The 203,932-nt window shown below is 39.9% G+C and overlaps 1 protein-coding gene across 2 annotated transcripts; it reads left to right on the top strand.

The window, feature by feature from the left end:
- Positions 1 to 68,566: 68,566 nt before the first annotated feature.
- Positions 68,567 to 177,701, top strand: CTDP1 (CTD phosphatase subunit 1). Of its 2 annotated transcripts, none has more exons than XM_032181766.1 (13): positions 68,567 to 68,875; positions 104,767 to 104,850; positions 109,275 to 109,368; positions 110,739 to 110,867; positions 112,136 to 112,286; positions 118,533 to 118,623; positions 119,732 to 119,898; positions 121,137 to 122,222; positions 128,469 to 128,610; positions 130,921 to 131,151; positions 137,594 to 137,759; positions 155,919 to 156,106; positions 177,178 to 177,701. In XM_032181766.1, the coding sequence occupies exons 2-13, from the start codon at positions 104,810 to 104,812 to the stop codon at positions 177,317 to 177,319; spliced, it is 2,628 nt and encodes an 875-aa protein (XP_032037657.1). In that variant the 5' UTR covers positions 68,567 to 68,875; positions 104,767 to 104,809; the 3' UTR covers positions 177,320 to 177,701. The 2 variants fall into 2 exon arrangements, with proteins under 2 accessions (XP_032037657.1, XP_032037658.1); XM_032181767.1 differs by lacking the exon at positions 68,567 to 68,875 and adding an exon at positions 92,133 to 92,244.
- Positions 177,702 to 203,932: the final 26,231 nt, after the last annotated feature.

Raw genomic sequence — 203,932 nt, 5'->3', positions numbered from 1 at the left:
TCCTTTGGCAATCTTTTATTTTTATTATTTTTTTACTGTATATTTTGTCCTATAAGACAATGCAGATAATGACACTAAATCAAACTTATAGTTTATTGAGTGAGTTGCTCCTGAACTTTCCACTCGCAGCACTGTGCAGCATGAGGCTCCTCAGCAGTGCTTGGGTTTTACACCCCGACCAAGTCATCGGCACACCGCGAGCAAGGGGAGAGCCATAGGGTGCAGCCCACAGGCCCCCAAACGTGCTGCCCAAGGGGGTAAGGGGTGAATGGGACCCAGGGCCAAGCCTGCACAGCAGCACCAGCAGTGCGTGGGAGGGAGCAAACTCTGCCTGACTCCCAGGATGAGTCTGCACTAGGTGGGTGGATGAAAACTTGTCTTCAATTTTCCAACTGCACAGTCGTATCCGGGCAGAGGGGCAAAAGGTGGCAGAGACCAGGCACCGTTCTGCTGTCGCTCCTTGCCCTCAGGGGCAAAATAGTGCTTTCAGCACAGCAGTACCCCTCTGAGCAGGACGTGCTGGGTGTTTTAGGAGTGCTCCAGTGAAGCCACTTATGACTGCCACTGATTTCGGCCATGCAAATGAAAACACAAGTGTCTGCGTGAAGATGCAGGCCAGCGTAGGAGTTTCTGGTTCAGTTTTCCTTGCAGAGCACAAGAGCAGCAGCACTTCAGAAAGTCATTTTTGAGAGTTATGAACAAGATCAGAAGACTCTCACTCTCAGTTTAGAAAGTTGGTAGTTTCAGGTTTTAACCTACAAAGCACGAGTGTGCAAGTGCTGCCAGAGGGCTGGGGACAGAGCTGTCCTCCTCACCTCAGGGACAGCAAGGGCAACGGTGGCTACCTGGTGAAGTAGAGAAGGGCCCACCACACCCATGGCATTGGCCACCTTGGCTACAGAGGATCACTCGGACTTCTCTCTGGCCTCTAGGCAGCATGACACCTACAGGACACCTCTGGCACACCACAGGCACAGGGTACTGGTGCCTCTGCTGCAGTCAGCCTGGCTTGGGAGGGATGTTGCCTTTGGCAGATTAACTCCTTGGTATTTATTGCTACCCAAGGCCGATAGGTCCAGGAATCACTGTGTTAGCAGGATGTATCAGCAGGGCAGGTCACAAAGTAGTAAAGAACCTAATAAAACATAGATCCAGTCAGAATTCAACATCTACCCAAGCCCTTCTAAGATACACAGGCATACCAAAAGTTAAGTATAGAAATAAGACTTGTTACTAAAAATAATAACTGAATGTGGTCCCTACATTCATGTATTTCATGTGTACTTGGCCTGAATGAGTTTTATAGGCCTAAATATTAAGCAGAGCATTTGTTGGACTAATAATGTTGAGTAACTTCTTATATAACACTGCATGCCTCTAAAACATTTTTGTGGCTGAAGCATATACCTTTCTGGTGACTCAAGTCCTCTCTCTAAGCTATAGAGCAGTGGTAATGCACAGTGACGACACATCACTTATCACTGCTACCTGTTGGTCCAGCGGTTGACCTAAAACCCCAACATTTCCCCTTCCCTGCAGCCAGGGTTGTGAAGTGTAGAATAATAAACATACCATATGCTGTCTGCTGACGCACTTCACTCCCGATTCAGATTACAGTACAGTCTTGCAGAGTACAGCTCCCGCCAGCACAGTTGGGTGATGGAAAACACAGAAAGGCCTTTTATTTCTAGGCAGATCTTTATCAGTTTAATGCCTGAACTGCTGAGGTCGAAAGGAAAGACTGAGCCAGCCTGACCATGGTTTTTGTGGTTTTACTTGCTAGGGCTTTATCCAGACTCTTGCGGCTACCTCCGTTGGCATCGGCCGTTTGAGGACACTGCTCAGAAGAGCAGAGGGACACCCATGTTGGCCCCCCAGGGCAGGGAACCTCTTCTGATGGTTTGCTTGCATGGACACATTGCTGATTGCTGCTGAGCCAGCTGCAGAGCTGGTGCAGTCCCAGCGAGCTGTGTGGGTGCTCGCTGCCTACACCCAAAAACTGCAGAGGATAGCTGATATTCGAGGGGCTCCCGGGCACTGTGGGTGTTACAACAGGACGTGCAGATGAGGCAGTAACACTTTGTTGCCAACACTCAGAGGTCTTTCTGGACTTTTTTCCTTTTGTAGCTTACTGGGGTCTAGTTTTATAGACCTGTGTACAAAAATCTTGCCTGCTTGATGCCATCCCTTAACACTGGCCTTCCACATTAGGATGGGAAAAGAGCAGTGGTTTTTAGCCCCGTTGCCTGAGTATCCACTTGACGTTACTCAACCAAGTTCATTCAGTACTCAATAATAAGTGAAGCCACACATCCCAGCATTGCCATGTTCTGCCTGTGCTCTGATAATACAAGTTGCCACTGGAGACATTATCAGTACTATTTCCAGCTGATGAGAATTTTCCAATTTTTGTTTTCTTCTATAAAATTTTGCATCATAATGCCAAATATGTAGGTATCGTGGGATCTTTTTTTCCCCACAAAACTATTTTTTCAATTACTTAAAGAGCCAGCCAAAAATATTGAACTCTTGAGGAGAAAAAAAAAAAAAATCTCATTTTTCATCTGGCTGTTCACATCTTTTATTATTTTCTTCTTTCTGCAGACCACAAATTTTGCACAGTTAAAAGGAAATGGACTGATTTTATTCTTCTACAAGTATAACTGTAGTTACTCCTGAATTATGCCAGAATAATGGAGCTCAGAATCAGGCTCAAAATCCTGTTTCTCCAGAGCCTTACAATCAAAGTTATATTGTACAAGAAACACTTAGAGTGTAAAGGAAATAGAGGACAATCAGCTTATTGCAGTGCAAAAAAGGGTTAGTGCAGTAGCTACGCTATACACACTACACTTTGGCTGCCATGTGGAGGAAAAAAAGCAATGTGCTTTAGACCCCATCCTGGCAGTTTAGAGAAGGTGAACTTGCATTGCTTTCTTCCCAGATGATTTACAGGCTCTGTCTGGCCAGGCGGCTGGGCCCGTAGATGCTGATTATCAGCACTGCAGGGCCTGCTGTCCCTCCATCCTGACCCAGGACACTTGGCTGAACTTATGGGTCTGAGGTCAGGCCTGCTCCTGCTGGCCTCCCAATCTGTTCCTCTTCCTTCAGCATGTAAGGGACTTATCTTGGTGCCACAGGGAGCACAGCAGTGTGGCAATCCCATAATTTCCTGCTTCCGGCTTCTGCTGCTTTGAATCACAGAGAGACAAATCTGGAAGGAGAGACGTGCCGTCTGTGCACTGGCTCCCAGAGGAGTCTCATTTCAGGTGATGCAAAGCACAGACAATTGTATGCATGTGGAGAAACCAGAAGCATACTGCAAAAGGCTTTGACGGTGACTGCAGGGTAGGACATACCTGGGTGACAGGTGGACCACTCAGCAGACATGAGACAGGAAGGCCTTACCAAACAGGTTGTCTGCAGGATGCTGTAGACTTTCTCCAGCCAGCAAAGCTCACCAGGCACCAGAAGGCTCTCTGCTGCCTGCATGGACCACACTTGGTGAGGACAAATCCCATCATTCACTCATTGCAGTATCCCAGACTGCAGCTTGTAGGGGACTGGAAAGAGTGAAGTGGAAAATTCAGTGCGGAGGCAATGGTCATGTTTGGAAGGATTTGAGTAAAGGATAAATGTCTTACTGTATTGCAAGTTCCTAGATCAGTTATTACCCAAAGCAGGCATCCCTGTCCCTTGCTCCTATGTGCAAACTGGTGCACCATTTGAGGGGTGAAACTCCTGTGAGGAGGCTCGATCGCCTGTTCCACCTAATGTCTCAGGGGAAGGCTCTAGGCTCCATCTCCGACCTCACGGTGCCATTCAGGGGAGATCAGGGCACCTTGGCTGCTCTCTGTTCCTATTGTAGGTGCACTTACCTCCTGGGCACAGCAAGCACTTTGCTTTCTGAACGTTTGGTTCCTTGCTGTGACTAGCTGCAGATGTGCCAGCCTACAGATTTAGTCTGTGGCCAGACTGGCTGACTATATTTCAAGCCTAAATGACGCCAAATCCCCCTTCCCCTCTCTGAAAGGCATATTCAATTGCAGATGATGCAACATCTGTAGCTATTTCAAGGGAAACTTGCTGCTGCAGCATAGGAGAAATGGCACCTATGAGTGACAGGGAAGCTGCCTCCCATGTCACTGTTAACTCCTGTTGGACCTTAGCACTTAGTCCAAAAGGCGGCAAGTTCCAGGCACAGCTTGCAGGAGCCCTGAGGTCCAGCTGCCCCGAGGCTCTTTCAACAGTGAGGTGCCGAAGCTGTGGCCACCAGTTGTGCTCTGGGCAGGATGGAGAGGCCACCCAGCCATCAATATCACTGTGACAGAGAGCGAGTCTCATCTCAATCCGATCCTGTGGCCTTTGCTAGCTTTATTCCTCCTCTGCTAACGTGCACGGCTTGCGTTGCACGATGCTGGGATGCTTCACAACCTAGCAACGATACATATTTACACAGTCTCAAAGATTTCCAAAGCAATGCTTGCTGACGCTTCGCTCTCAGATATGACAAAAGATTGAAAAAAATAGAAAGGAACATGTGCTAAAATACATACTTTTTAATTGGTTTTTTTTTTTTTTTTTTTTTTTTTTTCTTGTTGTTTGTACTTCAGGCTGATTTTGCTCTTTAGTTAAGGAAAATATTCTCTAAGTTTCATATGCTTTTTTTTTTTTTTTTTTTTTTTTTTTTTCCAGTTATGCTGTGTAAGAATAGAAGTCAGTGCTGAGTAACAGTATTTATGCATGGAGGAATTATTTTAGAAGGCCCACAGCTACAGCACAATCCTTCCTCTGTACAGTTTCCATCGTGACTTCAAGTGGCAAAAGGAAGGTTCAGAAGAGTTCAGTACCCAAAGCTCAGGGCACATAATGTACTGTGGTTCCCAGATTTAACAGAAAAGGGGAAGGGATGTGGGGCATGACTGCAGTGTTTCAGGTGGCAATGTCAAATGGAAAATGGAAGAACTCGTATTTCAGACTAGGTTATGTACAATGTTTACTGCCAAATCACTGAATCTGAGGTTTTGGTTTAACCCTACTTTGCTACTGTGTGTCTGAAATTCATGAATGTTACAAAAGCTCTGAGAACCACTTCCATCCCCAGTGGTCTCAAGTCCACCTTGCTCTGACAATGTGATGGAGCACAATGGATCCAAATCTTCCCTTCACAAAATGACTGCAGCTGTGGGGGCATAACAGGAGCCAGAGTTTGGCCAGCTCTGTTTGCGTTGTGCTAGGCACGAACAAAGGCCTCACTAAATGCAGCTCGCTGTGGAGGAACAGCCTCCAACCAAGATGTAACGCCAGCCCCAACAAAAAGAGATTACCTTCACACTAGGAGTTTTGCTTCACTTTAAATTGCCACAAGAGATTCATTTGTTTTAATAGTTCTTTCTTGGCAAAATTGTCAGTATTCTGTTTTCCAGCATGGGGACCCGAATTATCTGTCTTATCCTGCATTTTATGTGCTCTGCAATATCTATCACTTGCACTATCCACTTAAGCACCTAAATAACAGACCTGAATACCCTTTTTGAAAATCTAGCACTGCCTCTCTGAAGATAGATCTAATAATTAAAATTAAAAATAAAAATAAAAAGGGAAAGGGAAAATGAAAGGAACGGGGAAGGTTTTGGAGCAGCGATGTTATGCGAGCAGTCATAAAGCAGCCTCTGAAATCAACACAACGCCTGACACTGCCAAACAACTGAATTTCATTAGTTTGGAACTGTGTTTTAGGGCTCAGGCAGCTTGTTTAAATCCATTTATAGTGCCCGATTGCCAACAGCAGCCCTGCCTCAGGCTCAGCCCAGGTCTCCACTGTTCCTGTCTGGGTACGTGGGGCAGCTCCCTCCCTCCCGGCCGCGTGTGCATGTGGCTGCCGCACACCCCGAGGGATGTCAGAGCTTTTAACGGGTTGCACGTGTGAGGACCGCACCGCCATCCCTGGCAAGGAGGCCAGCCAGGAGCAGGGTAAGGACACAGCAGGTATTCGTGAGCCCATTAGTACACTTCACAAATCTGCTCCTAAAGAAAAGAGGCGAGGAGCGGCTCCTGCAATTAGAAACACAGAGATGGTTTTAAGTCAGTAAACTGCCAGAGCTGGTGAAGTGCCATAAAGGGATTTGGCCAGGACACGGTGGCTAACACCTGCGTGTTTACAAGAAATGCCACGAAATCGATGACGTTGAGCAGTCAGAGCCTCCACTCCCTATGTCTGCTTGAAGCTCTCCCCTCCAGCAGCATGCCCCCACCCCACACCTCCTGTTTCCCTCCCCCTGCACCAGGAAGCAACATCTGGTCTGCAGTTGATACCAGAAACACAGCAATTATTAACTGGTCCAGTGAAGGCTCAGGCTAAAAACTGCTACCTATTGAACCTCCAACCCCACGCTGTGCACAGGCTTTTAGCCTGGTGCAGGCTGATTTGGAGATGGCAGAGTCTAATGGAAAACTTCCTGTGGATATCGATGGGTTCTGGATCCAGACATAGCTATCAGGCCAGCTCGGTTACTGTAATGTGTGAGATCTGACAAGAACAGAGCAGAAAAAAAAAAAAAAAAAAAAAAAAAAAAAAAAAAAAAAAAAAAAAGAGCTAAAGAGCTGACCACAGGCAAATTTCTTCCTAACGGTGTCATCAATGAATACTGCAAGTCCAAACCAGAGGTGGGAGAACGAGTTTGTTTTTACAAGAAACCTGTCAAATTGAAAAAAATAAAATAAAAATGAGAGAGAGAATTTAGCAGTTGGCTGAAATTGGCAAATAATTTTAGCTGGAGAAAATGGCTAAAATAGTTCAAACTTGGGTGGAGTGGAAGAAAAGAAATTCTGCAGATCTATTATTTGCACAGCTCTTCTTCGAAGAGCTTATATTATACTGCCCACTACCAGCTGGCCCTAGATTTGGGTTGCCTAATATTTTCCGTTATAAAAGAATCTTTCAACATTTTTATTTTTTTAGAAGCTCTAACACCTCAATTGTTTGCAGCAGGCCCTTATAATTTGGCAGGGACAAGGCCCTTGGGCTAGAGAAGTGCCTTTTCTTTCATCCATGAAATTCCAGTCAGGTTTGGCTGGATGAAAAAAAAAAAAACTGTTAAAAATCACCATTTCCCTCCTCTCTCTCTCTCTCTCTCTTATGTGCCTCAAGAAAATATGCTGGCAGGCTGCCAGCACAGCAAGTGAACGAGAACGTTTTCATTAAATGGAGCCCAGGTTGTCACCAAAGCAGCCGTCCAGACTCTGCTGGGAATGTCTGGGGGCTTCCAGGGCAGCTGCAGCAGAAGAGTTGAGAGAGGCTGAGCACCACCCCGAGGAGATTCCCTGACAGGAGAAGGGGGCAGAGAGTGGGATGAGCTCCTCCTGCTCACCCTGCAACTGATTTAAAAGACCTGGCAAGAAAGTTTCTGTATCTTTGTGGCTCCTGCGCCTACTTCCTAGGCTGGGAAAAGTGGAGCCAAGTACTTGCTCAGCCAGCTGTGAAATAGTAACACTAACCCATGCTCTCCTTTCTCCATCGTCTTGCTCTTCTCCCTGGGACAGCAGACTTCTCCTGCTCTCCCTGAATATCCTGTGGTCCTAATTATATCAGTTTATTCTGCAGTGCTGAACAGAGAACGTTTGCTGTTGTTGGTTTTTGTTGTTGTTGTTGTTTGTTTGTTTGTTTGTTTTTAGGGTGTCTTTTTTGTGTGTGTTCTTTGTGGATTTATTTATTTTTTTCTCATGTTGTTTTTTTTTTTGGTGGTGGTGGTGTTGTTGGGTGTTGATGGGTGTTGTTGGGTGTTGTTGGGTGTTGTATTTTGTATTTTTTTTCAGTACTGAGGAGAAGATAGCTGTCTTGGACAAGCTTGTGGCCTGCAGGTTGGAATGAGACCAGCCCAGAAGACTGTGCAGGAAGAGCTGAGAGCCCAGAAGCCAGACTTACTAAGGAGGCAGCTTCCAAACAGCAGTCAGGAAATAGAAACGGTACCACGTGAACAGAAATGAGCCCAAAGAGCTAATGGAAGCGGGACAGGAAATGGGAAAATTTGGAGATCCTTGTGAGGGAGATCTGGTAAAGGCCTGGAGGACCTTAACTAGCCAATATAATTTGCTCCTGGCAGAGGGGCCTGTATTATGAAAGTCAACAATGGGTGGAATAGAGTGAGATGAGCACTAAAGCAGAAAGGAAGATACAAATACATAATTTGGCGGTCCCACAGTCTACTTTTTGGACTCCATGAGTGACACCGGAAAGGAAGGCATAAAGTAGCTCTGCAAACAGCAAATTCCTGCCATTTGTGAAAAACCCAGTTCAATCTCAAATAGCCGGAGGGTGGTTTATGCCTCACAGTATCAGGTTTTATAAGTCTTCCCAAATTTGTCCAACTCGAAACTGGACTGAAAGCCAAACATAAGAGTATACCACACAGAAACAGTTCAGCTTGCCTGTGCATATCTCTTCATTCCATAGATACATAGTTCTGAAGTACTTAGCTGACTCCACAAGGGAGGTGTTTACCCATGGAAAAGCTCGGAGTGCCCCGTTACGAAGTTTGGTTGTTGCCTATAGAAAACAGGAAGAGGAAAGCAGGTTGCTAAGAGGTACAAGCTTTGCTGAGAGGTACAACTTATTCCCATGGGCTTAGTGGACCAGAAATACTGCTTCCGAAACCTGCACTGCTATGTGTGCAGGGCACAAATACATGACATAATGGGCTGGTAATAACTTACAAGTCTTTGTATGACACTCCATTTTGATAAGTAGAGGTAAACATGGTTATACGTGTATATTGGAAATGGAAGACTGAGTGGTGGCAATGAGAAGGCAAGTGTTGGTACCTCCACCTCTACTTAAGCATTCCCTAAACCTTAAGATGGGTTTCTAAGTTAAATGAGGGATGGGTGGTCAAAACTATGCTAAAGCTTGGATTTGCTTTGATGCACTTCTAGAAATTTAACTCTGCCCTTGCATCTGAATTCAAATAGAATACATGTAAAATCTGTGTGCCTCAAGGGAAAGTTACAATTCAAACATGCGTCTTAGTACTACTTCCAGTTTATATAGAAAATATCATGTATTTTCCCCTTCAGGTGAATATTTTCTTAATTAACAGAATAATTTCTGGAGTAATACTATTAAACCATATGTTCAACATCTTTGGTAATAAAAGCCATCAGCAGTTCTTGAAGACAGAATATGAGTACCTGAATACTCTTTCTTTGGATTGCAGGGGTGGGATAACGTGTCAGGAACGAGTAAATTGGAATCAAATATGTCTAGAATTCAGACTAGCTAAAGACGGAATAATCAAAACCGTCAAAGCTTGATGCATAATGGTTTGAGACAAGTGGTCCAGCCAATATTGTTCTAATATCATCGTAACCACAAGGGCTGCTCAGATGTGTTTCTTGAAGATGTTTAAGTTAGCAAAGAGTACTCATCATTAATCTTTTATAATGGCTTTTGGGAGCCACAGTTCATTTAAACATTTTACATTTTTATTACTTATGTATGCGGGGCAGCAATTAAAGCTGTCGTGGTCATGTAATGAAGACTAATGAAAGCAAGACAAAGGCAGGTTTTCATTTTCTGTCAACCTGAATATCCATCTGCTCCTGCCATCTCCCCTCCTCTTCTCCCTCTCTCCCCTCCAAATAATTTTTTTCTTTGCTTGAAAGCCAGCTTCCTAATCCCTAGACATTTAACCAAACACCTTCACAACTGTCCGGGAATGAACTATGAAGACTAAGTGATTCTTTCTTTTGTTATGTGGAAGAAACATATCTCTTGGTAATCAGACAAGTACCATAAAAGCCTCAGTCTTTCTCAATGCAAGTAAATGTGAGTGATGTGATAACAACATCTTTATGGTATGTTTTCTTGGCCACTGTGAAATAATAGTTCTGGAGGGAAGACAGGGATTAGTCACCCCACAATTAGTCATTCTGCAGTGTAGTTTGATACTTGAGAGATCTGTATTTCAGAAATGTGGTTCTGCAACCATAGGTCTCATTTTCAAATACTTTCTACTTCATCCTTCTTTTAATTAGGAAGAGTTTGGAGAAAGAAAAAAAAAATCTTTGCTCTTTACTCCTAATGTGCTTCTTCACTTGAACTCTATTTCTTCTTCATACATACATCACTTTCCATTTATTAGGAGCTGCAATCAAAACGCCAGACTCAGGAAATCTGCTGTCCACAGCTGCTTTACCTCACCAGACTTGCCTCTGCTGCCTGCAAAGTCTCCTGTCCCAGTTTTTCTAAGGGGGAGCACAGCAGCCTGGCTAGGTAAGCTAATGCTGATGTTGCAAAGAGTGTGTCATAAACCCAGGGCCAATGCTCCCTCACACATATCTCCTGCAGCCCAGGAACCCAAGATGAGCTAGTTCTCATTAAACCTTGGTGAGGTGCAGATGGACTCATTCCCATTGCAGCTTGCTTGCCTGGAGAGAGCTCTCTGGGGAGTGAGCTTTGATCCTGGGACACCTGTAGATACCTCCTTCCCAAAGGTATTTTGCTGCTCTGTGATCCAATAACAGTAAAGGACAGAGAGAGCTGAACAAGAAGTCTCCTCTCTTGTAACAGCCAGAAACTTTGCCCCAGAAATTTGTTCCCTTCAACTGGAATTCTTATGAGTCAAAAAGACAATATGGATGTTTTCAAGTGTTAATCATAAATATCAAGGGAGAGTGAGCTTACTGGCAGAGATCCCACTGAGTAAGGACTTAATGTTTGGCCTCAAATATTTCAGCTGGTAAGATACTACATATTTACTGATTCATACATCATATGCAGCTCTGCGTTTGTCTTAACCATTTCATTTTTGGAGTTTGTAGTTGCAGTCTAGCCTATGTGTCACAGAAAGTGTGCTGCGCCACAGGGTTTGCACTAAGCACGTGTTCATGACTAGTCCAGGCACATACACCAGATCTATTCCTTCTCCTTATAAAAGTGGCTTGTTTTGTTGAATCCCACCACCACCACAGCGCAAACCTGGGTCTTCTTTCCAACTGACATTCCTCCTAGCTTCTTCGTATTTCTCACTTGCCAAACTCTCTTCTCGTTAATATATTCCATGCATACCAAAGCCTGCTTGAAATTTGGCACCAACAGACTTTCATAATTTGCTTATGCTGGTATAAATAGAGTTAATAACTTCTCATTTCAGACACATTGTTGTCATTATTACTTACTGTCCCAAACTCTGAACACAGAAATCAAATCTGGCAAATGAAATACAGAGCAAGTCATGGGCCAAATTGATTTGACTTAAAAAAGCATTGAAACAGATGAAATACTATTTCATTTGGAAAAACAGCAGCTGTGTCTGTACAGTAACTACTGTGCTTCTCCAAAGGGTTTTTCCCACATGTAAGGCCAAATTCAGCCAAATGCAGCTTGGAGTCAGAAGGTAAAGCTCCCATGAAATTCCTGGATCAAACTGAAGATATAAACAAGGTTACCTGATCTGAAGTCAGCCAAAAGTGGATTGAGTTGCATCAACTATAGAAGTTCAATGTAATGTGGTGATGGCAGTTAAGGACTAAGTAGGAAAAGGGGACAGGGTAGAAAAACATCAACTCAAAGGACACAAGCTAAAGACAGAGCCTTGCTCCCCTTTCCTTTCCTTTTCCTTTCCTTTCCTTTCCTTTCCTTTCCTTTCCTTTCCTTTCCTTTCCTTTCCTTTCCTTTCCTTTCCTTTCCTTTCCTTTCCTTTCCTTTCCTTTCCTTTCCTTTCCTTTCCTTTCCTTTCCTTTCCTTTCCTTTCCTTTCCTTTCCTTTCCTTTCCTTCCCATTCTGAGTAGATGCCAAGGTCTGTACTTGCTCACCACAGAAGAGCAATCATCCTAGTTTACAGTGATTTAATATTAAAATGTCATCACCAAAATACAAGGAGCTATGTTTCTCCCCAGTACCACTGTGCAGCTGGCATCTTCCAACAGGCCCTCTGCATGGTATAGGTCCCTCGTACCACATTATTGCAAATATGCTATGATTACTAACTAGACTGTTTTCTGGTATACTGGAGGGTTCTATCTGGGTTGTTATCTAAAGCCTGCTACATATTCATCTTTTCACTAGTGATGGGGCTTAAAAGTGAAGCAAACATGGAATGAAACTCTCTGAGTGGACTAAGCAGAATGTGTACCTGTGTGTACCTTAACAAGGAGCTGACTTGTGCTGTCATTTAGCTTTATGCTGTTATCCCTGGAAGCACAGTCCTATAAGAGCATGTGCAACTCAGTCTTGTTCTCAGTGACACCTCTACAAAGATGGTGAAATGCTACTGGGGTCAAAGAAAGTATTCTGATGCCATTGTAAAGGAAGCTGTGTCTGAAGTGATTGCATTTTAAATATGTGGCAATCTTGGTGGTTTCTCTGAGCAGAATGGAATTGTTAAAATATCTTGTAGATCACAAAGGTGAGGTATTATTTCTTCTTGTTTCTCTGGTTAGTATTGTGCCTTCGATGGAAGTGAAGTCAGTTTTCTAATGATGTAGATCTTGTCTCCCTTTAGTCAACAGGGTGTGCATAGCACACGTGTGTTCCCGAAGCTGAAACTTGTGCTCCAACTGACAGAGAGTCAAAAAATGAAGCATATCCTTGAGCCAGCTTCAGTCCTTTTATACAGGATTGATGCAGGGGGATAAAATCAAGGTGGACACAATTAGTGAAAATCAGAAACTATACTGCTGCTTCTTACTCCAATTGCATTTGTGCAGAACTCAGCACAAACAAAGCTGCCTCCCCAGAGACTTGGACTCCTTACAGTGTAACAGAAGGAAGATCACTACAAGCACCAGGTATTTTTGTCAGCAGGAAGCCTGGTAAAAGCACTTTCTATGCCAGTAACACCTCCTGTTGGCAGGGTTACTTGGCAGGCTCCGGTCACTGAAGCAAATGAGCTCTCTGTTTTGTGAGATTCACCAACATGGGGCTTTTCCTTGATGTGTCTCTCTAGATGCTCTCAGGTTCCAGTTGTGGCCCTTCAATGTGAGGGAATAAAGTGGCAAAAATTGGGACTGCCTGAAAAAGAGACGTCCATAAGTTATGCCTAACAATATGGAAACAACTTCAGAGTGGGTTGTGTTTCACTGTTTGTTTTGTTGTTGTTGTTGTTGTTGTTTGTTTGTGGGTTGGATTTTATTTCCTTAATATCACTATATTTGAAGTCTGGATTTTGTTTTGCATTTAATTTTTTTTTCCCACAGTTCCATTGTATGCTAAAAGAATGGAGTGCCAGTACCATGCAAACAAAGAGAGCAGGGAGCAGAAGGCAGGACACAAAAAGCCTGGGAGTCCCAGCTATCCACTGAGTGGTACTATGGTGGATCATAGGATCTGTCAGGCTGGAAGACATCTCAGGCAGTCTCCAAGCCTACCTCTTGTTCCAAGTACAGTCAGCTCTGAGGCACAGCTTATGAGGACTCCTGGAGTCCTCCAAGCCTGCAGCAAGCAGCATCAGGCTACCTGTCACAAAGCTGCTTCAGGAGTTGCTTCTTGTTATCTGTCGCATACAAGATTGATCCAACAGAGTGCAGTTGGACATGGGAACCAATTCTTCTCTTCATGGCTTTTCTGGGCGCTGTCATGCCATGTGCAAAGGGCATTTAATTTAGCTCACTGGTTTTCAGGTAGCCTAAGGGAAGGGGAGTGGATCCCTGCACAAAGGCCTCTTGGTGGTGAGCTGCTCCCTTTCACCTCACCCATTTCCATGCCGTCTGAGGAGGACTCAGCAGTGGCAGAGGTGTTATCTCCCAGCAGCACTTTTCATTAAAAAGCACAAAAAAAGAACACTGTGGACTTATGCAGTGACCAACATCCTTGTAATCCTGACTTACGACTTCTAATTCTTCTTTATATGAAAGCCAGCCTGTGGTACATGTTAGCACTACACACCCCACTTCATCTTCTACTTGTTGTTACCTCCTCTTCCTTTTAATGCATGAGAAAAGGAGAGCACTGATAAACCAGCTGACTTGCTTGAGGTTGTCTAACCCAGTGGAAGTGCAGGGCGAGTACCCAGGAACTATTCACTCTTCACCCTGTTTCCACACCTTCAGGCCGTTTGTTATGAAGAGTTTCCTTTGCATTGGCAAAGGCAAAAATCTTTAAAAAAGAAACTTTAGACAACACGCCATTAATGCAGAGTCTGGGTTTCGCACTGTAATTCAGGAAATGCGCAGAGGAGGGAGAAAAGCCCTTCCCCTCAGAGTAGCCCATTATTTTCACTTGCATTTTCTGTGCTTCCCTGCCTCCAGAAAAGCCAGTGGGAGCCAATGGGGATGCCTTCAGAAAGGCCAAGAGGGTATTTATGCTTCAGCTGCTTTGCCCACTCTGTCATTACAGGAAGACCACTCTGCCACCCACTCTCCACTTCTGGCTGCTGGGGTGGCTGCTAAAGGAGGCTTGGGACTTGCTGCAATCACGGATCTGTGCTCAGGCTTTACCAGGAGGGCTGGACAGGCAGCTGGAGTCTCCCAAGTGGGACAGAAAGCATGGCTGGCTCCAGTGCCTGTTGAGTCACCCGATGGGCTATTTTTTTCTTATTTCTTTGGCTAAATCAGGTGATCCGTGCTGCCCTCACAGGCCGACTTGGCAGCTTCTGGAAGAGCCTGATATGTGCCAGGTGGTGAGGGTCTTTTCTTGCTCTCAGGCTAGAGTTGCTGCTGTTGAAAGACCAGGCGAAGTGCAGGCAGAGAGAACTGCAGCCTTGTATATCTGTCACATAAAACTCAGAGCCCCCAGTCTGGCTCTCTATCAATTATTAGCCTGCTGCTAAAAGAAGAAAAGAAATTTCATAAGTGTGTTTCTGTTCCACACACCAGACAGATAATCCGGCTAAATGATTTACGGGTGTGAGTTAGTGCGTGTGTATGTGTACATGCCCATATGGTTCGAATCGTATAAAGCAGAGTCCTGCCTGTGTGTGCGTGTGTGTGTATTTAATGCTTTGTATGGTACATCATTCCTTTTTTGTGTGCGTCTGTCTGGTTTTCTTGGGCAGCGCCAGTTAAACTTTTTTCTTTTTTTTTTTCTTCATTTCACATGAATTGTGTGGTGGAAGCCAAGAGCGTCTGCCAATTCTGCTGTCCCAAAAATAAAAGTTGACACTCTTCTCCTAGAAACAGTTATCGTCTCCCTAGTGTAGTCTCGGTTTGACACACCCACGCCCATCCTTTCTTGAAACTGAGGCTGAATTTAATAATGTGCTTGACTGCTTTTACTTCTAACTTAAAATGTCAAAGATTGAAAAGGTCTTTTTTTAAGAACACAGAGGATTTAAGTGGTCCCAGGATGCTGTACTTACTATTGTAAATGTGCACAAAGGAGCTCACTGCTCTCCTCCACGTTGGCAGCTGGGAATAGCACTGTAGAGACCTAGGGCAAAGATGGAAGAAGTTATGTGAGAGTCACCCTACCTTCTCTCCAAGTTAAAATTCCTCTCTTCTGTCAGCTGAGTAAACTGCCCGGTACAATCCATGAATTTCCTTGAATTTTTCATTTTTGTTTTTTGTGGTTTGGGACTCCTCCTTTTCCACATTCCCAGTTTACTCAGAAAAAGTAAACAAACATTGATTTCATCCTGATGGTGCCACAAACAGAGTCTGAGTAGGGAAAGCTGCTCAGCTCTGAAGCCAGTTCATTTTCCTGCCTACTAGAATAGCAAGGAGGGGTTGGTTAAGAATCAGGCAGGACATGTAGTCCATTCTCAAGGGCAAGTTATACTTGCCCTGTGTAATTTGTTGTCTTAGTCATTTGTCAGAAAAGTAGCTATTCCATGTTGCTGCCATAGTTAAGAGGGGGCAACAGCCCATGTTCAGTTCAAATAGGAAAACACAAGTTAGAAAATTAATGGAGAGTGTTTTACTGAAGCATGCCCATTTCTACCTGTACAATACCTAGACAGCAAGAAAAGTTCTTTTAAGCAAGAATGCCATGAATGCAAAGACTTTTACAACTGCTGTTGTGAAGAGCCATGACAAAATATATTCCTCATTGGCTTGCAGAAAGCCCCCATTTACCCCTTCTCAGTTTCTGTGCAGTAGGTTTAAGCTCTCATAAAATGAAGACACTTAGGCTATGCTGAACATATGACTTTTTTTTTTTTTTTCTCTCCATTAGTTCAAGCATTTGTGGCTGTTGGGTATTTTAAAGCTCCCAGGGCTGAGAATCTCTCAGTTACAGTCATTCAGGAGTTGCTCCTCTTGGCCAGAGTTGTGAGTGGTTTGAAACCATGGGTCAAATGGAAAAGGGGTGACATGATGACTGAAGAATGTTTTATGTTTTTCACTGTCAAGGTGATTGTCAGCCAGGTGAAGATCGTTTGGATATAGAAGTCACTGACATCAGAGATTTTTCAAAGTGCCTGAGGAGCCTCTTGTGGTCCTTCTCAATGGCTTTTTAATGGGGTTGTTGTTCCACTGCCTCTGTAAAAAAAAGGTGTGTGTTTGAGCCTTTGGGGACTGCAATTAGCTCAGCATCGATTTCAGGATTTTTTCCCCAAGTAAACATGAGAGAGCAGAGCTTCACAGCAAAGGGATATGTTATTACACTACAAGGGAATACTTTCAGTACTATAGGTGCCTCAGAAGATGTTCTCTTCTGCCCTGTGTTGTCTTTGTAAAAGTAACAGTTTGAGTGTTGGATTTTTTCACTTACATGTTTTTGCAAATAGATAAGAATTATGTTGCAAATTTGGAAATGTCAAACACCAAGTTAGTCTTTACATACATAGAAACCTAGATAAATTAACTTTCTCAGTCATGGGTGATTTGCATAATTTGTGCAAGCTTGGATTTAAGGCAGCGCTTTACCTTAACTGATTGTTTTGATAACTGGATTGACCAAATCCACTTGAATTGTAAATCATGTGATCCCATACATAGACTATGAAGATCATGAAAGATCCAAGTTAAGATGAATATTGCAGTTTGGCTGGAAGACCAAACATCCTTTTAGGCAATTATCTATGCTCTGAACTGCTGTCTGAAAATGTCTGTCTTTCTTCCCCTTTACAAATAAACCTGGACTTCTAGCAGTGGTTCTGAATGGCACTCAAATTAGATGTTTAGAGGAAATGGTACAAGTAGCAGTCTGAATGTGTGATTTTACATATGCCTGTATAACACAGCATCTTGCCTGTAATGGGTAATAGCTGCTCCTATCTCCCATTTCATTAATATCCTATGCACATTTAATAGACATAAAAGCTGTAACACTTTTAAAGGGGAAGGATGTTTTGATGATGATTTTCTTCCTCAGAACATGTTTGTTTGGGTTTGGTGAAAGTGGTAAACACTGTGCTGAATGGATCTGTTCATCATGGCTGGAGTGTGCAACAGGTACGACTAGGTAAACCTAACATGTCTTTAGACCATGAGGATCAGTAAGCAGAGTCTGAATCAAACTTTCAGTCCTTGAGAGGTTTTCTGTGGCATCTTCCTGTGAAAGATATCCAATATTGCTTCTATTTGGAGGTATGACAGTCTTTATGTAGCAATCCATTCCCAAATTGTTTTGGTTAGGAGGATGAGCAGTAGGTCTGAGTGATATCCCAATACCTAGAAGCATTCAAGTTGGTTTCCTGCTCTGGAGAATTTCTGGCAGTTTGATTACTCTCTCTGTACTGTTTCTCTCCAACAGAGAACAACTCTATGAAATATGTTAAAGGCTGTAATTCTGAAGATCAGCCAGGTTGTTGTCTATCTCGCCACCACAAAATGTGAAGAGAGGGCAGTAGGCACCTGAAAGTGGCATCCCCATCTCTGAGATGGATAACTAGGACAGATAACTTGCTTGTGACAGGGTCACATCAAATAGAAATGAATGTTGTAGGTTTGAGTGTTGTGGAAGGGATAAGCCTAGGCTAGCACCAGAGTCATAGCAATAGACTTGTACTAATACTAAACCTTACTGGTACTAAACTTTAGTAAAGATTAAACTCTTAGGTGAAGGAAGGCATCATGGACTAGCCACCCTCCAGCAACTGAACCTCATTTTCACTGTTGGCTAGTGGTGAAAGATGGTGAGCTATGCACTTTTCCTTGAGTAGGAGAGTCCACACCATCATTATCGTTAATTATTTTCCCTCTGAGAGCCACAGCAAGGTCAACAAGGTCCCATTTTGTAAATGTGGGTTGCAATGTTCCCCAGTAACTTGAGGAACCCTTTATCTAAGCAATCAGGGAAGGCCACAATAATAAAAGCAGATGTAATGCATACAGAAATACACAATATTTGGATCATGAGCAGTTTAAAAGCAGTTTGAACAGTGTAATGATGAAATAACAATTCAACTCAGTGCACTTAGGAGACTGTTGAGCTGTATGCAGGGACTAACACAAGAAACCAGACTGGTAGGTTGTGTGTTGCAGCAGAGAATTGCCATGAGCTTGAGTTGAGGTCTATGCTAGCAGGCTATAAAAACCTGCCTGCAAGAACATGGGAATTCAGCATATGTGGGTTATTATGACAGCCAAAGAGCTGATGGAAATGGTAGCTAGAGGAAACTGGATTGCAGTGCACAACAACGTGTTTTATTAATTCTGCAAAAACAAGGAGCTGTCTAGAATAGAGAACAATTGCTGATGTGTCTCTCCTGGCATTTTATTTATTAGTGACTACTTAGAGAGTGATATACAGCAGTCCTGTAATGAAAACTGATCAGCATGCAAGTTGAGACTGATGCTGACTTGTGATAGCATCTCTTCTAAAGAGGAACTGTCTCTCCAGTCTGCAAATGCCAAAGATGCAAGATTTCCAGTGTATGTATACTATGTGACAAGCTGTTTTATAGCTGGGATTCCCACTGAATGTTTATTCTGAGATCTGTAAATACTTACCAAAAAAGTAGCCTTGTGCTGTCTTCTCATGATGTCCCATGAAGTGGTTAGTGAACCTAAAATTTTATAAATACTAAATCACACCGTACATTCTGATGATCTGAATGAATAACAGCTTGCATGTGAGAAACTGAAAAATACATATCACTTCACCACTAAAATCCAGTGACTGGGAAAAAAAAGCCACAAGCAAATGCTGAAGCCATGCTGAAACAGCACCAAGGAGGAAATAGAATGCTCTCAAAGAATGGTGGTACTTATACATTTATTTCACAGAGTATATATATGAATATATGTGTGAGTGTTTGTATACACCTTAGAAATGAGTCTTTTTGGATATGGAAGGTCTGTCTTGGAAACCATCAAATATCATTTTTTTTCAGGGGAGTATACTTAGAAAAATGGAGAAATGCAACTTTTCAGAATCAACAGAGATTAAGTATGCAACTAAGTTCTAAGCATGATTGTTCCTTACAGTTATTTATTACAACAGACTGCATCAGTGTGCTGTGGAATAAGTAAGAAGGATGTTTTCTTCCCCTTTTTGCAACTACTTTGTATTCAAAAAAAAAAAAAAAAAAAAAAAAAAAGGAACAAAAAGGAACAAACAAACAAAAAGTTAATCTGTTAAGTCTTCATTCACAATCAGAAATGCTTCTTAATGGTGATGGATACTGTGGTCCCTGCAGCTGCACAGCTGCACAGCTCCTGGTCATCTGGGGTGCATGTTCCTTGTTTCTCACAGCCTGGGCGACCTATCCAAGGTTGGAAGGTGGAGGTCAGCTCCCTCAGTGATCTGTGTTTCAGTCATAATCAACACATACCTTCTTTCCAATTTCAATGTTTTAATGAACTTTTGTCTCATAGCAACGATCATCATTTAAAAAAAAAAAAAAAAAGAAGAAGAAAAGAAAAAAAAAAAAAAGTTAAAAGGCAAAAAGTAGAACAGAAATCTAATCCTGGATTATCCCATCCATTCCTGGGAGTCCTGCATTCAGGAGCTCAGTGGGTGCATTTTGCTAATCAAGCAAATCTGAGTCATAAGAGCTCCCACTCACTCTCTTGAGGCTTTTTCTTTCTGGCATCCCTAATATAAATAACAACAACAAGCGAGCACTTAAGTAATGGCACAGGGTACATGCTGGGACAGAACAGAGCAGTGGACTGACATAGAAACAGGAAATGTCACTTTTGAAGAATCCTGGTTTGGGATGTGATTCTTGTGCCTCTTAAATCAGCATGAATCAATAGAAAAGGTGTTTAGTATCATGATGTTTGTGTGCTATTACACAAAACTTCACGGTAATAAAAATTCTCACATATTATCTATTTAATTATTTTTTTAATATACACGAGGACAGTGATTGAGGGCATTGGGAATTGTTGTTTCCTTTCAGTGGGTTGACAGCAAATAGCAGTAATAAAGCTTTCCAAAGTTTAAGTTAGCTTTGACCATTGGAGACCCAATATGAATTTTATAAAAGGAGAGAATGTTGGGTTCTGTTAATTTTCAAGAAAAGAAAAATATAGAATTTAAAGAAATTGTGGGTGAGACTTATAGCTACCTATTAAACGTGAGGTACCGAGGGCTACTGAGCAGACGGAGTCTACTCTGTGATTTGTCTCTAAGGAGTTGCCACAGGTCAAGATGGCTGCTGCAGTGGAGGCCACAAGAGTTATGATTCACACAAAGAAAATGTGAAATAACTTGGCTATTCTTTGAGAGTTTCACAATGGCAAAGAATGGGAACCAGTATGCTGGCCAAGAAAACAGGCAACAATGGGTACGAGTATAAACATGTAGGGCAGACATATAGGGGGCAGCCAGCCAACAAAGAGGAAGGAAGAAGCTAAAATAAGCCAATGAATGAAACAGACAGGAAATATTTAGCAGTGAAAGAGATAACGTGTGACTTAGAGGGAAATAAGAGGAAAGAGTTACAAGGTTAAATCTATAAAATAATACAGTGGTTATTTAGGGGAAATTTTTCTGATGTTTTGATGCAAACAGAAAGGACTGAACAAAGAAGTACAGGGGAAGTGCTGCAAAAGTACAGGCAAACAGAGATGGCAGTGGCACCTTGTCCCAACAAATAATAACCAACTCCTTTTGAACCCTGGCTTATCTTAGGCAATCACCCTGCTGGTTTATACATATTCTCACCTGGACTGCGAAATATATGAAGTACTTTTGGAGTCTTTTGAATGATTCTTTGCTGCATCAGATCTAAATCTCCTTTTGCCTATACTTTGTGTAGGCCATACCCTGTGGTCCATAGTGTACTTCAGTGTTCTGGTGGGGAGGGCTCCTTCTGATGGAGCTGAAAGATTTCTGTTCAGGTAACATTCAAACAGGGGGGAGAAATGGAGCAAGAATCCCGGCTTTAGCCAAAGTTGAAATAAGGTGAAAAAGCAGATGGGACTAAGTACAAAAAAAAAAATATTGACCATTTCAATCAGACCAGGATATTTCAACTGCATTAGAGAAGTACATCTAAAACCACTTTGGTATCTCTTGGGCCAGGAAGAAATAATGGCAGCTGTATTAAACACCCTGGCATGCATCTAGTCCTGCTCCTTCCAACCCTATGGATGTTATGGGATGGTAGATCCCATATAGGCTGGATTTAGTCAGATCAGAGAGAAAAAGAATAATCCGGGAGGCCTATTTTTTCAGGTTAGTAAATATGGTCATAAGCTTTTACAGTGGAATAGAGCCACAATCCTGGGCGAAATTGCATGTTATAAGGCCATACTTTTTATGTATTTACAACTTAATAGCAGAAACAGATGGATTTACATAGAACACATTACTGTAGCATAAGGTGATTCATGCAAATATGGGGGATGGTGAGGGGTGTCTTTGGAGTGCATATGATTTACTTCCCCCATTTTTCTGCATTACTTCCCATTGACTTGAGTTCCAGATTTGAATAAACTTGATCTCACAAAATATTTAAATGCTTAGGATCTGAATGCTAAATTTGTAGTACTCTGAAATTAAGCAAATTCCACATTGCTACCATTTTTGAATGTAGCTTTTTTGAAATAGCATTTTGGAAGATCACTGAAAATCATCTGTCTGAGAAAACTACTCATCAATCAAAGAGGAACATTCATTATGACACTAAGAAAAAGGGGATGAAGGTTCTCCAGGACAGCTTCCTTATTCAAAATTAGAAATAAGGAAGTGGGAAGGGAAAAATTAATGACTTTACTTTGCTCAGCACAATATCACAATGAGTGCAGTGCCTGACTTTTCTCTCAGTTACCTTGAGAAATTCAGTGTGATCACAGTATAAAACTAGTAGGCTAGGCCTGTATAATTCTGAATAAGGCCTGTATGGTTCTCAAAAGTTCACATCTCACTAAGCCTTTTCTGTGAGCCTGGCAATGTTCTTGGTATTACCCAAAATACAAAGGAAGGCACTGTTTTGGTTTGGTTTGGTTTGATTTGGTTTGGTTTTGAGCTTACTATTTATTTAAATGAAAGAGGCTCTTTTGAGGTTCTCTTCTATATTAAAATGAAAATCAGGAAAAACTGAATTTAAAAAATCAGACATGGTATCAGGAGCTTCTTCTGTTCTTGAGGTTTCTGATTACCTAGGGACAGGAGAAATTCCTGTCCTGGTTGCACAGGATGTGGAAGGTCTGACATCTGTCCAAGACTGACTCTAGTTAGTCTGGGCAGTAAGCGCAGTAAAGACTACACCACAACCAAGCAATCAAAAAATGGTCTGTGGAGACTTCATGGTCCTGAATTCAGTGTTGTGTCTTAGGGAGGTGCTGATATCTTTGCCAACATGTCTTAACTGCTGCTGCTATGTATGACTGCCAAGCTAAAGCTATCACAGATATGCCTATCCATGCTGTAATCGCAGCTTCTTTTTGTTGCTTCATCAAGCACTTAGTCTCTGAATGGTGGCACTCCTCCAGCTAACAACAGTGCCTGGACTCTCTGCAGTACTACCTGCTTAGGTGTTTCCTACAACATGCCACTTCTTTATTTACGCTTAATCCTGGCTCTTTCTCTTCAGACAGAGTTTGGCCAGCAGTCCTGTGGCCGTTTTTCTGCACTGAACAAGTGCCAGAGGTATCCCTCTTGAATAGGAACTGGGACTTTTTGATCAAAATCAAGGTTGTGAGTCCCAATAGATATTCTTGTTTTTATGTTTGTTAGCATCATTACTTTTCCTATTTGGGCTGTATGAAATAGTTTTCTTTCCTTGATTAATGCAGTGAGCAACTATTCATAAGCTTTTTTTACAAGTCCCTACCATGATATGAAAGACATCTAAATACCCTTCATTAAATTTTCTTAATTCCTCAGGAAATAATATAGCAAAAACTGTATGGCAAAGACTTAAATATATTTGAGGTAATGCTTTCCCATTTGTTTGGATTTCCAGAAGTTAATTGTTAACAGATGGGGTTTGATAGCAAATGTGCTTTAATGATAAGGTGCTTTGGAAAAAAAAAAAAAAAAAAAAAAAGGCAAGAAAAAAAAAAGCAATTCACAACAGTCAGGACAGCTTAGACAACCCTTGCTTATATCTGAATAGTACTTCATGCAGTAGGGTGTCAGCTTGACACCTCTAGATGCTTGCTTCTCTGCAAAAAACAGTGCTAACAGTTGTTGCAGAATAAGAAAAATTACATAATTGTGTTATATATTAGTGTTAAAGATCAAAAGGCAGTAAATGACTAATTTGCTCATAAATGAATAGAAAAGTTGCTGTTTCCATTTTCTTTTTCAGATCAAAACTGTTCTTAAAATCTCAGAGCCCCCAAAGAAAACCAGTTTTTAAACTTTCATTTTCTTGTTTTAATTTAAAAGATTCAGCTCTCAGACACTCAGCAACATCAGCATGTAAGGTACTTACATAAGCACGTTTACAGACAGAGAAGATATTTGCTTAAGAAATGTTTTTTGTTGCAGTACCCTATTAAGTAATGATAATCATCCTGAATTTGTGCAGAAAAAAGGGCCAAAAATCAAATAGATTTCCTTACCAGGGAATGGTCCTGTAAAACATGATCACCCTATTGTTTGTATGGTAACACAAAAGTTACAGACGGTAGATGGTGATGACCCAGCTTGAATTGAGAGGTTTTGAAACATACATGTATGTTGGATCTTTCAAAAATGAAAGGCTATGTGTTTTCAGAAAGGTTGCTGGTCCTAGTCCTTCTCATGTTATTGGAGTGAAACGAATGCTTGCTACTGGCCTGTATCAGAAAGTAGTGGAACAATTCAGCTGGATGATACATAACCTAAATGAGGCTGTCCTCTGTCTCACAGGATAAGAGGCACATACTTTCAGACAAAACAAGCTTAATTTCTAATGGTGTTATGAAGATGGCAGTAACTATAACCATTAAAGAAGCTAGCAGCAAGTGATAATCTGTGTCTGTGTGCATTCACTTCAAGGCTTACTTCCCTCTTGCTGACTTAATCGCCTTCAGTTAGCTGTTACTCAGATGGGGTGAACACATAAAGTGAGACCAGCTGAGGGTGCAGACAGCATTGAGGCATTGCTGGGGAATAGTTAATGTTAAATCTTCATAAGATTTCCAAGGAATTTGCATTTATTTCATTTATTTCTGGGATGGAGTCAGCATTGCTTAGTTGAACCAATTGTCTAATTTAATGTTAGTCCAAAGTTAGTCCAAAGTAACATTAATATCACTTGATCCTACTGATCAGATGATGATCAGATGACTATTGTACAGTCCACAAAACCTCAGGTATGAGCTGCCTTTACCTTATGGGTAAAAGAAAATAAATGAATAAATAAATAAATTAGTTGCCCTATAAAAAATTAAGCATGGATATTCCTATTAACAAACATCCTAGCATGATATTTTTCCTTTCCCTTATAAATATTTTCCAGAGGAGTGTTATCTTTTGATGGAATCATCTTGCTACCATTAACAGTGAATGGAGAAAGTGGTCATCAGGGCTGTGTTTGGACAAAAGCCTACCAGTACCAGTACTGAAAGTGACAGAATGCATACACAAGTACATGTAATTGTTTGTGTGTTGTGTGTGTGTGTATGAAATGTGTGAGGGCAGATGGGGAGACAGAGATCAGACTGCCATTTTCTTAGTGATATCTAACCATATGTCAGAATATAATTATGTCTGAAATTACAGAGAACAGAAATCTTTCCCAAAACAGTATGTCCCCTTTCAGAAGAGAGAAGCTGAGCAGAAGTGAGGGGTTATGTTGGAACTGCTGAGAAATACCAGTAGTGCAGTAGTGCTGTGGGCCAGGCACAAAGCTCTTTTTCTCTGCAGCCAATAGATAAAATTATTTCACTGACTATATTGTACAGGCTGCTGTCTTCACCAAGAGTGGGGAATAAACCAGATATATTAAGATCCAAAAGCACAACTCTCTATCACCCCAAGTTAAAGTGCCTCCAAAACAGAGAACCATACCACACACTCATCTTCTTGATTCGAGCAAAGAGTAGGAACAATCTGGACAGCAAAATGGTTTCAGGAAATTGCTATTAAAAAAAAAAAAAAAAAAAAAAAAAAAAAGCTGAAAAGTATGATTTCTAATGTGAGAAATTTGATCAAGTCTTACACTATATGGATTTCTAGACTGTTTTTCATGTAAGACTGCTAAAATTGCTGTGAATCAGAATCATCATAGAATATCCTGAGTTGGAAGGGACCCACAAGGATCACCGAGTCAAAAAAAAGTGCATTTTCAACTCCGACAGGCTTGGTGCTATGACCACTTTCCTGAGGAGCCTGTTCCAGTGCACAACAACCTTCTCAGTGAAGAATCTTGTCCTGATATCCAGCTTGAACCTCCCCTGTCACAGCTTCAAGCCATTCCCTTGGCTTATATCACTGGTCACCAGAGAGAAGAGATCAGCTTCTGCCTCTCCACTCCTCCCTGTGAGGAAGCTGTAGGCTGCAATGAGGTCTCCCCTCAGCATTCTCTTTTCCAGGCTGAACAGGCCAAGTGCCCTCAGCCGCTCCCCATATGTCTTCCCCTCTAGGCCCTTCATCATCTTACAGTTTCACATCCTTTTTTTACTGTGGTGCCCAGAACTGCACACAGTACTCGAGGTGAGGCCACACCAGTGCAGAATGTGACAATCACTTCCCTCAACCAACTAGCGATGCTGTGCTTGATGCACCCTAGGATACGGTTGGCCCTCCTGGCCATCCAGGCACACTGCTGGCTCATATTCAGCTTGTTGTCAACCAAAACCCCCAGATCCCTCTCTGCAGGGCTGCTCTCCAGCGTCTCATCCCCTGATCTGTACATATAGCCAGGATTGCCCCTTCCCAGATATAGGACCAAGCACTTGCTCTTGTTAAACTTCATATTGTTGGTAATTGCCCAGCTCTCTAAATTGTCCAGATCTCTCTGCAAGGCCTCACCACCCCCAACAGAGTCAGCAGCTCCATCCAATTTGGTATCATCCACAAACTTACTCAAAAAACCTTCAAGTCCTTCATCCAAATCATTTTTGAAAATATTTAAGATGACTGGTCCTGAAACGGACCCCTGAGGCACCCCACAAATGTCACGTTTCCAGCCCAATGTAACCTCATTTACGAGAACTGTCTGGGCCAACCAATTGTTCACACATCTTATTATGCTTTTATCTAACTATATTCTGGTCATTTTGTCCAGAAGGATACTATGAGAGACATTATCGACAGCTTTACTGAAACCCAGAAAGATTACATCAACTGGCTTCCTTTGGTCAACTAGCTGGGTGATCTTATCATAAAAGGAAATTAAGTTTGTTAGGTATGACTTTCCCCTAGTGAACCCATGTTGGCTTTGACCATTGACTGCATTGTCCTTTAGGTATTTTTCAATAACTCCCAGAATAATCTCTATAATTTCACCAGGCACAGAAGTGAGGCTGACTGCTCTTCTTTCATTATCTTTGTATTTCTCCATTACTAAAATTCTTTCTAGAGCTAATTTAAGCATCCCTCCATAACCTCCTTATCATCCTCAGTATCATCCCCTCTGTTTTGCACGTGGATCACAGCACCCAGGCTGTGTGAGTGCTGTTTTGTTCTTGTATATTTACACCAGAGAAAGAGCTCTCTGCTCTGCAGACAAAGTGTGTGGTGTCTAATTCTTCCCATCAAGAGATTAATTTTTCAGAAGCTCAGAAATTTGTCAAATTTTAACATCCGTGTCAGCTCAGTCAGTTTGCGGTAGCACCTGGTAGCCTCCACTTTAGGGCCTCATTGTGTTAGGCACTGCACAAGCTCATAGTAAGAGGAACTTCCTGTTCTGAAGAGCTGAGGAAATCAGACAGAGAAAGGTCAGGCACGGGAAAAAAAGACCCAGAGTGGTAAAGTAATTGGCCCAGAGCCACATAGTGCTGGGACAGTGCAAGGTTTAAGAGTCAGCTCTTCTGACTCCATGGCTCTACCCAGTGTGCCGTGGTACAGAGGCGATGATTGAAAAGGAAAATTCTAAACTTCCAGATGAAGGGAGCAGCTGTTTACCCATGATGTAGTACATAGATTCAGTACAGCGCTTCTCCTCAAGTGCCTCCCTTGCTCTAATTAATCACAAGCTATTAAGATATTTTGTGCTTCCCCCATGGACTGATGTCCGTGCATTTCAGAGATCTTTTTTCACTTTTTCACAAAAAAAAAAAAAAAAAAAAAAAAAAACATCTTGAGCATAAAGCAAAGAGAGCAGCTCAGACGATGAAATGCTAGCTCCTGGGAGCTCCCCCTGCACATCAGAACACACATTCTCCTCAAAGGACTTCTCCTAGCACACCACCTGAGGGGCTCTCCATTTCCTGACTCAACACCACATGGAAAATTAAACTTCACAGAAAATATATAAAAAATCCAACACCTCTCTATAACAAGCTCTATGGAGTGGCCAGATATTAAGTCGTTAATTCTTACCACTGTATAATAAATACATGGTATATAATTACCACTATATAATACTGTGCAGCACATGATTCTTTTAATGTGGTGATCAAACTGTAATTTATGTCACTTTTTTTCCTAATATATTCTGGGTCCTTCCTCCCATTTCCTTCTGACAACAACTCTCTTTTCCCTCTCTCACTTGCTTTCTGTGCAATAACATCTGTGTTATGTACCCCTATCCCTGCAGCATATGCAAGACTTCCTTAAGCTCATCAGAACATGCACCAGGACCAACTTACCTCAAGAAGCAATTTCCACCTCAGACTCCTACCCAGGGAAGCCCTTATACCTTCAGCCCAAGCACAGCCCAAAATCTTGTTTTGTGGGGAGTGAGGAATGGGCAATGTGGAGCAAAGTGATAATAATAATAATAGTAATAGTAATAGTAATAATAATAATAATAATAATAATAATAATAATAATGTTATTGCTCTGATTTCTTTTTACTGTAAAATCTATTCACTTTCATATGCCTGTGTATGTCTTTTCATTTGTATATATACAAATGTGTATATGCGCATATATACATAGATGCATCTGTCTAGCTGCACATAACATTCTGTGAGGTATCAAATACTGTGTCAATGCCTCCTTTCTCCTTCTCACTTTTTGAAGCCATTCTTCAGACTCATTAAGACCTGGCTGTGCTGAAAAGTAATACACCACTGAACAGTATTTCATGAATTTGCCACTGCAGCAGGAGAACCAGAGATGTCTACTTCTTTTGTGCAGGGCTACTTCTGGAAAATAAAGAAAGGCAAAGGGGATGTTCCTGGGAGGAGGAATGGGGACCGAGACTTCTGCAGCCACTGGCATTATCCATTGTTGGCACTGTAGCCCCATCGTCTGTGTCAATCCCTTACCAGCTCCAGGCAGGAGGGGGGCTGACTTGCAACCCCAGCCCAGCCAGCCACTGCAGGCCCCAGCGCCACGGACTTTCATTCTGCTCTCACCCGAGACTCTCGCCAGCCTCCCTTTTACGGGTTTATGTAAACTCTGGGGTCCTGCTGGATGAAAGTGCTCTCTGTTTCTCAGCAGAGCTGCGGCTTGTGGATTTTACAGCCCCAAAATTACTTCACGATGATCCAGAGCACACATCACAGCCCAGAAACCACACGGGAGCTGTGCTGGTAAAGGAAGCTGAGAGTTGCTGAAGTAGCCAGACTGAAATTTATAACCGTGACCTGGGCCTTGTCAGGCCTTTATGACACAGTGTAAAGTGAATTGCTGCTTAGTCACCAATTTGCTTGGCAAGATTGGCTGGATTAGGAAATACATAAAAGGTCAGACAGTAGGAGTTTGTCTAGACATCCTATTTTGGATTATATTCTCTACATGTTTCTGTGGCAACCCCTGCAAAACATTCATATTTTAGCAATATTTTTGAAGGCTTCTTTTCTGTAATGATCTACTAAAGCTTTTGTGAGCTAAATTAACTTGTTCCTTCACCACGCGCTGTCCTGCAGCTGTCCAGCTACACTGTTTTGGAAAGTGAAGGGGAGTGCTGGAGCGCCATCAAGGCTTGGTTCAGCAGGGAAGGAGAGGCAATTCCCTCAGGAGCAGCACGTGCAACTGCCATCAGTGACAGAGCCAAGAGACAGGCACTACACGCTCCCTTCCGCCTCCCAAGAAAAGCTTGTCCACGATTCACTGGCTGCCTTCATTGCCCAGGCTCCATTTTGACCTTTCCAGCAGCAGAGGCATGGGGGTGCACAAAAGCAACAGATACTCTGTCAAATTCTCTGCTTGCCAATAGCAACTCGAGGTCTGTGAGCAAAATATGTGGTGTTACGACTTGCAGGTTGCAATTGAGTCCACCAGGATTTGTATTTTTATTTTACTTTTATTTTTACTTCTGTGAGATTATTGTTGTTTTCTCCCTTCCATCCTATCCTGTTTGCAAGTGAAAAAATGGGAACAATTTCAGATTTAGAGCTCTGGGATTCTTCCTCTCAGCTTTTAGATACACTGGATGAAAAAAAAAGAACTCCAGGAGTTTCAATGACACTAATTGGACTTGGCTGGGTTTTCCATGTTGAATCTAATAGATGCCAATTTAAACTAAATAGAATGTAGCAAGACAGATTTTATGAAAACCAAGGACAGATTTACTTTGTCTACTCAAGTAAAAATTAATGAATAAATAAACACTCTAGACAGCACTTTTGACCAGGTTCATTAAAGTAAGTGCATGTTTTAACTTTATGATACCTATCATCTGATACCTAGAAAACTGGATTTCAAATTCATTCCTGAAAGGGATGGTATTTATTAGGAGTGGTCAGTTTTCTTTCCCTTTTCTCGTAATTATCTTCTGGATAAATAATACTGTAAAGGTAGTTTTGCATTGCTGTCTGCTGACATAGCCAGCATTTAGAGCCACCGTGGTGCTAATTTACTGGTGCAGCAGACATTCCTGTGGATGCACCTTCCTTGGGTAGTAGTCTTCCTCTCCTGTCTCCAAGCCCTTCAGAAAAGTGGATATCATTATCCCCATTTTGCAGATGAGGAGCAGTTGGAAGAAACTAGGACTTAGAGAAATAAGTAGACAGTTTTGAGAAGCTGTGTGCTATTCGCAGCTCCCCAACACTGTTAGGGTGAGAGTGCTGTTTCCTTCACCACTGGCTTTACATACATCTGTCGAGAAGGTGTGTAATTAGGTTAATTTGTAAATTAAAATTCAAAATACTATCATCCTGAGCTGGGGTAGACTGAAAGCACAGCACTTCTGAACTTAGCAAGATTTCTGAATTAAGAGCAAAGAATAATAGTTGCGGTCTTGATACCCTTTGAAATTGAAACCTAATTCTCCAGAATTTCTCAGGCAAAGTGAGTCAACATGTATTTGTAGTTGTCTCTGGCACAGTCAGAGGGATTGCACATGCATATGGGGAGTGTAGCAACAACCCCAGGGCTCTGGGTGTGTGCACTAATGTATGTACTTACATCTATCAGATTCTGTGCTTTAAAATACCACAAGCAAATGCTTATTTCATGGTCTACCTTTTCACCAAGGCTCCCAGCTGGCAACCTATGAATCAAATACTTTGAAACTGAAACGTGCAATGGAAGGAAAGTTCCAAGTTTGACCAAGTAAACACCCCTCTGTTTTTAAATTGTTTTCAGCCAGGTTCCTTTGGTCATACTTCCTTGGTGATTTGCCTATAAAATGAGCTTTTATCTAATGTTTTGAAATACTGTGTTAATAAGACTATAGAACCACATCAGATATTTCTGAATTCCAGCAGCTGTTATCTATGATGATTATGATTATTATTTTTATTATTATTATTATGCAAACAGCCCTGTTTAGGCAAAGGAGCTATGCAATACGATTTGCCAAATGAGTAACAGGTCTCTGCCCTATAGAGATTACAGTCTAAGGGCAATTTTGGCAACGTTTTCAAAGGTGCTGCATACCCACAATTCATGCTGACTTCAGTAAAAACCTATGGGTACAATAACAACTTTGAAAATCGTGCCAAACATAAATAATTACTTTTTTCTTCTTTGATATCTGGAAGTTACTTGTAACTTCTAAATTACAAACATATTACCAATTTTTATTATTTGACTTGCTTAGTCCCTTCTCCCCTTTTCAGGACTGATCTGCTTGTGGCTGATAGACACTAATCATTTCATCTCTTACAAAGGGGAACCTGATAGCCCTCTGTGGAACTGCCAGACACTGCTGGGAAAAATCCTACTAAATACAGCAGCTATCAGAATGACCTACAGTCCTAGTTTTACAGGTGAATGTGACTAGAAGGTTGCCTATCACTTGTACTGGTAAGGTGAGGACATGAGTTTTCACTAATGCTTACGTATATAAAGGACAAGTAAGTGAGGTATTCTAGATATGAGATTGTATGTAAAAGAAATTTGCAGAACAAAGGAAAAAAAATGTTTTGATAGGTGGTTGTGCAAAACGAGAAGGATGTTTTAAAATGGTGCTTAAACATAGACTTCTTGGTGATCTAATACCTTTAGAATGCTAGGGCTATATAATCTGCTGCAAAATACATTATCATATTTAAAATTTAAGCAAATTGCACACAGCTTATGATGTTTTCCGCTATTCATGAAGATGGCTGGATCTGGGATGTGCACTGTATATTGTGGATGACCTCTGATCCTTCCATCTTCCTTACTGAGCACTGCAATGCAGTATGTATTTGTAAAGTGGCGTAAGGGGAATTAGCAGATTATGCCTAGATTAAGAGGAAAGATTTTTTTTCTGGGTACTTAAGTGATGTTACTGTCCCTTTGATATAGGACTCCATATTCCTCCCTCATTTACCTTTATACTGGGCTATGAAATATCAGCATTTTATAAAGTAGAAAAGTAAGTGAGATGATACATTTATTGATTTGATTTACAGGAAAATGATATAGAACATGTCAAAGGCTTGAAAACAGAAAAGAAAATTAATTCTGTGTATGCAAGGGGAAAAAATAATTTTAGTCACTCCTAGCTCTTATTTCGTGTTTTTCTCTCATGGATCTTAAAGTAAATTAGTAAATCAGATAGCACTACTATCTATTTACAGATGGGGAAAATGAAAAACAGACAAGTAATTTCACATGCTCAAATCTGCCCAGTATACCAGCTAATAATAATACCAAAATCCTGCTATAGTGCTGCTTCTACTATATACTATCCAAATGCTAAATTCAGCTGAAATTCATGCAAAAGCATTGTTAAATTATCACTAATACCAGCATTCAAGCTACAAAAGAAGTTGGATTTCTCTGACCCACAATACGCATCAAGAAGCCTTACTTCCAACCATGACATCTGCATTAAGACCTGCTGTGAGACTGGAAAAGACAACACATTATTTTAATGATCTGCTCAGCCCTTCCTTCTCCTCCTCTTGTAAGTGGAGACAAAGGACTTTGTCTCTCCTCCAGACTTTCCACACAGGTTGCCCTAGAGTGTCCTTCCCCCTTCAGGAAAACTGCTAGATTGTCTTCCTGCGAGCTTCCTTGGTACCTGGCATCCATCCAGAGCTATGGTTTTGACACACTCCTTAGCTTCATGTTGTCCACATATTTAGCTATAGTTATGGTTATTAATGCTCATAGTATCTTATTTTGGCAGGGTTTTTTAAAAAGATAAAAAAGAAAACCTACTGCTTTTGTTGATGCTTCTTATCTCCCTTGCCAGGTCCTCACCTCCCTTCTCTTCTCCTTTCTTAGGTCTTTTCCAATGCCTGCTTTCCCCCCTCATTTTCCTTCTTTTTGAGTGTTGTACTGTATTAATACCTTTTCTTCCTATTTCCCCCTGACTTTTTCCCTCATCTACAATTTATTTCTGTTCATGACCACCACCCTTCTTCTTCTGTCTCTTTCCCACATTCTTCCTTTTCTGTCCAGCTTGTCCCAGTCTTCAGCCAGAAACAGATCAATCATGTCAGGAGGTTTGGGGAGTTTCAGAGCATGTACACGAACAGCAGTTGGTCAGGCCAAGCAAATCATCATTGAGCAGTTTCTTAGCAGTTTTTTGGCCAACTTCTGTTTTCTCTGAGCAGAAGAAGGTACATCTGACACGTGCTGGAGAGGTGCTCTGTAATAAAAGATGAAGAGATGACACAGTTATCCCAAAGGTACAAAGTGTCCAAGCCTTTTTATCCTGTTTGCCACAGCTATAGCTCACCTCCACTTTCCTTATATTTCTTTAGAGGTTTAGATAAAGACTCAGGTCATGAGTCAGGGCAGTGGTAACCCATTAAATATTTGCAACAACCCTCAGAGGAGGTCACTGCTATGGATAAACTAGAAAGTGAGGTCAGCAAGCCTGTAGCCCCTTATAATGCTATTTAATTCAGTGATGCAGATAAATTGACACAAAATTGGCTGTGTTTAGATGAAGCTTTAGTGATGGTTTTCTGTCTACATTGAGACTGCCCAGTCAATGTCACAAAAATGTTATTTAGTAAGAAATATTTATCACAGAGAGGACATGTGTTTCTAATTGCCCAGTCTGATTCAAAGGTATTAAGAACAAAATCTACACAGTTGCCTACCCACAACACTTGTCATTCCATGCAGAATGGTACACACAGCACAGTATAATATGACTGCTGTACCAAAGAATAATAAAATCAGAACACGAGACAGTTTTCAAGGATTATATACACCTCAAAATATGCCTGTTTTGCAGACAGAAACAGCATCACCAGAGGATTCACCCTCTTCCCAGGACCACAGCCCTGAGACCTGAAGATTGTTTTCATCCTCAGTTTGTTGTTACATCTCCTTGCTTGCAGAAGTAGCTGCAGGGAGAAGGATGGTGAGGTAAATGTCACTTCCTGAGCCGCCCACCTCTCAAACACCATCCCATGCAGATGTGCTCTCAGCGGTAACAGACAACATGGTGCCGAAATTGCCTGGGGCCCTGCCTACCTGGACTCCTGTCATCATTACTGCCAGTGGAAAAGATGTAGGCAAAAAAGCCTCATGTAAATAGCCCCTTGTTTAAAATCTTAATGCCTTCAGCTGTTTCTGTCTGAAGCACGTTGAGGTATAGGAGGGAAGCCCTAATGGCTTACGAGGAGCTGGGAAACACCAACTTCAGTGAAATGCCTATGGCCAGCTTCAAGTGTTCTTTGAGGTTTTATTTTTAACTGTTTCTGTAAGTAAGAGGTTGAGAGTGATTGTTTGGTGGATAAGTAAACAAAGTGTTGGTAATTTAATACAGCTATGTATTTGGCTTCATAACTGTTTTCTTTTCTGCCTGTCAGTTCATCAAGCCACAGAAACCAAACTGTAATTGTTGCCTCTTCCTCAAAACATGATCACTTTTGCAGTTCTCTCCTTGACAAGCTGCCAACAATGTTTTATCGTACACGTAAGATCTCAGCAGACTTTTTAAAGCTGCATATCATCACAAGCTGTCTGCTTGGTAAGAAATAGTGTAGTGTTTGCTCTACTGAAACAGTAGTTAGCTGTGAGGTATAAATTTCTAGATGATGACTGCAGAGTTTGGATGGTGATACAAGGGCCACAGAAAAGGCAGTAACTCTCTGATAATGCTTGCCCAGGACTCCTCATCACTGAGGAATGGCTAAATATACCATAAATTGCTGTCTGATTGGCTGGAAGAGTCTTCAGCTCCTAATCATCTGCTGCTAATGTGCACACTGGAATGAGAAATCTAGCCAAGTAACTGTGATGAACCATCTCCTCCCTCACCCAACCCACCAGCTCTTTAAATTCAGTTCTTTAACGAAATTCCTTTTTTTATTCTCTCCCCCTTTTCATCTGCCTTTTTCCATTCTCCTCTCTAACACCCTCTTGAATGGGTCTGCCCCAGCTACATGGAGTTACTAAACAGATCACTTCATAGAAGATTTCCAAAGGGAAATGCCCATTCCCTTCCTCTGATTGGTGAGGTAAAACATTGTTCTTTGAAACTTTGTTCAAGCCAATAATATCTCTGTCCCCTGACATATATACAGATGTGAAATCTGTTTCCTATTAGTGTCCTGCTAAAATGTAGGTCATCTGGACTGCTGCTTCTGCTGATACACTTCCAACGGATTGAGCTATCTGTAGCTGTGATAAAAGATTGATTCTGCAGATAACCACAGTGCAATAGAAGCATAGTTTTATACATTTTTCTTTATCATAAAGGGTTTCCATCACTGGAATTAACACAGAGTACTTCAGGTTTGCTGGATTTAGCTGTTCTAAATCAAGGTAATCTATCTCAGAATTTTACAGGTTATTTCCTTTCAGAGTTATGTTACTTTAAGCAATTAAAAAAAAAAAAAAAAAAAAAAAAAAGTTAACTATTGAACTATTGCTTTCTGTAGAGCAAAAGTTTTCTTGTTTTTATATCTGAAATCCTGCCAATTAAAGTTTTTATTTAATAATTAATCTCATTCGTAATTAGGCTCAACTAAACTCTGTGGTATACATTTTCTAGTCATCACACCATCAAAGTCATAGATTGGGATCCAGTAGATAAAAATAAGTGGGCTATGTAATGGACAGTAACAAATGACTACATAGAGCATATCACATGTACAACACAGACAAAGGAGCAAGAGCAGCAAGAGTAGACATGCATAAATTGTCTTTGCAGTAGTGAATATCCTGGTAGCTGTAAGGATTTGGGCTGTCAGCCATGCACACTTTATCAATCAGCTGATGGGGAGCTACCTGCTGCCATCACTTCCTTGCTGCTGGACTCTAGACTGGGCAATTTAACATCAGCTGGGCACAGCAGTGACCCAAGGATGTCTCTCTATCTGGATAAAGACACAGCCTAAACTGACTCATTAAAACATGGTGATGAATATTTAGCTGGTTAAAATAAGTATTTGAATTTTGCACCAGATTTGACCATATCTTGTTTAACAGTCTTAGGAAACTTAACCGTGTTGCAGTTAATATTGGAAATGTTATATCTGGCTATATATATTGCCAAACCAAAAGCTAAGAAGATATTGCTGTTGTCACTTTATCCTCTGAAATTTCTTCATGCATATATTTGTTCTGTCACTGTTGAAATATGTTGACATATGTTAACCAGTGAACCTTAAAAAGAATCAATGATATCAATAATTTCATGTATAAGTACTTTCCATGATCATCAAAATCAAATGAAGATGTAATGAAATGTTGCCCTGATAATGACCTCTCAGACCTGAAGCCATGCACTGGATTGCTTGCCTCACCCATGTCTGGAGTTTGCATGACTGATACAAATTGATCAAGAAGCTGCATGAGATGGCTCTTCCTTCTTCAAGTGCCAATTTAATACCCGATTCCAGTAATGGAAATGTATGGTCAGCTGGGATTGAACTAGCCTTACAGTTAGTGCATAGTCTCCATGACAACTTTCTGTCTTTAGTCATTTCTTGTAACTACTGGTTTGCAAGGGGGGCAGCAAGTCTGACAACTCCAGACCTCCATAGTGCCTATATAGAAGCATCTTGGACTCCAAAATAAGAGTAAGATTACAGAGGTCCTCAGAACATCAGGCAACATGTTGCCATCCCCTTATCTTAAAAATATTGCTGAGGTGAACAATACCAGCTGAGAAAAGCCTCTGTTTTCCTTTGAATGTAGCTGATGAGTACCATTAGCATGGAATTTGTATTCATGCCATTGTTTAAGGGGAGTGTATAAACTGAAGGTCTACATAGTGTGAAGCTGTTGCAGTGACTTCCAGGTGTAAGGTGCAGTGAGAGAGGACTGTGCCAGCACATGTCCTAGCTCTAAGGAGCTTCTTCATTCACATGAGCCTCTTCATTCATGTGAGCTGCTGCAGTTAATTTGCATTTGCACAGTCAAGGTTTCATCAGCCTCCCAGTTATTTCACTTGGGTTTTCACAAGTGAGCAGGGGCATTTTATTTTAAAAGAGGAGAATACTAGTAATAAAAAGTGCAAAATAATGATTTGGAGGGCAGAGGTTTACCACCCAAACCTTCCGTCCTTTTTCTTCTTCGCTTCCTACTCATTCTCCTTCTCCTTCTCTTTCTTCTAATTCTTCTAATTTTAATACTTCTAAGTCTAAATATTATTATCATTATTAAGCATTAAAAATTGTTTGTGTTTGAAAAGGATATAAGGCCAAATGTTAGAAAGTTTTTGCCAGCTGTGTTTTGTCATTTGTTGTTTTTTTGTTGTTGTTGTTGTGTTGTTTTTTTTTTCATTTTGTTGTTTGTATTTTGTTTGTTTGTTTGTTTTCAGTTGGTTAGTTGCTTGCTTTTTTTTTGTTTTTCTTTCTTTTTTTGATAGAGTATATTGGTACATTGGTATATTTTCTTGAGAAGCAGTTCTACCCGATTCTTTACACTAAAATATTCCAAACCCATTTCACCCAAGAATTCACTTTTTGTATATTATTTTAATAAAACTAGCCAAATAGGAATGACCACTGATTTACAGAATAAGACATGGGTACACTATGACATGAGCAAATGATTTGGGAAGAACTGAGTTAGTTTTTCAAGACAATCTCTGAGAATGACTTCTGGTATTCCTGCCTCCCAGCTATTCATTTATAACCTGGTGAGTGTGACGAGGATAGCATATGTAGCAGGAAGAGACGAGACATTATTGCTTCATTCCTCTTAAATCAAGAGGTAAGGTAAGAGGGATTTCAAGCTGTTATCACCAAGGCATAGTTTGTTGGAAGAAAGTTTTTATCCATGATCTCAACTCAGAGCCAAAATTAAAAAGTTCTAAAGTAAAGGATAAAAAATCCCTTACGATCCTATCAAATGTTTTCTTGGAATCAAAACTGTGAATTAAGCTTCTATTTTGTTCCACTGAAGGTAATGAATAATATTTAATGACCTCCTTATGTTATTGTTGGCCTGCCTTTGAAGGGGTTACCCTGACTGATCATTGTGGATAATAGATGTCAGAAAAGGTGCTAGACTATTTGTATAAAGATTTTGGCAAAGATTTTACTCTCCACTTTCCAGAGTGATATAGGTTTTTATAAAGTGTGCGATTTTACAGCTTCTCTGACAAAATAGTCGTTGCTTCATTTAGGACAGTCAGAAGAAATAATTTGGAAGGCTGTCCATGAGGTGCACATATGGGATAATCAGTTTCTTTAACTGGCAGAGTAGTCTAATCCAGACAGATTTTCACCAGTTAAGATTGGGTGTCATTTTAGTGGGGCTGGGCCACTTGACTGCCACCAGGACAACAAAGCTTCAGCCTGTGCTACTGCACTTCTGCTCTCCTCTTGCATGTGCTAGTGGTTGATCACTCAGGAACTGATGGGTAATGCAACAGTTGAACAAAACTGCATGAGCTGAGCACTCAGTCCCCAGCGACTGAAAATCACTTGCTCAGGAGCTGTGCAACCAAAACACAAAGCTCTCTCTGATTAAGTCAAGTGCTTCATACCCGATATTGAAATGGGTTGTCTGTAACACTAGCAAATGACAATTTAAACTGCTAAGCAGATTTCAATATTAGTTACCTCTCTTCTGAAAATTTATTATTTACAGTAATCCAAATTAATGCTGTTAAAGTTAAAACAACATCTCATAGTGATCAATTGGCATATCCCCTATTTTTTTTTTTTTTTCCTGTTTTCCACAAGTGAGCAAATGTATGGATACTCTGGATAGCTCAAGTGATGTTTCTTCTTTCACTATTGAGTTTCTTATGTGAGGATATGGACCATTCCTGTTTCTTTGAACAGTTTCATCCTTTGACTTAAGGCTGCTTTCTGTTTTTTTGTTTTGTTTTGTTTTTGTTGTGTTTTTGTTGTTGTTGTTTGTTTTGTTCTTTTATCTGTAGGTGCTGAAAAGTGAGAGCAAACTGTAACTGTTACGCCCTTTTTTTAGAGGGGAGTTATTTCTGCTTCAATGGGGCCTGTTGATCTATCATCATCGCTTCACAAGGCTGAAACTTTTATTTTTCATCTAAATCCTCTAGAATATTATCTTTGTTATATCATGTTACATTTTTCTTTTGTTAACATTAAAAAAGTTGCTGTTTCAGGTATCTGTGATGACAAACTTGCTCCCAGGGTTTTGTTGCTGATCCTTGTTCTGCAAGGAGAAGGAAGCATTGTTGCAAGTGTCCCTTCTGCAACAGTGTCCACATATTTCTTCTTCATGTAGATGGCTGTGATTTGAGTCAACTGTTATGTTGGTTACTAGAATCACTTATGCTTGCAGCAAACAAAGGAATTTGGCTGGGGTCATGATTTTTGTCTCTTTTATGGGCAGAATTCACACCAGATTTTGTTGGCTTTGTTATTCAGTAGCTGTTGCTCCCCAGAGCTGTCCTCACTGCCCCACTTGTAGAACGTTAGTCAGAAGCTGCAGTGTCTGAAACCAAAGTTTCTTCTTTCTGAAAAAAGAAAAAAAAAAAAAGTTTAGATAATTGGTTTGGTTGAGTAGAGTCAGTGAGTGCCAAACAGTTCCCCAGCAGGTATTAAGGCTCCTGTAGTTATTATATTTTTAAACCCTGACAAGCTGAGAAGTATGGTTGTTTTTTTATACTGTAGATAGAAGCTTTTTCCGTAGATTTTTGTTGATTGCTCACCAGCCACATTGTTGAAGCACCCCTGCACTACATGCGTAGTTTGACAGGTTGTTCCCCTGAGTCACCCGGTCCCACTTGCATGTCACTGCTGCATGGTCTCATGCTTCTACATCACTGCCCAGCCTCAGCCCTTGTGCTGCAGATGAGAGGAAGCCAGCAGGTCTTTCCTCAACCTGTCAAACCCTGTTTGAAGATGACTTCTCCCAGTGAAGGGTGACTCCACCGCTAAGGTGGCCACGGGGCTCCTTCCAACATGTTGTGCACTGTTCTGTGCATTTGCCAACCTCCTCCGCCTCCAGGGGTAAAATAGGATGGAAAAACAATAAGATGTGAATAAGAGTTTGGTTCTTGCAACTGCAAGATTGCATTGCAATTTAAAGAACAGAGCATACTATAATTTGGTGATATTATGGTAGTGCTGGGTAGGCTGGCTTGTGGGTTGTACTTGTACACATGTTGAGTGAAGAAGACCATTATTTAGCCACAGAGCTTAGATTTTCAGCAACTGGAAAGGTAAAATGGGAGACCAAAATAAACAACTAGGCTAGACTAGAGAAGAACTAGAGAAAAGAGAAACAAAAACCAGTTGATTAGGAAATCAAAACTGTAGTTCACAAACCAGATCAGGATTTAATATTTCTGCTTCCTTGATTATTATAATTTAGAGAGATACAAAAATGTTGAAATCAGTTCTTATATTGCAAGAGCTATGGCTCTGTTGCAGGAGAGATCCTGGTAGCTGCAGTACCTGACCCTGCTGTTTCTGGGATACCTGCAAGGATGGCAAGGAGGCACCCTGGGAATCCCCTCCTGCTGCTTTGGCAGTGGTGAATGCTGAGCACTGCCCTTTTCCATTTCAGTCTCTTACTGTCAAAATTCTCTTACTGTCAATGAAGGGAAGGGAAACGTTCTGTCTTCCTCGCAAGGCTACACCATGTTCACAGTGCTCCTTCCAGGCTTCAACACCCCTTCCCAAAGCAACTGCTCTTGCAACTTGGTTTAAGCACAGATCCCTCATTTGCTGGCCTTCATTTTCTGGTCTCCAGATAACTCTTATGGCTTAGTTTTAAGTTAATCTGAGTCAGCGCTCAGGATCCCAGGAGTACACAAGGGTTACACAGCTGAGTTAGCTACATCGCTCAATGGACTGCATAACCTGGGAAATCTAATTCATAGCTGATTTTTGGGAAAACCCTTACATTCAAAATGCATTAATCATGTCTTGATAAATCATGGGACTTAATGATCATGAGATTTAATAAAAAGATAACATAGTTTTCTTTTTATTTATTTTTAAAAATTATTTTACTTTTATAATTTTTGGCAGCTCTTAGATAAAAGTTCTTCTCTATATCCATGAGGGCTGCAAGCAGATGTAAGTCCAGGACATGGAGTTTTAATTAAAAAATAGTAATAATAATAAATAATACTGTGAGATTTGTAGTTAAAACGGGAGCACTGGCAGCCTTGAAATCACAACAATTTACATTGCTTCACACACCCCAGGTTTAAAGCAGTACGATTTGGTGCCATCTTCTTTGGTGTTCCTATTAAAGAGTGCAAAGCCAGATCACACTACTCCCATATACCCTGAATGTGTGGTGCTTGCTGCTCAGTGAACATTTATTTCTGCCAAGTCTACACTTCCAGCCTGATACTTATTGTCTCTGCAATGTGAAGAACCCATTTAATATCTAAAATGCAGTGAATGCTGGTGTCATTCTGGGATCGCATGTCCCAGGCAAGGTATATGAAGTGTAAAATTCATTTGTTTTTGTAACTTTGAGGGAATGGACAAAAGCAAAGGCTGTAGCAAAAAGAAAAAAAAAAAAAAAAAAAAGAAAACCAGAATGTTTTAAAGGGAAGGCCTCTCCCCCCCCCCTTTGGATAGACATCTGTACCCAGAGGAACTGGAAGTCTCAGTGGTCTGGATCCATCACTGGCAGTAAGACAGGCTGGCTTATGAATCTTACTTCTGAGGTTTTGTACAAGTTAAAATTCAGCCAGGCCTTCAAATATAGCCTAATTGGGAGTTTGAATTTATGTAAAGCAACTGAATTTGGGCAGACAAGTTTCCTGGAAATTAGAAATGAGTTCAAACTCCACCATTGCAAGCCAATTTTTAAGCAGTCCAAAGTCTAGCCTAGTTGATCAGCTTCTCTTCTTCCCCCTTCCTGCCAATCTATTAAAGATTTGGCCTCTGCAAGGATGTTGTTAAAGGTAGGAGAAAACTGAGAAATGCACATTTGGAATCAGTTTTGGCTTTTGGAAACCCTGAGGTACTGAAATACTTAAACTCTCCTTGCTGAATACTGTTCACAAAACTGAGGTTTCTGATATTGGTCTGAGCCTGAAGGTTATGCTGGTGACACAGAAATATGAGCCCTTCACTTTGTTTCATCTTTGCTATTATAGTCTTGTGAACAATGGGCAGACCTTGAAGTGCTGACTCTAAAAGAGCAAATGTTGTGTATTTTGAAGTTTGTGGAGTGATGCAGAAGTTATAGGTGAAAAAATCATTTTTAAGTACTGCCCTAATGCAGGTACAAAGACTGAGATTAATTCACATGAGGAAAACAACTTATATTGAAGTGTTAGATCTGTTGTTCTGGGTTTTTTGTTGTTATTGTTGTGTTGTGTTGTTTTTTTTTTTTTTTTCCCCCATGGTCATTTCCATAATTGGTTAAAAAAAATCAGCTTTGATCAAGGAGCACTTTTATTTGTTTTAACTATGTCCTACTTAGTGGAGATGTAATAATTCAGAACAATTACATTAAAGTAATTATATTTTAATAAACATAAGCTTGGAACTTCAGGCTTAGAATCTGTACCCTGAGCCAATTAGCAGCTGTGAGGTGAATAGGAGACAGTCGATCACTGTTGGTGGAGTGCATTTATTAAAACAGTAACAAAAAATCTATTAATCTTTCTCCAAACATCAACAACATAAAAGAGTTCCTCACCTCAAAGTCAGATGCATTAAATAATTTCACACAAACAAAATGAGACGCCAGGAGTTTGCATGTCAGGATATGATTTATAGCATGAAATTAGCTACTTTCGTTTGATTAAAGGTACAATTAAATTCCAGTGGCAGCATGTCACCACACCGAATGGCTTGGCAGAAAGCTGATCCTCAGAGCCCAGCTCACAGGCAGAAGCCTTCCTGTTGCTCGAGGCACAGGCAGGTCGGCAGCACAGTCTGGTCATTCGGTAGGCTCCTTCCTACCTTTGTTATGCGCAAGGGAAATGCATGGCCTTACCACAAGCAAGGCAAGCCAGAAGGTACTGTACATGCCCAGCAAGCAAAATACAATAGCCTTTGTAAAAACTGAAATATTGAACAGAAGCCATCTGGCTCAGACCATAGAAGTATTACATGTGAAAAATGTAAAGGCAAGCGATCAGCTCAAAAAATGGCATTGCTTTCTGAGAATGTCCTGCTGGTGTTACAGGAAAGGGGCTGTGTATTTTCCTTTTGCTTGTTTTCCTTCACAGCCCTCTTACTACAGCCAGATCTCCCAGTTCTCCCTGTTGCACTTGTTTTGGATGCTACAAAGGAGAGAAAAGCATCTAAAAAGCTGTGATGATCTGTAGATGACACGGAGACACAGGAAAATCCAGAGGCACTTGGCATAAGTCACATTTCAGAAACTACTTCTCATGTTCCCTTCCTGTTGGGCAGCATTTTGCAGTAGCTGGGGGTCATCTCTCAGGGCTCCAATGCTCAAGCTCTGAGGCTCAGAGCAGCAGTGTATTCAGACAGCCAAGGTACATATGTGAAGCTATCAAATGTTCTTATTTGCAATCTAGCTGTAAAAGTATGATTTGTTCATCCACTTAGCATGGTGCAAGGACACAGCACTGCTACTGCTGTTAGTATTTTTAAGATTTTTATACTGATTGTTTTTAGCTCAGTAAGACTCTTAAGCTCTTTTTGCTCAATAAGATTCACTAAGCTCTTTCATATGGCAGGCAAAAGGAAAATACCTTAAGATTGGTGGTGGTGAATCATTAGTTTCCAATTTATCTGAGGAAAAAAAGAAACAAGCTAACAATAAACAACAGAAAAAATTGCTGGATTTATATATATGCAAGCCATATTCCCTGCCATTTTCACTGGCGGCATCACTGCAAGTGATAGAGCTAAACTTCAAATTTGTTATGTAAGTAACTTTCCTACCTACATCGATTCTCTGTCTTCACCTTTCCTTCCCTAAATCCACATACTTTTGCCTGTTTGATTTTCTTTTGCTCTGTTGTGCTACATAGTCTTTAATGCCTTAATTAACAATCTTACCATGTTTTTTAGGGTCTCCCTAAAAATCTATCTATTGCCCAAAGGGGTGATTCAGCAGATATGAAGCTGATTTTTAACAACCAATGTTATGGGATGTAATAATGTATGTATCTTAACCAGGAACTGGATTTGGTATGTCTTGGAAGTTAATAAAGCCCTTATTTCTGTCCTTATTAAAGTCCTTAATTCTGTGATTATCTCATGCCTGTGTGCCATTGGATAGGGGTTGCTGGAAGAACAACTACAGCCTGTCGTACCTTCAGATGCTGATGCTAATGCATGAAAGGGTAGTAAGAGAAACTGGACAGCTACATAATGTTTTGTTTTTTGTTTGTTTGGTTGGTTGGTTGTGTTTTTTTTTTTTATTCCTGCCAAAATGCACAGCATGGATTGCTTAGTTGAAATGTTGCTGAATATTTAACAACCTTTTCTTGGGAGGTGGAGGGGGAGACAGTTGCTGAAGAGTTTTAGGGGCTGACACATCTTGTTGAAAGATCTGGGGCTCCCTTCAGGTTCAAGGAATGAGAAAGCACCTGGAAAAGGCAGATATGCATGTAGATTGTAAGGATATGTTGTGACATACTGGTTTTCTCATATTTTTGTTTTTGAATAACTCTGGTTTAAAAAGTCAGTTAGGTTTCTTGTCTGCCATTGTCATTGCACCTAAAACCACAGATGCTGAAGGTAAGTCAGGCACCTGAGGCTGAATCATGTAATGAAAAGGGAATACAAGCCTGTCTACATCTCAAAGGAATAGCCATCTGAGCAAATGCTGTTGAAAGGCCAGAAAGGATAAGAGGTGAAGTTAGCCCAGGAACTGTGACCAAGGCTCTCTTAATTATAGACTCAAATTACAAGCCTACTGGCTTCTGGTATGAGTTGCTGGTGCCTCGTGCAAGGAAATGGCTTTGTTAAAAATGGTTGGTTTGAATGGGCAGCCAAGAACTCCACGACACAGTTTCCAAAAGGGATGATCTGAAAGCAGGAAAGAGAACGGTTCATTATCAAAATTGTGTGATTTTCATCTCTCTCTTTTAGGTATCATCACTTACTGGTTAAGACTTTAAAGAGTGTATAGCTCAGCACTCATTGCCAGAGCTCCAAATACAAACATTACTTCTGTTTTTTTAACCACAGAGGGTAAATCTTTCAAAGTTCTTTCCCCAGCTGCCTGACACTCACACACACACACACATGCACCCATCACTCCTTCTACAGTAGGGTACCTCTGCCAACTTCACTGCTGCAACTTGTAGCATAATGCTGAACCAGGCCTCCTCATCCCCAGCAGCTGCGAGCGTGGCAGCAACCATGGGGCACTGTGTCTCTGCTGTGGTTTCCACATAAGGCAAGTACACGCCAGCCTCAACAACACTCTAGGGAAAACAGGCTCACCCCATGGCACAGTAATGAGGCCAGCAGGTCTCCATCAGTGCACTTTCTCCCTCCTCATAGTGCATGAGCTAATAGTGAACTTTTTAACCTCAAAGTTTATCAAACATTCAGCACGCTTAAAGATATTACCACAATATAACCCTCAGATCATAATGAGCAATCTAATACAAGTTACCTGTCATACATGAATCAACAAAACAGTTTAATTGGCAACCAAGCACTTTATTTGTGTTTTACTGCTTGGGAGCAAGTCCCTCTTGATTGAGAGGCACAAGACAGTGATGCCATATATGTCAATCAATATTCCAGCAAAATCCTCTGTGAAATATGAATTCTGGTGGCCTGTTACATAGAGTTTCCATCTTCTGAACTGTGAGGACTACGAGTTGCCATGAGAGGCTTCCCATGATGAAGAAAGCCAGACTTGGAATAGCACATCAACAATGCCTCATCCCATGGAAACTTTAGAGGGAAAGAGTGGTTTTAAAAATACACTTTTAAAGATTTTTGTTTTCCCCTTGCACAAAGTTTCTAATGTATTTTAATCAGACATCTGCATGGACACTTTAGCTCCACAAAAAGTTTGAGTAATGTGTTAAGACTCCAGGCAATAAGAATTTTATTTCTAGGTCTGTGCCACCAGTGATAAGGAACTCTCTGCAGCTCAATTATAAACAGCATCCAATCCCCTCTGACTGCAAAATGATCTAAAGACAAGTACATACATAGTATTTACTATCTTGCAAGTTTAAATCATGTGACCAAGTTGCTTTTTGGTATTTGCTCCAGGGATTTGCTCCTAGCAGATTAAAGAGGGGTTCTTGCTACCTGAATCTGCTAATAGTAGAAGAAACAAAGCATCAAACCAACCCAAAGACAATCAGAATCCAATGGCTGCTTTCCCAAATATTGCTTCTTTTTTTCCCCAGCAGCTAGAGTTCATCATGGTGATATGGAATAAAAATCTTGCTCTGCTTTCTGGGAAGTTGAATGGCAAATCATTTAGCTGGTGAACTGTGCAGACTACAGTGATGAATGCAGTGTAAAAGCCAATGATCGACCATTTAGTGTTAGTATTGTTCTGCATCTGATTATTTCACTTCCAGAAATTCTGACAATTTGTTTTAATTTGGACTGTTTGGGTTTTTTTTGTGTGTGTGTGTTTGTTTGTTTTCCATTTTACTACTTAATATTTACATCAGGTAGACACTGCTCTCTCCCTGCAATATAAACAATTAATGCAGTGCTATATTTGCATACTTTCATATACCTCTAACAAGGTTGCTGATCTCATCCCAGTGCAGTAACCTTCTTTATGTGAAATATCATTGGAAGCATCTTTTCTGTCTGTGAGCTGTTTCAACCAATTAAAAGATTAAGGAATCTACAGTTGAATAAATATCAGTGGAAATATAAGAAGAACAGAACGGTAGGTTTCAGACGGTTTCACAGAAAGTCAATAGATATCTAGAGGTCCAATTACAGAAAATGATTTTGCAGTTTGAAATAAAATTATAAGAAATAGAGAAGTAAATGAGGATGTTACAGGCACCTAGCATGCTTTTGGTCCTGGCATAATGAAGTAATTAGGAAGAATCGGCATTAAGTAAAAAAGATGAAACTCTGCCATGAGTCGCACTTCCTTAAATCTGGCATAATTTCTAAGACTTCACAGAAATCACACTGTATATATGTGAGGAACACAGAAGACTCTCAGACTATCAAGCCAAAATGTATCATCTCTTTTGACCTAAAGCCCACCACACCCTGCCTATTTAGTGCAGTTCAGGGTCTGTTGCAGAAGCCAATGCCCCAAGTTCACACTGAGCAGAGAGATAAAGGACAACATATTCCCACTAAGCTACTTCAGGGTGTCTGAGCAATGAACCAGCTTCTTTCTTTAACTGTGTTTAAAAAATAAATAAATAAATAAATAAATAAATAAATAAAATAAAGCAAGGAGGAAGCCTGCTGTTCCTCTCCTAAATTCATTTTGGGCCATATAATCTTCCTGGCTTTATGCTTCTGCACTTTCCTCTGTTTTCTTGCAGACCACGTGCCAAAAAGCCCAGCACATCTGGGACTGTAGGGTCACCCTGCCTCTCTACCTGCTGTTTCCCTCATCAGCACCATAAGTGCTGTTTGCTGTTCAGTCTCTGAGTAGCACACTTCTAGTGCTGCCAAATGTGCTTGGTAAAACCTACGGAGCCATTCATTTAAATACTTGTTAAACAGGAAACTGCTGCTGGAAAGTTGAGCACTGTTTCATATTTAAACAACTAGTAGGAACAGGCATGGGTGTCATTTTGTGATGTAGTGGAAAATTTGAATGGCTAACATATCTCACAAGTATCCCCTCGAAAACAAGCCTGAGGGGCTGTTAAGGACCTGCTCCAATCTGTAAACTGATGGGGCTTTTGCATTGGTAACAGCAGTGACAGGGTTAACTCGTGCAGCGTTTTCACTGCAAATGTAGGCGTTAAGGAAAAGTGCTGCACACAATGGTGTAGCCTTAGTGTTTCCCTTGTGATTGAAAGCAAGTACTTAAGGTCAGCTATGCTTATTTTTGGCTGATGTGGAGCCCTTTTCAGCCTGAACACTCCTAAGGAGTGTACCTAAGGTCGAGACAGTTGCATATTTTGCAAGTGAACTAAACAAGGGAAGCAATGGTGGTGTGTTAGGTACCTCATTTATATTGGCTTTGTAAGGCTAAAGCTCAAGATTTTGGTTTAGCCTCTCTCTCCTGCAAAGCTGGGTACAGGTATCATGAAGGATGCCAGCAGGATCTGCTAGCAAGATCGGCTACAGCTGTGATGTCTCCAGACAGTCTGCAGCAGCCGCTGAGATGCCAGCTTACAGAGTTAGGAAGCTCAGAGATGCAGTTGAATGGACTGTGGGTAAGAATTGTTTGGGTCTTCAAGCAGACCTTTTCTTCCTCAGTTTCCAGTGATGGTGTGATAGCAATTCCAGTGGTACCAGCAACTCTTGGGCTGTGGGGACTCCCTGGAGAGCTGTAGCCTATTGTCATTCCAGTCCCCAGTCCATGCACAGTCACTTGTGAAGCAATACATCTCTTGGTGGGCAGAAACTATTGAAACGACTGGCAGAGCAATCCTCCTGAAATTGGACTGGAAGAGGCAGAACAGTCATGTAGCTTGCTGCACTGCTGGCAAAGGGGCAAGCGTAACACTCAGGCATCAGACAGGCTGAACACCTTTGTGATATGTGGTACTGCCTTTCCTCGCTCTCTTTCAGCTGTCAGAATAGAGAACTATCCCAGAGTGTGGTGTTCAGCCTCAGAGTCAAAGCTGCGTGCTTACTCCTTGACAGTGATGGTCACACTATTTTGCACAGCTGATGGCATCTACTGAACTTACAGTTCTTCTAAGAATGTATCCGGAGACATACATTAGGCTATCATGGAGGCACATTTTTAAGGTCAAAGTGGGAGACAGCCTTACATGTCTCCCAAGCAACCAGCATGACTAGCAGTTCTAGTCAGTTTCCGAGATATATCACAGTATTTTTCAAGTTGTCATCATGCTCCATTTTTCATAATCTCCTTATTTGCCTCTGTCATTTCATGCTGGCAATTGCCACATAAGCTATCTTACTATTAATAGAAATATATATGTGTGTGTATTTTTATAATGCACATATTATATAATTTATATATATTGCATATAAATTTCTATTTATAATTTAAGCTCCACAAATGAAGATGGTTATTGAGGGTTCAATGCCAAGAAAATAATTTCAATTCTAATCAATTCTATTCTTCCCATTTTTTTCCAATCATTACCTTTTTCACTTGGGCATGCATTATGATATTTTGGAAGTATGCCCTTTTCCTTCTGCCTTAAAAGTATTCATTTGACATTTCATGTATTCTTTCTTGCCTTTCTTTTTACCATGTTAGCCTGAGTTCAGAAATGCATTGCAAACTACAGGCTGAGATATTTCATAGAATCATAGAAACAGAAACATAGAACCATAGAATGGCTTAGGTTGGAAGGGACCTTAAAGATCATCCAGTTCCAACCCCCCTGCCATAGGCAGGGATGCCACCCTCTATATCAGGTTGCCCAGGGCCTTGTCAAACCTAGCCATGAACACCTTCAGGGATGGAGCATCCACAACCCCTCTGGGCAACCTGTTCCAGTGCCTCACGACCCTCTGAGTGAAGAATTTCCTCCTAACTTCTAATCTAACCCCCCCACCTCTTTTAGATTAAAACCATTCCCCCTTGTTCTGTCATTATCTGACTGAGCAAAGAGCTGTTCTCCATCTTTTTTACAAGTCCCCTTTAAGTACTGAAAGGCTGCAGTGAGGTCACCCCCTCAGCCTTCTCTTCTCCAGGCTGAACAGGCCCAGCTCTCTCAGCCTTTCTTCATGGAGGAGGTACACCAGCCCTCTGATCATCTTTGTGGCCCTCCTCTGGACCTGCTCCAACAGCTCCACATCCTTCTTGTGCTGGGGCCCCCAGACCTGGATGCAGCACTCCGGGTGGGGCTTCTCAAGGGCAGAGCAGAGGGGCACAATCACCTCCCTCCCCTGCTGGCCACCCCTCTGTTGATGCAGCCCAGGATGCAGTTGGCCTTCAGGGCTGCAAGCGTGCACTGCTGGCTCGTGTCGAGCTTCTCATCCACCAGAACCCCCAAGTCCTTCTCTGCAGGGCTGCTCTCAGTGAGTTCTTCTCCCAGTCTGTTCTCCTATCTTGGATTGCCCCAATCCAGGTGCAGCACCTTGCACTTGGGCTTGTTGAACCTCATTCAGTTCACATGGGCCCACTTTTCTAATTTGTCCAGGTCCTTTCAGATGGCTTCCCTTCCTTCTGTTGTATCAACTGCACCACTCCGCTTGGTGTCATCTGCAAATTTGCTGAAGATGCACTTGATCCCACTGTCTGTGTCATTGATAAAGATAATAAACTGTACCAGTCCCAGGACAGAGCCTTGAGGGACACCACTCATCACCAACCTCCATTTGGACATGGAACCATTGACCACCACTCCCTGGGTGTGACCTTCAAACCAATTTCTCCCATTATTATTTTTCCCATTAGTGCTTTACAGCACAAAAAATATTTTTCTGATCTTGAAAATCTGGCCTGAAAAGGGTGCAAAATATTCCTTTATGGAGCAGGAAAGATGTAAAAGCTCGCTGGTGGCATGCTTCTGCCGGCAGCCTGAGCAAGTGCTGATCACTTTCTACTTCAGAGCCCACCCTGGTTCTGAGATAGTCAGGTGAGATGACGCAGCTGCATTTCATGATTGACCCACAAAGGTTAGTCAGTTGGTTTTTGTTGTTGTTGTTGTGTGTGTGTTGTTTTTTGTTTTTTTTTTTCCCTAAGATTTTGCCAGAACACAAAGTCAGAATTAGTGCATACAAAACACATCTGAACAATGGAACACATACAAATTAGAGTACCCACCCACAGCGCCTAATGCATAACCAGTGAGTCATGCCCGGAGCCCAGTGTGAGAAATCTGTGTAGGTGGGTTTTATTTAGTTTTCTTTTTGATTGCAGTTAAGTTTCTCTCCAGCTAATAATTATTGCACTCTAAACTAATAAACATAAGGATCTGAGCTTTCCAACATGTTCAAGTGGTAAATATTTCATTTGTGAGGCTTAAAATTTGACCCAAATGGAAATGCAGATAAATTATGTCTTAGGACCCTAAACAGACAAAACAAGTTTGACACTGACAAAAACTCTCCTCTTCTCTTTACACCTGGCATAAATACCTGAAGGCATAGTCTTGCTGAATGTTTGAGTTGAGGGATTAAAAGTGAGATATTAAACTGAAGGAATGGACTCAGTCCAAGGCAGTAGTGACTGAAACAGTCACCACTAGGAAGTTGTTCAATAATGTATGCAAAATGCGAAATGAAATTAATGGTGATAGTCTCCCATGGATAAAAGTACACATCAGAAATATCACCAGCAGCACTGGCTTCTTTTTTATTCGATTCAGCAAAGATGCCAAAGTTTTCAGAGGTGTGGAGCCTGAGCTGCCTTCTCACGCCCGGCAATGGCCCCTCCAGGTCAGGGCTGGGGCTGGCTGGCAGGGCAGCACGGGAAACACACGTCACCACTCCCTCCTCTCTGATCAGCCTCCGATAAACAAGGAGAAGCCCAGTCTGCAGAGACACAAATTTGGATGCACTTAGGAAACCAGAATAATGAAAGGGTGCGTATAAGCTTAAGCTGTTTTCAACTGCAATTTGACTTTTAGTGATTTCATTAGAATTATTCTCAGAAACCAATTTTTCTAAGCTCCACAATAAAGGTTTGTGGGTTTGTTGTTGTTGTTTTACAATATTTAAAACAAGTAAGTCTTCTAACCAGGCCTCAAAAACTTTCTGTGTTGTAATTGTCACGGGGCGCCCTATTGCCACAGATGTGAAGATTTCCAGGACATATAGTAGACTATCACTATAATTTAGTAGCCACAAGTATTGCTTGACATCATTGTTCCAGGAGAAGTTATAAGAAAGCAATGCAATTCTAAGGTGAGATTTTTTTGTTAAAGTGCTCATTACTAGCCTAACTCTGCTATTTCTACTTAATAGCAGTACTTGTTGCCATCATCAATGGGAAAGTAACTACACCTTTTTGTGGCAGTGAGGCACTTGTGAAAATCCTGCCCTTAATTTACTGCTTCTGCAGTGCTTCCACTTCATTTTTCCACTTTCTTCTTTACTTCTGGTGTTTCATAAACATTCACTCCATCTCCACTTTGATATCTTCCTTGCCTTTGATCTTATTTCTTACTGTCTCTCGTAGTACTGTCCCAGGGCAGTTCTCCTATTGCACTTGTTATTGTCCACAGACAATAAGGTGACTCATTCTGACCCATCATCACGTTGTGACAAGCCACAAAAACCAATACTTCCCCCCTCACTTTGAGCCTCTTTTCACATCCTCACTTAACCTTATATTTCTGATCTTATTAATTGTTCATGTACCCATTACCAAAGCCAGAAAAAGCAATGCATAGCAAAGATGAAATTTTAGAATAATATGAAAAGTTGCTTTCTCAAACACTATGCACTCCAAGGAAACTTCAGGGAATGGATGGAGTCAAAGCTATTCAATACTTAATGAGATCAGACTAAGTTCAGTGCTTTCTGATCTATGGAAATGCTCATGCAAGGCACACAGATAGTGTTTAGGACCCCCACAGTTCATGTTTAACATCTGGGTGAAAACAGACAAACTTAACTGCTAGTATGGCAGATGCTGAATGGTATGAGTCACTTGGTCCATGCTCCCCACCCCCAGCCCGACACTGCAAAAATGCACATTAGAGGGAAACCTTTATTTAGTTATTCAGTCTCTTGGACTTGTGTAGCTTTCCTTTCTTCCATTCTGAATAGGAACACAGCCAGGGCTGACTAGTGTTTCCGTGCAGAGTTTCCTTAAGTCATGGTCTAGACTCACTAGTTTTGGAATGAATTGTAAATTATCCTTTACTACTCAGCCCAAAGAGGACACCACAGAAAAGAACTTGGACTTGGGAGTTTTAGTTCCAACTGAAATTTTGATATTCCAGAAGGACAAAAATTATTCCAGAGCAGACATCTTGCATAGCCATAGCTCTGTACTTTTTGCACTTTTTTTAACAGAGCATATGAGTTCAGTGGAAATCTGATAACTCATTACAAGCTACAGAAGCTCCCTCTCATTGGGACACCTTTTGCGGCCAGTTTATAACACTTTCTTCAAAGAGCAAATGCATTTTCTTCCCCTATTCCACTGTAGCTGTTGTACGTCCTCCAGTCTTTTCTTGCAGTGGAAGTGTCAGGTGAAGGAAGATAAATGCTTGGCAACTTTCTCTCAGGCCATGAGAGAGAGCACTTCTGTGGACTCATACAGCTTTTTTATTTGTGACCTGATGCACGCTGTGCATTCATAGCTATGTCTGTTGTAAAAGCAGAAAAGCAACATATCTATTGTACTGAAAATGTCTGGTTTTTGTTTGTTTTCTTTTGTTTGTTTGTGGTTTGTTTGTTTGTTTGTTGTTTTGTTTTTGAGAGGAGAAGATATTAGTGCTGTCTGGAAATCAGAAAGGCATAGAACCAAAAAAAAAAAACACAATGTGTATAACTACATATGCCAGGTGTAGTCCACAAGTACATCCTTTATTATCAGTTGTCCTTTCAGTAACCTCTCCCTCTTGTGCACAGAGGAGTGCACACAGCACCTGCTGCTCTGAAAACAGCAGGTAATTTAGCCTCCATGGTAGTTTTATGAAGCTCTACAGCCAATAGGAAGAGACTTACAGTCCCAAGAGTCAATGTCATCTGGAGCACAAGTCACCTTAAAACGAGGTGATAAGTGTAATGCACTGTGTATTAGACACACACACACACACGCACACATGTGTCTTTTGCCCCACATCAGATGTTTTTCAACTGACCGCAGGAGCAAATGAAAGCAACAGGCCCCAGTGAGATTATGGAGTGCTACCAAACTCTTACAGTGAAGTGTTTTCCAGATGTGCTGAATGAGACTCTTTGCCACAAGCTGATGACGCAGAGTTCAGCAAGTTGTTTAGGTTCTGATGCTGCAAATGCAAAAGTCAATGGCAGTTTTGCTATTGATATACAGGGAAACAAAGTACGTCCATATTTTCAGACCACATTCAGCTTTCAATCTGCCTAGCAACATTACTGGGTTTTAGAAGTAGTATGTCACCTGAATAATACTCCCTCTAAATCCAGCCCACGGGGACAGGGTAGACCTGAGTCGCATTTAGGAAGAAAAAAGTAGAAGCAGTAAGTTCAGAGTATAAACCACAAGATGCCAGTGAGGGCTATTAAGAGCTACTGCTGTGGCAAAAATGTAAGAGGAGGCAAGTAGAGGAAAATGAGCGTATCTCTAATTGTGGACGATTGTATCTCTAATTGTGGGTGTCTGTATCATACAGTGACTAGTGGCAGGAGTAGTGGTGGATACAAGTAGCTCTTCTGGTGCAGGACTCAGCAAAACCAGAAAATGGAAAGAACTATAAAGGTGGGTGTTGGTATAATGTCATGTATGTGATCACTAGTGAGGCACAGAGCCCCAAGTCCAGTAGTGCTACATGGGATGTTTGCTGTGGGTGTCACTGATGTGGCATAGCTTCTCAAAAAGGCACCAAATAAAAGGTAATAAGCAGCACCAAGTACATCTGGACTGCAGTTATCTGAAAATGAGATGCTCAGAAAAGGATCCATGGTTTTAGTAATGTCACTAGGGATATGTGATCGAACCTCTCTGTGGACAAATGCAGTTGGACAGTTCATGCACAGTTTCAGTCTGTCCTCTACCAAACCATCTTCTGATCTCTTGCACCCTTTCCAAAACTGCTCAGGTGTTTCAAGCATTTTAACATTTAGCTAGGGGAAATTCTATACTCTGCCATTGTAGTCTGTCACTTTCTGTGACAGCCTGAGGTCACTTTTATTTATTTTTTTAAATCACATGAATGCCCTGCAAAATCAATCAATCAATAAATAAATTAATTAAAAGTTATTATTTAATACTCAGTGAATTAAGCTTTCCAAGAGACAGTGACATAAAGTGAAAAGTCAAATATGTTGCTCTGCAATCTGTCCCTTTTTAGTGTTTAGGTGTTCTAGGTAGCACAGTAAACAGTGATCAGTCCAGTAGGGTTATTCAGATTGTGTCTGTCTGGGGCTGCCCTTAGAGGGAGCTGTTCCGAAGAATCTACCCCAACCACGGTGTTGAGGCAGTCTCTCATCTGTGATCCAGTGATGTTCAAGGTTGGTGTCTGAGCTAGATGGCTGTCATAGTTAGCTACAGGAAAAACAAAACAAAATAAAATAAAATAAACAAACAAAAACTCATTTAGTCCAGAACTTTGGTAAGTCAAGATGTCAAGATGATACTCTTCCTGATGATCCTTAGAGAGAGGTTGTTACCTCCTTGTTGTGCTTCATCCCATGACCCTGCAGAAGCAATTTTCCTAAAATTATGGAAGAAGTCACTGATATTCTATCAGTGTTGACAGACAGTCTCAGCAGCTAGCAAAGGCTGGTAAATCTGTAATGTGTAATGTGTTCACAGCACATTATTTGAGCAAGGTCACCCCTTTGGAACCTCTAAACCTGTTGCCTCTACCAAAGGGAAAGATACAGAGAAATTCTGAGTTAAGTTTCTTTGATTTTTCAGCCTGCTGCCCCTACCTTAGGGAAATACCACTCCTTAGTTCAGCCCTGATGGAGCAAAATTGGAGTTAGACCTTAGGGCTTAAAATGGCACCTGAACAGGTTTACCTGAAAACACAGGACCCTTTTATAATGTTCTTCCAGATGTTAGTGACCATACTCAGACTTGGCTGATCCCGTTCAGAGGAACCCCCTATTTATCTGGTCACTTCCCTTCCAGGGTCCAACCAGGAGAAGTTCAGTATGAAATGTGGAAAGAGCTGGGATGAGGGAGAATTTAAATATGTCAGTGTTCTACATGTACATTTTCAAGAAGACTCTCAAGAGCTACTGAGACGCCTAGACTTAATAAGAGGGAAGGATTTGCATTTCCTATTGTAGTGCAAGAAAGGAATAAGAAATAGACAAAAACTAAGGTGTGATCACTCAGTGAGAAAGTTTGGTGTCCATTGTCAGTCAAGTGAAGACTAAGAGAAAATCCTGCCACCTTTCTTGTCCCAAATCAACATTGCACATCAGGCTACCTCAGCCAGCTACATTTGCCCATGTTATGGGCATGAGGTAGCATGTCTTGGTTTTTCTCTTCTCTTTCAACATCTCAGAGGTTTTAGAAAATACAGCATTTTCTAGGTTTTCTACTGATAAAAAATGTTTTTCTTCTGCTGCAAATTAACTAAACTTCTTGTTTCTTTTACAACCCAAGTCAAAATATTAAACAAGTCAGATGCTTCCTGGAAATTTTAGCTTGCATTTTGCTTTCAGCTGCACTGTGTCCTCTGCTGGCTATTTCAATGTCATTTCTTCTAGACCATGAGTCTCAGGTGGTGGCGAAACATCTTCAGTTAAATGCCACAGAATTGGTTGCTTTTTAACCTATTTTATTTCTTTGCTTTCATGGCTGTTATTTTTCCAAAATGATTATTATTCTAGAAAATGACAATTCGTGTAACCACTGAGGGCTGGAAGCTTCTTATTTGGACAGAGTTCCTGTTCTTCATATTTAATAGAACTTTATTTAATCATGAAATATAGGATCAGGCCTGCAAAGAAATGGGTCTCTACTGTAAATATGGACTCAGTTCTCCATTTAGGACAAAACTAATATTTGCCTGAGATGATTTTCACCTACAGAGAAGCTGTAGGGTTGTATTTTCTATGTAAAACACATAAAAAGCCCCTTTTCCCTCTTATTTAATTAAAATTATTACAGTAGTCTACATTCCTTTTATCTGTCTGTTCCTCCATTGAAGGTCATTTTTTTATACATTTTTCAGCTGAAATACTTGAAGTTATTCTAGATAAACCTCCAATATTTTACTGATATTATGAAAAGTATCTCAAAGATGTTTTGGTTGTTAGAACTATAATCACATAAAAAAAAAAAAAAAAAAAAGAAACACTGTACAGAAACAGTTGCTAAATATAAAAGAATGGGTAGTACCCTGTGTTTGGTAGCCATGCAGTAAGTAATGTATGATTTATTATTAACAAGACAAGTACAAGAGAAGACTGTCATCCCAAGTAGTCTCAGGCCAAAGTCTCTGTCATGAGATTTATTTGTTGCTTCTTTCATGTTCCGAAGGGGTGTGCAGCCTCAAGTCCTGTAGGCATTTTGCTTGCACCATGATGAGGTGACCAAAGTGCCCCAGGAATGTGGAGTAGAGAATTTCTTCCTGCCACAGCCCTGCTCAGATTTTTTTCTCTCAAAAATTACTAACTAGCACTTCTTAATAGCATGACTGTACGCAAGGAGTATCGAAGGGGGCTTTCCATGATATATTATTTCCTTCTGCACACCATATAGGAGAATTCAGTCCATCCTCACATTAGATAAAGTGATCTTATTAAAATTCCTGCTAATATTTATAGTAAACTTCATACTGATTTTATGGGATATGGATCAAGTATCAGAGGCACAAGGACCTCGAACTAGCAGTAATATGACCATACACTATTTTTGTGGTTTTGTGCATGTGTGTAGATATAAGACAGCAGAGAAGCCTGTTAGTCATAGCAGATTAGTTCAGTCTTTACTGACACATGAAATACAGAAGTGTAGTCCTGTGGTGGTGAAGGTTATTGAAAACTCCAAGACAGGCAAAATGAAAGAAAACACAAATGTAGAAAAATAAAGTCCTGGTCTGCGAGATGACTGAATGTGCATTAAGAACAACCACAGAGCACTGGAGAGCAGAACTTCCCCAAAGCTGAGGAGCAAAACACACAAAAGCATGGACAAATGCCATAAATCACTCTGACAGGCCTATCATTAGATTTGTAGGAAAGACCACCTAGAAGGCCAGAGGGAGGGAGTCAACAGGGCTGCATCTTCTTCTGCTGGAAAGCATTATGGCTGGAGCTACACTCCTTGCTGTAGAACTGCAGCTATTTTGAAAAGTGATAGTAATGTTTCTTTACAGTTAGTATAAAGTGGGAATTGTTTCTCATGTGAGAGTAGAACTATTTAATTTATTAGAATGGCCTCATTTATTAGAATTAGCTTTTGAAAATTCTGTTTATTAGAATAACCCAAGTGCAAAGAATTATGAAGTCATTTTATTATCACTTCAGTATCAAACTATCTTGATTATCCAGTAAAAATTATTCAATGTTTTTTCTCACAGCTTGAAAACATTGTGTTTATTTTCTTTTCAAGGAGTTGGTTTGGCCTAGAGTAGAGATAAGAGTTTTCCCTGATGAGGATAAAACAGCTTTGTTAAGTCATGTATCTCAGCAGCTTTCCAGCTGAATATTTAAACAGTACACTTTGGCAGAGAGAGATTCTGCCTTTTTCTTCTAGTGGCAAAGAGTGTATCTGACAAATATGTAATCCTCTTCTCCTTTTGTTTTTCAGAAGGACATCTATTCTAAGTTCAGTTTGTTTATTTTCTTGCTTCTTTACTTACTTCACTAGTAGGAGTCATTTATCAAAATGTTCATTTAGGAAAATTAAAACTCTTGTAACTTGTTTATAAATGATCTATTGACAAATGGTCCTGCTTAAATTTCATGAATCATCCTAACACACTATAAATGACATGCTAGAGTGTGCCAGGAGACTATCAAGCATGAGCCGTCTTTTTTTCTTGAGGCATTTCATAAACCTTGTATTGGTTTCCCATGGTTCTTGTTAGTGGACCATGCCTGCTTATGGACACCTTGCCTCTCTTTGAAGAAGAAAACAACAAAATTAAGCCAAAGGAAATTTAATGTTAATCTGATCACTGAAAACTCTAACATCATTCTTTGTGCATGGGTCATTCCTGATGCCTGGCAATAAAATTCCCCAGACCAGACTCTATATGGCTGTGCTGAATTACACCCAACATTGATGCACAGCAGAGGATGAGGCAGTGCTGAGTATTTCCAGCATCCTAACAAGTGCATTACTCAGCAATGTCTTGTCCTAGAGCCTTGTACTAATGATGAACTGAAAGAAGGGGTAAGGTAGTGTATGTTGGCTTTCTGAAGCATCAGCCTACTGGTTTAACTGATGTTTTTCCATTGTACTAACTTCTACATTTCCAGAATAAAACAGGAATTGCATGTGACATATGTATCAAGCAGTTTCATCTAACAGTTTTACGCATAACAAGATTTTAAGGACAGCGCTTCATAATAAAGAAAGGCTACTTTTATATTTCTTTCACCACGAGTATTGAGGGTTCTGTTTAATACCGGACATAAGCTTCCCAGCCAGTGCTGAGCCCCATGCTGCTGCAGTTCAAGTGCTAATGCTGTCACACCTATCTAATTTAAAGCTGTCTCAGGTGTTGCTGTGTTACACCAGACATCCATAGAGAGGTTAAGTGGCTGGCAGCTTTTCATGCAGGAAGAGAACTGCATCCTGCAGTCTGTAACAATCCATTTAACACCGGTATTGTGTTTGCCACTGGTTTCTGCTAAAACCGGGACACTGGGTTAGATGAAAATTTTTGTCAATAGACTAAAAAAGAAACAAAAGACACTGAATGGTTGAGTAAAGCAATTTCCAGTTTAAAAAGAAAATCAATATGTGAAATAACCTCTGTTGTTGTCCCTCAGTGCTTAAAATAATGAGAATACTTGTAATGTTAGTATCATGTTGGAGAAAAATGGGCAAAATATACTAGCTTTAAGGATGTAATACCATGAAAGAAAAAAACAGGACAGAGCAGCTTAGACTTGGGGATCAGTGGACCAAGATGTGTCTTTTTTCATCTCTGCCACTAATCTATTACGTATACCTAAACAAAACACTTATGTGAGCTATCTGCTTTTAAAAAAGAATTGATAAAACTCTCATTTGAGACATGTAGAATGCATTAAAAGGAGCTCTGTACACCATAATGATAATTTCTTGGAAGTATTTTAAAGTTGCTACCCAGTTTGATGCTGTGTAATTTTAGTTGCGTCTGTCTCAAGCACTAAAAGATGCCATTTCTTTTGATCAAAGATGAAAATGACAGATGCTGAATTTATTCAGGCAGATTTTTTTGTTTTTTTTTTCCCCCATCTACTTGTATTCTTTCAAAATTAATGGTGGGTCTTGTTTGTTCCATACTTTATATCCATTCCTATTTATCAAAGCAATAATTCGAGCTGGGGAAGGGCTGCTCTGACTTGGGCAACCTATAACACTTTTCCATAGCACATGATTCCTTGAATCAGATGAACCCCTCCTTCTGTTCCATTAAACTTGTACCTTAAGCCAAATTCTGCACATGATTAATCTCTTGTCATATGGACAATGGTTCAGATTTTCCTCCAAGCTTCACAGATGCAAGGAAGATAGGATATATCTATTTGGCATGTTTGATGGCAACAGGGTTGAACATGGCTGACCTGTGCAGCAGTACTGCCTTACCAGTGTCATCAGCCCTGTGTCTACCCAGAAAGGACCTCCTTCCATGCCAAATTCAATCACCTCTTTCTGTAGTGTCAACCTCTCATAATATGTTCAACAAATTCACCTGTCTTGGACAGTTGCAAAATGGCAGTAGAGTGTAGAGGTTGCTACTTTGAAGTAAAGGGCAGGGCAATATTAGAAGCTGAGTGTTCATTGCTTTAAATTGCAGGGAAGCAGCTGAAACTCCTTTTTTTTTTAAAAAAAAAAAAAAAAAAAAAAAAAAACTTTTACTTCAGAGAGCTATCGTTGTGAGGGTTTTGTACTCCAGAGAATATCTGTTGCCAGCCACCACTTCCTATGTGTATAAAGTTAAGCTGAAATTGTCCACAGCTGCAAAAATGTGTGTTAGTGTCAGCAGGTAAGGGGAAGGAAGGAAGGAGGGAAGGAGGGAAGGAGGGAAGGAAGGAAGGAAGGAAGGAAGGAAGGAAGGAAGGAAGGAAGGAAGGAAGGAAGGAAGGAAGGAAGGAAGGAAGGAAGGAAGGAAGGAAGGAAGGAAGGAAGGAAGGAAGGAAGGAAATTGGCAGGGATGTTTTGCTTGTGACTGCAGTGGCCATCAGTTCACGCAGACTGAATTCAGAGACTTCAGAACAGCATTGAACAGCACATTCTTCTTTCCTCCAATCAGTCTGTTGCAAGAAGTGTCCTTCTTCTCTGTATTTAAAATTTTCTTCATCAAAATAAGAGCAATTTGAGATTTGCATTGGGCAGCACTAAAACTATGGAGAATGTCAAATTTAAGACCTGCTGTCACAAAAGGAACAGTAGCTGGTGAAAAATATTTCTAGCAAGTACGTAGCAAAGCTTCCCTTTCCATGCAAACACAAAGCATTTTGTTCTCTTTCTAGACCAGACCTCAATTGCACAGGGAGAATTTTTATTCCCCTCTTTTGCTTGCAGGGAGCTTTATGGCACATGTTCCACCTTTGCTCCCTGGATGTTAGATTTAGCACATTAACCCTATAGCTCAATTTCCAGCTCTGGGAAGCCAGAAGGACACGCAGTGATGTGGCATTTGGGCGTAGTAGGCTCTCCTGCCTAAACTATTTGTGGCTCCAGCATTCTTGAACAGCGTGGGCTTTCCCAAAGTCCTGCCAGGAGTCTTCCCACCATCCATCCCTTCCTGGATGCGCGCTCACGCTTTCTGTTCCTGCTTTCCCCCACAACACTCCAGTTATATATGCTATAGGGCTGGCAGCCGAAAGTGTTTATCTTTGCGTACTGATCGCGGCTCTCCTCGCATCATTTTACCGCTTTCCCATCTCCGGAGCCTGTTACCCGTTGGCTGCCGGAGTGCCGCGGAGCGCAGCGGGGCCGCGGTGCGCGCAGGGCCCCTGGCGGCCGCCCCCCGCCGCTGCCACCGCCTCGGCAGCCGCTGAATCTCTGCTGCGGGAACTCAGAGATTCAGAAATCGCCTCCCGACAGTTTGTTTTTTATCGTTTTTTTTTTTTTTTTTTTTTTTTTCGTTAGGTCTGATCTGCAGAAAGACATCAAAGCCGACAATGAGGGAAACCGAGAGCAGAGGGTAACGCGGTGCCCAGCAAAACGGTAAAATTCACTGCCGCCCAGCCGAGATATGCTTCTGATAGGGAACGGCAGACACAAAACCTCACAGCTTTTCATTTCAACAGTTTTTGAACAGCCAAAAGGTAAAACGTTTGAACCCGAAGCCCATCTTCCTTGAAGTTAAGAAGTGGCCGGTTAAAGCCCGTCTTTCACGTCTGAAGCCTCGCTGATGTTTTGTTTAAAAAGTTTGGTTCAATCTCATCAGCTGCTGATCGCTGCAGCCAGACCCAGCAAATCGTGTAAGTGTGTATATGCTTAACTGCAGGCACATACGCTGACCCGCAGCTGGCAGCAAGAGTTTCAGAACACACTGCAGGTTTGACACATTGGTGCATCAGCAGGCTTATTGCAGAAGTGGTGAAAGACAGGAAAAGAAAGCTAGAAAAAGGTACTGGAAATTATTATGCAGTGAGAGACAGTATTAAACTATTTTGTTTCCTGTTCATACCATAGGTTTTAACTGCTAACACTGTAAACATTTGGACATATCCTCAGGTGAAGGACACAAAAGGACAGAGATCATACAGTTTGTACCAATGGAGATTATATATTTCCTGTAAATATATAATCTGCATCTTGTTTTCTGTTAACTGGAAAGCAAACTTCAGAATGAGAGGTAGCACCACAGGAGAGTGTATTGAACTTTGAGGTTGTCAATAGCAGTTTAGTTGTCCAGAAGTCTTGCTCTGGCTCATCCCACTATTTCCTTCTCTGGTTGGGCTTTTCTTTTTTTTTTTTTCCCCTGACATATTTACTTATCAACTCTATTCTGAATCCCTGATCCAGACAGATGTTCCTGTAGACAACAAACTGGAAGCCCTGAAAAAAAAAAATAATAAATAAATAAATAATAAATTATTCTTCCTAAACAAAGCATTTAAGTACGGAATTGATACTGAATGTGTTACTAATTTCATGGGAATCAGTTCATCAATTTAGAAGTCGTGTCCATGATTCAGCAATGTTTCTGCCTTCAGCAAAACATTTAAACACATTCTTTAAATTATATGGATTTCAATGATATTTAAGTAGCTACCTAGGAACCTAGACATTTAGATAGGTTTTTCCTTCTTTCATAGCAGGAAAGACTGATGTAGCCTTTTAGCAATTTAAGATGGAAAAGGCTGTATGGTTATCACAGTCCATCCCCACATAGGCATACAAGAGATTAAACTGGTAGGTGACACAGAGCTAGGATCTAGAGTGAACTCACCTTTATTTCACTGTGCTCCAGGGGCAGGAATCTGAAACATCCTGAGTCTTTGTCATCCCTTTATCACCAAAACACCCCCATTTATCAAAAGGTTTCATGTGTCTCCTAAGACCTTGTAAGCAGAATTTTATTGTTAAAGCCATTTAAAGTTGAAGAAAAAATATCTCTCACTTTTTTTTTTATTATTATTTTTAAGAGGTAGATCTAATCTTTATATGAATAAAAGCAAAAAGTATTTTCCCTAGATACTTTTGAAGTTTCTAAAAATGGTCCTAACTCTTGGCAAAAGTCACTGTTGCTTAGCTTCCCCAGGAGAGCATCAAGACATGGTACTGCTATGTGAAATACTCTCACTGGCAGTTACATTGGTGAGAAACTACAACATCATAGAATCAGTAAGGTTGGAAGAGACCTTCAAGAACATGTGATCCAACCATCCCCCCACTACCAATGTCACCCACTAAACCATGTCCCTAAGCAACATGTCCAAGCTTTTCTTTAACACAGGGACAGTGATGCCACCACCTAATCATATTTTCGTGGTTTTGTTGTAAAATATTTTGTGGCTTGGCCCCTAATTCTTACCTTATTTTTAAAGAAAAGGGTGTTAGGGTGAAGTGAGTTCACACAACCCCCCCTTTTTGGCATTTATTCATTTTGTTATTCTTTTTATGTTAGAAGTATCTTTATTTTGAAGTTGCTTCTGCCTTCCTCACATACCTGAATAATGCCACAGAGCAACCAGGTAACAGAGTAAAATCCATAGTGATGGATTTCATATTTTTGACATAGTTAGTCGTAACTAGATAGGAGAGTCATTCTTACAAATGCTAAGGACCAGGGGATGCATTCGGTAATATCTGCTTATTTTCTGTAATGGAGAAACTATTTACAAGACAAGCAGTCTTTAATGCTGAGTATTGTAATGTGGAAAAATATTAAGTAAATCAATACAGTAAAAGAAAAGGAGATCTCCCAGGCAGTAGTATCACTGCCATCAATTTCTTTTGAATAATGTAACTTCTAATAGTAGGTAATCATTGGGAAAACTACCTCTCTGTGGCTTTATTTTCAGATATCATACTTATCCACTCCAAAAAAGTAACTTTATGAATCCGTGCTTGCATGTGAACATATAGTTATTTGTTAAGCAGGTTTTTTATGCAATTAACATTCTAGTGTTTTTAAAGCATGTCTTTAACATACTCATATAAGCTTCTGTGAATATGTAAAAATAACTTTGATTATTTGTCCATTTATTTCACCGAGCAAAGTAAAGAACAGCAGTGTTTCCTCTTTATAGAAAATTCATGATTATTTTTTCACAGACATGATGGTCACTTAGGTAGGAGTCAGAACAAGGACTGCATATCTCCTTAGTCTTCTCAACACACAACCTGAGACAATGCAACTCATCTCCTTCAAACCATCCATACATCTTCTGAAATTGTTTCACTCTTCAATTCTGCTTCATTACAAATAGGATTTTGTTGCTTCTGTGTCCTGGTTTAAGCTGGACTAGAGTTAATTTTCACTTGCATCGTATATTCTTTTATTATTATTATTATTATTATCATCCATCCTTATATGCCCTATTAAGCTGTCTTTACCTCAATCCACAAGCCTTTACCTTTTCTTTTTTTCATGATTCTCTCCCCCATCCCTTTTTTGGGGGGAATGGTGGTATTTAACTGCCTGCTGGGTTAAACCACAACAAACTTCACCATCATAACTAGGTGCCACTGCATGCTGCAGCATGCAACTGCAACTGCACTTTGTCATTGAAGAAAAGCAACTTTTAGGGGGTAGAAATCCCCATTATTGCTGTCAGTTTCTGCCCCATACAATGTCCTGAGAATTGTTTTTAACTCTGTTGCTACTTCATATTCAGGACTTTCCTTCAGTAATATGCATCAGTGCATTTTCTATTAGCACTGTGGATGGTAAAATCTGGTAGTATAGCTCGGGTCACTTTACTGCCAACATACAGATGCTTGAGTGTTCAGCCATTTCTCGTACCCAGGAGAAAACACAACGTTATTACTGGACTTTACGTTAACTAGCTTAGGTTCTGTTTTTCCACAGGCCAGGTTTGGAACAAGCACTCAGTGCTTGTCTCTTGTGTCCTGTTGACTTGATGCAGACATTTCTCACTGAAGCACAGTAATTAGATTTGCTTTTTAGTACTTTGTAAGGTAAAACAGAGGTTCCACTTAAATTAATGTGTCAAGCCTCCAAGTACACTAAGCCTGCATCTCAGGTGCTGTCTGTAGGCGTATTCTAATCTCTTTCAACTATTGCGAGCTTATTTATTAAACATGGGGAAATGAGGCACACCTATACTAAGCTTTGGAATTAGCTCATAAAAGAGAAAGACAGTCCATCCCTTGGATCACCTTTCTTCAAATTCTCAAGAGAAAAAAAAATACCACCTTAGCAGCATGTCTGGCAATTTATCGCAGTGAACTGCTGAGCCAGGGTGAAATTGGCAAACCATGCCCTGCTGTCCATCTTTGCTGTCCGTTGAGCTCCCACCCAAATGCCTCTGCTGATGGCTGCCTGGTAGCATGCTTTATGGAGAAAGCCTGCATCCAGAGCTTTAAATGTCAAAACCAATACCTTGGATCCTGCTGGCTGCCACCACAGGTCAGAGAGTGCTGGTGTTACGTGCGACCAGATAAGCTCTGATTAAAATGTGACTGCTGCATCTTGGGCTTGCTTTGGATTCTGAATGATCTCAAGAGATAGCATGAAGTAAAGCATATTACAGGAGACTAGTCTTGAGGTGACGAGGTGGTGAAGAATCATAGCAAGTTCTGTTTAGAAGGATTTTTTATTATTCCATCACAAATTGTATCACAAATTGTGGGGCGGAAATTAAAATATGCACGCACCTTTTGACCAGCAGCATGTGATGACAGTTTTTGTGCATTGACATGGTCTGATGTTAGACATACTGTGGTTGAAATGAGTAGCCTTTAGTCCTTTAGTTTTACAATAAGCTGTACAAGTTAGCCCTGACTGTATGTGTCTACAGTTTCTTCCTCTTACTTTCTGATTCAGTGTCAAAAAGATTCTGATTCATGCTCAGGATGATTTGTGAATGTATTGTTTCATCTTTCCTGTCTGCAAGATGAGTATACAGAGATTTTGTTTGTATCCCAATAGTAGACTGCTGCTATTGTTCCAACTAGTTAGAATAGATGCTCAGAAAATGTATTAAGTCCACTCTAATAGTCTTTCATATTTCTCACAGCAGTAGATGAGTTGCATATAAAAATGTGCATCTTATGTTACACGCAGCTTTTTTGGAATATAATATCCCACTGACGTTGGCTCAACTCCCATATTCATCAAAGGCCCCTGACTTTTACAAGATAAATGGGGATTTAAATTGTAGGAAGCAATTTGCTGTGTTGCATGAAAATTAATGAAAATCTCACTGCCACTTGCTTCAGCAGTGGTAGGAAGAGTGGTGGAAAAATATTTAGCTCTGGGACTAATTAATAAACCAAGGGATTTGAATGCATTGGGTAGAACTGAGCCAGAGATTAATATGGCCAACGTTACACAAATGAAGTGTGCATACTTTGTGTAATGAAGGACATTAAAATCCCTTAAAATACAGTGATGTAGGATTCCTACACACTCAATATACAGCTGCACCAGTTTCCAGTTCTCAAACTTGAGCCTTTTGCAGAGCTCACAGCAGAGGTATGGCACATCAATTTTGCTTTGTATTGAATTTTGTCTATGGTTTTATTTTCCACTATAACATAATACTTTATGGCCAGAATCTGCTATTCTTTCTAACAATGAGCAGTGTCTTGCTTTACTGCTTTCAACAGAGCATTACACACAGCTATCACTTGAAGACAGCACTGGTGACAGAATGTAGTCCTTAAAAAGGAACTCCAGTTAATCATAACTTAAATGTTGTTAGAAAAATTGGCAAAATGCCATTGCCAGTGCTCTTTGTCTTGTTAGAAGTGAGTTGGCGGGATAGTAACATGTTCGTTTGCTCTCAAGACCGGCCCCAGTGGCAACATATCCTAGCTGAGTTGGAGAGGGAGAGGATCAGAGGCAAAAAAGGAAAGGGGAAGTTTTCACAAAAGCAAAAGATGATGCCAAAAATGAAGTACAGCGTTATAAACCAAGCTCTGCAATGTAGCGGTTGCATGGCCTTAGGCAAGATCCTTTGGTTATGTCTGTGCTCATAAACTATGGGCCAAGGCATAATGCAAAATTATCTGTGGCACTTTTGGACCTGTGCCAACTAACACTCTCCCAAGCAATTTGTAAGCATGTTTTGGATATAAAAGACTAGGAACAGTTCTTAGTAGGTAATTTGAAAGTGTCCACCTTGTTTTGGCTCAAGTCTCTTACCATCTGTATGGATGCAAGATATGTTGTGTCAGTCATCCTGGGGCCAAGAAATGGGCAATGGCACATTTTGTCATTATTTTCTATTAGTATTAGTATTATTGTATGCTAGTCATTCTAAGTCTATGTTAATCGAATAATTAGTATAAGCATAGCCTCAAAGCCCATTCTGTCTCACTTCATTCATTCTGTAATGTAGGAATAATATTGTTTGTCTACCTAACAAGGATGCTGTAGGAATTTGTACTCTTATTAAGGGTAAACCATGTGGGGAGGAGAGGGGGACAACCCACATGGCAGGTAGGTACAACATCAAGTAGAAATTATTGCTTTTCATTAAACTTTGGCATTGCTTATAAGTATGCTAACAGCATCCCTTCCTGCCTAGCACCCAGTAATTTTTGTTTTCCAATATTAGGTGAAGGGGAAGAGCTGTGCTTAATCTTAAATGAGGGGCAATCCATTTAAGAATTAGCATTTTCACCTTGCTGCACAGCTCCTACAGAAATGACTGTCTCCAAAAAAAAAAGGTTGTATGACGGATCTGCCTCTATGAAGGATCTAAGACATCCCATGGGCAGAGGGATAGACACATAGATATTTCAATATGCAGAAAGACCTGCTCATGGAAAGGTCAAAAAACAAATATTAGCTATACAAAATAACAAGTTGGCTATCGATTGTCCCTAGAGTCTACATTCTCCAAGACCTTATGAAATCAAGTTGGCAGGATATGAAAGGTACATTGTTGCTCCCACACATCTCATGCAAAACTTCAGGAAATTGCATTCATGTTTCTTACACCAACACTCACAAATGAGATTCACTTTTTCAGTGCAAGGACACTCAGAATTACATATGAAAGAGCTGCTATCCTCATACACTCTGAGATTTTGTATTATGAAGCATAGTCCTGAACAGTAAAACCAAGAATATTGGAAAAACACCAGGAAGAAGAAGAGGAGAGGGCAATCTGTCTGCTGAAGATGAGAGAATAAGAAGAGGAGTGAGGCAGTAGGTCAGACACTCCACAGGGACCGTGCAGACAGGCCCAGAAGAAAAGCCCTGACATTGTGCTTTGTTAAAGAAGAACAGGGCAGGGCCTCTCCAGGAAAAAGAAGGAAGGAATCCTAATAAGAGAAATGGTAAGTGTGTGTGCTTTGTGTAGAAGCTGTGAGGGGAGAAAAAACAAGATGGTAACATTCTAGAAAAGGCATCTTAATTTCCTATTATCATAGGAGTGCTTGAATGTGCTGTGGGCTTTGTGGGTTTTGGTTTTGGTTTAGTTGTTGTTGTTTTCCCTTTACAGCATCTTATATCTACACATACTAGAGCTTCAAGGAAGAGCAAGTTGAACATTTCCCCTTCCCTACCCCCACAGATATCACAGACAGTGTGGGGAAGAATCCCATGCATGTACAGGATTATGTAGAATGGAAGATGCATTAAATCTGATGTGTGTCCCTTCTTTCAGGGAATCAATGCTTTCATTAATTTAATAACCATAATTTATCAAATTATCTAATGCTGATGCCACTTTGCTTATGTTTTTTATTTTGCTCTTCTAATCTAACCTCTCTAGGTATCTTTGATGGTCCAGTAAGTGAGTCATGTATACTCCATTTTTGGAAAGCACTGTCTGGAAATTATTAATGTTATGATTTTGTTCAGCTGCGGTGGTTTTTTATTTGTTTGTTTTTTGTTGTTTTTTTTTTTTCTTTCATACTGAAGAAGTCTCAGAGTCCTCACATTGCCAGTGATGATACTCAGATGAGGAGCAAATGGGTGTAGAAGTTACAAACAGGTGAAGCAGGGAGGAGAGGTTAACTTAAACTGCTCAGCTGGTAAAGTACATACACTTAAACTGTGTGAAAAAAAAGCTGAGTTTTCCACGTGAAGGTTGGTTAGAATATGGTTAGCATGTACTCAACTGAAACCGCTGTCCCAGTCCAAGGCCAACTTATACACAAGAGAATTTTATGTCTGCGACTGTCTTCTGATGTTGAGGTGCCAGCAGCTGGCATAGTGTGATCTGGAGCATGATGTGTTCTCCTGCTGATGCTTGGAGATCTCTACATACTAGAGATGAGGTCCTAACAGTAAATGGATACTCAAGTTCAACTTGACAACATGGAGCATAGATGAAATCTGAGATGAGATGATGATGATTGTTCCATTTACCCTTCAAAAATCTATGAACTGTAAAATTTTTCAAGCCCCTAGAAATGCTTTAAGAGATTGATTTGTCATGCAGACTCTGTTTAATGCACATGAAGTAACACACACCTCCCTTTGCTGCCATATGTTGATTGCTCAGCTCAGTCTATTGAATTGCCCATGTCCTAAGAGAGTGCACTTCTTGTCCAGAGCATGGGTGCTGGGACAGCCATGCCCAGAAATTGTGTTTTTTGGTGGTCGTTTTGATGCGTGGAGTTTCTGTTTGGTTCATTGGTTGTTTTTTGGTTAATAAAAAAAAAATAATAATAATAATCTTACTGATTCAAATGCCAGGTTCCAAGTGTCATGCAGATACCTGGTAAAAAAATAAAATAAAATAAAATAAAATAAAATAAAATAAAATAAAATAAAATAAAATAAAATAAAATAAAATAAAATAAAATAAAATAAAATAAAATAAAATAAAAATACTGCTTTATACTTGTCCTTTGCTGATGTGAAAGCTATGAAACAAAGTGACAATGCTGGGTGTTCAGCCAACTGCTAACTACAGCCACGCTGAAAAGAGGCTGAACCACAAGAGCCAGGCTTAATTTGCACACTGAAGGAGACAACTGAGTAGGGTCTGAGTGGAAATCAAGAAAACAAAACTCTATGATTTCATTTCACAGCCTCATTGTAAAAGAAGTTTAAGAAGTCACTGCTGACAGTCAGCTTCACCTAGTGATTTTTTTTTGGTGAACCACAGGCATATGTAGCATAGGGCCTGAGTGACAGGAAGAGGAAGGTTTGAAAGGTGACTCACTATCTTGTTTGTGAGCAGAGGCAAGCACTCCGTAATTATGGGGAATATGAAATTAATACCTAGACAGCCTAGTTGCTGCCTTTTAATAATAAATAAGGGTTATCTTCTTGTGGTATAATACTGTATATAGAAATAAGCTGTCCTATAAGGAGTCTACGCATTTCCCCAGTGTTGCAAAGACACTGTATAATGACCACGTAGCAATCCATGCTCTGAGCCTCTGTGCTTCCTGCTCACAATAGACACAAAAAGTACCAACGTGGGCTAATTATTACTGCTAGGAATGACGAGATTCGTGCCTAAAGGCCTCTGAGTGCTTAGGTCAAATATTATTAAAAACAAAATTTAAAGGAAAAAAAAATCAGTCTAGTCCAGTAAGCAGAATGATCACAAATTTATTCTGTACATCTAGGTAGACAAAACTTTTCCAGAGTATCTGGGAATGCTTAAAATAACACCCTAGTAGCCTTACTACTCACAAACACCCTGCATCTTTCATAGGGAAGGAGAAAGGAATCTGGCTGCTCGTACATGTTTGAAAATGCACAGTTAAAAATCACTGGAAATCAACTGTGTGGCTTCAGCCTCCTGTCTTCTTAGGGTGACAAGGTTCCAGGGCTGGTTCATCTTTCAACATAGCTGATCTTAATCATCACAGCAAGAAGTAGGTCAATGGCAACACCGCAGATTCATTGGACATTATTTTTGGTTTTACATGCTAAAATGGCCATGAACTGTGTTGGCTGGCAACACTATTGACAGCAGCTAGTTAGCACAGCTTTCCAAGCAGTGTTGGCATTGCTGATTCATGGCCAATGTGCTGCACATCGTCATCCAGCCATGCTCTGCACTACCCATGGTCTGCAAAGACATCTCTATACCCAGTGTGTTGTTCACATACTTTTGAAATTATTTACCATCTGCCACTTGATTGCAAAAGTAAGAAATAGTTAGCACTTTCAAACCTGGTCATGGATTCTATAGTAATAAGTGACAATTAGCATGCTTTAGATAATCTGACATTTTGTCCTATCTAAAGAAAACGTGGTTTGATAGATTTTAAATTTCCAAAATATTGGAACATTACAGAGACTTTGTAAAGTCTTTGTAAAGACTTTGTGAAGGTTCCTAACTGTGATCTTTAAAGTGCATATTTGCACTGTTGGAGTATTTGCCTACCATGACTAACATCTTGTGGCCCTATCAAAAGTTATGGAGTGTTTGGTGAAATATTGTGAATAAATTTCCTTGGAAAAATCTCTTTTCTAGTTCTTCCAAAGTCCTTTTCAAGAACCTGTCAGAAATCTGTGAGAAAATTAGATGGTGCTATAAGAGAGATCTCCCAATAGCATTATTGACATTGTACTGTACCGTGCATAAACAAAAGATCAGTCTTTAATGCTGTTAGCTTCAGTCATTAAAACGTTATCTAGAGGAAATTAATGTAATTGGGGAAAATATTTTTAAGAAAGAAATTTCTTGCAAATGATCAGTTCATCTGCTGGCTTATATGCATGTATGTGTCTTCATTTCCTGTGATTAAGCACACCAAACGATGTAAAATTATACACCCAAATAATCACCTGCATAGCTGTTCTCCTTGCCTGATTAATACAGTTTCAGATAACTCAGCTCCGCGTAAAAATGTTTCCTTTAGAATGTACATTCGCAAACTACTTTACACACCTCCATAGACTAGACTAACATGTGACATCTATGTAGTCATTAGATCTTTCTCTTTTTGTTTAATTAAAAAAAAATAATAATAAAAGGGTGTTTAAAAACCACCAGGGACTTTCCTTGTCTGAGTATTGTTTCTTCTTTTACAAAGATGTTTCAGCAACCACACAGAAAGCTATTTAAAGAAAAAAAGGAAACAGCACGTTTAAAGCAAGCTGCAAATAAGCATGATTGATCTGAACTTCTCTTTTTTTTCTATTCAAAAGTTTGTCCTTCCCTTATTGTTCAGGAAAACAGGCCTGGGTGCAAAAGTATATGATGCCTAATTGTTTCTGAAAGTGGAGTTCATCTGTAAACACTTCAGTGGGAGAACACAATGACAAATCTCTCCCGTTACTCATCAGGAAAGAGCTCTTGCTGATCATTAGTGCAGTTTCCTGAGGTATCACAGTTCTGTTAGTTAAAGCTGTATTTCCAGAGTACCAGGTATCTGGCTGTTTTTTTCCTTAATTTAGTCCAGAATATTTACTGCCAGTGGACGAGTATAGTCTGAGAGTGCATTTTCTTCTGCTGGCACAAAATTAGGAAAACACGGTTAATTAAAATAACTATAGCATTTAAAATTATCTAAAGAAAGCAGATTTAATTATATCTTTCAAATACTCTGGAAAGTCAACAGGATTGCAGTATGTATCTCAGCCACTTTTGAGGTAATTCTGTTCTAATAGGTTTTATTATAACTCAGGCTCTCTCATTTTCCCCACGTTCACCAGAAGGAGATTAGTCTGGGTAGTGCAAGGGAGCTGACAGATGAAGATTGGCCCTGTATTAAGTTCAACTCAAGGAAAAATTGTGTGATCCAAGCTCTTGTCTGTCTAAAGATGGCTCTTACATCCAAACTTTCTCCCAAAACTCTAATTAGTGTCATAACTTGGGGGTAATATGAGTACAAGAAGGGTGGCTTCTTTCCATCTTTCCTTTGGAAATGTTCCATTTCATATAAATTATTAACTACCACTGGTCCAGAAATGGAAGTAGAGGGAAGAGAGAGGGGAGAGACAAGATGCCCTGACTCTCTAGCCCATTAGTTGGGAAATACAGCAGAGTTCAGAGTTCAAATACCTTCTCAAATAAGTACTTAATTATTGATATTAAGTGGAACACCCTTCACAGGAGAAGACAGAAGATTTATCCCCTATTAGCCAGTAGCCTGTGCACCTACACTACAAGAGATCAAGTTCAATGCCCTATCTGAGGCCAAAGATATGAGACTGTGTGGGTGAGAGGGTCCATATTCACCTAACTTCAGTTACCTACGTTAGGAGGCTAAGTTAGGATCTAAGGGCTCTAAGTTAAGACTAAATGAGAAGTACCTAGGTTAGCAGGCACCCTTGAGAAGCTAAGCTGTTGGCTTGGTTTAAGATAGGTCTTGGTGTTATACTAGATCCTTAGCAACTAAGTAAAAGATTGCTTAGACAAATACACTGTGCAGTACTAGAAACCCACTTTTTAAAACACATACTGTATGAAACATATGCAACATTAAAAATGTTAAAATGAATGTTAAATAGTACTAACTACTCTGGAAAAAAAAAAAAAAAAAAAAAAAAAAAGGTTCAATGGGTCAGCCAATTTTCCTGCAACTGACATCTACTAATGCTGTTCAGGGTATTCCCCTGGCATGAGGATGTAACTGTCATCTTGCTACTAAGGATGTATTCATCATCCTCACTGACCACAGAAGTAAGAGTAAGACATCACTTGGTTAACTTCATAAGGAATCTTTGTCTGGAATAACTGTATATGTATATATGTGTGTGTGTGCATGTGTGTGTATACTTTTTTCACAGTGATTACAGAATAAACATCTATTGAAATACTTCCAAGACATGGTACTTAATATATGCAAAAATTCAGACAACTGCGTGCAGATTTTAGCCTGTGAATATCTATGAGTAAGGTCTGTTCAATTGCCAACCAGTGTTCTTCTGTTAAAATATCTTTAATTAAAAAAAAAAAAAAAAAAAAAAAAAAAAAAAAAAATAAATGTAAAAGAGGTTGATGGGATGATGTAATGAATTTCTGCTTAATCCCAGTACTGAAAAAAAATGATAGTTACAAAAACCTCTTACCTTTCTCCTCGATGTGTTTGAAATTTAAGGTTAATGTAAAGAATCGGATTGCTATTGGAAGGAGACAAGAGATATACATGTTTCAGCTGATCTACGCTTGCACATAAGAAGAAAGATGAGCCAATGATAGGGAAGAGAATGAAGCTATTAGTGGATTGTCAAAGGAAAGGAAGTGCTGGAGAAGAGGTTTTGGAATTAGGAGACTGATAAACATAAATTCTGGTCAGAAAATTTGGAGAAGGGATTTCCCAGAGGAAAATTGTCATCTTTCAGCAGAGTGACAACTTCAAAATTGTGATCTATAAACGTGATTGCAGAAACTCATTACATGCCAGAACTACCACTTTTTCAATTCTAATCAACATTTTCCATGGCAAGCAGATACTTTTTTCAGGTCTATGCAGCATATACACAAAAAACAATTTTCCACTGAAAACAGACTTGAAAATTTTCAACCAACAATCAGGTCTAAAAATTAAACTTGATAAGAAATTATGAAGTACTTCTATTTTTCAGATAATGTGAAATTTTCGTTACACAGTCAGAAGACCTCCTCAGGAGTTGAATCAATGACATTTCTTGACTTTGTAAAAAGCAACAATCTTCATAATGACTCCTTCAGATTAGTCAGTGAAACCAACTTTTCACTTTCTGATTATCTTTCTGCCTGGCACAGAGAGAGGACAATCCAGAATCTGTCCTTTAAGTTCTTCTGTAAATTGTGTGTTTATCCCCTAACCATCACTCTAATTACTTTAGAGCAACTATGAAAGAAACGGTAAAGAAAAGGCACACCTTTTTTTTTTTTTCATTAACTGAAGTTTTTGTATATATGTCACCTATACGTTTAATATCATAAACTTGCCATTGGATCATTTAAACTTATACTTGTTTTTCATGATTTGGAGCTTTGAAAGTCTCAGTGAGAAAAATTATTATCTCAGAAGTAAGCCTTACCATTGAATCAGTACATGTTGCATGGCATGTTTTGCAAAAATGTGGCTAATGTGGGGGTGGCAGGAAGGGGAAGCAAAGCTGATATTGGTTTCTTTAATTTCTAACACAGCTCCATCAAAAAAGCCATCTTGCTCTAAAGTTTCCCCTGATGTTAATCTCCTAATAGCTTGGTTTCCCTCCCCCCCCATTAATTCATTGGTCCAATCTTTCTTCAGATTTGTACAAAGAAAAAAAAAAAAATACATGTTTTCTCATCTGCAGTAGAAATTCCTATGTTGGTTCTCTGCCTCTTACTATCTGAGGCCTATGGGTTAATACTTGACAAAATGGAAGAGGTAGGTATTTGTCTCTTGCCTGGAGAGAAATTCTTTGCCTCTTTGCCAGGGAAAACATCTGATCCTGTTGCAATGATTTTTCTTTTAATTGGAATGCAAAGATCTTATCTTTTTATTACTCCTTTATTGTTGATAACCACTCCACTTGCTCACTCTCCGCAAATGTCCAGCTTATATACAACCAGGGAAGCAGTTCATTTTTTCTCCTTTTTAGCTTTAATCATTTGCCTAACAGCCGAATTGTGCCGGAGTGGTTCATATATCCCTTCCTGTGAAGCAGACTCTTTCTCAAATGCCTGTTCTGTGTCTGCCTCTCTCTAATTTCCAGGCACAGATCAGCCTGGTGACTACCTTTCTCTAATAACTGCCTGAAGTGTGAGAGACCACTTTATGGGAATTCAGTCACACAGGTCTATGCAAAAATAACAGTAAATGAGAAATTTGCAGTGAAAAGGGAAACATTACACGCAAGTCATACGCCCACTACTCTCTGAATTTAGTTTCTTTGTGGCTTTGCATTGCCATACCTTCTGTAATGTCAGATTATTGCATGGGGAAGTGATGGGCTTGTGGATAGACTGAGCACAGGAAATCCGGATTTTATTCTCAGCTCTGCCTGGCTCCTGCAGATGAGCTGCCCAACTCACCTGCTTGCCATCAGCCACAGAGATCTTCATCAGCAACCACTCTCCTGCTGCTCTGTGTTGGTGCTGCAGCTGAAGGAAGCTCCAGGAGTGCAGCTGTGGACACCTCCAGAACCTCTGTGTTAAAGTATCATCTCCACAGGGTGCAGATCACAAGGTATTTGGGGCCTTCTTGTAACCAGGATGGCCACAGATGTTTTAACCCTGCCTCTTGCTCTGTGAGATAGCCTCCCTCCTTCTAACATCCATTTTCCATCAATTCTGAGATGTGTGTGAACAAGTGATTGTGAACAGGTAATACCACTTGGTCTGATGCTCTTTGATGATTGTTTTTCTTCAAGACCCATCCCCATCGCTTATAGGTCTTCTCTCAATATCTTATCTCCATATAATCTATGTTTCCTGCCTTCCTCCATTCTCTTTCTTCCTCCTTTCTATTTTCCTCTTCACTTTGCCCATTTTCAGTTTTACTTTCAACCATCTCTTCCACTCCCCTATTCAGCCCCTAGCTGCAGCTGTCAAAGGAAAACATTAGGAGATAGGCACTGCTACCTTGCAACTTTCTTCTGTAGCACCCTCCCTTCCAAAGGGGGACAACTCAGCTCCAGCTTAGGTAATTAAAAGCATTAGAGGCAACTGGCAGTGTTTGCCCATAGTCGCGGTCTGCCTCCATCTTCACTGTTTACTATCTGCACCTTTCTGACCTGGTGCTGCTGGCTCATCTGTACTGCTGATACCTATGTTGCAACCCCCACCTGCACTACTGATCTGGGCTCTATTATATTGAAAATTCTCCAGAGGTAGAATAACTACTTGCACATATGTTTGCAGGACATCACGCCTAGGGGGATCCCTTATCCTAACAGTGATTTACAAGGAGGCTGCCCCATTCCTCTGCTGCCCCCAACTCTTCCATGTAGCACCCCACATCTCCACACATCCTGCAGTGGTGGCTATTTGTGCAGTGGTTTGCATGCGGCAGAACAGCTCCCTGCTTCCCTGCTCCTATGGTGCCTGCAGCCAGCCATGTTCGGCTGCTATGGAAATACAAATCACTGCCACCAGGAGTCAAAATATTTCCATGTGCCACAGGTTTTTGATGAAGCATAGTTCCTTACACGCTGTGTGACATGCTGAGGGTCTGTGTAGTTGTGAAACTGCAGTGTCTCTGTTTTGGGAAACTGCATCTTGAAACATATGAGAGTATTAGCTGTACCACCAAAGGTTACAGTTATCTCTATATCATTAGAAAAGATGGAGAGAAAGGTCCTGGGGAAAAAAAAAAAAAAAAAAAATCTTCTTTATAGACATAACTGAGATTTTACTTGAAGTTACCTTGCAGAAAAAAATACTGTATTTCAGAGATGTTTCTGATATGAGATAAAGTGTAAGACTGACAGTGTAAGAGTAGCTCTTCTCTCAGATATAGCTAAGAGTGCTGGGAGCTACTAGCTATAGAAAATGTATTTTTCCTCCATTAAGTCTTCCAGTGTACACTCCCACTGCATACAGCCTGGTACCGGAGACAGCAAGATCATATCAGTCATCCCAGAAACTGTCTGAAACATAAAACTGCCCATTACTGAGAAGGGGAGAAAGCAGAAGTGCTGCCCTGCTGCAGTTATGTGAAGACGTTATTACACTTCAAACAGCACTGCTGAACTGTACATTATGTTTATCTTTCAGGGGACTATTGGGACCACTAAACACATGTACATAGGCTTTAAAAAGTAGCAACACTGACACTTGAAGAGCCCCTTAACATCAAAACAAAAGCTCAAACTGTCTCTCTCCAGCAACAGCCTGAGCAAATAGGTGACAAAAGCTCATTCCCCCACTTGTGCCTTTCAGAGCTTTTGCTGAATAGAGACCAGAGCTGAGAGTGCCGGGCCTTCTTTTGTCTGTGTTCAAACTGAGATCCAAATGTGCCAAGGGCAAGGAAGAAGACCCTGACAACTACAGGCCTGTCAGCCTCACATCAGTGCCTGGTAGAAATATGGAGAAGATTGTCCTGGGAGTTATTGAAGCACACCTGGGGACAATGCACTCATTGGTCCCAGCCAACATGGGTTCACGAGGGATAGGTCCTGTTTGACAAATTTGATATCATTTTATGATATCAAATATGATTTTATCATATTATATTTTATGATAAGATCACCCATCCAGACAATCAAGGGAAACCAGCTGATGTGATCTTTTTGGATTTCGGTAAAGCTTTTGACACAGTATCCTACTGGACAAAATGTCCAGCATTCAGCTAGACAAAAACAACATCCGATGGATGAGCAATTGGCTGATGGGCAGGGCTCAAAGGCTTGTGGTAAATGGGGCAACATCAGGCTGATGGTCAATCACCAGTGGGGTCCCCCAAGGCTCCATTTTAGGGCCAGTGTTCTTCAGTGTTTTTATAAATTATTTGGATGTAGGAATAGAAGGTGTTTTGAGCAAATTTGCTGAAGACACAAAACTTGGAGTTGTTGACTCTGCTGAGGGTGGAAAGGCCTTGCAGAGAGATCTGGACAGATTGGAGAGCTAGGCGATCAACAACCTCATGAAGTTTAAGAAGAGCAAGTGCCAGGTCCTGCACCTGGGACAGAGCAACCCTGTCTTTACGTACAGACTGGGGGATGAGACACTGGAGAGCAGCCCTGCAGAGAGGGATCTGGGGGTTGTGGTTGACAGCAAGCTGAACGTGAGCCAGCAATGTGCCCTGGCAGCCAGGAGGGCCAACCGTACCCTGGGGTGCATCAAGCACAGCATCGCTAGTCGGTCAAGAAAGGTGATTGTCCAGCTCTACTCTGTGCTGGTGCAGTCTCACCTCAAGTACTGTGTGCAGTTCTGGGCACCATAGTACAAAAAAAGACATCAAACTGTTGGAGAGTATCTAGAGGAAGGATACGAGGATGGTGAAGGTGGTGAAGGGCCTAGACAGGAAGATGTATGAGGAGTGGCTGAGCTCACTGGGCCTGTTCAGCCTGGAAAAGAGGAGGCTGAGGGGAGACCTCATTGCAGCCTACAGCTTCCTCACCGGGGGAGTGGAGGGGCAGGCACCGACTTACTCTCTTTAGTGACCAGTGATAGGACCTGAGGGAATAGCTTGAAGCTGTATCAGGGGATATTCAGGTTCCACATGCTTTGGAGTCTTACTGGCAGAGTGTACATTAGCACACAGGCCAAGGATGCAATTAGGACAGTAGGTCCCTGAATTCAGAAGACACTCAAGATATATCATCTTTGGAATACAAGTTGTATACTGAAAAGTAAAAAAAAAAAAAAAAAAAAAAAAGTGTAAATTGATTAAATGCGTAGTCAGCATAGAAACAAAGCTGATGTGCATTTATGAAATGTGGTATTTATGGCAATACCTCACGCACAGCATTGTTTTCATATTGGCTTTGTGTTTTCATAATCCAGTTCTAGTTGACAGGAAACTACTACATCTTTGTTTTCAAAATGGAAAAAAGCACTACTGTTTTTAATTTTCTGCCTAACTATGCTGTCACACGCACAAGGCGTGCACACACACAACATCAACAGAGGCTGAAAATTAAAATCTTGCACTGCCACCATGTGTTGAAAGTTAGGAGAACATGAATTTGTCTAGCTCATGGATTGCAAGTTATCTTCTGTGAAATCTGACAGCTGTGCAGCAGAGCTGGCAACAGCTCAAGTACCAGCTCTGTGGTAATGGTACTCGGCGTTTCACTTTCTAGGAGAGGTAGAAAATTCTGTAAAGATGACACCCTTAGCTTGATGGTTGTGTTCCTCACAAGCAGTGCCTCCCAGGCCTTTCCAAATCTTTGCTAGGGTTACAACTTTTCTGATCTCAGGGAGATTGCTGTGAGCACCTTCCATATACCCCAGGCTTTTACTGACACCCTCTTTTCACTGCTGTGCCAGAAGTCTGCTGGCTTTCTCAGAGTTACACCAGGAATTGCCCCAAGAAGCAGAAAGTAGAATATCAAATACTGTTCTTTTGCATCCAGTATCTTCTACAGAAGACACGTTGTCCATCTCCAGGAATGTAGGTTCTTAATCAAAAGAAAGGGAAAATAGTCTGGGTGGTCAAATGGTGAATAATAGTAGCTGTGGTATGGCAGGCCAGGTGAGGAAAGTACAGATAGCCTGGAGCTGAGTCCTTGGGGATCACTTGCAACTAATGGTCAGCTAAAAGACAGTCTGGGGATTCTCCTAATGTTGATTTGGGCCTATGAAAAGTATAGTGAAGTTCACTTGTAAATAGGTCATAAATTCCTGCTCACTGGCTAAATGGATTTTTTTCCAGTGAATCACCACTAGGCATAAAAAGGAAAAAATGGACAAGCCAAAAGGGCATGAAGTCAGCCAACAAGGGAAAGAGAGAGATTTCATGCAAATAGTGTGCAAAATATGCAGTTGAAAAGTAAAATGTTTGCTAGAAAGTCTTGATTGTACTTGAACTCTGCATGAGGATGGTTCTGATAGGTGCTTTCACATTGAAGGCTTGCTCTTTTTACTAGACTGTGATTTCACTACAATAAAAAAAAAAAAAAAAGTGAAGTTGGTATACTGAGCACTGTCTTCACCCTCAGCAGACACATACCCTATTCACTTGCATCTCTAAAACAGAGACTTTTTGTCAGACTGAGATGCATACAATACATACATTTGTCTAAAAACCAGTGACAGGGTACCCTGGGATACTGTGGGTTCTTAGCTCTCAGTATGTCTCCCTTAGGAAACACATAGGAGTCTTGTAAAAGACTGCATGATCCAGGACTGTGTTAATTCAGAGCTGGCTTCTCCATCTGTGTAATGTGTCAAAAGCTGTAAGAAATTGGCCCATAGAGCAATGTATACTGACTGAGGCTCCTGCCTGAATCACTAAGACCTTTTTTTTTTTCTATTTAAAAACTGTCTATCAGCAGCATCAGGGTGAGTCCAAATTTTGCCATAAAGAGGACAGAATATCTCTCCCACAAGATATTCCTGAAGTAATGAGAAAGAAAAATCTCAGCACTATGTAGAAAGTTTTCAGATAAAGAGGGAAGAAGGACTTAACCCTCGTTTTGCACACCCACATTGTTTCTGAGTGTCTCAACATATGATTATGGGTTCCTTAGCAATGAGCATGGAACTGCACTTCCACCAAACCAGGTACTTACACCTAATGTTACTGCCATAATTTATGGTTGGTTAAGCTACCATGCTTGTCTCTTATGCTAATGCAGCATATGGTATGTCTTCTTTGATTGTTTATGCAGCTGTACCATCTTCTCCCCTCCATTTCAGATGTACTTGTTTTCATCCCTGCTTTGAAAAAAAAAAAAAGTGGTGCCTGCCTCACCCTGTTCTCACCTGTTTGTGGCTGTTCTGTTGCCAGGCACATCTTTCCTCAGCAATGCACTATACCAAATGACTTTTTGTTATCACTTCTATTGGCAGCTCTGTTCTAGGTCACTTTTGATTTGGCCTATCTCTTTGCCGTGCTATGTTTTTTTTCCTTTGATTAAAGATCACTGCATACAGCTTATTCTTTTTTTTACACCTTTATCCCTTCTTGCTTTTTTTGAACTTTGCTTGATCCACCACAAGCACGAATGTGTTACCTTCAATCCTCTTCTAAACTGGTTTAAATTCTACCTGATCCGTTTTACCTGCTCCTATGCAGATGAAAAAATATACTTCTTATTTCCCAGTTGAGTGGATTCTTCCCTAGTGTTCTAAATAGGCTTGTGGAGATTTTTTCTGGCAGAAATAAGAACTGTTACACTCAGTATTTTCAACTTTATTTCTCAAAGAACACGGCGGCATTTTGCTTAAGGTAAAGTACAGACAAATGTATGCCACTACCGCTGCAGAAAGCAGTCCGGCTGTGCCACCTTGTGGGCACGGTGCACAGCACAAGCAGCGCTATCCAGCCTCATTGCTGCCACCTGCCCGTCTCCAAAAGATGTTCAAAACCTTTTTTTTTTTTTTTTCTTGGGCTGAAGAGTCGTGGCAGTGGTTTTAAAGGGAAGGGAAAGGTAAAAGGTTTTGGTCACAAAACATTTCTCACATCTGTTAAGAAGGGTTTTTCAACTATTTGCTGTTTTTCATCTCTGTACGTTTTCCAGTGGAGGTAGGGACCCCCTAGGACATTCACACCTGTAGATTATTAGGCAGCAAAGTGTCTTTGTTAACCACCACCAATGGACCTCAACAGGTCACAGGAGTCTGCTGAACACAGGCTGCAAATAACTGCTCTAAAGTTTTGCAGTCACAAACAGCTTCAACTGCCTGACAATTTATCTGTCCTTTCTGGCTGATGGTCTGCTCTAGAGCTTGAATGAATTTCTGCTCTTACGGCACAAAAATTTCTGCTATTAGCTTCCATTCACTTTTGTCCCAAATGAATCAACAAGAAAATGCCTTGATATATTGTCCTTCTGCAGAGGAGGGAAGGGATGTTGAGTTTTACATATCCCTGCTAAGGACAGGGAGAAGCGCTTCCAAGTCACACATTTCAAAAATCTTTGAGCTCCAAGATGTGAAGCCTGACTGTCATGGCACCAGGGGAGTAGCCTCAACAAAGTAAATTATGGTTTACATTATGACTAAGGACAAATACCTGAAGGGTTTTCAAGGGCAGGACCAAAAGGATGTGTCTGTGCTGAGGTATGTACGAGTAGCCATACTCATGTAGGTGTGTATGTGATAATCTCTTGTATGGATGAGCTGGCCTGAGCCAGTTTGTATACTGACATATAGGGCCATGCAAAAATTTTCTGCACTCCTAAAAATATACCTATGCAGATTCATCAGTGTAAAACTAACTCCTGTTGTAGAGAAGGGGCAGAGGGGGAGGAAAGTAACAAACTTTTCTTTTTTTTATATATCCTTTTCTTTCAGGTTGCCCAAGAAAAACAAAAATTGAGAAGCTAAATTAGCCTCTTCTATATTTCCACTGAAGAGCACAGAGCTTTGCCAAATGTATTTGCCAGAAATATCTGAGCATGAAGATTGCATTTTTCAAAAAAGAGCCAGGTGATGTAAAAGTTGGTGAAAGCACACATTTAAGCTGCCTGCAAATTGATTATTGTGGTGCTAATAATTTGTATTTTCTCCTTTTGAAGGCAATTAACAATATTCGTAATAGTTCAGTGTGAGTGAGATCAAGCCCCAGATGTGCATTTTATTGTATTCTTTGTGTTAAATTCATTCCTTTAGTTGCATCTGCAAAAGCCAGCAGAAAACCTGGCAGAAGGTCCTTGGCTGAGCAGTCAAGAAACTAGAAACAGGAAAGGATTGCCACAATGGAAGCAACCCAAACCTCTTTTACACAGGGTGTTCACATGGAGCAAAAGCTGCTATGGCTTCTGATGATAAGTCCTCCAGGCTTTTCAGGAGGTTAAAGCTTAACTTTCTACTGGAAACTCTCAAAAAACAGGATGACGTTATTTCACTTCCCCAAGTGAAATCTGCCACTGGTTATCACAGTGGGTGCAATGAGGTGTCTGGATGTATATAGCACAGAAGAGCTGTGAGAGCTTTTAAATATCTCCATAATTTCTTGGAATATATCAAAATGCAATACCACCTTACAAACTTCTTGCACTTAGGATGTAAATGACTATTAACTCCCTGCCATAGCGACTGGCTGATCTGGGACTCTTGAACAACCTCTGTGTAACTCCTGAGTAGTCCAGGAGTTAGTCCAATCGTGTAATTGGCAATGGGATTGTCTAGCACCAGGGTAGCTGGTTCATGCAAATCCTCACCTACAGGCAAATGAGGAGAGTGACTTTGCTCAGACACCCTGCATTGCAGCTGCATACCCCGGCTTTGGGATGGAGTGGGGTCCTCAGATTGCTGTCAAGCTGCTGTCACATCCTTCTGCAAAGCAAGCCACAGCTCTCCTGGGAACAGTGAGGTACACACTGTGTGCTTTGTGGCTCTTATCCATTTGCAGATTTCAGTAAGTACATAGAATCATAGAATATCCCAAGTTTAAGGGACCCATACAGATCACCAAGTCCAACTCCTGGCACCACAAAGGTCTACCCAGAAATTCAGACCATATGACTAAGAGCACGGTCCAAACGCTTCTCAAACTCTGACAGGCTCGGTGCCGTGACTACATTCCTGGGGAGCCTGTTCCAGTGTGCAACAACCCTCTCAGTGAAGAACCTCTTTCTGATATCCAGCCTGAACCTTCCCTGCCTCAGCTTGACACCATTCCCATGGGTCCTATCACTGGTCACTAAAGAGAATAAGTCGGTGCCTGCCCCTCCACTCCCCCTGGTGAGGAAGCTGTAGGCTGCAATGAGGTCTCCCCTCAGCCTCCTCTTTTCCAGGCTGAACAGGCCCAGTGAGCTCAGCCACTCCTCATACGTCTTCCTGTCTAGGCCCTTCACCATCTTTGCAGCCCTTCTCTGGACACTCTCCAACAGTTTCATGTCCTTTTTGTACTATGGTGCCCAGAACTGCACACAGTACTCGAGGTGAGGCCGCACCAGTGTAGAGTAGAGCGGGACAATCACTTCCCTCAAAAAACTAACAATGCTGTGCTTGATGCACCCCAGGGTACGGTTGGCCCTCCTGGCTGCCAGGGCACATTGCTGGCTCACGTTCAGCTTGCTGTCAACCACAACCCCCAGATTCCTCTCTGCAGGGCTGCTCTCCAGCGTCTCATCCCCCAGTCTGTACCTAAAGACAGGGTTGCCCCATCCCAGGTGCAGGACCTTGCTCTTCATGAGGTTGTTGGTCGCCCAGCTCTCCAATCTGTCCAGATCTCTCTGCAAGACCTTTCCACCCTCAACAGAGTCAGCAACTCCTCCCAGGTTAGTATCATCAGCAAACTTACTCAAAATACCTTCTAGTCCTACATCCAAATCGTTTATGAAAACACTGAAGAGCACTGGCCCTAAAATGGAGCCTTGGGGGACCCCACTGGTGACCAGCCGCCAACCTGATGTTGCCCCATTTACCACAAGCCTTTGAGCCCTGCCCATCAGCCAATTGCTCATCCATCAGATGATGTTTTTGTCTAGCTGAATGCTGGACATTTTGTCCAGTAGGATCCTATGGGATACTGTGTCAAAAGCTTTACCGAAATCCAAAAAGATCACATCAGCTGGTTTCCCTTGATCGACTGGATTGGTGATCTTATCATAAAATGATATCAAATTTGTCAAACAGGACCTATCCCTTGTGAACCCATGTTGGCTGGGACCAATGAGTGCATTGTCCCCAGGTGTGCTTCAGTAACTCCCAGGACAATCTTCTCCATATTTCTACCAGGCACTGATGTGAGACTGACAGGCCTGTAGTTGTCAGGGTCTTCTTTCTTGCATTTCTTGAAAATTGCTGCATGTTGCTTGTAGACTCCAGGAGGTTGGCCAACTTGTACTTTACATCCTCCCAAAGTTACTACATAACAGATATTAGTGTGGTTTAAAGATGCTGTGACAGGATTACAGCATCAAAATCTGAGTATGAAAATATTCAGCCAAGTCATCTTTAAGAGTCATTATATAATGCATTTTGAATATTTATTATAGCAAGAACACCCAAAGTAAGGTAACGTTTTTTAAGAGAAATTTCGCTAAGCATGTTTCAAACGTAGAATCACAGAATGGTTTGGGTTGGAAAGGACCTTAAAGATCACCCAGTTCCAACCCCCCTGCCACGGGCACAGATGCCATTCACTAGACAGGGTTGCTCAGGGGCTCATCTAACCTGGTCTTGAATACCTCCAGGGATGGGGTATCCACAGCTCCTCTGGGCAATCTGTAAGTGCCTCACCACCCTCTGAGTGAAGAATTTCCTTCTAACCTCTAATCTAAATCTCCCCTCTTTTAGTTTAAAACCATTACCCTTTGTGATAGGTCACTACACTGTCTGGTAAAGAGTCCCTCAACTGTTTCCTGTAGGCCCCCTTTAGGCACTGAAAGACTGCTATAAAGTCTCCCTGGAGCCTTCTCTTCTCCAGGCTGAACAGCCCCAAGTCCCTCGGCCTATCTTCAGAGGAGAGGTGCTCCAGCCTTCCGATCATGCTCATGGCCCTCCTCTGGACTCACTCTAATAGGTCAATGTCCTTCTTTTGCTGGGGGCCACAGAGCTCAATGCAGTGGTCCAGGTGGGTTCTCACAAGAGCAGAGCAGAGGGGGAGAATCACATCCCTTGACCTGCTGGCCATGCTTCTTTTGATGGAGCCCAGGATACGGTTGGCCTTCTGGGCTGCAAGCACACATTGCCAGCTCATGTTGAGCTTCCTATAAAGCAACACCTCCCAGGTCCTTCTCATCAGGGCTGCACTCTAACCATTCTCCATCCAGCCTCTATTTTGTGTTTGGGACTGCCCTGACCCAGATGAAGGACCTTGCACTCGGTCTTGTTGAACTTCATGAGGTTCACACAGGTCTAGCTCTCAGGCCTGTCCAGGTCCCTCTTGATGGCATCATCAAGATGCCATCATCTTCCTCTAGCACATGAGCCACACCATATCGCTTGTTGTCATTGGCAAATACGCTGAGGATGCACTCAATCCCACTGTCCATGTCACTGATAAAGATGTCAAATAGCACAGGTCTCAATAGCAACCCCTGAGGAACACCACTCGTCACTGATCTCTACTCGGACATTGAGCTGTTATCTGCAACTCTTTCAGTGTGACCATGCAGCCAATTCCTTACCCATCAAACGGTCCGTCCATCAAATTGATGTCTCTCCAATGTAGAGACAAGGATATCACATGGGGCAGTGTCAAATGCTTTTCACAGGTCCAGGTAGATACTTAAGTAAACAAACTACCAAATATCTCCTTTACCTCCTTAGAAGTCAGCTGTACTGAGTGCATGTACTTTTTAAATTGCCCATCTATCACTTTCAAGAAATGCTTCCCTACAAGGCTTTATCTAAAACCCCAGTGCTTTCACTTGGCAGTTATATGAAGCTGGTATCTACAGCATATGCTTTTGTTCACACAATGTATTCAAATGCATAGGCGTGTTAGAATTCTGATGTTCTTTTTGAACGGAAGTCTGGGAAAAACATCTGCCTCTTGATGGAAGTCATCTAGTATTACCAGACATGAAGTCAAGCATTTTAACACAGTGTATTCCTTAGCATTATACTTAAGGGAATTACAGATTCTTCCCCTAATGTTCTCATTATACACCATCTCAGAAACTTTCCCTTGCACCTACCTAGGATTGATCAGTGCAATTATTTTGTAAAGCTTTGCCTCAGTGCATTCAAAGTAACCAGAAACAATAATTATTACGTAGATTTCATTTGTTACTCTCCCAGTTGAGATTTTTGTCTGCACAACTACAGGTGAAGAGAAAATCACAAAATAGTTTCTGTGGAATGAGAGGCTGCAGAGGCTTTCTGAGATTAACATTGCTGTAGAAGCTGCAGTACCCCCTTGCTTTGTTCCAGAGATAAGTTAATGGATCAGTGTTGGTAAGGCAAAGTAAGTTCTTCTTACTTCATTCCTTGCCTATAATATCACCTATTCTAGCCCTGTGTGGCTATGCACTGTTAGACTTCAAAGTCACTGAATTCTTACATACATCAAGCCTGTCAGTAAGGGATCGAATATTTTCTATCCCTATGCAACCAAGGAGGTCTGATTGGATAGATATGATGCTGAAATACAAAGAAGCTGTGTGGTAGGCCACCTTTCAAAAAAGCACAGGTGTTCAGAAAGCTGCATGAGATTAAATGTGAGTATTGGGTGAGGGAGATTAGCAGGCAAAATGGAAGCAGACTAACCATAGGTCTGAGATATTTGTAGGGCAAAGTGACATCATTTTTATGACATGGCTCTTCTCTGCTGCCAAGACTCACATCACAACATACAATAAGGGGACATTCAGTACCGACAAATACAGTTGTTGTTTTTGTTTGTTTGTTTGTTTTGTTTTGTTTGTTTTTAACTGAGGTCATCTTCAAACAAAGGGCAAAGATGATTATGCTCAGGGAATCTGGAGATAATCTGCTGTCTTTTCTGGTTTCTCTAAAGAGGTTATTTCCTCTGGCAGAAATAGAAAAATAAATATATGTATTGCATGAACATGAAGCTGGTCCTTGATGCTTTATAGTATTTTAGGAGGGTCCTGCCAATAGTTACTCATTCACTGGTGGTTTGTCCAAGGGTCGACACTACGGCCAGTATGGATGTCAACGATGGGACAGAGTGCACATTCAGCAACTTTCCAGATGATACAAAGCTGGGAAGAGTGGGTGACAGTCCAGAAGGACTTTGTTGGGCTGCAGAAATCAGCAAATAGGAACCTCATCAAGTTCAAGCCAAGGAAATGCCAAGTCCTGCACTTGGGGCAGAACAACCCCATGTACCAGGACAGGTTGGGGACCAGCTCTGGAAAGCAGATCTACAGTAAAGGCCCTGAGGACCCTGATGGACACCAATCTGACCATGAACCAGCAAATGTGCCCTTCCAGCAAAGAAAGCAACAGTATCCTGGGCTGCATTAGAAAGAGTGCTTGCAGCAGGACAAGGGAGGTGATCATTCCCCTCAGCACTGGTGACACCACAAGGGCTGTACTGTGTGCAGTACAAAAGAGGCATGGGAATACTAGAGCGAGTGCAGCAAAGGGCCACAAACATTAAAAGACTTGGAGCATCTGTCACATGAGAAGCAGCTGAGAGAGCTGGGACTGTTCAGCATGGAGAAGACTTGAGGGATCAATGTGTAAAAACACATTGAGATTGTGTTTGGGGTGGAAAGGAAGGTTGATAAAGAGAACAGAGTCAGACTCTTCTCAGTGTTGTCCACCAACAGGAAAAGACGCAATGAACACAAAATGAAATACGAGACATTCCAGCTTTTTTCGCTATGAGGGTGTTTCAACACCAGAACAGGTTGCTCAGAGAGGCTGCAGAGATTACCATCCTTGGAGATACTGAAAATCCAACTGGACACCCGTGAGCAACCTGCTAGTTATCCTACTTTGAGCTGAGGGATGAGGGATCAATAGATCTCCAGAGGTCCTGTCCCACCTCAGATACTGTTCCAGTCTTTCTTTGACTATCATGCCTACCAATCTTGATGGAACAGGTTTTTTTGCTAGACTTGGAAGTCTACAAAGGCTTTAAGAATAGGGAAATACCTGATCAATTCTCCTACTCCTTGAGACTCCCCCTCTTCCTTTGCACTCCTTAATAGGAGCAGTCCCATAAGGCAGGCATGGAATAATTGCCAGAGGTGACTTAGAAATTAAACTTATATTCACATTTTAAAGAAAAGGGACAGGATTCAGGAAGCTTCCAGGGTGGAGTGTAGTTGCATTCCATAGAAGTTTGCTAGGCCGCCAACCCTAGATGTTGACCACCCCAGAGGAACTTGGTGTGCTGACTCTGAGAAGAACTATATGGAGGGTGGAGTGGAGTGAGGAGTGGAGCCAGGCTCTGTGATAAGATGGGAACTTGGTTGTTCTTGTGCACACTGAAACCAGTAAGCTCTGTATTTATTACCCTGGGCCAACAGCCTGTCACATTTTTGACCAAATGCTGTCCTTTTGGTGAACTTTGCCCATTATAATACCAAAACACACCTCTGTCACAAAGGCTACCCACCTCCAAGGCGTAACCACACCTCACTGTGCTTGAGCTTTAATTTTTTTGTCTATACCTTTAAAAGCAAAGTGAGAAAATTTCACACCAATCATAACAAAGGTATGCATGACTAGAGTCACTCAAGCTCCACCTGACAGATGAAAAGTGATATAAATTAGCTTAAGGGAGAGAGGATGTTAGGGAAGATACCCTTGTGAAAGATACCTTCTGACTTCTGGGATCAGTTGATGGGTTGAGCCTCTCTTCCCCACCCCTATCAGGAGACCTTTGGGTAAGATTTGAGCACTTGGTTATGCCAAGGACCTCCCCTACAAACTTAGAAATCTCTATAGACTCACTTCGTATTTTTTAATGCGTTTGTAGCCAGGCTGTGTTACTCATACTCTAGGTATTTTCACGTGCTTTGCAAATGGTGAATTTATCACCGGCAATCCAAAGCACCTGTGTAGCTGTTTCTTCAATAAATTGCACTACTCGTTAATCTAGCCATGGTAGTTCTCATTGAACATGACCAAACTCTTTATGTGTGGCCGTGCTAATTCATGGAACGTGACAAGACTGAGGTTGTGTTGTTATTTGTGCACCCGTAATTGTGATAGTTCAGTACCCTGAACGCGACCAGACTTTTAACGATGAATTGGGCATCACTTTTAACATGGCAGCAGACCTCAGCCTGCTGCCCCTGAGCAGGACATTAACAATCCACCCCCCAAAAGGAAAAAGCCTGGATGCAAGCTAAAACATTGGCCAGGTGAGAGCCAAGGAGAAATGCTGCAAGGCAGCACTTCCAGGTGGAGCTCCCAGGTGAGCTCTAGTGACTGCCACTGGCCTCATCAGCGGTCACCGGTGGTGGTATAGATGCCAGTTTTCATGTGCAAAAGGACAATGATACGTTTCTTCAGGGCTGATTATTTTTATTTTAGATTAAGAAGTAGAAAATAGAAACAACATAGGTTGTAGAGACTACCAGACTCCCCAGTAAGAATTGTTTGGTCTTGTAGAGGAAGGAGTGGTAGGCAAAAAGGAAGCAGCTCATCTTTTATGAGGTAGCTTTACTGCATGCACGTGACAACATTAAAATAGTATTATTTAGAAGTTGAGGAATTAGGAAACAGCAGAACTAAGGCTCTAAGGCTACTAGTCCAAGCAAAAAGGACGAGGGGGAATGGGCTTAAGTTGTGCCAGGGGAGTTTTAGGTTGGATGTTAGGAAGAACTTCTTTACTGAGAGGCATTGGAACAGGCTGCCCGGGGAAGTGGTGGAGTCACCATCCCTGGAAGTCTTCAAAAGACGTTTAGATGTAGAGCTTAGGGATATGGTTTAGTGGGGACTGTTAGTGTTAGGTCAGAGGTTGGACTCGATGATCTTGAGGTCTCTTCCAACCTAGAAATTCTGTGATTCTGTGATATCCAGCGTTCAGTTTTAACTCCAGTGTTCAGTGTGTGGCCTTATTCTGCGCTGAGTTCCCTGTGCTCAAGTTTTCTTGTAACTCCCTAGAACACTGAGCACTGCACGGCTGGGACGCCATATTCCCCCTCGCCCTGAGGCAGGAGGACTACAACCCCCATCATGCCCCGCGCACCCCGCCCCTCAACAAAAACCCCGCAGCCCACAGGTGCACGCTGGGACATGTAGGCCGGAAGCGTGTTGCAAAAGAGGCGGGGAGGGGGGGGGGGCCGTGGCAGGAAGGGGCGGGCGCGGGCAGCGCGGCGCGGCGGTGCCTTTAAGCCCGGCGGGGTTCACCCCGCGCCTGCGCACGGCGGCCGCGACCTCGCTGCGTGTCGGCGCCGCCGGTGTGTGTCGGGGCGGCCGCGGCTCCCCCGCCGGGCGCGGCGTTGCCATAGCAACCGCGAGGATGGAGGGCGGCGGCGGGGAGGAGGCCGCGGCCGGTGGCGGCGGCGGTGGCGGAGGCGCGGAGGGCCCGGCGGGGCTGGTGACGGAGATCCGCGCCCCGGGCCCGCGGCCGCTGCGGCTGCTGGAGTGGAAGGTGTCGGTGGGGGCGGCCGTGCAGATCGGCTCGGTGCTGGCGCTCTGCGCCCCGCTGCCGCCCGCCCCGCGGCCCGCTGCCCCGCCCGGTGCCACCGCCGCCACAGCCACCGCCACCGCCGCCGGCAGCCCCAGGCCGCAGCGGGCCGCGGCCGAGCGCAAGCTGAAAGCCGAGCGGCCCGGCGTGGTGAGGGAGCTGTGCGCCAGGCCCGGGCAGGTCGTCGCGCCCGGGTGAGTGCCGGCGGCCCCTGGGGGACGGGGGACGGGGCAGGGGGGAAGGGGGCGGGCAGGGCTGCCGGGCACCGCTGTTAGCGCACCTCTAGGTGGAATGGGGCTGGTGGGTTGCTGCCCCGCGCTTCAAGCACGTTTATTTATGTTTTTCCTCAACAGGAAGCCATCGGAAGCCTGCACTTCCTCTGTTTTATGGCAGCAAGCTGTTTTCTTTTACTGCAGGTCTCTGGTTGGTGGGTGGCTGCACCCAAACCCAAACTTTACTAACTGAAAAATAATTCCTCCATACTAAACCTCTGTGCTTTTTCAAAGGGTCAGGAAAAAGCAATTGTTTTCTTATCAGCAACATAAGTTGCAGAGGAGATGTAACAGGCTGCCCAGGGAGGTTGTGGAGTCTCCTTCTCTGGAGATATTCAACACCCATGTGGATGCTTACCTGGGCAGCCTGCTCTAGGGAAGCTGCTTTAGCAACGGGGTTGGACCCGGTGATCTCTCGAGGTCCCTTCCAACCCCTACAATGTTGTGGTAGGCTGCATTTTGCTTGCTACAGAGAGCTTTATTCTTTCTGAGGTAAGGCTGTGGCTTTCCCGTTTTGCTGCATCAGTGCTCAGCTACCACATCTGCCGTGAGATGGATGATCTTTCAACCTTCAGTTTAGCGCAAAGGTGCCGTAAATGCTAGGTCAGAATAAAAGCATCTGGAAAAATGCAGACCAGGATTTTCAAGCAGTGCATGTGTGATGAAATTCATCTTGATAATGCTGAGTGGAGGGGGAGATAAAGTTGTCTTGTCTGTTTGTTACGTTAGCTAAGCGCTTGAGGGGGGAAAATTGGACCAAGAAGATGGTTAATATGAATGATTTAAAATACGCGGGTCTGATACAGCAGCTCTTTAGGTTTAGCTTTGTGCAATGTAAACTTCAGGACTTGAATGCACTGATTTTTGTGCGCTGCTTATGTTGGTTTGTTCGCTCTTGATTCACTTGACTGTAATTAGCAAGTGCTTCCTTTTGAAACAGTTAGATAATAAATTACTGTTCTTTAGTACTGTCGTTCCAGGTTTCCAAAATTGCTTGTTTCTGAAACTGATAAAAGTTAGGTTTTAGTATTGGCTATTGTCAGCCTTTACTCTTCTGGAAGTCTGAGCTTTCAGCATTGTTTCTTTATTACATGCTGTAATGTTAGCTACTGAATAAATATAAAATAAAACTTCAATTGAAGAGGTGGAAAAAGCGTGACCTGAAGGGAGTAGAGCTGGTCAACAATTGGAGACATCACTGCTTTTGTTCAGTAACTTAAAAGGTTTTGTTTGGTGCATATTTGATTTCTTGCCTGTGACTTGTCATTTTGTGGAATGGAAATGATAACATAAAACTATCAGCAATATTTAGATGTATATTAAGGTTGTTTGTTATTAAAGTACTATAGTGATTAAGGTAGGCAACATAGCTGAAACTTTTTTGTTATTTCCAGAGGATACGCTTTTTTGTCCTTTCCAATCCAAGCTCTCTGGCTTCGCAGGTGCTGTTTGCTGCTTTCAAACAATTGGGTCTGGCCACTTTAGCCCTGAATTCTCTGCAAACCATATGTGCAAATATTTGCCAGTCACTTAAATGCTGTAGGACACTTAAATGCTGTAGGACTCTTTCTAGTCCAAATGTTTTTACTTTTATTTAGAGCATGAAAATGTAAATTGATTAAATCTTTTTTTATTTGAGGATAAATAACATGACTAAGTTCTTACCATGTCGGTTTAGCCATCTTTATTTATGAAAATAATTGTTTTATAGCACAGTTCTCTTAAGAAGATGCATTTCTAATGTTTGGTTTGTGTTTTTTTAACCTGTCAGGCACAAGATAAAATCTTTAGGCATGTGAAAAGAGCACACCACGTATAGCACTTAATTTTTTTTGTTACTTGGTTTGCTACTTGTTGGAATAGGTCGTGGCTTTAGCAGTCCTCTTCAGTCTGTGTCATCCTCTCTGAGTGTTCCTAGCGTGCACTGTGTTGGAAAAAATAGTTAAAATGACTGATCTCTTGAACTTAAGAGGAAGCTTCTTCATCAGTTTTTCAGCAGGCTCTAGTCCTTGATCCAGTCTAATGTATTGGCGTGCAAAGAGGTGTCATCACAGAGAAAGGGGATGGTGCAGGGTGACACCGACAGCCTGAGGCAGGCAGGAGGTGGCTGGTGCTTATACAAGCATAGCTAGGTGTGCATCAAACGCCAAGGCAGGGCTTGAGAGACCAAGTATGACCTGTTGGAGGACTGTAAATAACATGACAGCAAGCAGTTAATGGAAGGTCTTTGATGTTAACAAAGCATAATTTCCACCAGTGGCAGAAGCAACAAATAAAATGCCAAAAAGTGTTGCACTGCTCTGTGTATAGTTAGTGCTAGTTACCCATCAAAGTTAACCAGTTTGGAGCTGCCACTGGCACGTCACAATTCTGGGCTGGGTCAATATTTTATGTATTTGTGTAAATGTTTGTAATGTGAAACACTTGACCCCTTTCAGACCCTAATGATGGGATGGACTGCCGAAATTCTCTTGCATGGTTTATATTAACAGAATCTTCCAAAAGATTTATTACCAGTACATTTAAATTGGACATTCTTCTGTCTTGCTGTATACCCCCTAGTAGGTAAAATGTGTTCTTTTACAAATAAGTATATGAGAGTATCAAAGTCATGGTTAAATGCATGTGGATTCTGATCAAGCCAAGGTTTTATCTTTTTGGAGAAGATAGTAGGAAAGAGGTGGGAATGTGTTCTCTTATTTAAAAAAAAAAAAAAAAAAAGGCCAAGTAACAGCACAATAATCTATAGTTTTTAATCTAAGAAAATCTTCCTTTGGTTATCTAATGTTACAAAGCCTCAGGACTTCATTTACCACACAAGATGAGAAGGACTTGTAACCCTGGACCTCAATACCTTTAATTTTGCAGCCTTCAAGAGGAGGAAAATACAGATGAATTATACTTTTTGAAGTTATGGGACTCGTAACAAACTATAAGAAAAATAATTTGCTGTTTTGGTCAGATGCAAATTTTTTCACAATATCCTGTCAAATATCTAATGAGCTTATTAGAGCCTGAAGAAAATCTCGTTACTCAGTACGGTTGAATAATACTTATTTACTATATTTACTTAGTTCCTTTCTATATTTGGATTCATTCAATTTTTTATAGTAAGTTATGGTATGCATTCTTTGCCACCTGTGTTCTGTGCATCCTTTATTTCTTTCTTATACTGTGAGTGCTGATATTAGGGAAGCTGCTTTTAATGCATCCGTCTGGAGTTTGGCTGAAACTGATATTGAAAAAGGTCCAAGCTCAAAGCCAGGGGCTTCCTTACTTTCTTCTATTCCTAGTTCTCTAGTATCCAACAAGATAGGAGCTCATGTTATAGCGAATGCCATGGGAGGGTCCTGCAGGAAGGTTGAGGTTTTTTCTTATTGTTTTGTTACCATCTATTTTCACAAAATTTGTAGGACCTTTGTTATCTCAGCGAATCGACCTGCTCAGTGATGTTTGGTTGGAATTGGACCTCAGGCGCAGAAGTCACCAGGAGAGAGGCAGGACAATGCACCGTGTGGTTATAGCCATGTTGTGCACGTAGTTCTCCTCAGCGTGGCTTTCTTCGGCTATGGTTTCAGGATTTCTTCTGGCTGATGAGGGAGGTGGCTGGTAGGCATGCTCACATTTCTGTGTGCCTCCAGTTTGCACCAAATTGTGTGTTGGAAATCATGTAGCTGAAGCTGGCTTGCCCTCCCTTCTTGCTTTTCAGCCTTCCAACCCAGCCTCCTAAATGATCTGTACTCATCAGTACCCTCATTTAGCTCAGTAACTGCTGTAGGAGTGTAGTGTGGGGAAAGGGAGGGCAGAATTAGCTTTTCAAGCAGTAACCAGCATTTGGGTCACATCAAACTGGTTTTGTAAAAGCCATTGCAGTCCTTAAGGGGTTTAATAATACTTTGAAATCAAGAAATAATGTTATTGAGGTTGTATATGTCCCATACTGCATTTCATATGATGGTCTTTAGTAACACGTTGCTTTTATGCTTATAGGGTTTCTCCCAGACCAGGGAAATGTCTGTTCTCAGAGTTCTCACTACAAGTTGGTCATCTTCGTTGGGCGCAAGGACTTTGCCAGTGTGTGTGAGCACAGGCAGAATCCTGTGGGTCAGCAGAGTGACATAGCTCATTGGACTATTTTATGCATTTCAGTGTAGATCTATAAGATGAATGTAGCTCTTTTCTTTTAAATACTATGTGTTTGTAGGTGTCTGTGCTGGAAATCTGTTTTGCTTTTTCCTGGGCTGCAGTGGATTTCTGTTCAACTGCTGTCTAGGTAGTTTCTTAGCTGTATTTTTGAGCTTTGCTTCAATACCATATTTGTTCAGAAAACCAGGGTCTTTTCAAAGGCAAGCCTACATGTTGTTTCTTTCTTAATTACAAGACAAATAGTGTCCTGAAGATAAAACGATGACTGTGCGTTTGGTGTTAACCTAAGGTCTGACCCTAGCAGGGATCCTAGCCTTTCAGATCTTTTTAAGTCAGTATTACCCAGTGGAAGACTCTTCTTAGCTAATTTGATAAACCAAGATTTGAAGTCCATAAATAAAAATAAATATGGGTTGATGGTATTGCAAATTCTTAAACACTACCGAAAGGGTACATAAATATTTCCAGCTGGGACTTCATAGCCTGAAAGTTCAGGAAAAGAACTACCAGCCTTTCATTATGGGGTCTCTTTTTCAGAAGAATGAAAGATAATTCATAGCAAGTTGTCAATAAAATATTTTTATGAGAAGTGTTCTTTGTTTTGTGTAGTTAAAAATGTTAATTTTTAATGTCTTCTAGCACATGTGAGTAGTTTAAATATGAAGAGGATGCCTTAACGTATAGGGGAGCATAGTAGAACTTCCTGAAAAGCAAGTGGTATTGTGTTACAGGTTACAGTTGAAGGATCTTGATTGCACATTCTGTTCAGGTATTGTTTTGCTGATCCCAGACCTACGGAATTGGAAGTCTCACCATTGGACAGTAGTGAAAGGATATTCTTGCTAACAGGAGACATTTTCTGGTCTGCAAAGTTTGTTGGAAAGTAGAAAGGCGATCACTTTGTTGGTGTGGAGCAGTTAAGTACTGTGTGTGTAACTTCTACTATGAAACTTGGGGTGAGAATGTCTTGCTGTATCGCCTAGTATGGTGAAATGATACTCAACAATGATGTGTTTTATCCAGAACCTATATTCACGTATCTAATGAAGAAGTGCTTGTTATCCAAAAAGATGAACTCTTTCCAGTTAGTAGAAACTACTTCTGTTGACCTTAGAGTAGCCTTTTGGTGAGAAGGAATTAGCCTGAGTGAAATGCGTGAGAGCACACTGTATCTTTTCTGATGCTTTCTTCATCACTGGCCCTATTAAAAAGAAGGGGGGGGTGGGTGGGGAAGGAAAGAAAGACAGAGGGTGAGAAGAAAACATTAAAGAAATAAAACCAACATACCTTCAAAACCAAGAGTGAAGGCTTTTGTGATCTTTCCAGTTGTGGAATAATTGCCAGAGGTGACTTAAAATGTGAATGTAAATTTAATTTCTAAAGAAAAGCTACAGCATTCAAGAAGTTTTTGGGGTGGAGTGTAGCTGCATTTCTTGGAAGCTCCCTAGGTTTCCAACCTTAGATGTTGCCCACACCGGGGGTGCTTGGTGTGCTGACTCTCAGAGGAACTATACAGAGGGTGGAGTGGAGTGGAGACACCACAGCCAGGCTCTGTGATAAGATGGGAACTTGAAGGTCCATCAGAACTGATAAGCTGCATACTTGCTATCTTGGGCCAACGGCCTGTCATGTTTTTGACAAAATGCTGTCCTTTTGGTGAACTTTGCCCATTATAGTACCAAAACATACCTCTATCCCAAAGGCTACCCGCCTCCAAGGTGTAACTACGCCTCACTGAGCTTGTGCTTTAAGTTTTTCTAGTCTATACCTTTAAAAGCAAAGCGAGAAAATTTCACACCATTCATAACAAGGGTATGTATGGCTAGAGTCATTCAAGCTCCACCTGATAGAATTTATATCATTTTTTCATCTCTTAAGGGAGAGAGGATGTTAGGGAAGATACTATTGTGTAAGGGAAAATACCATTGCGAAAGATACCTTCTGACTTTGGGATCAGTCAATGGGCTGAGCCTCTCCTCCCCCCTCCCACCCCCCCCCCCCATCAGACCACCTTTGGGTAGGATTCAAACACTTGGTTAATTGGGCATTGCTCCCAATGACTAATCTTTAACGTAATACAAGTGCAATGGGAAGGGGCTTTTACTTTAGTCATCTGATGTTATTGAAATAACAAGTCTAGGATAACTTGGCTGATGTTGGTTGACTTGTACAAGATGTCATTCATCAGCATTGTCTGCATCCAGAAGGACTCTTTCTCTTTACACACACTGTGTAAAAAGCTTGCAGTGTACCACATAGATTTCTTCTTATAGATGTGTGAAAATGTTTTTCTTAGTATGCTTTTTAAAGTTAAAGGACAGATGGGATACTGCCAAGGTATTATTTTGCTCCTAATCTTAAAAAAACAAACTGTTTTTTCTTGCCTTCCTGCAAGTGCTTTGAGAAATGCAGTCGAATACAATAGTGGCATCAGACATGCAGAGTAGAACTGAATAATGCACGTGTTTGCATTGTAGTGCTTCCGTGTTTAAAAGTTGCATCCAAAAACTTGTAGCATTCAGCTGGTGTGTAAGGCAAAACTTCTTGGTCCGAGGTTAGCGAAGTAAACTACATGAATTACCGTTCTCAGGAGAGGGAGTGGATGAGTGGTCCTAGACAAAGAAGGCATTTTTAAAACAGGAAGGGAACTTAACCTTCTAGGTAACATATCTGTAGATATATATAGTATTTTTCCCTTTTTATGCTGAATACCCTTTTAAACTGTTGCACTCTGGTTTTGGAGTATTTGTCAGAATTTGGCACTTCCATGATGCTGTTGGTTATCCCTACAGCATAGTAAGGCACACGGGTGTTCCCAGCTTTGGAACTGCTGCTCCTTGCCTTGAACAGTGCTATGTAACCCATGACAGTTTTGTTTGTAAACCTTTTTTAAGGGTGTTAAGAGTAATTAAATTTTCCTGTATAGGTGTGTGTGTGTGCAGAAGGATGTATCAAGATAAAAGAGTATCCAAAAAAAAAAGGAAAGGAAGAAGCTTATAGACTTGAGGATTCTGCGTCCCGTAATAAGCTTTCTCCTATTTTGTTTGTTGTTTGGGAATAATGGATGAAAGGACCATGATAGCTTAAGTGTGGCCTTCTTGAGAAGGGAGAAAGTAGTCAAAAGTTTGGGGATGATGTAATGTTTCCTTTTAATAGATGCAGCTTTCTAAAGTAGGGGGAGAGGTGTCAGAAAAAAATCTGGGATCATCCTGTGCACTGGAGGTGGGATAAGTCTGGGATGGTTGCCACTTGGCTTTGCAGCAGTTTAGCTGTGACTTACCATTGTCTTGTAACTTACATGAAAGTTAATCGATGTGTGGTTCAAGAAAACCCTGTACTTGTCATCCAAGGTATTTTTAATTGATTGTTCAAGGACTTTGCTTCTTGGCAGATATTTTCAAGAGTTTAAAAAAATAAAATCTGATGGTTAAATATCTATGAATTAATATTTTGTGGTTGTTTCAGGATGATTAAATGCTTGAAAAATCCTTGCTATGAAACTAGAGTCCTATATAATAGAAGCTGTGGTTGGAAGTTACAGTGAGTTGGGCTTGAGGGCTCTTTGAGGTGCTACAGCCACACGCCACTCAACACTATTCTGATGTAAGCTAACAAGAACATCAGTTTTTCACAAATTTCAGTCGATTAAAATGTAGAAACAGGCTTTAAGCTGAATGAGATTTCAGTTATCTGCCACTCTAGTCTTATGACAGCTAAAATACTGTGTATTACTATGTGGTCTAGATCAGTTGGACGATTGAGTAATACCTGGTATTAATAATCACAAGCCTGGTGTGTATTTGCTATTTTTACCTGCTCACAATTTGTTGATAACTTCTTGAGCATGCTGCAGGATGGTGTGTGGGGTGGGGGAAGAGTTTGATTAGTTGTTCATTGGAGTCTTCTTTTGATGTGTTAGTACAGTTTTACGTCTGATACTAATTGCAAAATCATATGGCATCAGATGGAGGACAACAGCTTGAAGTGACAACATAGCGACAACCGAGGAGTATGGGACACCTGTGGTATTTCTTCATACTGTAGTGATCCAAGGAAACTCAGAAATTCCTTGGCTTTTGATAGATGGTAGTGAAGTACAAGCAAGTATAAGGTGATAGCTTTAGGACCTGTAATTGTCAGTTTTCCCACTTACACACTTGACAAATTGCCCTCTTTTTTTTATGCCAGTGCTTTGTTCATTTAAAAAAGACTTTGTGAAAGGCACAGCACAGTCTCCAGAGCATGAAGGTGTTCCAGCTAGTCCTGAACAAACAGGGGAGGTAAATGCTAACAGCAGTGGCCTGGTCACTGTCGGGGGACAGTTCCAGGAAGTGAGGTGCTGAATCTGCCTGCATTTTACCCATGTGTTTTGGTTTGTTTACAAATATTTGCATCTTTTCCCCATCAGCAGCCCTTGCTGGATTACTCTGTTGGCTGCTTTGATGCTAAACCCAGCAGCAAACCTGGACAGGGTTGGCTGGTCTCCCAGCTCCCAGGTTAGTGAAGTAGCCATTTCTGGATGTGCTTTCAAGAGGAAACTTAAGGGTGTGGGGAAGCAAAGCATCACCTTTCTTTGGCAGAAAGCTGTTAGATCAGTTGCCTGTGAAAAGGGTACCCTGGTACAATGAAAGGCCGTGGCTAACTTACCCTCAAGTTGGAGGGGTTTTGAATAACTTAGGATAACCCATCTGTTACCACATCATGCTAAGTGGACAGACCCTTAAAGTACGGGTCTTCATAAGTTTTTCTTAGGAAAGCTGTCATGGCCATAGCCTTCCTGTGCTGGTGTTGGATGGCACCTCCACACCCCACATTACTGCCTTCAGTTTTCATTGCTGGAAGTGTAAGATCATGCTGGGGGGAAAAAAAGAAAAAGGGAAAAAAAGTAAAACAACAACAAAGCACAAAGCAAATAAAACCTTTGGGGGTTGCTTTTTCTTTGTAGTGGGCTTGCTTCAGTGATCTAGTGAACTGTTTGAACTGAGGAGTAGCAAATTGATGAAAGAACAGATGCAAGAACCTTATGTGCTAACTCTCCCATTGAGATTAACCTACCTGGAACTGTAGCTCCCATTGCGTTTGTTACAGACTGCTGTGTTTTTGAGTCAATGCTAGTGACCAGGCTTTACAATTAGCAAAGGCATTGACTTCCGCTGTTAATGAAAACAAATGCTCATATCAGATTTCATGAAAGCTTTTTTGTTTTTCTTCCTCATGCTTCTGATTAAAAGCAGATACACTTAAAAGGGTTGTTTTAGAAACAGACAAAATGTAGTAGTGTGGAAGTGCTGGGAGAGCAGTGATGGGCTTGAGGTCATCCAGTGCATCCTGAGGCCATTTACTAATGGTTGTCCCTGATCGTGATTGTTGCAACAAAAATAAAATTTTGCTATAATGGCACACCTAGTGTCTGTTTCTTATTTACAAGCATAAATGGAAAGAATGTGAATAAGATCTTAAAGCAGGTTTCCTTATTTACTTATTCAAGTTTTACTTCACTCACGGTTTATTTTTTTCACTTAAAAGAATCAGTGTGAGCAGTGCATACTGCTGTCCTGTTGCAGTCCTTCCTATTTCAACTTGGATATTGCAATGATCTACCCCCCTCCATATTCATCCCCCCAGTTTTATCTGTTAATCATCTTTGATCTTGGTCATTATATTTTGAAAATCCATCACTTCAATGGTGAAGGGAATGTTTTCAGTTCTGAAATTCACAAAAGCCATTTTTCTTGAGTTCTGTGGCTATTTTTATGCAGTATACTTTTACTAAATCTGCTTTTTTAGAATACACTTAAAACATATGTGCTAAAGTTTATATGGGTAAAATATTTGGATGTGCTTAAGCCTTAGAAGAACGTGGAGGCCTGGCAGTTGTCTTTGAAACATGACAATCTCAGTTGTACAGTGCTCACAAGTTCACAAGGGCAGAGTTCTTCCTCTGTCCTTTGACTTAAACATTATAGTGGAAATGGAACTAGGGAGGGTTTGCTATCTGACTTCTTGGCTCTAGCAAGCATCAGCAAATTAGGTGTTCTGCTCACGTTTAAATGTGCAGGGTCAGAACTGTTATTTAGCAGTGTGTTTGAGTATGTGACGATTTATAGAGATGCTAGTTAGAAAAAATATCAATGAATAATTTAGAACTCTCATTTTCTTATAAGAATCTCTGCTCTGTTGAGATCAAAAGTTCACGAGCTTGTGATCAGAATTTCTTGCATATCCTAATTTAACTCTTACCTCAGTTGAGGGTTACACCAGCCCCTCTGGTAGTAGGCTTGGAGTGTGATGTTACCTCATGTGCCAGGTAGAGAATATCTGAAGACATTTTTGCTTTCTGAGGTGTCATCAAGAGTTTTTGGTTTTTTTCCTGAGTTATTGAAAACCAATGAAGTTGGGGTAAGCACCAATACTCCAGTCATTGTAAGGTTTTTACACGTATTCCCATGGCTTCTGTTGTGTTTTGGTTTGGTTCAGTTTGTGGTTTTTGGCTGTTGACGTGTCTGTATAATTTCAGGTTCATGCACTGAACGCAGGTTAAAGATGAGCAATTCCGGCATGCTCATTAGTGTGACCTGGTAGCCGAGGGTAGGTGAAGAAGGAGCTTAGGGATGAACCAAGGCAAAGGAGAGCAAGGCAGGGATGTTTGTAAAATGGGGAGAAAGAAGGATGAGTCAAATGATGAAGTAATGTAAACTTGGGGGGATGAGAGGGGATCTAAGTAAACAAACAACAAATTGCCAGTAGTTAAGGACCACAAAAATTGCTTGTCTCTTGTGCTGTTCCTATGCAGATCAACTGTCCATTACTGTTTGAGATCTAAGAATACATAGACCTTATTTATGCTTGTTTATATATTTGATTTCTATAATACTTTTATGTTTTATAAATATTTAGATATACTATACGTACTCTATTTAAAAAAAATGTAAAATGCTTACAGAGGAAGAGAAGGTGTAATTGGCAAGAAGTTGATGACTGCCATTGCAAAGGGACTGAAGCTGCCCTTTTGTAAATGAGAGTACTAGCAGTATGGTAATTTATGAAAATGTTTATTTAAATACGCCTGATCAGAATCTATCTTTCGCTTTCAAAGACAAAAATAATCCCAGCGTATGCATTAACTGCACTGCTGTTAGTAAGTAATCTCATCAAACTTTTGGTCACTAAGAAATTTGTGAAGTACTGGAAGCAAGCAGCTACATGCGTCATCTGAAGAGTGGATTTCTTCTTGGAATCCTCAAATGCCTAGTAGTCAAATCAATAAATGAGAGACTTGAACAAATGTGGAAGTTTCTTTCCCGGCGTTCTTTTTATTGTAGTGTAGATTTGAAATCTAAGAGAACACTACAACTAACTTATGAATGAAAGAACTTAATTTTTTTTCTACTATTTTTTTGTATTTCTGAAAAATTAGACGTTGCAGCCTATGGTGTTGGAGTTGGGGAAACTTTGTGGTGGCTGAACTATATCTGCCTGGTTTTTTTTTTTATTTTCTTCTTAAAAGTCTGTCTGAAAGATTAATTCCTTTAACTGTATTGAAGAAAATGGGAGGAGTCTCTCTCAATGACTATTCGGGTACTTGAGAGAGAAGAGATGATGGGTGTTTTCAAGACTGAATTTTGAGAACTAAATTTGAACAAAAGAGTACTTCAGTTGGATCATTTTACTGACAAGCAGATTTATTATTTTCTAAGCAGTTTAGAATAGTAAATATCACACTTACCTGAAGCATTTTGAGTTCTAATTTCTGGTTTGTTTTAGACATTGGAAGAAAATAAAATGTAATTTTGCCTGTCTGCATAAAATGTGACAACCTGAGGCTTAAGCATAACAAAATTAAAATATTTTGTTGAGAAGTCTAAAGAAATATGTTTCTGCCATGACACAAAAAGATAAACTACAACAAAATTGGTGTAGAACAGAAGAGTTTCCATATTTGATAGTCAGTAACATGTTAATGGGAACTGAGGCTAACCGAATGTAATCTGTTTCTGTGCTGTTTAAGCAATGCTTGTTTTGTTAATGCACTGAATTTCTTTGCTAAATTAAGGTTAGAGACTGACCGCTAAATATTTTAGTGACTTTTAAAGGTAGTAAATTGAGTAATTCAAACCAAATATTTAGTGTTGTATTTTTTTTTTCCCCCCCTCTCTGTAGGGGGCAAGAGCACATATGTTAGGGGGACAGCATTTGAATCATAACCAAAATTATTTGAACTCTCAGTTTCCAGTCGGTAATCTAAGTGTCTGAAATCAACAGTAGAATTAATATGCTTGTGTTTTTTTTTCTCCCCAGGGGTGTCTTGGTGAAACTGGAAGGATGTAGCCATCCAGTTGTTATGAAAGGCTTGTGTGCAGAATGTGGCCAGGACTTGACTCAGTAAGTGTTCCAGATTTTTTTTTCCAGATTATCATTGTTTGTGATTAGGGCTTCAAGCTCTTCCTTTTCTCCTTTACTTCGCTTCTCTGTTCTGAGACTTAGTAGTTGTGAATCATATCTGTAAGTGGAATTGTGGAGGTATAGGTAATAGTAGGGAGGGAGGACAGTATTCATACTGCCTAACATAAGCAGGTCTACTCAGAGTACTCCTGTAAAGCTGAGAAGGAGTTTGCTCTAGAAGTTAAATTTTAGCACAAAGCATTCTTCCTCATTTGATTTTAAAAAATCTGTTGAGAATATCTTATGAAATTCTTGCTTAAAGTAGAGTGTCCTGAATATATTAAGTCATGATCACGTTATTAATAGTATAATCATATATTTCTAATGGGAAAATTGATATATGTAAGTGAGAATTGGTGTTCCTTGTGGATAAAACCAATGTAAAAAGAAATTGGCAAGATATATGCCATTGTTGCAAGCTGCTGTAATTTACTGTTTACACAAGGCACTTATTCTGTTATCCTGAAACAGACTTTCAAATGTGACCTCTTTCTCCTTATATGTCACTGTGTTTGCAGACGCATTGTTTAGTACTATATTTACTTTTAGCTATTACAGAGATTAATAGCTAGGAATATGGGTGAATAAAATGCCATGAGGGCCCTTGGATTGCAGTTCACATTACAAATTTACAACTCTATTAACTGCGTACTCTTTCTGTGGAGATAACCTTAGGATAACTTACTATCTCAGAAAAAGTAAAGAGCGTGCATACAGACATGAATTCTCATCACACTATAGTCAAATTTGCTTTTTATGTGTTTATAACTGAGGTTGAGAGTTGGAAGCTGTGAGTGTTTTATCTGTGCAGGTGTAAATAGCTGTGAGGAAGTATCAGTATCATTCATGTGACCTTTCCTCATTTAGATGTCTGAGTGGGAGCTAGTTTGTCTCTACTATTTTCAGTTTAAGGCTTCAGAACTGTTTTCATTTTTTGTAAAATATTCTGCCATGAATCTGAAGGAATTTAAGCCTTAAGCCAAAAAAGCAAATTTGAAGGATGATTTTATTTTTCTTTTGCTCTCATTAGTACAGTTGGTAAAGAGAATTTTCTTGTGCATGTCAAATTACTAATTCAATATCTGTTTTCTAAAATAGACTGAATGATAGAATGGATTTTAAAAATTGATGGTGCATGATCATTCAATTTGGAAGGAAGTACTTTGGTGTCTTTTTAATTCATAGTCATTATTAGGAATTATTTTGTGAACAGCATACCATAAACGAGATAAAGTGGACCAAATATTTAAATTTTTATGCTTTGCATAGCCCAGTTAATGGAAGGGTGTAACTTCTAATGAAAAGTTGATTGTTAATACTTTATAGATGAGGATTTGTCAAAACAACAACCCTAACAAAAAGGTAGAAATTGCAATAATTGCAAAATAGGGCTTTGCCTGTCCTGAATGGATATTGTCATATCTAAATATTGGTGTACTGTTATTATTTCATAAAAATCTACATGAATTCAGGGTTTGCAGTGTATTCGGTGTATTTCTCAGTTAAATACTACTTTGCTTCAGAGAGCATCCTCATTTTATACAAAATGGCTTACATATTTGGTATAATGTATTAGGTCTGCTGAACCTACACATCAGAAGGCAGTGGAAAAGCATCAATGCTTTTCTTGCTTGAAGAAAAGTGAGTGTAGATAGTTCACTCCCAGCATGCCAGGTGTTAACCAATGGGGCATCCTTTCCATTACACAATTCTTAGGTTCATTTGTATGGGCCAAGTGAAATACTACTCATTTCTGGATACAGGTAGTGCTTCCAAACACTACAGTACAGTAGAAGCATATCTTCCTCTGACTGTCTTTTTCAAGCCCCTACATGGCTGAAAAATACTTTCTTCCTCAGGATCTTGTTTGTAAACTATGTGGCACTATTTTCATGAAGTGATACATGCTGGAAATACAATACAGCCCAGAGGAAGCAGTCTAGGAGGTTCTTGGAGTGTGTGGAAGATAGCTTCCTGACTCAGCTGGTTACTGAGCCTACTGGAGGGGTGCCCCGCTAGACCTGCTGTTCATGAACAGAGAAGGACTGGTGGGAGATGTGGTTGGAGCTGTCTTGGCAGAGTGACCATGCAATGGTAGAGTTCTCTATTCTGAAGTAGAAGTATTCTGAACTATTCTATTTTCCTCCTGAAGTCAGGAGGGAGGTCAGTAAAACTGCTACCTTGGACTTCCAGAGGGCAGGACACTGGTAGGGAGGGTCCCTTGGGAGTCGGTCCTGAAGGGCAGAGGGGTCCAGGAAGGCTGGATGCTCCTCAAGAAGGAAGTCTTCAAGGTGCAGGAGCAGGCTGTTCTGTGTGTCGTAAGATGAGCTGGTGGGGAAGAAGGCTTGCATGGCTGAACAGGGAACTTTTGCTGAGTCTTCGGGAGAAAAAGTTTATGTCTGGGAAGAAGGGACAGGCAAGTTGGGGAGAGTACAAGGAAGTTGCCAGCGTTTGCAGGGAGAAAATCAGGAAGGCTAAAGCCTAGCATGAGCTCAACCTAGCACCTGTGGTTAAAAAGAGTTTTTTCTGAGTATATTAACAGTAAGAGGAGGGCCAAGGACAACCTCCATCCATCCTTCACTGGATGCAGTGGGGAACATGACTACTGAGGGTAAGGAAAAGGCTGAGGTTCTCAATGCCTTCTTTACATCTGTCTTTACTAAGTCAGACCACTTATCCTTGGGGTACTCAGCCTTCTGACTTGGAAATCTGGGACGGGCAGCAGAATAAATCCCCCACGATTTAGGTGGAAACAGACCTGCTACTCCTTGCTTACAGGTCTGTCAGCCTGACCTCAGTACCAGGAAAGGTGTCGGAACAGGTCATCTTGAATACAGTCACACGGCATATGCAGGATAACCTGGGAATCAGGTGCAGTCAGCATGGGTTTATGAAAGGCACGTCCTGCCTGACATTGAATACTGTGTTCAGCTTTGGGGCCCTCACTACAAGGAAGACATCGAGGCCATGGAGCATGTCCTCCAGAGAAGGACTACGAAGCTGGTGAAGGGCCGGGAGCACAAGTCCTGTGAGGAGCAGCTGAGGGAACTGGGGTTGTTTAGTCTGAAGAAGAGGATGTTCAGGGGAGGCCTTATTGATCTCTACAACTGCCTGAAAGGAGGAAGGTGTGGGCAGCTGGGGGTCGGCCTCTTCTTGCAGATAACCAGTGGTAGTAATAGAAGGAATGGCCTCAAGTTGTGCCAGGGGAGGTTTATGTTGGAAATTAGGAGAAATTTCTTAGAAAGAGCAGTCAGGCATTGGAACAGGCTCCTCAGGGAGGTGGTGGAGTCACTGTCCCTGGGGATGTTTAAGGAAAGGTTGGATGTGGTGCTTAGGGGCATGGTTTAGTGGGTGACATTAGTGGTAGGGTGATGGTTGAACCAGATGATCTTGAAGGTCTTTTCCAACCATAATGATTCTATGATTCTGTAAGTGAAAACTGTTTCCACTGGCTTTTATATTGAATCAACAGCCAGAGATTAAAAGAATTTTGTCCTTGGTTGGACAGGTACATGGAAAAATTAAACGATGCCTGTCACATGCTGCAAAACTTGCACAGTAGTATTTTTAGTGTAGATGAACCAGAAATAATGTCTTGAATTGGGTATTACTTTGCTACAAATTTTTGTGTTAGTTGGAAGCTAGTAATACTGAAGCTATATAGAGTTACTTGGTCCATTTTCAAGGAACTTCATATTTGCATGTACATGTGTGTATAGATAGACATAATGATGTATATGAATACATATCCACTTATATATCATTCAGATGTTCATATGAGTGTGTATATATAATTCACACATAGTATACCATTCTGTGCCAAAGGGAGGCATATGTATAAGGTTTTTTGGCTGCTTTTCTTGAAGCAGCCAGTCACATGTAAGTCACTCTGCTACACATAAAGAGTAACGTTGCCTATCATTTGCATAGATTTATTTCACAGTCTGTCTTGGAGAAGAGTAGGCAATAGTTTGCTGAATGATTATGAAAAAAAAAAAGGAAAATAAATTTTAACTTTAGTAGTTACACTTAACTTATAACTTTTCAAATACTGAATACATACTGCCTTTTCTTTAACCTTAGTGTCATTATACAAGGTTATATGAAGCATAACTAATTACAACGAATTTTTTGGCAAGGTTTTTATGGAGAGCTTCTTTGGTCTTTTCATCTTTTTTTTTTTTTTTTTCCCCAATAACCCACATTGACAAGAATTTGAAAGAGCATATTAGTCAAAGTAGCTCTTTTTAACCTCTTTTTTTTTTTTTGGTGGTGACTGGTTTGGTACTACAGGTTTTAGTGTGTTGAACTTTTCCTTCACCAAAGTTTTGCTCTTTTGATGTCTGTTTTCCCTTTATGATTAGGATACAAAGCAAGAACGGAAAACAGAATGTACCGTTATCCACAGCAACTGTGTCTATGGTCCATAGTGTCCCAGAACTGAAAGTGAGCTCTGAGGTAAGTACTGTCATGCTTTCCTTTAATCATACCTTTCATTGTAGCTCCACTGTTGAGAAGCTGTTATAGGAGCTTCTTCAATGTTGTATATCTTTATATAAAATATTTGGCTTCCTTTTGAAGAGAAATTTGGTGATGAACATCCGTAGCCCAGGGTTTTTGTGTGTTTACCCTAATGTAGACTGATTGTATCAGGTTTTACAGTGTTTTTTTTAGGGCTGTGCAGTGAAAAGATGGCACTTCTGCGATAGTAGGTAGAAAACTTATAACTTTAATATTTCTGTGTTGAAGAATGGACAGTTGGCAGAAAATTGAACATATTTCAGATAGTGGAAACAAAGTTTGCAAAGTCTTTAATCAGGGTGAACACATGTTTAACTGAAATTAATCCTTGAATACAGTCAAGATAGTTTGTTTACAGTTTACCTCTATTTTAAATTTATTTCATTACTTTTCAAATATTTCATTTAGATGAGTTACCAAAATATTCATGTCAAATTATTTAGAGGAAAAAGTGTGTTTATTTTTACGACGGGCATCCCATTCATCTTTCTTACCAACATGATGCGGACTCTTTTGTGGTGTTTTTACTTTTTATGTTGTTGGCTTTAGCTAGTAACTCTTCAAAGCATGCCAATGAGAATAAATATGTAGATACAAGCAGCTAGAAGCCATCCCCATTGTAGAGGAGTGTTTCAAAGGGCACTTTGTGCTTGACCCCTGCTTCTTTAGAATGCTCCACTTTTATGTTTAGTTGTCTGGTGGCTAGTACTGCGACTTGCCATTAGAAGTGTCTAAAGTGAACATAGAGCTTAATGCATTACTTTGAAAGTTTCAAAAAAAAAAAATCAAACTTACAAGAAAATGCTTTTTAATCAATGCCTTGCTAGAACTACATGATTAAAATATTTGAAGATACATATACTTTAGGTTTAGAGTTATGGTATCTGTCATTAGCACCTTCAGTTTAAACCTCAACCTAATGTTGTCAACAGCATTATACTTAATGGATATTATGTTTGGCTATTCTTTAACAAAAAATTTTCAGAACTAATGATGAACATGTTTTACCCCAAAGCTGCTAGTCTTAAGAATCTTGGCCTTAAATGAATTTGGTGATTACTTATTATATATAGAAAGCTAGTTATTGAGTTAATCAATTTTAAAAGTTGTTAGTATCATATAGGTTAGTATAGACCTTTAGGAATATTATTTTTATAGGAAAAATTGCAGACATGGCTGCGATCATTTATGTTGAAGCATTATTTCTTTTGTAGTTAGCTTGTAGCAACACTTCTTCTCAAGTTCACAATGTACAGACATTTTTATTTCTTCAAAATTAAGCTTAGCCTGTGAATATTTCATTTTAGCAAGCTGAACAATTAGGAAGAGAAGATCAACAGCGACTACACCGAAATCGAAAATTAGTGCTTATGGTTGATTTGGACCAAACATTGATCCATACTACTGAACAGCACTGTCAACAAATGTCCAATAAGGTATGTATTTGGTATCCGAAGAATAACAGAAAATTAAAAATATCTTCTGAAATACATTCCTTTCCCCCAACCCCCATTTAAATTGACAGCTTTTTCTTCCATTAATGTGTCACTTTTCACTTTTCCGTTCTAGTTGCATAAAGCAAAAAAAAATTAAGGTAGCTATTTTTAATCTCAGCTTTCCTTCCTGTACAGCTCAGACTGAATACCTAGTAATAAGACTTTTTTTTTTGTTCTTCCAAGTGTGAGATGTATATAGTGAATTATCATCAGAAGCCCCTTTCTGGGTAATTCTGTGTTTTAGTAGGTCTGTCAGTTCTCCCTGAATGTGTATTAATGCTTTTTTTTCTTCCATGTGTTTTGTTTGCTTGCTTTCTTGGGTGTTGCTGTTTAATTTCATTAAACACCTATCATTGAATCGATAGGGGCTCTTACTGTTTATAGTATTTCCAACGTGGAACTTTAAAGCAAGAAGCATGTTGGAATGTGTCTTCAGTGTCTTGTACAGAAAGATGCCAATCCAAATTCCAATTCAGTGTTATGCAACCTGCGGTTGCTTCGTTCATCTCTTTTCTCCTGTCATTCTCTCGTGTCCAGTAAGTTCAGCACGTATTCATACCTGCTAGCAAAACCAAACTGTAAATGTACTTAAATGTAATTGATATGAAAGAGAATAGTGAGTATTCAGTTTGATAGCTCAGAACCCTTGGGTATTTGAAAGGTTGGGCCTTTATATATACAAGTGCTTGGTTTTAAGAAAAGCATTTTTAAAAAGATGTTGAGATTTTATCTGAGACTTTTTCTGCAAAGTTCCTCCGTGGTTTGCTACCTAATGGTATAATTTCATAGATGTAGTATTTGTCATCCAACTAAGTCTTTCTGGAGCTCTAAATTTAATTTAATTAATCTGAGTGAAGTCCATGCAGTAGTACGAATTAAAGTGAGATTGTGAACTTTCTGAGAAATTTTTCAAGGTACATTTTTGAGATTGATGTGGTATAACTAAAACTTATAAATGAAAGTTATTTTGATCATAAACATTTCAACAGTGCAGCTTCCTGAATTTGCAAAACTTTATATTGGACTGCTTTGTCCAGAGCAAAAATGTGGTTTGGATTTTTTTTATTCACATAATCTTTGTGGTAGAAACTTGCTTTAGCCTAATCAAACAGAATAAAAGTAGTGGAAGTCATGAGAGGGGGACATTTCTGTGATGTTGGCATTTTTGTTTGGTATTTTGATTATATTAAACATGCTTTTTCTTTTAGGGAATATTTCATTTCCAGTTAGGTCGAGGTGAACCTATGTTACATACTCGTTTGCGTCCACACTGCAAGGAATTCCTGGAAAAAATTGCCAAGCTGTATGAATTGCATGTTTTTACATTTGGCAGCAGACTTTATGCACATACAATTGCAGGTGAGTAGTATATTATGTTCATCAGTAGCTCAGTAGTCTGCCTTTTATACTCATACAATTCATTGTCTTCCAGTGTTTGTTTTCAAGTATTTGTTCTTTGGTTTTGTGAAAACACTTCCTAAATAGTCTGTCTCTAAGCAGAATTCTTGTCTTGGAATTTAGGCACTACGCATGTATGGCCAATAATAGTCTTTTTTTTTTTTAACCAGACATGCTTTTTATTACTTCCCTGATTAGTTAGGGACAGATTGTAGCACGACAATTACTGCCTTACTGTCTTCCTATTGAATTAAGTAAGATATTTTGTTGATGGAATTTAATAATTATATGCAACATTACTTATCTTAGAAATCTAAAACTACAGTTCTGTGTTGAGATTTTTATGGAACTATCTCCTTCAGGGGAGAGGGGGAGCAGGGGAGAAACCTACTGTTTCCCTTCACTAGAGGAAGCTTGCTCTGTATCAAGTTAAAGAAGTTTTGTTTGTGTCCTGGAGTTGTGATGCACTTAATAGAGGGCTAAGGGAGGGATCTAAAGGTATTTTCATGTATTCTCAAAAACTCACGTTTTGTCCTTGTAACTGAAAATTTCCACTTAAATTCTAAAGTTTATAGCAGTAATAGTCTATGGTGTGGATCATTGCATGAAATGTTTTGCTCTTCCAACATACATAAAAGCAATCTACCCTGTTACACAAGTGTATGGATCAAGGTAGTGTTAGGGGTGTGACCACATTTAAACTTTTTTAAAAAAAAAAAAAAAAAGGAACTTTATCTTTAGTCTTCTTGATAGAACATCATTTTCACCTCAGATTTCTCTTTATTAACAGCCTGTAACTCAGACAGTATGATTAACAATGTTTTTAGGTTGTGGCTCTGCATGTCAACCTATACTTGCTGCTCTTCAATTTCACCTAGCTCACCCTACCCATCTACTTCAGTTGTCTTTAACATCTTTTCTTTTTGTGTGTCATTTTGCCATGAGTGCTGTGAGCAATACTATCACAATGAAAAATAGCCATTTGGCAAGAAAGCAAACTTTCAAAATAGAGCTAACTATCCTAGTTAGCTTGTCTTAGGTCTTAGTAAGGAATTGTCTAATTAGATAATTCTTCACGCATGTTAAATATGCCAATATAAGAAAATGCTTATAATAACAAATATAAGAGATTGTTATAGTCAGAAAGTGATTCCTATTTGTGGTCTCCAACTAGTTCTCCTTCTCAAAACAAAGTTCAGGAGAGTCATGTCCTCTCCTGCCCATCCAAGTGGATGTTTGTTATTCAATATTGACTGAGTTGTTTGAAGTTCTTCCTAAAGCTTTGTCATTCTCACTGATGGATTATATGTTGTGTACTGCTAATGCACAGCACTGTTGCACCTTAGTGTCTTCCTTAATGTGGAGTGTGGTTATTTCTTTTAGCAAAATTGGACTTAGTTTTTCTTTTATAATAGATCTAAATAACTGATATTAAGAAAGCGGATGGCCAATCTTCTTGAAATGGACTTGCTTGGCAAAATTTGCCTATGGCCTAAAGTCTGAAGATGCATACCACATATGCTTCAGACTCAGGAAAAAGAATGAAGTGTAGAGATAAGAAAGCACTTACTATTAACTAATGATTGCTGTTCTCTGAATGTGTGATTTGGTTCTGTTTGCTTATTCTAATCTCTGAGCTAAAGTTTTGTTTATCCTACAGTCCCCATGCTTAACTGCGTGACAGGTCTCTTTGAGGGAATCATACTTGACCTGCACCATCTGCTTCATAGAGGAAGTAGCTAAAATATGAGCATGCTAGGCTATTACAGCTTCCTGACATCTCCAGGCTTCTGCATGCTTTCATGAAGTTGTCTAACCTCATCAGAAGCATTTGAAACACAAGTGGATTACTTTTTTTGCAGTGATAATGATACTTTCTGCTGAAATATGATGGTATGGAGATACAGTTAATACATCCTTGGGTCCATGTGCTCGCTCACCTGCATAACCAAGATGCAGTGAGAGAAATATATATATGTTAATACATATGCAGACCACCTGATGGCAGTATTGGTTAAATGATTTCTCATAGGAAGTTGTAGGCTTGATATTTTACCATTATCCCCATGCTACATAAAGGAAGGACTTGTAACAAAATGCCAGGAATCTTTTTGTGAGGTCCATACTTATTTTCTCAGCAATTCTATATACAGTCTGTTTTTCTGTGAAATCTGTGAACTGAGCTACTGCTTCCATGTCCTGGAATGCTTTTCCCTCATTTTTAAACTAGATGACATCAAATCAGTCCTTTTCTACTACCCCCATTGACTCCTGTCAGCTGTTAAGTGGGGTTAGCAGATATTTGTAAATACGATTTGTCTGAAGAAGTCATTTATCATAAGCCCTTTCTTAATTTGACGTACTTGCAAAGTGGTATCTTGTACATCCATGAAACTTCTGGATTTTCAAATCCAGAAGTTCCTGTAGTATTTCTCTTCTCTATGATTATTTTGACCAATTTAATTTTTTCTTCTGCATATGAGAAGTTAATTATCTTTTAATAATGACATCAGCAGCATGTAAAAGTTTATGCCATTGAATTTTGGGTTCTGTGTTGACTTCACCCCAATGCCATAATGGGTGGCTAAACTACACTACAAGTGCTCCCCGCCACCTCCAGCAAAGGAAGAGGGGGAGAAAATCTGTTGAAAAAGAGGGTTCAAGGGTTGAGATGAGGACAGGGAGATGACTCACAAATTACTGTCATGGGCATACCACTCGACATAAGGAGATTTAATATAATTTGTGTATTGCTAAAAGACTAGAGCAGTAAGAAACTAAAAGCAAATTAAAAACACCTTTGCCCCCACTCACCTGCTTTTAGCTCTCCCCCCCCAGTAGCGCAGAGGAGCAAGATCTGAATAGCAGACAGTCCATAGTGCTACTTGATCTGAACATCTTAAATGCTGTTGAAAGATCAACAGTTCCTTCCTTGTTCTACCATAGGACCTAAACAGAACGGAAAGTGACTAGTTTCTTCAAAAGTTCTAAATAAGATGATTTTTTTAAAAAGGCTTCTTCAGATTTATATTGGATCTTAGTGTTACATCACTTCTATTTGGAATTACTATTCATCTCAACCTTTCTCTAAGATTTGATACTTCCCCAGAATGAGCTACTTAATTTTGAAATTGTCTTGTATGTTGGGATTTGTTTATTTTTAACTTGTTTACAAGTCTGGTTTTCTGAGGTTTATACAAAATGCAGCTTGATAAGTCTGTATATACAGTCTGAGGTACTCCAAAACAAACAATTGGGAGGAATAGTCTTTGCTAGGTAAGTCTACTGAATAGTCCCAAGTAATATGGTAGTCACAGGATAATGACAGGGTCTTCAATTTGTTTTCAGGAAACCTGAGACTATTTAAAAGCACACTTCCTCTATTTATCAGAATAAGTAGAAGGTGTCAGTTTTGATTTGAAACAGCAAGTTTTGACCAATCATTTTGACTTCTACAAAAGTTTTTATTCTTCTAAGCATGCTTACAAACTGTGAAATTAATTAACATTTATCCTTCTGCTGGAATGAGTCGAGCAAACTGATGCTTCTCCAATTAAATAAAATTCAGAACTGACACTAAAGCAGCAGGCTGTGACTATAATTTTATTTTAGGATGTGGTGGTGGGAAAAGGATAGTAATAAATGAAATGAAGTTAATAGCACATCTTGGAAACATTTCTGCTATTTCTGTGTATTTGATAACGTTTTATCTTTCCCAAGTCATAGAAATTTGCAGCAAAATGCCCCCACAAAAAAAAGTGGCATCTAAAAACTTTTTTGACAGTCTGTATTAACATTTCTTAAAGAAAAACACCAATACTTTGCAAAGTATTATCCATTTGAAACTTGCAGCTTTAATAATAAAGGTTAACACCCAGTATGCTGTCATCAAATTCTAAATCTTTTCACACTGAAATGTTGAAAGACTTGTATTTTAAGGGTGCTAGTCTTTCATAATGGGGGTTTCCCAGTTCTTTTTGTTACTGAAAGCAGTATAGCTTTTTTTCTAAATAAAACAATAACTAAGACTTAAGTTCTTTATCTTAGAGGGCATGTCCACATCTACTTATTTTTAATCTAAAGTTTTTATTTCTTCAGACTTGTGTTTTAATTGGCTTATGATTGCAAATAGAAGTTAATACTTTAAATGACAGTATATGATCTAGCCACTAGGCATCATTTGCTCTTGCATAGAATAGCCAGTGTAGCCCATTTAAAGATTTAAAGCAGATATTAACATTCTATTGGGGGGAAAAAAAAAGTGTGATAAATGTTATTTGCCATTTCCATGAAACATGAAAACATTAACATTTGTGTCTATTGATTTGATTTGTTAAGCAACATCCAAAAGAAAACAATTTAAGACATTTAAAGAAGTTACTTACAAGACCAGTACTATCTGTTCATATTGGTATTCAAATATCTTAGTTTTGAAAGACCCACCTCTTTTAAGATGGGCTTAGATGTTTGTGGGTCTCTGGTTACGCATATCCTCAGTGTATTTTCAGTGAATTGGGAGGTGAGGGGAGGCAGAGGAATTACTACATTTGGCAAGTCTTTACTAAAGCCAACCTGGATAGCTCTAGAACACTATTTCATCTGTAATCCGTAGCAGTAAGAAGGGCTTCTGTGTTTGGAATTTCTTATTCAATTTCCATTTTTTTAAACAGTTTTTGCTAAACAACACTGCAGTTAAATGCCTCATTTTGGTTCTGCCATTTAATCAGTACCTTCCAGTCCACTTTACTGTAGGGACTCTCTCTGTATTCAGATAATTAGCAGAAGAGAATCTGGCTGGGGAGAACAGCAACTTGTATGACAGCTAATGTAGTTTGTCAAAATATCTGTGTTTACGGCAATAAATCTTTGTAGCTAATTCTCTCAATTCATTATGCCTAGGTACTGCAAGGGTCTCACTACAGGGGATGATTCTACGAGTTTGCAGCAATTCTTAAGCATAGTCGGGTGAGTTAAGGTTGAACCTCTGTCCTTAACTCGGAATTTTCTTGCTTTTATGGGTTTTAAGTTATTCCAATTCCACAGTAATATTAAATACATACAGGATCAACCTTGCAGAAGTGACTACTTTTTTTTTTTATTATTATTTTTCATTTATACCTTCTGTTTCTGAAGACCCAACTTAACATACCCCTTGGGAGCTGGACTTCTAAAAAGGAGTTGGATGTGTGTGGAAAATCTCAAAGCTCCCTGAAAGAAAATGTGGGTCCCTAGAGTCAGTAGTCATTCTGAACTCTGCTTCTGGCTATAAGATGGCCACCATTTAATAAAATAAAATAAAAACTTAAAAATTGTTCCTAAGTAAGTATTGACTGCCTTGTATTTTTATAAGAATAGTGAGAAGTTAATGCTTGCTTCAGAGTAAATTTGGTGAAATTACAGATCCCAGTTAGCATGCAATTATGTAGCTGTGACATCTGTTCGTGAAGATAAACTTCATTATTTGAGGATAGGTTCAGAAGCATGTGCATGTGTGTTTGTACACCTAAGTCACCATTCTCCTAAATAATGGTATTTTACTTTACTTTAAAGTCTGCTAGCACAGCTTCTCTTGTTTCTTTTTTCCTTTTTTTTTTTTTTTAAGAGTATAGTCAGACAACTAACTGCAACCAAGCCTAAATATTTCAAAGAATTCTGAGATATATTCATTATATGTGAATGTATTAAAGTAGCATTAGAGGTACAACTTAAAACCTACAAATGCTAGAGCTCCAGCTAAAACCATCCCTTAACTTGCCCATTGTGCTTAAGTATTGCAGCACACTGCCAAATCTTGTGAGACTTCTCTGCAGTCCCTAGGCATAATGAGCTAGGGAGAGCATTTAGTTTTAAAGACGAGCAAAAAAACTACTCTTGAGGTCTAAATGTAAGTTACAAAAAGAGTGTGTATCTATCACCTGCTGTATCTTTCAGCCTAATCTGTTTGGATGTCACAAATTAGTTATTTTCACATCAAATTTGTTGCTACATTGAAAGAAAATGAAATGAGATTTTTAAAATGAATCCCACTGCATTAGTGGGAATATATGATGCACTGTATTTACCTTTTACTCTCTATATAATCTCTTACCTTAAAATTGTCTGATTGTTAAACTGCCTTTGCACAGATTAAAATAGGTGAATTATATAGAACAGTTACAAAGGAACAAGTGTCTTGAGTATTGACCTTGTGCCATCTTCTTCCAAAAGGATTTCTGGACCCTGAAAAGAAACTATTTTCCCATCGGATATTGTCAAGGGATGAATGTATTGATCCATTTTCTAAAACTGGGAATCTTAGGTACGTATATGGGTCTTATGTTTTAAACATAACATAACAAAGAGAGAATACTGTCAGTTTAATTAAATTTACTCCCTCTGTACTTAGCTCATTTATAGTGCTTCCTTATCTGCCTCTTAAATATCAACACTGCCTCAGTAAAACCAAGATGTTATGCTTTGCAGCATTTCATCTATTTAATGTATTCTCTGGCACTGGAACAACAAGTATGTGAAGCAATTGCATGTTATTTTTCACTTAATTTTTATTCTTGTAATAACTATATTGCCATTTTATTGCTTGTAGACTTGTGTAATGACTTGTATATTGCATGTTTTTAATTACTTCGAAATTCTCAGTTTGATGTTAGTTCAAACATGCATAGCTAGTCTTTTGGCTTTAAAATATCCTGTACATTCTGTTCTGCAGTGGTGTTTTCTTGTTTGTTACTTCCTTTGAAATTAGGTCATCCATTCATACTCTAGTCTAAACTCAGGTTCTAATCATAGATCGTTATTATCTTTATTATAGGATAAAGACTTTTTTCTAAAAGACAAATATTTATTTCATGAAGCTAGATTAAAAACAGTTGTGTGCTCCTCATCAGACTGTAGCAGATGAGAAGCTTCTTTCTTTTCTTGCTATGTTTTTTCATATGCATTTATATATCTTGGTCACTACTCCTTGTGGTTGATATAAATATTAGTAACTTCTTGCTTCTTTTGTCATGGATTGAATGGCTCTACTCTTTTAAAACTGTTCTTGTCTTTTTTCTACTTATATAGATAGTGTATTATTTGTGTGATAGTTGGCTTGGGGCTGTTTGTCAATGTAAACTGTGAAAACTAGACTGAAATGTAACATTTCGCTCTTGCTCAAGCTTGTTGGTTCTTGCTTCTGGCCTTTGGGATAAGGGTTTAAAAACAGCTGTTTTTATTAACTTTAATTAGCTTGACTATTGTATTTTGATGTCTGTAATTTTAATATAGGTGATTTGTTTTGATAGGTTCGTATATCTGCACATCCTGCAGACATACACATAATAAACCAAAATCTCAGCAATAGTTATTTTAAGCAATGGTATTTATTTCTAAACTGTATTAATTTTATCAACTATTTTGTCTCTTAGAGATCTCTTCCCATGTGGGGATTCCATGGTTTGTATCATTGATGACAGAGAGGACGTTTGGAAGTTTGCACCCAATTTGATAACCGTGAAGAAATACGTATACTTTCAGGGGATAGGAGATATTAATGCACCTCCTGGATCAAGAGAAATTCAAGTGAAGAAGAAAAGTAATTAAACAATTTGTAAATTTTTTTTTTTCCACTTTCCAAACATGATTAGTGTAAGTCATTGTGGTGGTCTTCATAGTGTCACTGTTTCACTCAGGTGAATAACTGTAGGCTTATTGTTGTTGACAGACTGAGTACTCGTGCAGCACATATGCAAACAGCTCAGTAGAACTGGACTATTGTTAATAGCTTTCCTCTTGGTGGGGCATTGCAGCTAAAGTGCAGTTTTGGCAGTACTATTTTGGATGTTGGCAATAGTATCATAGACAAAGTTGAATTAGCATTTGTTCTGGGGGGAAAATGTATTTGAAAGGTGAAGTCTAAGAAATAACTGCTTTTTGACCAGTTTAGCCAAGTTTTTGTGTGTTTTTGTTTAATATCATACCATTTTTCATCGTTGAACTAGAAATATCCAGTATGGAAATAATAATAATGTAATGCAGCTGAATCAAGGCGTGGAACTTCTGTCCTTGATGGGTATCATTATTTAAAGGGCAGGGACACACAGAAAAGAGGGACAAAGTGGGATGACTTCATCCAACATTCCTGATGAATATATGAGTGCAACTGTTTGGATGTCTGCAGCTTCTTTAATTATCTCTGTCTTCAGACATCTGATGAAGACATCGTAAAACTACTTTTCTGTTTTGAGTTCATTATACCTTACTTGCATTCCATCAGAACCTCAAATGAACTTTGAGCAAGCAGTATCTTTGTCTAGCTAAAATATTACATCTTTCCAGCTCTAAAAATGCAGTTATTTTGGTTATGAAAACAGGAAATGATGAAAGCCATGGAGTTCTTGTAGCTGAGGTTCTAGACCAGGGCCATCTCAAGTGAATTCTGCCCTTTTTTTTGTTGTTTGTTTTTATCCCCTCTGCAGTAGTTTGATTTCCCGTGAAATGTAGTCCAAAGTCATGCTACAAGAACATGTCTTCAATGTTTGCAAGGTTGAAAAATGATTTATGACCTCTGTGATTAATAATAATAATAATAATCTGCTTAAATAGCTACCTTACAAAAGTGAAGTTTGTTAGGCTTGCTGGTTCTAGTAATAATTGATACATGAAATACCTTAAGAGCTTTGAGTAGTTGTCAGTTGTTATTACTGAGCGTAGCAAAGTCTTAACTTTGTGTGTCAACTGTATGTTTAAGGCAGAAGGAAAATTTAAATAAAAGCTTAGTCAAGATTAAAAAAAAAAACTGAGAAAATATGTATGTCCTTTTTTTTGTCTTAGTAAACCACTCTACTAAACCAGAGGCACAGGATTCAACAGTGACATCAGCAAAAGATGCTGAAGAAGTGAAGAATGTAACATGTATAGAAGAACAAAGCAATGGTCTCAAGAAAGCTACAAAGGACACTTGCACTGCAAATGGAAATACTTCTGTAAGCAGTGAAACATCTGTGTTAGATTTGAGTTCTTGTGATAAAGTGAATGCCCGGGACTCCTTAAATGATAGCACTGATCACAAAACAGACTGTGAGGTCACTAACAATTTGTCAAGTACGAAGGAATCTACGAATTTTTCTGAAGAAGTTGATAGGACAGTGTTAGAAAAACAGCAAACCCAAGAGAAAACAACAAGTGATTTAGACTTTGAACTTTCTAGTGACAGTGAAAGTGATGGTGGATTGGATACCAGAAAGTCGCCCATTTCTGTATCAGATAGTGAGAACGAGGAAAAGAGAAGTTGGAAGAAATCCAAACAACCTCTGCAGGATGAAAATGTACAGCAAGGAAGTTGCCCTGATGCAAGTGAGAAAAAGGATGGTCAGGTGAACCACTCTGGGGACACACAATCTCTACCTAGTGAAAATATTCATGACAAAACTGATCTTGAAGCACAAGAAGAAAGTGAACAGGAAAGCATTTCTGATTTAGGAAATGGGTGTGCAGACAAGAAAGAAGCAGAAACAGAGTCTCAGAATAGTGAACAGTCTGGAATTACAATGGGTGAGTCCTTAGACCAGAGTATGGAGGAAGAGGAGGAGGAAGATGATACCGATGATGATGATCATTTAATATACCTCGAAGAGATCCTTGTGCGGGTTCACACCGATTATTATACCAAGTATGATAAATACCTGAAAAAAGAGATTGAGGAAATTCCAGACATCAGAAAAATAGTACCAGAGCTGAAAAGTAAAGTTTTGGCAGATGTGACCATAATATTTAGTGGACTATACCCAACAAACTTCCCTATTGAGAAAACACGGGAACACTACCATGCTACAGCACTTGGAGCTAAAATTGTGAAGAATCTAGTACTAAGTGCTGATGATCCTGACAAAGCAACACATCTCATTGCAGCAAGGACAGGTAAGTAAATGAGACACAGGTTTTCCATCAGCTTTTTTCCTGTGAGAATCCATTCATGCTGTATGCTCTTTTTTGTGTAAGCTACAGACTTTAATGTAAGTGATTAAATTTTAAATTAAAGAATAGATCTTAAGTTGGCTTAAAAATTATTGAAAGGCTTTTTTTTTTTTTTTTGCTGCTTTTTGACCAAGTGTGACTATTAATTGTTGAAGGGCAGACCATCTAAATTATCTCTGTAGCATTTCTATTCTTGGTTAAGAATTGTTGATATCAGGATCTTGACTGTTATGTACATTGTATAAAGCTACAAACTTGTATCTGTCACAAATATTAGTGGTCTTGCTATAGTGTTATAGAGGTGGTTTCTTTCTTAGTTTCTCAGATTTCACCTCTAATGATTCAGTTTTGTTTTGTATGGAATATAATTTATCTTGAGTCAGGGATCTGATGATATCCTGTCACTCTCTGTATCATAGAATCATTAGGGTTGGAAAACACCCTCAAGATCATCTGGTCCAACCATCCCCCTACTACCAATGTCACCCACTAAACCATGTCCCAAAGCACCACATCCAACCTTTCCTTAAACATCCCCAGGGACAGTGATTCCACCACCTCCCTCGGCAACCTGTTCCAATGCCTGACTGCTCTTTCTGAGAAGAAATTTCTCCTAGTTTCCAACCTGAACTTTCTCTGGCACAACTTGAGGCCATTCCCTCTACTCCTGTCATTGGTTATCTGTAAGAAGAGGTTGATCCCCAGCTGCCCACACCTTCCTTTCAGGTAGTTGTAGAGAGCAAAATGCTCTGTTCCCCTGAGCCTCCTCTTCTCCAGACTAAACACCCCCATTTCTCTCAGCCGCTCCTCACAGGACTTGTGTTCCAGCCCCTTTACGAGCTCCGTAGTCCTTCTCTGGACATGCTCCAGGGCCTCGATGTCTTTCTTGTAGTGAGGGGCCCAAAGCCGAACACAGTACTTGAGGTGTGGCCTCACTAGAGCAGAGTACAGGGGGACGATCACCTCCCTGGTCCTGCTGTCCACACTGTTCCTGATACAAGCCAGGATGCTGTTAGCCTTCTTGGCCACCTGGGCAAACTGCCAGCTCATGTTCAGGCAAGCATCATTCAGCACCCCCAAATCCCTCTTCTCTGCACAGCTTTCCAGCCACTCTCCCCCAGGCCTGTAGCATTGCATGGGGTTGGTGTGACCAAAGTGCAGGACCCAGCACTTAGCCATGTTGAATCTCATCCCATTGGCCCCTGCCCATCGACCCAACCTGTCCAGGTCCCTCTTCAGGGCCTTCCTGCCCTCCAGCAGAGTGACACTTCCCCACAGCTTGGTATCATCTGCAAACTTGCTGAGGGTGCATTCAATTCCCTCATCCAAATCATAAATAAAGATATTAAAGAGGATGGGCCCCAACACTGATGCTTGGGGAACACCAACGGTGACGGTTGCCACCTGGATTTCACTCCATTCACCACCACTCTCTGGGTCCGGCCATCCAGCCAGTTTTTAACCCAGCAAAGAGTGTATCTGTCCAAGCCATGGGCTGCCAGCTTCTCCAGGAGAATACTGTGGGAGACCATGTCAAAGGCTTTGCTGACATCTAGGTAGGCTACATCAACAGCCTTTTTCCCTCATCCACCAGGAGGGTCACCCAGTCATAGAAGATGAGGTTGGTCAGGCAGCACTTGCCTTTCATGAACCCATGCTGGCTGGACAGGTTAGGGTTGGGGAGCACCATGTGTATGTACAAACACATCCTAGCTTGTAATTTTAAACAAATTCCTCCCTGCCTTGAACATTTGTAGTGAATTGTTCACTGATATAGATCTTAGTATAAAATTTGTTTTAACTTTAGATTATGATTGTATTCATGTTTTACAGTATTTGAATCTAGTTCATTAATATGTGGAAAACTATTTTCAGTGCTGTTTTGAATAATAAATGAGTTGTGGCATTGCTCATATTTTTTCCAACTGTTTCACCAAGACCCAGACTCTTGTTCGGGATATTAACGTAACATTGGTCTTGCACCTGAAACTCAACACTGGAAAATCCATTCAAATATTGCAAGCTTTTAAATTAAAACTAAAAATCATCAGAATACTGCTATTCTTGAGTTGTGGGTGTGAAAAAACTTTATTGTCAGTATTTAGAAGCTGATCTGTGTCTTTTGTAAGAAAATACAAAATAAGTAACTGGGCAGTTTTTTCTGCCTAATGAGAAAGACCATTGTCAATTTTCATTGGCACTCTGTAATTATTTCTGTAACAATGGCAGTGAAATAGGAATATTTAGAGTGAAAAAGCTATGTTCTTTGATTCACTTTCCTTGTAAGATTTTCATGGATTGCATGTGGTTTTGGTTTTGCAAGGGAGTGGTTTGTTTTGTTTCAACTGAAGACCTCTGAGACATTTGGTTAGATTGGAATAATTTTGCTGTATCATTCTAATTTCATGAGAGAATCTCTGATGTTCAATCAGAGATTTTAAGGATGTGAATTGTCCTGTCACAGCTGGATTTGTGATAATTCAACTGTCAACATGACAGCGATTCTTGTGGTGTTAGGAGGTAAATTCTGCAAGTCTGTCATTGCACGTAAGCCACACGGATGTTAAATTTCTGGCTCCCATGGTAAACACGTGATGCACTGCTTGATGTCAAGTTGCTTGTGAAAGGGTGGAAGTTTGGGGTTTCATTCACAAATAAATTTCTGAGGTACTGAAACCAGAACAGTTGTGGGGCCAATCCTACCCCATCAGTATGGTGCTTAGCTGTCAGTAGGGTGCTTCTGGATGGCAACACTAAGACTGGCAGACTTAGGACTCAGACCAAGTAAGTTAACTTACAAGATTACTGTTCATTAGTTGCGCTGTAGCAAAATGACGTGTTCCTCATGTGCAGCAGCTGTGGGGGGTGAATAGTGCTAGCTTTTGAATTTCAAAGAAAATTTGACTTCCTTTCATTTCCTTTGCTAATGTGAAAAGAGAGCATCCCCTCAGACTTGGAGGGATGGGGGAGAAGGTCTGCCGCCACCCCCCCCCCCCCCCCCCCACCAAGTGAACACATCATAGCTTGGTGTATGGAATGGACAGTTAATTAGTACCATTTGGGATTGTGTTTGCAGCATCTTTGCAGCCTATAGCAATAAATAATTTAAATTTCTTTTAGTGTGTTGGTGTGCATAGAAACTTGTCTGTTTCTATGCAGACAGGCACTTAGTTTTTCTGCAGATACAGATGCATTGAATTCTAAAATAAAGAAATCCTTGTTCTTAGAGAAAAGTAAAATTTTAATTTTCATTGTATAGGGGGGAAATACTATTTCCCTGGAATACTTAGATTTAAGAAAGCTGTTCAAATGATGAGTGACTGAGAAAAGGCTACCATGTAATCCTTCCTGCTCTACCCATATGACATTTCATTTTTTGGAACATCTGTACTTTGCTTTAAGCAACAGCAAACCACGCTGAATGATGATGTATTTTAGCCATATACACACTTGACCAAACAGTTGCCACAATATTTCATAAACCTTGTTAGATTCCTTCCCAAACTAATGAAAGATACTGTAGTTGGTTGTGTTTTTGTGTACGTGTGTTTGTTTTTACTGCATTTTTGCTCTTGGAGAGCAAAGATAAGTTGTTCAGGTCGTTCAAAAATTTTTCTACTTGGATAGAAGGGTAAAGTTTTCAGTCAAGACCATCGATTTTTCTATTATTTTTTAAAGTATTTCATTCTGTGTCTTTTCGCATACTTTGAAAGCTATATGGGTATCACTGCCTTACTCTTGGTGACTTAGCATATGTCAATTTCATTAAATATCAGGTTGCTTAAAATGCCATTGCCCTATGAACTACAGCTCCCATTCTTCACCCTTATTTCTGTATTTAATGCTTATGCCAGAGTCTAGCTCTGAGATGCTGAGAGAGAAGAGAAAGCTGCCAGCTGTTAGGCTAACAAGACTTCAGGAACGCTGTCTTATGAACTGGTGCAGGAACTCACCCAACATAACAGTAATGTATCTGCAGATTTTTTTCCCGAAGAATCTTTCAAATGCTGTGCCAATAATATAAAACTAAAATCATTGCACTGCTCCACATGTGGGCACTAACCAGTAAAGAGCTGTTCTTCTCACTGGCACAGCACAGTGCAGTGTTCAGTCTGTAAATCTAGGCCTGTTCTCCTAACAGTGTATCTATCAGCACTTTGTGGTCAGTTAATCCTCATAGGGCAAAACCCTGATGTCTGTCTGGCACATCTTAAGTCAATGTCATTGCAAATGAACACTCTGGTTTGATCATGAATCAGGAAGGTTTATATTTTTTTAAAATAAATCTGAAGAGAAACTTCTAGCAGTCAGGTTTTCCAAGTGATGTTCAGTAATGTGGTTACAAGCTGTAACAAATCTACATTGCCTTCATGGTGTTGGAAGCAGGAGGGTCATGAGAGCAGATCTGGTCACTCCCTTCAGTGTGTTTTGGCTCATCCCAAAGCAGTCTCGAGCATGCACGCTGGATTCCTTTTGGATCAAAGTGAATTGGAAGGTGCAGCCAGAGAGCACTTGCCAGCGTTCAGTCCACAGGACCAGGCAGGGTTAATTTAAAGCAAAACACCCTGAAATTGTTATGAGGCAGACATCAGTCCTTCAGCACCTGATCAGCGCTGCAGATCTCTACGTTGGGCTAGGCTATTTGGTAATGAGAACGTATCCAAGTATGCAGTATAACACTTACTAGTCTTCATAAATGTACAGCCTAAATCTCATTTATCTTTGTTGCTTAAGTGCCTTCATACTTCAGAAGTGCCTTCATACTTCAGGTAAGAGAAGATAAACTGTTAGAATAAAACTGTCTCCTGAAGAACATCTGTAAGAACATCTGTAGAAGTTTATTTTTACATTGTTGATTTTATAGACTTTTAAAGTAACAAATTGTCAAGGTTAGTAGGAGGCTTCTGGTTTTTTTTCTACCTTCTGTTTGTAAGTTCAGTAGTAGAGTTGGTCAAACCCTTGCTTCAAAATAATCTTCTGCCAATATTGTGTGTTTCCAGTTGTACCCGTACTTAGCTGTTTCATATGGCAGGGCATGTATGCCTTAACTTTTTGAAACAATTTTAGACTGGAATTTTAAGTAAAGAAAGGTGATTACAGGAGAATTGGCGGGGGGGGGGGGGGGGGGGGGGGAGGTAAGGAGGTAAGTCCAGAAAAAGGGAAAAAAAAAAAAATCTCTAGTGATTTTTAGCTGGATGATTCAGATATTCCTACCTGTGTTGGAAGTACTGTTGTCTGAATGGATCAAAATCCTTTTTACTAGTCTAATTGTTTCTTCTTAGTAAGCGTGCTTCTGAATGGTCAAGCTGCACCAGTGAGAGGGAGAAGGCAAGGATATTCAGCATTGCAGTACTGTTTCTCCTATCCAGTTAAACTTAGTGTTCTACCAAGTCTTGCTCAAAGAACATCATATGTGTGAAGTTTTATTTTGTCAAGATGCAGAATTGGCAGGCTTCAATTAGTTTATAGTGGGGAAGGGACTGCGTTGTTGTTGTTTTAGAAATAGAAACTAAAACTAGCGCAATAATTTATTTATAGATGCCCGTGCACTAAGATAATATGTACAAATGAAGGAATTGCTGTGTATTTTAAATAAGATGACATTCTACTTCTAAAGGGTGGAGTTTGTTACTTATATGCTGTGTTGCTGATGGCTTCATATGGACTGTGTAGTAGCCTGCTGTGTTTAATTTTACATTCATTGTTCCCATTTGGCAATAATTAATTCATTTGTCTACTTTGAAGGTGCATCTGTCAAACAGGTTGAGTGAGTGGCTGGCTGTCAAGTGATAGTGTACTCTAGTATACAGACTGTGCATTAGAAAGATAGTATGGCAAATCAGTCCTAGGCTATAACAGCATTGAAGAGTCATTGCTGCTTAGACTCTGACAAATATAAATGAAGGAGTTGAAATACAAAATTTGTGTGTTACTTATTTAAAGTAGACATGTAGAGGTTTCCATACAGATTAATTTTAGTGGAATACTTCTATGATGCCAGTTCCTTGTCTAGCTTGAATGGGACAATATCATGTGTTATATAGTCTTACTTTAATCAGTTGGAATTGTTTTGGTGTTTTTTTTGTATTTTAAGTTTAGTGGCAAAAATGCTTTTTCCTAAAACAGTGTGTGCTTAAAACTGTCTTGTGTATGTATTTGGGAACACTGTTCTGTTTGACTTCGTAATAGGCACAGAAAAAGTACGACAAGCTCAGGACTGCAAAGACCTCCATGTTGTAAACCCTGACTGGCTGTGGAGCTGCCTGGAGCGCTGGGACAAGGTTGAGGAGCAGCTTTTTCCCTTGAAGGATGATTACATCAAAACACACAGGTAAATGGAAGCCTGAGGAAGTAGAGACCATGAAAATAGATTATTCATACACTTACTTGAACCTGTTAATGCAGCTATAAAATTAGATTCTGATAAGCTCAGTATAATGTCCAATGAAAACTGTTTTTTGTTTATTTCTATGTTTAAGCTGAAGACTGTTAAAGGACTGATACGCAGTTCAGCAATTAACAGAATTAGAAGAATCCTGTGGTACTGCTAGTTTCTTCAGCAGTTGTTTTTTTAGCCATCTTCAGTTGGAGCAGTTGACTTTGTCAGTTCATCTACATGCTAATGAAGAGAATGCCACCAAGATGCAGGAGTAATAATACCAGCAAATTAAAAAAATATATAAATAAAATATACAATACACTCTCACAACATGACACATTGAAGTGTTGCATATTTTTTTCTAAGGCTTGTTCAGGAGGAATGGAGGAACAGAAAGCTAGAACAGAAGAATCTAGTGCTGGGTGGAAAGTGTAAAGGTAGAAGGAAAAACTTAAAGAAAGGGAGTATAAAAGAGAGAGAGAAAGAGAGAATAAGTTTTGGGGATGACAAAATGTGTTGAAGGAGAAGGTGTTATAAATAATCAGTGAATTAGGATGTCAGCAAATAGGAGGAAGGAATAGCCAAAAACTGTATTAACATGGGAAGTCAAAAGGCTGTTAAGGGCAGTCTTCTTTAGGAAAGTGCCATGACTAAAGTAACTTCCAACAGCATATCATAGTGCCAGCCTCTGTGTCTTGGCTTGGTCAGTTCAGATAGACTTGCATTAATTAATAGCACCTTCCAAGCCTATTGGAGGACCTTCCCTTCCAGGTTTAAGCAGGAAGGGGCATAGTATATTATATTTTCTGTATTAAAACAGTATTAGTGTGATCAAATGACTGAACAGGCTAGAGATTTGCTTTCTGAGGGCAAAACATGCCTGTGTAATGTCAAATGCCAAAAAAACAGCAGAAGTAGAAACATCGAAAGTAAGGTCACTTATCAAACAGGAGATTAGGTGGAAACCCAGGATCCCTAAAACTTAGTAAAAAGACATAGCTCACTTGCGGCTTGATTAGAACACTTTTTTAAAAAAAATAAAAAATAAAAAAAAATTGCTGTCAGTCTTTTTTTTCTTTAAATAAGACTTTGGAATGTTGATACGTGATGTGTAACTTGTCACAGAGGCCTGATTCTACTAGAAAACTTGGTGCCTGGCAGTGGACAGGAACGTGCAAGGATTGTTCTTGACGTCTAGGTGAATGTAGGACTTCCTACCTATCTAAATTTAGTCTTTTATTTTATTGAAACATGATAATTTTTTCCACTTTTGTTTCAAATTAAATATATTTTAATATCCTACTTTTTCCCTAAATCTTTAATGAGTTAGACATCTATCTTGAAGCAAGTACTTCATTAACCCAAATTGTGCAACTTTTTTGGATGAAGCTGTCTGAAATAGTAATTACTGACCAAGAGCTATAAACTAAGTGAGGGATATACTCTGAGAAAATATTTGAGTATAAATGAGTTTACTTCATCTTTCTCCTATTCTTAAACTTGCAATTGGTTGACCTTAAATATTGATTCTACATCCAGATGACTTCAGAGATGTTATACATGAAAGCCTATGTTAAAAGGTCCTGTGTGGCACTGCTAATATTTGTTACTATGTAATGTAATTTTTTCTATAGTATTGGTTTCATAGTGTATAGCACACTACTTCATCTGATTACTTTTTTTCTTTAATGCTTCAATTTGCTTCTTGTGGCACGTAATCATAATTGGATAGTTTGCCATAGTAGTTGTTTTAGTCTCCAGAAATGTTTTTACTAATGCTTCTAAAATTGTTCTAAAATGCAACAGGGTGATCAAATGTGATTTGGTATTTTAACAAATGAGTTTGGATGACTGGCAAATTAATGTATGTGTTTATTTTGTCTCAGGGCCAAGCTGAAGAGTAAATATTAAGATATGATACAATAGCATGCTCTTCTCTTTGTGATATATATGCAGGTTATTGTGCTATTCTGGTTGTGTAGTTGTTCCTACCAGGAGGCAATTTCAGTGATTTTAAAACATTTCTAAGGTACATATACTATTTTATTTTTTTTAATAATGTAAGTATGACTTTGTCTGTCTTTGCATCTTTGTTTTAATCTCAGTGAAACTTTAATGGGGGGAGAAAGGGAATGTTTCCTCAGAAATCTTCCAAAGCATTTTCTTTTTCTCCAAAATAAATAAATACCCACTTCTTATGTTCTGCTTAGATAGTCCATTTCAATTTCTAAAGCAATTTTTTTTCTGAACTTCATCCAACAGAGAAAATAGCCCTGCCACGTTTCCTGATACGCACAGCACATTTCAGACAGCTCTGTTTCACCCAACACCCATCCATCCCAAGTCTCAACCTGGTCCTGAAGTTCGACTTTATGATCCTAACACAGGAAAGCTGATCAGGAAAGGCTCTCAAACCTCTGGCCAGCCTATGTACATCCAGTCTCCAGCTCCTCCCATCACCTTACCAGTCCATGGTGAACACTCGTCCTTCAGGTACATAAAGCATAGCTAAGAGTCACGTCAACTGCATTTTCAGATGATATAGTAAATTTAAGTCATTATTTTTGCTTTTGATCATTGTCATCTTTGCTTAAGTTTTTTGTTTTCTAAAAAGAGTGGACTGTTTAAATAATTAGCAAAAGGAAATGAGTGAAACTGAATGAATGAAAGCTGCAGTGAAATTGGGGTCATAGAATTCCAGATGCTTTTTGTGCTTCACATAGGTGTGAGTAGAAACTTAAAATAAAAAATAAAATAAAATAAATGTAGTGTGTAACTTGTGTGCTCAAAAAGAATATTAGAATAACTCAAATCTAAAGTGAGGCATCCTCATTTTTAACAAGTTTTTGTATACTGGATTTGTTTGTGTTTTGTCTAAAATATATCTGATAGCATTTGGTTTGCGTTTGTAAAATTTTCCTCTTGACTAATAATTTCTTCAGTTGTGGCATTAGTCCTGTTTTGTTTTGAGGAATGTAAGTAGTGATGGAAGAGGAGTGTAGCTAATAGTATTTTAAAAAGACCATATTATTGGGTACTAGTTAGTAATCCTTAGACCGCTAAATCAAACATGTGGAGGCCTGTTTTTTGAAGTGTGAGGCTAGCATCTGGACTTTGTCAAAACTCATGGATTTGGTTAAGCCACAAAGGCAATGGATGCATAAAATATGTAAAATTCATTCTTAAGTACCTGTCTAAGACACCCAATTTTCTGGAATACTCAGTGTTCTTAGCAAGTCTTGTGGAATCCAATGGTACCAAAGTATCCAGCTGTAGGCCAAGCAGTTTTTGTAAACCTTGATTAAAATTCTTTTGTACAATGTAATCAGAATAACACAGTTACTATCAAACAGTTTGTCAATCTGCTACAAAAATACAAATTGTAATCATAAATGCAAACTTCCTATCCTATCTCCTGCTTTTGAGGTGTTTCACTTGAAAATATTTTGTGTATTGTCATAGCTTGTTATATTTCCACTTTCTTGTTGCTAAATTATTTTGGCATACTTGTGTTTTTTTTTCAGTTTTCAAGTTTTTGTAGATTTTTACTTACTTCAGCTTCATTGTTTCTGTCAACACAGGAGTTTAAGTCTCTTGTTTGTGATGGCGTCGTTTTCAGTTCTTTTTAACTGTCTTTAAAGTCTGTTTTTTTCCAATTCATTTAACATGGCATAGTGAAACATTTTAAATAGTCAAGATGTAAGATGTATCCAGAGAAGCAAAAGCTTTTGGTTTTTTTTGTTTGTTTGTCAGATCTTGTGGAAAGAGGGGTCTAGAAATACTGCCAAGAACAACTATCACGACGGTTGTATACACACAACCTGAGATGCTTCAGCATGATTGTTTATGTTGATCTTAATCATTCAATGCTTTAAAAAGTATAGTTCTTGATGCTTGTTCTACATTTGTCCATCAACAACTTGATGAGTAGTTGTGTCCATGACTAAACCTTTATTCTTTAATGCAGAGGTTTTTCATTTAATCATTTTATGGAAATGGAGAGAAACAGAATTGTAGAATCATATAATGGTTTGGTTTGGAAGAGACCTTAAAGATCAGCTGTCATCTTAACCAAGTTTTTTCAAAGACCCAGATAGGTTGTGGGGGTGGAATGAGATTGTATCTCCTTCCCACGCCCTTATTTAATTTCATTTCAGCATTTTTGACTGCTAGTGCTTGAGGCTGACATGGCTTAATTAAAGGAAGTGGATCAAGTTAGTCACTACTGTAACTTTACCACAAAACTAAGCAGCTATAAGAAAGATTAGTGTTAAGATGTATGCTGGGGGGAAAAAAAAAAGGAAATAAACACCACAGTATTTTCATAATGTCCTGGTGATTTAGTTCTAGTGATAAAATTACTGTCTTGTAAACACTGATCACTGAATTAGGGCATGTCTGTGTTGCTCAGCGCAGTTCATCTATCTTCGATTATGACTATAAGGAATACCTTGATAAAAGCTGAGAGGAGAGAATCACCAAATGCTACTTTAAGTACTTTTAATGTATAGAATGTACAATACAGGCCAAACACCAAGGCTGAAAGTAACAGAAGGCTGTATGAACAGCTATACTGTGTTTTAACTGAGTGAAAGCTGAAGCAGAAGTACGGTATCATCACCTTTCTTTTTGAATACATCAATGCTAATTTAAAAAAAAAAAAAAAAAAAGAAAGCTTCAGATGCAATTTAATACTTGACTTCAGAAAATACTACTGTAGTGCAGCAATTTCTTGGTAAAGGACAATGTGTTTTGTGTCCTTACAGACTTAATGTGTTAGTATGTTCACATCGGACAGAAATATGTGAGTATTTGTAATTAAGCTATTGAATTTAAGCACAGATAAAATTGTTTTCACTTGCAGCTGCTACTGTTGTGAGGGAGTAGTTAAAGCCTGCAATGATGTTTTTTGTTAATTTCTAAAGATCTTATCAGATTCTGAATTCTGGACAATGGGTAGCAAGGCTGCTCTGATGTGCAACAAAACCACCGAGGAGTTAGTAGCCACGTACAGTATAGCAGTGATACTTAATCATATTCCCTATTCTTCCAGAATAGACCTCCTTATGCTTAAAAGATAACCTGTTACAAGGCTACTTACTGAAAAGTGCTATGAGTTATCTGAAAGCAATTTCATAAATCTTTCAATTCTCGCTTTTTCTATTTGGATTTTAATATTCTTGTTTTAAGTTTAATTCTGAAAAGAAACTAATCTGAAGTAGGACATGATTGGTTTAAGTATCTACAAGCAATTTACAGTGAACTTCATGTGGTTCTTTTAGTCAGTGTCATCAGTGATAGGTATAGATCTTGACATTGTGCTTGGTTCTGTGAGACTCGAGAACACCTGCTTTTTGTTGTAGTTGTTGCAATCTAAATAGAAGGATAGAAAAGAATTTGTGGCTGTACTGGAAAGGATTGGAACTCTTGTTGATTGTTCCTGAAAGCTAGCAATGCTTTTCTTCCTGTGTGAGAACAGTAAGGATAGCTCTTTAAAAAATAGGCAAAGGGCTTTGATGGTGCTTATGTATCTCAACAACTTGCACTTCCATAATGGAAAGTGTTCTACAAAAAACATAGGAAATACTGAAGTTGTAACAGCTTGTGAGATAAATAATTTAGTGTTGTCCTAGAGAAGAAATGCAATTGACATCTTGTAATATCTTTTCTTTATTCTTGTCAAAGTTATTCTAGTGAACACTAATAATACATTCACAGGTAAGGCAAGGCTTAGAAAAAATAAGTGTAACTTATATGTGAGAAGTTAAAATCATCATTCTGATATCAAAAAATGCAAAGATTCACCAAATGTTTGGTTTGAAATGGTGGCTCAAGTAGATACTGATGGCTGAAGTAATTTTGGGGGGATTCATATAAACTTCAATTCTGAAATTTCTTGTCTAATTTACATACTCAGTATTACATATTTTCTTATCAGTTTTTACAGCAAAAATACAAAAAGTACAAAATTCAAATGATGAATGGAACTTTTCAAAAACACTTATGATAATATTGTAGCTTTTGGCCCTGGTGCACTGTCAAAGGAAGTATTAAAATGTTTGTTACTTCCACAAATGTTGAACCCAGCCAGCATGCAGAGGGCTAACATATTTTTGTAATTGTGCCTGTAAGACTTAATAAGTATCAACCAACCTATACTGGGTTGAATATTGTGTCACTTCTGAAAAAGTACTCTTGAATCTCATCTCATAAGAAATAAATGTAAATTCCTGCATTTGTATGTCCTTAAATTTTAGTCTATATAACAAATGAAAATGTAAAGCCTGAAAAATGTCTTTAATAATAAAAAAAAAGTTTGTCACAAACCTCAGAGAAGTCTGTTTTATATTGCTTTTTGGAGTGCTCTCTTACCTAGTGTTTCTTACCTTGTAGCTGTTGGAAAATACTGGAAAAAATCTGTCACAAGCCTTGAAGCTGTTACTAGTTATTTACAGTTAATATTTGTGCGTAAAATGATCTGATCAAGCATGACCTCACCCTGTATTCTTGATTTAATATTTTTAACCAATGGTGAAGTCTTCCAAGACTAACCTGAGACTTGTAATATTTTGGCATATTATTACTTCAGAATGAAGAGCTTCATAGCTATGTCAACTCTCTGGAATGCAGTAGCTCCTTTATTAAACTGTCCAAAATAGTTTTCATTTAATAATGATGGAAAATAATTCCTGCCTTGCCAACATTTGAGGTGAAGGTAATGTTCTCTAAAGTACTCGAAGTATATACATAAGAATACAATGATGCAGAAACTGCAGGAAGAGAAGCTCTTTCTGTCATCAGTCTATGTTTCTTAAAAATAGACTAGATTTTTCTTCTAGTATAAGAAAATCTGCTTGGCTGCCTGCCTGCTACATATAATTAAGGTGTATAATAGTTGGCATAGTCAAGCTTTTTTATACAGTTCTGTAAGATGCTTATACCTTTTTGTTTTGTCATTTGCTGTTTTACTAAGAATGTAAATAGCATCACCACCTTTCTTTTCTTGGCTAGGGTACCTGTTAAAAAGACATGGAAATCATATTATCAAAGACCCTTTTGGAAAATACAGTGGGGTATTGTATTTCTTCCTCTCTAATGAAAAGTATTGCCCAAGAGGAGTTTAATACCAAGGGAAAAGCGTGTAGTCTTGTAAAAACAAATATTTTATTCTTTTTTTTTGGGGGGGGGAGGGAACTGTTAAGCTGTGATTAAAATCCCTTAAGAATAAAACAGGTTTGGATAGTTCATTTCCACAACATCCAAGTCTTTTTTTTTTTTTTTTTTTTTCCTGAAAAATTCTAATATATAAAATTGACAGAATATGAGGCATCTGATTTCTGCTGTGCTGCTAAGTAGTGTTGAGCTGATGTGAACCTTCTGTAACATGCAGTGCAATTCTTGGCAATACAGCAAATGACTTGAGTTTCTTACCTCTACCCGTAACTTTAAAAATTAATTCACATCTCAAGTATCTGTCCATGGGATCTGACAGGAATCAGACTCATATTTAGGAAATAAGAGTCCTCAAAATGAACTCTATTAACAGCTTCCGCTGGCTTTCAGATTTCATGCATTCTGGGACTGAAATACTGATCTGAAAGAAATCTTGATACTTAGGATACTTAGCCTCATCAAGAAGCTGTTAAGTTCATGACAGAAGAAATGATGCTGTAGAAAATTACACGTGACTGGATTTAGCCTTAATGAATCTTTAGTACATGGTTGTGGTGGTTTTTGGATGGGGCTTGTACTTGTGCTCTAAAGCTGCTGCTTGGCAATGCAAGCTCAATAAAAAGCAGTCATGCTCCACTGAGACTTGCCAGCAGACACTATGCCTTCTCCTTTCTGAATTGCTGCCACTGTCAAAAACACCTTGATAATGGTGTCTCACCTGGCTGCTACAACTTGAAACAGTTCCTGATTTCAGATACGCACCTACTCTTATACTTGCTTGTGCTAATCATTTTCCACACACAAGGTCTTGTAGCTAACATAAAGAATTAATGACCCATAAGCTTTTTATGACCTTGAGATCTTTGAATAGGATCCTGGATGGTGCTGAGCTGCTGTAATGTGTTTGAAAATACTAGTGTGATGATAATACCAATATTCTTAGTTAAATGTACAGCATAGCAGTTTTAGCTTCTGCAAGTCTTTATTAGTTAGGTAACTTTTGCCCCCACCATTATTACCTAAGAAAGGTGGAAGTCTTCTGTTGTTATAGATATTGTCAAGATTTTTTATTACAATTATATAGCAATTCACATGAAGTTATGATTATTTTATCTATTCTTATGAATATTTTGAGGTTTTTTAATACTTAAATGTATGGTTTAAGACAGTAACTAATGAGATGATAAAACTCAAATTAAAAGAAAATGCTACCATGTCTAAATACACTAGCCAAAAAGAAATATGGTCTGTTTTGTATCTCATCTAGACATCTAGGAAACGTATGAAGATCGAGGCTGCATATTAGAGCTTTCTACTTGCAAACCTCGTGTTTGAGAGGTTGAGAATTAGAAAGATATACTTCAGACTGAAGAGTACAAGCATAACATAGATCAGGAAAACCTTATTAGAATATAGGGATTGTTTTATAGATAATAAATGTGTCAGATAGACAAACTTTGAAGTATTTTATGGGAAACACCTCCTCAGCTAATGAAGCTCTTAGCTTCGTGAATGGTTTGATGCTTAAAAGAACAATGAGAAAGACAGGAGAGTACCTTGTCAATGGCAGAATAAGACCTTAAGCTATAAGAGTGAAAATAAAAGCAGTGTCATTGGAAGACTTCTTCTGTTGAAGAACCCTGAAGCCTGTTAAGTAAAGTCACCAATAGTCAGTAGTCATAAAATGTGTGTAGGATTTTATTTCTAGGAAAGCTATAAATCAAGTAAATCTTTCTTATGTGGGACCCCTGAAATTTTTCAGAGTTGTTCAACCACACCAGCAGCAGATTTTCGAAGAAGATGACCTACCAGCAAGTGGAAATGAAGAGCAGCCTGGTCCATCTAAGCGGAAACGCCAGCCAAGTATGTCTGAGACGATGCCCCTGTACACCCTATGTAAAGAGGATTTAGAGAGTATGGATAAAGAGGTGAGCTTAATTAATTGTGACAAGTTTCTAATGTAATAATTGTTAGTTATGCAAAAGTTTAGCTTCTGTTGAATTATGCATATATGTGAACAGACCTTATATGCCACTATAGTAACGTGAAACAAAAGCTGTAGCTGACCAAGAAGTACAGTTTGGTTTAAAACAAAACTATGTTCTACAAAGCAAACGTAACTTCAGGAACTGGAGTACTCATATGTGTAAGTAGGCCTTGAAAGCAGAACTTCATTTTAGTATGGCTTTTTATCAAGAAACAGCAGAGTTGCTGTGTGTTAAGTTTTGTGAGGTGTCACTTCAAAATAAATCTTCAAATAATTTGGACCAAGTCAGTGGCAGGATGGGAGAAGAGAGGTCAGGATATAAAGGGCATGGGCTGTAGGGAGTATCAAAGAGCCAGAGAAGAGAATGGGGTCTCATTATCCATTAATCTGTAATTGCAATGCTGTTAAATTACAGTTGTCATAGTTCTACAGATGACGGGAGCTTTCTGTTACAGAAATAATTTTATTTTTTTTAAACACTACCGCACTGTTTGAAAATTATTTTGGCCCTCTACCAGCTTTTTTTTTTTTTTTAGTTATTTTTGTGTGCACTTCCTTCAAATGAACTGCCTTCCTGTGTAATACCAAATGATACATAGAAGGGAAAAAAATCCTATCATTGCATGCCATGTTTTCATGAATTCATTACAATGTATGTGACTCTACTATAAAATCTAGTGACCCTGGAACTTCAATTCATCTGTGAGCCTAGATCGTTAACTAGGGCTGGAGACAGGAGTGGATAACTTGCTGGTTTCTGGCAGTAAGTTGCTTATGAGGTTCCGGCAATAACAGGCCTTCAGATTTATCTTCAGAAAATATAATAAAAAAATGAGGAGAAAACTGCACACTTTGTCAAGGAAAGCATTTATGTATATAACATACTGTAATTTTGAGACATGCTGTTGTTGGAGAGATCCTGGAGGAACTTCAAGCTGATATTTTAGGGGAAGGTCCAATAACTTTTAACTACTGCAATAATCTACCATGAATTTCACATCAATGCTGTTAAAGCTATTAACTCTACCTGGTAACTCTTGGAGTTGACAACTTTTGATTTCTCTTGTTTATTTGTTGCCTGTTTTATCTAAGACTTTCACAAGAAAAAAATATTTCTTCTTATCATGGTGCCAGTTCCTGAACCCAACTGTTCCTTCTTTCGGTGTTTTCAGTGGCACCTAAAGCACCCTGTTATTATGGGTAGTTTTTGTGTCTACTAATGTTTTGTAATGGTGTGGCTTTTGGAAAACATTAATGAATTGCTGTTGCAGTGTATGCACTTAGCCAAAAGAAAGTGTGCATGTTTTTCATAATTGCTGCAAAAAAAAATTTTTAAGATACCATTCACGAATCTTGCTAAAACCCAGAGCTTCTGCTACTGTTTATTTTGTAACTCATTACTCTTTATTTTGCTACAGACCAAAGGAATTAAAGTTTTTCAAACTATCCTACAAATATAAACATTTTAAACTATGATTTATCTCAAGTTCTCATTTTATTTAGCTTGCATATTTGGAAAACTAAACTAGATGAACTACAGAACAAATTAAGCTTGCTTTCCAGGGCATTGTTTTCATAGTTGACTTAGCATGGGTTCCAAGAATGTGATTTGAGGTTATAGTTGCTGCCAAAAGGTTTTCCTTCCAATGGTCTCTGTTCCCACCAACAATGTCTTTGTGTTTCTCTGATCCCCAGGCAGATGAATCAGAAGAAACTTTGTTGTTGTTGTTGGGGCTGTATGTTTTGGGTTTGTTTGGTGGGTGGCGGGGTGTTTCTGGTATTTTACCTCCCCAGCATGGTTTGATCAGGGAGCAAACGTTAACACTGAGATGGAGAAAAGTGCATTGAGGATGTATAACGTGGAGGCTGAGCTGGAAGTAGTAGTTTTGCTTCTCCCGAGAGCTGACTAGAGAGCCAGCCAGGGGAGACTAATTTTTCCAGACTAGTTTTGTGACTGTTACCTTCATCCCGCTGAAGATGCGTTCATGAAGAAGAAATGTAATTTAAGTAATAAAATAGGATGTAATGGTGTCATGTGGGAATATGCTTTTATGAAAAAGGAGGAATATGTGTGGTAATGTAGTCTGTAAAATGTAAAAAAAAAAATAAAATAAAAAAAAAAGCTTATACAAGGTAGTGTGGAAGCTGGAGAGACTTAATTCTCCAATCTAATCAGTTTTTCATTTTCAGTGTGAAGCATTTATTTTCAAGTGGCTTAAAGCAAGTGACAAACTTTAGTCTTGCTGGGTTTCTTCACTCTGAGGTTAGTTTTCTGTAGAGAAATGATGATGCTGTCATGCTAGGAATCACTGTGCTGGTGCTATTTATGCTCGTAGAGCACTTGTTCTGTGAAGTGGCTGGCAGATGCAACAAGTAAAGTTACTTGGTTTTGTAAAGAACATGTTCAGTGTTCTGTCACCCTCTCAGTAAAGAAGTGCTGTCTGCTGTCTCATATGCAGTTTGTGCCCATTGCTTCTCATCCTGTCACTGGGCACAACTGATTCCATCCTCTTGACACCCTCCCTTCAGATATTTATATGCATTGATGAGAAAAGGTCAAGTTATTGCAGCAAAAGACACAAGTCTACTGTGCCCCTAAGCCTCATCACCTTACTAGATGAAATGATCATGAAAAATAATGTCAGCATTCTGTTTTCTCAACGTTTTAGGGAAGACTGAGGGCCACTGCGTTTTCTTGTTTCTAAATCAGTATCTATCCCACATCTCCTCTTCCTTTCACATCCCACCTCATGGTTTGTTTGTTAGGCTACCTCAGACATCTCTTTGTCAAGCATATCTTGAGCAAATTTTTGCAGCCACAATTGTACCTCCATTTCCTTGATTCAAATAGGGTAAATCCTGAAACATGTCCATGTATCACTCCTTCCAACTTGCTTATCTTCCTTTGAGTGTTGTCTGCAGTTTGCTACAGTGGAAGGGAGAGAAGAAAGAAGGGAAGTCAAACATTCAAAGGAAACTGGATATCAGTTATTTCTGCTATTTTGTATCTTGCTTTAAAGAACTTAATTTCCATTGAAAACAGAAACAATTCTAAAAAGTAGCTCTGCATTTTTTTCTTTATTTCAATTTTCAAAAGATGTAATATTTATTTTAAATCTTCATCGGTAGTGGTCAAGTTGTAGGTATGCCATCCTGATTAGAAATATTGAGACTGACTTTTATTCAGGCAGTTGAAAGAACTCTAAAAATGTAGTGTAGCTAAAGCTAGTGGAATTAAATTATCAGCAAGCGAAACACTTACTTGTCTTTTTTTCAGTCTGCTATTTGTCTGCAGAGCCTTGGTTTGCCCACTAATTGCATAGAGCTGGCTGCCTGATACTTTTTATGTTTATTAGAAGGACGTCGTGGTCTGAACTTGTTCTAAATGTAGCAGCTTTAAGTGTTTGTAAATAGTTCTGTTTTTTGGGTTTTTTTTGTAATGTTTTACATGGAGATAACTGATTACTGAAGTAAGAAGGATTATTATCTACTTTCATATTAACTCAAGTAGACAATTGATTTTGGACTGCTTTTGTTTCCAAAGGTTGCTTAGAAAACATAATTTAAGCTCGCTTTCCCAGTCTCTGGTGTACTTGGACATCTTAGTCTTATTCCCCCGTGCAAATAAAAATTCATTAAAAAATGAAAAAAATATATTGGAACCTTTTGGCACATTCAGACAGCATACTATTAATATATTAATTTTGTAGCTAAAAATTGGATCTACCTATATGTAAGAAAGTGTTAGATGGCACTCATGAAAAAGCTGATAATTAGGTGCTACTCATTTTGCACAAGATTCTGTATAATATGATTACTCAAATTCTTGGCAGGTCAGGCCATTGTTAAGAGAAAATATAAATAATGTATGATTGAGGTTGATTCACTTGTCTTATGCTCAGATATCTTAACAGGTAATTTAATCAGGAGATAAGTACAAATGGTTATGCTACAACAACAGTTATTAATGGGCTGTACTAAACAAACATTAACTGAAGAGGCAGCTGTGCTTGCTTCAAAGCTGACCCCTTTGAGGAATCTGATAAACTGTATGTATAGTAATAAGACTTTGCCTGAGTTTTGTCTGGATTTCCCTGTTTATTCTATTGACAATCAGTCAATGATTGAATGGATTTACTTAAAATAAAAGATATTCCTGCCATCTTGTATGTTTTTCATACTTTTCTGATGCAATCAAAATATTGTTCAGATCCTTTGCCATTCTTCAAAGCTGTTCTCAAAATCGTTTTTGTAAGGAGTCTTAGCATTTCAGAGGGTTTACTTAAAGTACTGAGAAAAGTAGCTGCTTCTTATATATCGCTATCATTCTAGAACTTCTGCTAAGCATAGAGTAGAAATTCTTATGCAAATGAGGTCAAATCTAAGCTCTTAACGTTTTTTAGATTTAAACAACTTCTATTGTCCCTTAAAGTTTGCCTGCTGTGTAGCAAATATTTTATTCTAATGTTACGCTATCTGAAATAGAAACTGGATCTATTAACATCTACTTACAGAATATATTTACAGAGTGTCAAAGTGAAGCTTGAATATTCTGTAGAGAAGAAAGCATTTCCATACATTGTGTTTGATTTTTCTGGGCAGTGCTGAATAGGACTTTATGTATATGCAGCCTTCTGTGTTTTGCCTTAAAGAGAAGCCATAAATGTTTTTCAACTGTCTGCTTGTTCACTGAAAATGGGGCTAAACTTCTCTAAATGTAGCTCAATAACTTCACTGAAACATATGCATCTAACTCCATATTCTAAATCAAACACAGTTAGGCTGTCAGCGCTACTTGGATTTAGTTAGAAACGAGTGGTCTGAGCAATATAAACAATTTAGAAGCTGATCACTAACATAATTCTGAGCATTCTGTGTATAGGGTCTAACTGAGCCTCATCACATATCTGAGTATGTTTCTACACTAAAATTTTAGTTGTTTTTCCTCTGAATAAGATTTAAACTCTTCTGTTGAATTCTTGGTCCAAGTATGAACTATTTTTTTTCATGCTTATTACTTTATAAAGATTTTCTGATATTGGTATTTCAACATAAGAAAAAATATTAGGCAGTATAGCATAATATATGCTAGGTATTGTGGAATACTTTTAGAAATGTGCATATTTGAGATAAAATAGCTTTACTTTGCTTTTGTAGAGTCTTATATCAGCTGCTGGCATCAGACAGCAATTATATTCCCTTATTGGCTTATAATGGCTATAAGTGAATATAGCCATTCAGTTCTCTCTCTGTGTGCTAGTCTTGCAGTTGCAAGTGTTCTAGCTACTTTGTCAACATTATCAGGAATGTTTGCACTCTGTGTACAACCTTAACAGACTATTAAAAAAAAAATGCAGAACTATAGCTCCCTACCGATGGAAAAGATTCCATGATGTGAGACAGTGACAAAATCAATAATTACCAGAATAACAATGTTGCTCTAAGTTTTTGGTCTACCATAGTGGTATTAATTTTAGATTTTGAGAGAATGTAATTGGTATTGTTCTGTTTTTCATATATGAGCTTGCACCTTTTCATAACAGGGATTATAGTCAACTGTAGACCATGTTCTCTGTCACTCTGCATAGCAAGTTTAATATTGCTTTCTTTGAGATGAGCACAGGCAGCTGCCTATTTCAGATATTTTAGTGCTCTGACATCAAACTTCTTTCATCAGAGGTATTGAGAACTGGATATAGCTGGCATACCACGACACATCAATCATCTCAAAACTCGTGTAGCATGCATCACCTTCATATTGAGCCCACCACTTTTGAAACCGACCACTGCTTAGTGCCTGGACTTATCTTTTTTTGTCTGTGTTTGGTGGGGTTATTTTTTTTGTGTTTGGTGTTTTTTTATAAATATCCAGAACTAAGCATGGAATGAGTGGTCTAGCTATGCAAGGCACTTTTTGCAGATGCAGTGCCCATATCACTTTACTGCTTTGTTTAAAAACCCCATGCTTTGATTATACAGGTCAGCAGGAACCATTTGAAAAACAGCTTAGCTTCACTATCTTCTTTAAGCTTCCATTAAAGCTAATTTAGAAATAGTTTTCCTCAATATTCATTATTTCAATGGCTTTATTAGCTTGAATGCTGTAATAAATGTCTGTTGGCTATTACGATAATGAGACCAATCTAATAAGGTATGCCGAAGAGGGAGGTTCACTGACAACCAGGTTCACTGACAATGCTTCATGAAGCCAGCTGATATCTGGTAATGGTAATGCTAACCTCAGGTAAAATGAAGTCCTGACCCATCCAAGCTGGTTATGCTTATAGATAGCTTGGATCAGGGAGGGTGTACTGGTTGGTTCATAGTATGTGGGAAAAAAACTTACACTGAACACAGCATATCTGTGTTTATGGAGCATGAAGTTTTGGAGCTCATAAGCCCTACCATGTCCTAGGGGATTTACAAAGTGATAATTTAGGTTCATTTGAGCTGTGATACAGAAAATCTGCACTTGCAGATACAGGAAAGCTGATTTTTGCCTGTCTTGTTTTCTTATCTTAGTATTTTGAACTTCTCTTCTTAGACCATGACTTTTGAATAGCTCTTTATGATGCTGAACAAGAATATGGGGTGTGTAATCTCTGAAATGTAATAATGCTTATTTTCGCCAAAATATGTATGTAGTGATGAACATCTCCAGCTTCTGAATGAAAGATACGCTTTCAGTATATCTTAGAATAATAAAATCTAGAACTGGTTTTAGTAGAGATTTTAAAACCTCTTGTAACAAGGATTCGTTGTAAGAAACAAGTAAAACATATGAGAAGCAAAAATATACTGTTTTCATATACATATTGTATATACCAGAAATTTTTCATTTATACCTGAATATATTTTTAAGGTATGGATTATTTGGGTTCTCATACCTATTGGAGTAAAGTCCACAGTTTTGACTATTCTTCTACAAAAGCAATGTTTTCTGGTTATTATACTGTTTAATAATGGACTGTTTCTTTGGTTGCAACATTTCAGGAAGTGTTTGTCTCCTGTGCTGAAGCACATTAGAGCCTTAAATGCAATCTAAATAATCTGTAGTTCATGTTAGAGTAAATTAGTACAAATCAAGTTACCTCCCACCCTTTGATATCTTAAAATAACTGAGTAAATCACAAATGATTCTCTCAGAAGCTTTCAAGGATAATGTGCTAGGTAATAAGTGTACTCACAGCTTTATTTACAGTATTAACTAATACCTTTGCTGATGAATTGAAAGAGAATACGTAGGTTAGTGTCCTGGTGCATTTTTCACAACAGCTGAGAATTTGTTTAGAAGTACAAGCTGCAAAAACAACTTTTCACATTTTTTTTTAAACCTTCTTCCACAAGTTCAGCAGATATTGCTATATAAAACAAAATAACGAGTGCATGGAGAATACTGTAGAAGACTGTCTTGTTCTGTTTTTAAAACCAATTGGACAGACAACAAGATGGATTGATGGTAGAAACCTACCCACACCTCTACAAAACTGCCTGTGTTGAGGAACATAATATCAATTGGACTAGAATGGTTGTGACTTTCAGCAATCGATTATACTTCATTCTAGTCTTTGTTATCTAGGAATCCCATTGTTTGTTTGTTTTTAATTTGGGTAATCAATATGTTGTCCTCTACAAAATGCTTGTGGACGTAAGCACCATAATAAATGTAGTCATTGTCTATGGATTTTGTCATCTTTGTTTTGTTTCTTGGTGGAATTTCAGGAGAATAAACGCTGTCAGAAGGCACTTGAACATGTTTTGTTGATCAAAAAATTGTTGTACAATGAAGCTTATATCCAAAGAAGAAATGCTTTGAGGGAATGGTTGGAAGCAAGACAAATAGAATAAATAATTTTTACATTGATTTGTTCTTTTTTTATGACATAAAACCAGAATAGGAGCTCAGAAAAAGTATGATCCATTAATACTAAAGTCCTGTTACTGTACTGCCTTCAGCACTTCATTAGCATCTTACTACAAGTGGCTCCCTTGGTAGTGAAATATGTCAGAAAAGATCACTCAGAGCTGAGAAGCTGTGTCCCCTCAAATTGCAATGTGTCATTTTTAGTAGTATGTTATGATATCCAACTTTGTGTCATGTTTTGGTTGTATTTAAACTCCTTTTGCAAGTGTTCTTTCATTAGCAAATTAGATTGATTTATGTTAATAAAAAAGTCATGAACCCTAGACTAGTTTTGCATGTCTCTTGGTAAATGTTTATGAACAAGAAAAATATTAAGACTTACAGCAGAGCTATGCCTTAGGTAATAACTAGATTGTTTTGAAGTTTTGCAAGTTTGTCTCATCAAAGCTTCATACTGTATGTCTGCAAAATACAGTTTAAGTAGGAAGGGTAGCTTTGAGAAAAAACTATTAACAGGTGTTTGGAAGCATCAGCAGACATCTCTGTAGATTTTCTAGTCTCTGCATGTTTAGATAATACGTTTTTTGTATTTTAAAAAAAAAAGTGCAATGGAATTTTCTACAAAGACTTCACCTGTAGATTCCCTCACCAGCTCACTCCTCTAAGATGTGGATTAGTCTAAAGTAAAGTCAGGAAGCTTGGTAAAGTATGGTTCTTAAGGGCACGCAGCTAAGGCTTCTGTTCCTCTGCAGGTTTTGGGGGGTTTGTTTAAGATCTGTAGATATGGGAAAGTCTGAAAGATTACCCAATTGCAAAAATTTTGCTATCCATAACATAATCAGCTGATAATGTCAGTAAGTTGCAAAAAGAGCAGATGGTTTGGTCCACCAGTTTATCAAATTCTAAGTTGTTTGAGAGAGCATGTGGCCTCTTCTTCTTGCAGATAGCTAGTGATAGGGCAAGAGGGAATGGCCTGAAGTTGCACCAGAGAGGTTCAGGTTGAAAATTAGGAGAAATTTATTCTCAAGAGGCACTCCTTAGTTAGGCATTGGAACAGGTTGCCTAGGGAGGTGGTTCAGTCACTGTCCCTGCAGGAGTTTAAGTACCAGTTGGACGTGGTGCTTAGGGACATGATTTAATGAGTGATATTGGTGGTTGGGGCATGGTTGGAACAGATGGTCTTGAAGGTCTTTTCCAACCTTATTGAGTCTGATTCTAATGCTTTTAATGTAGGTTTTCCAAGATACTGGTCTGCTTCCTGTTGCAGATATCCACTATTCAAGTTCTGGCTATGCATTTAACATAGATGCTTATCCAAAGTCTGTAAACAGTTGTTTGTTCCTGGTGTCATGTATCATGGCATGGATGCTTGTGTAGACATAACATAATTGTGAAACGGAACAGGGAACTTGTGTAGGCAATAACCCACCTTAAAAAAAGTACTTAGAGGTAATTAAGCTGTTAATACCACTGAAAGCTGTTAATACCATTGAGTCGTAGCTTATCAAGCAATGAGATAATCCAGTCCAGCAGCAGGAAGCTGAAGGTGACAGTTCTGATTGCTTCTGGAGGTCATCTTACAAGATCAGAAAATCTGTATTTAAATTTAAACCAATTATCTAGTTGCTGAATGTGTAGTGATTATTTCACTTGATAATAGGTAGTGTTACACAGGGGAGCAGAAAAAAAAAAGGGGGATAAAGCAAACTAAATTCCTCCTCCCTTTTGATGCAGAGTTTTCATTCAGTACTTTTTTCTTTGGCTCTCTCACAAACACTGTATCAAACACTGAAATGGTATTTATGGTGTAAATACTTCCAAAAATGCTTCCAGTCATTAATTTAAAAGGCATGCATTTTCTGTCCTGTTGAGAACGTGCTCTAAATCGAAAGGCAAAGTATCTTCTCATCTTCTGAGCTCCTTTCTTCTTGCACACTGATTCCAGTGTAGTAGTGTTAAGATTGGAAGGGATCTCAAGAAATCATCTAGTCCAACCTTCTGCTCAGAGTGCAGACAGCATTAAATTAAGAGCAGGTTGCTTAGTTCTTTGTCCAGCTGGGTCTCGAAAGCCTTGAAAGACAGACTCTACTTCTCTGTGCGTAGCTTGATCAGATGCCTGACTGATCTCATGATGAAAACATTTCCGTTCTGTCATGCTGCAACACCCCTGTTTCAGCTGGCGACTGTTGGCTCTTGCTGTGATGTGCTTCCCTCCCTAAGGAGAGCCAGGCTTAGTCTTCAACAAATGTTGTCTTTGGTACTGTAAGGTTGGTACCATAAGGTTGGTCCCTCTTCTCCCCTCCAAGGTTTCACTTCTCCAGGATTAACAGGCTCCAGTCCCTCAGCAAGTGCTCGCTCCCCCACTGTCTTGGTGGCCTTCAGCTGAAATTGCTCTGGTACAGTCACTGTTCTTCCTGTATCGGGGAGTTTGTAAAACTGAATGGAGCACTCTAGCTGTTATCTAATAAGCGCTGAAGAGGGATAGGGACAAGATGATTAATCACTTCCCTTAATTTGCCAGCTACACATCTGTTAGTGTAGCCTGGTGTGTCTTCATCCTTGCTTGCTTCCAGGGCACATAATCAGTGTGATTCTTCCACTTTTCAGACCACATGCCTGATTTGTAAAATGTTTTGTAGTATCATGAGGCAAATACTAGAAACTTCTGAATGCAAAAAAAAAAATGGTATTTGTGTGTTACACAGGAGACTGATAAGCAAAAAATAAAAAGCATATTAACATGAAAGGAAGAGGAATATGAATTTAATACTACCAAGACTTTTTAAATTATGGGTGCCAAACCACTTTCTTTTGAGGTAAATACAGGAAATATTGTTAAGCGTAGAAACATGCTATCTAGTAAAGTCATAAGATCTTAATTTCTGGATTTGGAATGGTTCAGAGAACATCTTCAATGAGGGTACAGATCTGTTCCTTCAGAGAGGAAGGGAGAGAAAGGATTGGCTGAATCTTCCAAATATTTTTGAGTCCTGATCTTTTTTTCCCTTCTAATGAGGGTGAGGAGGATGACACAGATGGGCTGTGTACAAGTACATCATAGCTTAGAGAGGACAGAGGCAGACCTTTCCCAAAGGTTCCTGGTACTGGGACAAGATGGTGTTGACATGAATTGCAATATGGGTTATTTTGACTATATATAAGGGAAAACTTTTCTAGCAATGAGGGTGATCAAACTTCAGAAAAAGTTGCTCAGAGCAATTGTAGATCTCCATATCTGGACATACTCAACGTTATTCTGGAATTCCCCTGAGAAACCTGATATTAACTGGAGTGGCTTCCAGCAGAGTGACCTGCAGAGTTCTCCTCCAACCTAAATCATTCTGTGATTCTAGTTGGTTCCAAACTAACAAACTCTAATGTGTCCTGTAAGGTCTTGGTTTTAAGTAGGGTAAGTGAAATTAAAATAAATAAATAAAAGCAAGATTAATACTTTGCTTCACAGAAATTCTGAACACTCAAATGGTTTCCATTTCCAGCTTTTTTCCTTCAAACTCTTGAGATTGTTTACCAGTCAAATCCTGTGATTTTCAGTAGGGAAGCTAATAGAGAAGACGATGCAGTTCATGACCATGTATTAGCCTTTTCTCTAACCTGTTTTGATTTTGCCAACTATTTCAGCAGAGTGCGTTGAAGTTATATGTAGTGATCCAAGACATGAAAGTCAATATTTAAATAAACTACCTAGAAAAAATCTTATAAGATATTTCATAAGGTTTGGTGATATTCCTTAAAATGTCTACATGAAATTTTCTGAATGAGCCAATGGTAATTGTGTTGGACAACAGGAAAATCTGCACATGAAAAAAGAAAGGGATGTTGAATCACATGCATAAATATACATGATTGTATAAATCAAGTCCAAATCTACTTCCAACAATTTAACCTTCCAGTGACATCTTCATAGAAATAAATATTTTATTTCAAAATACTGTAAGTCTAGATCTCTTAATACAGATTTTCATTAAATTGTAGGAAAGTTTTATCATTCACACAGTGTTATAATATCACTTCTACAAGCATCTTAAACTCCTATCTCTTCTTGAAGATATGGGTAATACATGTAAAGTCCTGCTCAAATAATTGTTCCTAAGCATAAGAGTTCAGAAGAATATATATATATAAAATCTAATCAGTTCATTGAGACAAAGTGCAAAATCAAAATTTTTCATAAATAAAACATTTAAGATCAAGGGTTACTTACTAGAGTAGCTACCATATTTGGGGGGGGGGGGAAGTTCCAATGTCAAAATTTTTCAATGTCTTGTGGCTAAATGATACACTTGGTGCAGAGTATGTCAAAGTATTCTAGTCCTGAGGTCTCAGTCTCTTCTGCCGTGCTTTCTGTGGTCACTTGACTGAACTTGGACAGGAGGAATGTGTCTTACTTGACTCTTACTTCATTTTGCTTAATGACTGAGTAAAGTAGTAGTGGGGAAGCAATGAAGGTGGTGTTGCAAAACTAAGCGTGACAGTATAGGAGAGTCGAACAATGTTACTACACTGACAGTGTGTTTCCTCCTGAGGAGGCAGCGTTCCTCCTGTGTTTTATGTGAGGAATGGTTGCTTTCCAAGGACACAAGGACAGCACTCTTCATACCAGTCTTTTTTTTTTTTTTTTTTTTTTTTTTTTTTTTAACTGAAAGCCAAAACTTTAAATGAGTAAGGGTCAGCAACAGGTTAAAAACACATTCTTTCTTTGAAGTATAGTTGTAGATCACTTTATTTATTGTCTTTTAATTCATGTCGGTGAAGATTACTTTCTGGAATTTCGGCCTGGATGTTTTCAGGAGTCTAAATTGAAGAGTCATTGCATTTAGAAGCCAGGGATCTCTTATCTCTGTTAAGGTATTGTTGTTTTGGAAATGCTGTGACCAAAGAAATAGAGGGCTCTATCCTTTCTGCCTCTTGTAGACTTGATCTATTCTTCCTCTCCATCACAATCATAAGATAATGTGCAGTCAGAGCTGAACTGAAATGCTGGTCTTGTTCATCAGTGATTCCTGACAACAATATCCTGCTAGGATAGATGAACAGCTGTATTCTGGCCATAAGTATTGCAGTCACTTTTATTCTTAGACTGCAACATTTAAAAAAAAAAAATAAATGATGTAGTTTACAAGGTTATTGCAATTTAACAACCTCTTGTCAGAGGATTTCTTATGAAAATAGAGTAAAGAAAAGGAAGATTACAGGTATGAATGGCCTTGTAATCAGAAAAAGCAGTAGTTTCCAGGCTGCAGATGTGTTGCTGACTCAGGAGACTTTGGAGAAGCTATTACACTATCTCTCTGGAGACATTTTTTCTTTGGAGACTTTGAATTAAAAGATCATTGTGACTTCTACTATTAGTAACTCATAGTCCATGGGAATTTGTGTTCCAAAAATTGGTAGTTAGGAAGGGTTTTTTTTCTTTCCAACATCATGAAGTGTTGCTGCTTCAAAGCAATTTCATTATGCTAATAATAATGTTGGTGTTTAGAAGAACTGCACAGAATGCTTAAATCAGCTCTTGAGGCACCCTAATTACCAAGGCAAGACTCAAGCTCGTGTTTCTTTCAGTGGTTTCAAGTGTTTGCCCTTAAGATCTCAAATTTTTACAAACTTTCTATTCAAATGTAGACATCACTTTCCAGCTGGGAAATTCAAAGCCATTCAGGACTTCTGAATGGCATTCCTTAAAGGGCTTATCATAAACTAGGATGGAGAATCATTACTAGCCTTGCATTTTACTAACAGTATTGTTGTGTAACCTCTGGGTAATATTTTATTTCCTTTCCAGTTTAAGTGTTAATTGTGGAGTAAAAACCATGCAGTGAATTGTACAGTTCTAGTCACAGTTATGTTACCTTTTCATTTGCAAACATTAAGTTGTCTGGTTAAAATATGCAACCTGTTTGTTTCCTTAGTTTTTTTTCCTAGCGGTATCTGCCTTGTAGGAGTATACATTATTGCCCAAGGTTGCAATTAAAATGTATGCAGGCTTTATAGCCAGTGCTGTGCATCAGTACTGTGAGCTACATCTGTTGGGACTGCTGTTGCCACTGTTCATTCCCTAGCAAGATCCAAGTATAATCTCCAGTGACTGCCAATGAGAGCTCCTCTAAGTAACTTTTCCATAGTGCTTCTAAGTTGTTTTTCAAATTTAATCATAGCAGTAGCTGCTTTCAGTGCAGAGCAAAGGCTTAAAGCTTCTTTTCTGACATAGTTGCTTTTCATCCTAAAACTGATATGTCTTTTACTAAAGGCTGCAGGTTTCTATGTGTGCAATTTAATAACTTTAGATGAAAGGAATTCCACACCACAATGGATGGGAAGCACATGTTACAGATTCTTTTGCTCTCATTGTGAAGGCCTTACTCTTAAAGTAACTCAGAAATCTCTCTGCTACTTAAACTAAGAGAGCTATCTAGGGGTATCTACAATACTCCTTCACAGAGGAAAAAAGGCAACAACCGCCACACAAAAATATTATAGAATCATATATCCTGAGTTGGAAGAGACCCACAAGGATCATTGCATCCAACTCCTGTCCATATATACAATAGGATATTCAGAAGAAAAAAAAAAAAAGGTATTTTAAATATAATACGTTTTGAGAAAGAAGATTGCATTTATTCAGGGACTTCTGCTACTGAAGAACAAGATGGTGATGGATGGAGACTTGATTACTCAGTTAATATTGTTGTATTGTTTTAATGGTACCATGATTGTTGATGAAGAAATTCATTCTGGGGCTGGTTTTGTTGTGTTTGGTGGTGTGGGCTTGTTTGTTTGTTTGTTTTTTAAAGGTAGAGAATCTGAATCTCAGCATACAAAGGTGACCCGACAAATATTTGAAAAGCATAACAAAAAGTGTATTTACATGTAAATATAAGAACCAAGAGCAGGAATAATTAACCACTATTAATATCAAGAAGAAAAAAGTATAAATACACCACAGTTCTATTTCTTAATTTTATACCATTCTGTATAAAAAGCCAGAATATCAACACTGATACTCAGTAACTATTCCTGTGTTTTGTTTTTTTTTTCTTTTGCATTTATTTGGTTTTAGACATGGTTCAATACTTAACATATGTGGGCCACTGTGGGCCACAGGTTTTCACTTGGAAGTTTAAAGACTTTTGAGGTTTTTTAACCTCTTATGTAAAGACTTTATGTGCTTATTTTTGAGAATTCAGGTGTATAAGTCTGTCCTTTTTTTTTTTTTTTTTTTTCTTTCAGTATTTTAGGGAAGCAATACTTCTAGATAGCTTCCAGCTTTCTGGGTTTTCTAGCAGAATGCTGCCTACCAGAAGACTAATCATAGCTTTAGCATCTAGAGCCTGCCTCACTGGTCTTTTTCTTCCTTCTCCCAATCCCTTCCTTATGTTGAATATTTTGGACGAGATGTTGTTTGATCCTTCTCCCCTATGTTCTTATTAACCTGTTCTTATTTTCCCAATTTTCTATTGTGATTTGATGTTTACACTTTGTATGTAGTTCTGTTTGGTCTTTGGTATCTAATATGTTTCTTGCTGTGAATTAACTTGTAAATTTATTTTGAAACAGTTGTTTTAATTCTAAAACCAGTTAAACAGTGGTAGGAAATAAACTAAGGAAGGCTTCTTTTTCTTTTTAGTGCATAATTTTGCATTTTTTTTTTACAACTGCTACTCTAATCTGTAACCTGAATGTAGAACTCTGTGTTTTTTAAAAGATTTACACAGATGGGACTCACTATTCAGGAAAAAAAATAGAATATCTGCTTGTGAGAGACATCTGTAAAATACAACTTCTTGGAGAAGTATTGCTTTCGCAATGAGGGTATGCAATTTTAAACACAAGACTTGCTGGAAAGGAGTTGGTATAGCTGTAGATTTCTTCTATCATTTGACTGTCAGTTTGTGGACATGTTAGTTACGATGAGTATCATTCTAATAAAGATATACAAGCATTGTGTTCCTGCCATCCCATCTCAGAAACTGTAGTACTAGAGCACTTCAGATTTTGCATTTTCTATACACACCACTTCACACTCTTCGGCAGGATTCACTGTCCACTTATCTCTAGCAGTCTTTCCAGTCTCTTTGACCATCAATTTGCATTCCATGGTTCCATATGTGTGACAACTTCTGGTCATGGGAAAAGCAGTTTGGATTAAATGAGCTGCATCTCGTCTAATACGTGAATACTGATGAGCTGTATCTCATCAATAATGAGATCTGTTAATTTGACACAGCAATTCTTGCAGTTTCTGCCTGAAAATGTCATCTGTGTTCAGATGTGCTAAGCTGGTAGGTGGTTCTCTTTTATTATGTCTTCTCCACAGTCCTCACAATGAGAGAGCTGGGTATTAGCAATGTTTCATGTTAATAAAAATGTATCAAGATAAGGGCCAATGGAGAACTGGATTATACCGTAGCTCGAAGAACCTAGTAGGTTACTTTTCATTTTGTTTAACAATCATTCCAACCCAGGATAGTATAGCATTGATTTTTAAAACCAGTTTGTAAAGCTTGAGCTGCATATCCCTGAAAAAAATAAATGTTTTGAATATAAAGTTTTGATGACTATACTTTATAACAAAATGTCTTTGCTTTCTCTTATGCTGGTGAGTCTCAAAATCATCATTCTGCGTCATTTATTTTCTAACGTGCATCTATATAGATGGTTAGAATCCTCAGTGGAAAGTAGCACAAGGAAGAAAAATGTTCAATCAGACTGGAGTAGCTGACTACTACTGGCTATGAGAATATTAATAAATCCCTCAAATCTGTTTGTTTAGCAGAGGACTGAAGACAAATGCTACATATTTTATCTTTCTGAAGTCAACAGGAGAAGTATGGTGGGAATCACCTACATGTTTGAAGTTGCCATGTAGAGCACCTTCATTATCATGAATCATGTGTCTTGCCTCTCTCATAGGACATCGTTAAAAACATAAAAATAGGTCTTTTGGTGATAACAAAACTGTATTTTCTATTTCCTCTCCCATCTTGCTTGCAAACTCTCCCTTGAGTTTTCTTTGTTAAAAAATGGTATTTCATTTACCTCTACCGTATTTGCGATGCAATACTGGAAAGGCGTTGAATTTTGCACTTAGTTTGAGAAACGGAGTAGCTCTGAGTTTTCTGCCATGCATATCAAGGTAAACAAACAAACAAAAAATTGAGGTGCATTTATGAAGCACTAGATACAAAGTGACCTTTCTTATTTCATGGCTTTTGTTTGCCTTTTGGAATTTATCTATTGCAAACGGTGTAAAATCTTTTGGTCTGTGTTCATACGCAGAGGTTTTCTTTGTCTTCAAAAAGCAGATGTGGCATTAGTGAGAATTGAGACTAATGAGATGTATTTCAATTTATGCTAAGAAAAACTGCTTTTAGGAATAATGGAATGCGCACAGTTAGCTTCTTCCCATATCCTCCTGTGGGATCTTCACCTATATTTTCACATGATTTCTTATTTTTCTGAAGGTTGAATGCTAACTAAAAGGATACAAACCTTTGAAGCCCAGCAGGGTGGATCATGAGTATGATTTGCTTTTAGTGTTAGTTTCAGGAGTTCTGGACCTGACGGAGCAAAGTAACATGAATTTCATACTCTTCCAAAAACAATGCTAACTTCTTAGAAACAAAGGCCAAATAATTGCTTAATGAAATACATAACCATATTCATAAACTTGCATTTATTAGCATAAGCAGACAAATTGGTTACAGCAGGATTCATTATGTTCAATTGCATTAGTACTGTAGTATTTAGGAATACACTTAAAGTTACGTATCTATCTAGAAATATCTGAAAATGTAAGAATAGTTACTAGCTAGAGACTTGAATTTGCCTTGCACGAGTGGTTGTTTATATATGTTATAAATTATCTTATAAAATATCGATCCCTTTATGTTACAAATATTGTCAATTTAGAAATTAATATAGTCTATTGTTTACAGCTTCAGTATTACTATAATTAACTGCAAATGCCTTCAAATGTAGCTGTATCATGTATGTGAGTGTGTATATATATACCTATCAAGTTGAGCAGACAAAAAATATTTAATTTGAATAGAGCTGTTACAGAAACTTCAAGCTATTTGTGTTTAATACGAATTTTCAAAGAGAAAGTCAAAAAAAATTTGAAGCATATCCTTAATGATTACCTAAGAGTTATCTAGTAATTACAGAAGAATAATTCTAGTCTGTTAGAGGATGCATTGACTCTTTACTCTTTGGCAGGTTGATGACATCTTAGGAGAAGGCAGTGATGAAAGTGATAGTGAAAAAAAAAAGCCAGAGAAGGAAGGTGAAAAACCTCAGATTAGTGCAACAGAGACTGTAGGAATGAAAACAGATCAGAGACCCGGATCATCGTCGTCATCATCGTCATCATCAAGTGAAAAAAGCTTAACAAGCAGCGTACCCAGGTATGAGTTTTTTCAAGTGTAAAAAGAAGCGTTAATGATGTTTCACTGTGATCCTGCACTATTTATTGTGTTTTTTGACAATATGATCTTTGTTGTTGTTAACCTCAGTGTGTAGGTGACTTTTCTTGGTAGCTAGCTGAAGTTGCCCTGCTGATTTCTGCAGTATTTGGGGATTGTTCTTAAAGAAATGGTTGTAATAAATATCTATTGAGAACCAGGATCTCATCTGTTTTGAAAGAACTGAAGATCACTAACCCATACTTATTTTAAAGTAGTCTTGATCTTGAATCAAATTTGGGACAATGTGCTTTGTAGAGTTAATTTAAATGAAATATTAAGTACGGTTTTGGGAAGCTATGGCATTTTTGTTTGTTTTTAATTCTGAATTTTTGAGATTTATTTTTTTAGTGGGAAATTCATAAAACTGAGGTTAGAAACTCATTTAAATAAACTTACTAGTCCCTTTTGCAAAAATTATTTTGATGTCCCACCGTTGATTGTTTGAACAATGGCTATGAAACCAATTTGCTGGTAAACTAGAACTTTATGAAATAAATGCCTATTTTAAATACATTGAGGAAAGGTACTCAGTCTGCAACTCCCTAAGTTTTTAAGCCTGACAATATATAGAAGACAATATAAGATGAAGATCATATCAGTTTTAATTTAGAATTGCTGGGATCATCATCCTGTACCACCAAGTGTTAAAAATAAAAAGACATGCACTGTAGCTTTTCTGCTTGCTTAATTGTATAACATATTGTCTTCTGTTGTAAGAATTTAAGCTCAGGAGCTTAAATGAACTAATAGTTTTTCTTTAATAGTGGGTAATGTACGTGGTAGGATTTAAGCGATTTATTTACGTTATTTTGACTTTTTTGACCTATTCATGTGATACATTGGAACCACCTGCTTAAAGATTAAAGCAAGTACTGCAGTCCAAGTTAAAAGTTACTGCCTTCTGAACAGTAAGATGTAACTAAACATGAGATCAGCTCACAAAGTACTGATACAGTTGTTGATGTTGTATGCTTTCTAGGCAGGAAATTCTGCTCGATAGAAAGGAGTCTGTCATCCTAATTCCATTTTAAGTTTGAGTTTTGGATTGATGTTTTCATGGTCGATCAGTGTTAGATGTGGTAATGGTACCAGAGAGATGATGTAAGAACAGTCATTAAACAGCAGGATTGAAATAACCCGGAGCTTCGTCCATTCCAACACAAATAATGGTTACAGTTTCCGGGGGCCACGTTTCTAAAAACTAAGGGCTGTACAACCATACAGCAAGATCAGAAGTTTCTGTTGTGAAATTTGGCATCCTTGAGGTGTTAGGAGCATAACAAGGCTGAAATTATATTTAGTAATTTTCAGTTATTTCTGTTCTGTCATACATGTATAGTCTGGTGTTGCATTTTATTTGTTACCATGAACGCCATCACCTCTTGCCACATTGAAAAAACAGGCCTATTGCAAAGGCCTGCCCCAACCATTATTTGTGTAAATCTAGCCTTGGATTTAAATCATTGTTTCACAACTTACTTTAATCTTCCTCACGTTCCTATTTTAGCTATTAATGTGTCCAAAGTCTATAAAAGAAAAATAAATTTTCAAAAATCATCAAGAATTGAAGCTTTTACCACCTTCCTTTTTGCCAAATGTGTGCATTTCAGTATGTGTATTCCAAACTGGAAAATTTTGGTGTTCCCTGATGGTACAACTTAATCTGAATATAACTATAGTTCAGACAAGCTAAGAGTATGTTTAAATGGATGAATTTCTTTGCATTTCTAACACTCAGAAAGTAAATATTCTTTGTATGTAGTGTACATAGGCAACTAAAAAATTACTGCGGCTTCAGCTAGGTTTTTTTTTCCCAGAAATAATGGTGAAACATTCCAGACTGAAGTCCAGGATCAGCTTCTAACGACAAGTGCTTCTGTTGGCAGCACAACTTGCTGTTCTCACATGAGCAGGATGTTCTGCAGAACGTTAATGTCGCTTCTGTTTGGAAGTGAATTTGAAGGCTCTGAGAAGGAAGAGGCCTCTGGGCATGCAAAACAATTTATTTATATACTTGACTATCAGGGAACTACCGTTATTGAATAAATTTCCAATGTAAACATTAAGTATATATTTCTATTTAAGAACATTTACTTGAAAGCTGTCGTTATCCTTTTTTTTTTTTTCCTTAGCTCAGAAATGTGTTTCTAATACACACTTTCTCATAAAGAAAACTTTCTATTCAAGGATCTATGCCCTATCCCCATCTTCACCCCAACTATTTGCGTTCTTTTGTACTAGTATTCTCAGAATAACAGTCCTAATTGTCCCTATTTAGACTTGTAATAAAAAACATATGGCTATAAAACTGCCAAAATATTTCCTGATATACATGCAGTTATGTCATGTAACCATGTCTAGTAGTGTAAGGAGGTAAGTAGCAAAAAGTTGCTGTATAATTATGAAACTGCAACCTGCTTTAAAAAAAAAAAAAAACTCTTTATCATGTGGGGCAAAGATCTAAAATACTCATCTACCCAAACATTTTGCTGTTGTACTAATTAAATACACAATGCAGTCATGCCTAAAAGCATGACTTAGATTCCCAGTCCGTCTTAGATGCATTTAGCTTAAAGATCTAAAAAGCAAACTGGAAAGGAGGGAAATTTTTGGAAAATAATAATTATGATTGAAGACATTTGTCTTTCCAGAAATTGTCTTCAGATAGCCATTTTAATAGGTGGGATCAGTCGCATTCAGTTGCCTAACACTTTTTTCTTACATAACTCCACTTCAGTGGCTTGTATCGTTGCCAGTCATAAACTGGTAGAGCTAAAACACATTTAGATTTTTTCTGTATTTCACACTTCATTGCTTTTGGAAAAATTTAGTAAAAATGGTTCAGCCTCTTGAATTGAGGAGAGAAAATTCTATTTAAACTTTAAATAAAAAATAAATTAAAAAAAAAAAGCTTTTCATTATTTGGAAAGAACTTCTTGTGGCTTGTTAACCCTTTATTTTGGAGTGTTGGATCTCAGGTAACAGGTAACCTATGGATCAAGTCCGTACTTTTTTGAGTCGCTGATGGAAGTTGACCAAATACAGTCAAGTTCCAAGTATATGTGTTTCTCCAAAAAGTTTGTTAGGCACATGTTAGGCAATCCTTATTAACACTTCATATGATTAGTAAAGGATTTCATACCCAGTATTTCCTGCTGGAAAAACTTATAAGTAGTCTAATTGAGAATGGACTAGGATTCTAGTGATTCTGACCTAATTTGAGTGTCTACATATACTAGGGTAAATCTCACTCCTTAATACTTCTTTGCTTCAAGGTGCAAAAAGTTATTTTTACGAGAAAACTGTGCATAGGATAGCTATACTTGAAGAATGTAGTTACAGCCCATGCTCTGTTTTGTCTCTTGTTTTATGAAAAATAGATTTGATCAGAGTGAAATGCTCTCCAAACTTCTTAAGTGATTTCCTTCCCAGAACAATCTTTATGGTACAGTATATACTGACAAGTTATTTTAATGGTATCTTTACTCATTTATTTTAAAAATGAATTACTTTTGTAGCAGGAAAGTTTCAACAATATTAGAATATAATTGCAAATGTCTAGACAAGGTGGGGAACTTAAAAAGTAGAAGAAAAATTTAAAAGAAAGCTGGAAGTCTTACTCTTAAAATTGCATCCACCTGCATGCATGCTTCTGTTCATCATCCATTTTACTATCTTTAAACTAGATTTCTTTTTCATTTTAAGGATGCCATTTGACCACAAACATACTTAAAAAAAAAAAAAAAAAAAAAAAAAATCATTCTTGTGTTCCATTCTTAGAAAAAAATACAGAATAGATTTTTTTCATTTGCAAGTGTAAGCAATGTTGCAGTTGGCTAACCCAGTGCTGCTTTTTGCAGATCTATTTGAAGACTTCTAGTGCAGAAAAAATGACTGTTCAAGTGTCATAAGTCTAAATTTGTATGCATGTTTGCCCTAAAATATGGCTGTTAAAATCCCATTTTGATGATATGAAGGGTTACATTATACCTGTGTAAAACAGAAAAATAATCATACTAACTGCCTGAAAGACTTTTGAATTTCAATTTTGCAATATATTGCTCAGTAGACTTGAGTTATTGTAACAGCAAGCGTACAGCCTTCTTAACAAATCAAGAATTTCCTCTTATGAAATGATTTACATCACTTAAAGCTTTTCCTTGGTTTTACTTGTCATTTGTCTCTTATAAGACAGTTAATCTTTCAGTCTGTGTCTATTTAAGTACCATAACCATATGGAAGATCCAACATGAATTTTACCCTGAAGAATAACAATATTCTTTCTACTTTGCTGTGCCTGAAATGTCTTTTAGCTAACTCATTTATTTGTCTTTTCTTTGTTAGATGCGCAGAAGGAGTTGTAATGCTTCATAAATTTCTTTTCACACAAGAATTCAGAAGTGATTTCTGTGAACAGATTATACCAAATTTGCTGTGCTGTGTTCCACATAACCTTCCTAGAAAGTTTTTGCTAACAGAAAGGTGATAGTCTCTGGAGGTCCTTCTGTGGCAAATATTTGATTTTTCAAATTTTTCTCAATATTAAATTAGGTCACAAATCTGCTATAAAACTAGACAGTTTTTTCCTTCTTCAGAACTATGAGGTATAGCTATGGCATGTTATATCTAGGGGGCTAACTAAATCATACAAAAATGCTGGGTTGAGAAATAAGTACAACCTGCTTTTTTTGAGGTTTTTGCATCACTGTTTTACCAGTATTAAGTGAGGGTGTAGAGGATTGGGTTTTCTATGCCTTTGTAACCCCACAGGTAGATGAAAAGATGCTGAAAATTATTGGTAGGTAGACGTAGTGGTAGATGTGATCTAAGGAACATAAATATGTAGTGCTGTTTTATTTGATATCGAAGCTACCCATCAAGAAAAAGTCAGGCATGCCTGACTAAACTTCCTGCTTAAGGAGTGTTAAATTCCTTTAAAAATAAATAAGGAAAGAAAAAGCTAACAAAATTTGAAAGAAATTATCTTGGAGACCTGCCACAAATAGTGTTGTTATAAGTTTTTGGCACTGAACATTTATTTTCAGGAAGACTGAGTAGAAAACTATAATAAAAATTAAGTCTGAGTTTTGAATTTTATTTTTTATTGTAAGTGAAAAATACCTTTCTTCTTTGTTTGCTCTTACGTACTGTCTGAGAAAACTGTTCTGCAGGAGGATATTTGAAGTATGAGATTAAGACATATATTTTGCTTGTTGTTTTGTTGTTGTTTTTTTTGTTTTTTTTTTTTTTGTTTTTCTGTTTGTTTGTTTTTTTAAGATAAGCTATCTTGCTATTAATATCTTAAACCTTCAGAACTAGTTTGTGTGCTTCTACCCCCACCCCCCATCTTTATTTTTTAGCTTTTGTATTTAATTTTCTTCCGTTGCTGTGGTAAAGTTTTTCATTCTATTCCTAATTTGAAGGAATTAAGTTTTATAAACTTGTATGGAAAATTTTTTGTGGGCAAGTCTACAAATTAATAAATCATAGTTTAAAATATTTCAGCTGTTCAGAAAAAAAATAGCAAAGCATACAATAAAGTTGTCAGTAATGGGGCTATAACTCAATCCACAGTTGGTTTTGAAGAATCTTCTGGTTTATTTCTATATGCCATTCAGCTCCAAAAAAAGGAAAATTTTGTACCACTGCTGCTTGATGAGTTATCACTTGATCTGTGCAGAATTAGGCTCTTTTATGTGCCATCAAATCACATTTTCAACTGTGATTTCATTTATATAATAATCTGTATTCCAAATGTACTAACATCATGACCAGCCAGCATTATAATCAAGTATAATAGCAAAATTTTGCTTTGCTCAGAAAATTATAATAGCCTTCTCTTTGTAAGGGACATTACAAAATGTAGGTTCCTTATCTCTGTGGAGCTGTTGGTCGTTTTTCATTTCACGCATAGGTAGTCTCAGATGTAGTGATTTTTCTATGGTCACTCTTCCAAGTTGGTGTAATCCAGAGAAGGATTAATGATGATGATGTGACTGGGTGGGGAGTAGGGATTCCTGGTGAATTAAAGCGGTGATACCAGAGTTGTGTGGATGTATTTCTTTCATTCAAATTTCTTCAAAAATAAATCAGAAGAAACTATAGCAAACACGTGAAAGAAGTAGTAAGAAATGAAGTAACAATCTCTTTGTATATGGTAGGCACACAGCTCTCAGGAGGAGCAAACAGCAGTGGCAACAGTGTGCCTTGGTACTTAAAGGTCTTATCTACGTTGATATTTTAGCTCAGGTCAGGAGCAGCGTGCCTTTGAAGCAAGTGGTTGTCACTGCTTACCATGCTTTGGTGTGTATCTCAAAGGGTCTGTCCCGTGCACAAATCAGCTCCTTTAGGTGAATGTAAACTGGGATTTAGCTGCAAGATCTTACCTGCTGTGCTCCAGCTGCTAATGCACATTCAATCCACAAGATGGGAATGTGGATTGAATGATAGTCCAAAGTAAAACTATTTCTGTATTTTCTGTCTTTAATCAGCTGTAAGGTTCATATGTAGCAATATGCCAAATGTATTTCTTCCCTACGTACAATGTCAATAAGGCAACAGTAAGTCAACTCAGATACTCCATTTAAACTTAGCTATGTGTTCAGAGTTGTGTCCTAGTTTTATCATTTCTGATAGTTACTATCAGAAGTATACAGTAACCACATTTTTGTCTTTCTTTTTTGATAATTTAAACATTGGTACATTGCAGTACATTGCTTAATTTTAAAATTTATAGTGGGAAATTACTTAAATTATGAGAGCATCACTGAATGGTAAAATCAGCTATATAATGAAATATGCACATGGGTTAGTTTTTTATGAGTACTCAATTAAGTAGATGAGATATTCATATCTGCAAGCTTGTTAATGAATTTAATGGCCTAAATTTTCAAGCTGTTACTAAAAATATATCTACTTGCAAGTTCTGTTAATTTCCAGGTTAAATTACAGTTGTTTCCAGCTGCTGATTAGTCTTGTTGGTATACAGTGTGCATGTGGGTATCAAGTAAATAGTGAGAGAAATATTTCAGAAAGTGAATCTGAAATAATCAGTAAGTTGGAGTTACAAGTGGTTGCAGTTGGCCTCATGGCTTTTTTCTGAGCAGTGCTACAGTTAGCTTTACTCCTATAATATGTTGTTTGTAAGAATTTTATTATACCAAAAAGTAGAGACAGCCTAGATCTTTGTACTTGAAAATATGCCATAGTTTCTTTTTTTAACCTTTTAGTTGACTGAACTTGACCTTACGTGCTTTGAGGTTCTTAAATAAAAAGCATATTTACTGTATTTTCTTTAGCAGCTCTTCAAGTAATGAAAAATAGAAACTTCTTGGCAAAAATATTTTGATGGAGAGGCAAAAATTAGTTTTTTACAGGACATGTTTGTCAAGCATGTGAGCACGTTACTTGTCTTTTTTAAAAAAGTTTGGATTTGACATAGATAAAATAATACTTTTTCTGTTGTTCTTAGAAAGCGATGACAGTATTAACCTCAAAGCATCCAATTACACTGAACAGATAACGTTTGTTAAAAAGCTTTCTCGTGGCTACCTGTAGCAGCCTTCAGGAAGACATAAAGGTGACCCAATGAGTTCTCAATTATTCAGAAAAATGCCACATTCAAAAGTCAGTTCTCAATAAACTAAGTTCTTGTTTAGGATGGTTGTCTGGGAAAACAAGCAGCCCAGTAGAATTTTGATGTATAAAGACATGCTTTCATTTTCAGTTTTAATTTTGAACAAAGCTGAGTTAATCTGTAAACTACTACTATTTTCTTACATACAGTATTGTTTTATGTAGGTAAGTCAAATGTTGACTTCAATATTTCATATATATTAGGTTTGATTATAATGTAGTCTTAAAAACCTATCTGACTGCAAAGCTGCATTTTATTTCTAGCTCTAAATCAGCTAGAATATAGATCGTTCCAAGAAATTATAGGTTTGGTTTTTGGAAGGATGGTACTTCGCTAGTAATAAATTTACAGCTGAGTGCCTTTTATCTGGCTCTCTTATTACTTCTCAGGCAACTGTTACTGTGACTTATGATTTCATGGACAGCAGGAATACTATGAGAACATTCACATAAGAACCAAGAACAAAGCAGTTCATAATCATCTTCAGTTTTTGGTATGTGAGCTGCATCTACGCTGGGGGGAAAAAAAAAAAAAAACAGAAAGCTGGAAGTATAGTGATTCATTTATTAGCTTCTCTTACTGTAGTGTCATAGTCAGACTCAGTTATTACAATAATCTCAGTGTTTTTGATGCTGTATGTTCTTTGAAATTTAGTTTTATCCACATACAAAAATATGGGCCTGAAACTAGAAGGATGCTAGAGAAGTCCAGATGAACAAAAGGAATGTTTCACCTAGAAGTAAAGCCAGTGGATGTTTGTGTTCCTTGATTTCTGTAGGACTTTGATCTGAAACTTCAATCAGCCTTTCTGCCTTTTCCATGGTCTACTGGTATGGAGAGTTGTGCAGGGAGAAGCGGTTCAAATTTTCAGGAGGTTTACAAAGATCTATCTGTTAGTATCACATCTTCTTAATTAATAGCCCATGTTTGTTTAGCTGTGTTTTTTTTGTTTGTTTGTTTTTGTACTGTGATTGCTGATGCATCAGTCTGTAAAACACTAGAAACTATGTGATGATTGATTATGATTGGTGTCTCAACATCTGGGAAGCGTGTAATTGGTTTACCTTGTGCTTTTCCATGTCTAGTTGAAAAGATAGTTTTGCTTCTCTCTGTGGTTGCTGTCACTGGAAGGATATGAGCATCAGACTAGCAACATATTACAAATGCCATATATCATAAAAGCTGTTTCCTTCTTCCAGAAGGAGGCTGTGGTAGCTCAGGAAAATGAAGGGGTACTAGAAAGATCTGGAAAACAACAGAAAGCACCAAATAATTTTGAGTGATATTTAAGGCAATGGATGATGAAAAGGATAGGAAGAGTAAATATTTTAGCAAGTGATTTAACTGTCTGCCCATCGTTGTGCTCTAGTACTGTTGTAAACACAGGACCAGCACACAGCTGGTTTTTTTCCAAATGATTTGAAATGTATTTGAGAGGAGAAGAGGTAAGGACAAGGAAGCACCACAGGTGAATACTGCCTCCTCAGAATCTGCTGGCTCTCAGATGTGTCCCAAGGTACTTACCACTTGGATCCCATAACAGGGAAATTGTGCATGATTTCATATCTTTGCAGGTCTAATCTAAGACTTGTTCAGCATCAGACTTTTCACTTGATCATAAGATTTCCGGTAATTATTTCATGAGGGTGCTGAGGGAGCTGGCGGATGTGATTGTCGAGCCACTTTCTGCCATTTACCAGCAGTCATGGTCAACCAGAGAGGTCCTGCATGACTGGAGACTTGCTAATGTGACGCTCATCTATAAGAAGGGTCATAAGGAGGATCTGGGGAACCACAGGCCTGTCAGCCTGACCTTGGTGCCAGGAAAGGTGATGGAACAAATCATCTTGTGTGCAATCACACAACGTGTGCAAGACAACCAGGGGATCAGGCCCAGCCAGCATGGGTTCATGAAAGGCAAGACCTGCCTGACCAACCTCATTGCCTTCTGTGACCAGGTGACCTGCCCGGTGGATGAGGAAAAGGCTGTTTAAAGCAGGCAACTCTTTAGATGTGGATTTTTATTTAACCAGAAAGTAGGGTGCCGGAGAAGTACTGTAAATGATGCGTGTGCATGATTAGTCCTCTAAAATGCCACTGTTTGTGCTGTGATGGAAAGGGCTTAAGCTCAGAATAAACTAGTTTTCACGGAGTAATACAGCTCTTAGATTTAGTATTTTTTTTCTCAAATCCCCTTTTGTTTTAAATATATATATATACTTGTATATATATACACACACACATATATATATACATATGTATATGTAATATACATAATATAATGTTTGTCAGGACTGTATTCTGATTTTTTTCTCCTTTGTAAAATAGTTGTTCTGTGTAGAAATTTAATCAATGCCCAAGAGAACAGGATGGAAATCCATTGTGCAGGGGGATGTTCCAATACTCGAATTAGTTCCCACTTACAACAAAATCAAACTCTCAAAATTATCCTGAAAGATTACTGAGAAATGCAAATATACCTTGTTGTATGTTGAGAGATGCATAAATCAATAGGAAAACAAAAGCATGTTTATTCGTCTGTTTAAGCTGAAAGTCCTTTTTTTTAAGGCTGCAAGCACACATCACTGATACGTAGCACAAGAGATACTCTCTCACCTCAGGAGAAATCACAGAAGGACATCATTTACTTTGTCGCTGTTGCCTATAGACTCTGAACGATCAGAGGCCTGGAGCACCTCTACGGGGAGGTCAGGCTGAGAGAGTTGGGGTTGTTCAGCCTGGAGAAAAGAAGGCTCTGGGAACACCTTTCAGTGGCATTCCAGTATTTAAAAGAGGCCTACAGGGAAGCTAGAGAGGGACTGTACCGGCAAGTGTAGTGGTAGGACAAGGGGTTTTAACTAAAAGAGATTTAGATTGGATATAAGGAAGAAATTCTTTACTATGAGGGTGGTGAGGCATTGGAATAAGTTGCGTAGAGAAGTGGACACCTCCTCCCTGGAAGCGTTCAAGGCCAGGTTGGATGGGACTTTGAGCAGCCTGCTCTTAGTGGATGGTGTCCCTATCCATTACAGGGGGAGGGTTGGAACCAGATGATCTTTAAGGTCCCCTCCAACCAAAACCATTCTAGGATTCTAAATACTTTGAGCTGCTAATCAATGAGGTATTTCAAAGGCCTAATACAGTATCTGTTAGTTAAAGAGAAACATGCATTTTGGAAAGCATCAGATCGTTAACTGGGTAAGAAAAAGAAGTTACAGGAGAGAACAGCGAGAGTGTAAACTTTCACACATTTAGACTATTAAGTAGAGCTAAAATTAACTGAGGTGCTGGTTCACATTTAGATCATGAGACTGAAATGGGTCTTCTACTTCTCTGTTTCCTACAAGGAGGAAGTGCACAGCTTATGCATGTTTGCTAAAAGTGTCAAGCTGCTAAATTTCTATTGCAATTTTTTTCTCCTCTAAAATAGATATCCTTATCCTTGAGTCTTTTAGAAAGGCTAATTATACAATCTTAAAACTCTCTGTCCCTTCCAAGCAAGCCTTCGTGCAGAATTAATGCACGAAGCAACTAGCTTTATTATACTGCCCAGGGAAGTGGTGGAGTCACCATCCCTGGAAGTCTTCAAAAGATGTTTAGATGTAGAGCTTAGGGAAATGGTTTAGTGGGGACTGCTAGCGTTAGGTCAGAGGTTGGACTCGATGATCTTGAGGTCTCTTCCAACCTAGAAATTCTGTGATTCTGTGATTCTGTGATACTGAAGACTGCCCTACTGCCTGGGTTAGCCTCAAGACAGTTTTATAAAGTGTAGATGGGCCACTCCAGCAACTGTAAGTGACAAATGTGCCCAGTGTTGCAGTTCACACATCATATATCCCTGGCACTTGTCCTCAGAGGGCTGGCTGTGCTCCCTAGCCTGCAATGTCAACGCTTCCTTGGCCTCCAGGAGCAGCCTGCTCATAATTGCAGCCAAAGAATGAAATTAGCATGGGAGTATGCTGATGATTATTATTGTGTGGTCTGTGACAATGTTCTCATCCTTACAAACTTCAGTATTATCACTAGTTCTTTTTTTTTCCCCCCTGAAATCTTACATGACAGGTGCCATAGCTGAATTTCAAGCGAACTGGCAGTATGTCACTGGGTTTTGCTGGCTTCTCCCAAGACGATTCTTTTTTGAGAGAACGTCTGAATTATTTCTGTTAGATGGTATTCTTAAACAATTGTATATACGTTGCTTCTTGGTAGAATTCATATCCTTAAAACATGGTGTGTGGTTTTTTTGTTTTTTTGTTTTTTTTTTTCAATTCAAATCTATCAAATTTAAATAGCAGCAGGATTTTTTTAAAAAACTTTTCTCATTTTGCTGGGAATACTCTTTTCCAAAGCAATTCTCTCTCCATATGGGTATGATACCACTTTTGCCAAGTTTCTGTAGAACTTGGTGGTTTAATAAGCAAGGTATTCTTCACTTTAACTATAACCTAAATATGGTTAATATTACATTAAGAACAAAGTATGCTGTTACAGTTCCCTAAATATTTTATCATTATTCAGTAAAAAGCTGAACACTGGTACTTTCAACTTGTGCAAGGCATTTTAACATGATTCTGTGCTATCTTCACATTTCTTTCTACAATATGAAGGGTTCACATCACTGCAAATTGCTAAAAGGCATGTCAACTATACAGCACTGCTTTTCTTGCAGTGCAGGCAATTATCAGTCATTGCTTTGTGTTTGTATTAGGTCACATCAGGTAGAAAGTCTGAAATCCTTTGAAATAATCAGGTTAGAGTGACCATTTGCCTCTGGCTTATTTTACTCCCTGTTGTAATGCCTAGAAGTCGTGTAGATACATTTTGTTCTTTGTTGATACAAACTTGTTTAGATGTATTATACAATAATGCAGTATTATCCAGCAAATGTCTGTGTCTGCAGATAATATAACCGAGGTTACACCTGTTAGTAGGTAATGATTAAACAGTTGAGATTGGGAAGAGAAGTTTCTTTGGAAATGTGAAAAATAGCATAAACCTCTCTTATACTTAGTGTTTGCAGTAACAAATTTTAAAACTAGTGTGTAACAAATTTTAAAACTAGTATATAGAGAAGTCATTAAAATGAACTAAAACATCGATGCCATTTTTTCTTTATGGGTTTTCCTACTTCAATACTATGTCCTATCCTTGGGAGTCTGCACGACACACTAGTACTAACTGCCCTAATCCTTAGGGGAAGACGAGGTGATCTGAAGTCTTCTATCTCTTACTAGAATTAGGGAAGAGCTGTTACAAGAGATCCTTATTTTCTTGATTACTTCAGTACTAAATAGGCTTCACTTAGACATCACGTAAGAAGTGTGCTAGTATTTGGAAAATGAACTGAATCTAAAGTATTTCTTTTTTTCTAGTTTATAAAGCAGCAGCAGTTTGGAACTGTAATGTAGGTTGTCAAGATTTAAGAGTATTTACCTTCTTCTCCTTTTCTCCTGAAATGTTCTAATAACTGCTAAAGTGTATACAGGAATTGCTGTTATTCTTATGTTTTCTTTTTTTTTGAACTCTTAACCATTTGTAATGATTTGGTGAATCTGTGTAACTTGAGTTCTGGGTGAAGTAATGAAATTGATTTATCATTAATGCTTCGATGCATTTGAAGTAGAAGTCTTTCTGTAGTCAGTGCCTTTTATCACAGCAGAGCCATTAACTAACAGCTTCTACCCTGGGACAATGGAGTGGCTAGAGCCTGAGGAAAAATAATTTTTTATAATGCATCTGCAAGAAGCACCAGTCCACAACAGCTGAATTTTGTAGAAGTAGACTATAGAAATCAAGTGTTTGTTATTGTCCTTTTAGATAGAAACAGTGAGGCCTGAAAAGTGATGAGAGACATTCACAAAATCAGAGAAAAAGGACAGAGAAAAGAGATGTGCTTTTCAGCAGAGGATTCTTTTTTAACTATGGAGCTAGATGAAAAAGTGCAAAGCATTGAAAGCAACACTTCTTCAGTTTGGAGAAGAGTCTGTGCACAGAGAGGAGGGTCTCAGCCACCTTAGAGGACCCCAACATAGAGCTTAGGGAGCATTTTAGACTAATGAGACAAAAAAATCAGGTGAACATGCCTGATTTTTATCTAGCTCAGTTTTTCTTTTGCTTCTGCAGTAACAATGAGTTTGTCTTAGAATCAAGAGCAAGTCTTTTGTTTACTTTAAGTAGCATATCACTGTTAAATGAACTGTAAAATGAGCATCTTTGGGATCAGAGTTGAAGGAAAGGGTACACATAAGCTACCTGGGAGTCAGAAGAGCCCACGACAAGGACTTAGAAGCCTGCAGCAGGTGTGCATGAGGTGAAAGAGGAGTAGAACGAGTGCTGATGAGATCCCAGCATAACCCTAACTTAAGGAAATCTGGCTATTGACACTGAGCAGCTCCCACATAGGTGGAATCCTTAATATGTAACACTACCCCTTGAGAGTCCTGTCTGTGGGATTGTTCAAAACAATCTTGCAGGTACAAGTGGAGAGTTTTCAGAACAATACACAAAGAGCAGTTAGGTGATACCGGCTCTGTAGCCAATCTGGGAGAGGTGCTACTGATATATTACCTATATCAAAAATTTGCCAAAAGTACTGTTTATGTTTGAAGAAATGAAGGCTGCAAGAAACAAGGAAATGAGTTGGGAGTTCCTAGCTTTGTCTGCTTAAGGTTTTATCGTGTTACTGTTCTGCCATCTAGTATTATCCACAGCTCTACCTTGGCTTGCCAGATTGCCGTAGGAAGAGAGGGAGGACTGGAAATCTGAGTTAATTTGGAAAAAAACAAAGCAAAAAAGAAACATCTGGCTTGGTGGTGAACAGCTAAAGCCAGCCAATTAGACATGCTGGGGAGGAGGGCAAGGGAAGTGAAGATCTCTTGTAATACCCTCAAAATATGTTACCTTTTTTTTTTTTTTTTTTATTAAAAAAAAAAAAGTATTAATTTCTGACCAGTTCTCATAACCCACCCTGAGCTCTTAATGTCTGGTCCCTTTTCACACAAGGGGAACAATAAGAAAACCATTTCACTCTATCTTATACTTCAGAGCACTTGTGCCACAAATAGTGCTCTGTTCCAGTTCTTCTGGCTGATGGTAAAAACCTCTAAGTATCAGATGGTTTTGGAGTTGGAGTTATTTCTGTTTCTCCACAGGAGCAATCAGCTGTACCAGTCTCTGGTATCCTGTTCCCCCTCATCAGTGAAACAGCTCCCCAAGCACTGGGCAAATATTTAAGCACTTATTATTAGCACCACCCCCATTTCAGCCATCTGCGAATATTAATATTCGTGTGCAACTGTGACTTGAAAGGAGTGGTGAGAGATAAAGGAGGACATAAAATTCACGATGAGGAAAACTGGTGACATACCGCTTTAATTTACATACCAGTGAGAAAGTTGACACGAAGCCTCTGAAGAATTGCCTGGCCATAAAGTAATTTAGCCAGCATTTTTCCCTTTAGTGAAGATGAATGCTTCACTGCAATTTATAAGCTATTAAACAATTAAGGTTTTTCCTTAGTAAAATATATGGATATTTAAATATCTCTTGAGAATAAGGAAACCAAGAAGTACATTAACAACTATTAGCAAAGGTTTTTAATCCTTCATTCCATGACACTATTAAGACCTTGGAACATTAACATGAATATTGTGAAGGCAATGTTGTTCCAATCAGGAAAAATAGCTAATATGTTACAACCCTCTAGTTTCCCTAAAGAGTTCTAAAAGTACTTTACATTTCACATAATAATTAATGTACATTAATCTTGACCCCTGACAGACTGTAATGGCTGCTAAACAGCAGTATATATCAACAACTAAAATGATTACTTAAAGCCTGTTCTGAAAACACTGAGAGAAGAAAGACAGTGCTGTTTCTTAATGCAGGGGATAAAAAACAGAAATTAAAATGGACAGATCACCAACTTGTGAGTGGCTTCTTAATCATACGAACTCCTACTAGGCTTTTCCATTTGGAAAAACATAGTCAGGTTTTGCAGAAAACTTGAGCTTAACATAATGTACTTCTGAAATACGCTGATTGCAGGGACTTGTCCTTGCATTGTTATCAGCCAAGCATGTGAAAAGTAAAATGTAGATGATTTAAGTCCCCACTCCACAGAAGTGTCTTTTGCTATGTGCCTCATGAGTATTGCAACCACATTGTACGGAAGGATTTTTTCTTCATTGAAAGGAGCGTCTCCCTTTCTTATTTTGCCACTTTTAAACTGCTAGTGTGGCTTATGTGTGCCTTCAGCTATCCCAGGAAATATACACTGAGAAATTGAATTTAATAGATGACAGTATTTGATTTGCTGGTTACAAGGAAATAGCCCTTGAGTTACTGAATTTGAATGTTCATAAAAATACATTCATGCTAGACAGGCAAGCGTGCTGTGTTCCTCTTCTAGTTGCTTTGCTTATTAGATGTTTCTATTTTAATATAGCATTGTATTTCTTAAAAGGGTTCCATTAAGATGTTGAACAGACCTGACAGAATCTGCTTTTCAATTAACAGAGAGAAAAAAAGTCCAACACTATTTATTTTCAACTAACTACAAACTAAGGATGACAGAAGCAACAAATACTGAACTTCCTTTCACTGCTTTGTTTCTTATGACTCTTCCAGAGAACTAAATTTGAGTGAAAACTAAGAGAATGGAATTTTCATTTGACCTATAGTACTTTGCAATCATATTGTAGTGATCATTCTAACAGTTCTAACAATGCATTTTTATTTTAAGCATTTTTTCATGGTTTATTTTTCACATGCGTACACAATGTTCAATTGCAACTTCATACATGTAGTTTCTTCTATTCCTTTCTCTACTTTTGGAGTACCACTAAGTGTATTTAGGGCTCAGTAGCATTCTGTAGATTAAATTTTCCTAAAAATAACTTTTTTGCATTTATAATTAAGTGTTTTATATTTTAATATCATCACGGATTCTACTTGATGTTTATTTAAATATGTTGCTAATTCATTTAAATACTTCTTTTCTGAAAATGCAGTTCTCTTTTAAACTGATTTCTTCATCCCAGATAAGAAAAATAAAATAATGCCTCTTTTGGTATGATTTAAAGAAAGGAGGTGAGACTTGAGAATTCTGGCTTCAGAGAGTTTGAGATGAACTGGGCCATAGGAAGGAAAGCTGTAGTCTAGAATTGTATATCTGTGGGCTTCCTAGGACTGATTATACAATGGAAAAATATTTAATGCATAGGCAATGGAAATATGACTTGTACAGGTTTTTCACAGAGCTGTCAGGTATTTAAAGTTCCAAGTTTAGTCTTTTGGAAAACCTAATTGTTTGTGAAGTTAATAATACTTAGTTATTTTGTTGTTGTTGTCTAATAGAAGTCAAGCAAAATTGCATTTAAAAATACAAATCAGGCTAATGGAAACCTATAACGTAGAGATGAATCATACTTCCTAAATATTAAGAAGGAATTCGTTATGTGCATAACTTTTGCCACACAAAAGTGTTATGCACTATGTCTTGGAAGCTTGAAATAACAAGGAGTGGGCACAAAATAATGAGGAAAACATACATTTTATATTGTTTGTTCTCTTAATAGATATGCTTCCATGGGGATATACTGCTTTACTCTGAAGACAGTAATCATTGATATGATGTTATTGCTCTTTACCAAATTCAAAAAAAAAAAAAAAAAAATGCAGCATTATATTATTGATGTTATTACTCCATTTTTTTTTTTATCAGAGTTAGCTTTGCATTTTATTTCAAAATATGTATTTAGATACTTTTGGAATAACTGTACAGCTGTGGTTTACAGTACACAAGTAGTGAAAGGTTTGTATATCTTAATAAGAGCAATCATTCTGGAGAGATTTTTCCTTTCTTACAGCAGAGGATTAACTCAGATGTGTTTGTTTGTTTGTTTTTCTGTTATTTTTTGTTCTTTTTTTTTTTGTTTTTTTTCTCCTCCCAGACAGTGAAGAAGTTTTCATATCTAGACTGAATAGAGTTGTCATTCTATGTTTTCAAAAGAACAAGGACTGACAAAATAGCATTCATCTTTTTGCATTTCCAAAGGTGTTGTTTAGTACAGCTGAATGAGGGATGGAACTATGTCAGGACGTTCCCTTAAAGTTTTCTGGAAAGTCTTCCTGTAGACTTGTACATCATTCTTAAAATTAAGTAGTTAATTGAGTATTTCAGGTCCCTGTATTTTGTTGATAGTCCTCAACAAAATGTAGTTGCTATGGCATGGATTTAAATAAAAAGGAGGGTTTGCTGCAAAGACTAGTAACTTCAAATGCTTTTCCCTTAATTTTTCAGTAAACAGTTCCTAACATTTTTAGGAAATAATCAACTGGCAATGAAATACTGGTTTCTTCATAGATATTTTTCTATGGAATCTTTGCTATTGAGTTAGGTATGAACAAACTCACAGCATTTGCAGTATATGCTGTCAGACTACCTTTTGGTTTTCGGTTGACAGAACACCATCAGTTTCCATAGCTATAATATTGTAACAGGTGAATATTTTGAACTGTGAATGTTGTGCTATAGTTTCCCCCCATGTCTTTATTTATCTTACTGTTTAGTTAGCACTACATGTATGCATCTGATCCACTACCTGTTAAACAACTTTTTCCTTCTTTTTCTTCTTTAATATGCAATTGGCTTTTTTCCAGCTAATAGTATCATTGATGACTAAAATAGTGCTATATCTCTGAAGGTTGAAATCATTGATAAGTGAGCAAGTGAAATTCAAGCTCCATACGTTTATATAACTTTTAATGGAAATGTGCTAAGATTCCTTCTGACTGGGCATTTTTAGCCTAGGCACTTCTTCATCTGAACTGTATGCTAATGCAGCCTGCATAAAAGCCACCAATATGCTTGAGAAGCTGATTTTTGTTCTGTATTGTGCTTGACTTTTGTGCACTCTGATTCCCTCATCAGGTTGCATTTGAGTTGAGATAGCAAAACCTGCGGGAAATGCTTTTACCTCACCCCATTTTTCCTTGTTAAGAATTTGCACCCCAGATTGAATCCATAACTTGCTGGGTCATTACTCACAAAATAACTGAATCACAGAACAGTTGAGTGTGGAAGGGCTTTCCAGAAGTCAAATGGTCCAACCCCCTGGTCAAGCAGAGGCACATACAGCAAGCTACCCAGGACCTGGATGGCTTTTTGGAGATCTCCAAGGATGGAGACTCCACAACCTCTCTGGGATACCTGTGCCAGTGCTTCCTCATATTCAGAAGGAACCTCACGTGTTTCAGTTTGTGCCCACTGCCCCTTGTTCTGTCAGTGGACTCCACTGGCTCCATCTCATTGCATCCTCCCTTCGGGAATTTACGTACATTGATATATACATTGACCCCCCTCAGCCTTCCCTTCTCTGGGCTGAATAATCCAGGCTCTCCCGGCCTTTCCTCATGGGAAAGATCCTCTAGTCCCTTTACCATCTTTATGGCCCTTTGTTGTATTAGGGCCATTGGGAGCCCAGGGCTGGATACAGTATCCCCGGTGTGGCCTCACCAGGGCCAAACAGACCTCTCTTGACTGGCAGGCAATACTTTGCCTACTTCTGCCCAGGATACCCTTGCAGTCTTACTTGTGGCAAGTGCACACTGCTGGCTTATGTTCAGCTTGGTGTCCATCAAGGCCCCCAAGTCAATTTATGTAAAACTGCTTTCCATCTGGGCAGCCCCCAGCACAGGTTGGTGCCTAGGTTGCAGGGCTTTGCACCTCTCATTGTTGAATTGCGTGAGGTTCTTGTCACGCTGGCCAGCCTGGCCAGATCCCTCTGGATAGCAGCGTGGCCCTCTGGTGCCTCAGCCACTCCTCCAGCTTCATGTAATCTGCAGACTTGCTCTTACCACCCTGTACCGAAGGAAAAATAAACCTAACATCACTGTGATGAGGTAATCAGTAAAGCAGCAGCTGTGTATCTTTTGGTCCCACTGGTGCAGCATCAGGGTGCTACAGTACTGTTCTCTTACCATTTTGATTCAGACTTTCCTCCTGGCCTCACAACCCATTGTGTCAGTTTCCTTGAAGAGCTAAGAAAGGGAAGGTCAGGCTGAGCCAGCCAACAAGACAAGTAGTCCAGGCTTCTGAGAACTAATATTTCTGGAAAAATGGCAGTAAGAATGTCTCCGTATAAATAGAAATTGTTTTGTATTTCAGTTTTGCTTAGAAACTCTTACTTGACTTACAATATTTGTATTTGTTTCCTTTGGGTATATGAGGTTCAACTTGGTATTTATCAAAGGTCTTTCTTGCTGTAATGATACATTTCTATGCTCTTAGAAGTAGAGGAACAATGGCTAAATTGTTGTTTTTTCCAAAAAGATACTTTATTAATTCTTTGTTACTGAAAGTGAATGCATTGTTTTTAATGAAACCCTACCTGCTGCTGAAAAGGACAGTTATTTAGGAGAGACCCGCTTTGCACATATTTCTGCTTGAAATTTGATCAAATGACCAAGAAAGGATTTTTGAAGGTATTTCTACATCTCATTATGAATTCTGTAGAAAGTCTTAACTTTTATTTTTGCCTCAGAAGTATATGTCTGATATAAAATTACCTTTTGGCAAAGAAAAGAGATTTTAGGATTCCACAAATCCAAATTCTTTTGCTTATGGCTATGTCCCAGTTGAAGCATTAGATCTTCCTCTGAGATCTTTCACAACCAGGAATATGATTCTTTCAGCAGAGTGTGGTGCACATAAGGTTCCTGTTTAATCTGGTTAGTTCTCTGGAGATGCGAAGAAATGTGTTGTTCAGACCAGCAGTGCTAATTCAAAGAGACATAAAAGAGAAGAATCAGATCCCAGGTTTGCAAGCGTGCAAGTTTAGATGCTAATGCAGTGAGAATGGTTGATCAGTTAAGGTTTTTTTGTTGGTGGTGGTTTGTTTTTGTTTTGTTTTGTTTTTTAAAAGGAAAATGTTATTTTGTCATATGTTTTTGAAATATATATTTTGGTATTCTCTCATTCATATGGTATATTTTTCTTTCTTTTGGTATGTGAGAGGAAAGTAAATCAACTGTGTTGGGTGGTCTTTTGTTGTTTTTTTTTTGTTTTTTTTTTTGAAGCATTATACTTTGTTTTCATTCTTTGTTTGGAGAAATGGGAGAAATAAAATTAGCAAAACTTTGTTTGCACCCACATCAGACAGTAACTAGCAGCAATTAGAAAATCAATTGTGGAGGTAGTAATTAGACCTCTTAAAAGTAATTGCTTTACCTTTTTGTCTAGCCCTGGAAAAAAAAAAAAGTGGAGTCCTTTCGTCCTGTTTTTTTTTGTTTTTTCCTCCTGTCATATAATAATGGTCTGAAAGAGCAATCAGATACCTCAATTCACAGACTTTCTCTCCGTCTACCCTTCCAGGGGTCACAAGCGCAAACTGGATGAAGATGATGCTGCCAGTGAATCCAGTAAAGAGTCTAGCAATGAAGATGAGGAAGGAAGCAGTTCTGAAGCAGATGAAATGGCAGCAGCACTTGAAGCTGAATTGAATGACTTCATGTGACATTCATGCAGAAGACGGAGTTTGTATTTATATTTTACTTATCATAAGCAGATCAGACTTCAGATGAGTCCCTTATGTCAGTACTCAATGTTTTTCCAAAATATGTGTGTATATTTTGCAAAGCAACACAAGAGTTGACACATTATTTTACAAAATCAGAAATAGATGTTTTTAAGGTGTTTTACTAAAGGAAAATATCCTTTTTTTAGACAAAAAAAAAAAAGTATTAAATGGGACTTGGTGTGCTATGCCAAAGACATGTTATGAGCTCTGCAGAACCTTCATGTACAGTACAGTTACAAAAAAGTAATACAAAAATTTGTGATTTAACATGCAACAACGCAACAACTTTTCAAAATATTGCAGTTTGTGGTTTATTGGTTACAATCTTCAAAAAAAAAAAAAAAAAGGGGGGGGGGAGGGAGATAAAGTAGATGGAATTGTCTGAGTAATACAGCAGGAACCTGATGAACTGATCGTCATTTTCCATGAATAAATGCTATCAAATATAAGAGGATTTTTAAAAGAAAAAAAAAAAAGAAAAAACAATTTATATTTGTATAGAAACAGAGAATGTGATATGCAAGCTTTGTGAACTCTGCACTTGACCCACCTGTCATTCGCTTCTAAAAGAGTACATAATGATCAGAAGTCAAGTTTTTAAGTTACTTTGTGAAATAGTTGGGTTCATTAGGGAAACACTTTAGTTTTTTAACTTGTCTTCTCTGTAACCAGAAATTTAGCACAGCATACTGTGTGATCCTGTACTGCCGTAAGAAGCATATTCACCCATTTGTGTTCTTGGAAAGAACGAGTGCTGCTTCAGTCTAGATAGGATTTAATTTCTTTGAAAAGAGATTTGATGTAAAGTTTTTGTATATTCTATTTCATATTTGACCCACAAAACAGATTTTCTTTCATTTAATAAAAATTCATTTTGTAGATCGTTTCCCTTTCCTGCATCACAGAAGTGAGTAACAAGAGTTCATTTGCTTCTGCCAACTACAATGCCCCTTTGCACATCATTTTTCCTGTACTGTGCATGAAAATGATGAAAAACACTGAAAGTGAGTGTGAAGTTGTAGATTCAGGGAGTTAACTGAGCCAGAGAAGAGAAACACTACCTCGGAAAATTACCTTTTCTTTGGTACATGAACTGTTACATTATGACACTTTCTCCTCTCTCTTTGGTTGACCTGTGAAGATACTGTAAGAGTCACTACTGTGGCGTGGGGTTTTTGAGGCTAGAACTGTGGTGTATTCTCAATGGTTAGCAACTGGAGAGACATTCTTTTAAAAGTTGTTAGCAAAAGAATGCTCATTAATTCACATGTTATGGTTAAAAGTACTTTCTGGTGCAGAAATGCTTAGTTTTGCCACTTTAACGGTACAACTGAGAGAACATTTCAGTAGACTCTGCTGGTTTACAAAGAACAGGCTAGTTCCTAAAGCTTCATAATGATGATAAAAGGATGAGAGAGAAAACAGGAGAATCTTCTCAGGTTAATACTGCTTTTCCACTTCAGAATGCAAGGTCAGCATCCATGAGATAAAAATGTTCTCAGTAATAAAATATTAAACTTCCTGGACATTTACATAGGTACCACATAACTGAAGCCTACACTGACCTGTTTCCTAAGCTTTTCATGAAAACAAGCAGGACTTTTCCAAGTGAGCTAAACTGTATAACAGAAAACAAACAAAAATACTGCACAAAAAAAAAAAAATCTAACAGAAGTCAAAACATTTTTTTCAGCAACTTTAATGCAGCCTCCCCAGATAGCGGAGGATGATTCCCTTCCATTAAACTAAATGTCAGGGCTGGTGGGTATTTTCTGTGTTTTCTTAAATTTCTAACTGAAATAATGTGAAGTAATACCAACTTTGGGGGTCACTGTGATGCTGCAAATGATTTCACAACATGAATTTCAGCAGGGAACCATTTTGGCTGATGGTCTCTGCCAGTGACACAGCTATGAACATAAACACAGCTAGGGAACAAAATCGGTAGATTGCTATGACTTCGATGATGTTCTTATCTTGGTTTAAGCTGCTCGTTGGGTACCACGTTCCTGCGCAGCCAGCTGTCTCAGTGCTAAGTGGAGCAATTCCATACGCACAATTTGAAAAGCTTTTTGGTGTGAAAGGCTGTATCCTGTTCCCAGTTTTACTTTATGGCTGCCACTTTTGCTTTAACTACTATTTGCGTCTGTCTGGGCAAGAATCCTAAAAACGATCAGCCCTCTGCTAGACCCAGTATTGTCTGGGACCCTTGTGTAAACACCAAGCAAGAACTCTCTTCCAGACTGTGATAGACCCCATCTATCTAGGGCTCTGGTACCAGCAAAGACTCTTCTGTCTCTATGGATTTTACAAAAGACTACAATGAGTACCATACCCAGAGGCCACAGGGAGCAGGCAGCACACTGCCAGGATTACAGCCTAGCAGTTCCCTAATGACTCTTGCATCACAGACAATGCTTGTTTTGACATTAATTATTCAGGTAGCTCTAATAACCCCAGCTCTTTAATCCTCAGGGTGTTGGGGGGGGACCAAATATGGGGTTTTTTTGAGAGGCATTAGCACTGTTCACTGCCAGATTAATCCAGCAATTCAGCTTGCTTGCTGTTTAAAAGTAGAATTGTGCTCCTTTTGGTACCTGCTTTGAGTAAACTGGTCACCAGACTCTGTACAGACAGGGGAGAGAAATGGAAACTGAAAATTGAGTAGATACAAAGCTGAATGCCATGGCCAAAGTCCCCAGAAGAAGCCTTTCAATGTATGAAGTGGCCACTCCCACTAACATCTTGAGAAGCAGGAGTATCCTAGGAAAGGCAATAAATGCGCTTGTGGAAAACCTTTTAATTCTTTATTAAATGACCCACATCTCCTCACTAGTTGTTTTATCTTACATTCTTGATCATTGTACTTGCATATATCTATCATACATATCATTGTATCTGCGTGTTAGCTAGCTATCAAGGACCTGCTGCCAGAAAGGGCTCTCTCAGAGCAGACCTGAAGCCTGGGCTCCTGTTGGATTTACTGAGCACTGCTGTTTTCTAAAGGGGTACCAGGCATGGAAGTGAGTATAGAAGAGGCAGACAATGCTTCATTAAGCTTTCTGTAGACATACTAGCACTGCTGACTAGGAAGGATGGCTTCTGATGTCTGACAGCTGTTTAAGAACAGGTAAAAGCAGTCAGTTCAATTTAAAGGCTGACAGTTTTGCTTTTTCCTTCTAGATTTGCCCTAAGCAGTTCTTAAGAGAATGGGAAGGCATCCCAGCTCTGTGTAGGGATGTGTTGAGGACCTGTGATGAAAGCAAAAAGCATTGGGTAGTGGCCTAAGCTTTTTTTCTTTGTGCTTAGGTGCTGGAGGAGGGGAAGGTGAGGGAACTTGTCACTTGACACTGAGATGTGAAAAACCAAGTACGCAAATACTTCCCCTGTCAGGTTTTGTGCATATGTGGAGCGGGCCTTGGAGTCTTCTCGGTGTTAGGTAGTAACATCCTCTGCAGAGGGTGCAAAGTCTCAAGTTTCTTTCTTGGCACTACTGCTTGTAAAATAGGTGACTGTCTTACAAGTGTGAAAATCCACACACTCAAACTCGGAGCTGTACCTAAAGATTTCTCAGTTCTGCCTATTTTTACTACAGCGAACGCTGCAGTAGATGACAAGTCAGAGAATGAATATATAGTAGTCCTATTAAGGAAGTGGATAATTTCATGGAGTTGAAAATTCAGCATGAGAAGTCTCCCATAAATTATTAAATCAAGCTTATCCAAAATGTAAACATTCGTGAACCACTTTTAATTAAAAAGCAAAAGCACAAATTCAAAACAGTTTTTTTTTTAGGAGAAATTTTCCCTAGTAGCTAAGACTGCTAGTCAAGCTGATGCCATGAAAAGGTATGGTTATGGGCATGGCACATCAGGAGGGAGAAGCGCGGCAGGGTGAGCAGGCAGGGCAGAGCGCTCCCCCCTGCCCATACGAACACCTCCTCTAACGGTGGTGTACACCAGGCACAGTGCTCTCTAGGAAGTCTGTACACACCCAGACCGACTGCCCGCTCCAAACTGCGGCAGTTCAGGTCTCCGGGTGCAGGGAGTGCCTGAGCCTGCTGCTACCACCTGCGGGGGGCAGAGAGACTGTGTGCGTGAGGTGCGAGCAGGTGGACAACCTGGTCCGCCTCGTGGCAGAACTCAAGGAGGAGGTCCAGAGGTTGGGGGATATCAGGGAGTGTGAGCGGGAGATAGACTGGTGGAGCAACTCCCTGCGGGGCCTAAAGGACAGGTACTGGGGTGAGACACCCCAAATGGGGGTGGACCCCTTGCCCTGCTGCTGTTGGGCAAAGGGAGGGGACCTGGGAGTTGAGGAGGAATGGAGACAGGTCCCTGCTTGACATCGCAGGGGATGCCCTCCCCTACCGGCCCCACCTTCCCAGGTGCCCTTACACAACAGGTTTGAGGCCCTGGAGCTTGAGAGACTGGTGGGTGAGGAAGAGGTAGAAAGTCTACCCAGGAGGATGCCTAGGGCGAGGAAGTCGACTCCACGCCTCAGGACTGCCTCCACCAGGACAGAAAGAAGGGTGATTGCTGTGGGCGACTCCCTGCTCAGGGGAACAGAGGGCTCTATTTGTCAGCCTGACCCTACCCGTAGGGAAGTCTGCTGCCTCCCTGGGGCCAGGGTCAGGGACATTGCCAGAAAGCTTCTCGACCTGATTCACCCCTCTGACTGTTATCCTCTTTCAATAGTCGAGGCTGGCAGTGATGACATTGAAGAGAGAAGCCTGAAGGCTATCAAACGGGACTTTAGGGGACTGGGACGGTTAGTGGATGGAGCGGGAGTACAGGTGGTGGTTTCATCCATCCCTACAGTGGCAGGGAGGGGTACAGAGAGGACACGGAAAGCCCACCTGATAAACACGTGGCTCAGAGGCTGGTGCCAACACAGAAATTTTGTGTTTTTTTGACCATGGGGCGCTTTACTTGGTACCCGGCCTGATGGCCGCAGATGGGTCCCTATCTCTAAGGGGAAAACAGATCCTGGGCCAGGAGCTGGAGGGGCTCGTTGAGAGGGCTTTAAACTAGGTAAGAAGGGGGACGGGGCTGAAACAAGGCTTGTTGAAGCTGTGCCGGGGGAACAATGGCAAGGCTGGGAGAGAAGGCAATGGCCCAACTGAAGTGCATCTACACTAATGCACGCAGCATGGGTAACAAACAGGAGGAGCTAGAAGCCATCGTGTGGCAGACAGGCTACAACTTGGTTGCCATCATGGAAACGTGGTGGGACCACTCTCAGGACTGGAGTGCTGCAGTGTCTGGCTATAGGCTCTTCAGAAGGGACAGGCAGCACGGAAGGGGTGGTGGTGTGGCTCTCTGTATCAAAGAGAGTTTTGATGTCATGGAACTTGAGGCTGGGAATGATAAGGTTGAGTCCTTCTGGGTTAGGATCAGTGGGAAGGCCAACAAGGCAAGCATCCTGGAGGAGGGTCTGTTATGGACCACTGAACCAGGATGAGGAGACGGATGAGGAGTTCTACAGGCAGCTGACAAAAGTTGTGAAATTGTCAGCACTTGTTCTTGTGGGGGACTTCAACTTCCCAGATATATCCTGGAAGCACAACGCAGCCCAGAGAAAGCAGTCTAGGAGGTTTCTGGAGAGTGTGGAAGATAGCTTCCTGACGCAGCTGGTTAGTGAGCCTACCAGGGGAGGTGCCCCGCTAGACCTTCTCTTCACAAACAGAGAAGGACTGGTGGGAGATGTGGTGGTTGGAAACTGTCTTGGGCAGAGTGACCATGAAATGGTGGAGTTCTCCATTCTTGGAGAAGCCAGGAAGGGGACCAGTAAAACCGCTGTCTTGGACTTGCGGGGGGCCGACTTTGAACTGTTCAGGACACTGGTTGGCAGAGTCCCTTGGGAGGTGGTTCTGAAGGGCAGAGGAGTCCAGGAAGGCTGGGCGCTCTTCAAGAAGGAAATCTTAATGGTGCAGGAGCGGTCTGTCGCCACGTGCCCAGAGACGAGCTGGCGGGGAAGAGGACTGGCCTGGCTGAACAGAGAATTGTGGCTTGTGCTTAGGAGAAAAAAAGAGGGTTTACAATCTTTGGAAAAGAGGGCAAGCCACTTGGGAGGACTATAAGGATGCTGCGAGGCAGTGCAGGGACAAAATTAGAAAGGCCAAAGCTCATCTGGAGCTCAATCTGGCTACTGCCATCAAAGACAACAAAAAATGTTTTTACAAATACATCAACGCAAAACAGAGGACTGAGGAGAATCTCCATCCTTTACTGGATGCGAGGGGGAACTTAATTACAAAAGATGAGGAAAAGGCAGAGGTGCTTAATGTCTTCTTTGCCTCAGTCTTTAGTGGCAAAACCAGTTGCTCTCTGGATACCCAGTACCCTGAACTGGTGGAAGGGGACGGGGAGCAGAATGTGGCCCTCACTATCCATGAGGAAATGGTTGGCGACCTGCTACGGCACTTGGATGTATTCAAGTTGATGGGGCCAGATGGGATCCACCCGAGGATACTGAGAGAACTGGCGGAGGAGTGGCCAAGCCACTTACCATCATTTATCAACAGTCCTGGCTATCGGGGGAGGTCCCAGTCGACTGGCGGCTAGCAAACGTGACGCCCATCTACAAGAAGGGACGGAGGGCAGACCTCAGTGCCAGGGAAGCTCATGGAGCAGATTATCTTGAGTGTCATCATGCGGCACTTACAGGGCCACCAGGTGATCAGGCCCAGTCAGCATGGGTTTATGAAAGTCAGGTCCTGTTTGACGAACCTGATCTCCTTCTATGACAAAGTGACACACCTGGTGGATGAGGGAAAGGCTGTGAATGTGGTCTATCTTGACTTCAGCAAGGCTTTTGACACAGTTTCCCACAGCATTCTCCTCAAGAAACTGTCTGCTCGTGGCTTGGACTGGCATACGCTTCATTGGGTTAGAAACTGGCTCCCCACCTGAAGCATTGTATAAGAACATACAGCTCACGTAGTGCCTCTTCTTGTCATCACATCACCTACCTGTTCTCCCCATAGAAACATCAGAAACAGGCCTATACATAAAGGTTTCCTCCCTCAGCACAGCCCCATCAGCAAGATCCTCCTCATCCTGGTGTACTGCTGCTCTCCCAGCTCCTGGTCCAGCATTGTGATCCCCAGCAGTGAACCCAGCAGATACCAAGGCAATTCTCATTCGTGACCATGCAGGTAAGGTACTCCTGCTTGGGAGCAGCAGGAGGATGAAGTCCTCAGTGCTCCACCTGTTGCACACGTGGTCACTTCACAAAGCTGGTCTAGGTAAGTCTCAGTTTCTTCCAGGTGGGCAAGTACCTCCCACAGTTGTTTTTAATGAAGAGTCTTAGACTATCTTTATTTTATATGTATGAACAACAGCGACAGCAGTCCAAATGTTACAGATTAGTGGAACCACTGCCTCTCTACAAATTCCTGAGCAGGGGAAGTGGAAAAGGAGCTGCTGGTCTCTCCTCCTTGGTGACCAATGACAGGACACACTAGGAACGGCACAAAGCTATGCCAGTGGAAGTTCAGACTGGGCATTAGGAAAAATTTCTCTTTTGTGAGGGTGGTCAAACACAGGAACAAGCTTCCTAGAAAGGTGGCTGATGTCCCGTGCCTGTCAGTGTTCAAGAGGCACTTGGACAATACCCTCTGTGAATGCTTTCATGTGGAGGGAGGAACGTCTTTATTCCTCAGTGTCATACACATCATTATGACAAATGAAAAAACTCACCTTGCTTCTGGTCTACGTGCCCATCCTTCATCTGGCTGATTCCCAGCAGCTGCATGGTCATTTTCACCAAAAGCTAGGACAGCTGCTTTCCTGGAGCTCCAAGGGGAACACATGTACTGCTGTGATCTTTCTCCTCTGTCGTGGTTTAACCCGACCGGCAGCTAAACACCACGCAGCCGTTCGCTCACCCTCCCCCCTCCCTCTCTGGGACGGGGGAGAGAAATGGAAAGTGAAGCCCGTGAGTTGAGATAAAGACAGTTTAATAAGACAGGAAAAAAAAAAAAATAACAAAATAATAATAACAATAATAATAATGATGATACAATGGTGATAATACGAAAGTAATAATAGTATGTACAAACAAGTGATGCACAATGCAATTGCTCACCACCCGCTGACCGATGCCCAGCCTAACCCCGAGCAGTCCGGCCCCCTCCCCCCGGCTAGCCACCCCTATATATTGTTTAGCATGACGTCAGATGGTATGGAATACCCCTTTGGCTAGTTTGGGTCACCTGTCCTGGGTCTGTCCCCTCCCAGCTCTTACTGCACCCCCCAGCCTGCCCGTTGGCAGGACAGAGCAAAGGCTGAGATGTCCTTGGCTTAGTATAAGCACTGCTCTGCAACAATTAAAGCATCGGGGTGTTATCAGCACTCTTCTCATTCTAAGCCAAAACACAGCATTCCACCAGCTACTAGGAAGAAAATTAATTCTGTGCTAACTGAAACCAGGACATCTATCCACCCCTTATTCCATACCATTTATGTCATGCTCAGGTTACACTCTTTTCCATACATTCTAATTAGTCACCTATAGTAATCATGGTAGTGATAACATACAGTATAATATACTATTTAACATGGTGCAATTCAGTTCATGGGCTATTCTCACCCAGTATTAAATCTCCTTGAGGTACACACCGGACCTCTCCGTTCTTTTGCATCACCCACCAAGTATATCCAGGTCCCTGAGCGAAAACAATTCCACGAATAGGTTTGCCTTTTCCTGAGGCAGGAGTAGCCCAGACTGTTTTACCTAGCATATTTTTTACATGCACTACAGGAACTTTATCCCCATCTACAGTACGTAACAGGTTTGATTGGGCAGGTCCAGCTCGGTTGGTAGATCCCCTAGTATTGACTAACCAGGTGGCCTTTGCCAAATGCGTATCCCAGTTTTTGAACGTCCCAGCGCCCATTGCTTTCAAGATAGTCTTTAACAGGCCATTGTATCGTTCAACTTTCCCGGAGGCTGGTGCATGATAGGGGATGTGATACACCCATTCAATACCATGTTCTTTGGCCCAAGTGTCTATAAGGTTGTTTCGGAAGTGAGTCCCATTGTCTGATTCTATTCTTTCTGGGGTGCCATGTCGCCATAGGACTTGCTTTTCAAGGCCCAGGATGGTGTTCCGGGCGGTAGCATGAGGCACAGGATATGTTTCCAGCCATCCGGTGGTTGCTTCCACCATTGTAAGTACGTGGCGCTTGCCATTGCGAGTTTGAGGGAGTGTGATGTAATCAATCTGCCAGGCCTCTCCATATTTATATTTCAGCCATCGTCCTCCATACCAAAGAGGCTTTGACCGTTTGGCTTGCTTGATTGCAGCACATGTTTCACAGTCATGAATAACCTGTGCTATAGCGTCCATGGTCAAGTCCACCCCTCGATCACGAGCCCATCTGTATGTTGCATCTCTACCTTGATGGCCTGAGGTGTCATGGGCCCATCGGGCTATAAATAATTCACCTTTATGCTGCCAATCCAGGTCCACCTGAGCTACTTCAATCTTAGCAGCCTGATCCACCTGCTGGTTGTTTTGATGTTCTTCAGTAGCCCGATTCTTGGGCACATGAGCATCTACGTGGCGTACTTTCACAGCCAGGTTCTCTACCCGAGCAGCAATATCTTGCCACAATGCAGCAGCCCAGATAGGTTTGCCCCTACGCTGCCAGTTGTTTTGCTTCCATTGCTGTAACCATCCCCACAGGGCATTTGCTACCATCCATGAATCGGTGTAGAGATAGAGAACTGGCCATTTTTCTCGTTCAGCAATGTCTAAAGCCAGCTGAATGGCTTTCACTTCTGCAAACTGACTCGATTCACCTTCTCCCTCAGCAGCTTCTGCAACTCGTCGCGTAGGACTCCATACAGCAGCCTTCCATCTCCGATGCTTCCCCACAATACGACAGGACCCATCAGTGAACAGGGCATATTTCTTTTCATTCTCTGGCAACTGGTTGTACAGTGGGGCTTCTTCAGCACGACCCACCTCCTCCTCTGATGATATCCCAAAGTATTTGCCTTCTGGCCAGTCCATGATCACTTCCAATATTCCTGGGCGACTGGGGTTTCCTATTCGAGCCCGCTGAGTAATCAGTGCAACCCACTTGCTCCATGTAGCATCAGTTGCATGATGCGTAGAGGGGACCCTTCCCTTGAACATCCAGCCTAGTACCGGTAATCGGGGTGCTAGGAGGAGCTGCGCTTCAGTACCGACCACCTCCGAAGCAGATCGAACTCCTTCATATGCTGCCAATATCTCCTTTTCAGTTGGAGTATAGCGGGCCTCAGATCCTCTGTATCCCCGACTCCAAAACCCCAGAGGCCGACCTCGAGTTTCCCCAGGTTCTTTCTGCCAGAGGCTCCAGGTGGGGCCGTTCTCCCCGGCTGCAGTATAGAGCACATTCTTTACATCTGGTCCTGTTCGAACTGGCCCAAGGGCTACTGCATGGACTATTTCCTGCTTGATTTGTTCAAAGGCTTGTCGTTGTTCAGGGCCCCATTCAAACTCATTCTTCTTACGAGTTACTTGGTAGAGTGGGTTTACAATCAGACTGTAATTTGGGATGTGCATTCTCCAAAACCCCACAACACCTAGGAAAGTCTGTGTTTCTTTTTTGTTAGTTGGTGGAGACATAGCTGTTATTTTGTTGATCACATCCATTGGGATTTGACGACGTCCATCTTGCCATTTTATTCCTAAAAACTGGATCTCCCGTGCAGGTCCTTTGACTTTATTTTGTTTTATGGCAAAACCGGCTTTCAGAAGGATTTGGACTATTTTCTTCCCTTTCTCGAAAACTTCCTCTGCTGTGTCACCCCACACAATAATGTCATCGATGTACTGCAGGTGTTCAGGAGCTTCCCCCTGCTCTAGTGCAGACTGGATCAGCCCATGGCAAATGGTAGGGCTGTGTTTCCACCCCTGGGGCAGCCTATTCCAAGTATATTGGACTCCCCTCCAAGTGAAGGCAAATTGTGGCCTGCACTCTGCTGCTAGAGGGATGGAGAAAAATGCATTAGCGATATCAATTGTGGCGTACCACTTGGCTGCCTTCGATTCAAGTTCATACTGAAGTTCCAGCATGTCCGGCACTGCAGCACTCAGTGGTGGCGTGACTTCGTTCAGGCCGCGATAGTCCACTGTTAGTCTCCACTCGCCATTAGACTTTCGCACTGGCCATATGGGACTATTGAAAGGTGAATGAGTCTTGCTGATCACTCCTTGGCTCTCCAATTGACGAATTAGCTTATGGATGGGAATCAGGGAGTCTCGGTTGGTGCGATATTGCCGCCGGTGCACAGTTGTGGTAGCAATTGGCACTTGCTGTTCTTCGACCCTCAGCAACCCCACAACAGAGGGGTCCTCTGAGAGACCAGGCAAGGTAGATAATTGTTTAATGCCCTCTGTCTCTAAGGCAGCAATACCAAAAGCCCACCGGAACCCTTTTGGGTCCTTGCAGTATCCTCTTCTAAGATAGTCTATGCCAAGGATACATGGAGCATCCGGACCAGTCACAATGCGGTGCTTTTCCCACTCATTCCCAGTCAGACTCACTTCAGCCTCCAATACAGTCAACTGCTGAGATCCCCCTGTCACTCCACAAATATAGATGGGCTCTGGTCCTTTATAGCTCGATGGCATTATAGTACATTGTGCACCGGTGTCTACTAAAGCCTTATACTTCTGTGCGCGTGATGTGCCAGGCCATCGAATCCACACAGTCCAATAAACTCGATTGTCCCTTTCCTCCCCCTGGCTGGAGGCAGGGCCCCCCTAATCCTGGTCAGAATCTTCCTCGTTTCTGTGTTTGAAGGACTGTCTGCTGGAAGTTGGAGCAGCAAACTTTTCGGAGAATCCCTTTTTCCTGATTGTTTTCTTTTGCAACTCACGTACCCGTGCCTCTAGGGTCGCGGTAGATTTTCCATCCCACTTTCTCATGTCCTCTCCATGGTCTCGTAAGTAAAACCACAGGGTGGCACGGGGTGAGTACCCACCATATCGTCTTCCTTGTGTGGGTGAACGCCTACCCCTGACAGCTGAGACACTGCTTTGTACAGGTGCGAAGGAGAATAATCTCTCTTCAAGTTGGTGAACCTTTTCAGAAAGTTTCTCCCAAGTGTTCTCCTTTGGTCGGTGGGCACTGGTTGGTTCAGGTGGGGAGGACAATAGATTCTCTTCAAGTTGGTGAACCTTTTCAGAAAGTTTCTCCACAGCTGAGACGCAGGCCTGTAAGGAAGAGGAGAGACTTTCTTCGTACTGCCGGAGTTGTTTAGCCGCTTCACCCACTGTGGGTTCCTCATCCTCTTTCCAGGCCATTATTGCCAATGAGCTGGCATATGATGATGGTGCACTCCGTACAAACTTCCGCCACATGGGTCGTGTACACTTGACTTCATCTGGATCTGTGGATGTTTGTTTGAGGTCTGGATCCTCATAAATCACTTCCCGTACGGCTAATTCCCTCAGGTACTGGATTCCCTTCTCCATAGTGGTCCACTTGCCTGGTAGACATAAAATATCTTCCTTGAAGGGATACCTTTCCCTCACAGCTGAGAGGAGACGCCTCCAGAGGCTGGTGGGTCGTGCTCCATCTGCAATTGCTTTGTCAATGCCGGCGTCTCGAGCAAGGGATCCCAGCCGCTTGGCTTCCCTGCCGTCTAATTCCACACAATTGGCTCCAGAGTCCCAGCACCGGAGCAGCCAGGTGACAAGCTGCTCACCTATACAGCGACCAAAATCTTTTCGCACATCTCGTAGCTCGCGCTCGTTTAGGCTTCGGGTAGTTACTGTTGCTCTTTCGGCATCCTCATCTTCTTCCTCCTGAATCCTTGACGGCCCAGCGTCGTCATCATCTTCGTCATCTCTATACTTAGTTTTGGCAGAAGCCTTACCTGGATTGGCAGAAGACTCTCTGCGTTCTAAACGACTTGAATTTCTATACCATATTTTCACCTTCTCTACAGGGGCAGCTTGCACTGCTACTGCTCGTTTCTCTGACTTTGTTACAGGGTCTGCCACAGGGGTTGGAATGCCCTCTGCAGGGTCAACTTGCACTGCTACAGCTCGTTTCTCTGACACGGCCACAGGAGCTGGAGCGGCTACAGGAGCTGGAGCAGTTGCAGGAACCGGAGCTGTAGCGGCTACAGAAGCTGGAGTTGGAGCTGGAGCAGTTGCAGGAGCTGGGACTGGAGCAGCAGTAGGAGCTGGAGCTGGAGCAGTTGCAGGAGCTGGGACTGGAGCAGCAGTAGGAGCTGGAGCTGGAGCGGCTTCAGGAGCTGGAGCTGGAGCAGTTGCAGGAGCTGGGACTGGAGCAGTTGCAGGAACTGGGACTGGAGTAGCGGCCGGAGCTGGAACTGGAGCAGCTGCAGGAACTGGGACTGGAGCAGCTGCAGGAACTGGGACTGGAGCGGCTGCAGGAGCTGGGACTGGAGCGGCTGCAGGAGCTGGGACTGGAGCGGCTGCAGGATCCACCGTAGGGGTCACAGTGGCCGTTGGATCTGTCACAGGGTTTGGAGTGGCCGCAGGGTCTGTCACTAAGTTGACAGCAGTATCAATGGCAGCTCGATAGGCATGAGCCAGGCCCCAGCACGTTACAATGATTTGTGTTACTTTGGAACTGCCAGAATCATTACACCTTTTTTTCAAGCATTCTGCCAGTTTTTGAGGATTTTGCCATTGTTCAGGGGTGAATTTCCAACACACTGGGGGTGCCAACTGCTCTAGATGCCTGCCCATATCCACCCATACTCCCTGCCACCCACAACTATACTGCCTCCGGGCAGATCTCCGGATGAGCTTCATAAGTAGTTGTTTAACTTTAAGCAGAATCTGAAGTGCATTCATGAGGCAGAACAACAAGACTATGGTATTCTGAGTATTCCAGAAATATTCAATATCTTGGAGAGCTATTGTGACAAGCTCAGGGGATAAGAGGGTGGTGAAGGAGGAAGGCAGAGTGACCCAGGAGGATACAGGGGTGGTGAAGGAGAAAGGGAGAGTAAGCAAGTAAGGAAAAATATCCTCCCCTTTCCCCTCCACAGATTGACTCTCTAATGGAGAAAAACAATAGGTATAATTGCTAATAGTTCCCAAGATGCTGTTTCCAAAGTACAGAGTCCACGATGTTACTGAGTATAAATACCAAGTTAGAGTCATGACCAGATATCTTATCGTCTCATAAGCCATTGCTATAACACTTAGTACCATAATGGTCTGAAACCAGGGCCCGGAGAGGAGAAACAACACTACAGAGAGCAAATACGGAAAATAATGTACTATAATACTCAATTTGGAAAACAGGCGCAGCAGAGTTGTGATTAAAGCAATCAGCATCATGACAAGTGACTATTAAGCAGGTCTAATCCTTACACCAATTTTAGTTTAACACACTCTGATCAGATCTGCCGTTATCTCAACCTTTCGGGCCCCACGTTGGGCGCCAAAAAGACTGTCGTGGTTTAACCCGACCGGCAGCTAAACACCACGCAGCCGTTCGCTCACCCTCCCCCCTCCCTCTCTGGGACGGGGGAGAGAAATGGAAAGTGAAGCCCGTGAGTTGAGATAAAGACAGTTTAATAAGACAGGAAAAAAAAAAAAATAACAAAATAATAATAACAATAATAATAATGATGATACAATGGTGATAATACGAAAGTAATAATAGTATGTACAAACAAGTGATGCACAATGCAATTGCTCACCACCCGCTGACCGATGCCCAGCCTAACCCCGAGCAGTCCGGCCCCCTCCCCCCGGCTAGCCACCCCTATATATTGTTTAGCATGACGTCAGATGGTATGGAATACCCCTTTGGCTAGTTTGGGTCACCTGTCCTGGGTCTGTCCCCTCCCAGCTCTTACTGCACCCCCCAGCCTGCCCGTTGGCAGGACAGAGCAAAGGCTGAGATGTCCTTGGCTTAGTATAAGCACTGCTCTGCAACAATTAAAGCATCGGGGTGTTATCAGCACTCTTCTCATTCTAAGCCAAAACACAGCATTCCACCAGCTACTAGGAAGAAAATTAATTCTGTGCTAACTGAAACCAGGACATCCTCAAAGGACAAAAACTGTCTATTGTCATCAATATGTGCATATACACAGAGAAAATCACTGAACCGTAGTCGTGGCTGAATTAGGAAAGGACTTCTGGAGTTCATCTAGTCCACGCCCCCTGCTCAAGCAGGATCAGCTGGAGTAGGTTGCCAAGGACTCAAAACCAGGCAGGTTTTGAGTAACTCCAAGGACGGACACTCTGCAGTTTGTGTGCAGCCTGTTCCAGTGCTCAGACCCCCGTCACAATAAGAAAGATTTTCTTTTTTCGTGATTAATGAGGGGATGTGCAAGGGAAAAAGAATGAGCAAGATTGTTATTGCATATATCACATGCATCTCTTAACACATTCCAGTATTTCTTCCAAAGAGGAATTATTAAGTAGATTTTAGTATAATTGTGGTGGCATTTTTTGAGCCACTTGAAATTTCCATATGGGAAAACAAGTTTTGAGAAGGTTGCCAAGCATTTGGTTGGAGGGCAGAGTTGCTAGAACGGTGGAGAAGCAGAAATGAGCTAAAAGCTTGTGTTTTTGCATAAGCGCTGTTTCTGGTACAGCCAATTATCTATTTCACGGTATTGTGGCACTTTCTCTTTTCACTAGAGGAACAGAGAGAACCTGTGGCCTGATCTCAGGGCACAATGGCTTTGTTCGTATACCCCAAGCCCAGAATATTAAGACAATTTACTTGGCAAGGTGGGAGCTGATGTTGACACAGATCATGTTTGTTCATGCAGCAGGAGACAGGTTTGATGTGTTTGCATTACTCTGCGTTGCTGAGATGCTCTGGCACTGTTTAAACCCACTGGAGTTCTCTTACCTTGTAGTTTTCATGCCCAAAGTGCCTGTGCTGTCACAGTAATGAGTTGTGACTGATTTCCACAGGAAAGAGCTGCCTTGTCAGAGGATGGTTCCTGTGTGACGAATTCTCATTCTCTTTCCTAATTCTGTTTCCTAACAAGACACGGAACCTCATCCAGTAGACATAAGCATATATGGCATTTCTAAGTATCTCCGCCCCAAGAAGAAGATGGAATGATTTAGCAATCGGATAGGTTTGGAGGTGCTTTAAATATTAACCTTTAACACGACAGTGCATTTTGTGGCCACATACATGGGATGGACATCTATGTCTGGGGCTCGTTATGTGCTGCCCTGTTCCACTGAGCTGCCAGCTGTGAGTCAGTGTGTCTCACGAGGGGGGGACTGGGAAGAGGAAATGGGATGAGGCTTTCCTCCTCGTGCATCCTTTCTGCTTCCCTGTTTAGTTACCCACCTTCCCGCTGGTATCTTCCAGAGCCAAACTCTCACCATAGCTGGTAGACAGCAAGTGTGTTGCAAAGTCACATTGGTTTAACACGGGGTGACAAAACATTAATCTTTTTCTGAATTTGCTGCAGGACTTCAGCAATGCAGGCATCTCCTCTCTGCTCCTCACAGGAACAATAAGAAAATGCCCTACTTATTCCCAGAACACCCCAGAGAGCTGAGTTCCCTTCCACGTCCCTTCATTACAAGAGACCAGCACCCCCAAGAGTGTTTGCCTGCCTCGTCTCTCAGATTTTGGATGTTGTCACTCTTTCACAACAGCCAAGCTGTTCTCACCAAAGCACCGCCCACTGTTGCTATTGATCAACTGTCAGCAGCAAAGCCTGGAGGCAACAGCCTCCTCCTCATCGTGCTGCCTTCAGACCAAGTGCCGGTACTTTTTGGCAGGGAGTATAGAAAGAAGCCATAAAAGCTTTTTATATTTTCAGATCTACTGCTATGGATGTGTATGACCCTTTCAGGACAAAAGTATTAGATGTGCCACTTAGTGCCTATATAAATGGTCCTTGGTAAGTTCTCTGTTTTAATTAAGAGGATATGTTTGGTCCTTGGAGAACTCAGCATGCACTTGGGTGAATAAATGTTTTAGTAACTCATCTTTGTCTCGCCTAATCTTATAGCTGCAACCTACAGCAAAAGCTTTCTTTTCCCTGACACAGAATACCAAATGAAAAATGTCCCATTTTATTTCCCCATTTCTTCCTTTCTGGCCTTGAATACAAATCCTTAGCCAGCCCCTCAGACCACACAGAAACCCCAGTGCAGGGACAGGACCCCATGCACAGCAGCTCCCTGCTGGCTCCAGAGGCATCCTCCCTGGCTCTCACTCGAGGGACTGCTCAGGAAAACAGTGGCACCTCCAAGCACATCTGAGAGCAGTGGCTGCGTGTCTTCAAGCACTGCCCAAGACAATTGCTGTCTGCTTCACTGACCATTGTCTTTTTCTCAGTGGTGGAAATATCATTTCAGCTGGTTTGTGTGACACGGTGAGCTTCCCCCCCCTTTTCCTCTCCACTGGCTCCTTCTGTCAGTAATTCAAACCACTTTCCAGCACTCCTTTTTTTACATTACACTTAAAAATTTCTCTTGCATTTTACACTTCAGAAGTCAGATAAGAGGTGAAAGCAGAGGCCCCAGGTGGACTGTATGACTTGAAGAGAAAAGCAACTCAACAGTCCGAAAGTTACGCGTTGTCTAAAAGAACTTGTCTATTGCAACAGAGGCTGTGCTTGGCATGCATTTAATCTGAATGTACAAACCAGGCAAGGGAAGATATCAGTCAGTCATTTTTCCAGCTTGAGGTACAATCTACAACTATTTCTGATAACTATGAGCTGTGCATTTGGATTTAGAATTGGGATTTTGTTTAATGGTTTTATTCTGTAAGATTGTAAGATTGTGATTTAAAGTAGCCTGTCCACACAAACAGGCTAGGTGTGATAAATGTCTGCATGTCAGAAACCTGGGATGCTTTTAAGGACAGGAGGAGGAGAAATCTGAAGCAGTGAACAAAGGCTGCACACTGTTTCATTACACAAGAGGGTTGTTGATCCATGAGAGAAAGCAGAATGGCAAAACAGCAGTTCATTGGACTAAAAATTGCCCTCTGTAGCATGTGCTCATGACTGCAGTTCAGCAAGCCTGTATTGGCCCAGCACCTATTACTGTCATTGTCACTTGAGCCAAAGTCTGTGATTAGGCCCTCCAGCAGAGCCTCCTGATTTGGTTTATCACTGGAAAGCAGCTCAGCTCATCTGTGCACACTCTGCCCGAAAATGGGTACAAACCAGTGCACAGCATGGGTTAATGTCTGCTGTGACCTTTCATTACTTTTATTGTAACTGCCTGCCTTTGACAACTGTGAGGCTAAGGCACTAGTGGACACAGCATCAGTGCTGAGTAGTCTGTGAGTAATTCTTGTGTTCTTCCCGTCTTGTATCATGTATGTCACTACAGCATTGCTTGGTGCCTTCAGCTGCTTTTTGCTCACTCTGAGCTAACAGGTTTCACATCCAATAGGTGCCACATCCTTCTCAGCCAAGCCAGGTCTTACCTTAGGCACAAGGAACTTGCCCCTGTGTCCAGGCTGCAGTGATGCTGGTGGTGTGCAAAGCCAACCCAAGAACTCTATAACCGTGGCACAGCATCTGCACAATGAACATTTAAGATGTTCAAGGAACATTACCTAGCCATGTTTCATTGCCGTGACACTTCATGTGCTGTGGCACTAATAGCAGCACAGAAACGATTGATGTTTTCGTGCATCCTTCAGTAAGCAAACACTAAAAATGCTGCTCATATGGGCGAGGAATGGTTTACTGAGCTACAGCTTGTTCACCTCTGGTGCACCTAACCTGGTGCAGAGTGCTCACCGAGGACCTACAAGCTCCCTATCCTTATGTCTTTGCAATGGATTTGGATTTGGATCCAGTTTCCCAGTGGCCACATATGAAACTCAGGCCTTGTTATTAGGTCTATAAAAATGTCTTGTTTTTGCAGGTTCCTCCTATTGCTTGTTGTCTTTGTGATTACCTCTAGTGCTGCAGGATGTTACAGATTTCCGAAGGGGCAGATCCTGCCCTGTGAAAACTGCCCTGGCTCCCTTGACATGAGCCCTGAAGCCCTCCAGCAGGGTTGTGCTGGCTGAGAAGGTGCTCTCTGGCATTTCTGGAAGCTGTTGCACACTGCTGCCTGGACAAGTGGAAGAAACTCAGAAGTCAACTCAAGAAAGATTGCTGGGTCACTGTGGAAGAATACAGCATCTTGAGACCTTGAGAGCACAACAGAGAAAATACCTTCATTGCTCAGATTTTCCTGTTGTGACATTAAAGGCTCGATGCTTTTAGTTCTTGTGTTTTTATATTTGCTTGGCTTTGCTTGAAGGTACTTAGCTAATCAATCTAATTTAGCATATTTGTATCTATAAATGCGGCTCTGTAACTCTTGCAAGACATGCTTTTGCTACAAAGCCTCAGGTTACCAACTCTTTTTCTAGCTAGAACTGTGGTTTCTGGAGTCCACTAACTTTAAGAATTTCAATTTGCACTTTAAGAAAATACATTTTTTCTTCTGTCTCCTTCAGGTTGTGAAGCAAAGTTTGAAAGTATGACTTGTCTGCATAGCAGCAACATATATACCTGGTCATTCTGAAAGCTAAGTTAATGCCTTTGTGAGGTTTTACTTGCAATTTTGAATGTGAGGGGCTATGAATTGTAGTCTTGAGGCAAGGGGTTGTAAAGGTATAAACAAATTTCCCAGCTGGGCTGAAATGAGACTCCTTCAAGTCTTTTGTGAAATCTCAGCACAGCTCAATAAAAAACATATATATGTGCAGCATGTGGGATGCAGTGTTGGAAACAGGTTCTTCAAGTGTTAACAAGTAAGCATCTTGCCTCGGAAATTACATTCAAGCATTTTCTTAGCAGAGGGTCTTATAAATATATTCTTTATGTTCTGATATGTGAGATCAGGCACTGGTGGATGCATCTGTTTTCCAGCAGAGAGGATCTGAACAATATAGTTTGAAGAGTAGAGCTAGGGCTCAGAAATAAAGTCTAGCTGTGTATTATCCTACAAAATAACAAAAAAATAGACCAAGATTCAGAGACATTTGGGTTTAAAGGCATGCAAACCACCCCAGATACTAATGACTTTGATATAGAGGCATGGATATAGGTCTTTTACAAAATTCATAAGCATTCTTCATGATTTAGGTCATTTTTTTCCACTGTAAAGACTACCTGAGATAAAGGCTCTGATCAAAACTTGTGCAATTAGCCAAATTCTCACTGCCTGTTTGCTATACATTACATAGGCATTTTGGACCAAATATTTTAAAATATTTTTCATGTCCCATCTTGTTTGATTTAATATGCAGTTCTTCACTGGTTCTTTCAAAAGGTCCAAGTTCAGCTATTTAGCTGTTGTGCACACAAACTGACTAATTCAAGCAGCAGTATATTCTTGTTTGCACCTGCAACCCCTTAGTCTGTTCAGGACCCAAACTGAAAGTCCAAAGTGGCCGATTATGTTACAAATATCAATGTCCTGAAGTTGAGCTGTGTTACCGAGTTGATTCAAAGCCCAAATTTTGAAAACATAAAAATTGGCTTTTAGTAGCCTGCCTGACAGAGGCAGAGAGATTATGTTGGCAAGATGACCACTGTGGAACAGTTGTAACGAGTTGTACTTCAATAATAACAGTGCTGAGAAGTTCCCTTAGTAAAGAGTGATAAGCAAGCTTCATCCTCTTCCTCGCTGAGATCTGGGGCAGCACTGTGTTTGGTTAGCTTTGGTGCATTATCTTTTAATAGCTAAGCAATATACTTCACTTGAAGTATGAATAATAGAGTGTTTTCTTCCCCTCTCTTATCCCCCACTCTGCCACTTCACTTTCAGTATAGCATCTTCCATTGTTGGTTATTGCCATTATCAACTAATTTTCCAAACCACCGCTTTAACAATCTTTTCCTAGCTCCTAGGCATTAAGCAAAGATTGCTGCAGCATAATTGGATTAATTTAGAGACTGACTTTGAACAGCATAATTGATTTGAATTTTATTCCATTTCCTCTAGCCACTTATTTCACTAAAAAATCACAGCTTGGCAAAGCCTATGAGCCCAGGCGTGGGCTCAAGCCTTCCCCTGGCAAATCGCTGGCCGTGGGGCACTCCCTTGCCAAGGGGTACCTCCACCCATGCTCTGTGCACCCCAGCTCTGGGAAGGGGTCTTGAACAGGCTTGCTTCTTCCACATTGCTGAGGAGGAAGTCACTGCTGCTCACGGGGGAGAAACTGAAGTGCAGAGAAAGCAAGGCTCATGGCCATGGTGGGCATGGCCCTGTGACAGTGGCTGCCTCTTTGTGGAGAAGGCCATGAGTCAGCTCAGAGTCCATAAGGCAGGCACCCATCCCAGGCATAAAAAGGACCAGCAGGAGCCGTTCAAAGTCTCCTGTGCTGGAGCATTGCCCCTCACAGCACTGTTTTTTTTCTGCCTGCATCTGTGTAATGCACATCACTTCTCCAACCTGGATGGTAAGGGCCTTACAAAGGCCCAGGGGACAAGGGGCACCAGAAATGCAAGCAGTAGAGCTCACAATGGGAGGAACGCCAGGCACTAGAAATGATGTTTTTTCATCTGCTGATAAATACCACCAAGTGTCTTGGAATGAGGAGGTGTCTCACCAAGGCTCATACAGCCCTCTGCGGGTCCCAAGGGCTCAGAGGTACCTCCCACAGGGACCGTCCCACTGCTGCCACCCCATCACCATCACCACTGCTCTGCAGGTGCCTCACCAGGGTCCTGAGGCAGGGTGTGCTCCATGGGAATCCCCAAACACACTGCCTGGTTCACTCTCAGTGCTTCCTTTGTGCAGCATCTGCTCTTCATTTTGGTGACTCATCTTCACGGGACTGCTAGAGAGAATGAAAAGCTTTGGGTTTTCAATTATAAAACAGAATAATTACAAAAATATCAGCCAAGCAGTGTGGCTGCAGCCCATCCTCCTGTGTAGCTCTGAGTTCCCAGTGCCTCGTCAGCTCCTTTCAGAGCTGCACTCACAGAGGCATTTGGCATTTGCAGTTCCTGCTAGGTGAAGGTGCTTGTCTGGGGCATTACAGCAATGCCTACCTCAAAGGTAGATTTTCCCAGTGCTAGGTAGGATTCTAGCGTGAGCTACCCAGTCTTGTGTATAGTACCTGTCGTGACTTCTACACAGTGGATGGGATGTCTGAATTCCCCACAAAAACTACTTGTCATAATATTTCCAAACACATTACAGACAGTAGGGATGGCAGAAGTGCACCCTTCCTGCCCTGGTGCCTGCAAATGCCACCAGACAGGAAGAAGACTGCCCTAGTGTCTTTCCTTACCAAAATGCATGTGGGCATTTACACTTTGAAATTGTGTCCAACAGCACACAAAGGGGAAGATAGCTGTAGAGACATTCATAAAAATATGAGGGTGATGAGGCCCTGGCACAGGCTGCCCAGAAAAGCTGTGGATGCCCCATCCCTGGAGGTGCTCAAGGCCAGGCTAGATGGGGCTTTGGGCAACCTGGTCTGGTGGGAGGTGTCCCTGCCCATGGCAGGGGGTTGGAACAAGATGGTCCTGAAGAAAAGAAGAGAAAGGGGGACTCCTAAATCTATACAACTGGACTCTTGTAATTCCCCTACAATAACTTCTCCTCCAAGTAAGTAACGTGGCTGTTTGTACAGCCACACTCATGGTGCCAATTTGCAAAGGCAGAACTGTGAAGGGTGAGGTGAAATGACTCTCATCTTTCCCTTAATGAGTAGGCTGATCTTTCAAGCACCTGGCCTAGCCTTGGCTGTTGCTTTTTAACTTCTTACTGCACTGCAAACCTGCTCAAGCAGCTGCCCCCTGGGTGGGCCCTGCTGCCATTCAGTCAGGCTGTGGCTTACATGGTGGTTTCCTCCTATGGTATCACCTCAGCTGAATGTAAGGATCTAGCAGTAGGTGAGGTGGCTTGTGCCTTTTCCAGTAACTGGAGAACTTTAGTGTTCTTCCATGTATTCCCTCTTCATTGTTCTCTTCCTTGATTAGTCATTCTCCCCTATTCAAATGCAGGCTCTTTCCATGCAGATATTATGATTATATACAGTGGAACACGCTGGAAGACTTATTTTCCCTCCTCCACAAATATCTAAACTTATCCCTAACTACTTAGCTAATCTGTCTATCCAATCCAAATTGTCCCAGCATTTGGGGGTGTTTGGGTTTGGGATTCTGATTCAGACTTACAAAAAAATAAATAAAATAAAAATTGAAAGGTCACTGCATTTTATTTCATCCAGTAAATGAAGCTGAAAGACATTCAGAGCTACTGTATAAATGTATCTCCTGAAACATATATCTACCTGCAAACAGTGTGACTAATTTGGGTCTGGAAGAGTTTTATGTAAGTATTGCTTTACTTTTAATGCTCTCTTTACTTTACATTGCTTCTTTAAATCTCATCAAAGGCAAGATTCCTCACAAGATGATGTCTTGGCATTTTCACTCAATGATATTGTCTTTTTAATGGCAGTGGGGGAATAAACTAGTAGATTAAACCATCCAATCAATTGCCCTCCTGCCTGTATTATGCGTATTATTTCCCACAGTACGTATTCAATGTTACACTGTATGATCATTAACACAGTGGGTGCTGTTAGACAATGAAACCCAGCAGCGTGCTAATAAAAGATTTAATGAATAACACGATATCCTTTCCAATAGCAACAGAGAATTTGTTTTAGGAAAACAGAAACTGTGAGCTGGGGCACATTGTACGTGAAGCAGGGTTGTCTGTGCTAATGAGACTCCTTTATCACAGTGCTGGTGTGAAATGCTGGCCCAGAGAGAAAACAGGGTTTGAGGGAAATATCCACTTGGATCACAGAGGTGGGCAGAGAAGACATTACCTCCCAGCAACTCACTTTTGATGCTGTGCAGCTTAACTGCTCATCAGAACATCAATGCCAAGAAATTTAACAAGCATTTTCCAGTTTCAGAATTACCAGGTTACTGAGCCATGACATTGCTCTTAGCTCCCCAGATTTGTAATTCTAATCCTACCTGCTGGTCTCCTCTGCTTTGTGAAAGAGGACAAAATGTTGTACCTCTTCCCAAAGAAGACCACTCCTGCAGTTGCCAGAAACAGCCTCTTGTTCCCATCTAACACAGTTTCCACTAAGTCTTGTACTTGCCACGCTTAGAAATGCCATTAGAGTATGCTGGACTGTCTTACCTGGGCACAGTTAAATCTGCAAAACAAACATAGTACATAGTCCAAAGCAGTGTCTGTGCTAGAATTTAACTTATCTCTGTCAAAAAGGGGCAAAGAAAATATCTGGGTTTAACACAGAGACTGTGCTGAGGGAGGGTGGGGTATCAGTCACTGCTAGCCCAGCAGCCAAATCTGCTCACTCCGTGTTATTTTCTCTAGCATATTTTTTTCTTGGGTTTTAAATGGGCCTAGTGACGTTTCTTTCATTATGTCTCCTGCAAGATCACTGCAAAAACACAGAATTTTCTGCTAGGGAAGGGACTGTTGACACCCACTCCGAACTCCTCCTGTCTTAATTTCACCTATTAATTCTTATTTTAACTTTGCTTTCAGTTTGCTAGCTATGTCCCTTTATCTACACTATTTATAGTTTTTGTATATTTCAAGACTCTTCTTTTGTTTCCAAGCTGTATTTGTCTCTTAATCTAATTATAGGTTTTGAAGTCTTTTCATTCATCCTTATAAATCAGACTTACTTTGGACTTTGATAAGTATGTTTGCTGCTCTTATCTGAATTGTCTCCTAATATCAGATCTTTTTCATCTGACGCAGAAATGAACAGATTATTGAAGGTGTGACTGTGAAAGGATTCTATTTGTATCTTCCAGTCTCATTATATGTTGCTCTGGCTATTTTATGTTGCTATTCCACATTGCAAATAAAATCCCCTAACATTTTTTCCATATAATTTATTCGCAGGTTTATCTGATTATTTGATTGTGCGTGTCTTAGATTGTTCTTTCCCCTTGTGAATAAGAATAGGTTTTTAGGTTTTTAGTTTTATTCCATAAATGGTATCACATTTTCTCACTTTCTCCTTATATTTATCCGGTTGAGTGCTTTCCTATTTTTCATGTCTTTTTTGTTTTTGTTTTTGTATTTTTTTTTCATATTCACAGTTTCCTTCAATTTAATATATCTGGAACTTTCATTAATATGTTCTTTACTCTTTACTTTAGATCATTTGTAAAAGTATAAAAAAAAAAAAAAAGTTGTAAGTTATTTAACAAAGGTCTCTATAGTGTTCCTGCCACCCTTGAAGATATTACTTCAACCATTTGTTTAGAATGCTAACTTTTATCTTTAAAAGTTTTTATCTTTAAAAGTTTTATCTTAACCCTTATAAATGATGTTGAGAAGGAGATCAATGAGAGTCTCCTAAACAAAAAAAACTATAAATATTTCCAAATATTACAGGAGGAGGTTGAATAAGACCATTTATCTGACCATCTCTTTTGTCTTCATATTACATATGTCTCCGTATTACATAAGTTGTATTACTGTTTCTGATTGTTTTGCAAATTTGGTTTGTAACATTGAAAAAAAAAAACGATGCTCAAAAGACATGAGATTTCTGTTCTTTGCATTACTGACTCTTTTTATTTTTATTTAAGTTCTGTGGCTCTGAAAGGACTTTAACTTTCAAAGGAAAAATAGATTATCTTTCTTCTGTGACAAAATGACATCAAACTCATAGAAACTTTAAGTGACTTTTTCTGACTTCAGAAGCTCAGCAAAGCTTTTTCATGAATAATCTATTTCCAGTGAAATCAGTCAAAACTCTGTCTCAATGCTGACTATGACTAGAAATCTCACTCATGAAAGGTAAAATCCTGGTGGGCTTTCTTTTTTCAGTGTAATTCAGTTTTTACACCAACTTCTTGGAAAAGTATTAGTTCTCTCTATGTTTTTCTTTGTTTCAAACCCTATATACAAGAATAAAAAAATGTTGCAATGCACTTCAAGTACACTGTCCCAAAACTGTGAAAAGGGTCTTTAAACCCAAGTGCTTCAAAAGGATAAAATTATCCCAAAGTTTCCCCATTTAGCTTCATATTTTCCTTACTGGTCGATAAGTGGTTGATCCTATATACCTCTAATCTCTCTCCTCGTGTTTTTGTGCTTCTTCCTGCCTTCATTTTCCCAACTTTCACGCTATCAGAATTGCTCTCCAAGGCTTTCAGGACCTTCATGGATGCACACCAGCTGTTTCTCCATTGTTGTTCATACCATAACTTAGCCAGAACCAGAAAGCAGACCTCTTCTGAAAATCCTGTATGGCTTTTACTGATCTCTAACCTTCCACAAAGCCTTGCACTATGCCAAATCTATAAGATTTACATAAGTAATATAGGGAGTTTATTGGCTAATAATGATAGAGAGTATTGGGGTTTCACTGACTTGCTGTTTAGTGGGAGGACGCTCTCAGACCCCCAAAATATAACCCTTGATACCGGATGACTTCTTCAAAATCTCTAGGTCTTTGCAAATCAATTTCTTATCAATATTCCTTTTCATGTTTTCCTCCCTGCCCACTTAGCCCATACTTCTCACATTATCATAGCTTGCTTATTCAGAAAAAATGCCTGCATTTTGTGTAAGCAGTGTATGTATAC

This window comes from Aythya fuligula, chromosome 2 (genome assembly GCF_009819795.1).
Source record: "Aythya fuligula isolate bAytFul2 chromosome 2, bAytFul2.pri, whole genome shotgun sequence".
NCBI lineage: Eukaryota > Metazoa > Chordata > Aves > Anseriformes > Anatidae > Aythya > Aythya fuligula.
This window is presented reverse-complemented; position numbering and strand designations above follow the sequence as displayed.

Excerpts from the sequence above, each read along its gene's own strand:
- CTDP1 (XM_032181766.1), top strand. The coding sequence starts at position 104,810 with ATGAAAGGCTTGTGTGCAGAATGTGGCCAGGACTTGACTCA. Across the intron at positions 104,851-109,274 it reads TGTGGCCAGGACTTGACTCA|GATACAAAGCAAGAACGGAA; the intron begins GTAAGTGTTCCA and ends CTTTATGATTAG. Across the intron at positions 109,369-110,738 it reads AACTGAAAGTGAGCTCTGAG|CAAGCTGAACAATTAGGAAG; the intron begins GTAAGTACTGTC and ends ATTTCATTTTAG.